This window comes from Staurois parvus, unplaced genomic scaffold (genome assembly GCF_062004578.1).
Source record: "Staurois parvus isolate SC_StPar_1 unplaced genomic scaffold, SC_StPar_1.0 ptg000525l, whole genome shotgun sequence".
Classification (NCBI taxonomy): domain Eukaryota; kingdom Metazoa; phylum Chordata; class Amphibia; order Anura; family Ranidae; genus Staurois; species Staurois parvus.
The window spans coordinates 6,383,089-6,622,500 of NW_028318321.1; the positions used below are offsets into that span (position 1 = coordinate 6,383,089).

The 239,412-nt window shown below is 41.5% G+C and overlaps 1 protein-coding gene across 1 annotated transcript; it reads left to right on the forward strand.

The window, feature by feature from the left end:
• The first annotated feature begins 42,915 nt into the window (after window positions 1–42,915).
• LOC149451707 (B-cell linker protein-like) lies at window positions 42,916–232,599 on the forward strand. The gene is given in 23 exon segments (XM_089690287.1): window positions 42,916–43,066; window positions 43,069–43,126; window positions 157,676–157,741; window positions 180,156–180,212; window positions 190,040–190,089; window positions 190,185–190,225; window positions 194,312–194,401; window positions 199,574–199,736; window positions 201,112–201,356; window positions 201,661–201,736; window positions 203,130–203,204; window positions 206,920–206,945; window positions 207,089–207,111; window positions 207,283–207,322; window positions 209,426–209,459; window positions 213,838–213,895; window positions 214,032–214,056; window positions 214,755–214,797; window positions 224,076–224,150; window positions 226,340–226,398; window positions 228,593–228,676; window positions 229,889–230,044; window positions 232,258–232,599. Coding segments are annotated over 23 exon segments (1,815 nt in total). The 3' UTR covers window positions 232,378–232,599.
• Window positions 232,600–239,412: the final 6,813 nt, after the last annotated feature.

The window sequence follows — 239,412 nt, forward strand, 5'->3', positions numbered from 1 at the left end:
GGCAGAGGCAGAGTTGAAGGGATTTACCCTCTGGAAATAGTTGGACATTTTAATATTTAAGCAACTCACTTGTGCTGATTCTCTAAAATCAGAGTTCTCCATACCTTAGAGTTTATATCAGTATTTACAATTGTTTCATGCAAGATCCTCCCAGTAGAAGATAACACCAATCAGAAATTAGAAATATTTTTTTTTCTGTTTACAATATACTACTCCATACATTTTTAATGACATACTCCCTGGGATATAGAGAGCAATTGTCTCAAGACAGAGGTAATGTCAAAGAGGTTGAATAGTCAGAGATATTAAGGGGTATTCCATTTGTTTCAATGTCAACTTCTCAGGGAGGAACTCAGTTATTTATTGTCCATAGGACATATCTGTCACGTACCTGATAGGAGACTGAAATGATGAGGTCGTCCTCACTTGTGTCACTAGCCCTGACCCCACTGGAGGTGGAACAGAGGGTGTCTAGGGACCACGGCAGGGGTGGACTGACAACTCATGGGGCCCCCGGGCAATAGGGAATAATGGGGCCCCTGTGTCCTTGCCCAAACTCAAAAAAGCCTATGAAAAAGGTACCAGGGGCATTTCATGGGGCCACCTACTGACCCTGGACCCTAGGGCAGTGCCGAGTTTCCAAATGGTCAGTCCACCCCTGGACCAGGGGGACAAGAGAGCCAGTAGATGTTGTTTGCAGCTCTTGCGGTTGGTGACCTTGGAAGACTGATGAACCTCCGATTCAGGCACAGTAGTAATATGTAGAGCTTGTATGGTAGATCACCAGGTGTGCACCAGAGCAAGGCAGGAAGCTGGGATGGGAGACAGGAGCAATGTCAAAGGAATAGCCAGGGTCATCAATGGGCAGACAGCAAGGTACCAAATCAGAAGCAAGCCAAAGTCAGGAGTAGAGCCGAAGTCAGGAACCAGTATCAAGCAGGAGAGTAATCAGAGTCAGGTCAGGAACAAGCCGGGTCAGCAACAAGGAAATCACACAGGAAATGAGCAGGAAACGGGGAACAGCTGAAGACCAGTCAGCACTCAGCACAGGCACGGGCACCTTTTAAATAGTCCGTCTGGCGCCAATCTTCGCCATACATCTTATTGGAAGATCTCCTAAGTTGGTAAAATATTGGAAAGATATTGTTCAACAGTAATGCTGTGTATGAAAGGAATGCGGCATGTAATCTATACACAGTATTTGTATTTTGGGGCATCTAGAAGGTACTGAAAACTGAGTAAATTTGAGATGGAGACCTGATAAAAAAAAATTTTCTTGCTAGAAATTCAGGTGTACAAAAGTGGATTCCCCCAAATCCACCAGCATTGGTAGAATGGATGTTGGCAGTCAATTTAAATTTGAAATGAGAACAACTGTTTTTCAGCATAGGGGAGTGCTAAGCAAATTTCAAAAGATTTTGCAAAGTCTCTTCAGGTACCTGGCCTGGTCCCAAATTTGTGAGAGTATGAAAAATACTACAAATGTGTGCCACAATTTTTATTTTTATACCAGAGGGATGGCATAGATTAGAATATTTAATATTTCAAATATGCAAGGTTTGCTTGATTTTTTTGTATTTTTGTTCTGTGCATGTGATTTGTTCTGTATTGTGGTGTTTTTCTATAGTTTATGTATTTGCCAGAGAAAAGAAACTGTTTTCAATAAATAAAACATAGATTCTCAGTTAACCAGGTGCTGCAACATGACCTATGTCATAAGATACAGGATACTTGGGGTCCTCTTTATTTTTCAGATTTGATCACCTGACTGGTAAAGTCCAGGGGCACTTAAAAAATCATAAACATTGTCCCAGTTAATGACGGAGTCAATGCTCAAGGGGTTGAACAAACGCTGAGTAAAAACTTCATCCATGACCCTTCAGTTTTCCTTTCCTCCAGATCTGGCAGTGAGGACTGGTCCTATTAAGTCTGTCTTCTTTCCGGTCTCTGACTGATCTTGTAACTGCCCCTCTCACCAACGTCATCATGAACAATGTAGGGCCAGTGGCCAGCACAGGTCTGGCATTGTCAGTGATTGCGTAGGATTGCCCAACAAAATATTCCAGCATGGGATCAAAGAGGACTAGTGCACTAGTTGCCACAAAACTGTGGTATAAGGTAAATTTTAATCTGTTGGATCATCCTGTTAATGATACAAGTTTTAAATCCTTTATCTGTTGGGAGGGGGATGTTACAATGCTTAGGAATATTTATGCTAAAGTGTTATAATACTTTATTAGGAGCCATAAATTCTGCTTTAAACAGACTCTTTGCAGGAGTTCAGTGAGGGACATTTGCATGACGGGTACTTAATACTTTACGGTATAATGGGTCATTGGAGACCATGAATTCACAAAGCTATAATTTTCACTATTTGCTATACTAACTGCTATTTTCAACAATAAGAGCCAATTAGAACTGAAAATAACAGTGATGTGGATTACAATATCATATGTGCTAAAGTTAAGTCAGTGCTAGAAAGGCTATTTATGACAAGCCTTATTTCTGGTGAGGAAAATTTGCAATTTAATTTTATTTAAATGTTCTAAGCGGTTTATCGAGTTCCATTGTCTTTGGAGAGAGCTGTATATGTAGGCTGAATTTACTTTTCACTAGCTCCATAGCACTATGCCCGGAAATGGTTTTCAAATGTTGGTGACTATGTAGATCTAAGTATTACCATTTACTGTCAGTCCCTCCCCAATAATTATCTTACACAGGATGTAACATACAGGGATAGAAAACCACTTTTCACTCCTGTCCTTTCATACACCTGCTTAATCTGCAATGATGCATACTGCTAGCTAAGAATGAAAGCGTCAGTTATTTCTAAATATATCCAATGCCATAAACAGAAAGACAGGGGAGACATTGGGTCTCATGCTAAAAGATGAATGCATGCAAAGAAGGTAAGTCACAGGAATCACTTCACCTGGATAGGTATTACATTTAAAACTGGAGTTCCATTTTAAACATGACTGATTTAGGGTCAGATTATACCAGCAATTCTGTCACTTGTGACAAAAACCCAACAACCAAATTGCCAAGAATCCACTTAGTCTTCCCTATGACGTCTCTCCATTACTGGCCAAGCCAGTAAGATATCATTTTGTTGCTGCTCTCTCAGTAGCAATCAAGATTCTGCAGCATTTTAGCCATAGAGGGAGCAACGTCTATTAGGTAAGGCGGAGTTCTGTTTTGATGATTGGCCACAATCTTTAATGTGACATGGGCCATATGAAAACAGAAGCAACATTCCTAGGAAAACCAGTCATTTGTTACCACTTCTTTACTTAAATTAAAATAAGGGGTCATTTACAAAGCGAAGCTCAATTACCAACAGCAGCAAGATAACTTGCTATACCTGAACAATAAAGCCTGTCTGCTGTGGGGTCTGCTCCACCTTAGATTAATTTTTTAAAAATTATCTCTATGGAATCAGAGTAGACGGTTTCAGCATGGGCTCCACATTTTTTCAATCAATAGGTCTCTGTTGAGTGTAACAACCAATTTGTTTCTCCCATCTTTTTCCTGACTTGTCCTAGAGACATGAACACAGCTGATATGATGTTATAAACAACAAAAGCAGTTGTTTCTTTCAGGATCTTTTCAGCCATTAAGTTTAAAAAAAAAAAACGCTGTGCATGGTAGCCAATCAGCTTCTAAAATCAGTATGTTCAATCAGGCTTTGCAAAAAAAAAATCTGATTGGTTTCTATGCAGAGCTGCACCAGATTTTGCACTCTCCAGTTGTAGTAAATAAACCCCTCTTAGTAATCCCCAGTAGGGGACAAAACATGTTAGAGGGAGGATCCTGGGTAAAATGCTTGTGTTTATGCGCTGAACAATAAAATTTGTACCCTTTGGAAGTGTTGTGCAGCTCAGGACTTTTATTAAGCTTCTTGTATAAAAACTGAAGGACGAGATATTTGGGGAATTCATAAAGAGTATCGTAGACACCCTTTTGAATTCCTTTGGGGTGCAGCCCATGCCCATATTTTGGTAATGATATCATCTGTATCAGGGGTGGACTGACCATTTGGAAACTCGGGCACTGCCCGAGGGCCCGGGGTCAGTAGGGGGCCCCATGAGATGCCCCTGGTACCTTTTTCATAGGCTTTTTTGAGTTTGGGCAAGGACACAGGGGCCCCATGATCCCCTATTGCCCAGGGGCCCCATGAGTTGTCAGTCCGCCCCTGATCTGTATCCTGTTTTAATTTACATTTCAGCCAGGTAATCTCCAGACTGACAGCTAAATGTGGCCGGGGATACAGCACTATGCAGTACCTCCTGTATGCCAGTTCAGAGTTGGTCTTTAATTATCAACAGTTTTCCAATCTGAGAACTGGTGATAATTCTTTGACAATTTTTTGCTACCATAGCGATAGATTCTTAAAGTGGTGATAGTAAGTACTAACTGAATTTGCTGCATGTCCGTAATTTTACTGACATTGGCGCAAATGCTTGCCTGAATTAGACACAGGAACTATGGCCAGAAAAGTGCCGTAAGAGCAATATTTAATTCCCCTGATTATTTTAATAATCAAAATCAGACTCTGTTTTATAATTCAATCCAGACACAGCCCAGTTTGATTCTAAGATGTTGCAATAGGCAATATGCTCTGGAGAGTTATAGCTGTAATAGTGGGGTGAATATTTTACAGCAATGGTTTCATCCCCGCTACATGATGTTCATAAATTGAAAAAAATGTCTCTAGAGCAAATGCCTTGGAATGGATACATGTAGGAAATGGTTGCATTGGGTCACAGAGGTGGACCGAGTTTTTAGGAGTTGCATTACACCTTCATTTATTAAAACACTTCATCACTGCTGTTGTAATCCCAATACCTGAAATAATTACTATATAACCCCAGAGCAAAGCCATGTGTGTAAAATTCTTGCTTACACACAATATTATATGTATAAATAATAGCTAGCATGACATACGGGCTTATATATAAAAAATAAATATTGTCCTCAGCAACAATCACAAAATCCTGTTAAAGTGTTACTAAACCCAGGACCCTGCATTCACTATATCTGGTCTCCCACAGTACACAGAACATAGAAATGCAATTATTTTAGTAAATATAAACTGCAAAATACCTTTTCTCATCAGCAGTATATAGCAGTCTTGTGACTTCTATCAGTGTCCAGCACAGCACTGGTTAAAGCTTGTAGGAGGGGTTTTCATTCTCCCCTGATTTTCCTATGAGACTGCAGGACCCCTGAACTGCTGATTGGCCCTGTGCTGATCACATGCATTCTCCCAAGGAACAAAAAAAACTCTAGCAATACACACCAAACTGTGCACATGCAGCTTGCCCCAAGACTCTGTTCTATCAGCAGATGGATTGGGGACAGTAGAAGAAGGGGAATATCAGAGAAGACAGGATCAACATCCTTTTTACACAGTGCGGAAGATTAACCCCTTGGGTTCCACAGTGAGTATAACAAGCATGCTTTACTGCATAAACAGACTGATCTTACTGTTGTGCATTTAGTAACACTTTAACTGACCCTCTCAGCCATTACAGACTTTTCAGTGTCCTGCTAAGTCCTACCAGCCGGCCATGCTATCCAGTAAGGCAACATTCACACTGAACGCCCCATTTCGTTATTACAGCTTGCTCATCAGGTGAATGTTATTGGCCATTGTTTTTGGATATCCACTTTAAGCCTAGGTTCACACCTAAGAGTTTTCTGCAGCGTTTTGCAGAAATGCAGTACGGTCCATTTAACACGGTTTCCTATGGGACATGTTCACATCTGTGCGTTTTTCACCCAGTGCATTTTTGGAAAGGGTCAGGGACTTTTCTGAATGCAAAAAGTTGTGTTTTTGGTTCTATAGACTTCAATGGAAATGCTGCAGGAAAGCATATATTGCGTTTTTGATGCATTTTGAATTTTAAATCTGCCTAGCAACAAGAAGAAAAAAAATGCAAAAAGCATCAAAAACTCAAGTGCAAAAATGCAAAACGCAATGCAGAAACAGCTCAAACGCAACCTGCATAGGTGTGAACCTAGCCTAAGGCTTCATTAACACCAGCAATTTAAGTCCCTGTGAATTGTAGTGGCAGGAATCTTCTGATTCCTGCTGCAGATCTGAGCTGCTAAGTATGGCTGCCAGTCCTATTCATTATAATGACAGGTACATGCAGGTATTTGCAGCTGGCCACAGGTAATCGCTGCCTGTGCAGAGAGCTGCAAATAGCTGTGGCCATTGGAGATCTTTCATTATAGTGAATGGGACCAACAGATACACCTAGCTCCTCAGAGCTGCAGCAAGAATCAGAAGATACCTGCAGCTTCAATTCACACCAGCCCAGGGGCGGACTGACCATTTGGAAACTCGGGCACTGTTTGAGGGCTCGGGGTCAGTAGGGGGCCCCATGAGATGCTCCTGGTACCTTTTTCATAGGCTTTTTTGAGTTTGGGCAAGGACACAGGGGCCCCATGATCCCCTATTGCCTGGGGGCCCCATGAGTTGTCAGTCCGCCCCTGCACCAGCCTAAATTGCCATTGTGAATGTAGCTTTAGAGTGGATATCGAAAAATAATGGCCAATAAAATTCTCTCATTGAGCAAGGAGTGGTAATTAAATGGGGCGTTCAGAGGCCAAGTCCTCCACAATGGTTTGTAGATGTGTTTTTCATAGTTTACTATCTCAGTACATCCTAACTATCTTTTGGTATTCTCAGGGTTGATGAATCATTGTGCAGATAGAAGGAATTGTCAGTATTGTTCCATGTGCAGCAGTCCAGTTAAGATGTTTATAATACAACTTTCATTTAAACATGTCAATTAGGGTCATATTGACCATTCTTAGTACTGACCTATTGATATTGTACATTAGTCTGACATATGCTGGCATTCCACTTTAAAGTTTAACTCCAGGAATGAAAAAAAATTCTTCCTTGCAGCTCCTTGGCACTGCAAAGGATAAATGATTGTTATGTCTAGAGGTGCACAGAAAGGGTGTAAATATTTAACTTACTCTTGGCTCCAGCAGGGTTCCTCCAGCACTGCGATCAGTTCCTCCGCAGGCTGCTCTGTAAGCTGAGACTCCAGCCTCTTCAATGTATAATACAGGATTAATGTACATGATGATGCTGAGGCTCCACCCACGCATAGTTAGAGGAGGAGATCGCTGGAGCTGGCTTGAGCGGAGTGTAAGTGATATATCCTGCACCAGGGGCGGACTGACAATTCATGGGGCCCCCGGGCAACAGGGGATCATGGGGTCCCTGTGTCCTTGCCCACAGTCAAAGCACACCCAAAAAAGCCTATGAAAGGTACCAGAGGCATTTCATGGGGCCCCCTACTGAACCCGGGTCCTCGGGCAGTGCCCGAGTGCTCGAATGGTCAGTCCACCCCTGTCCTCCACTGTGCTCCGAAACACATAACAAGCATTCTACCCTTACAGTGTAGGGCGCCTCACTGCAAGGGCAAATTTGTTTAAAAAATTGCTGGAGCTGGGCTTTAACTGAAGATAGTCTAGCATTAACCCCACAGGGACCGCTTGATAATGCTTTTCCCCTGTGGTTGCCCTGACCTTGCAAGCCTCCGACACCTCTGACACTCTGGGTGAAGACATATTTCAACAATATAGAATAATAATGCAAGAGACACAATTCTTCAGTAACACCCCTATACTAAACCTTAAAAAAGATTAGACCACAGAAATAATGAGTTTAGTATATACAACACCAATTAACACATAAAAGCAGAGTAGTGGTAAAATAGAAACAATCATTTAACAACATTTAACAGATTATACAGTCAGGAGTAGTAAGCTTCAACCATTTAATTGCAACACCAGCAGAAAGAGGGGGAAGAAAAGGCTTGTTGACTTATCGGCTCCCTCTGGACCACCAGCCTCGCAATGGAGAATTCAGAGAATAAAGAATATGTATACTCTGCTATGAATAGATATACTGTAAATACCTCAATTTGAATAGCAATTACCTTAAAAGAGAAGAGGTCCCTTTAACTAGGGATTGGAACTTGACCTCTGATATTTAAAGTTTCTGAAATGGTGGTATCCGTTGTCTTCTGCTAGCAATGCTGAAGGCCATAAACATTAGTGAATACTGGTAATTAAATTAAACAAATTGACTTCAGTATTGCTGAAAGAAAAGATCTCCTGATACTGAGATGTAAAGGTGTCTCTATGCAGTGTCTCTAAAGTGATGACAGAAAGAGGTTGGGCATCAGCCCACTCACCAAACCTATGGACAGCACGGCCTGCTAGGAACAGAGTTCTTGCGTAGACTCTTGGCTAGTTGCAAGGATGTGCGTAGTTATTGCCTAACAGCCTGTCAGTGCAGCGAGCGGAGATATCTGTGTGAAGACTAGACAATGACCCAATGCAGAGAAGACAGATGCGATCCCAGTGTGGTGAATGGTGTCACTGCTGTGCTGAACTGATGTGTGACTGAGTCCCACAGCAATAGCCAAGCAATCTGTCTCTGGAGGAGAACAGCAGTCCCCCTGTGTTTAGCTCTGAATTCCATGCCATGAGTGAGATCCAGTCCCTTGCTGTAGAATACATCTGCATCCTCCTCTTTCGCTGGCTCTCTAGTAGTTGTAGTTCTATCAGCACTCAAGAATACAGGATGTATTGGCTGTAGGACTACATGTCCCAAGATCCTCTGCTGTCAGGAAAACTGAATCCACTCTGCAGGAGTCACTCTTTTCCTTTCTGTTTGAGAAATTATCTAAATAGTAGTGATGACATTCAAGTTCACAACCATGTAGAGTTCAAAACAAACTCTACATGTTTTCAGTTCAAAACAAACTCTACATGTTTTCAGTTCAAAACAAACTCTACATGTTTTCAGTTCAAAACAAACTCTACATGTTTTCAGTTCATTGAATAGATGAACTAAATGGCCAGGCCTGCTTGTCAAACCTCAGACTGCTGCAGTGAGGATGACATTCATTTTGGAGTGGTATCACTCTTACCACCAAATAAATGGCTTCCACTGCCTTCATCCTAGCATCCAAGAACTTTGTGCAGGTTGACCACCTAAGTCCTAGCAACAGATGTCATTGATTGCTTGGACACCAGGGGCTGCACAATCATTGGGAGTTATAGTGCACTGCAAGTCAGGGGAAATCTCACCAGTTGGTCACATAAAGAAATAAAAAGGTTGACAAAGGTTTTCACTCTTCCACTTTTATCCAAACTAAACTCAAAAGTATGCTGAAGTTGGCATTTAAAGTTTTAGGAAATTATTAAAGAACTGGTTTTAAATTATTCATGCATACCTCCTGACCTTCCCTATCACCAATGTCAGTGTGCTCCTCATAATTAGAGGCAATTCTCCTAATGATGGACTGTGGTGATTCCAGATGTCCACTATCTGCTCAGTATCTTCTACAGACTTAGTCTGCTCTGATCAGCTTGTGTAGGATTAATGTTCTTTCTCAGGTCCATCTCTAGTTGCAGTCAGTTTGAATCAATTTGGCCAGATTGACTCTTGAGTCTTACACCATGCTGAGGAAACCCAAAGGGCAGCCAGAGGGTATGAGCAATGTCTGCTGCCCTATATGTACCCGACCTGACTGTACAACTCACAACACGGAAGACTATCCATTTCACTTGTGTTGTAATGTTTACTCCTTCCTAGGTCTTTATCAGAGCACAGTCTTTTCCTAATATACCTTCAAAATATTATATACACGTGCACATACAGTATATCTATTGGATTAAAATGTATTTGTACCCAAAACCTTTTAGTATTGGCAGAGGCGTCCCTAGGGTTGGTGTCACCCGGTGCGGTAACATGTGGTGTCACCCCTCCAGAGAGGAAGGAGCAGTGCCGGTGTAGTGGTAAAATGAGTATCCCGGGAAGATACGTATCCCCTGAAGCAACTGCGCATGTGCCGGTTTAGGCCGAAGAAGCTGATCTCCGACTTTAGCACAGAGCTGTCACAGTTAACCCCTTACATGCTGCAAACCGCTGAAGCTGATCCCACGAATCATTATGGGTTGCAAGATCAGTTAACCCCATATAGGCAATGAAACCTGGAAGCTGACTGGTGTCTAAGCAGAAGTGCACCTAATTTTGCACTCTCCAGCTTTAGTAAATAAACCCCTGTGTGTTTTTCTACCCCTCTGGTGCTGTGTAGTCAGCATGGGTCAGAAAAAGGGGACACTGGCTGGTGTCCTGAAGAGTGCTGTCAGTTTAACTGCTTTCTGACATGAGGACTTTGCTCAAGGCTGCTATTTAAGGAGGTTCTGTCCTCAGCTGTAGCTTTTAGTATCCTACTAAATCCCCTTCTCCCTATCCAAGTTCTCCAATAATTAATCACAAAAAACAACAGCCCCTACACTGATCATTGGAGACAATGAGCAAAAGAGTGTGTGTACCTGGCTGTGAAACTACCTTGTGCCTGGCTGTGGGGAATAACAGAGGGGAGACCTGGACAGTATCTTAGCGGCTCCTACAGGGGTAGCATTACATGTGTATTGTTGCTAACTTCCTTATTATATTTTTATACATTCTAATAGTGTGTTTAATTTTTACAGGAGTAGGCAGTGAATAAACTGTTACAATTATTCGTCATTGCTCCAGTACTTAGAGAGGTTCTTCAGGCTGTATGAAAAAATTAAAAGTCAGCAGCTACAAATACTATAGCTGCTGATTTTTTTTAAAAAAAAAGGACCTTTACCTGTCCAGGGATCCAGGGGCGACCTCGCCCGGGCCAGTTCTTCACTGGTCTTTGGGTCTATGGTGCCAGCATGTTTAATAAGGGAAGCTAGCTTTGACTTCCCGCTGCACATGCTCGAGCTGTGCTGTGCTTTGCGAATAGTCCTGCAGCATTCTGGGACCTGTGACATGTCCCAGAAGGCTACAGGAAAAGGGGGCTCAGATCACCTAGGCAGTCCAAGCAAAAGTTGGACCGGTACCTGTCAAAACCAGGTACCCGTTCTCCCAGAAAAATAATTGTATCCAAAAATGACACAGGAAGGGGAGGGGGGCGGAAAAGCAGAACCTCCCCTTTTGGGTGAAGTTCAGATTTAGTTCCCTCTATACTTTCTTCACAATACCAATAGACAGAATTGGCTTCCATTCCATTTCCTGGATTTTACACTCGTAAAGCTAGTTGTGATCCTTTGCTCCACAATCATGCTATAATTCTCTGAACGTTGGGCTCGGTTTTATTTGGTGATGTGTCTACTACATGACGCCTCACTGGCAGGGGCGGACTGACAACTCATGGGGCCCCCGGGCAATAGGGGATCATGGGGCCCCTGTATCCTTGCCCAAACTCAAAAAAGCCTATGAAAAAGGTACCAGGGGCATCTCATGGGGCCCCCTACTGACCCCGGGCCCTCGGGCAGTGCCCGAGTTTCCAAATGGTCAGTCCACCCCTGCTCACTGGTCTGTCTGGTGTGTTTCTTCAGCTTGTTAGCAATGACACATTGGATGCAGTGGCATCTGCAGTTGACATGGACCCAATACAGTAAACTGTGCTTTTGTGGTCTCTGTGGCTTTGCAAACTAACATTGCTTGGCAAATCTGAAATTAAGATCAGTTAGAACCCAGTTTCTCATGCAGTGAAATGTCAAGCTTCTAAAACAATCCACAGTCACAGCCAGGAGGAAACCTAGGACTTCCTTCACTCTGCCGGGCGCTGCTGCATCTGAGATCTGGTAAGTGAATTTTGTAGAGGGAAGGGGAAATTTGTGCTGTGGGCAATTTTAGCTTGGGGGGGAAAGATGTTTGTACTAAAAGGGGGTATTATTGCCTGTGGGGGAAGATGTGTTAAAGTGTTACTAAACCCACAACAGTAAGATCAGTCTGTATACGCAGAAAAACATGCTTGTTATACTCACCATGGAACCTAAGGGGTTACTACTCTGCATTGTGTAAAAACGTTGTTTGATCCTTTCTTCTCTGTTCCTCCTCTTCTTCCAGTGCCACCCTCTTATCTCCTGATACAACATATCATGTGGAGTCAAGCTGCACATGCTCAGTTTGGTGTTTATTGCTAGAGAGGGTTTTTTTTTCTTGGGAGAGTGCATGTGATCAGCACATGGCCAATCAGTGCTGTCAAGACAGAGGTCAGGGGTTCTGCATCCTCCTAGAGCAGAATGAAAACTCCTCCTACAAGCTTTATTCAGTGCTCTGCTGGACATTGATAGATGTCACAAGACTGTTCTAACTGCTGATGAGAAAAAGTATTTAGCTATTTATATTTACTACAATAATTGCATTTCAATGTTCTGTTTACTGTGGGAGACCAGATAGAGTGAAGGCATTGGCCTGGGTTTAGTAACACTTTAATGACTCCTGACCTCACCCTGTGTGATATGAACTACTGACCTCTGCACTAGGTGTTACATACTACTGACCTATACATGCATGTACATTACATACTATTGACTCTTGCTCTCTGCAATACTTATTCCTGACCTCTGAACCCTGTGTTACATATTACTGCATTCTGCATTACTAACTCCTGACCCCTGCATTGTACATTACATACTACTAACCTTTGAACTCTGCATTAAGTACTAGGAACCCCTGGACTTTGTATTATTTAGTATTGACCCCCGCACTGTGTATTACAGACTACTGACCCCTGCACTCTGCATTACTTACTGCTAACCCTGCACTGTATTATGCACTACTGACCCCTGCATGCTGTGTTATCTATTCTAACTGAGGTCTGGTGAGTGAATTTTACAGAGGGAGGAGGGAATTTTTTTTTTCTTCCACTGACCATTAATGTTAGGCATTTTTTCTTTCACTGATCAATAATTGCAGGCATTTTTTCTCCCACTGACCACTAACAGCGGGGCATGTTTTTCCTAACTTACCCATGATGCTGGGCATTTTTTCACCCATTGACCAACGTTGCTGAACATTTTTTACAGCTGACCAGCAATGCAGGGACATTTTTGGATTTCTTTGCATTGATCAGCATTGTAAGGGGTGCTGTGTTAGATAATCCTATTACCTTGCCAATGGAGTGAAAAGAGTGAGTGTCTTTGAAAAGGTATACTCCCAACCCCCTTATATTCACATTGTCAGCACTCTCTTGCAAGATCTCTCCTCTGCAGCAGCATTGAAATCTGAGGTGTCATTGACTCTGGGGATTGGTAACATCACCCTCTCTCCTCCATGTGACATGCTTAGGCCTAGCGCTTGGTTGTCACACATGAGCCCCTGCACAGGAGAGGGGACACATGGTCCCCCATACCTGTAAGTGCCAGGTAGAGTGCCACTGTCTGTGGAGGAGGAAGATTCAACAAGGGAGCACTTGCATGGTTAGAATAACAGGATTGGGGTGAGGGTGGGCCTTTGCAAAGACCTTGTCAATTTGCCCCTCATTGGCAAGGTGTCAGATGCTCTTTAAATAAGTGATAGAATGAAGAAAGTCCCCCTGTACCTCCATATATCTGTACGTACCGCAATATCACCAGTTGATGGTATTGCAAAACCTTTTTTTTTTCTTTTAGGGGATTAACATTTTTGGGGCCCTGTGTTTTCCAGTAATGTCCTTGTTTTTAACCAAATTCTAAACCTCTCCTTCATTTTAGCCTAGTAAAAGGAGCTATGCCAACCACTTGTAATAGCACATACACAGCCTAAAATGACAAAGACATACAGAATATTTCAATGTGAGGCTTCCTGGCTACTGTCAGTACAAGATATAAGTAAAGAGAAAAGTTTTTTGACTTGAAAGTATAGACTACACAAGGTGATGCAATCCTGCTGAGGAACTTCAATCTACAAAACTGCTGTTGTGACCTGGTTTGACTTTCTTCACCTATACAGCACAATGGCTATCTTCTGATCCTCTTGGGATTTAAAAGTACCAGTTGCAGCCACATATAGCTACAGTTTTCATTTCTATCTTCTCACAGTTTTCATTGAATATCAAAGAAATTGGAGGTTTAAAGCAAACCCGTACTTACTTTGCCCAACACGGTAACAGGTTTGTTTGATAGCCAGATTGAGCAAATACTAAAACTTATCTTGCCTTCTATAGCTGCCCATTTCACCCTTTGGCACCCTAATTAACTGGGGTGGTAGAGAAACCATAAAAGTAGGCACCTGATCAGCATTTTTATCGCCTCCAAAATTCACATGGCCAGATGGAAGAGTGAGTTCACATTGAAACAGCTGCTTTGGCCGCTATAGCAGTTGTGGCATGGTAGTTCAATGCAGACTGCCCATTTTGGAAACTGGAAAATTTTGGGTTTTTTTGCCAATCAATTCCTAATGATGTTTGCTTACATGTGAGTGCAACCATACTTTAACCACTAGCCTACTGGGCACTTATACCCAGGGGCGGACTGACAACTCATGGGGCCCCCGGGCAATAGGGGATCATGGGGCTCCTGTGTCCTTGCCCAAACTCAAAAAAGCTTATGAAAAAGGTACCAGGGGCATCTCATGGGGCCACCTACTGACCCCAGGCCCTCGGGCAGTGCCCGAGTTTCCAAATGGTCAGTCCGCCCCTGCTTATACCCCCTTCCTGACCAGGCCAATTTTCAGCTTTCAGTGCTGTCGCACTTTGAATGACAAATGCACGGTCATGCAACACTGTACCCATATGAAATTTTTATCATTTTTCGAGACAGATAGAGCTTTCTTTTGGTGGTGTTTAATCATCTCTGAGTTTTTATTTTTTTGCTAAACAAACCAAAAACAACTGAAAATTTGGGGGAAAAAAGTTTTTTCTTAGTTTTTGTTTTAAAATTTTGTAAATAAGTGATTTTTCTCCTTCACTGATATGCGCTAATGAGGCTGCACTGATGGGCACTGACAGGTGGCACTGCTGGGGCTACACTGATCATCAGGGCACACTGATCATCAGTGCCCCGATGCTCAGTGTACATGTCTTCTCCGGGGAATGCCGATTACCGTCTCTCCTTTCCTCTCGAGCTGTCAGCGTGACAGATCATGAGGAGAGAAATGCCGATAACCGGCATTTCCCTATTTACATGAGATCAGCTGAGATTGGACACAGCTGATCACACGACCGAGCTGAAATCTTCGGCTCTTTCCATTGATCGGTGATCCGCTGTGTCCGAGGGACACAATGCACCGCCGGTCGCAGTGCTGCGCGCTCCCGGAGCCGCGCATGCTTGGTTAGGATGGGAGGACTTCATATGACGTCCTCCCAGAACGAGAGAACCACCTTGCGCCCGTCATTACCATATATGGCGGGCGGGAGGTGGTTAAATAAATGTTGAGGTTATGGTTTTACACTACATGGAGCGCTCTCTTTGCATGTTTTCCACTAGGAGTCCAAGCATTATCCTGATTGGTTTAGCTACCCTAATTAAGGTCCATTGTTTGGAAAATCCTTATCTGCTCTTTTGATGATCTGGAGGAGGATTCGAGTGACCAGCTTTCTGGATTGTTTAACAAAGCGCGATTGACCACTCTTAACAGGGGGTCATGCCTTTCGGGTAAGTCTTCTGTAGCAGTGGTTGGTGACAGGACAACTGTCCTTGGATTTCTTTTGTTTCATCACAGCCGCTGGAACTTTGCTTTAATTTTTGGATGGACTATTTTTTGACACACTTTTCACTGTTTTCTTATGATTATTTGTCACTTTTTTAAGCTCTGCAATCTTATGTATTTATCCCATTACATATGCATCAGAATTTCCAGAATGGCAAATTATCCATAGCAAGAGGAAACACAAACTGTGGTTTGAAGGTAACTTCTTTGCTGAGGATTCCAAAGGAGGTCAGAGATTAAATGACAACCAGCTTCCTTCCAACACTACAATTTGAAATTTTTAGATCATGTTACCGAACCGCCTGGGCATTCTAATGGCAGCATAACATAATACATTGAGATCTGACTATCTATTATTACATCACCATAGGTAGAAAACCTATTTTATAAACATTCATTAGACCTACTTTATTATAACCTAAGCCTTTAGTCTGCACATGCCTCCTTTTTACCACTAGATGTCAGGGCTGTGCAATTTTTGCTGCCTTCATTCTTTGCACAGGAAAGGACAATGGCTGGAACACTCTTAACAATTGAAAAATGCTGTTTTAGAGAAGGTAAAATCTTTTTAATAACCTCATTCTTTCCTATCCTATAGACAATGCTGCAGTTGGATTGGCTTATATTCCCTGCTGTATTCTTTATTGATGCTGAACTTCAGGTATGATGTACAGTGCTGTAAAAAAGTGTTTGCCTTCCTGATTTTTTTTTTTTTTTGCATATTTGTCACACCAAAATGATTCACATCATTAAACAAATTTTAATATTACACAAAGATAACCCGCGTAAATGCAGTTTTGAAATTATGATTTCATTTATTAAGAGAAAAAGCTATCCAACCCTGCCTGGCCCTGTGTGAAAAAGTAATTGCCCCCTAAAGCTAATAATTGGTTGTGCCACCCTCAGCGGCCACAACTGCAATCAAGCATTTGTGATACCTGGCAATGAGTCTTTCACATTGCTGTGGAGGAATTGTGGCCTACTTTCCTTTGCAGAATTGTTTTAATTCAGCCACATTGGAGGATTTTCCAGCATGAACGGCCTGTTTAAGATCATGCCACAGCATCTCAGTCAGATTTAAATCCAGACTTTGACTAGGCCACTCCAAAACCTTAAGTCTGTTTTTTTTTTTTAACCATTCAGAGGTGGACTTGCTTGTGTGTTTCGGATCACTGTCCTACTGCATAACCCAAGTGCACTTGAGCTTGAGGTCACGAACTGGTGGCCAGACATTCTCCTTCAGGATTTTCTGGTAGAGTGCAAAATTCATGGTTCCAGCAATCATGGCAAGTCGTTCAGGTTCTGAAACTGCAAAGCAGCCCCAGACCATCACAATACCACCGCCATGTTTGACTGTTTGTATGATGTTCTTGTTATGAAATGCTGTGTTGGTTTTACACCAGATGTAACGGGATGCACACCTTCCAAAAAGTTCAACTTTTATCTCATCAGTCTACAGAATATTTACCCAAAAATCTTAGAGATAATCTAGATGATTTTTGGCAAATGTGAGATGAGCCCTTGTGTTCTTTTTGGTCAGCAGTTGCTTTTGCCTTGGAACTCTCCCATGGAGGCAATTTTTTCCCAGTCTCTCTCTTATTGTTGAATCATGAACACTGACCATAACTGAGGCAAGTGAGGTCTGCAGTTCTTTAGATGCTCTGTGTTCTTTTATGACCTCCTTGATGAGTCGTCGTTGTGCTCTTGGAGTATATTTGGTAGGCCGGCCACTCCTGGGAAGGTTCACCACTGTTCCAAGTTTTCTCCATTTGTGGATAATGGCTCTCACCTTGGTTTGCTGGAGCCACAGAACCTTAGCAATGGCTTTTTAACCCTTTCCAGACTGATACATGTCAATTATTTTGTTTCACATCTGTTTTTTAATTTCTTTAGATCGCAACATGATGTACTGCTTTTTTAGATCTTTTAACATGCTTCACTTTGTCAGACAGCTTCTGTTTAAGTGTTTTTTTTTTTTTATTCAACAGGTCTGGCAGTAATCAGGCCTGAGTGTGGCATGTGAATTTCAACCTAGCATTCCAAACAATGTGGTTAATCACAGTTCATTCATGATTTAGCAAGGTGGGAGGCAATAATTCTTTCACATATGGCCAGGCAGGTTTTGACAGCTTTTCCCTTAGTAAATGAAATAATTTAAAAACTGCATTTTGTATTTATTTGGGTTATCTTTGTGTAGTATTAAAATTTGTTTGATGATCTGAATCATTTCATTGTGACAAATATGCAAAAAAAAAAAGATCAGGAAGAGGGCAAATACTTTTTCACAGCACTGTATATTGTATACATACATCAGTCCAGCGTGGCGCAATGTAAGTATGCATTTTTCATATCTGATGGGCTACTAGGGAAGCTGGAAATCACTGTAATATTCGCCACTACAGTGATAGCTGTGATTTTCCTGGTTTTGATGGAACCAACTTCATCTCTGTACACTAACCACAGGGGTCGCCTGCTCAGAAGCTAAAAATTACTGTTGTAGTCACCATGAGTGATAGCTGCAATCTTTCAGGTCCTGCTGGATTTTCATGATAATAGCTTCCCCTCTGTACACAGAACACAGGGGTTCACAGATTCGGCACCACCATTCACAGAACACCTGACTGGGTGAGGTGGAGTGGAGGGGTGCCGTCATCACCATCCCCACCTTATCTAATGTCCCTGCCCTTCCTCTCCACCTTGTCAATCAGAGAATGCCCTATATTCACTGAAAAAAATAAAAGATGTACTATGAATGGGGGTGGAGCAAGCAACCCCTTGTGTTCTGTGCGCAAAGGGGAAGCTGCTCACACAGAACCCCAGCAGGACCTAGAAAATTGTGGCCATTACTGTAGTAGCGCCAACTACTACAGCAATTTTCAGCTTAGCCAGCGGCATGTTATGTATGAGATATGCATACTTACATTGTGCCAAGCTGGACCTAGAAGATTGCAGCTATTACTATAGTAGTGTTGACTACTATATTTATGTTCAGCTTCCCCAGCGGCCACAAGATATGCATACTTACACTGTAAGTATGCAATACAGATCATTCCTGAAGTTCAGCTTTAAAGAAATAAACTCTCTTTGAATTTTACATTTCTCCAGTTGCCTTCTGGTTTCTAGCCTAGGCAAATGATGTCATACATCCTAGGAGGGAGAAGAGGCTTTCTCAGCTAAGCACGCCCTCCTGCCTGCCTGCATGCCCGAGCTAAGAGCAGATGGATTTCAGGAAGTAAATGCTATATGAATCATCTGCCCTCACTCAAGTTGACATGAGTATAAATGCTAGGGGGTGTTTTTCAAAGATATTTCCTAACAAAATAAAGCATGGGGACATGGATGGATGGTGGAGTTTGCTTTGAAGATTAAAAATTCTTTTAAAGTGTTTTCAGTTTGTGGTGCTCAGATACAGTTTTTTTGTTCAGTTTTAAAGTGGAACTTCACTCTCCCAATCAATTTAATCCTTAGGCTGCTAGCAGTAGTAAATAGGAAAGTATATTATATTTACATGTTTTAAACTTTTTTGTTTTACATTTCTTTAGTTACTTCCTAGCTTTCAGGCCTAGGCAAATGATATACATCCCAGGAGTCTTCAGGTGGGGAAGAGGGGCTTTTTTCAGCTAAGCAATGTATGTATAACTAGATACTAACATTTATAGGTAAAGTTGATCCATGGAATATTCGATTGCCTCTCGGGGGATCAGGAAGGAATTTTTTTCCAAGCAGGAGCAAATTGGATCACGCTTTGCTGGGTTTTTTTTTTTTGCCTTCCTCTGTGGGTATAGGATTAAAACTTTTTTTTTTCCATGGTTGAACTGGATGGACTTTTGTCTTTTTTTTCAGGCAGACTAACTATGTAACTATGTATGCCTGAGCTAAAGGCAGATGGATTCCAAGAAATAATTGCTACATGAATCCTCTGCCCTTACGCAAGATGACAACAGCCAGAAATGCCAGAAGGTGTTTTTTCAAAGTGATTTCTCAGCAAAATAAAGCATGGAGACGTGGATGGACGGGGGAATTTGCTTTGAATATTTAAAATGAATGAAATAGCGCTTTTGGTTTGTGGTGCTCAGATACAGTTTAGTTCCACTTTAAAGTAACACTGTGACTAAAACAAAAAATACATGCCAACAAACATAAAGTGCAGACACTTAGAGGAGATGACGTCACCATTCCCTCTAGGAAAAGCTGGGGATAGTGGGAAAGGTGGCTATGAGTGAGTTGGGGATCCTTTACTCACACACAGTCACTTTAATTGGGCAGGCTGATGGTGTCTCTTTAAATGTATATTATGAAAACCATGCCATTACCTGTATTTTTTTTTACATAAATATTGTCACAAAAGGACGCTTTAACATTGTTTGATGGATGTATCCCTTTCATGAATTCTGAAGCAGCAGTGTATTATATGTAGGCTATGTAGCTTGTTTATTATGTTTATTATAACATCCATTTAGATAAGAGGAAAGCATGGTGCTATCATTCTTAATCACATTTCACTCTTGACAAACCAATACTTCCAGAATGCAATGCAATTATGTAACCTTTGAAACCTTCAATTAAGGAGAAAAGCAGCACGATTAATGTATAAACATAAAAATGAAGACAAACAACAAAGTCCGTTCCACAAAGACTATCATGTAACTTCAAAAGTGCTGAGTTGTCACAATGTATCATAAGCGGTCTATAAATTTTAATTACAGCTGTCAGACCTGTACCCGAGAAAATATGTCTAGGAACTTTGCCACTGTACGCATTATTTTACCCGCGGAGTGGAATTTTTACATCTTTGTTAACAAACATAAAAAAGCCACCTGAGATTAATTAAAGTTTGTATCCCATCTGCTGTTCTTTGAATATGATCATTGGAGCATTTGTAGTTTGGTACAAGGAGCATCGCGCTCCATCTCCCTGGGGCAGGCAGCTGGTGCCATAAACTCGCATGACATTAGTACGTACAATTTCCTTCCTATTATGTAAGAACATTTCGAAATATTCAGCTTTGTTACGGCCATAAATATTGCATTATTCTGAAAGGTTTCACTTTCTAATTTTGCCGTTAGTACTACTAATGATAATGTTCTAAAATTTTAAAGGGTAAGTATTCTTATTTTAAAAAAATGCTGCATCCCAATAGGGAGCAGATGTACTGCCAAACTATAAATATAACCCAGTGCTCCCTCTCAGCAGAAAGCCTGCGTCACGCAGTCCGGCTACTGTGTCTTCTGTGCTGAAATCATTTTCGTTTTACATATTCTTTTCATCCCTGACCTTGATTCTTTAAACCAGTGATTTTCACCTTTCTGGCTTAGATGTCATTATTTTAATCATTATACAGGATTTATATAGCACCAACAGTTTGCAAATCACTTTAGAATATAAAGGGAGACAGTACAGTTACAATACAGATCAACACGGGAGGACTAGCAGGGCTCTGTTGGTGTAGCTTACAATCTAAAATGAACAGGGAAATGCTAAAGAAGGTAATAGCTGTAGGGTATGGACTGATGGAGATGGTCAAAGTACAGTTTATAGGTGAAGGTGGGGGTACACTTTTCTGAATAGATACATTTTCCGGGATCTCCTAAAGATGGACAGAGTAGGAGATAATTGGACAGGTTGGGGTGGGGAGTTTCAGAGGATAGGAAAGGTTCTAGAGAAGTCCTGGAGGTGAGGATGGGAGGAGTTGATGAGGGAGCTAGATGTGCTCACCTTAAAGCGGAGCTCCACCAAAAAGAGGAAGTTCCACTTTAAACCTTTGTCCCCCGCTCCCAATAAAGGATTGGCACCTTTGGGGAGCAGGGGGGGGAGCGGGTACTCAAATTTAACAGGTACCTGCTCCCACTTCTGCTGCGATCGCCTAGGTGATCGGAAGTGGAAGTTGTCCTCCCCGTAGTCTTCTGGGACACGTGACAGGTGGCCATTCACAAAGCACAGTATTTCTCGCGCATGCGCAGTGGGCACCTGGCTGTGAAGCCGCAAGCTGTCACAGCCGGGTGCCCACACTGAAGATGCCGACACCAGGGAAAGAAGACAGCCGGTGAAACCAGCAGTGGTGAGGACACCGCTGGACCGAGGGACAGGTAAGTGGCTGTATTTTAAAAGTCAGCAGCTACAGTTTTTGTAGCTGCTGACTTTTATTTTTTAATTTTTTTAGGTGGAACTCCGCTTTAAGTGGTTGTAAACACTAACATATACCCACTGAAGTGACGGGCATCAAGTGATACAAAGAGATTAAACAAATCCTCCTACATAAGCTGTACATGTTTATCGGCAGTTTTCTCTGCAGCCTTTACAATTCATAAAACTTGTCTGAGCTTTCAGAAAGCAGGCAGTGTAAATTACACACTGCAGAGCTCATTGAGGACAGCTGATTGGAGGGAAAGGACACACCCCCTTTGTACAGCACACAGGTACAGGGCTGAGGCTGTCAATCAGAGGTTGTGTGCTGAAGGTCCTTCCTCTGTCACCTTTTTTCTCTTGGTGTCAGGAAAACTTGTCAGAAGTGATTCATGTTAATAGCAGAAGAATGAGACAACAGACAGAAATGACACTTAGTGCTCTTAACTGAGACAAGTACACACTACAGAGGAATATGCTTTGTTCATATTTTATGTCTGAGGTTTACAGCTAATAATCCAGCCAAAATCTATTTTGTCTATTTGCACTGTAAAAATACTGTAAATAGACACTAATGAAGTGTGTGTAGTGTGTGGTCCCTGCTGCATTATGTCATACTCTTACTCCCTACTTATTCCTCCTGATACAGTGCGGTCACTATCAAATGCCCAATGCTGACACTTACACTTTCGGCTGGAGTATATAGGTTACAGCAAGTCACCTGCTCTGCAGCTTGTCCATTCTAAAATGTCTTGTGTTCAGGCCTGTATAATGTGACTTGGTGCAGCCACTTGTTCTCATAGAAACCCCTTTAGAGAAAGCCTTGATGGCGCAACGCGTGAGGCTATCGGTGAGGTCATCACGATGACTGTAGTCTGGACGCCATATATTGGAATATGGATGTGACATGCTTTGCTCCATCTGCTGGAATGTGAGTGGTTTTTACCATTCTCAATAAAATTGTGAGAATGATCTGCACTATCAGTGTTTTTTTGCTTCCCACATATTATTTTGCCATTGGGAGACGTTCTGTGAGGACAGAGGAAGACTAGAGAGGAGTTACGCTTGTACACATGTAAATAAAGCGCAGTTGGCCTCCTTTTATCAGTGGTGGTCTAACAGTAAGGTGGGCTGATACCCATAAGGTGGGGTGAAGGGCACACTGGTGTGCATGGTGTGGAAACTGGAGCTCCCTTGCACTGTCCGAAGATCGACTTAATTGCAATAGGAGCTTGCACGAAAATTGAATGGTGTATGGGACTCGCTTTATTTACGGGTTTTTATTTATTTTTTTATTTTTTCTAACACTGTTGCACTTTATATTGACTTTGGAATTAATATATTTTTTATTACTGTGACATATGGATTGATTATGTTATTATTTGCTTAATTATTTACTGTATATGATTCAGTGCACATTCTTTGCACATTTTTATGGTTAATTTTAGATGTATTGAGGTTCATTCAGCAAAGGTCTGTGGATATACAAGTCTATACTCTGAATATAAATGGGTGAACTGTCTATAGGCACAATCTGTTGATTCAGAATACATTTTTATCTGCCTTCCAATTCTACAGAAATAGACGTTCTTAAAATTGCTTTATTATGTTTTGTTAAAACATAAAAAATCACTTTACCATTTCCCCAGAGTCCCCTCTCTACAGGAGCACTGCATCTCTGTAGCCTTCATTCAACTGGTCAAGATACTGTAGATTTCCCAAGAGACAAGAAGCTGGAAATGCTGAGACTCCCCTACTTATCAGTCATGACTAGCGATGAGTGAATGCTTTCTTATTGGTTGTGATTGCACTTCCACTTCTAGACCGTTTTACTGGTGATTTTGCTGACTTCACTTTGAAGCTGCATCTGTTTGCTACAACCTTTGACTCTGATTCTTACTCGTACTTCCTATGTAAACACACACAAATAGCAGATTTATTAAAGTTAATAAATCAAATATCTCTGCTTGAAAACACACAGCTACAGAAGGGAGCAGAATAGTTTTATCAGCTGTGCTCACCATTGTATAGGGTACCCACAAGGGAACAAGATACAATGAACAGGGACTCATTGAATGATAGTTTCTGTTTGTTGGGCGCCTCATAGTAGTATAAGTATTGTTTTTCTTTGCCAGAGACTTTGCTTAGAGAATAATTGCAGGCATAGCTATAATATACATATAGAGAAAAAATGATATTCCTGCAGCCACATACCTATCCGGCCATGTTATTATGAATTGAAAGCAACCTCAGCATGCTCCATTAGAAGCCATGTCCCAACACATGGCTGGGGCTTAATCATGGAGGTAGGCTCCATGGGGGAGTACCCTTTATCTCCACAGTGTATCCTGATTCTAAATGGCCTCACTCCCAGCCTGCACCCATTTAACGGCTTCCACCTCACAGGACTTTGGATGCCTGAGCAGGAGCCCTTAAACTGCATATAATATACACCAATATAATGGACCAATATAACTATGTATATACTACCTGGCACTGTAGTAGACAACACTATTTCAGTGATCACTTGCTTTTAGGTCTCTGCTCTTCTGCTTACTGAACACAGGAGGTCAGCCACTCAGCACAGGCACCATTCAGATTATTCCTTGCATTTTCTAAATGAATGCAAAGTGTTCTCTGACTGGATAAGGCAGAGAGGCGGGGCAGTGATGTCATGCTCTCCACCTCGTTCAATGGTGCCTGTGCTGAGTGGACGACCTCTTGTGTTCACAATGCTCTAGGCCAGCCACTCAGCACGGAACCTGGAAGCACAGGCTCTGAACATAAGCTTCCATTACGCATAACGTGGTGCTTTATAAAAAATAGTCCATAAATGTGTTATAATAGTTCATAATCATTGCTCAAAGGGTTAAAATTTTTCTACAACTCCTGTCTAGATATCATGAGCTACTCTTTTTACATGATTGTTATGTCCTTAGTGTATATGGACTTTTAAAGGGAGAGTGTCTAAAGCACAGAAATGTGTTGGTATAATATATAATTTCAACAAGATAGAATCAAAATCTTTTCTGTAATCTATTAGCATTTTTGTGGCACTTCCACTGATTTTCCTATACTTAAGTTGTCAATTAGAAAAGTGTCGTCAGCTACAGATAGGAAAAATTATTTGTAATCTAATACACAGATGATGAGTCCCAAGTGCAATTTTATGGATACAGTATATGATGGTGATTTTTATCCTAGTTGGAGATTTTTTTTTAATGTGGCTTTTGATTTTCAAAAACATTTAACATAGTGACCAGGGAACAGCTCAGGACAGACACTGGGAGCCTTCAACTGGAATTTTAGTTTGAAACAGCATTTTAGTCCTCAAAATTATAGAGCTCTCCATTTTCAGAACCATATAGTAGCGAGTTCTTCAGAGAATAAGAAATGAGATAAAGACATAGAGACAACAGCCAGACCTTTCAGAAGATAAGCACGTAGGTGTTTTAAAGTTTGCATACTTTTCCCTACATAGTATGCAAATCTCTGCTGACATAACTCTCCTTCCAGACTCAATAATTCCTTTGTCATATGACTGTTCTGTACAACAAGTTCTGAGTGTAAAACACGGAACTTGCTTATGCATAGGGTGACCATGGAAAATGTAACATACTGCCAAGATTTTCACTTTTTAACCTTTAGCTGGGAATGTACACTATTTGCCATAATGGTGCTTGTGGGCCAGTGCCAAAACACCAAACCCAAAGATCTACAATTGTTGATAACCTTTTTCTTATATGTTCTCTAGTCATTAGTGGCTATATTCAGTAGGAGAATTGTAGATAGAAAAGGGCGGAGGAACTGCTGAGAGGAGTCCGAAGGTCGTTAGGAAATGGATTCAAACTCAGGGCTTCTGCTGTGTCTGCCAAATGCTCTTCCCCCTGAGCCAACCAAAGTTATAAATAGTAACTTGCTTGATCTCTTGGTCAATCTTCATTAATTCCTTTCTTGCCAAAATCTGAACTGCTTGTCCTCCCTTGAACTTCCTATTTAAGTCATGTCTCTATACTTCCAGTTTGCCACGTTATTATGCTTATGCTAGTATCTTGCTACTGCTTCAACTGTCAGAGTTATAACTAGAACATTCAGGGCCCCAGTGCAAGAAACCATAAAGGGCCTCCCACATTGGCGGAACATCGGGGTCCTCAACCCTGGTAGTTTTGCCACTGGTTTCAGTATTTTTTTATTTTGGTTATTTTATTTTTTTATTCTTTACCATTTTGTTTTTTAATATTTATTTATTTTTTAGAAATGTTAGTTTTTACCATTTCTTTAGGAGTCCTGTTGAGGGGCTTTGGTGAAATATCAGGGCTCTAAGCACACCTCTGATGTTTCACCTTTGAGACAGAGAAAGGAGATTAAGGACACAGATCTTATTCTCCCTCTCTATGGCCTGAGCTGCACAGAATAGCTCTGTGCAGAGCTTCCCGTTAATTCATAAACTGAAGCATAGGAAACACAGTTTACTATGCCTCTGTTATGAATGAACAGAATCAGTGATCAATACGAATCACTGATTCTATTCATTAAGACAAGGAAGGGGATGGTAAATTACAGAGATCCATCTACAGCAGCCAGCAGGAGAGGGTAGGGGGGAATCTGGCACCGCTGTGGGGGAGGAGGGAGTACACAGGAGCCCAGGGCAACAGGTGGTGGATAGTAGGGGTGGCAGGACGGCACATAGAAGAACTGATGCCCTCCATTTTCCTCCTGCAGAATTTCAGCGGCTGCAGGAGGAAAATGGAGGGGATCAGTTCCTCTATATGCCACCCCTCCTATCCAGGTGTACAGGAGGCTGCATGGGCCCCCTGGAGCACGGGTTCGGGTCATAATTGTGACCCCTGCAACACCTGTACATACACCCCTGACACTTATCTTTATCTTACTCTACCCTTGACTGAAGATTCACCAGCCACTCTTTATTGCTCTTCACCTAATACCTTCGGCTTGATCTCTGATTATGTTTCTGCTTGCTGCTATGCTGCTATACTGATACCATTACTTGGGAATCCAACTCACTCCAAAAGTTCTTTATGGATCAGGAAACATGAAACCCTCTTTCATTTTTTTTTTGCCTAGTGCTCTACTGAACTATACAAAGTTGTATAGTATGTCTGTGTATTTGTATTTGGGCACAGAGATGTTAAAAAAGGACTATTCAAAGGTGCCTAGAGCAGCTGGATCTTTAAATGCAGCGCTACCTTAAATGCATTACATTACATACAAACATATGTGCATTTTCTACTGTAATAGTAGAAGTTCGTTCAGCTGGTCATACATAAAGCTATCTCCAAAAACCTAAATTATTTGGTTTATTCAGTTAACAAGGTAACTGTGATAAAGCTGAACCAAATGAAAATAAAAAAAATCCACCCTTGGATTACATGCCACCAAGTGTTAACTGCTTGTTATGTCTAGGGGCAGAGAATTAAGGGGAAAATACTTACCTGCCTTGTTCCAGCAGGGTCCCTCCAGCACTACAACCAGCCCCCCACTCCTCTGTAAACTGCAACCAATCTCACCCCAGCCTCCAAAGCATACAATACAGGGTTTATATACCTGTACTCTTTGTGAGGATGCCAAGGCTCTGCTCTCTCAGACTACAGCAAGGGTAGATTTTTTTTGGACTTTAAGGCAGTCCATACATTAGTCAATTTTTTATTTTTTCGTTCAACCAGGAACTCAGTGTGGACGGGGGAATCACTCCTACTGAGCTATTGTGTCCTGATGGTGGGGAGACCTCCCCATTATCAGAATACACTGATCAGAGTTGCAGGCTATAGCCTGCAGTGCTGATTGAGTGGCTTTTATCCGATAGGGTGGTTGTACAGAAGTTGATCGGTAGATTGACTTCTGTACAACCATTGTCCCCATAAATGGATCGAAATTCATCTAGTCCCTTCTGGACCAGCCAAATTTTGATCCATGTATGGATGGCTCAAGTCTCAAGAGTTTCTTGAATTCTGTGTTATTTGATATGACCTAATTCAGAAACCTACCCCAAGTGCTCTTGAATATTAATGTATCTTCAGTTGTCCCTTTCTATATGTGAGGAATGTAGACTAAAAAAGGCAGGCCTGGAAAAAAAAACTGTCATGTACAATCACAGGGCTTAGTATGAGGTGTTCTTAGAATACCAGGTACCACCAGTTTTAAAGAGAGCCCATCACAGTAAAAGCACAGAAAAAAACAAGTATTTTCAATGTTAGCTTGCAGTGTTTTTCCTATTCATAAACAATTTTCAAACGTCTTTCTCCAGGATCAGTTAATTCCTTAGCATAATCCCCTCCCTCCTTCCCTCTTTTCTTTCAGGAGCATTTCATTACTGTCTGTGCTGGCCAAGCTCCTCTGCTCCTCACCTCTCTACATAACTTTTCATGTAGCTGCCAAAGGAGTCACAAAGGGGAATACTATAGAGTGTCACTTGAGTGACAGCTGTGTGTCTGCTTGGGCAGCTGAAATCACATGCAAGATGGTGTTGCCCAGCAGCAGTCCCAGGGATATTGGATGTCTATACAAGAGAGGCTTTCACAGTTGAAAACCATAAATAAAATATGTTAAATGCACATATAATCTTAAAATTGTTGTTGAAATGAATGATTTAGTTACAGGGTCTCTTTAAACAATGGAATGGTCTGGTGTACTTCAGCTATGCCTGCATGATAGCAGAACCTCCAAATTAGTATACTTTTCTGCTGAATGAATTTCTTTAATTGAATGAGTTTCTTTCTTTATTGAGCACATTTCATGCACATTGGATTTATGCTTTCTTCTTGTATTTTACAGAACATGACAGATTATGAACTGAATAAATTCAGAAATCTTTATCAGCCGTAAGTCAACCGCAGTTTACTGCAATCTGTTATACCCTGATATATGGTTATCTTTATGAATACCTGTGTATTGTACATGTGCTGAATATATGTGTAAAGATGCATCTGCAAATTGTTGGGCAGTCTGCAGCCATCAGTCAGCCCAGGAGATTTGGGCCCTGGGGCCTGTCCAGAATACCTATATTATAATTGTTTATTGAAAGTTGAGAATTAGTTTGTATTGTGGCCTAAATATGTAAGCTCACAACCCGCATCAAGGGCCCTTTTGTCTCTGGTGAGTTCCGAACTAACCTGTACAGAGGAAAAACTTATGCTTTCTATCCATTACCTGGGCTTGATCCCAGACCAAGCCAAAGTTAGATTTCTTGCTATAAAAATGCAGCTTGATGGTACTTGGTGTAAAATTGTGCTGACTTTCTGGAATCCTCCAGGTGCTAGCTGTGTGTTACTGGAAACTTAATGCTTTGTGAAACAAACCTTACTATGTAATTTCAAAAGTTAATTGTAAAGTTTGCAGCCAATAATTATAACAACAAACTGTAAAAAAGTTTGTGATGTTTTCCATCTACAGTATCATTATACTAAAACCAATGCTGAAGCCACTGTCTATTTTAACCGTCATTAAACGGTTTCTTTCCGTGACAGTCCAGCATCTGACTCTTACATTTCATTGACGCAATATAATTAAAGTATCCTTATATCTGTGCAAAATAATTTGCTCCTGAAGAGCAATGTCATCGCATGAGGTCACATATCGAGTACAAGAGAAAAAGGCCAGCAATAAATGGATGTTAAAGAAGGAAACCATATTATTAAAGCTCTAGACATGATTCACTGTCCTGAATCCTGTCAATTATTCAAGAATCAAAAGCTAACGATGTAGACTCTATTGCTTTGTGGTATTTTTAACTTCAATAATAAAAAAATTCAGTTCAGGATCAAAATGCTTGGAGATATATGATATGTGTGCTTTATAGCACATGAATTCCAGTTCAAAGTAAGCCAAAGCCAAGTGATTGTCCATCAGGACTTGATGAAGGATCATAGATGGACCCCTTGCCTACAGGTTACCAGGCTTACCTAGATGAGGCACCTAATCTATAAGATCAACGATGGTCGCGAAAGTCACTCTAGTTAAACAATTTTAATAGCTACGAGGATTCAAGTCCATGACTTAAAGGGTGGGGCAGTAAATTTAACTGAAACCATATAAAGTTGACCTGAAAATTTTAAAAAGCGAACAGTTGCTTTGGTATGTTGTATATTTAGATATACTTTTTTTAACTCTTTATTTAAGGTATGCAACAAAACATAGCAGCATGACATGACAGACTATGCATAATGATAACATCAATGTTGGAATCGTGAACAAACAATAGTACAGGAAGTCAAAATTAGACTAAAATCTAGTACAATGACATTCAGTGTTATTAGTGTTATAGGTTGAGGATCGTTGCTTCCACGACAAGCATATCCCATATTGTGGTGGGGGACATATTCGGAAACACAGCCATATTCGGAAACACAGCCGACATGTATATACCAAGAAGATGAAACAGACAGGCAGGCACAGGGCCGGAGAATGAAAGGTAAATTTCAGGAGAAAGTCATTTTGCCCTGCCCTCCAAGCAGTAGTACCTAGCTGCTGGAGCATACTGGAGAGCATTTTCTGGATAATGGAGGGAAAGAATAGACACCCTATGTGGAAGGAGGGAGAGACAGGAAAAAAAAGGGGGGAAGAAGAAAGGTGGGGACCTTCGGTTGAGTCGATGGCGCAAGAAGTCTTGATTTAAGAATAGGTCAAATACTCATCTGAGAAATAAAATATGTACCAATATCACCAGCATGTGTTGCCATCCTAAGAACCGAATTGCCTGCATAAGGGGTTGTGTCCATCGGAGTCTGGTACCAACGTGTCAAGATTTTATATGTGGTCTCCTGGTGTTTACTGCAGAGGGAAGACTTGTGGGCAAATAGAAGTATCCTGGTCTTTTAGTCTTCCGAAAACGTGGTGTTAAGATCTCTTTCCCATTTACTTTAATATGGGGGATCATGTTGAAATATGGCTGCAAGTAGAATACCATAGGATACGGAGAGAGATTTTCTTAAGGGTTCATGTCTAAGACAAAGATTCTCAAAAGAAGTAGGTTGTCTGCGAAAATGGGCATGGTCTGGGAGAGACTGGAGAAAGTGGGACAGTTTCAAGATTTTCCATCTACCCAAGGCAGATGAGTTGAGGGTGCTAAATAAGATGGGTGAACCCATCCAGAGGAACTAAAAAAGGTAGAAGCCCTGACCAGGTTTAGGTCCGGCTGTAATTGAAAGGCCCTGTCATAGATACCCAGAACAAAATCATGATGACCAATAATAAGCGTTAGTGGAGAGGGGAAGTTAGATGTCTCAGACAGCTCTGCGGCGTTCCAGCAGATTGAAGATGAAAATCTGGAAGACGTACTCCAGACTATGGAAGGCCTGCTAGTGAGACTGGTACTGATTCCTGTTCCAGAGATACTCAGAGCTTGTAAGAGAAGTGTCTACACCAGTTGACCACTCTAGACATGTGAACTGCTGTACAGTATAAAGCAAGATCTGTTAGGCCAACCCCCCCTCTGAGCTTTCGTCATAGCAGGAGTGATCTTCTCGGATGAGAAGATTTATCTTGCCAAACATAGTGAATGAAAATTGACTGGAGGTTACGAAAGTATCCCTGTGGAATCCTAATGGGCAATGCTTGCAAAAGATAAAGGAGATGCGGCAAGATATTCATGTTCAGGATATTGCATCTACCAAACCAAAAAATGGACAGAGTTTTCCGCTTCTCCAAGTCTGCAGAGAAAGAGCTCAATAAAAGTTGAAAGTTGTATTGGAAGATGAGCAGAAGGTTGGAAGGGATTCTGATTCCCAAGTGTTGGATGGCATGGGAGGCCCAACGGAAAGGGAAATTGCCACTGAGGTACACAAGGGAACAAAGAGTGAGGAAAACATTGAGGGCTTCTGACTTTTGTAGGTTAACCTTGAAATCTGACAGATCACCATAAGCATGTGTTTCAGACATTAACCTCTTCATGCCGGCCGAATGCAAATATGTGGCCTCCCGGCATCTTGGCCTAGACGCCGAGCGGCAGCACATTTGCGTTCTAATAAAAACGAACATATGTGCTGAGAGAGCGTGCCCTGCGCGCTCCCAGCACACATTCGGTACTCACGGAAAGGTCCTGATCTCCTCTTTTGATCGGTACCTTTCCTGATCATGTGACCGCTGTGACGCCTCCCAGCTTCTGAAACCCTTAAAGGGCCATGAGGCGCCGGCACGAAGGGGTTAAGATCGGTAAAGAAACAAGTGGATCTTTGATGTAGAATAATAAATCGTTCACGTAAGCAGCGATTTTATGATGGTATGTACTATTTTCTAAACATTTGATGCCGGGTTATTCCTAATGTGTTGTAACAGGGGTTCTAAAGAAAGTATGAAGAAGGAGCAGACAAAGAGGGCAACCTTGTCTTGTGCCATTGCTAATAGCAAAGGATTTGGAGGTAGCGCCATTTACTCTGACAGTAGCTGTGGGAGTCGAATGGAGAGCAGAGATCCAAGATAGGATTGGGGCAGGCATCCCAATATGTCTTAAGATAGCCAGTTCACCCTGTTGAATGCTTTTTTAGCATCAGTGGACCATAGCATGAGCGGGGTATCAAGGTGCTTGGTTCATGACATCAATAGTCTTTATCTTGTTATCTCGGACTTCTCTATTGTGGATGAACCGGACTTGGTTGCCTGGGACTTGGAACCTGACATTTATACCTTAGAAAAAGTAACAGGAGGTGTCAAGCTAATGTTGTAAAATGATAGTTATTGATATCATATCTAAACAGATAAAAGCAGTTTAGGAAATGCCCATTTAATGCAAGTTTTTTTATGCATGTAATAGGTAATAACTACAAGATGTTCTATGATAAACAATCTGAATTGCACACTATTGCAGATTGTAGATAATAAGTATTGTGTGGCTGAGCTGCTCATGACCCAAAGCTAGTATCTATAATTTTAAAATTAAATAAAAACAGAGGGTGTAGTCTGGCTGTAATATTCATTTTATTAACACAGCAAATTCCAACTGTATGAACGAAGTAGAAAACTGCACAAACAAATAATTTTTTCAATATCTTCATATACAATATATTGGCAAATGTATTGGGACACCTGCCTTTACACACACATGAGCTTTAATGGCATCCCAGTCTTAGGGTTCAATATTGAGTTAGCCCAACCTTTGCAGCTATAACAGATTAAATTCTTCTGGGAAGGCTGTCTATGGGAATGTTTGACCATTCTTCCAGAAGCACATTTGTGAAGTCAGGCACTGATGTTGGATGAGAAGGCTTGGCTCTCAGTCTCCGCTCTAATTCATCCCAAAGGTTTTCTATCAGGTTTTCTATCAGGTTGAGGTCAGTCAAGTTCCTCCACCCCATGTCTTTATGGACCTTGCTTTGTGCATTGGTCCGCAGTCTTTTTGGAACAGGAAGGGGCCATCCCCAAGCTGTTGCCACAAAGTTGGGAGCATGAAATTGTCCAAAATGTCTTGGTACACTGATGCCTTAAGGGTTCCCTTCACTGGAACTAAGGGGCCAAGCCCAAACCCTGACAAACAACCACACACCATAATCCCCCTACACTAAACTTTACACTTGGCACAATGTAGTCAGGCAAGTACCCAGACATGCCCATCGGATTGCCAAAAGAAGCGTGATTCATCACTCCAGAGAATACATGGCCTAGCACTTCGTGGCTGAGTTCCTGTTGTTCCCAGTTGCTTCCAGTTTGTTATAATACCACTAACAGTTGACTGTGGATTTTTTAGTAGCAAGGAAATTTCACGGATGAACTTATTGCACAGGGGGTAACCTACCACGGTACCACACTTGTATTCACTGAGCTCCTGAGAATGACCCATTCTTCAAAAATGTTTGTAGAAGCAGTGTACAGGCCTAGGTGCTTGATTTTTTTTACACCTGTGGCCTTACGGGTGATTGGAACACCTGAATCCAATGATTTGGAGAGGTGTCCCAATACCTTTGGCAATATAGTGTATCTGTCATAGGTAAAATGTATTCATTGAACATGCATACAGCTTTTAGGGGATTTTATCTTATTATATATACTGATCTACCCTCCTCTAGACTTACTTTATGTAAAGTAGAATCCTGCTTATAAAAAAAACTTCAGCAATCAGAGAGAAAAAAAAAACCCTCCTTGAGTGATCATTGTATATTGCAAACGTTTTAATAAATTTTGAAGATTGCTACCTGTTTCTGCTCTGAAAAAAATGAATGGGCACAAATCGCACTAAAAAGAATGACATGCGATTTTAACAGGAATGCAGTGCAATTCCTGTTCAAATTGCATGCTGTTTCCTTACCACTCCTGTGTACCTAGGCTGGTCATAGTGATCTTAGCCTGGGTTCACACAGGAGCAGTGTGGGAAACGGCATGCAATTTGGACAGGAATTGCAACACATTCCTGTTCAAATCGCATGCTAGTCATTTTGTATGGATGCAAATCACACCAGAAAGTATTAATTAGTATTAGGTATTAGGAGAATTTATACAAGTATGAGTATCAGTGCATACCTAGCTTGTTGCATTATGTTTTTTTATAAGGATTCTGAATGGGAGTGACTAATTAGTTATAAGCAGCTGATGCACTTACAATGTTCTGATGAGAGAAGTTGCATTGTTCGCATTCCTGATTAACACTTTGGGAGTATCTCAACAAAAATGACATATTTGTTGCAGAGGATGCCTAAAATCTGACTTGTATTTTAGGGCCTTTTTGACACTGATGCACTTTTGTGCAGCTTAAGGGCCCTTTAACACTGATGTGCTGTTGATGCATTCCCATTGACTTACAATGGAATGTGACTTTTTGGTGCACTTTTGAAAAACTGCACTAAGCATGCATCATGCAGGACTTTTCAAAGTGCAGCACATCTGCAGTGTTAATAGTCACATAGGATTTAATGGGCAATAGTTTTCATGAGCTTTTGCCACCCTGGAAAAGCCTGGAAAAAGTGCCTTAAGGGCTTTAGTGCAGCGTTCTCCACTCAAGCAGGATATTACATTACTGGAGGCATTCTGTACATCAGTGGTATACAGAACTCTTCCAGGTTGCCATATTGCATTGAATTTTACAGAAAATGACAGCGCCGCAGTTTGAAAGGGAAAGGGTATTTTTCATAACCAGGGGTGGACTGACCATTTGGAAACTCAGGCACTGCCCGAGGGCCCGGGGTCAGTAGGATGCCCCATGAGATGCCCCTGGTACCTTTTTTTTCATAGGCTTTTTTGAGTTTGGGCAAGGTTCCCCATGATCCCCTATTGCCCAGGGGCCCCATGAGTTGTCAGTCCGCCCCTGTTCATAACATTACATTAAAATATGGCTTGTATAGCAACTGTATACAGTTAGGTCCATATATATATTTGGACACAGGCACAATTTTAGGTTTTTTCAGGTATTTACCAAAACATATTCAAGCTATAGTTATATAATGGATATGGGCTGAAAATGCACACTCTCAAGTTTCATTTAATGGGTATGTACATCCAAATTGGAGGAAGGGTTTAGGAATTACAGCTCTTAAGAGTAGCCATCCCCCCTTTTTTCAAGGGACCAAAAGTAATTGGACAATTGAATCAAAAGATGTCTCGTGGCCAGGTGTGGGCTACTCCTTCATTATTTCTTCATCAATTAAGCAGGTAAAAGGTCTGGAGTTGATTCTAAGTGTGGTATTTGCATTTGGAATCTATTGCTGTGAACCTACATCATACATTCAAAAGAGCTGTCCATGCAAGTGAAACAGGCCATTGAAGGGTTCAAAAATGAACCAAATCCATCAGAGAGCAGCAACATTAGGAGTGGGCACATCAACAGTTTGGTACATTCTGAGGAAAGAAGAAGAATGCACTGGTGAGCTCACCAACATAAAAAGGCCTGGACGTCCATGGTAGACAACAGTGGTGGATGATTGCAGGATCCTCTCTATGGTAAAAAAAAAAACATTCACAACATCCAGACAAGTGAAGGACACTCTCCAGGAGGTGGGCGTATCATTGTCAATGTCTACAATGAAGAGTAGACTTCCTGAAGAAAATACAGAAGGTTCACCACAAGGTGCAAACCATTCATAAACCTGAAGAATAGAAAAGCCAGATTAGACTTTGCCAAAAAACATCTTAAAAAGCTGGACCAGTTCTGGAAAAGCATTCTTTGGACGGATGAAACTAAGGTTAATCTGTACCAGAATGACAGGAAGAAAAGAGTTTGGAGAAGGCTTGGAACAGCTCATGATCCAAAGCACACAACATCATCTGTAAAACACGGTGGAGGCAGTGTGATGGCATGGACATGCATGGCGTCCAGTAGCACTGGGTCATTGGTGTTTAGTGATGATGAGACAGAAGACAGAAGCAGCTGGATGAATTCTGCAGTGTTTAGAGATATACTGTCAGCCCAGATTCAGCCAAATGCATCAAAGCTGATTGGACGGCTCTTCACAGTACAGATGGACAATGATCCAAAACACACTGCAAAAGCAACCCAAGAGCTTTTGAAGGAAAAGAAGTGGAATATTCTTCAATGGCCGAGTCAATCACCTGATCGCAACCCAACTGGGCATGCATTTCATGTGCTGAAGGCAAAACAAAAGGCAGAAAGATCCACAAACAAAGAACAACTGAAGACAGCTGCAGTTAGAGCCTGGCAAAGCATCAGAAAGGAGGAAGCCCAGTCTTTGGTAATGTCCATGGGTTCCAGACTTCAGGCAGTCAATTCCAGTAAAGGATTCTCAACAAAATATTAAAAATGAACATTTTATTTATGATTATATTCAATTATCCAATTACATTTGAGCCCCTGAAAATGGAGGGACAGTGTGTAAAAGAAATATTTGCAGTTCCTACAATTTGTACTTGATATTTATGTTCAACCCCTTGCATTAAAGCTGAAAGTCTGTACTTCAAATTCATTTGGATTGTTTTGTTTTAATTTATTTTGGTGGCACAAAAAGTATGAAAATTGTGTCTGTGTCCTAATATATGGACTTAACTGTATGCTATGTTACTTTTATTTGCTATATTTTTCAATAAATGTGGTATTACCCTTTAAGCTGAGACAGCCAATCACAAGTCAAATAAGTTTTGAAGGTCTTCAAGTTGGATTGTTGGGGAACTGAAACGCAGGGCCATATTTAGTATGCTTAGGTAACAGTTGCTTATGTGTTTCAGCTTAATTGGCCCTAATCATTGAATGTTATTGAAATACCAGAGAATAGTCAAGTGCTCCTTCAGGAACTCATCTCTGTGCTCCTTCTGTCCATAGAGCAGAAAAAAAGCTTTTATTTTACTCATTTTGTCGCACATATCATAAGCAACATCCAGGGGTGGACTAACAACTCATGGGCCCCTGGGCAATAGGGGATCATGGGGCCCCTGTGTCCTTGCCCAAACTCAAAAAAGCCTATGAAAAAGGTACCAGGGGCATCTCATGGGGCCCCCTACTGACCCCGGGCCCTCGGGCAGTGCCCGAGTTTCCAAATGGTCAGTTCGCCCCTGGTATTAACCTTATATTAGGTGCATATGAAGGATGTGCCCTTTCATATAGGTTTTACCAATATGTCACCAAATCTTTAAAATGTAAATTATGATATGCTATTTAATGTAAAATATTGTTTCAGCCATATACAAAATGCATACAGTCTGTCATTCTACAACATGTAGAGGATGAAAAGATGGCTTCATTTTAAACGAGATACAGATTCAGTCTAATGTTTGTGACAGATTTCTGGTAGTAGTTCAGTAAAAGAAAGTCCTGCATCAATTCCAAATAAACCATGCAAGACATTCATTATTATTTTTGACATGCACGACAAATTCACAAATTCGTTATTTGTGACATTTGATTGAAATTTCATTATCAATTTCAGCTAAATTGGTATTATGAAACCTGGAGGAGGTAATTAGGACTAAAGTGATATTGGTCTTATTTACCTCCACAAACAACTGGCAACCAATAACAAGGACTTATTGCTCTGATCCTCCTCCAAATATCCAAATCCCTTTTTTTTTTTTTCTATGCTGTGATCTGACTTCCTATTAGAGGGTGGCTTTGTTCTTTCCCTATGGTTACACTGTATGTGGAAGTGTAGCCACCCTATATTGCTCGATCCGAAGATGAACTAGGGGGAAAAGGAAAGTTTTGGGAGTTCACAGAGAATGTCACAAGGAGGGAAAAAAACACAGTATTTTATTATTATACAGGATTTATATAGCGCCAACAGTTTGCGCAGCAATTTACAATGTAAACAGAGACAGTACGATTACAATACATTTCAGTACAGAAGGAATAGGGGCGCTTACAATCTAAAAAAACATTTTAATAAAAAATAGATTACAGTAGTGGATTACAGTATATGGATTAATTTTGGAGAATAAGAATATTTAGTGTCACTTTAACGATGGAATCATTTCACATTTTAAATAAGCACTGTAAAAAGACAGCAAGCAAGCATACTTCATACATTTTTGCTTTGAAAGCCATGCTCATTTGTTGCTAAGGAAATTGATACGTCTGTGGCAGACTAGTTAATATATGACATACAGTTTACATAAACCCATGGTAACAAACCGTTACAAGTTATACATAATGCACTGTCTGTTTTATTGTTTTTCAGCACTTATAAATCCTGGGAGTTTATATTTTACAGGCTGGATATATTAGTAAAAATGTTTCTCTTCTATAATCTCTTAATTGCCAGTAAACATAAGTAAAACGTTTTTACTATATAAATAAATATTTATTTACATAATGTGGATGATCTTCAGTTTCCTAAATTATTACTTTTTCATGCCCATTACAGCAATTTATGGCTGTTTAGGTAAGGTTGAAATACAACTTGATACTTTATTAAATGAATTTAAAAATATTATTAATTAATTTCTATTTAAATATCTAATAAAACATTATTCTTTATGGGATATATTTGACATATTTTTTCATCAATATCGTATATTAAATCTATCACATACACATATATAACACATAAAGTATACTGGGTGTGGGATTTTTTTTGCTATTTGGTTTTAGGAATGTTTAATACACACATGGTGGTATACCGGTAATAGTTGTTATAGTGATGAAAGCATTATGAAGATTGAAATTATTATTATTTAATTGTTATTATTATTATACAGGATTTATATAGCGCCAACAGTTTGCTCAGCACTTTACAAAATAACGGGAGACAATACAGCAACAATACAGTTCAATACAAAAGGGTTTAAATTAAAGGATAAAGTCCCAAAGATTAAACTTTGTTTTCTTATATACAAGTGATCCTAGGCTGGCTCTATAACTGCTGTGCACCTACATACATTTTATATATATATATATATATATATATGTGTGTGTGTGTGTGTGTGTGTGTGTGTGGAACACTCCTAGTTTAGCTAGGGGGAGCTAGATCCTAATGGTTAGACAGGAGCTGTTAGCAGCTCAGGTGTAATAGCCAGTAGGGTCAAATTGTGGTCAGGACTGAGAGGCTCTGCAGGTCAGCCCCTCTGGAATTTTCCCCTGCTCTGAGACTTTCAGAGGAGGGCCTTGGAGGCAGTGGGTGGATCTGAGGAGTGGCTGGCTGCACTCTTGTGGGACCTCAGCCATTCCCCAACAGAAGGCTTGGCAAGAGGCTGGGATTCCCTTAAAAGTGTAGGCACCTGTTCAGTAGGGAGAGTCAGGTGGAAGAAGGAGATAAGTATGGAGAGGAAGATGTGAGGTAGAGGAAGGAGGCTGCCAGTAGACCTAGTAAGATGGGGCCTGCCTGCGAGCCTAGAGCTGGAAAGGTGGAAAACTTGGAACTCACAGGCCCCCTGAGTGAGAACCACGTGTATGGCAGAGAAGGAGGATCTGAACGAGTACACCTGCACCCCCTGGGCAGATAGGGGAAGGAGCACTCTGGTGGGAAACCAGATTAGCCCCCTACTAGTGACTGTTCACCTATATAAAGGGACAGGAGCCAGATCCCCTGCTCAGGAATACCTCCATATTGCTGTGTGAAGAGGAGCATTTCATCTAGGGTCTGGGGTCTACATCAAGGAGATGCTGGCTAGCTCTCCAACAGAGACTGTGTTGTAGAAGAGAAGCTTGAGAATAGCTCCAAGACGTTTGTCCTCCATTGTCAGATCCCTTGGGCATCCTATTCACCCCTTATCCTATCCCAGTTCTAAATCCTCTCAATAAACAACAAAACGAAAGCTCAAGGATTGATTTCCAACTTGGAATGCAAGCTTGTGTGCAGAATGCAGATTGCCTGGCTGTGCAGGACTATAGGAGGACCCAAATCTCTTAGCAACCCCCAAGGAGGTAGTGCTACACACACTGCACACAAATACTGTAGCTGCTCACTTTTAATATTAGGGCACTTACCTGTCCAGGGATCCAGCGGTCACCACCATCATGACTAAGGGAAACCGGCAGTGAAGCCTTGCGGCTTCATCGGCGGTATCCTGCTGCACACATTCAAAGCACGCTGCACTTTGTGAATGGGATGCAGTCCTCTGGAAGTGTCCCAGAGGGCTGGGGGGGGGGACTTCCAACTTACTTCGCTGCGGAAATCTGAGCCAGAAGTGGGAGTGAGTACCTGTCAAAACCAGGTACCCACTACCCCCTCTCCCCCAAAAGGTGCCAAATGTGGCAGTGGAGGGAGGGAGAAGGCAGAAAAGTAGAGTTTCCACTTTTGAGTGGAACTCCGCTTTAATAATACAAATAGTTAGATATTTGCAACACTGCAAACATCTTTTTCCAGCAGAGCCTGTACCCAACAATACCATAGCGGAAAACTGCCAAGCACCTGTAAGAATATGGACCTGTCTGGTGCTGTTGCTACAGAATACAGCGCAATAAGAACATGCTGTGCTGTGGGTGCAATATTTGGCCATTGACAATATTGTGTAACAGAACAGGATATTAAGAGTCCACTGTTACTCTCGAATTTACTAGCAGGAAAATGTCAGAAATGCAAGTCTGCAAGGCCAAACCTTAGCGCCCAATGATATTCCAAAAAACCACCCTTGCAGTGGGTACCTGCCCCCCAATGCAAGGGTTAATTGTTCTTTTTGTCTAGGAGCAGAGAACTAAGGTGTAAATGCATACCTTACTCCAAGCAGGGGTCCTCCAGAGCTGCAACCAGTCCCCTGCAGCTGCTCAGTAAGCTTCGTCCATCTCCGGTCATACTTCAGTTTCCTAAATGTACAATATGTTTAGGAAGCTGAAGTTCATTTTCCTGTATAGTTAGTGAAGATGCCAAGGCTCCACCCACCGACTGGAGATTTAGGCAGAGGAGGAGAGTGCTGGAGCTGGCTGGAGCGAGGAATCAGGTAAATGAAATAGTCCCTTCCGTAATCCCCAAGACAAAATGAGCAATTAGCCCTTTGCAGTGTGGTGAGCCCTCTGCAAGGGTGGATTTTTTAAATTTCTTGAGTTAATTTTTAAAGGAAAAATATGCTTTTGGGCTGATTTTATTGCACCTTTTCAAAAGTTTTTAAGTTAAAAACTTAAAGCGGTAGTAAACCACAAAAAACAAAATCCAGAAAAATGGTCCCCTGCAGGATAATCGCATAATGTGCTAGTATGCATCACATACTGGCACATTATGAAAGACTTATCTTAGAATGAAGCCCTCCAGTGGTACACTGTCACCACTGACAGGGCTTCCATCTTCACCTAGTCTTCCTTCCAGGTTTGCAGGCTTCAGCTGTTTGACTGGCTAAGCCATGATGACATCACTCCCACGCATGTGCGCGGGAGTCACAGCTGCTGCATGGCTCTCTCAATGAATGGTGCATGAATGTGACATCACCGGTTGCTACTTTAGTAAATATCTCCTAAACGGTGCACATATTTACTGTACCTACAGGTAAGCCTTATTTTAGGTATAGTAAGTAAACAGTGGGGACTTTCCTTTCATTCACTACCTATATATAGCCTTTTGTTTGCAAACAAACATCAGTACAGGGAATATCTATCATATTGTTTCAAAGTAGTGTGGATTTTACAAAGGAAGGATACAGCAGTGGATCTTTCCTTTCAGTCTGTCTCTTAGAGAAACTCCATAGAGCCTGAGCATGGCAGACAGAAAGGTGGAGTTGAGACACTCCTCTGAGTCATTTATTTGCGTGTTTACAATACAGCCTAAGCTATTGAGCTCTGTAAACAACAGTTTATTTTACTGGTGCTGATAAGGCTAGCATGGTTGGGAATGTAATGTTTCCCATAACACTTCCATTCAAGGCATGCCATGTGTGACAACTGGCACATTTACTTGTGCTCTCATCTATACTGTCAAGTCATCAAATGGCTGGTGTGAAAACTGATGATATGTCAGCAGCTGCAGAGCAAACAGTAGCTAAGATGGCAACTGCAAAAGATTAGAGGGTTTAGTTCTGCTTTAAACATACAGTATATTATTACAAAAATTATTTAATTATGCATTTGCATTCAAATTTATTTAAAATTCCAATGACCACAAAAATTGTGGGATTTTTTAGGAAGGGTAGGGGGGAGATAAAATGTTTTGGGTTTATCCCTGCCATCTAGCCATTGCAAATACAATTTCAGTACAATAAAATTTCATCCTCCATGTAATTTTTTCCACTAAAAAACGAAGACTTGCACTTGCTTCGGTGGGTAACTTTTAAAAGCTGAACGTACTTTGACTACTTCAATACCATCATATTTCTTCATTTCTATAAACTGTGGCAAAAAAATGAGATCATTCTGCTATCCTGGTATTTTTATTTGATGTGTTTTATAATATAAAGCAAAGGAAACAATTGCTTCAAAATGTGTGCTCTTTTGGTCCAAATGCTTAGGCTTGCATGATGGAGTCATTGTCAGTCAAACTACTATCACAACTCTGAAAAATGACCTGGAAAAGATGCTTGTATAAAGATGGTTAGGAGAGAAATTCATAAACGTTTGCCAAACAGCTTAATCACATTCCTGTACTAGGAAAATGAGTGACTTTCCACATTTCCCTACATTTGATCATCAAAAGTAAATATATGTACAGCTCCTTTAAGAGTGACTGTTCGATAAATTAATACGTTAATATTTATCTCTCTCCTACTAAGGAGGAAAAATCATGTACAAACTTGAAAATACACAACCAGCATGCAACATGAACAGAATAATCACATGTTATAGAAAAATTCCCGTATCTAAAGTTATATCATTTTTGTATATCTTTAAAAACAAACATAGAAATGTTATTTTGGCTTTGTAAAGTGTACACAGCAGTGATATTTTAATTGCACCAGGTAAAATCTGTACTACAGACTGAAAGGACTGAGGATAGCTGCACTGGCAGGCTGTGATCAGAATTAACATTAGCTTCTTTAATAATTAACATAAAGAAATGAGGAAGTTTGAGCCAAGCCTAGTCACAGATCAGAGAAGTTTATCAGTAGCATTACCTGCGTTGTTACTTGTTTATGAACAAACTAGGTACATAGTGCAACTGGAGAACAGGGGGATAACAGAAAGCTTTTCCTTGCTGGGCCAGGACTCGGTGAAGAGAAAATGTATACAGGGCAAAGTAAAAGTCCGATTAAAGTGAAACCTCCATGGTATGTCAATATTTTTACTCTATATTTCATATGAAATTGTACAATGTGTTTATTTAATATCTCTAAAGGGTGCATAAATGGATTACTGAACAGCTAGTATGTCCTGCTAGCAGATGGGCATGTATTCATGTGGACAAACGGAAAAATGTTTCAATTTGAAGCCCAACTTTTTACGTGAATAGCATGGAGAAGGGTTAGGATCTCTCTAAAGTTTGGTCAGGGGCAGCGCTGGATCAGAGGACCTTTTAGGTCCCATAAATGTGGAGAACTCTGTTTAGTATTGTTAGTATAATGGTCATTGAGGCAATGTCCACTGACCTCCCAAGAGCTGACAGATTCCAGCACTTATGTCGCAGAGAAACATATTGGATTTATACCCTGGACGTATTATCACCTGGAGGTCTGAATGAGGACGTTGAGATTCACACTATTCTACAGAATTATACCCCCTCCCTTTTTTCCTGGTTCTAGCCCCTTCCCAATTGCTACTTGTATCTGTTAGTCTCATTTTTCTCCAGATACAACCCCCATTTTTTTTTTTTGAAGACTATAATTTATTGTTGTACACAGGGGCGGACTGACAACTCATGGAGCCCCCAGGCAATAGGGGATCATGGGGCCCCTGTGTCCTTGCCCAAACTCAAAAAAACTATTACAAAGGTACCAGGGGCATCTCATGGGGCCCCCTACTGACCTTGGGCCCTCGGGCGGTGCCCAAGTTTTCAAATGGTCAGTCCACCCCTGGTTGTACACCATGACTTTTATAATGGTGCAAATAAACAGTGAGTTATTCTCCAGTTCATTCATTTGTCTAGTCCTCTATTTGTTATGGATATATTTATTCATTTTGCCAGTATAGTCTGTATATTGAATACCATGTAATCTCATGTATTGTATTCCATACTTGTATTCTTTTTACTTATTGTTATTTAGCCTACTGGGATACCCTCAATGCTGCCCTACAACATCCTGCTTACAGACTTTCCTCCCCCCCCACCCCCTCCCTTTCCCTCTCCCTCCCCTCTCCCCCTCTTTTTTTTTTTCCCTCCACTCCCCACACACTTTGCACCTTTTTTACATTCTTTTCTCCCTAGCACAGTTCCATGCCACCCCCCCCATTTTTTTCTTTAATCATTTTTATTTTCCATCTTTTATAATTATTATCTCTTATACATTTGTTATTTTTTTGTCCTCCTCTCCATCTTTTAATAGTTCGTTTCTCCCTTGACCTCCATTGTTTGGTCTTCAGGGGGTGTTCACTTCCATCTCTTCAGGCCGCCCCCTCCCCGCCCCTTCTTCCTATATATTTGGCTCCTATCACTCGTTGGCATCGGTCTTGAAGAAGGAGCTCTGTGCATGCTCCGAAACCATCACCGTTCCACGCCTGTTCCTAACCCACGTCACTTCCGGTTGCGGTCTCCTGGACAGCGTGCGCTCCAGCGAGCGTGCCAGCGATCACGGAACTTGTGGTGGCCATCTTGGACACCTGATGCTCAGCTCCCCCTGCAGCTGCTGGCCAGAACAACGGATTCTTGCATGGTGGATTGAGCCTCTGCACTCTGATAATTTTATTGAGTGCCAGAGTGCCAAATAGCATAAAATGTGCCCATCAGAATGCTGCATATTTTATGTTAAGGAGCACTCTGATTAGCACATTTTATGTTAAGAGGCACTCTGATGGGCCTATGAAAAAGGTACCAAGGGCATCTCATGGGGGCCCTCTACTGACCCAGGCCCTCGGGCAGTGCCAGAGTTTCCAAATGGTCAGTCCGCCCCTGGTTATGGGGCACTCTGATGGGAATGTCTGATGTAAGGGAGCACTTTTAATGGGAATGCCTGATGTAAGAGGGCACTCTGATGGAAATGCCTGATGTATGGGGGCACTCTGATGGGAACACATTACTTAACGGGGCACTCTGATGGGAATGCCTGATATAGGGGGGTACTCTGACGGTAGCAACTGATTTATGGGGGAAGTCTGATGGTGGCCCCCAATGTAATAAATTACTCTGGAGGGGGAACCTGATGTAAGGGGGAACACTAATGGGGACATTTATTTTCAGACCTCGGCCAGATAATTTTAGTTACTGGACCTCCTTGAATTTTGATTCAATACCCCATGCTGTATGGTATGCAAGAAAGGTAGGAGGAGGGTAGAGACGTTTTTAAGAATAGTTTGCTTTATCTTCCACTTTTAAAAAAAAAATCCCCTGAATGAGGAAAATTCCCCTTAGACTTCTTGTCTCTATACCAGGTGTCCTTATTGGAAGATTTCCCCTTACCTTTTGCTCTGGGGAAATCTCTAAAATATTGGATTTTCCATCACTTTTTTTCTCAGTGACAATGGTCAGCAGTGCAGAGGGGTGAATCTCTCCAGTGGGACAGGGACGGCTTTAAAACTTGATAGAGGTTCCAGACCTTCTTCACTCCATCCAAAACTGTAAAAAAAGTTTTAATGTTAAGATACACTTTAATATGTTTCAGTTTATAAACTTAAATACAAGACCGCCCATCTGTTGGCAGGACATGCTAAAACCAACTGAATGAAAAGAGAGTTTAAACTTAAGTTGGGTTTTAACATCATGATATTTCCCATTGAAAATCATTTCTAATTTAGCTATTGTAACCATCAACACTGCTTGATGCCCTTTTAGCAAAAACTATTGAGAATGAATTCTTCAAAAATAACCTGCCTTGGTGGTGCATTAACCTGATTATAGGCAGGTTAATAGACAGAAGGCCAATTTCCAAGGCTTGTTTGATATGCGACTGCGCTCTCATTTCACATTCACTTTATTTATTTGCCAACAATTATGTTGTCATTCTGCGATCAAACACCTTTTGCTCATGAAAGCTAGTGAAAGGGCAGAAACGCATTTGGAAAATTAAACATAAGACGATTCTCCTGCAAGCTGTAATTTAAACCAATTACTCTGCCCCTTCATCTTCACATCACATGCAGATGAGGTCATGGGATTAAACTGGGAGCCATCATTCAATTTAACAATGTTTCTTTTTTTTTTTTAACAGTTTGCATAAGGCAAATGGTTATAGCTTAAAGTAGGAGCAGGCAACCTGCAGACTTTCAGCTGTTCATCTTCTGGGTACAGAGTATGTATATACTGTATGTAAGTCTACATACACACCATAGGCCTGGCCTGAAGTCAGCTCAAAGCATTTGCGTTTAGCAAAAAAAAAAAATTAGAACAATGACCACGCATTAAGAACCACATATGTGCTGTGGCACTTACTTGAATGTGCGTCTGCAATTATTGTTTTCCCTTAGTCCCGCTCCAAAGTCTCAAAAGTAACCACTGATTGTGCCAGTGAAGTCCACTTCATACAGCTTCCTGTGTTGATGTGACAACCGTGCTGCACTGTTTCTGAATTCAGGGCAGCACTGTCAGCCTCATGTAGTCTCTACCTGCTTGCACTATATTTGGATGAGAAGATGTGGCTGTGGGCTTGGATATTGGTATTCTCACTTCTGAGTTACAAGTCTGTAGCTTTTAGCACCTAAACACACCTAGTCCTGGCTACTGCTTTCTGGATTGGCAGTACTGCCTCTGTTGTTGAAACCCTCCGCTGTGAGCTGTAGTGTCTGGGAGGGGGAGCATTTTAGATAAAAAAAATGAAGCAGGATTTGGCTTAGTCAGGGAGGATAAAGGAAGTTTTTTATTTGCTTTATGAGTCTTTATGAGTCACAAAGCAATTTTATTTGAGGACTGTTTATACTGTCAGACAGGAGCCTTTAGATGTTCTTTAACCACTTTGGAAGGTTTTACCCCCTTCATGACCAGGCCATTTACTGTAGTTGCTGTAGTTGCTGAAAACAAAAGCACACAGTTACCAGTTCCAGTGACTAGTCTTGGCTTCTGTGTGGTGTTTGTTGGACAAAAAGCTTTTTAAGTGACTTCAACTCTGGTAAACTCCTGATGAAGCAGTAATAGTAGACAGCAAAATGCGTTGGATCAATCCTGCCCCATTGATATGGAAACAGCACCTGGATGGATTCCTTACATGCCTATATATTAGTATTTGTATTAAATATATGTACATGATGGTAGTGAGAAAATGGTCATAAGGGGAGGCTTAAAGTGTTACTAAACCCAAAATAGTCAAATCAGTCTGTATATGCAGTAAAGCATGCTTGTTATACTCACTTTGGAACATAAAGGGTTAATCATCTGATTTGTGTAAAAAGGCTGTTTGATCCTTTCTTCTCTGCCCTGCCTCTTGTTCAAATGACCACCTGATACAAACTGAAGCTGTAGCTCCATGCACGTGCTCAGTTTGTTGTGTATTGCTAGAGTGTTTTTTTTTCTTGGGAGAGTGCATGTGATCAACACAAGGCCAAGCAGCACTGTCCAGACAGAGGGTCAGGGGATTTCCATCCTCCTAGAGAAAAATCCTCCTACAAGCTTTAACCAGTGTTCTGCTGAAGTCATAAGACTGCTCTAACAGTTGATGAGAAAAGGTATTTAGCAGTTTATATGTACTAAAATAATTGCACTTCCATGTACTGTGGGAGACCAGATATAGTGAATGCAGGGTCCTGGGTTTAGTATCACTTTAAATGGAGGAGATGTACTGCTGTTTCATCTAAAAAAAAATTTAAATGAGCATTTTATAAAATAATTTTAATGGTTATTTAGAATAAATTGATATTTTAAAGACTGTAGGACTTGTGTATATGGTGCCTTAAAAGTCTGCATTTTGCCTCTATGCATTTTTTCTGTATATTTGTAATGTAGGACCTCTCCACCATGAGAAAATTATCATAAGAATGCAAAGCCCAGCACTGTCAACCATCTTGTTGGCTTCTTTAATTTTACTCACAAATTAAGACAAGACTAAATATATTCTTCCTTCAAGTAATTTGACAAATGGTAGACAGCACAGTGGCTTAGTGGTTAGCACATCTACCTTGCAGCAGTAGGGTCCTCAATTTGAATCCAAGCCAGGATGCTATCTGCATGTAATTTGCATTCTCTCTCTTCCTGGGCTTTCTCTAGGTACTCCAATTTCCTCCCATACTCCAAAGACATGTTGGTAGGTTAATTGGCTCCGGTATGTGTATATATGCATATGAGACAGTATATAAAGCATTGTGTAAAATGTTGGTGGTATATAAATGCCTCTCCCACTTTTTAAAAGCTGCAGTTTTAAAAAGCATTCACAGAGCTTCTTACCAACTTCTGGCTTCAAGTGGGAAATATGCAATATAAAAAACTTTTTTTTATTACCAAGCATAATACATAAAGAGTTGATCGGGCCTGCAAAATAGATTCATTAAGCCATATGGAACAACTGATTTCTTGGGAGAATGATAAATCTGACCATTACGAGATCACATTGACCGTGTGGACATATTTCAGATACTCTTCAAATTTTGCATCCTTTTTGGGTTGAGCAACCTGACAACTTCACAATTAGGTGTGGTTTCCCCTATTTGGCTGATTGGGCTCTGTGGAGATGTCGTTGGTCCCAGCCTTCTCCTTCTTCCCCTCTTTACCTACATGGAAGAAAAATATACAGTATTTGAAATATATTTTAAAAAGATTCTTCCCAAATATATTGACATATACTGTATTTGAAATACTAAAATTTTGGCCATATTCAATATATTTCAAAATATATTTATATATATACATACATAATATATATATATATACTGTATGTTGAAATGCGTTTTTTAATAAAAAAATATAAGAAATTTTTTTTTAAAAAACACATTTCAAATATACTGTATGTCTTTAAAAATACAAATCTACATTTTTGGAATGCATTTACAAATCTATGTAAAAATATATGTTAAAATTACTTTGTGTGTGTATATGTATATATGTGTGTGTGTGTGTGTATATGTATATATACATGTGTATGTATGTATATATATATATATATATATACACACAAAGTTATTTTAACATATATTTTTACATATATTTGTAAGTGCATTCCAAAAATGTAGATTTGTATTTTAAAAGAGATACAATATATTTGAAATGTATTTTTAACAATATTTTTCATTTATTTTTTAATAAAAAGGCATTTCAACTTACAGGAGATAGAGATGAAACTCGAAAAATTTGAATATCGTGCAAAAGTTCATTTATTTCAGTAATGCAATTTAAAAGGTAAAACTAATATATGAGATAGACTCATTACATGCAAAGCAAGATAGTTCAAGCCATGATTTGTCATAATTGTGATGATTATGGCTTACAGCTCATGAAAACCCCAAATCCACAATCTCAGAATATTAGAACGTTACATACAATCAATAAAACAAGGATTGTACAAAGAACAATATCGGACCTCTAAAAAGTATAAGCATGCATATGTACTCAGTACTTGGTTTGGGCCCCTTTTGCAGAAATTACTGCCTCAATGCGGCATGGCAACACAGTTGCAAGAAAAAGTATGTGAACCCCTTGGGATTACGTGGAGTTTTGCATGAATTGGGCATAAAATGTGCTCTGAACGTCATCTAAGTCACAACAATAGAAGAACACAGTCTGCTGAACATAATACTACACAAACATTAGATGTTGCCATGGTTTAATTGCACATAACATGTAAACATTCACAGTGCAGGGAGGAAAAAGTATGTGAACCTTTGGACTTAATAACTGGTTGACCCTCCTTTGGCAGCAATAACCTCAACCAAACGTTTTCTGTAGTTGCAGATCAGACCTGCACAACGATCTGGAGTAATTTTGGACCACTCCTCTTCACAAAACTGTTTCAGTGTAGCAATAATCTTGGGATGTCTGGTGTGAATTGCTCTCTTAAGGTCATGCCACAGCATTTCAATCGGGTTGAGGTCAGGACTCTGACTGGACCACTCCAGAAGGTGTATTCTGTGCTGTTGCAGCCATTGTTTTGTTGAATTACTTGTATGCTTTGGGTCATTGTCCTGTTGCATCACCCATCCTCTGCGGAGCTTCAGTTGGCGGACAGATGGTCCGAAAAAAACTCACATTTTTAATGTGAATTTACACAGCTAACGTTACCAGCGTTATTAAAACGCTCTGTGTGCATGGAGCCTAATACTGCTATGACACATACAGTTGCAAGAAAAAGTATGTGAACCCCTTGGGATTACGTGGAGTTTTGCATGAATTGGGCATAAAATGTGCTCTGAACGTCATCTAAGTCACAACAATAGAAGAACACAGTCTGCTGAACATAATACTACACACACATTAGATGTTGCCATGGTTTATTTGCACATAACATGTAAACATTCAAAGTGCAGGGAGGAAAAAGTATGTGAGGCCCTAGCTTAATGACTTCTCCCAGAGCTAATTGGAGCCAGAAGTGAGCCAACCTTGACTTCAATCAGTGTGATGATATTGGATGTGTTGCTGACAGCTGTCCTGCCCTTAAAAAGCACACACCTGTTTTGGGTTTACTGGTTTCAAGAAGCACTGTCTGATGTGAACCATGCCTCGCAGAAAAGAGCTCTCAGAAGACCTATCAAGACCTATCAAGAATTGTTGACTTGCATAAAGCTGGAAAGGGTTACAAAAGTATCTCCAAAAGCCTTGATGTTCATGTGTCCACGGTAAGACAGACTGTCTACAAATGGAGAAAGTTTAGCACTGTTGCTACTCTCCCTAGGCGTGGTCATCCTGTAAAAATGACTGCAAGAGCACAGTGCAGAATGCTGCATGAGGTAAAGAAGAATCCCAGAGTGTCAGCTAAAGACCTACAGAAATCTCTGGCACATGCTAACATTTTTGTTGACACATCTACAATAAGGAAAACATTAAACAAGAATGGAGTACATGGGAGGACACCACGGAGGAAGCCATTGCTATCCAAAAAGAATATTGCAGCACGTTTGAAGTTTGCAAAAGAGCACCTGGATGCTCCACAGCACTACTGGCAAAATATACTGTGGACAGATGAAACCAAGATTGAGTTGTTTGGGAAGAACACACAACACTATGTGTGGAGAAAAAAAGGCACAGCACACCAACATCAAAACCTCATTCCCACTGTAAAACATGGCGGAGGGAGCATCATGGTTTGGGGCTGCTTTGCTGCCTCAGGGCCTGGACGGATTGTTGTCATTGATGGGAAAATGAATTCCAGAGTTTATCAAGACATTTTGCAGGAAAACGTATGAGCATCTGTCCGCCAACTGAAGCTCCGCAGAGGATGGGTAATGCAACAGGACAATGACCCAAAGCGTACAAGTAATTCAACAAAACAATGGCTGTAACAGCACAGAATACGCCTTCCGGAGTGGCCCAGTCAGAGTCCTGACCTCAACCCGATTGAAATGCTGTGGCATGACCTTAAGAGAGCAATTCACACCAGAAATCCCAAGAATATTGCTACACTGAAACAGTTTTGTGAAGAGGAGTGGTCCAAAATTACTCCAGATCGTTGTGCAGGTCTGATCTGCAACTACAGGAAATGTTTGGTTGAGGTTATTGCTGCCAAAGGAGGGTCAACCAGTTATTAAGTCCAAAGGTTCACATACTTTTTCCTCCCTGCACCGTGAATGTTTACATGTTATGTGCAATTAAACCATGGCAACATCTAATGTTTGTGTAGTATTATTTCAGCAGACTGTGTTCTTCTATTGTTGTGACTTAGATGACGTTCAGAGCACATTTTATGCCCAATTCATGCAAAACTCCACGTAATCCCAAGGGGTTCACATACTTTTTCTTGCAACTGTATAATACGTCTAACTTTGCTTTCATGTCTGCAACTTCAATGCACTATATGGCTTGTACCCAGGGCCAGTGCTACCACTAGGTGAACTAGGCAGCCGCCTAGGGAGCACTGCCAGGATCGCTCTTACACCGACATGTTCAGTATTTGATTAATTCCCTGGCTCCCTGCTGCCGAGCGCCATTGGAAGAGATCGGGGGCAGGGTAATCAAACTGTGTACAGTCTGATCCAAGAGCGATCCTGTGTCATCTGCTGTATGGAGGGTCACTCCACAGACAGGAATGAGAGCACAGCACAGCCTGCAACATTCTAGTTTCCCACCTGTAAGTTCAGGGGGGGCCTACAGGCCAGGGGAACTGTACATATTGAAAGGAGATGGGGAAAGCGTAACAATCATTTGTGCTGAGATGAGAGGTTTGTGATGGAGGGGGGTTGGGGGCTATTAGTGCTGGGAAGGGTATTGGGGATGATGGGGGGTGGGGTGCGGACTTGTGATAGGGGAAGGAATGGGGGGATATGTGCTAGAAGTAGGAGGGAAGTTTGGGGGTTGGGGGATTTGTGCTAAAGGGGGGGGGGGATTTGGGTAAGGTGAGAGAATTTTTGCTGGGAATGGTAATTTGGAGAGGTTTTAGCTAGAGGAGGGATTTGGTGGAATTTGTCCTAGGTGGGGGGATTAAAGCAAGATGATTGGTGATGAAAGGGAGGATTGGGAGATTTGTGCTAGAAGGGGGATTTGGGTTGGGAGGAAGGATTTGTGCTGGGACAGGTAATTTGGAGGGGGTTGTGCTAGGAGGAGAGATTTAGGGGGATTTGTGCTAGGAGGCGAGATTGGGGGGGTTTATGCTAAGAGGGGGGATTTGGGGGAGAGGATTTTGGCTGGGTTGGAAAATTTGAAGGGAAAGAGGATGTGTGCTAGGAGGGATGATGCAGAACTACAAGTGAAGTTTTATTTTTTTTTGGGGGGGTGGGGGTGGAAATAGCTGGTCTTGTCTAGGGCACAAAGTAGCCTAGCACTGGCCCTGCATGTACCTTTTTTATTTGGTTTAAAAACCAACATAATACATAGGGAAAATTAAAACAAATACATTCTTTAAAAAAAATGCAAGTAAAAAATCAGAGAGTTAAAAGAAAAAGCAGAAAAAGAAAAATGGGAAACAGAACACCCAAAAAACAGAACACTCAAGGGGAAGGTTGGGATTTATCTTCCCAGCTATACTCTGATAAAGGTGTATTTACACTAGGTACAGTATTTCTCAAGTAATGAGGAAATAAAAATTGCAGGTAATATTAAATACATTTAGGAATAGCTATTCATTTCCCATTAATCATGTACTAGCTGTACATAGTTTACCTAAATGACAAATACCGATTTTAGAAATCTTAACTGGGAATAAAAAGCCAGAGTTAACTGATGTTATCTCTCAGAGAAATGTGCAAAGTTAAATCATTAGTCTAACTGCACTAAATTGGAAAATCTCAATAGGTTGCTGTGTGAGTTGATGTGAGTTTTTGGTATAATGACATCGGTGTTACTGTTTTCTGCATATTAGTATTGGCACAACAAAATAGACATGAAGGGAAGTCCCCATACCATAGCCAGAATGTAGGGTTGTGTACTGTGTGTTGCTTATGCTGCATACAGTACACAGCACTGACAGCGGCCTCATGTATTAGTAAAGAAAATGGTTAATTTGCACTAACTTGGCCCAAACTAACTATTTAAAGTTAAATGAACCACGGAGTTGGACTTTAATTTGTTGGTCAAGTCCATGTAATTCAGCTAGAGTATCTAACACTACCTCCTTCCCAGACTGACAATGCTTCTGTCCAAGGTTGGCTTTGTTGCTCCTCCATAGATTGGAGACACCCTAAGGCTTGGTTCACAACTGTGCTTGTGGTGCCACTGCGAGACCCGCACAAATACGTGCGCCGCACCACCCACACAGAGGAATACGGGACCCACAGGAGGGTGCCATTAATTTTAATGGCACACCACCCGCACTTGAAATTACAAACGTACTGGGAACCTCAGTTCCCGTGCGAGCTGCAATATCCCAAGTAGTGCAAGGACTTCTTCCCTGTGTGTCCCGGGGCAAATGAATGGGCTCTTGTGCCCATGCAAATCGCGGCCGCACGGCTGCACAGATGTGAACCACGGGTAAGACAGGATGTGTGTTACTGGCTAGATCATTAGGTAAAAATAGGCTAACAAAATTAAAATGAATGCAGCCCAAACATACACAGCTTGGTATGTTGCAATATATTACATTTTATTTCCATAATATTTTATTTGTTTATTTATTGTTTTACATACAATAAACAAGGCCGTAGTATTCAAAACCCAAAGGTACAGTCAGTTAAGGGCAAATAGTCACAAAAAACAAAGCATGCAAAACATCAGTAGTTGAATAAGGAAACAACAATAAAAGGAATAAAGGGCAAACAAACTGATAGAGATAATATTAGTTATAACTTATAACTATGGTTTGCAACATTTTTGTTTTTGGGTTTAATATCACTTTATGTCCAATGGTAAGTTCTATCTACACCTTACAAAATGAAAAAAAGAAAAAAACTAATGCAGCCATCACATCTAAGAATTGGTTGGTAACCTGCAATTTAATAAATTATTGCTTTGGGGTTTAGATATGTTTTAGGTAGACTCTTCTAGATTTTGCCAGTCATGCAGTCATTTTTTTACCTTTATATCCACTGATGATAGCACCATATTGGGACAAGTGAAGCTATCCTCCTCCTGTAATGGCCAGCCAGCCCATGGCTTTCACCCATAAGAAATCCCACACGTGAACATGTTTGGATAGAGTAGGGAAAGATTGGGGGGGTCACTGTTTGTGTCCTATTGTGGAGATTTTGTTTAACTTCTTGTCCTAAAATTGCAACAGGAAGTAAGAAGACATTTCTCCAATATGAAGAGAATCCTCTAGTACACAGCTGTCGCTGGAACAAGTGCCCTAAGATTCCTCCTTGCCTCTTGTTCTGGTTACAACTGTAAAATTTCAGATTTCCCATTGTTTCTTATCGCATTGATAATGTCACCAGGGTAAACACAGCCCATGAATCTCCACAGTGGGCACACAGACAGCAATAAATATTTTGTTTTAACAGTTCCCTATTCTATCCAAAGCCAAAATAAAACATAATAAAACCACTCAAGCTCAGGGACTGTTTTCTTTTTTTTTTTTTTTTTTTGTTGCAAGAATGCAGATAACAAATTGCTACAACACTTGGCCAGTAGAACAATACAAAATTGAAAGCATACAGTTTGTTAGTATTCCAGGGGCAGTTTTAATACTGTACAGGGACAGCAACTTTGTCCCAATGCCATTTTAAAATGGCAACCAAACTCACAGGTTCTCTCGAGTCCCAGAAGCATAGTCACTTAAAGTCAGGGTCCAGCACTAAGCCCAGTAGCTCAAACGATTCACCTCTAGGCTTTGGATTCTCCTACAGATCACTCCATTGCAGTATGAATGTAAATACAATGCTTTCACACTGTGTTTACATAGAGTAGTGTACCATGCATGGTAGAGTAGTGGCATCACAACTGACATTACTGCACTCAAAGGCTGGGACAGTGCTGTTGCAGCCAAGCTCAGTATGGGACAAAAAATAGGCCTTGGCATTTTAGATTGAGCATCCTCGAGCCTGGGGGCCCTTCCCTTGGAGCCCAGTGCCAGGGCCTGGTCCCAAGTGCATCCTTTGCTACAATGGTAGTTCCGCCACTAGTTTTTTATTATTTTTTGCTATTTATTTATTACAAATGTTCTTTTTTTTCTTCTTTTTTAGGAGCCCGGGGGTTTTGGTGAGATATCAGGGGTCTGAACAGACCCCCTGACATCTCACCTTTGAGACAGAGAAATGAGATTGAGGGCACAGCCCTCAATCATCATCTCTACAGCCTCAGCAGCACTGAATGAATTGACAGGAATAGCTCTGTACAGAGCTTCCCGAATATTGATAAACTGAAGTATAGTAAACACCGGTACCGATCACTGACTGTCTATTCAGACAAGGAAGGGCCCGGTAAATGTCACATTTACCGGCCCCATCCCAGGTCTCCATCTGAAAGATTGCCAGCAGCATCCGGCAGGAGGGAGAAACCTGGCATTGCTGCAGGGTATGGGGGGGGCAGCAACCACAGGAGAGGTACACAAGAGCCTGGGGCAGCAGGGGGTGGATAGGAGGGGCGTTGGGGTGGCATATATAGGAACCGATCCGTCCGTTTCTTTACTGCAGCCACTGAATGCCTACAGGATGGAGAGGAGGAGCAGGAAGAGAAGAGAAAATGGACAGATCAGTTTCTCTATATGCCGCCCCACCTATCCAGGCAGCCTGGCCCACCAGCCCAGTGTACGGCCAATTCAGGCCTGGTTGCAGCTCTGTGCAGCCTCTCCCGACACCTGATATAATCAATTAAAACACATACGTTCACTTTGAGCTTTATTGTCCCACTAAATTAATAAAAGTTGCACAAATGTGATATTATTTTAATCAGAAGATTTTATGGATTATAATTTGTGGCAAAAAATTTGGGGTGAGCAAATTACATAAACCAAACAAAACGAAAAACATTTGCTACCAAATTTAAGTCCTATCTGTCCTGGAAAAAGTGATGTATACAGTAATACTGTATAAGGTAGACTCAAAATGTTAAAGGTAACAAGTGTGTAACCATTTCATCTCTAATATGAAAAACGTTCTGGGACTCAATAACATTTAGAGAGAAAAAGGTTCAGGGACTCAAGTGCTAATGGATACTTTTATCTGAGGGTACAGTACTAATATAATCTAGATAAAAAACAGACACATTAAATCTGAGATAAGAAAAAGAAAAGGGGCTCTGTTCAAGTCCTCCCTCATGATTAGTAGATCCCAAAGATAAATATTGGTAGCTTTCATTGGACGGTCCAAAAAAATACTTTCTAAGCATTACTATTTTTTTTTTTAGCTGACCCTTGGATACTAACCAATTCCACCTAAGACTCTATTACAAGTCTATAAAATGTATTGTGCAGCTTTCTGTTCCATGCTTATGTCCTTCAGGAAGTTTACATGCTGCAATCACAAAAGACTGAATACACAATAAAGGTACAAATATGTTCACTGTCAAATGCAAAAGGATTTATGATTTTGAACGGCCAGTCTTGTGGAACTAGGACTTAGCTACCTCTTTATTCATCTGTACTACTTTCTGGTTGAACTGCTTGCCTGAAGTTCTGCCTATACTGAAAACTCTTGTAAATGTTCCATGCACTGACAGAGTGATTCTGGATTAAAGTCAACCCTACAAAAAAAAAACATGTATTATGATTTGGATACAGTAGGGATGGGTTCTATTAGGATGCTATTGTTGTTTGTAGTAGAGTGAGGACAGATTAGAAAGTCTGACAATGTTTGTATGCAGTCTGTGTCTTCCTATCCAAATGACATCTGTTCTGCTTATTTCTTGTCTTTCTGTGCCTTTCTGTAGTGGTGACAACCTCACCCCAATTTCTTGTCCTGCTGTGTTAGGGAGTGGGAGTGAGGGGAGATCTATCTAATAGGGATCATTGGCAAATCAGATCAGGTTATAGCAGGGGCGGACTGACCATTTGGAAACTCGGGCACTGCCCGAGGGCCCGGGGTCAGTAGGGGGCCCCATGAGATGCCCCTGGTACATTTTTTTATAGGCTTTTTTTAGTTTGGGCAAGGACACAGGGGCCCCATGATCCCCTATTGCTGGGGGGCCCATGAGTTGTCAGTCCGCCCCTGGGTTATAGTAGTTACTGGAGTCGCTGTAATTATCGAATGGGTTACTGTAATTGTGCTGCCATAAATTTAAAAAAAAGACTTTAAATTAAAGAAGAATACAGGTCAAAACCTAACAAGTCTTAAAAATGCTGCCCCCCCCCCCCCAAACAACTATTCTGACTAACCTGCGCAAGGAAAAAATCTGTATACTTCCCTATTTTAGGCTGCTCCAGTCACAAAATCTTCCCTGTGTCAGCCAGCAGTGGCTGACAAAGGGAAGCTGATCACATGACCAGGTGAGAGTAGCCTGAAAATAGGCAAATATACAATTTTTTTTTACACAGTTTAGCTGGAATAAGTGGTAGGAGGGGGGAGGGGGTATTTTTAAGACCAGTTAGGTTTTGCCCGGAATTCTACTTTAAGATGACTATATTTAAATGAGGGAATTAGGTAGAGAAAAACATGATATGGTTCATATGGAGTATACATTGAATGCAACCTTCTGAGTACAAAATGAGAAATATTAAAGTGATCCTGTCAACAACTTAAAAAACTGAAGGCAAAAAAAAAACATATGAAACAAATCAGGTATTTTGCATGCTTACTTGCATTTTTTTTTATTTCCACAATTTATTTTTATGCAATATGGTAATGAACTTGCTAGAAAATGTCACTGGTCCATTCCCTACCATAGCCCCCCATTACTTACTACCAACAGCACATTATAGCCCTTTCCTCATCTATGAGTGTCTAATTACTGTCTGTGCTAGCCAAAACACTCTGCCCCCCCTTCGCCTCCTTATTCTACTAAAGCTGCTGACACTACATCCAAGATGGCGGTGCCGACCAGCAATTTCAGGGCTTTTGGATGTCTACACTTTTACAGGAAATATCATGCTTAAAATAGAAAGAATGGGTGGATGGTAAGCGCACAGGCCAAAGCAGCAGCTCGCACAAAAGGATAACCTGCTATATCCTCAAAGTAATAAAGAAAAGGGAAGTGCAGCGCTCATAAAGAAATGAGATAATGATAAATCACTCAATACACAGCGTAATAAATCAAATCATAAAATACACAAATAAAATGTCTGGGTGACTATAGGTGAATAAGCACAACAAAGTAATATGGGTGAAGTGCCGTGAAACGGCTCTATGGTGAGCAAATAAATACTTATAAAAAATTGGTCAGAATAGACTTTGGGTAAATAGCGTCTGTTCCGCAGGAATACAGACAATAAGCCCTGTTTATTTTTGTTGCTCTATTTACATAAAAAATACAATTTTTGCATCTCTAATCCTTTTTGACATTCCAATTTATTAAAGAGCGCAAACAGCACAACAATATGTGAAGGCTTAGGAAGACACTCTTTCCCTGAACGTGTCAACAAGTTTGATCAGTCTAATTTCTGACTTGAAGGGCCACAAACAAACATACCTGGGAACTTTTGGAAGTGGCAAAGCTTGAGATTAGCAAGGAGCAGTTTGAAAAGATTCTAGCAGGAGACAGATGCAGGCTTGACTACCCTGTGGTACAGGTGCTACAATGGTTCCTTGGCTGGCATGGGTAGGCTTCCAGGACGAGGCACCAGTAACTTGGATGACTGTAGAAGTCACTCTTGGTGAAACAGTAAGGCCCCATGTACACGGGATGTTTCTGAATGATGGAAACTGACTGCTGGAAAACGTAGCTTAAAAAACGTCTGTTTAGCCGCGTTTGCATAATGCATTTATGCGCGTTTGCGTTTAGAATCATTTTTTAAAGATAAACACAGGAGAACCTCCCAAATTTCCAGAATGCACTGAAAAGTGGTAAATGATTAACTATTTCAGACTGTTTCAGAGTAATACACACAGTAGAAGCAGAGACAGCAGTATGTGTTGAGATAATTAGGTGTGCGTTGCTTATTAACATTTCTTTTGTTTCCAAGGGTGGGATGGTGTCTCCTGGAGTGAGTCATTAAGGTAACTTGGCAGGGGGTCTTCATGAGAAATTTGAGGTGTGAATGGTCATTAACATATCTTTTGTTTCCAAGGGTGGGAGAGGTCTGAGGTGTGAATTGGCCATTACAATGTGTGACAAGCTTGGTGGGAACATCCTGTGTTAGGTGTTTTGTCCATCTGAGCACCTTGAAAACTCTTTGCATGCATTTTTCATGATGTAAAAGGCTTTGGACAGCATTGGGAACTGGAAGAGTTAAAAAAAATTTCAAACACAAACGCTTTAAATGCGATTTGCCGAGTTTAGATGCGTTTACAAGCGTTTACAAGCTTTTTGCGTTTGAAACGCTGCTAAAATCGACGTCTGAACGCAAGTTTGTTGCGTTCAAAAAGACGACTGTAAACTCAACTGCCTATAAACGATTGTAAACAACAATGTTGAGTTTATCAGCTGCAGTGTACATGAGCCCTAAAACTTCAGAGCTAATTCGCATGACTATTAAGGATGATGCTTATTATAAATGCTTACTTAGCAGGTAGTGTTGGTGACATTGGAGTAGCGGCAACATTCAGGCAGCAGCAATTACCAGTGATCAGGGGCGGACTGACAACTCATGGGGCCCCCGGGCAATAGGGGATCATGGAGCCCCTGTGTCCTTGCCCACACTCAAAACACACCCAAAAAAGCCTATAAAAAGGTACCGGGGCATTTCATGGGGCCCCCTACTGATCTCGGGCCCTAGGGCAGTACCCGAGTGCTCGAATGATCAGTCCGCCCCTGCCAGTGATGTTCCTGCAGCTGCAACTTTCTGCCAAGTGAGCTCCAGCGATGAAGAAAGTGGGGATGACTAGGTGGCAGACTGTACTTGGGTGCCAGAGATTGTAGAGAAGGAAAGTGAGGGAGAATCACAATAGAGAAGCAAGACTTCATCCAGGGGCAGTCTGAATAGGAGCAATAGGCGCAGTTGTCATATTCCACCAGATGGCATTGGCCATGGGGGTGCAGGCCACTGCTCTCCCCAGGCCTGCTTCACAGCCAAAACTGCTGCTGCTGCTGTATTTATGCCAAGTTGAATGTGAAATGAAAAAATCATTCATGCATGCAAATTACTGTACCCTCCTCTGCGCAGTGATAGACAGGCATCAGCAGCTGAGCAAGCTAGGCAAAATGATTCACATTAGTGCCGCCATGTACATAATGTTCACAAACACACAGCAGGCCAGAGATTCTAAGTGGAAAGGTGAAGAGCTGGTAACACGCATGAACAGACAGCAGCTCCAGCCTAATACCTGCACGTTTCTAAGTATGACAATCAACAAAATTATAACATCCCATAATAATATACAAATTCCTGAGCAAAAGAGATATCTCACACCATAAACACAAAATAGGATCTGAATATAACGGACATTGAAAACTTGTTTCTAAGGCTGGCCATACATTATACAATTTTTCTGAGATTTTTGCTTTAGATTTACCAAAAACCATATAATATGAGGTCAAACCTAAACAACACTTTCAATTGTATCTTATTAGATAGGCCCTTGCACTATATCGTGGAAGGTAAATCTAAAGGAAATTGGGCAGAAAACTGTAAGAAAATTGTATAGTGTATAGCCAACCTAAGCCTCCCAATTCACACCAACGTTGGTGCGCACTGGTCAAAAATGTAACTTGTTGCATTTTTGTGCAGCATGCTAAGATGCACTGCAACATGCTGCAGAACATAGTGAGACCATTCCATAACAATGAATTAAAAAAAGCAATGAAATGCATGTTAAAACCTCATTGCAGCACAATTTAATAACATACAGCAGCACGTACATTTTATTTGCACACTAATGTGCAGCCTATGCTGTGAATGGGCCGTTATAGAACAAAATCTTCTACTGTTGTATTCATTTATATCTTTAAAAAAAAAAAAACACTAAAATACATTGCTATGAAAACAGTGCTATCTAGTGGTAGAACTGATTATTGTACAGGAATCATATTTTTTATTAGGAAATGTTGTGCAATACTATTATTATTATTATTATTATTTTACAGGATTTATATAGCGCCAATAGTTTGCTCAGCGCTTATTAATTTTTCACTGCATTTTCCTTTCAACCATTTGTATACAGAGCATTGGAAAACTATTTAGACTTTTGCTTTTCTCTGATTTTGCTAAATAACAACCCCTGTAGTGCCATTTGGCTCCCTATGATATCCTCATTTAAACTACTGAAGCTCCAAATTAGTTTTTCCTTTTAATGTGACAGTGTTTTATGGTGGAAAACAACAGATAAAATCCTTGCAGTTAAGGGATCATTATTCAAGTTGTGTATCTTGAAGACAGCTGGGATGAAGATTTATGAATGAAATGATGATTAAAAAGCACTCCAAGAGAGTAAACGAAAAAGTAATACAAATGCATACATTTTGAAAGCGTATAAAATAATATCCAGGTAGACTAAGGGGACATTTATATATTGCGCATTAATGTGCACTTATATGTACATTGCTGCATGCATATGTGTTTTTTTCTTCATCCTGTGTTTGGGTTGAACTTATGAAACCGCTATAGAAAAACAACTGATGCAGTATAAGACATGGAAAAAACTTGTGTTGATGTATTTTCATATGGTACCATACATTTTTTGGGTCCTTCTCAATAGAAGTAAAATAGCATTTTTTCATTTCACTGCACAGAAATGCAGAGCAGCTATTTAAATAGCCTAAACAAACAGCAATTTGCTCTGAACTGTCTCTGTTTTCCCTTGCTAAATACAAATTATGCAGCAAATGAAGTCCCTAGTAACAGTTCGTTGAGTGATTAATGCAGCTCTGGTATGAATTTTAAGTGGAGGCACAAAAAAGTAAGTTTCCAACGTTTGAGGTGTACCATAAATTGAAATGTGGTCATGGTAGTAGGGGAATGAAAACAAATAAAACTTGTGTACACATTCTCTAATGGTGACTAAAAAATAAAATGGTTACTACTCTATAATGAGTGGAATAGATACTAAGTGCGCCATTTTAAATACAGGTGCAACAACACCAAAAATCAAATTTCATATTGGATGACCAATAGGTCTTGGGTAATTCAACACACGTAAAACTCAATGTGTTATGGAAAATTGGGTTCCTTTTCTTATTGCTGAAAAACAGAATATAAATCAATCAGAAACCTAGAACAAGAATATATAAATACAATGTTAAAATCCAAATGAAGTCAATTTTTGATTTAACCCCTTCAAGTGCGGACACTTTCACCCCCTTCCAGTCCAGGCCAATTTTTAGCTTTCAGTGCTCTCACACTTTGAAAGACAATTGTGCGGTCATGCAACACTGTACCCGTATTAATTTTTTAGCATTTTTTTGAGACAGATAAAACTTTATTTTGGTGGTATTTATTCACCACTGGGATTTTCATTTTTTTTTTGCTATATAAATGAAAAATTCACAACACTTTGAAAAAAAAAAGTGTTTTTCTTATAACATTTTGCAAATAAATAATCTTTCTTCATAAATCATGGCAAAAATGTATTCATCTATCTTTTTAGTAAAAAAAAAAAATTAGTTTATAACCAAAAATTATAATTTTTCAAAAAATGTTTACATTTTTTATTTTATTTTTTTATATTATTATGTTGGGTTTTTTTTTAACATACTGTCACCCTAGCAGTACAGTGTCACCATAGTGACACTGTACTACTTGTGAGGAGTGATGAAGATTTTGTTTTCTATTTTTACACTGATTGCTTTTTCCATAAAGGCTGTAAAGCAATAATTTCTCCTTCTCTCTGGCTGCATTCTTGCAGCCATTGAGAAATACTGTGCGAGCTGTGATTGGTCACAGCTTGTCACATGGTACAAGGCTGTTGTGAATAGCCTTGTACCATGTGACCTCTGTGATCATTCACAGAATTCACAAGTAGTAAGAATGATGTCAGGAAGTGACATCTTGTTTACTACTATTCATGTGATCACTGATTGGCCAATCAGTGATCACATGAATTGGGACCTCACACAGAGGTCCCGTACAGTGATCTGTGTAGGCAATAGATGCGGGGGGATGTTTAGAAACGTCCCCCCACACCGGCAGCGCTCCCATCCGGCCATTTATCGACATGGGCCGGACGGAAAGAGGTTAAAGTCAAAAAGAGCACAGAAGCACTTAAAAAGAAACCCTACTTTTGTTAAGAAAGAAAAATCCCCTCTGGGGGATCAATGTACATTTCAAGGATTTTAACAAATGGTGTGAAGCAATAGCTATTTGTTTGAACATGTCCTGCGCATACTGATTCTGAATGGGAGGGTCTGTGTTAGTTATATTCAGCTGGTGCATTTTCAGTGTTCTAGTGAGGAAAATTGCAGTTTCCATCCCTTTAGGAGTAAATAACCCTTAGAGAGTATCTCACTAAAAATGAAATTTAGGCTGCAGAGGATGCCTAAAATCTGACTTATATCTTAGCGCAGACTTTTCTGGAAAATCAGTGAGCAAACAAACAAGAAATAACATATTTGGAGGCATTCTGTACATCAACAGTGTACAGAACATCTCCAGCTTGCCATAGTGCATTGAATTGTACAGAAAATTACAGCACCACGGATTAAAAAGGAAAGGTAATTACAGTATGGCATGGGTAGCTATTCTATATGATATATTATGTTTTATTATTTACTGATCTCCTCAGCAAGCGTTGCTGATACGTGTGCCGTAGTGCTGACATGTCAGAGCAGCAATACTTTTGTGCAACCTTTTCTATGGATTTGGGCCTGCTTCCACAGCACTGTAATGATTTTTATTGGGCAATTGAAGTTTTGGGGGTAGCGCTACAGAATAATAAACTGGGGGGATTCAGAACCTGTGCACTTTTAAACGACATTTGTCTAACATAAATTGTCAAATATAAATATTAATTTTGTGCCTCAGTGATTGGAAATCAAATGATCATATAAAATGTCAGTGTAATTTTTATTATCCTTCAAAATCAGAATTGGGCAAAGGTCTAGATACATTTTAAAGGCAATTTATACACCATTGTGAAAACATGCTCTTTTATTTAATAGGTATGACAAACTTCCTGTATAAATTTAATTTACTGATTAAAGCTGAACTTTACTCTCTCAATCAACGTTAACTATTTTTAATCCCTATGGTGCTAGCATTAGTACATAGATAGATAGATGCTTTTATATTTACTTGTTTTAACCTTTCTTTTTTTACATTTCTTCAGTTGCTTCCTGGTTTCTGGCCTTGGCCAAAATAATGTCATACCTCCCAGGAGTCTTCATGGGCATTTTTTTGTTCTTTCATCTGGAGGAGGGGCTTTCTCAGCTAACCACACCCACCTGTCTAAATGCCTGGCCAAGGGGCAGATGACTTCAAGGAAGTAAATGATACATGAATCATCTGCCTTTACTCAAGATGGCCACTACTGGAAATGATAGGGGGTGTTAAAGTGATTTCTAAAAAAAATAAAGCAAGAAATGTGGATGAAAGCAAAAAACGTGGATGGACAAGCGAGTTTGCTTTGAATATTAAAAATGAATTAACATTTTTAGTTTGTGGTGCTCAAATACAGTTTATCTGCTTTTATTCACTCTTTGGGTAATATTTAAACCTATCCAGACATGTCTCTGTGCTCTATTTTGTAGAGAAATCACTTTCCAAACCCCCCCCCCCCAAGGTTCTATCCATAGCCATGTTGAGTAAGGACAGATCATTCATTTAGCATTTACTTCTTTGAATCCATCTGACCAAATGAAGCCCTTGAAAATCTCATGGCCTTACCCTTGCAAGGTGAACCACCTTTGGGTGCACTTGTGGAAGGTCAGGCATGCAGGAAGGAGGGCGTGATGAGCTGAAAAAAGCCCATTCTTCAGTCTTGCAAGATGAACAAAATGCCCATGAAGATGCCTGGGGTGTATGACAATGATATCCCAGAAGCCTGCAGGCTACATCATTTTGACCTAGGCTAAGAATCCAGAAGTTACTGTGACAATGTAAAAAAAAAGTTTTAAATGGGCTAGATGAAATTTAGCTTCCTATCTATTTGCTACGACCAGCAGTATAAGGATTAAACATAGATGATGTTGATGCAGAGTGTAAAGTTCCACATTTAAGGGAAATTTAGCTTAACCACTTGCCGACCGCGCATAGCCGAAAGACGGCTTCACCGCGGCCGGCCAGTTCTGAGTGGACGTCATATGACGTCCTCCCAGAACGCGCTCTCCTGCGCGCCCCAGGGGGCGCGCACCCGGCGATCTCCGTGATCGCTGTGTCCTACGGACACAGCTGATCACGTGATGTGGTGAAAGGCCGATCCCACCGGCCTTTTACCACGTGATCAGCGGTGTCCAATGACACGCTGATCACAGGAAAATGCAAGTGCCGGTTCTCGGCTGCACTTTCCTCACGCTGTCAGATCGTGAGGAAAGTACTGCCGAGAACCGGCAGTTGTCAGAGCGGGGATCGGCACCGATCATCAGGGCACTGATGATCAGTGCCCTGATGATTGGTGCCCAGCAGTGACCCCCGCAAGTTCCGATCAGCAGTGCGCCCACTAGCCCCGCCCACCCATTCCCAGCAGTGCCCCCACCTGTGCCCAGCAGTGCCCCCACCTGTGCCCAGCAGTGCACCCACCTGTGCCACTCTGCAGTGCCACCTACCTGTGCCCAGAAGTGCCACCTACATGTGCCCAGCAGTGCCACCCACCTGTGCCCACCCACCTGTGCCCACCAGTGCCACCCACCTGTGCCCACCAGTGCCACCCACCTGTGCCCACCCACCAGTGCTGTCCACCAGTGCCACCCACCAGTGCAGCCCAGCAGTGCTGCCAGTCAGTGCCACCAGTCAGTGCCCAGGGGTTGTGCCAGTCAGTGCCGCCAGTCAGTGCCCAGAAGTGATGCCAGTCAGTGCCGTCTATCAGTACCCATCATCAGTGTCACCTATCAGTGCCGCCTATCAGTGCTGCATATCAGTGCCGCCTATCCGTGACCCCTAATTAGTGCTGTCTATCAGTGCCGCCTATCCGTGCCACCTCATTAGTACTGCCTATCAGTGCCCTTTAGTGCTGCCTATCAGTGCCCATCAGTGCCGCCTATCAGTGCCCATCAGTGCCGCCTCATCAACGCAAATCAGTGAAGGAGAAAAAATACCTGTTTGAAAAATTTTATAAAAGAAACAAATAAACTTTTTTTTTTTTTTCAAATTTTTTGCACTTTTTTTAATTTATAGCGCAAAAAGTAAAGCGTCCAGTGGCGATTAAATACCACCAAAAGAAAGCTCTATTTGTGAGAAAAAAATGATCAAAATTTCATATGGGTACAATGTTGCATGACCGCGCAATTGTCAATCAAAGTGCGGCAGCGCTGAAAGCTGAAAATTGGCCTGGTAAGGAAGGGGGTATAAGTGCCTGGTAGGCAAGTGGTTAAAGGGCAAGTGATCCCCTGATAAACAGTTGGAATCCTAGTATGCATAGCATGGTAATATAACACCTACTGTGTCTCAAATGACAGTTCGTGCAGGACTTGTTTCATTACTCAATGGGGCTAATTTACAGAAACAAGAACCGACATGTTACTGTTGCCCATAGTAAGCAGTTTTCCTAATTTTGTTAAAGTGAATTAAATAAATTCGATTTAGATGGCTATGGAAATGTAAAACCTGAAGCAGGTCCAATGCAGGTCAGAAGGAGTACAGCTGGAGGGCAAATGCATCCATTAATCATAAAGTATCTCAAAGTCATGCCATTGACACAACCCAAAACTGTCAACACAGACCCTTAACCTCTTCCCGTCCAGTCCATCCACATAAACGGGTGGACAGGAGCAGCACTAACGTGGATGGACTTTTCTAAATGTCCCCCTGCATCTTTCATCTGTGCACACTTGCTGGGAGCGTGCAGCGGTGCAATCTGTGCCCGCTGTATCAGGTCGCTGTGGGCTGCCCCAGTACCATGTGATCATTGATTGGCCAAACAGCGATCACATGCACAGTAGTAAACAAGATGTAATTTCCTGTCATTTTCTGTAATCGAACACAGAGATCACATGGTAGGCCATTTACAGCAGCCTTGTACCATGTGATAAGCTGTGACCAATCACAGCTCTCACATTATTTCTCAATGGCTGCAGGAATGCAGCCAGAGAGTGAGAAATGATTGCTTTTACAGCCAGCATGGCTATAAAAGCAATCACAGTGTGAAAAAAAAAATCCTGATCACCCCCCGCGTAGTTTAGTGTTACTATGGTGACAGTATGTAAAAAATTAATTAATTAAAACGGTAACAAAAATAAATAAAAATCCCCAAAAAATGCTTTGAAAAATTATAAATTTTTTTCTAGATACTGATATGGGGTATTTTTTACCAAAAAAGATATCACAATATATTTTTGCCTAGATTTATGAAGAAAGATTATTTGTTTGCAACATTTTAAAAGAAAAACTATTTTTTTTTTGGTCTTTTTCAAGTATACCAAAAAATAAAAACCCTAGTGGTGAATAAATGTCACCAAAAGAAAGCTCTATCCATCTCAAAAAAATGATAAAAATTTCACTTGAGTACAGTGTTGCATGACTGAGTAATTGTCACTGAAAGTGTGACAGTGCTGAAAGTTGAAAATTGGCCTGGGCAGAAAGGGGGTGAAAGTGTCCGTGCTTGAAGTGGTTATTCAACTTCTTTATATATAAAAATAGAACTGCCCAGAGCTTAGCTTAAAAGTGGCTCTAAAGTCTTTACCTTAATATATTTCCTGTATTACTTTCATAAATGCCAGCTAACTGCCACATTCCCACCCCCACCCCAGTGGTCTCCCATCTGCAGTACCATTTCTCCACTTCCTTGTCTCACAGAACACAGGCAGCAAGGGGAGCCATAAGTTCATGCTGCTCTGAGTCAAATCCTGTGAGGAGGGAGCAGGGTGTGGCTGAGATGTGCTGTGTATGTCTATGGATGCATACAGCCCAGCTCTAGAGTGCACCTGTACAGGTGCCCCCATAGCACAGGGCTTGCTATGGGGGCACCTGTATGAAGAAGGAGGGACAACACCAGCAGGGGACCGCCAATGGAGAGGTAAGGGATCACTTATGCAATATTGTTGAGTACCATCTTTTTTTATTTTAATTTTAAAAAAACATGCTATTAGAGTCACTTTAAGTTAGGGTTAACATAGGAGTTGAGGTTAGGAAATAGAAAATAGACAGCACAATGGACTTTATCATGCACTCATATAGCTGTCATAAACTGGAAAGCTGCATCCCACATATTCTGGTGTCAAATAAACTTTATAGAGATTTATTTCAGTGTAAAATAAACATTGTCGTACAACATGGTATATACACCCGCCAGAGTCGTCATCACTGTCATGCTTCAGTGTAACATAAGGTTTAATCATAAAGTCTACAATTAACTCTGTGTTAGAGCAAAGCATTTGTGTTACAGATGTTAATGACAGATTGAAATCACATTGTATGATCGGATTGGATTGTGTATGGTCAGCCTTAGGTGAGGGGGACAGGATGTTCCTCATGGTTAGGCTGCACCTATGATTGATGAATACAGCCAGAGGGAGCTTGTGTGACCTAAAATAGACTGTACCCATACTGTAAAGCTCTTTTCCGTAAGTGGCACTGTTGCAATTTGAATGGTTGGCTGAAAAAAGAGAGACATTTTCTATTTGCTCTTGGATCTGCTTTTCTTTATTGTGATAGGAGACCTCAGTGATAAACTAGGGGAGTCAGAGGAAGGAAAGGCAGAGCTTGACCAAGATTGATCTGCAAAGGAAAAGTTAAAGTGGAACTGCACTGCTTCTGAGCACCACAAACCAAAAATGCTATTTAATTCATATTTAATATTCAAAGCAAACTCCCCCATCCATCCATGTCTCCATACTATATTTTGCTAAGAAAACAATTTGAAAAACACCCCCTGGCAGTTTTGGCAGTGACCATCTTGAGTTAGGGCAGATGATTCATGTATCAGTTACTTTCTGAAATCCATCTGCCCTTAGATCAGGCATAGGCTGAGCTGAGAACCCTCCCACCCCTTCTGAAGACTGCTGGGATGTATGACATCATTTGCCTAGGCATGGAAACCAGGAAATAACTGAAGAAATTAAAAAAAAAGTTTAAAACAAATAAATATGATATACTTTCCTACCTATTTGCTAACAGCGTAAGGATTAAAAATAGTCCATGTCGATTGAGAGAGTGAAGTTCTGCTTTAAAATGAGCCTTTTCCCTCCTTTCACTAAACATCACATCAGAATAGACCTCTTTGTGCTGATATGAAATCATCTCATTAGTTAAATCTTTTGTTGCTTTTACCCACAATTACTGTTTTTCAACTTCCTGGTAGAGTGAGGCACTGGTGATCAGGGGCGGACTGACCATTTGGAAACTTGGGCACTGCCAGAGGGCCCGGGGTCTGTAGGGGGCCCATAAGATGCCCCTGGTACCTTTTTCATAGGCTTTTTTGAGTTTGGGCAAGGACACAGGGCCCCCATGATCCCTTATTGCCCGGGGGCCCCATGAGTTGTCAGTCCACCCCTGCTGGTGATGTAACCAGAGCCTCACAGATGCATCCACGGAAGGCTACATCACTAGTGCTTTCCCCTTCAGATGATGCGCACCGTCACATGTTCCAGGAGACCAACCCAGAGTTCCAGGAAGTAAAGGGAGATGGAGTCATCTGCCCTTAGTTCACATGGCCACCTTGAGCAGAATGGAAAGGAAAAGAAAACAATGGCATGCACAGAATAATAAGCCTGACCAGGGGCGGACTGACAACTCATGGGGGGCAATAGGGGATCATGGGGCCCCTGCGTCCTTGCCCAAACTCAAAAAAGCCTATGAAAAAGGTACCAGGGGCAGCTCATGGGGCCCCCTACTGACCCCGGGCCCTCGGGCAGTGCAGTTCCAAATGGTCAGTCCGTCCCTGAGCCTGACATTATCTATAAGTGTCTGTTTGTAGATTGCCATTACTAAACTTTTCTAATATGCTCAGTCTGCATTTCCCAGATTTATGGTGTTTGATTCAAAGTCCAATCACATTATCTTAACCTGTTCTTAAAAAACATTACCTTTCATCTGAGTTTATACAGTCATTTGTAGCCACAATTACTGGGAAGAGGTGCAACCCAGTATGGATGGGATCAGGTAGAAAATCAGACATACTCAGTGGGAAGAATAGGCTGCTTGTATCTGCTTATACTGCGTATTTGACAGTAGTGTACTTTTAGTATTCTCCGTTACTTTAGGTAAGATTGTCCGGGAGCGTAGGACGTTTTTGTATTTACATAGGGATATGCTTGTTGTAATTCCTTAGCACCACAAGATGTCCCTATTCATTTGTGACAAATGCATATAGTCTAGTTCAGCGTTTCTCAACCAAGGTTCCTTCTGAGGGGTTCCTTGAGCAGTGGACAATGGTGGATTGACCACTATTGCAAGGGGGCAATTTTCCACTAACCACCATACCAATTCTACAATGAATACTGTAAGAGGACACCACAGTTTTTTACTGTATTTTTTTTTTTTTAGTTGTTATTCATTTCAAGATAACTTACAACCATTTTGTAGTGGTTGATAACCGAATAGTTTGTCCTGGTTATCAAATACGCTAGGTGTTCCACTTTACTTATTACATAGTTACATAGTTATCTGGCTGAAAAAAGACAAAAGTTCATCCAGTTCAAACATTTAAAAAAAAAGTTATAATCCTATACCCATTATTCTTTTATTTAAGACTTTCTTGCTAATGTACTAAGTTCTGTAGGCAGAATCCTTTCTAGCGGGTGTTTCCTGAGACCTATAATTATTTCAAGGGTTCCTTGGGGTCAAAAAGTTTGAGAAAAGCTGGTCTGGTTAGTCAGTTAGAAGAAAGCCCCTTAAGTTGCAAACCCTATTGAAATCAATGATCGCTAAATCTGTCAAATTAAAAATACCCATTTTTGGGGGGCTAATATGCAAGAGGGTGTCAAAAAATAGCATGGGGTGGGGGGATGTTCACTGCCCTGGGGAACATGTGTTGCAAGAATATGTTTAAAAATTCCATGCGGTTAGGAGCAGTGATTTTTTTTTATATGCTTAAAGTAAAACATTAAAAATGTCCAATTCCATAACATGCCTGGAGAGTGTCCTAATCCTGCCTATGAAGGGGCGCATTTACGTGATGTACAGAAAGTGCTGCAGCAGCAATTACATTTACAGAAAAGAAAGTTCTAAAATTGTGGGTAAATTACTTTGACAGCTGTCACTAACAGCTTCTCTATTTATAAAAAAAAAACACCCCACAGAACCCACCAAGAGTCTGCTATTTATATTGGGGGACCTTTGGAGTGGTCCGTATGCTTTTTTTGTATTAGGAAGATGTCAATAAATGTAATTTGCCAGCAATTTAAACTGTATATTTAGCATTTTTGAACCCTTTGAGTCTGGTATGAATTTTAAGGGGGTACCTCTTGCAAAAAAACAAAAAAATGTGTGAGGTCCCCTAAAAGACTGGACCAGACCAGACCAATCCATGCATGCAACCTAGCAGTCCAGGAAAGGGGAGACATTTGTGCTCCCACCCTTGAACCATACCAGCATATCAGACCGCATGCCCTTAACATGGAGGGGGTGCCTTGCCAGGAACTTCCCCTCTGGGACTTGTCCCTATGTTGATGAGGATAAGGGTTGAAATCTGAAAGCCCCCCTTTAATAATAAGGGGGCCCCCAGATACCAGCGCCAACCTATGTGAATGAGTATGGGGTACATATCATCAAAAAAAAAAAGTTGTAACCTGGAAATAAAGACACTCAAATGTTTGACAAGTCCTTTGTTAAAAAATAATAATCCCCAAATTAAAGTGATACTAAAGTCTTGTTTTTTTTTATAACAAACATATTATACTTACCTGCTGTGTGCAGTGGTTTTGCAAAGAGGGGCACGGAACCTCCTCTTCTTGGGTCCCCCCACCAGCGCTCCTGGCCCCTTCCTCCTGTCAGCTGCCCCCACAGCAAGTAGCTTGTTATGGAGGCACCCAAGCAGGTGCACTCCCCAGTCCATTCACACACAGAGCCGTTGATCAGCTCCGCCCCCTCCCTCTCCTGATTGGCTCAGGAGTGAGAGTCCCAGAGAACTGAGGCTCTCATAAACATCTGTGGATCGGAATGGGGCTCAGGTAAGTGTTAGGAGGGGCTGGGGGGGCTGCTACACACGGAAGGTTATTTACTTTCATGCATAGAATGCATAAAGGTGAAAAACCTTGAGCCTTTAGAACCACTTTAAACCCCTTGTTGTAAATCCATTGTCAATCATAACACCTGCCACCAGCTGACTCGTTGAAAGAAAAAAAATGATAACCTAGTGCTCACAACCAATCCCAATGGTAACACTAGCTGAATGACAGCTCCCCAAGCTGTCATCAGCTATATAAAGGAAGAGGAGGGAATAGTGCTAACATCAAACATGACCATGGTATTTTGTCTGAATGCCCGAACAGCCACAATTCTGTTTGAACCTAGGTTCAGACCAAACAGTCAGCTCATCTCCATTTGTAACATTCGCATTTGCACTCAAAGATGTGAAAAAAGAAAAGTTTGCCACATTGATCAAGTCATATGCCAGTGACGTGTAATGTAGTGCTATAATTATTAGTGCTGCGCTCCTGTGTTATTTACCCATACTAAAATGTGATAGTAAATGAATAAATAATAAATGAATAAAAAACAAATTCCCCCTGATGAAGCCACGTGACCCGGTGGCGTAATGCGTAGGGGAGGGGCTCTGACGTCACCACGATCTGTCGGATAGTCTACGGCGAGTATAGGAAGTGTGCAGAGCACACACAGAGGCTGATTACTAGAGGCATGGTTTTATTGTTTAAAATGTGAGTGGGACCTGTATTGACATATTAAAGTGTTTTAAAAGGATAAGGCACCATTTCTTCTTTTCTTTTGGCAAACGTATGTGGAGTTCTGCAAGGGATAAGAGGAGAGATAGATCCCTGGAGTTCTGGAAGGGATAAGAGGAGAGATAGATCCCTGGAGGTGAGACATCCATCCATCCATTCTCATCCAGCACAGTGAGCATATATTTGGAGAACTACCAGGTGGAATATTTATATACTGCTATGAGGAATTACCCTTGAAGGACTGTTTGGAGCATGATTAGTTACATCTGTCCTTTAGGACAAAAGCGATTTTAGCCTAATATTTTGGGCTAACAAGGAGGTGAGTGCATAATAGAGCAGTATTTATTGGTATTGTCCACTTATTGACTATCACAGGTTTCTTCCATCTCTCAAGAGGACTGTTCATTGTATACAGACATTTCTGGAGATCACAATTGTTTATCATATTGAAAAGTTTTTTTTTGTTTTTTTTGTTTTTGTTTTTTTTCCCCTTTCTCCCCAACACCATTTGCACATGCACATTAATCACAAAATTGTATTAGTTTGATATTATTATTTATTCATTTACTATCACATTTTAGTATGGGTAAATAACACAGGAGCGCAGCACTAATAATTTTTATTAAGATTTTTTGGCACTGTTTATGAGTTAGTGTATGGAGCTAGCGAACCACATGTGTATTCATTTTTTGATTTTTTTATGATTGATTAATATAGCACATTTTTGATTATCACCATATTAGCTCACAAGTATTATTAGCACTTGTGTAATGTAGTGCTACCTCCTTGATAGCTGCTGGTTTTAGGTCCCCCTACTTTCCATTTTCCAACTTTCATTCTGAGTCAGTAGCCAGTCCATGATCTTGTTTTTATTGTTTTTATTTAGGAGTAAACAACTTGGATAGGGTCTAGAGCAGGGGAGGACTGACCATATGGGCCCTCGGGCAGTAGGGGGCCCCATGAGATGCCCCTGGTACCTTTCATTGGCTTTTTCATAGGCTTTTTTGGGTGTGGGCGAGGACACAGGGGCCCCATGAGTTGACTTCCTAAATTCTACAATGTAGGGTCCTGGGCATTTTACTCCCTCCGAAGTGGCATCAGTCTCTGCCAGATCAGTACCAGTGTGAGGAGCACTTGGTCCCCTCTAAGTGAATCTCTTCAGACCCCAGCTAGAAATTGCACATCCACCTGGCTGTCATTGAAGAGTATCCAGGAGCAAGAGATTCTAGGAACAGACTTGAAGCCCTGTCCTTGTGAGAACTGGCCCTCTCTCCTGTAGACCCTAGGGGTATAGAGGTATTCACACTTTTATTGTCTCCTGGAGCTTTGGATAAACTGCTTTCAGGCTTTCTGCTGGGCTGGTTTCCTTCCAGGCCAACAGGCTATCCTTCCTCAGTGGACTGTAGGGCAGTGGAGTTCTCACTGTCAATTTCCTTCTCCCATCCTTCCGACCTCCAATCTGAAAGCAGAACCCCCCTTCTCCAGGGGCCCCTCCCAAGCTACAAAGCAGCACACCTCAGTACTCCATCTTCCACCCAACTCCCCAGATGACCAGGTTCTCTCATATTGATGGGCCTGTCTGCCACCTTCTTGGGCTTAGTCAGACTCCCATGAATATGCAGATCAGAACCTTCTCGCCTCCACCCACTAGCTTCTATAAACTTCCCCAAGCTTCCAGAACCAGGGGGAGCTACCAGAGGCCTAACCTGTACAGCCCTCCAGCCTGACCTATAGTAAACTCACTGACTCACACCCAGGCTCTAACTACACTTACGAACTCTGTACACCAGAGGGCGCTACAAAAGTAACAGCTGCCACTGGCCTGGACTTATTAGATTTACACAGACAGGAAATTACTCAATAATGGGACTGTATCTTGGTTAAGCTAGGCTGGGCCTTGCCTAGAATTCCTGAGGTGATGTCTATGGATTTTCCCCATGTGAGAAGCAGGAACAATGGGGAGCCTGATACAAAAAGATTGCAATGGTGCCACAGCATCTGCCTCAAGCAGAATATAGAGAGGTTTAATCCCTACATGGTCCTGCTGCCTTGCAAGGTCACTTGTGCTTTAGGTGTCATGACACTCTACAGCTTGTTACTATTATATAATCCTTCTGTTGTGCACAAAACATTGGAAAACTAGTTAATTTAGCAAACCAAACACTTAGCAATAATACTGTCCACATAGCTTAATGATTGAGATAAAACTTTGTTCGCTTTAAATATTTAATTATGTGGATCAAAAGTATTGGCTTGCAAATGATTGGATGATTTAGATGAATATCACTTCACTTTAATTACTAAGCTAAGCTTTCAGTTCTTTAGCAAATTAACCTTACAGTATTCCCTCTCTTGTCCTCCACATGGTCCAAGGACTGCGCCATCTGGATGTAATAGATTGACAATGAACAAGTCAGTTCATATGCCTTCTACAAAATGCTCATTTACTGTGAGACTGTATTGCATTTATACAGGCAGTTTGCACAAAGAGGAGGAAGTGGTGTAAATCCCTGGACTGCGCTTTGTTTGTCTTTACTTGAAAGTCAAAAAGATAAAACAGGAAGCACAAAACCTGCTCTCTCTGCACCAGCAGGATCAGGAGATGGTCTCTGCTTCGGGAAGACCTGAACTGAGATGCTAGAAAAATCCTAACAAAGACATTTACAGTTTGCACTGCTATCTATTAATAGGCTCTATTTATAATATCTAATAACTGATAAACTACGTTATACAGTAGCTGCCTTACACATGGACATCAGGAAGTGCCACTAAAAACAGAATTTCAGAATTAAACTTTATTACCAAATGTTGTTGGCAAAATGTCCTTCTGGCACTCTTGACAGGGGAAAGTCTAAGAGATGAGCCACATCTATTTCCTACAAAACTCTCCATTAATAAAATAAATTTTATATATATTAATAAAATGACAGTATATAACACAGAGGAAAAATGCACCCCTACATTCAAGCAAGAACAAAACAACCTCCTTCTGAGGGACCCTACATGATTAATAAACTATACTTTAATGGACCCTAATAGAGAGCCCAACCCTCCTAAAAACATAGTCTCCTCTAAAGGGCCAATCTCCTGGGGATTGGCCCTTCCTTCACCTTCCTGTACTTCCCCAGACTTTTCCTTGAGGTCGTCAGTCCACTTATGTTGCACCTCTCCCTACCTAAGTTAGGCCAACTTTGACCAAACCTAAATACATCTCTTAAAGCCTATGAGCAGCCACTAGTAGTCAATGGTAGGTCAAGGACCCAGAATGGCTATCACTCTTTGACTTGACCTGACCCTTCTGTTATTTTTTATTGGACAAAGGTAATATGACATTTGTTCAGATGATGGTTACTTTTATACAAATGATTCTAAAGAATTTCCAATTTCCAGCTATGTGCCAGAAAGAAATATATGCATACAGTTGCAAGAAAAAGTATGTGAACCCCTTGGGATTACATGGAGTTTTGCATGAATTGGGCATAAAATGTGCTCTGAACGTCATCTAAGTCACAACAATAGAAGAACACAGTCTGCTGAACATAATACTACACAAACATTAGATGTTGCCATGGTTTAATTGCACATAACATGTAAACATTCACAGTGCAGGGAAGAAAAAGTATGTGAGGCCCTAGCTTAATGACTTCTCCCAGAGCTAATTGGAGCCAGGAGTGAGCCAACCTTGACTCCAATCAGTGTGATGATATTGAATGTGTTGCTGACAGCTGTCCTGCCCTTAAAAGACACACACCTGTTTTGGGTTTACTGGTTTCAAGAAGCACTGTCTGATGTGAACCATGCCTCGCAGAAAAGAGCTCTCAGAAGACCTACGACCAAGAATTGTTGACTTGCATGAAGCTGGAAAGGGTTACAAAAGTATCTCCAAAAGCCTTGATGTTCATGTGTCCACGGTAAGACAGACTGTCTACAAATGGAGAAAGTTTAGCACTGTTGCTACTCTCCGTAGGTGTGGTTGTCCTGTAAAAATGACTGCAAGAGCACAGCGCAGAATGCTGCATGAGGTAAAGAAGAATCCCAGAGTGTCAGCTAAAGACCTATCGAAATCTCTGGCACATGCTAACATTTTTGTTGACACATCTACAATAAGGAAAACATTAAACAAGAATGGAGTGCATGGGAGGACACCACGGAGGAAGCCATTGCTGTCCAAAAAGAATATTGCAGTACGTTTGAAGTTTGCAAAAGAGCACCTGTATGTTCCAGAGCACTGCTGGCAAAATATACTGTGGACAGATGAAACCAAGATTGAGTTGTTTGGGAAGAACACACAACACTATGTGTGGAGAAAAAAAGGCACAGCACACCAACATCAAAACCTCATCCCCACTGTAAAACATGGCGGAGGGAGCATCATGGTTTGGGGCTGCTTTGCTGCCTCAGGGCCTGGACGGATTGTTGTCATTGATGGGAAAATGAATTCCAGAGTTTATCAAGACATTTTGCAGGAAAACGTATGACCATCTGTCCGCCAACAGAAGCTCCGCAGAGGATGGGTGATGCAGGACAATGACCCAAAGCATACAAGTAATTCAACAAAACAATGGCTGCAACAGCACAGAATACGCCTTCTGGAGTGGCCCAGTCAGAGTCCTGACCTCAACCCGATTGAAATGCTGTGGCATGACCTTAAGAGAGCGATTCACACCAGACATCCCAAGAATATTGCTACACTGAAACAGTTTTGTGAAGAGGAGTGGTCCAAAATTACTCCAGATCGTTGTGCAGGTCTGATCTGCAACTACAGGAAACGTTTGGTTGTGGTTATTGCTGCCAAAGGAGGGTCAAGCAGTTATTAAGTCCAAAGGTTCACATACTTTTTCCTCCCTGCACTGTGAATGTTTACATGTTATGTGCAATTAAACCATGACAACATCTAATGTTTGTGTAGTATTATGTTCAGCAGACTGTGTTCTTCTATTGTTGTGACTTAGATGACGTTCAGAGCACATTTTATGCCCAATTCATGCAAAACTCCACATAATCCCAAGGGGTTCACATACTTTTTCTTGCAACTGTAGATGAAAGTCAAATGGCCTACAAGGGAAGGCTCAGCCGGGTAAAATACATTGCATCAAAGACAACACAATTTGATGTAAAATCCTACATGCTATGCAAATAGTCAACTGGCTACATTTGGAATTCAGTCATATACACTGGAAAAGGAACAAAATTCAATCCAACATACAGCAACTATGGAATGGCAACATCTTCCGTTCTTTTACTCATTGAGCCATTGCTAAATCAGGGCTATTGCATAGCAACCGACAACATATTTATGTCTCCTGAACTTTATGAGTTTATTCTGCAAAATAAAACAGATGCCTTTGGAACCGTTAGGGCTAACTGGTGCAACATGTCGCCAATGTTTGGCAATAAAAAGCTGAAGACTGGAGAAATGGTTGCCTGGCAGAAAGGCAAAATGAAGGCACTGCGGTGGCGTGACAAGAAAGATGTGTGCCTAATGAGTACAATTCATAATACCTCCACTGTTATGGTACGGCAAAGGTGGGAAATAAATCATGAAGCCACAAGTAGTGATAGACTACAATAACACCATGGGAGGTGTTGACAGAGCCATCATTCTACCCAGCAATGAGGAACAGCAAAAGACGTACTACAAGAAGATCTTCAGGCATCTTCTTGAGCATTGCTTGTGAAATGCCTACATTCTACTAAAAAAAAAAAGAGTGACAAGCTTGTGATTGATTCTGACTTCATTTGGAAAGTTGCTGAATGTATCTTTGTGAACCACCAAAAACCATAAATGGCTGTGAATAGAGCTAGAAGTCGTGCTGTAGGTGTTGTCAACCCAGAACGCCTGACTGGTCATCACTTCATGGACTACATCCCACCAATCAAGAAAAAGTGGTTTGTTGCCCAAAGCAAGATGACAGTAGAAAGAAAATCAGAAAGGAAACCAGGTTCCATTGTTCTGATTGTGACTTCGGACTTTGTGCAGTCCCATGTTTTAAAATTTTTCATACCCGAGATGTTTACTAAATCAATATGCAGTGTCTAGTAATATTGCACCTTTGTTTGGAAGAATTTCAGTGTTTTTAGTTTGATTACATTATTGAATTAAATGTATTATTATTATATTATTATTTTTTATAATTATTATATTATAATTTAGTGTTTCAAACTTTATCATACCTGAGATGTTTACTAGATTCTTGTTTGGACAGATTTAAGTGAGTTATTCCTAAGAATTACAGGCCTACAATATAAAACAACAAATTTCCATACAAAACAATGTACTGCTTTGACATTCAAAAATATTGACATAATCAGACCACCAGGGAGGTTAATCAAATGGTGCAAAAATAAAATATTTACAAAAAAGGATGTTACAAAGACCTAAAGAGAACAATGCAACAGAGAGATAAAAGTAAAGAGTTAAGAAGGCAGAATACTTGCAAAGTCCTGGTTTTAGCAGAGCCCAATTGTCCAAGCAAAAACGTTGCCTTGGCTTTCAAGTTCGTTAAGATGTTCCTTGGTTGTTGTTAAACGAGGGCTCCATCTTCACAAGTACTGTCAGTCCCTTTTCTATGATATCAAGGGGGCGTGGACAGAGACCAACTGACCAATAATCCGGTTTAAGGGATGGGTGCTGGGAGGCCACTACGTTTATGCCCAATTCCCAAATACAATTTTACACTAATATTAATAACTTCCAATGTGTGCATGTGGTATTCTAGCAACTGGCAGATTAATATTCAGAATTATATTTCGAACCCAGGGATACAAAACACAGCATACCTTGTCACCCAGGAGGCAGGATACTGCTTTTTCCCCTTTTGTATGTGCTAACATAGTCATGTATGACCTTGATTTGTTTGGTATGATATTCCCCATTCAAATATATACCTGTTATTAATGTGTCCTGTTCCTGTTAAATTCTATAAATTGTATGAGGAATTGTTAAGTTGTGGAATAGACGTTTCATGGCACGCTCCGCATTCCTAGAGCCTTAATGGCCTTACAGGTCATATGTGATTGCTTTACTGAGTTATTATTGTTTTATGATAGGGCAGAGGAAAGTGTTTTCCATGGTTGGTGGAAACAGACATCCTGCCAAAACTAATTAGCTGTTTACAGCCTGGCCAGCTCTGTGTTTTAATTAGGATAAGAAGTTCTTTTGAAGTTTGTTAAAAGTTACAGCTACAAATTCCAGTTTTCAGGAGGAGAGAGGGGAGGAAGGTCATTGCTCATAAAAAACAAGAATGGATGTCGCATACAGGTTCCATGTCCCTATTGCACACAGTCGTTACAGAACTTAACCGCCCGATGACTTTAGAGGTTTGTAGCAAAGCCCAATCTAGAATTTCTAAATGTTCATTTAATGCTAACACCAAGGTATCTGCTTATCAGGTGGTATGCCATTGGTATTGGGTACAGATATCCAAAGTTCTTCCAACAGATGCTTTAAAGATTGCAGTCAGAAAAGTGATGTCTGGTGGCTGTGCCCAAACCTAATTTCCTTTTGGTCCACAAATTTCAGCCTTATCTAGATTTTGTTTCACATTTTAATTCCCAAAGACCCAGAAACTGCTCTGTTGCACCACTCCATCCTGGCACACACTGTAGCCCAACAAAAACTGGCTACTCCCCTCTTCATTGCAGCTAAACAGTTCATTTCTATGAGGTAAAAGGCATATGTGAATATGTTACTTGTCAATGAAAAACTTCCTAGCATTGGCTCTGCTATACTCTACCTACCCTGGACCCAGCTACCCTTAGTTACCTATAGGCAAGCATTGAATGCTTGACTCTGAGCAGCAAAGAGGAATACCTTCTCTCTTCATCCCCCCCCCCCCTTTTCTCCTGTCATCCTTCAGCTTTCATGTTCTCATCTTACTGCTGCTTTTGATTTTTTTGCATTGTCTTTTATTCCTTCTCCTTCTTGTTTACCTTTTAGAACCTTGAAACTAGGCTAACCTCAGTACAGAACATCCTGGCTAGGATGTCTAACTGGCCTGTGTGGGCAGTTTATATGCCAAGGCTTGCCTTCCCAGTCCAATTTCTTGATGACATTGATGTATGCCTATGTATCTATTGTTTACACCCTGCACAGGAAACATTCCTATTGTTTCATCTCTTGACAATAAAAAGTTTGCAAAAGAAAATCTTGAGTGACCATGACTCTAAGGTCAGCTTTGTATATGACTGATATATATCTAGTTTAAATTCCTGAAGCTTTTATATATATTGCTCTACGTTGATGCATGTGATAGAGGAGTGGTTCATAAATTTTAAAAATGCCTCATATTTGAACACCATTGGCCTGTTTTTATTTCAGTTACTTATGAGTATATGTGGTAGTAAATGTGCAGCCTAGTTATGTGTTTTCATGTTAAATCTCTTTTGCCAGGCATCTTGGCTTGCTAAGAGTAGCATTGATGGCATATGAGCTGCTGGGTGAAAACTTTTCATATTATGCAGGCATAATTCCATTTTGAATTTTAATGTAAAGCATTTGGTACTCTCTTCAGAAATGGCTGGTGAAAAGAAAAAATGGGTCAGCTTTGTACCTTAACCTCTAAGTGCATCTGATTTGGCTTAATATTTATCTAAGGTAACAACATTTCTGAAGTATAGATACTTTTGTGCTGCTTGCAAGTACCTGTGCTAGTCTTCAGATTGAAAACTGTGGAGCATTAAAAATGTTACTAAACCCAGGACCCTGCATTCACTATATCTGGTCTCCCACAGTACACAGAACATGGAAATGCAATTATTTTAGTAAATATAAACTGCTAAATACATTTTCTCATCAGCAGTTAGAGCAGTCTTGTGACTTCTATCAGTGTCCAGCAGAGCACTGGTTAAAGCTTGTAGGAGAAGTTTTCTTTAGGAGGATGCAGAACCCCTGACCTCTGTCTGGACAGTGCTGCTTGGCTCTGTGCTGATCACATGCACTCTCCCAAGGAAAGAAAAAACCTCTCTAGCAATACACACCAATCCGAGCATGTGCAGAGTCTCCACATGATATGTCGTATTAGGAGATAAGAGGGAGACACTGGAAGAAGGGGGGAGATCAGAGATGTTGGGGTCAAACAGCATTTTTACACAGTGCTGAGGATTAACCCCTTATGTTCCACAGGGACTATAACAAGCATGCTTTACTACATATACAGACTGATTTTACTGTTGTGGGTTTAGTAACACTTTAAGAGTTGAATGGCAGAGGCAGAATTTAGCAGTGGTAGGGACAGATTTAAAATAGAGATGAACAGAATTTGAGACCCTATGTAACACCTGAGTATAGGGGCCAAAGGGGATCTTTCGGGAAGCAGAGATTTTGTAGCACAGTACAGGTACTTGCAGGCACCAAAAGGTGACATCACATTAGTACGTTTCTGTAACGTTTTAGGGCAAGTCAGGTTTACATTGAAGTTGTAGTTCTTCAAAGACTTTCTGGAAATTATACATTTTTAGCATCTAGACTTAAGTTATTTCTAACACCAAAACTGTTTTTCATGTGGGATAGATTAGGAGTGGGTTAAATCCACTCTCAACTTTTTTGCCACCTATCCCTCATAAGGTAGGTTTCCATTCACTTCCTGTCCTGTAGACACAAGAAGTGAGAAGATATCTTCAAACGGAGGTACAGTTCTGCTCAAAAGTTTGCATACCCTGGCAGAAATTGTGAAATTTTGGCATTGATATTGAAAATATGACTGATCATGCCAAAAATGCTCTTTTATTGAATGATGATGATCATATGAAGCCATTTCTTATCAAATAGTTGTTTGGCTCTTTTTTAAATCATAATGATAACAGAAATCACCCAAATGGCCATGATCAAACGTTTACATACCCTGGAATGTTTGGCCTTGGTACAGACACACAAGGTGACACACACGGGTTAAAATGCCAATTAGAGGTTAATGTCCCACATCTGTGGCTTTTTAAATTGCAATTAGTGTCAGTGCATAAATAGTCAATGAGTTTGTTAGCTCTTACGTGGAAGCACTGACTAAGCTAGATACTGAGCCATGGGGCTCAGCAAAGAACTGTCAAAAGTCCTGCGTAACAAGGTAATGGAACTTTATAAAGATGGAAAAGGACATAAAAAGATGCTTCATATGATCATCATCCTTCAATAAAAGAGCATTTTTTTCGCATGATCAGTCATATTTTCAATATCAATGCCAAAAATACACAATTTCTGCCAGGGTATGCAAACTTTTGAGCACAACTGTATATCCCTTCCTAGACAGTTGTCATGATGTAAGAGTGTTCCCCCTTTTCCTCTACTCGTGGCAACTCAAAATTTTGGATTTACCCTGTCATTCTTGGTGACATTGGTAATCAGTCCTATTAGAGAGAGTGAGTCTCCATAATAGGAACAGAGATGGTAATAAAACCTGACCTCACCACTCCGTCACTCTGTTATATGTTAATCTGTTACAGCATTTTAAAGATGAACTGAGAAAGAGAAACATAAGTAAAGATAAAATGAATATGCATAGGGGCTGGTGATACATCATTAGAATTTTATTTGCATATTATTTACGGAGTCTAGACCATCAATCTTTCTGCGATGTTTGAATACCTAATGTTTTCATAAATGATATGAAGTGCACAGGACATTGAATTAAAAACCAGAGAAACTAGCTCTCCATCTTTGCTGACAAATTCTATCCAGTATTATTGAATATGGAGAATGCAGATGTGCTCTGTCACCTAGCGGTCATACATCTGTAAATTTAAAAGGTTTACTTTGACATTCACATGGGTTTTGGTACAATACAAAGCTATGATTTCTTGTATTAACCACTTGAGCTCCAGAGGATTTACCCCCCTTAAATGACCAGGCCTCTTTTTGCTACTCGGCGCTGCACTAATTCAACTGATAATTGCACGGTCATGCAATGCTGCACCCAAACGAAATTTACGTCCTTTTTTTCACACAAATAGAGCTTTCTTTCGGTGTAATTTGATCACCTGTGCGCTTTTTATTTTTCACGCTATAAACAAAAAAAGGCCAAAAATTTTGAAGAAAAACAATATTTTTTATTTTCAGCTATAAAAAATATATAGTAAACTCAAAGTTAGTTATAAATTTAGGCCAAATGTATTCTGCTCCATGTTTTTGGTAAAAAAAATCCCAATAAGTGTATATTGATTGCTTTTTGTGGAAGTTATAGCGTCTACAAACTATGGTATAAATACTGCAATTTACGCCATTTTTTTGCTATACAGCGCTGCGCTAGTTTAACGGACAATTGCGCGGTCATGCAATATGGTACATAAATGAAATTTACATTTTTTTTTCCCCACAAATTGAGCTTTCTTTCGGTGGTATTTGATCGCCTGTGCGGTTTTTATTTTTTGCGCTATAAAAAAAAAAGCTGACAATTTTGAGGAAAAAAAACAATATTTTGGACTTTTTGCTATAAAACATGTCCAGTAAAAAAAAAATGCAAAAATCAAATTTAGTCATAAATTTCTGCCAAAATGCATTCTGCGACATGTCTTTGCTAAAAAAAACCCCAATACGTGTGAATTAATTGGTTTACGTGAACGTTATAGCGTTTACAAATGGCGGGAAAGATACTGGGATTTTTAGGGGTTTTTTTATACTAATAATGGCGGCGATCAGCGAATTATGGCGGCGATCAGGGACTTATGGCAGCAACCAGCGACTTATGGCAAGACTGCGGGACTGCGGCGGACATTTTGACATTGGGGGGTACTGACTTGGGGTCACTGACATCCCCAAAAACACTAATACAGTGATCAGTGCAAAAAAAAAAAACTGACACTGTACTAATGGCACTGGGGAGGAAGGGGTTAACTTTATTTTGCAGGGAAGGGTTATAGGAGTGAGGGGAGTGTTTTACTAGGGGGCGGGGGTGTGTACTGGGCAGAACAAGGCTGATCGAGAAAGAGAAACTGTTCTTTCTCGATCAGCTCATCCTCGAGCTGAGAAGGAAGTGACAGACAGCACAGCTACTGCAGCTGTGCTCTATGTCACTGTTTGACGCCGATCGCCCGGACATAGCCGCTAAGGAGCGGCTGTGATCCGCGGGACAAATAGGGCGGCAGCGCGCCTCGCGCGCGCCCCCTATTTGTTTACAAAACACATGTCTTAAAAGTGCCGCCCTGCCGCCATATATGTACAGTGGCAGGCAAGTGGTTAAGGGCACTGAAGACAAATGGTTTGCCAAGACCAAACTTACCAGATACTATATGTGAATTCTGAGTGTTGATGGCATTAGTCAGGGGTGCTTGGCAGTACTATTCAAACAGCAGATCAGCCAATTTCCAGAAGGTTCATAGTGGCAAACCCCTTTTAAAGCTGAACTTTACCCAGTTTTATATCAGTTAATGCTCTTTAACAAAAGAACATACATTAACCACTTCCCGTCCGACTGCTACAGGGCGGCACGAGTGCGCAACATCACGTGTATATATACGTTATACTATATTTCCGGGTAGGGGGCGCGTGCGAGGCACGAGCGCCCTACTTACACCGATGTCCATGGCTGCGGCTGTCAATCACCAGGTCCCGGTTGGTGATTATTCGCCAGTGCCCGGTGATTACAGAGGATCTCCGATGGGGGGAGAACCATTAGTAAACAAAACAGTTCTCCTCCCTGTCAACTCGTGCACACTGCTTTGCATGGCTGTGCACAGCACAGCCATGCAAAGCAGTGTGCTTACAGTGAAGCACACAAACACAGTCCCATAGTAAAACACACCCAGCACACAGTTAACCCTTTTATCGCCCCAGATGTTAACCCCTTCCTGACCAGTGCCATTAGTAGTGTCAGTGCTTTTTATTAGCACTAATCATTTTATTGGTGTCACTGGAGATGTCAGAATGCCCACCGCCCGTCGCTGATCGCTGCTATTACTAGTAAAAAAAAGAAAAAAATCCCAGTATATGTACCGCCATTCGTAAATGCTATAACTTTCACGTAAAGCAATTAATTTACATGTATTGTGATTTTTTTTTTAGCAAAGACATGTAGCAGAATACATTTTGGCCTAAATTTATGATGAAATTAAATTTTTTTAATTTTTTTAGTGGACATGATTAATAGCAAAAAGTCAAAAATATTTTTTTTTCTCAAAATTGTTAGTCTTTTTTTTATAGTGCAAAAAATAAAAAAAAGGCATAGGCAATCAAATATCACTGAAAGAAAGCTCAATTTGTGGGAAAAAAGGACGTAAATTTCATTTTGGTGCAACGTTGCATGACCGCGCAATTGTCAGTTAAAGTAATGCAGTTCCGAAACACAAAAAATGGCCTGGTCAGGCAGGGGGGTAAATCCTCTGGAGGGCAAGTGGTTAATAATTATGCTACTAAAATTAGTGTGTTCTGTAAATTGCCTCCAGCATTGCTCCAGTTTCTCATTGCTGGAGGTCACCATTTTGTTGAAGCTCAGAGCAGTCAATTCCCCCTCTCTCAAATATCTTCAATTAAAATGTGTACATTTCTAGCCTTGATTGTGTGCCTTAGTGAAGTTAAGCCGGCCATAGATCATGCAATTTCCTTTCCTGCAGCCACGGATTGCTGGAAAGAAAATCGCTCTATTCCCCATCAACATAATCAGTGTTGATGGGGGAATCCTTCCCCCGAAGCCATTGTGTTCTCCTGGTGGGAGGGGGGGGGGCGAGCCTTCCTTCCCAGGAGAACACAGTGATTACTGCTAGTGGCTGTTATAGCCACTAGCAATAATCGCATGTATAAACCAACAGGTTGGTTGTACCCAAGTAGATCAATCACATTCAGCCTGCCCATACATTGTTCAAATCTTGACTGGTCCCTGCTGGTCCCTGCTGAACTGGCTGAGATTCAAACCCTCTATGGTCGGATTTAGAGAGGAAGGCTTACAGAAACTTTACAGTGCTGAAGTTCACAGTCTGCCATGAGGGAGAAAGGAGAGAATATGGTAAGACACTATATTTTAAGTTTATTTTTCTCCCTGGCAGCAGAGTTTGTCTTGTCACTTCTGCTTTTCTTTTCTCCCTCCCTAATATGTGTTCCCTCCGTACAGTCTGTGTCATTCCTGTTGCTTTCTTCCCCCTTTAGCAATAGTAAATCTTAAAGCTGTCAGCTGATCGACTCTGATTTTAGGCACAGTGCTGAGAGTAGAGTGCAGCTGAGCATGTGCAGAGGTGGGTAACACAGTGCATTACTGTAGTTTAACCCCTTAGCGCCGATGTAACATAAATATGCAGCCTCACAGCACAGCACAAAGACCGGAGTGTCAATGAGAGCCCCGAGTTCCATTTTAACGATCACGACCCGGGACTCCCTATTCCAGGTCACATGATCGGTGTGTTAGCCTCTGATCGGCTATCACTGTGAAGCCCGCCCCCCATGTTGTTTTTTGTCTCTTGGAATGAAGGAGAGAGATACATTGTATCTCTCTCTCTTTCTCCTTGCAGAGAAAAAAAATAAAAGCAACTGTTTGTAAAAAAAAAAAAAGATAAATAAATTAATGAAAAAATAAAAGAAAAAATACCTAGATCAAGGTATGTGTCAGTTAGTGTCAGTGTGTTTTAGGTAAAAAAACAAAATGTGCACTATTGTTTCTGGGCTTTACTGTAGGTACAAACAATAAATAACACGCATATATGGTATCGCTGCAATCGCCAAGAGCTGGAAAATTTATTTTCTGATGTTTTTCGGTGGTAGGTTATGGTAGCAACAAGATACACGCTAAATTTAAAAAATGATTTTTTTTTTTTTTACTATTTTTTGCCAGTTTTCCTTAGATAATAAAAAAAAACAGGGAATATCATTACCATTTACCACCAAATGAAAGCCCAATTTGTCCTGCAAAAAACAAGCTATAATTCACCTGGATATACAAAGTAGTTATGATATGTACGGTTTTACTAACACATGTCAAAGTTGTAAAATTTTACTTAGGCTTTAAGATTTGTTTTACCTTAAGACATGAAGGGGTTTACCAGTATAGGCACCTATTTTTAATGTTTTACATAGCTATACCTGCAGAAAGGGTCAACCTAAACTGATCTATCAAGACTTAATTTTCTGACTAAAGTTCCAATGTAAAAGTGCCCGGTAGGCAAGTGGTTAAAGATCTGTACACCTATCAGGAATCAATTAAAAGGTCAGTCCACTCACTATTGATACTTTAGTTTTTGGTATATGATGGATATGTAAACCTCCCTAAAATGTATTATAATACTCTGGAATTTTGATAAATCAGTGCTTGAGTTTCTAGGTATGCACTACGTTTTGGAATAAAAAGTGCTGTAAGTGATGGGAACACCCAAAGTTCCCAGAGGGGCAAGGACAGAAATAGGAAAATGGCAGGGAGAATTTTTGCTGGAGTATCCAAAATAAAGTCTTACTCAGCCTACCAGCTACCTTTAACAAAAACATAACTTTGGGGTGGAATTACTCTGTTTATTTGGGATTGCTATTCACAGTCCTAAATGGGCGGACTGACAACTCATGGGGCCCCCGGGCAATAGGGGATCATGGGGCCCCTGTGTCCTTGACCAAACTCAAAAAAGCCTATGAAAAAGATACCAGGGGCATCTCATGGGTCCCCCTACTGACCTGGGCCCTCGGACAGTGCCCGAGTTTCCAAATGGTCAGTCCGCCCCTGGTCCTAAATAAACATACAAAACCATTGTATAGAAAGAGTTCTGACTCTGCAGGTACCTGTCCTGTTCAACAGAATCTGTAGTGTGTCTGACGTTTTTGGCAATGCAGATGTCATATATGTAAGACCGGCACAGTTGGTATCCTGAATACATTTCTCTACTCTATACAGGACTGTGGAAGGGCACAAATAGTGACTACACAGTGTATTTAGATTTTTCTTGCTGCCTCTCAACTTTCTACAGTATTTTGACCACTTTAAACCACAACGTTAGTTTAAAGCTAAACTCCAGTTTAAATAAAAATTGACCCTTTCAATTGACCAAATGTTTGTTTTTGTCGAGGGGGAACAGAGAATGCAGTTATACTTACCAAATCCTTTACTGCCTCAGCAACCAGCACTCCTCTGCTCTCTATGACATCCCAGTGTGGGTATAGGCCCTTGGCATTTTCACTTAAAGTGCCAGACTGATGTTCATGCATTGTACATGATGTCATTGTCTGCCTACGACAGACAAAGAAAAGTGGCTTTAGAGGACTAATCGCAGGAAGCCTTCAGAAGCAAAAAAAAAATATAACTGTATTTTCTGTGGCCCATAGATAAAAGCATTGAACCTTTGCAATTCAGGAGATGCCCCACTGTAAAGCCAGCCATAAACTTTTGGAATCACGGCTGGTTCTACAGGGACAGGCCAAGATGCGAATCATATATGGGCAGGCTGGATGTACCCAAGTTGATTGATCGATCAACTTGGGTACAATCAGCCTACAAGTTTATACATGCGATTATCGCTAGCGGCTGTTATAGCCACTGGCAATAATCACTGTCTTCTCCCAGCTTCCCCCCGCCAGGACAACACAATAGCTTGATGGGGGAGATTCCCCTGTCAACACTTTCCTGTAACCAGTCTATGATCTGCTTAAGGGTTCATTTTTATCATTATCAGAGTTAAGCGTTATGCAACATTAAATTGCTGATGCATCTCATGGAAGAGAAGTGATTGATTTCCAACTGATGGAACATATGGTTACGTATGGTTTAAAATAAACACTAGGATGTATATGACCCTAGACAATCTGCATTGTACGATTAATCACAGTTATATGCTGCCGTAGCTTGTACCACAGGGAGCCATCTGTTTCATCAGATTGCAATTGATTACTACTCTATCTGTAATCACAGACACTTTTAGTATGGGGACTGAGCTGCTCGAATAAAAGTCCACATACAGTAGTCCAGGTTAAACCCTCCCCTATGCCTCTCTCTTGATTAAAGAACATGCTGTCAGCTGCTATATGGGAATTATACCCTAAATTGTATCTAATTCCTCCAATCTCATTACAGAGAAAGCTAGTTTCAGACACTTGTAGAAGTCATTAGAGGTACAGAAGAAACAATGTGACAAACTCCTGCGCTCCTACCTAAAAACTAATACCTACCAACAAAGGTAAAGCAGCTACATACAGTAATATACCCATAGACAAAAAATATAAATGAAACACAAATGATGCAGCGCTACTACCGTAAAAATTCTTCACACATAAATGAATAAGTGAAACAGTGCAAAATTAGTGACACAAATAACATAAACACGCAATATTACATAGTGCCAAAAAACTCATAAATAATCACGTGTGACAAGTGTCAATACGAGGTCCTAAAGGGACCAAATAACATAAATGGTGTCCCAAGTAATCCAATGGGATCCAATGGTGCTCCAAATCAAACAAGTAAGTCACAACAGGACTCAATGTGCTAAAAAAAACCTCCCACCGGAACTAAAAATCAGTTCCCACCATATAACACATGTGCATCCCAATAAACGCATAAACTAAAAACTGATCATGCAAACAAACATGAATAAATGAATAAATATATAAAGTCCCGTGAGGTGTAAAACACCTGACAATATACAAAAAACCATATATAAAGTCCACAGCAATTCTTGAAGAAAGAAAAAAAAAATGCTGATAAATGTGCAGAGATATCCAAAAATGGCTGAATTGCCCGCTCACCTCCCTCTTGCGACCCTCTTGCGACCCGCACAGGGTCAGAAGGCCTTCAGGATCACTAGAAGAAACAGCAATCTCACACAGTTGATGTTATGTAGGGTTATTTATACTGATCTCATAAGGAAGCTGCTCTCTAACTGACCAGTTGGCAGATAGGGGGTAAGTCCTTGACCATACTTAACTGCCTAACAACAGTAGAGAAGAGGAAGGTCACTGACCTAGCAGTGCCATCTTTAAGGGTTGCCTAGATGACTGAACACAATTAGGCATCTATGTCTTCTAACTTCTAAACTTTTTAGTTTCTCCATCAGCTCATTCCCCGCAGCTATTACCTTTTGTATCACTCAACCCTCCCTGTTAGATTGTAAGCTCTAACAATCAGGGTCCTCTGATTCCTCCTATACCATATTGTATTGTAACTGTAATGTCTACCTTAATTTTGTAAAGCGCTGCGCAAACTGTTGGCGCTATATAAATCCTAAAGTCCAGTAGTTCAGTGTCTCTATAGAAAACCCCCCAAAAAATGTTTCTTTATAAAATGATCTTCCAAATTAACAGGAATCCTCCTTCTTTAAAAGGAAAAAAATTATTTGAACTCCTCTTCTTCTGTGAAATTCCCAGATGATAAGCGATTATAAACGTGTATTCGTACAAGGGAGGAATCTTCCAAACATTTATGTGCGCCCTCCACTTATCAAATGCTCACGCTGTGCAAGTTGACCCCCTTGCCTTCACCCATTCTTACCAGATGGTTGAAAGTGAATGGCGTATAAAGATGTTTCTTAATTCCATGTCATGTCCAGGTTGTATCAGCGTCATCACATGTGTAAAACACAACCAAATATAGTGTAGTATATACCATAAGCAAAAACCTTTAATCTCCTAAAATATGCTCACATGAACAGAGTGAAAAAACCAGCATTAAAAGTATTGGCAATTTCCTATGGACAAAACCTCCTCCAAGATGGCCACTTCGTGACTTCCTGTCAACATCCGACGTCGCTTCCTATATAAATCCTATATAATAATAATAATATTGACAGGTAAAGGAGTTCACATGCTTTGTATTTCAGTTATTTGAGTTCAGTTTTAAATTTGGAATCAGTATCAAGAAAAACAAATACTTTTATTAAATCAGCTTAATGTAACTATGACTAGCTTTTGACATATTAGAGAGGTGTACAAAGTTGTATTTGTGAGTTTTTAGTGCCAGAAATCTAAGGAGCTAGACCAGGAGAGCTCCTTCCTTGGTATAATGCAATGCAAATGCCAGTGGAATTATACAGTACAGAGAGGGGAATTCCAGCCTGTAGCAGGAAATAAGTCAGAAATGGAAGCAAGATGCAGCACAGATAATGGGTGAGCCAGCCTGAAACGTCAATAGGACAAATACCGTACATAGAACACAGTATGCGGGTAAAGGTTTCCTAGAACGTTATTGTTCCAAAAACAAATGCAGAGATTTCTTTCTGGCATTACTGAAAGGTTGTGCCTGCTAGATTGCATATTCACCCAACATGTCTCAGCCATGCTAACAGTACAACCAGGATTGTGTAACAGGTTTAGTAAGCAAGATCTTGCACATTCAGCTAGCCTAGATTTCCAGGGAAGGTCCAAGTGAAAATGAATCACTTTCAGTTTTCCAAGTCATCATCACTATATGCTCATTGACTTTGGTAAAACTATATTTTTCTATTTATTTCAATTATTTAAATAGTGCCAACAATTTATGCAGCATGTTACATGTTATTATTATTATACAGGATGTATATAGCGCCAACAGTTTTCGCAGCGCTTTGCGAAATGAAGGTAGACAGAACCATTACAATACAATTTGGTACAAGAGGAAACCGAGGGCCCTGCTCGTTGGAGCTTACATGTTGCACATTCACATCAGTCCCTATCCCCAAGCAGCTTACGCAGGAGCTTACACATGCATACATATATACAGGGGCGTCCCTAGGGTTGGTGTCATCCGGTGCTGTAATACTTGGTCACACCGCCTTCGACTATCCCCGCAGAATGGATCGGATCTGCGGATTGAGCATAATGGATCGGACTCTGATCCATTATGCTCAATCCGCAGATCCGATCCATCCTGCGGGGATCGTCAGCTTTCTTTACAACTTACCTTTTCGTGGAGCGGGTCCGGTGTCACCCCGTATAGGTTGCATGCCGATGATCCCCGCAGGATGGTTCGGATCTGTGGATTGAACATAATGGATCAGAGTCCGATCCATTATGCTCCCCAATCTGCAGATCCAATCCATCCTGCGGGGATCGTTGGCTTGTTTTACAACTTACCTTTTCGTGGAGCGGGTTCGGTGTCACCCCGTGCGGTCGGTGTCACCCGGTGTGGGCCGCACCCCCTGCACCTGCCTCGGGATGCCACTGCATATAAATATATATATATATATATATATATATATACACACATTCTAGGGCCAGTCTGGAAAGGAGCCAATTAACCTACCAAACATGGTTTCCATCCTTTTATATTATATTGTCCTTTTACAGAATATTGGATTTTGAGCAAAAAAAGAGAAATAAGGTGGGCTTGGCGTTACAAGCAGACACTGTCTATGATAAGATCAGCTTCATGCTGTAAAAGAAAACAACCAGATCTGTCTAAAGCCCAGTACACACTATAAGAAAATTGGACAAATGATCGAAACTGAGGATGGTACTAATATGAAAATTCTCGTATGACAAAGGCTTTTTGTTCTTTATAGTTTCTGATCATGGGCAGTCTTTTTTGTACCTGATTTTTCTCATACGAAAACCATACACACTGAACAAAAATCATTAGTTCTGTTCACATATGAGAAAAATGTTGAAGTTTGTCCCTTTGGAAATTTTAATTTGGAAAGTCTGAATCAGATGTCAAAGGCTGTGTACATTCTATATGAAAACCGAACGATCGGTACTGAATTTTTCTTCTGATTTTCTCACTTTAGAAGCCAGAAAACAATTACTGGAGATAATCAATGCAGGATTTACCCTGAAAAGTCATATTGTATAACCCAGTTTGCCACATATGCTATGATGGAATAAACCAGTTTCTTCTAGTTCTGCAGGGTGCATTGCATGTCTGTAAACTTCCAACTTCCCCTCATCAGCTATACCTCTTTGCAACATAATAAGATCCTCATTGCCCTGTGCGATTATTTTTGCACCTGTAACAATGACATTATTCTCTTATCTTTCATCTGTTAAAAAAAAATCAGAAACTGATTGGCTGCTGTCAGGAACACACTTTTCTATGCACATTCTTGGCATACTTCCTTAATGATGCAGAACTCTGCAGGTTCTTTACTGGAATACATGTGATTATCTAAATCAGTTGATAGACAGAGGTGGAAGTTTGGAATAATATTTGTTCTTAAATGTTCCTTCCAGGGGCGGACTGATCATTTGGAAACTCGGGCATTGCCCGAGGGCCCGGGGTCAGTAGGGGGCCCCATGAGATGCCCCTGGTACCTCTTTCATAGGCTTTTTTGAGTTTGGGCAAGGACACAGGGGCCCCATGATCCCCTATTGCCCGGGAGCCCCATGAGTTGTCAGTCCGCCCCTGGTTCCTTCTATAACCACATTGCATTCTGAGAACATATGTACAGCACCATACTGTGCCAGATATTTTCTTTACACTGGTTTACCAAGTCCCAGCTCAGAGCATGCTAGCTACTGTACATTTGCCTGCTAAGATGATGGGCCAGAGATTGAAATATTTAGGGCCTATTCACAACTATGGACATGTGTTGCAACATACATAATGAAACGTATGTTGCCAGATTTGGACCGTGTACGTATCCAACAGGCTAGTTGAACCCAAGTCAACCGATGGATCAACTTGGTTACTACCAGCCTGCCCATAGATGGATTAATTCTAGGATTAAACAAAAAAAGTATTGCGACCATCGGGGGGTAGGAGGTCACACCCATGAATTGTCATAGTGCCACAACCCAATTAAGGATAAATGTGTCAAAAAAATAACTAATGGAGTTTTTTAGGCACATGAACTCCGTACACAAAAAATAAAATCAATTGTTACTGTGGAACAGCCAGTAATTTGGTTGATGGGGGGAAACATGCTATGTTTCAATTGTGCAATGCAATTTTAAATACACGTTTGATATGTTTTAGATGTGACATGTTAATAAAGTAACAGTTGATTTTATCTTTTGTGTACCGAGTTTATGTGCCTAAAAAGTCCATTAGTTTTTTTTTTTTGACACATAGATGGATTAAATCTCAGCCAGTCCCTGCTGAACCAGATAAATTTCGATCCATCTATGGTGAGCTTTTATCTCCTCTTCTGAAGAGTGAATAAATTCAGTTCAGATATTCTTTCCTCATAGCTGAGCTCCTTCATGCCTCTTATCAGCTTGGTTGCCCTTCTCTGTACTTTCTCCAGTTCTCTGATATCCTTTATGTTAACTGGTTCCCAGAATTGAAATCCATATTCTAGCTGAAGTCTTAGTAATGATTTGTACAGGGGGAAAAATTACATAGTTACATAGTCTGGCTGAAAAAAAACAGAAGCCCATCCAGTTCAACCATTAAAAAAAAAAAAAGTTATAATTCTACACCCACAGTAGATCCAGAGGAAGGCAAAAAAAAACCCAGCAAACGATGATCCAATTTGCTCCTGCAGGGAAAAAATCCTTTCTGATCGCCCGAGAGGCAATTGGATATTCCCTGGTTCAACTTTATCTATAAATGTTAGTATCCAGTTATATTCTGTGTATCTAAGAAAGAATCCAGGCCTTTTTTAAAGCAAAATGATGTCTCTCTCTCTCTCTCTCTCTCTGGAGTCATTTTTGAAAAAAGCTGAAGCCCCTGTATAGACTGGGCCTAGAATCCAAGAGGTTCCCCAGGATCACATGAATTGGTTCGATGACCAAACCAGATACCTGTGGACATCAAATGATGCTGGTATTTTAGGAAGGTTGTTACCTTGGGCACTTTTTAGGCCAGGCCAGGTTTAATTTAAATGGAGATTAAGGTGGCAATATAGACAACCTTGGATAAGCAATATTCATACAAGCTTAATGAAAGGGGCAATACAAAGGACAATAGCGAAGCAACAAGTACAGTAACTCATTGCCAGGAGATTTTAGTGTAGTGCCGTCAGATAAATAAAAGATTAGTGACTGGTTACTTACTGGGAGTAACAAGTTACAACAATAAGCCGTACAGAACAAGGCCAAAATGATTCTCACTATGTATATGGAATAAAATGTGACAAGCACAATAGAATACCATTTGTTTTCCTCATAAATTCCACTGCTGAATAATAAGATATTGACCTCACTACACATATAAATGTAAGAATTATTTTTATATCTGTGAAACTGTTTGACTCCTCTGCATTGTTCATGCCATGGTCTTGAAATACAGTTACTCAGACGTGTTTTGCATCATTGGTTTCCCTTCCGTTGCTCAGAAATTCAGCTCTGCACCTGGGAGCACAGAGGATGAGCAAAATAATGTTCAGTTTATGTGGCCAGCCAGCCGTGAAGTGAGAATGTGCAGCTAATGGCTTCATCTGGCTATAGGACCAGGCAGATGTGTATAACATTGATAGATGGTTATATACTATATAGCACTCATACCAAACCAAGACACACCAGTCAGTAAGCACAGGTTACATCATAGGGGAATACAGTATCATGGTCAGCGAAAAGTAAGCAATCATTTCTCATTGATCTGATTTGCAGAAATGTACAGGTCTGGTTGTCATTACAAATAAAATCTGTCTGTCTTGCTCAGAGCAATCAATCGAATTCCTGGCTACATTTTCTAAGGCGCTGTATAAGTATGACAACAGTAATCTCATTGGTTGCTATGCTTAGTACATAAGGAGCGCCACCATTGGACAAATTAGCTTCACTAATGCTCATTGAGATCAAAAACATTGCGTCATATTAAAGCCGATTGTCAATAAAAGAAACGAATGCAGCTCTGTATTTAATAATAAATCATTAAGCTGTGTTCACACTGCTGCATTTGGTCATGCGCCTTGCAACACATAAAGTCACATGACAAGTCCAAACACATTTATTTCAATTGCAGCCATTCCAATCAATTCTACTCAAGTTGCAGAGACTTAAAAAAATGTTCCTGCACTACTTTGATGTGACTTCAATGCGTCTTAAATGAAATGAAAGTCGCACTGGAAATCACATGACTATGGGGTCGTAGCGGTGTGAATTTAGGACTAAAAGCCAATCAGGTGTACTGCATTTAAATGTGTTAATAAAAAACTGCTAATAGGAGGAGAGAGAAGAGAGATGTTCAATTGCAGCCATTCCAATCAATCCTACTCATGTTGCAGCGACTTAAAAAAATGTTTCTGCACTACTTTGATGTGACTTCAATGCGGCTTATGATGTAACCTGTGCTTACTGACTGGTGTGTCTTGGTTTGGCATGAGCACTACATGGTATATAACCATCTACACAATGTTTCTGATCAGTGTGCTGCTGCTCCTTTTTTTGCCAACTGATTGGTATACATGAATTTTCCAGGTAATTTGCAAACATACATTAGAAAAGAATACTCATAAGAATTAGTGATTCATACATCCAGCGTGTATTAGCCATAGTTAATCAACAGCTCATCAAGTCTTCTGTGACTAATAAATTTGTACATATACTGTAACTACATCTTTGAATAAATTGATTAAAAAAGGTTTAATACTTACAAGGCTGAGGGTGGAGTGAGGACACCACCGGGTGCGGACTGACAACTCATGGGGCCCCTGGGCAATAGGGGATCATGGGGCCCCTGTGTCCTTGCCCAAACTCAAAAAAGACTATGAAACAGGTACCAGGGGCATCTCATGGGGCCCCCTACTGACCCCGGGCCCTCGGGCAGTGCGCGAGTGTCCAAATGGTCAGTCTGCCCCTGGACACCACTGTATTCCTAAACTGTAAGTGGTTTCATGCACTTGACGTGCTGTGTGATGGGGATGTATAAATCTCAGGAATGGACAGACAGTTAGCCCTTGTTTACGCTGGCAGCAAGGGGCAGTAAAAACAGGACGTTCAGCTGTGGTTTAACTACCCCTGGCCACTCACCTAAAACATAACATGTAGCCAGAGGGGATTGTGTGAATGCTTTGCTTCGTGGCCTCAAGTTTAACTTGGAATGCTGAGTTTGACAAACTCACCCACTGATGTCAATGGGATCGCTCTGCAACTGCGATCCAAATGCTTGGTGCACAGTTGCAGTGTGGTATCACTCGAACTCGTCCATTCAGCTGAAAAACAAAAAAACAACAAAAAAAGTCATTCAGGAGAAGGCAATATCACCTCTTCAATATCTAGAAGCCAATACTCTACTGCTCTTTTCCACCATGGTTCACTTTTTTAGAGGGAGAGTAGAGACTGTCACGGATCTAAACAAGACCTTATACAAATCTTTTGGTAAAACGGGTCCATATGTTTATTTAACTGTTTAGCTGGAGTTCAGCTTTAAAGCAGTATTACATCCAAAAACTAAAAATTATTAATTTGCAGCTCCCCAGTGCTTAGCTTCATTTGTTTTCTTTTAGCCCCTTTTTGTCCTTTATTTTGATCTGGTGATCTGACCAGTAAGTGTAAATGTTCAAAAAAGAGTTTGATACATTCCTAAATGCAGCGGTCTAAAGGTGTCTCTGGCACTCTTCCATCTAAAATGGAGACACCCTAAGACAGAAGGTGTATTACCGGCTGGATCACCAGATGAAATAAAAGGAAAAAAAGCCTGAAAACAGGAAAACCAATGCAGCCAACCACATCCAAGGACTGGCAAGTTGCAACATATTAAATTTTTGGTTTTTGGTTGAATACCACTTTAATTCTCTTGTGATGCCCACTGAATGATATGATATCACTCAAGGAAGGAAACAACAAAAAGTTGAAAAATGCTGCCTCAGTGATACAGAAAATAAAAAGAAAATAACGATGTTTAATGCAGTAGGAAGGATTCTGAAAGAGGGAAGCATGAACCGTCATGTTTATATTGGCTGCTATAACAGTATTCATCACAAAGCCCGACAATGGCTCACTTTGTGAGACACAGATACATCACTGACACAGAACTTACTGCAGATCGGCATTCCCTTTTATCAAACCAGGTTCCAGATTTAGATCGAGAATAATATACACTCTATATAAAATTGCAGTAAAACTCTTATCTGGTTTTATAAATGATTTAGGCTTCAAAACATTTTGGTGCTTATTGTGCCAAAGATTTTATGACAAACTTCTGGGACATCATTAACAATAATTACAACAGGCTCATTCACAGTGTAGCACATATTATAGAAAATAAACTTTACCGATTCTTATGTGAGTGCTTATAACATTTTTGAAATATTTCTAAATACGAGGAATAGCAGACCATTTTTAAATCTGCACCGGGTATTTTTTATAGTTCAAAAATAAGACCACAGACACTGGAACAAAGAGGGTTATAATATATTTTATACAGATCTCCTCTGGGTCATTTAGGACCATGCTGGTACCCTTTTACCCATGTCCATAAATATGAAATATTATATATTTACTATGTCCAACCCACAGGTAGAGTTCTAGGGTCCTTTCAAATGTTCACAAGCCTAATCTGGAAGCATAAAGTGGTCCTAAAGGTAAAAGTTTTTTTACCTTAAAAAAACAAACCTTCTCTTTGCAGCCCCCCTTAGCCCCCCTGAGCCCGGTCTCGAACCACAAGGCTCTCCCGTCTCTCTCCTCACTGTACTAAGAGGCAACAACAGGAGCCATTGAAGAGTCTGGAGGAAGTGGAGTGGCGGGGTCGAGCCAAGCTCTGTCCGTCTTATGGACAGACAGAGCTGGCTTGGGAGCGAGCACTCAGGAGGAGCAAAGATCATTGGCGGGGGACCCCAGAAGAGGAGGATCAGGGCTTCTGTAACGAAACCGACCACAGTCTGCGCTTGGTTACTTCCGTTAGACTACCGCTTCCCTGTCCGAACACCAACAGACACCACAGCAGACCATACAAGACTAGACGACACCAATCTTGAAGTAATCCAGAAGGTAGACTAGTTTATTTGAACACAGATACAAGATATATACACTAATGGGACAATCCCCCCTCCCTGCATAATGACACAGGGCGGGGCAATCTACATTTAGTAACAAGAAACACACAGGTATTCAAACTTTATACCAGCAGACAGTCCCATCAGGAGTGAGAGCTGCTGGAGACACCCCCCCCCCCCCACTAAGCTAATACACATAAACACATACATCTCATAACAGTTTGCTCCCAAACCAGACACACAATAGAACAATGGGATGCAACCACATAGCACCAAACAATCCACAACCCCCACCCCAGCTATCTCCTAGACATGTCTATACAATATTAGGACAGATCACCCTGTACCCCTAACAGGCAAAGGGTGACTTACACATAATAGGGATATGGGGAGCTGAGACAGGGATCTCCCCACCTCTCCAAAGTGAGCTGGGTTCCAAGGGCCCCCCACCCAAAGTGTTCCCGTCACAGCTTCTTTGTGTAAAACCATTGCACAGAGCAGGTAAGTATGACATGTTTGTTATTGAAAAAAATGTATCCTTTAGAATCACTTTAACTCCAGGAATTATATATTTTGTATACTGACAATGGGCCAGCTTGGTCCACTGTAAGTATGCATAGGTGATACCTAATTGGCCTCTGTGGAAGCTGTAAGCCTGAGTGCAGCCATTCTGCTTAATAACCACAGGGGGGTCACAGCCACCATTTTCAGAATGCCTTGCATTTTTCTCAATGACTGGGTAGTGAGATGATGGGCTGTGATGTCATGATATCCACTTTGTCAAGTCAAAGAATGCTTTACGGTCATTGAGAAAAATACAAGGGTTTCTCCTAATGGCAGCCATGATGAGCAAGCGACCCCTTGTGGTTACTTTGCAGAAGGGTAGCCATTGGCCATGGGCTACTACAGTTATTTAGCATTCAGAATGCTTGCTCCATTCCCTGATGATGCTCACTGGTAGCAAAACATGTTGGGCGGGGCCTAGTCTGTGACATCATCACGCCCGCCATGTCTTGGAACTGTGGCGTTCTCAAGTTGTGTACTCTTTTGGCTGTGTACTGTAAGTACCTGCCTACTATGGACTAAAGAATATATAGGAATTTGTTTGGCAGTATAACACTATGCTGGCTCCCTTTGTTTTTTATGCTTTTTTGGGGGATGATTATGCCATATGTTGCATATGTTGTGTTGTTAACCCTTTATGTCTGGGTGGCTGGATGTCTTGCAAATTATACTGCCACAAGCAAGCAGTCCTTAAAGGCATATTCACATTGAGTGCATATTGATCTGTGTTACAATTGGAGAAAAAAAACATTTGGTATGCGGCTGAGTGAGTCATGGTGGAGGAGTCATGTGGAGAAACACTTACCTGATGTTTGTACTTTGCACTTGTGGATGAAATCTGCATGGACCTGGTACCTGAATTTGCACAAACAAATTACTTATTGATTAGCAAGATGCATTAATTCTATGGTTATTCTTTCTATTTTTTTCTATTTATTGATTTGTGTGATCAATTGTTCATATACTCACTTGCACTTTATGAGACAGTATGTAATAGTTATGAATTGCTTGGAAGCACACAAATTTATCTAAGTATTCAATCAATGACACGCGTGTCTGAATTTATGACTGCAGAGTGAAGATTAGACCATCAGTTCAATGTTCCTTGAAAAATGGTGTGAAATAAAACAATGTTATATAAAATAAATTAAAAATTGGATGAAAAAAAAAGATTGCAGTATATTACATGACCAAAAGCCTATATGGAGTTGAACATTTCAAATCTATGGACTTTAATATGGTGTGGATATTAAAAGAAAAGTATTCCCCATGCTACCTAAGTGTTATTGAAAAAAACTAAACCCATAACTTTTGTAGCTGTGCACTACTATGTGTTCCCACATTTATTTAAAACTGATGTATCCAAAAGTGCAGCTCAAATATTTTCAACAAATAAACTATATACTGTATATCTACCCTGTGATCAAATGCTGATATATACTATAGGTGCTCCAATACATCCAAAAATATTGTTTATGTGTAAAAAGTCCACTAAATAATATTCACGGAAGTGCATATACAGGGGGTGAACAGAATTATGGAAACATCAGGCAAAGGAAGAAAATTGTTACCTAATATGCCTTTGGCATCCAAGACGGCCTGAATTCTCCTAAGTAACGACAAATATAAGTCTTGGATAGTGGATAATGGAATCTGTCATGTAAAAATTGTTCCTGTTCACGCAGAGATGCCTGAGGCAAAAAACGAGCCTGAACCTAGTTACCCAAAATTGACCATAGTGACTCTATAATATTGAGGTCCGGCGACTGTGGTGCACAGGGAAGGTGTGAAACGTTGTCTGCATGCTTGTCAAACCATGATTTGACAACACCCGCTGTGTGAATCGGATTATTATCATCTGGGCATCTTGGTAAATTGCATTGTCTTTGGGAAACAATGTCTGCATTGTGGGGTGTACGTGGATGGACAAAATTTGTACACTGTCACTGGCAGTGACTCTACTTTTCAAGGTGATTATGGGGCCTGCAGAATATCAATATATGGCTGCCCAACCCATGATTACGCTGCCACCATGCTTTACTGTTGGCACAAGACAGCCCTGGTCGTAAGCTGGGGGAGGTGTTTAGCACACCTAAACACGTCTGGTGGTTGGGAGCAGTGAGAAGCTCCAATCATTGGACCATATTACAGTCTTCCATTGATTGACTGTCCATGATTTATGGGTGTTGCACCACTCTCTCCTCTTATGAGCATTAATATCTGTCACTAGTGGTTTGACAATTACAGCTCACCCGTGAATGGTTTGCTATGGATTTCCCTCCGCATGGTTTTAGTGGATATGGGCTTTGGCAGAGCTCGGCAGTCACATTTGCAGCAATTGTGTTTTTATTCCAGGTCACAATCCTGCACAGTGTTCTTTTGTTTCTTTCAGTCAGTTGACCATTCTTATGCTTATCAGTTGACATTTTTCCAAAAACTGTATATGCTGTCATAACCTTTGATACTGTACCTCGCAAAATGGCAAACAAATTGGCAACTTCAGTCCCAGAGGCACCAGCTAAGCGGGCACCAACAATATGCTCTCTTTGAAGATCAGTAAGCTCTGACATGACTCCGTATTACTAGCAGCGCACGCAGTGAATGATGAAAGTGAGGCTTCCTTTCTGTTAGCTAGGTGTCTCTTCACACAGCGGAAGCAAAAAAAATGTTACATCACTTCCGCTTTCAATACCAAACATGTCGTCACTTTCACACCTGCAGATCATGTAGTGTTTCCATATTTTTGTCCTACCCCATGTACAGTGGGGCAAAAAAGTATTTAGTCAGCCACCAATTGTGCAAGTTCTCCCACTTAAAAAGATGAGAGAGGCCTGTAATTGGCATCATAGGTAGACCTCAACTATGAGAGACAAAATGAGAAAAAAAATCCAAGCAATCACATTGGCTGATTTGGAAAGAATTTATTTGCAAATGATGGTGGAAAATAAGTATTTGGTCACCTACAAACAAGCAAGATTTCTGGCTCTCACAGACCTGTACCTTCTTCTTTAAGAGGCTCCTCTGTCCTGCACTCATTACCTGTATCAATGGCACCTGTTTGAACTTGTTATCAGTATAAAAGACACCTGTCCACCACCTCAAATAGTCACACTCCAAACTCCACTATGGTGAAGACCAAAGAGCTGTCGAAGGACACCAGAAACAAAATTGTAGACCTACACCAGACTGGGAAATCTGAATCTGCAATAGGCAAGCAGCTTGGTGTGAACAAATCAACTGTGGGAGCAATAATTAGAAAATGGAAGACATACAAGACCACTGATAATCTCCCTCGATCTGGGGCTCCACGCAAAATCTCACAACGTGGGGTCAAAATGATCACAAGAACGGTGAGAAAAATCCCAGGACCACACGGGGGGACCTAGTGAATGACCTGCAAAGAGCTGGGACCAACGTAACAAAGGCTACCGTCAGTAACACACTACGCCGCCAGGGACTCAGATCCTGCAGTGCCAGACATGTCCCTTTGCTTAAGCCAGAACATGTCCGGGCCCGTCTGAAGTTTGCTAGAGAGCATATGGATGATCCAGAAGAGGATTGGGAGAATGTCATATGGTCAGATGAAACCAAAATAGAACTGTTTGGTAGAAACACAACTCGTGTTTGGAGGAGAGAGAATGCTGAGTTGCATCCAAAGAACACCATACCTACTGTGAAGCATGGGGGTGGCAACATCATGCTTTGGGGCTGTTTCTCCGCAAAGGGACCAGGACGACTGATCCATGTACAGGATAGAATGAATGGGGCCATGTAACGTGAGATTTTGAGTGCAAACCTCCTTCCATCAGCAAGGGTATTGAAGATGAAACGTGGCTGGGTCTTCCAATATGACAATGATCCCAAACATACCACCCGGGCAACGAAGGAGTGGCTTCGTAAGAAGCATTTCAAGGTCTTGGAGTGGCCTAGCCAGTCTCCAGATCGCAACCCCATAGAAAACCTTTGGAGGAAGTTGAAAGTCCGTGTTGCCCAGCGACAGCCCCAAAACATCACTGCTCTAGAGGAGATCTGCATGGAGGAATGGGCCAACATACCAGCAACAGTGTGTGCCAACCTTGTGAAGACTTACAGGAAACGTCTGACCTCTGTCATTGCCAACAAAGGATATATAACAAAGTATTGAGATTAACTTTTCATATTGACCAAATACTTATTTTCCACCATAATTTGCAAATAAAGTCTTTCCAAATCAGCCAATGTGATTGTCTGGATTTGTTTTCTCATTTTGTCTCTCATAGTTGAGGTCTACCTATGATGCCAATTACAGGCCTCTCTCATCTTTTTAAGTGGGAGAACTTGCACAATTGGTGGCTGACTAAATACTTTTTTGCCCCACTGTATATAGTCCATCATAACTATGTCTGTAATAAAATGAATAGATCCTCCTTCTGTGCTTGTGTGATTTTTTTCCAATATATACCATTGTGTGCTCCACCACTGTTCACACCATCCGCTTACCTCAGGATATTGACCTTCGGTACCACACAGATAGAGGTTTTTCTATCTCTACGATGCTGAATCCTGATCTAAAGGGGGAATCTTAAAGTGAACCCATTCTAGTGCATTAGATTTAGGTTCACTTTTTTTAAAGTGGTTTTCCATTTCTTACGTTTATATAGTATACTGCACTATGAAAATCTTTAATATTGTTGTAGTGCCCTCACGGGGTGTTAGAGAGTTAAATTTAGTTTGACTCACAGTAGTGAAGTGAGCATGTCTGTATCGGTTATTTTAGGTCAGGCTGGAGAGCTCTACAGGTCAGGTCTCTGGTACCTTCCTCTGGTTCTGGAGTCTTCCAGAAGATTCTGGAAGCTAGTGGGTGAGCGTTGGAGACTAAAGTCTGCATATTCATGGGTTATTTCTGGCCAATCCCAGGCAGGTGGCCTGGCAATGTGGCAGATAGGCCCATAAATATGAGGGAGCCTAGCCAGCAGGGGAGTCTGGCGAACGAGTAGAAGATGGAGTGTTGAGAATCGTGAGACCTGGGAGGGACTCCAGGGAAGGGGGGTTCTGCCTCCAGGCTGGAGCTGAGCAGATGGAAGTTAGACAGGGGGAACTGCACCACAAGTTCTATGCAGGAGGAACCCTGCTTAGCATGAAAGACTAAGCTAAAAGGCCTGAAGAAGCAATCTTATGCAAAGCACAGGATACAAGGGACTGAGTGAGTACCTTTACACCCCCACAGCCTATAAGGGAGAAGCCTGCCAGATGCAATATCCAGCATACTTTCACAGGGACGGTGTCACAGCTTACCTAACCCCTTGCTCTGGGACACTTGCAAAGTAGCCAGGTGGGACAGCAAACAATTGAACTCCCAAAATTTGGAGGGATGCCCACATATTTTTTACCATATAGTGTATGTGTTGCCAATCTAACAAATATAAATAAAACAATATATAAAACATTTCACACAATGAACTTTTTTGATGAAGCAACAAAGGGCAGTGCTAAAAAAACAAACAAATAAAAATCAGAAACAATCTTTTAAATTTGAAAAGCTAAACGTTAGCTGCTAATGGTCACAGCACAGCATTGATCCTTACACTATATAGTGAAATAAAGCCAAGTGCACTGTATATAATTCTTTCTGTACAACATTACAAAGCATGGAAACCACATTCAGACACAGAGCTTTTCCTGTTTTTGTCCTATGAGCATTAGTCACTGGCATTTTAAATCAAAAAACATACTTTCCCTGCTTTCATACTGTCAGCCGTATAAATGTGCCATTTCTGTGCACCTCCTGTTTATTTTCCAAAGACTTGATTGTATATTATTATTAAATTAGATTGAATTAGATAAATCTGCAGTAAAATTGGACTTGCTGTCTAAAGCAACCAATCAGGTTATATTTTTATAAATAAGAAAATAATCGAGAAAAGAATTGACCAGCTCCCCTAAATTGGGAATATTCGTTTCTCTGATCCCAAGGGCAAGTGGCTAAGTGGTTAGCACTTGGCAGCACTAGGGTCGTTGGTTCAAATCCCAACCACGGCACTACCTGCATAGAGTTTGCTTGTTCTGCCTGTGTGGGTTTCCTCCCACACTCCAAAGGCATGCTGGTAGGTTAATTGGATCCTGTCTAAGTTGTCCCTAGTATGTGTATGTATGAATGTGAGTTAGGGACCTTACATTGTACGCCCCTTGAGGGTTAGGGACTGATTTAAATGTACAATATACTGTATATGTAAAGTTCTGTGCAAAATTGATAGTGCTATATAAGTGCCTGTAATAAATAAATAATACTAGAGCTGTCAAAATTGGACATAACTACCACCATATTAAAATGAACATTTCCAGGGACACTTTATTATAAATAATTTGTAAACATAGAAGAGTAACAGCAGAAAAAGATCAAGTGGTCCATCAAGTCTGTGTGTGCTAACATTTGCAAAGCCTTGTTTTCTGTATATATTATAAGTATATACAGTGAGCCCAGAAAATGCATACATGCTTCAACATGAAAAATATATGTATAAAAATGTTATTACTAGATTTACATAAACATCAAAGGGTAATTGTAAGTCATGTTTGAATTATGCAATCTCATTAGGTGCTCAAAGTGGTCACCATTAGCATCCAGACACTTTTGATTTTGATGAACTACTGCATGAACAAGATTGACTAGAGTGTTCACAGGAATTGCTGTTGATGATGTTTCAATTTCTTCCCGTAGTGCAATCAGTGTAGGTCGTTTTCTACGGTACACCACATCCTTTAGTGTTCCCCACAGATAGAAATCTAGCGGTGTCCATGGAATGTGGAGGGAATTCAACAGCACCTCTACATTTGCAACAAAAAGTATGTGAACCCCTTGGGATTACGTGGAGTTTTGCATGAATTGGGCATAAAATGTGCTCTGAACGTCATCTAAGTCACAACAATAGAAGAACACAGTCTGCTGAACATAATACTACACAAACATTAGATGTTGCCATGGCTTAATTGCACATAACATGTAAACATTCACAGTGCAGGGAGGAAAAAGTATGTGAGGCCCTAGCTTAATAACTTCTCCCAGAGCTAATTGGAGCCAGGAGTGAGCCAACCTTTACTCCAATCAGTGTGATGATACTGGATGTGTTGCTGACAGCTGTCCTGCCCTTAAAAAACACACACCTGTTTTGGGTTTACTGGTTTCAAGAAGCACTGTCTGATGTGAACCATGCCTCGCAGAAAAGAGCTCTCAGAAGACCTACGATCAAGAATTGTTGACTTGCATGAAGCTGGAAAGGGTTACAAAAGTATCTCCAAAAGCCTTGATGTTCATGTGTCCACGGTAAGACAGACTGTCTACAAATGGAGAAAATTTAGCACTGTTGCTACTCTCCCTAGGCGTGGTCGTCCTGTAAAAATGACTGCAAGAGCACAGCGCAGAATGCTGAATGAGGTAAAGAAGAATCCCAGAGTGTCAGCTAAACACCTACAGAAATCTCTGGCACATGCTAACATTTTTGTTGACACATCTACAATAAGGAAAACATTAAACAAGAATGGATACATGGGAGAACACCACAGAGGAAGCCATTGCTGTCCAAAAAGAATATTGCAGCACGTTTGAAGTTTGCAAAGGAGCACCTGGATGTTCCACAGCACTACTGGCAAAATATACTGTGGACAGATGAAACCAAGATTGAGTTGTTTGGGAAGAACACACAACACTATGTGTGGAGAAAAAAAGGCACAGCACACCAACATCAAAACCTCATCCCCACTGTAAGACATGGCGGAGGGAGCATCATGGGTTGGGGCTGCTTTGCTGCCTCAGGGCCTGGACGGATTGTTGTCATTGATGGGAAAATGAATTCCAGAGTTTATCAAGACATTTTGCAGGAAAACGTACGACCATCTGTCCGCCAACTGAAGCTCCGCAGAGGATGGGTGATGCAACAGGACAATGACCCAAAGCATACAAGTAATTCAACAAAACAATGGCTGCAACAGCACAGAATACGCCTTCTGGAGTGGCCCAGTCAGAGTCCTGACCTCAACCCGATTGAAGTGCTGTGGCATGACCTTAAGAGAGCGATTCACACCAGACATCCCAAGAATATTGCTACACTGAAACAGTTTTGTGAAGAGGAGTGGTCCAAAATGACTCCAGATCGTTGTGCAGGTCTGATCTGCAACTACAAGAAACGTTTGGTTGAGGTTATTGCTGCCAAAGGAGGGTCAACCAGTTATTAAGTCCAAAGGTTCACATACTTTTTCCTCCCTGCACTGTGAATGTTTACATGTTATGTGCAATTAAACCATGGCAACATCTAATGTTTGTGTAGTATTATATTCAGCAGACTGTGTTCTTCTATTGTTGTGACTTAGATGACTTTCAGAGCACATTTTATGCCCAATTCATGCAAAACTCCACGTAATCCCAAGGGGTTCACATACTTTTTCTTGCAACTGTACGTGCACATTATTTGACAAAATTTTGCGTTGACCATGTAAACTGTTGCAACAGCATATCCGAAGAAGCAGAACTCATTGCTGTGGACACCTCTCAGATCTTTGCTTGTACACATCACAGACAGTGCCATCGGTTCCGAACTTATCACGAATTTGTGCGATTGTTATTCATGTTGGTGGTTTTGTTCCAAACTCACCTCGCTATTGTTATTGAACTTCACACACACTTTCAAATTTACAATACCACTTCAAAATGGTCATACGTTGGTCAAAAGTCAAGTGTACCATTTTCTTTGACTCTCTCCTGACGGTCATATAATGACATCGACAATGTCTTTAGGGGTTAAATAATAATATGCATTGCTGCCATAATTCAGTTTGGGTTTTTTAAAAAGGTTATAGATAACTGTTCAACTGTGTAGATATTTTTTGGGCCCCTCTGTACATACACTAGCAGCCTTATCCGGTTATTACACATGTAGGCCTTGCTTCATACTTTGCAGTGCTACAGCTGCGATTTACTGTAGCCTCTCCCCAACCAACTCATCGAAGACATGTGCGTTTTGTTTTGTCTGGTGGAGTTACAAATTATATTCCCTGGGTGTTAGCTTTAGCATTAACTCCATAGCAAGCACCTGGTGTGACTGCGCATCAGTGGATACTGGGAAATGTAGTCCCAAAGCTATAGGCTAAGTCAGTGGTGTTTGATATACCAATGACATAAGCAAAGGCATCTTGAAAAGAAGAGTAAGCAGCATGTAAAATAAAAAAACAACTGTATAATAAGCACTGCGATAATAAAATATATGCAATCCTTGAAAATGTACTTTATATTTAAATATGGTTTCTGGTTTTAAAAGAAATATGTCCACAAGATAAATATATAGGCTGTCATAGCTAACCTTTCCTTATGAAAATACTAGCTATCTCAGTGTTTTTCAACCTTTTTTTAGTCAAGGCATCCCCTCTCGCCACCAGGCCCATACGCATACGGACCTGACAGCGGAGAGCTATATACACAATCAGGTGACTACAGCCACTGGGATTGTGTCTAAAACTGACAGGTAGACTCCTGCCTGTCAGGTGGAAGCAGTTGGGTGGCTGCGCTGCTGCCCGGTCACTTCCATAGCCCCCGGTATCGGTCTTTTAGACCCTGCATGTTTCAATAAAGAGAACCTGTCACCTAAAATCTTCACATTGGGGACTTGACCCCTACATGACGAAAAGAAAAAAGTTAAGCAAAAATTTTTTTTTTATTGCAATAAAATAAAGTTACACCCAAGCACACAATCTGACACCAATGTTGGAGCTCAATTGCCCTTACTGACACCATCCATGGGGTACTATTCTTCTCATTGATAGCAACAATGGGGCACTATTCCTCCCATTGAAACCAATGATGGGGCACTGATGCCAGGGCGTTTGTGGCTTCCACTGGCCACAGTCCGGCCCTCCTAAAGCCTGAAGCTCAGTTTTTCTCCCTCACTCTGCTAATGTGACCCCAGTGCTGTAGGAGACAAGCAGGGGAGGAGAAAACAAGGAGCACCTGATGTATTCCTTCTCAACTCCTTATAACAGCATCAGTTTTAGGAAACCAGCGATAGGTTGTAAGTGATGCACAATAGACACCTGTGGCTTTGTGTGAAAAAAAAGAAAGGAAGATTTGTGGTCAAAATTTGGGCAATTTGGGGTAATTTTTAGGCATTTTGCCAAGGTACCTCTGAAGAACCTAGAAGGCACCCCAGGATTCTGTGACACCTTGCTTGAAAAAGGCTGCGCTATCTGACTGTCATGCTGACCCTCCTACTAGAACAGTTTTTCAGTCATTAATACCGAACAAGTGTGCAGATATGAACCTCAGACTTGTCTCTGATCTTCCTACAGTCTTAGACTCAGAACTAATAGGCCATATTTACACATGACAAACAACAAAAGAGAAAAATTCCCAGCTCAACTTGCCAACCAGCCTGCAAACAAACCGAATTAACCTGTCTAACAGTATGTGTTAAAAACAGGGGTTTAGTTAGCACACATTTGCAAATACATGTGTAAGCCACAGAGCCTCGTCATTGCACCCTGATATTCTGTAGTTCCTAACGCTACAAAGTTTGAGAGGCCCCTTAGTAGAGGCACATGTATTTAATGGGTAGAACAAGGGCTGGTGGACATGAGGGAGCCCACCCCTCCTTAACCACTAGCCTACAGGGCACTTATACCCCCTTCCTGCCCAGGCCAATTTCCAGCTTTCAGCGCTGTCACACTTTGAATGACAATTGCGCGGTCATGTAACACTGTACCCATATGAATTTTTTATCATTTTTTTGAGACAGAGCTTTATTTTGGTGGTATTTATTCACCACTGGAATTTTTATTTTTTCTTAAACAAAACAAAAACCACTAAAAATTTTGAAAAAAAAAGTTTTTTCTTAGTTTTTGTTATACAATTTTGTAAATAAGTGATTTTTCTCCTTCACTGATGTGCGCTAATGAGGCTGCAGTGATGGGCACTGATAGGCTGCACTGATGGACACTGATAGGTGGCACTGATGGGCACTGATGAGGAGGCACTGGTAGGTTGCACTGATGGGCATTGACAGGCATCACTGATGGGCACTGAAAGGCAGCACTGATACATGACACTGATACATGGCACTAATATATGGCACTGATAGGCGGCACTAATAGGCAGCACTGACTGGCACTGATAGGCGGCACTGACTGGCACTGATGCACACTGATAAGCGACACTGACTGGCATTGATAGGTGGCACTTATTGGCAGCACTGATAGGTAGCACAGATTGGCATTGATAGGTGGCACTGACTGGCACTGATGGGTGACATTGAAAGGCAGCTCAGATGGGCACTGATATGTGGCATTGATGTGCACTGGTATGCACTGATATGTGGCATTGATGTGGCACTGATGGGCACTGGCACGTGGCACTGATGAGCACTGACAGGTGGCACTTCTGGGGCCACACTGATCATCAGGGCACACTGATCACACTGTTCAACAAATTTTTATTTTTTGCCAGTTTTGGAAACAAAAGGATCCATTTCTTAATGAATTTCACATTCTGAGTTCAAATATAACAATGAAATTTGTCAATTGGCTCTAGTTTTTCTGTAAACGGAAAGTTTTCTACTATAGGCGTAATGACTACATAATGCACAATAATTATATAGATAGATGTCTTTCCACAAATATAAAGCAAGTGATATTGACTACATAACAAAGCCTAAATGGCATAATATATTGCATAGGATTACCAAGAAAAATTATAGCCATAAGCTAAGTTGAATCATTTTAATACTTAGGATTCTCACTAGTTTTGTCTTCAGTTTGTGTCGGTTTTGCTTCTCTTGGCTTTTCTCTTGTATTCGAGGAAAGGGCTATCTCTTACAACTGCACGTGACTACACGCTTCAGGTTCTTCCTCACTTGACTCAACCACGAAGGATTCTGGTGCTTTAGGAATTGGTAGCCCCTCTCCATGAGGAACTGGACGTATTGCCGATGGAATATTTGGATAGTGCACAGATAACTTTTTCTTCTTATTTAGTCCTTTTACAATTGGAGGCACCATACAAAAGTAACAATTACTAACATGATCTGTTGGCTCTCTCCAAATCATTGGCACAGCGAAAGGCATAGATGCCTTTTTTCCATTCAACCATTGCTCCAGTGCCGTCCCACAAGAATTGCAGCATATATGTGGTGTCCAGCTCTTGTCCTGGTCTCCTATCTTGCAGCCAAAATACAAGTTGTAGGCTTTCTTAATCACTCCTGTTATCCTCCTTTTTTGTGAGATAAAAGTTATTTCACCGCAGATATAGCAGAAATTATCTGCTTTATTCACACAAGTTCGAGGCATTACTGAGTAGCCTATATAAGCATAAAACGAAATGTAAAGACGCTGTCGAACTACAATCAGCTACAGATACTGCAGCTTTTATGCAGTGAAGTGATGCAATTAAAGGCTAATATTGCATCATCTCAGTATACATGCAATTTTCTATTGGTCACCAGTATCAATTGCGCAATATGCAGCTGAAGTTGCATCATAATTTTGAATGGCTTACGTCATTAGATGGGTGAATATATCATGGAAACTAGAGCCAATCAACATTTTTTAGGGTCATTTTCGTTTTCAGCACCCCAAAATTATGTAAGATTAGCTAATTTTATGCCCAAAACTTTTTACCTGTTGAACAGTGTCATCAGTGCCCTGATGATCAGTGTACATGTCCCCTCCGCGGAAAGCCGATTACCGGCTTTCCTCTCCTCTCCTCAGCGTGACAACTCGAGAGGAGAGAAATGCCGATTACCGGCATTTCCGTATTTACATGTGATCAGCTGTGATTGGACACAGCTGATCACTTGACCGAGCCGACATCTTCGGCTCTTTCCGTGATCCGCTGTGTCTGAGGGACACAGTGCACCGGCGATCGCTGCGCGCTCCCTGAGCCGGACATGCGCAGTGAGAATGGTAGGACGTCATATGACGTCCTATCAGAACGAGAGAACCACCTTGCGCCCGTCATTGTACTATAGGACGGGCGGAAGGTGGTTAAAGGTAAAGGAGCACACTGGACACCCAGCATATAGCACAATGGCAGCTAAGGTGTCCAGTGCGCCCCCTCACCAACAATTCAACAGTGCAAAAAAATGGCCACTGCCCCAGTCTATAACTATTTACACTTGAGTCGAGTCTTGTGGTATCGTGAGCTAAAACACATGAGTTAGTGTGTGTGCTTAGTATGTGTGCTGCAATGCCCCTGCTCTGTGCACAGTGTCTTGTGGTTCAGTACAACACAATGCACTACAGTGCACCGCAACACATATACTATGTGTAATGGTGCACAGCATTTTGCAAAAAAGGTTATGCACTTTTTTTAATCTGTTATGGTGTGTTGGAAGCCCATTTATAATAAATGAGCTGCATTAATGCAACGCATGATAACTCATGCCACAACATGTTAACGTGCAGGTATTAAACACCACAATAGCTCGCTTTGGTGTGAATAGGACCTTAAAGTTATTCTAAGGTTACATTTTTTTTTCCTAACATAAAAAAGTTATACTTGCCTGCTCTGTGCAATGGCATTGTACAGTGCGGTCTCCTCCTCCTCCATCTCCCTCTGGCACTGTCCACACCACCACTTCTCTATGTACCACCATCACTTCCTATGGGGGCATCCATGCAGACTCACTTCTGAGCAAGGCTGTGTGAGTCCATTGACCTACACACAGTGTGGCTTGGCTATGCCTCTGACTCCTTCCTCATAGGATTTGACTGAGAGCTGAAGGAGCCAATGGCTTTTGTTGCTGCTGGATACTCATATCAATGCAGGAAGAAAGTAGCAGCGCTGCTGCAGATGGGCACAGTGCTGGATCAAAGGAGGGCTCAGATAAGTGTTTTGGGGTCAGGGGGACAAGCAGTGGGATATTTTTTACCTTAACTATGCTTTTTAGGAGCTCAGGCACGGCAAACTTCATTTATCTCTCATGACAGGTTTGCTTTATTAATATTTTTATTATTATTATACAGGATTTATATAGCGCCAACATATAGGGCAGACAGTACAGTGACAATTCAATACAAGGGGAATCAAAGGACCCTGCTCATTAGAGCTTAATATAAAATAAAGGAGAAAACCCAATTTATGTAACCTTTTGTCATCAAGAGACTGTTCATTGCTTATGTTTATCCTGTTTTTCTGCCAAAATGTCACATAACATGAACTGACATGTCAATTGAGTCATCTATACATGTCTCCTGTTTTTGTTGCTAAATATAATAACTACCCACACACACACAGGGTATTGTGATGAAATCCCGACCAATTCCCTTTTTGCATACAGCATCATTATTATTATACAGGATTTATATAGTGTCAACAGTTTTTGCAATGCAATGCTTTACAGCATAAGGGCAGACAGTACAATTACAACACCATTCAATATAGGAGGAATCAGAGGGCCCTGCTCATTAGAGATTACAATCTAAGAGGGAGGGTCAAATGATACAAAAGGTCATAACTGTGGATGAGCTGATGAAGAAAATAAAAGTACAGTTCTTAGGAAGAGGCGGGATAGGTTTCTCTGAAGAGAAGAGTTTTAATGGATCGTCGATATTGTCCTTGGTCAATATTCCTTGATCCTCCAGGCAGGGCTTCCAGACAGGGTGTGTAGTGGCTAAAAATCCATTGTCCTGCTGGCTAGCTTTTATGCATTATGTTCCCTAAGATAGCTATATGTTGACCTAATGTCCTAGGTCTATGATATTCTGTTGTCTGGACCTTCACGAGCACTTTATTCAATGTAGAGCTAAACTCAGTCATTAAAACCTTATAATCTTTAACACATACCTGTAATTTCAAAGTCATATTCCATATTTCTAAATCTTCGGTTCTCATTAAAATACTTGGTGATCCTGCCACAAAGGACTTTGTTCAAATTGTTCTAGTTATAGAGTGGCAATGTTCTGTTCTTGTCTCCGAATTGCTCTCCTGTGTCACACGTGGTTCTGGTGGAGGCTATGAACAGCCATGCTGACATTCTGAGCAGTGACATGCAGCTGACAATGGAGCACATGCATGCAGATGAGTAGTGACTGCAAAGAGGCTGCATGAGATTAACAGCAATCAAATGAAATGAGCAGTGCAGATTAAGCAAAAAAAATAAAAAAAATAAAAATGGTGAAACATCTATTTTCTAAATGAAAAAAAATATATATATTTATGATACACAGTACTTTAGCGAACTGGCAACTGGTTATGGTTTACATTGCTCAATTATACTGGCCAATGCTACCTAAAAAAAAAGCACTGACACTGTACTAATGGCACTGGGCAGGAAGGGGTTAATATGAGGGGCGATCAAAGGGTGTTTTACTAGGGGGCCGTGTCAGTGTGCTTCACTGTAAGCACACTGCTTTGGATGGCTGTGCTGTGCACAGCCATCCAAAGCAGTGTGCCGAGCTGACAGGGAGGAGAACTGTTAGTAAACAAAACAGTCCTCCTACCTGTCAGAGATCCTCAGTAATCACTGGGCGCCGGTGAGTAATCACCAGGCCGGGACCTGGTGATTGACAGCCATGAGTCACGCATGCCCCCTACCTAGAAATGCAAAATCAAGTGTATATATACGTGAGTTTGCGTACCTGTGCCGCCCTGTAGCAGTATTTCTGCTATAGGGCGATCGGGAAGCAGTTAAAGAAATGTGATTTCTTTCATAATTCTGGGAGCTATGAGGAAAAGTATTTACAGTGGATATAAAACGTCCATACCCAACCCCTGTTGAAATGTCAGGTTTCTGTGATGTAAAAAAATGAGACAAAGATAAATCATCTCAAAACTTTTTCCACCTTTAATGTGGCCTATAAACTGTACAGTTCAATTGAAAAACAAACTGAAATCTTTTAGGGGGGAGTAAAACAAAAAAAACAAAAATAATGTGGTTGCATAAGTGTGCACACCCTCTTATACCTGGGGATGTAGCAGTGTTCAGAATTAACCCTTCACGCCTAAGGGTAAAACAAATCTTAATGCCTAAGTACAATTCTGCAACTTTGACATGTGTTTATAAAACCGTACATATCATCACAACTACTTTGTACATCTAGGTGGATTATACCATGATTCTTTAGGACAAATTGGGCTTTCATTTGTTGGTAAATAGTAATGGATAGCTCCTGATTTTTTTTTATTATCAAAGGAAAACTGACCCAAAATAGTAAAAAAAAAGTTTTTTTTAAATTTAGCTGTGTGTTTCTTGTTACAACCATAACCTACCACCAAAGAGCAACCCAAAATAAATTTTTCAGCTCTTGATGATTGCAGCGATACCATATATGTGTATGTTATTTGTTGCCACAGTACAGCCCAGAAACAATATTAAACATTTTGTTTTTTGGGGTTTTTTTTTACCTAGAACCCACTGACACTGACACAGACTAACACTGATAACAATTAAAAGAAAAAAATCCTGACCTTTGACCTTGACCTTGACCCAAATACTAAACCTTGGCACTGAACTCAAACTTTGATCTAGGTATTTTTTTCTTTCTTTTTTTTCCCTTCTATGCAAGGAGAGAGAGAGATGCAATGTATCTCTCTCCTCCATTCATAGAGAAATAAAAAACAAGGGGGGCGGGCTGTACAGTGACTGATCACTATGATAGCCAATCAAAGGCTATCACAGCGATCATGTGACCCGGCATCGGGAGTCCCGGGTCCCAATCGTTAGAACAGGACCCGAGACTCTCAGTGACACCGCGGTGTTTGTGTTGGGAGCGTGCTGTGCGGCATGCTCCCAGCACAAAGACAGGTACACAAATATGCAGCCCCACAGAAAAAAGCCCAGTTCTGTGAGGCTGCTTATTTCTGTTACGTCGGCATGAAGGGGTTAAGCAATCACATTTAAAATCATGTTAAATTGGAGTCAGTACACACCTGTCATCATTTAAATTTCCTCTGACTAACCCGAAATAAAGTTCAGCTGTTCTAGTACAGTAGGTCTTTCCTGACATTTTATTAGTTGCATCCTACAGCAAAAGCCATGGTCCGCAGAGAGCTTCCAAAGCATCAGAGAGATCTCATTCTTAAAAGGTATCAGTCAGGAGAAGGGTACAAAAGAATTTCCAAGGCATTAGAACACAGTGAAGACAGTCATCATCAAGTGAAGAAAATATGGTGCAACAGTGACATTACCAAGAACTGGATGTCCCTCCAAAATTGATGAAAAGACGAGAAGAAAACTGGTCTGGGAGGCTGCCAAGAGGCCTACAGCAACATGAAATAAGCTGCAGGAATATCTGGCAAGTACTGGCTGTGTGATACATGTGACAACAATCTCCCGTATTCTTCATTTGTCTGGGCTATGAGTGGCAAAACGGAAGCCTTTCCTTATGAAGGAAAACATCCAAGCCCAGCTAAATTTTGCAAAAACACATCCAAAGTCTCCCAAAAGCATGTGGGAAAATGTGTTATGGTGTGATGAAACCAAGGTTGAACGTTTTGGCCATAATTCCAAAAGATATGTTTGATGCAAAAACAACACTGCACATAACCAAAAGAACACCATACCCACAGTGAAGCATGGTGGTGGCAGCATCATGCTTTGGGGATGTTTTTCTTCAGCTGGAACTGGGGCCTTAGTCAAGGCAGAGGGAATTATGAACAGTTCCAAATACCAGTCAATAGTGGCACAAAACCTTCAGGCTTTGGTTAGACAGCTGAACGTGAAGAGGAACTTCATCTTTCAGCATGACAACCACCCAAAGCATACATCCAAATCAACAAAGGAATGGCTTCACCAGAAGAAGATTCAAGTTTTGGAATGGCCCAGCCAGAGCCCAGACCTGAATCCAATCAAAAATCTGTGGGGTGATCTGTGCACAGGAAATGCCCTCTCAATCTGACAGATTTGTAGTGTTTCTGCAAGGAAGAGTGGGCAAATATTGCCAAGTCAAGATGTACCATGCTGACAAATTCATACCCAAAAAGACTGATTGCTGTAATAAAATCAAAAGGTGCTTCAACAAAGTGTTAGTTTAAAGGTGTGCACACTTATGCAACCATATTATTTTAGTTTTTTGTTTGCTTCCCCTCCCCCACTAAAAGATTTCAGTTTGTTGTTCAACTGAGTTGTACAGTTTATAGGTTACATTAAAGGTGGAAAAAGTTCTGAAATTATTTATCTTTGTCTCATTTTTTTACATCACAGAAACCTGACATTTTAACAGGGGTGTGTAGACTTTTTATATCCACTGTAGATGATAATAAAACAATTAACTTTGAAGAGTAAAAATGTTTGGCACTATCATCGGTAAGTAACAGATCTATGATTTTATTACCTGCATTCATTTTTCACAGTCTTTCAATTAACTACACTGGAGTTTGTTCTGAATTTTGCACTTTGTATGTCCTTGAGTAAGTCAACATTGAAAAGATACAGGTTAGTAAGCTGAGATTTGGCTGAGTTCCATTGAAAATCTTTTTAGTTATGTTCCACAGCTGCTATTATCATTATAGCTTTTTGTACCTTTTATATTTGTATGTGATTACTGTGGGCTTTATAACTTAAAAAAACAAGGATGTCCTTTCAAAAAGGTACATTTAGTTGCTGAAATTATGAAAACAATAGTCCAAGGGTAGGCTTGTGTAGAATATTGTTAGATTCAGTACACTGCGTTCTATACATCATGTTTCTTATTTGAAAGAAGGTACTGTTTGTAAAATGAAAGATCTCAATATTATTAAATATAATTTATTTATTATAGGTACAGTATATCACCATCAATTGATGCAGCACTTTACATATATATTATATGTTCATATCAGTCCCTGTCTTTAAGGAACTTACAATCTAAGGTCATTGCAAGGAGAATGTGCAAACTCCATTTAGCAAGTGCCATGGTTAGGATTTGAACTGACAACCCTAGTGCTGCCACATAGAAGTGCTAACCACTTAGCTATTGTGCTGCCCCAGATTTCAGAATGTGTCTGGGACTGAATGTATGCCCACTCAGTCAAAACAGCATTTGTGAGGTTAGGTTGTGATATTGGACAGGAAGATCTAGGTCACAACCAAGAGTTCCAATTAAACTCAAAATTAAATTCAGTAGGACAGAGGTCAATTGTATAGAACAAATGACAAGTTGGTTCCATAAATGATTTCTGAAGATTCAAGATGCACCCAAACCACTGTAACCTCTAGACAGTTAAAGCCATATTGCCCAACAGTGTCTGTGCTGACTGTTCCTTCACCAGGAGGCCAAATAAGTATTCCAGGTGAACTGTTGAAGACCCAAGAGGCAGAAAGGCATGGCCACAAACTGGTAGTGTAGGGTTCCCAGAGCAAAAAGTAACCCTGAAGAAACCTTAATGCACTGGAAAGATGGGGACATGCAGGTACATGTCTTTGATGGTCACAAAAGCCAAAAAAAAAGGAGGCGATGACAGACCTGATACAGTCAGGTCCATAAATATTGGGTCATCAACACAATTCTAACATTTTTGGCTCTATATACCACCACAATGGATTTGAAATAAAACAAAGATGTGCTTTAACTGCAGACTGTTAGCTTTAATTTGAGGGTATTTACATCCAAATCAGGTGAACGGTGTAGGAATTACAACAGGTGTGTGTTTTTTAAGGGCAGGACAGCTGTCAGCAACACATTCAATATCATCACACTGATTGGAGTCAAGGTTGGCTCACTCCTGGCTCCAATTAGCTCTGGGAGAAGTCATTAAGCTAGGGCCTCATATACTTTTTCCTCCCTGCACTGTGAATGTTTACATGTTATGTGCAATTAAACCATGGCAACATCTAATGTTTGTGTAGTATTATGTTCAGCAGACTGTGTTCTTCTATTGTTGTGACTTAGATGACATTCAGAGCACATTTTATGCCCAATTCATGCAAAACTCCACGTAATCCCAAGGGGTTCACATACTTTTTCTTTCAACTGTAGTAGGACATGTTGCAATTGCGTGACAGTAAGGCAATGTAAGGCTCAGGGTTAGAGGCAAGGCCTCAGGTACTCACAGAACCCAGCCAGCTGGTAGCAGATCAGGGTGAGATGGCAAGTCTGACCGAAGCCTAAAGTCACTGTCAGTAAGAAGCAAAAACAAATCCAAAACTAAAACTTCCACAAGGATCTTTGCAAGCAGGAGCAGCGGTGGGGAGATGCTTCCTCAATGGTAAATGGCAAAAAAAGAGAATGTGGAGCACACACCAGGCTGTCACACTGGGCAGCTCAGCTCACCCTCCCTGCGGTTTCAGCACACAGCAGACAGTAACACAGACACTTCCAGTCTCGGGCTGCTCTCACCCTATCCTTCGCTCCATTCAGGCAACGGTGCATGTGGGTAACAGCACAGCTTCTCCCCGGTCAATGAGAGCAGAGGGGAATGGAATATCTGTGGAAAAGGCAAAGCGAAGTACTGGAGAGCAGAGCTCTGCTGTGGCTGTGGGATTCAAAGCGGATCGGAGCTGGACTGTATAGGGGGACTGTAGCATGCTAATCCGTGGAGCCGCACAGGCCTCCTGGAGTTAGGGGCAGGGTCGCAATTGCAACCCCTGATACTAACAGGAGGGGTTATCCTGGGCTTGTCTACAGTTTTGCTAAATGTTGAATCCCCCTGTGCACAGCGATATAACCTGAAGGTTAAAGACTTCCTGTGTCTCTTACTGGCAGAGTGTTTTTGTGAGTATTCTGACTCAGATTGTTGTGATAGCGATTTATCGCTTGTAAGACCTCTCTGCCTAGCCTGTAAAGGCAGATATAATCACTGTGGGCAATCCTTATCAGATAGCTTGAACTCACCAATACTGTGTTCATCCAGAAGTTGCTTTATTCTGTACATGTGAAACAGGATACAGCAGAATGAATGGTTTCCAGTATTATGCGGTCAAAAGATGATACTTTCCATAGCGTACTATGCAGAATACATGTGTCCCTGTTACATGTGGTCTGTTAGCTGCCTCCATGACACAGGAAGTGCTGAACTCAAGAAGAAGGGAGGAGCTTCATATACAAAGGAACTGTGTCATAGATCTCAGGGAGGCAATATAAAACAAATGCATTACCAAATAAGACCACTGGATGGCAGCATAACTAACTATAGAAATATCCATAGGAAATACTACAAAAAATAAACTATATGAATTCTCATGAACATTAACATAAATATTAACTGTGTAACAGCATAGTGAGTATCAAAGTGTAGGTGGATAAATCGAGGATACCTGTTCCTTTGATGACACTCTAAGATGGGAACTCTTTTTACTTTTAACAGATTTCCTCTCACTTTCTCTAGGGCAGGACGTGAAGTGAGCCAGCTGGACACAGACAGTCAAAAATAAGAAAAACATTTTGGCTTTACATACAATTTAAAGCCTCTGTTATTTTTTTTCGGTTTATGAGTAACTGAGAAGATTTCCCTTTAGGAATTTGGAATTTTGGAGGAGGCTAAGAGTAATAGAAGGGACTTTTTGAGTTATCACCCTTTTACACGGGCAATCTGATCAGGTCTGCCTATCAGTTTTTCAGGTGGTCCTGATTGGACGGTCCATGCATTCCTATGGACAGGCGAAAGTAAATGGACTTGTGTCTCTTTACACTCACCTACCTCTGGGTCCAATCAGGTCTGCTATAAAAAAAAAATGGAGGAGGACTGTGCCCTTCCCCTGTTTGGGTTGATTGGATCGGAGGCAGCCAGGTGTAAATGAACAGAGGAGTACTCTCGGCCGCCCATACAGAAGAGCACTCAGACCTGTCATCTGCCCGCTCTGCTGCGATCAACAGGGGATGAACAGACAAATTCCTTAGTGATCGGAATGGAAGGGGCCTGTGAGAAATGGCCCTTGAAGCCCATCTCCAGGCAGAAAAAAAAATATCTGTTTCAGTGGGGCTGTTCCTGCACTGCAAGGGTTAGTAGCTCATTTTGTCTAGGGAGTGGAGAAACTGTTTTACTTAAAGTGGTTGTAAACCTCAGACATGAAATATGAACAAAGCATGTCCCTATATGGTGTGCACTCTCAATCCAGAGCACTAAGTGTCATTTGTCTTTGTTGCCTCATTTATTACGAGTTTTCCTGACACCAAGAGAAAATGATGACAGGGGAGGGACCTCCAACAGATTAACAGCCTCAGCTCTGTTCATGGTTGCTGTGTGAGGGGAGGGTGTCACTTCCCTACAATCAGCCCTCAGAGTTCCCCTCACTGAGTGTAACTTTAGTTCCCCATCCCCTGTTTTTTAAGAGCTGAGAGATTCTGTGTAAATTCTGTTCTTTGAATGGATGTTGGGGACAGACAGATATAGATAAACAGGTACAACTTATGTAGGAGGGTTTGTTTCATCTCTACACATCACCTGAGGACAGTCACTTCACTGGGTATATGTAAGGGTTTGTAACCACTCCCCCCTTCACCTTTTAGCAGACGTATTGCTACAGGGTGGCAGGGATGCGCAAAATCATGTATTTACGTGATTTGCATTTCCAGGGAGGGAGCGCGTGCAGAGACTCGGCGATCATCGGCAGAGCTGACAGGGGAGAGACCTGTGTGTAAACAACACAGGTCTCTCTCCTGTCAGTATGAACATGCTGCATTGTATTTCTCTGCACTGCAGAGAGATACAAAACAGCATGTTTCCCTAGTAATACACACACAGCACACAGTTAACCCTTTGATCGCCCCCGGTGTTAACCCAATCATGCCCAATGTCATTAGTACAGTGTCAGTGCCAGGGGCGGACTGACAACTCATGGGGCCCCTGTGTCCTTGCCCAAACTCAAAAAAGCCTATGAAAAAGGTACCAGGGGCATCTCATGGGGCCCCCTACTGACCCCGGGCGGTGCCCAAGTTTCCAAATGGTCAGTCCGCCCCTGGTCAGTGCTTTTTATTAGCACAGATCACTGTATTAATGTTACTGGGGATGTCAGTAGCAGTTAGTCAGTTCCCACCCAGTGTCAGAATGCCTGCCACAGTCCCGCTATAAGTTGCTGATCGCCGTCATTACTAGTATAAACAAAATAAAAATTCCAGTATATATACTGCCATTTGTAGACACTATAACTTTTATATAAACCAATTAATATACACTTATTGGGTTTTTTCTTTTAGCAAAGACATGTAGCAGAAAACATTTTAGCCTAAATTTATGAAGAAATGCTTTTTCAATTTTACTGGATATGTTTAATAGCAAAAGGTCAAAAATATTGTTGGTTTTTTTTTTCAAAATTGTCAGACTTTTTTTTGTTTGTAGCACAAAAAATAAAAATGCAGAGGTGATCAAATACCACCGAAAGAAAGCTCTATCTGTGGGGAAAAAAATGACATTTATTTATTTATTTCAGGTACTTATATAGCGCTGTCAATTTACGCAGCGCTTTACATATACACATAAATTTCATTTATGTACAGCGTTGCATGACCGCACAATTGTCAGTAAAAGTATTGCAAAAAATGGTCAATGTAGACAGGAGCCAATTCACCTTCCAGCATATCTTCCATATCTCAGGAGCATATCTGGAACTCCCTACCCCAATCCATCAGACTATCACCTACTCTCCTCTCATTTAGGCGCACCCTGAAAACCCATCTCTTCAGGGAAGCCTGCCCCACCCCCTGTTAATTGCCGACCTCCTCCACTCTTCCTACCACTCCATTCCCCACAGCTATCTCCTCCTGTACCACTATCCCCTCCCTCCTAGATTGTAAACTCGAAAGAGCAGGGCACTCAAACCCCTCGTGTATCACATTGTATTGTTTTCGTACTGTCGCATGTTCTGTCTCCCTTTGTAATGTACAGCGCTGAGCAAACTGTTGGCGCTTTATAAATACTGTATAATAATAATATCTTTGGAGTGTGGGAGAAAACCGGAGTACACGGAGGAAACCCACGCAGGCACAGTGAGAACATGCAAACTCCAGGCAAGTGGTGCTGTGGTTAGGATTTGAACCAACGACCCTAGTACTGCTAGGCGGAAGTGCTAACTACTTAGACACTGTGCTGCCCTGCTGGAGTCTTACATTGCACCCGCAATCTGCTGATCATGGGTGCAATGCTTTACGACACAGGTGTCAAACTGGCGGCCCTCCAGCTTTTGCCAAACTACAAGTCCCATGAGGCATTGCAAGATTGACAGTTACAAGCCTGACTCCCACAGGCAGAGGCACGATGAGGCCTGTAGCTTTGCAACAGCTGGAGGGCCGCCAGTTTGTCACCCCTGCTTTACAGGCTCTGAGTAAGAAAAATAATAAATGCACATTTCTTTACCTGCAAAAAGATGTCCATTTATTATTTTAAAAAAAGGTGGACTTATTCTTTAAGCATTTTTGGCCAGAATAAACTTCAATTAGAGTGCCTGGAAATTGCGCTTTTTTTCTCTAATAGCTTTTCATTGGCTAAAATTAAATAAAATACTAGAATTAAAAAAATAATAATGAAAAAAAAAGCAAAACAAATAATGAAATAAAAAGCAAAACAAAAAAGCTTAAGTTAAAGAAACCCACAAAAATGCTCAAACAAGTGCTAATATAAAAGCCTGTAAAACGACCACAAAGCTCAGTTCAGGTTTCAGTGCAGCTTTAGAATTCAAACTATGAGAACTATGATACAAAGCTTGTTTATCCAACCTGCTATCTTTACAAGTTTGCTGTTAGAAAAGCAAATGAAACTTTCTTCCTGGTGTATTGCCGAATATAGTACGCCAAACCAAAAAAAAAACCCTAACCTAACCATTGCTTATGAAATAGAGCCTACACCTTTCAATGACAATGAATGCAGGTGGAAGGCAGCCAGACCAGGTACAGGTGCAGCCTGACACCCAGGGAGGTGGAAGTCCTGACGGCTTGTCTAGGAGCATTCATGATCTGGATGGGCTGAGAATTAGTCATGTGACAAAACAGAAACTTGAGACTTGACTATGTGATCAGGCGAGTTTTACTTCTCATGTGAGATGAGTATGTGGGTACTACACGCTGCACAGAAGAAAGCACACAGCCAAACTGTCTATGGGATTTCCACAAGGCGCTTAAGAGCTGCGTTCGGGGCAGGAGGGGCTCAGTGACACCCAGCCACACATGGTACTCATTGGGATTGACGGATACAATGGAGAAAATCACTAAGATCACAGGTCCAGCCGGTGAGAAGTTCAGGTGAGATTTGCATTGAAGTTCAGATTTCTCCTTGTAACAGTTAAAGGGCTCAGCTATTTGGGAAATGTTGAATTGCTTAGTATCATAAGAGTAAACTGGGGGAAATAATTACATTAAACATTTTAATTGATTTATACACTGGAAGAGTTTTAGATGATTAAAACCTGTCAGCAAGGAGGAAGTGTCAGGAGATCAGGAATCAGAACTTGCTATGTACAGCCTTGAGGAATAAAGGGAGACATGCTTCTAACCTTCAAATACATGCGATCCCTACTCTGTTCACACTGGTGTTAGAAAACGCACAACAAAAGCATATCATGTGTTTTTATTGTCTTATGTTGCTTTATATTTTAATGTTATGCAAAAAGACATGTTTTTTGTGCATTTACTTCCTGCTGGACAATGGGAAACACAGAGATGTGCCTTGAAAAAAAGCTCTAATTTAAACCGCATATTACATTTGTAGTGCTTTTTTTTCCCATGCATTGCTATTGACTATAATGTAATGCACATTTTTTTGTAACAAAAAGCACAAAAAATGCAGCAAGCAGGATTTAAAAAAAAAGGAGAAAGTACTGTCCTCTGTGAACAGCTTCATAGATTTAAGTGACACTAAACTATATCCTTATTATCCAAAAATAATCTATATACATTCACTACTTAATAGCCCTGTCATCTATTTTTCATGAAATTGTTTCTTACTATACTTTTCTGCCTCTTTGTAATGTGCTCTGTGAACTCCTGAACCTCTCCTTTTCCTCCCCACTTGGAATGAGCAGTGCATGTTAGTTGCAGTCATGTGCATTGCACTATGCACACTATGAATCCCACAGTCCTTCTCGGGAATGAGCAAGATAAGGTGGCTATGTTTCCACAATCAGTGAGACTATGGAGAAAGAAAGTAGCCACCCTCTAAAAGGAAGTAAGATCACAGCAGCAAAAAAAATGGAGATTTGGAAGCGGCTGAGAGCAAAAGAAGACTCTTTCCTAAATTAAGAATACATACTTGAAAAGAATTTTATTTTTGTAAACCAGCGTTTAGTGTCACTTTAAAAGTAATTTGTTTTCGTGCACTTTTAGGACTCAGTTTACACTAGCAGTTGGGGGGCAGTAAAACCACATTTTTACCACCCCTCAACCACTTCCCCTTTAGCTGGAAAGGATCAATCAGGGGAGTACCCATGCTGTGTCCATGGCAAGCATTATACCCGTCAAACACAATTCATTCAAGTAAACTGAGGTGCAGCAACCGCCTCACTACCAAGCACATTGCTTGCAGTTGCGGCATGGTAGTACAGCATTTAGGAGGTTAAAACAAGCGACAAGGGAGCAATACAAAGCCTGACCGCCTGTCAAATGCAATCTGAAAAACGATCCAAATGTGAACCAGTCTTCAGAGAGCAATGCTAGTGTAATCTTTGATCCTGCGTTGTAGTGCACATAAAACGTATTGATGTGAATGAGCCCTAAGTTGTCACTCCCCATTCCTCTGACAGCCTCCTCCACCACCACTGTTGTATGATTGTATGTTTAGCATACATACCTTTTTTTTCACCTGCCTTCTGTCCAGTCATGTGGCATGCAGCTCTATTTGTTTTCTGGTCTTCTTTGGAGGTGAGGGATCTTCAATGTCCTTGATGGATTTATGCTACCTACATCTTCCCCCTTTTGAGGTCAGGCCAGCTCATTAATGCACCCCCAGAGAGTAGGTCCTTGACACCCTGGGCTCAAAGGAAGTAGGCTGAACAGCATTCAATGGACCCAGGTGGGGGACAGCACCAAAGAGGAGGTGAGTATTGCAGCCAGAGCTGTTTTTTTGTATTTCAGTAACAAGACTAATTTGGGTTTTGGGGTATAAATAATGTTTAGAAGGTCACTATTTTAAATAGGACACTGAGCTCTAAAGCAGGAGGCTTGACCATAAGGTGGAACCAGGGGCGGGCTGACCATTCGAGCACTCGGGGACTGCCCGAGGGCCCGGGATCAGTAGGGGGCCCCATGAGATGCCCCTGGTACCTTTCATAGGCTTTTTTGGGTGTGGGCGAGGACACAGGGGCCCCATGATCCCCTATTGCCCAGGGGCCCCATTAGTTGTCTGTCCGCTCCTGGGTGGAACTAAAGTCGACAATACTTATCTTAGCACCAACAGTCCGATGCCTGCGTGGTGGTTCCATCACCTTCTTCCCAGCTTCTTCCAGGAGCCGGTGTTCTGCCATCTTGATTACCCAGTATGTGATGCCTTGTCTCATGCATATGCGCTGGAGTTCAGTCATCCTGAAACACAGGCACTGTGCTAGAATGTACTGAGCTGCGCATGCACAGCTCAGTGTACATCATAAAGAACACTGTGAGCTGGCAAGTACGTTTATTTTATCACCAATAAACCACCTGCCTGCTCACATTTTTTTAGGGAAAAACTGTAGTTCCACTTTAACAGGAGGAAAGTTCAAGAGAAGAAATATTTATTGGAAAGGGTAGTAGATGGTTGATAAAGACTTCCAGCAGAGGTAGTAGGTCAATCAATAGTACATGAATTTAAACAAATATTTGGGGTAAACATAGGTCTAGGCAGACTTGATCAACCACTTTCACAGGAGCCTTCCAATCGAGTCCTCCATTTTTCAGGCGGACATGTTCGGACCCTCCATTTTCCTCTATGAAGCATTGGGTATAAATGGACTTGTTTGTTTATACCCACCTACCTCCAATCTGATCCATCAAAAACCAACGGAAGGGGATCCATTACCCTCCGTCTGGCCAGTTTGGATTGAAGGGTAGTCGGGTATAAATGTACATAGAGCAGAGCGGTCTGTATCTGTGTCCGCTCTGCATAAGCGGAGTGGACACAGACCTGTCATCCACCAGCTCAGCTCTGTTCTCTGAGGGATCAGTGGACCCCCGCTGAGAAAGTGGATCGCAGGCAGAGACGGCGGGGCTTTAAAGGATAAGTTCACCTTTTGTAACATGTTGCACCGTTATGATTTGACTGTCCTCCACTCCCCCTTGCTCCCTGGTTTGACAGCAGGGGTTTCTAGATTGTTAGCTCTAACGAGCAGGGCCCTCTGTTTCCTCTTGTACCAAATTGTATTGTAACTTTAATGTCTACCTTCATTTTGTAAAGCGCTGCGCAAACTGTTGGTGCTAAATAAATCCTGTATTATAATAATAATCTTCTACCCCCCCCATAAGAGCATTCTGTTAATGAGAGACTGCAAGTCCCAGCAGCCTTAGCGGCTGTCAGCTTTTAGTCCTCAATGAACTACCACAGTGCTGCGGAGCGTCATGGTAGTTAATTGAATCTTCCTGCCTACTCATACAACCCATACATTTAAGCAGACATTCTGACAGGTCTGCAGGAGACCTGCATGGCATCTGCAATCTATTGATCGCTGGTGTAATGCTTTCTAGGCTCCTGCAGACAAAAATAATAAATGCCCTTTTTTTTACCTGCAAAATAATGTGCATTTATTATTTTTTACTAAAAGGTGAACTTATCCTTTAATCTTTTCTGCCATCAGGGTGTTTCTATGTAACAGGAAGTTCTTTCAATTGATTAAAATCATGTGTACCTTAAAAGAGAAGTATCCTTCTTGGAAGGTTAGAAGAGACAGTCTATTCACAATATGTTGTTATTTAGTATATTTGGTTATAAAATACACATCCCAGCATAACTCATTGACCCAACTGAGTTGTCTGCAACTGAGTGCCCATCTCATTGACCTTCCACACCCACTAAGAGGATTATTAGTCTACCTGTCAAATGTATTTCCACCTTTATATTATGATGAATTTAACTGTTGTGTATAGAGGATGAAGAGATACAGGTGCCATGTCAGGGGTAGAAGGGAATGGGGGGTCTTAAAGTCACATTGGATCTAACGAAATCAATACTGGTGGACAGAATAAATATAACTCTGGCCAAGGCTTTATTTTTAGTTTCAGACGGAGTGGGGGAGACTTATAACCTATGGTAGATGTTTTTTATTGCTGTCCGAAACCTCACTGGGGAGATTTCTCCTCCCTTCCTGTTACAGCAACAACCTGGACAGAAAATGAGAAAAAAATCTTTATTAGGGACACCAATGGCAATAAAAAGCTAATGGAGGTTTTAACCTTCCCCCCAATTCACTAAAAAAGTCTTTTAATTTTTGTCTGAACCCCTTCCTGTGCTGTCATCAGAAGGAGGCCTCTGACAGCAGCAAAAACTGACAGAGGATCTACCTTTCTTCACTCTACTCAAAACTAAGAAATAAATTGGGTAGGCCGAAGAATGAGTTTTCGAGATTTTTATGCCCAAGCAAGGTCCTTAGGCCTAACCAGCAACTGTTGACTAAACCAGAATCCCTGGGCAGTATTGGATTACCAGACGTGCACAAATATCACAGGGTGACACATATAGCCCTTATACTAAGGTGGTGTACTTCGGAATTAAGAAAGATGGGTACAATTTGAACAAGATTTTTCAGAGTGACTGCTGGGGGGTCTGCTGTGACTCCAATATGATGTTCCGAATGTCAGGGCAGGGCTGTGGAACGGACAGGTAGGCCTAGTGGCAGGGTAACGCACTGGCTGACGACAACCACCACCAACAGACTGAAGTCCCTCAGGGCGCGGAGTCTAAGTCCCAGGCTGCCCTTCACCAGGGCCCCTGATGGTGGGGATGGACTTGACGCAACCAGGGACCAGGTCGCGGCCCCCGAGACACCCCAGCTGCGGTAATGGCCGCCGCCAATGGCGTGTAGTTGGTGAGAATGACAATAGCGTAGTCAGACAAGCCGGGTCAATAACAACGGGACAAAACAGTACAGAACAGTAGACAGAGAATCACAGGTCACGGGCCGGGTTCAGCAACGGAAGGTCAGATCAAAGGGAAACGCAGAGAATGGTCTTAGTCACAAGCCGAGTCAGAATACCAGAAGAGTCACGAGCGTATACACAGAGCTGTAGCAAGACAAAGACACAAGACACAAGTGCAAAGAGCATGTGCAGATCCCAGGCTTATATGTACTCAGCCACACCCCTCTGGGGGATGGACCTCAGAGACCTGAAGGCATAAAAGATTCCCATCATGCTCAGCAGAAATCCAAGATGGATGCTAGCACATGGAGTAACATAACCTCTGGGAAAAGGTAGGACCTTGACACCGAGCCATCTCTTCAATCATCTGACAATTTGCGATACATTAACCATGATGCAAAACTCATTGGGATCGATTCTATCACCTTCGAAACTCTCTGGACTAACACCAGTAATTTGTCATCCATGTTTCTGTCCAGGAGTGCAGGATGGGTTGTTTCTAGCTACTTTTAAGATGCATCGGTTTTGTAGTGAAGGACACTTCAGAAATTATCAGAAATTCAAACCATGTTTGAACCCCCTTTTGTCTATGTGGAAAGCAGTACAATTGGGTCACTTTGTGACTCACAATTGTGGAAAAGTGCTATCCTTGCCCTACCCTAAAGAATTTGAAAAACTATGTCTGGCGACAGATGTGGTACCCCATGGCCTATTACAATCATACTGTATCCTAGCCAACCTGCCCAATCTCCAAACCCCGTAGTATCTGGAAAAATGTGAATGAGACCTAGACACTACCTTCTCTGACCAACAAAGCAACAGAATCACACAAATGACCCACAAGGCATCTATGTCTTGCAGGACCCAAAAGATGAGTTACAAAAGTTTATCTAGGTGGTATAGATATAGGTAAGGTTCTCCATAAAGTGTTTCCAGAGAGTTCTCCACTAAGCTGGAGATGCCGGGAGAAGGGGGTCAATGCTTCATGTCTCCTGGTCTTGTTCTGTCCTTTAAAGATTTTTGGGCACAGGTTAAATATTGGATCTTTAACATCTTGGACATTCAAATGCCCAATGAAGCAGCTGCTTTTTTCTGTATCTCACCCCATCTCACTGTTGATGAAAGCATTCTCTGCTGCTACACCTTCGTAATGCTGTAAAGAGTTGCATCCCCTTATTTGGAAACATACTATTGTCCACAATGCATATCAACTTGTGGTTCTCTAGGAATAATGAAATCAAGCTTATGGAGGAAACTATCGCCTCAGCAAATCAGAGGGAGGAGCTTTTCCGGAAAATGTAGTTCTATTGGACTGACTTTACCTGCTCCACTGCATATGGGGATATCATGGGCTCTCAAGCATGAAATAACAAGTCAACCTATACAGATAGAAGGGGACAATGATAGGGCAACCGTAAACCCATCCATCTCTTGTTGCACACATAAACCTTATTCCTATATCCCCTCTGCCCCCCACCCATTTTTTTTCTTTTACTTTTTTGAACCCATTTCCCAAGTGGTCGCAAGGGAAGATGCTAGTCTGGGTTTTTTGGGGGTTTTTTGACACCTTACAGATAGTTGTCTGATGGGACCCCCTTTCCATGGTTGTTTGTCCTGCATTACAGCCCTCTGGGTCTACTTAGGATTAACATTTCACAGTATACACAACTGGTTCCACTTTATAAACTGAGCTTGTCAACTTCCTATTGTGTATAAATCCCATAGCCCATGATGTGTACCTTTTTTATGGATGTTAAGACTAGGAGTGTTTTTTTCCCTTGTATAACTTCCAAACTATAAATAAGGAATTTGAAAAAAAATTGGGCATGAGGTTGAAGGCTGAGTGTTAGCTGTCGTACTGTTGCCCAATCTGGTACCAGTTCTTGGGGGTAAAGCAATATCTCTGAAGTATCATGTACACCCCCAAAACTGTCAGGAACTATCAGTGCTTCTGTGCTGGGGAACTACCAATTCCAGCTCTTCATGGGGGCTTTAGCTGTCACAATAGCCACCCTGATAGGATCCTTCTAATGAAAACCTGACACCCTAAAAATAACAGCTTTGACTAAAGGTTGCATAAAATAACCTGAGTATCTGATTTCTGTGAAATGCATCAGCTGTATTTCCTCTGCTAATTGGGTGATAAATCAAGGTAATAGGTATAACAATGGTTGCTCAAGTTGCAAATAGTAGAAAGCTGTATGCTGGTAAAAAAATTAAGAAATGCAGAGCAATGTAATTTAAAAACTGATTGACTAGCAACAACTTATTTCACATTTGAAATACAAATATGTGGGGGTTTTTTGGTTTTTTTATTTTTTTTACCTACCAAAAAATCCTTATTCTGTGCTGCCAGTCCAATGATCCAGGTACCCCTGCAAGACAGAAGAGTCATGTCCTGTGCCTCTCTGCACACCACACTGTTGTTAATCAATACAACCTGCTTTTTGTTTTAGTTATTTTGAACTGTAGGTCAGACCCTGAAATGCATTAGACATACATTGCGGTCAGCCCTCTTACCTTATAGAATTGGGGTCCTTGGTTTGATTCCAATCATGGATACCATTTGCATGGAGCTGCTCTTCCAGCATTTGGGCTTTACAGTGCTCTGGAATAAATTGACACTGTATACTTGAGTAAGATCAATAGTTTACATTATTATTTTTTGCAATGTGGAATATATAGTCTTTTTTTAGGGACTTTTAGATATAACTGTGCAAATGATCAGCCTAATGGAAATAACCTTGCCAATGTGAATTCATGTTTTCTAAAAAAAAAAAAAAAAAAAAAAAAAAAAGAAGTTTCTTTTTCATGTTTATATGTTTGCCATAATTGTGCAGGGGCGGTAATAGTTGCTCATTACCTTATGTTCTTCCTGCTTAGCAGTGCATAAAGATGTTGAAATGAAAATACACTGTATATGGCTTATCCTGTAATTAGTTAATCTCTGCCATTTTTAAGTTTGATCACATACAGCCACTAGAGGGAGATTCCATAAAGTCATAAATAAAATGCCCCCATAAAAATATAACAAATCAAACAAGAAGTCTACAACAATATCTTTATTTGCAATGCATGATGTTTGTGTACATCACTTTATTTGCTATATTTGTTCAATATTATATTCAAGTATAAAAATAAACTGTCTTTTAGTCACATAAATATGACATTTTACATATGAATAATTCAAATTGACAGGTAGAACTCTTTTTTTTTTTTTTTTCTTTTTTTTTTTACATGTACACTAGACTCTCAAAGTGGCTGTAAACATTCACTACTACTGTATTTTTTTTTTTTAATTAAAGTGTTACTAAACCCCATAACAGTATAACAGTAAAATCAGTCTGTATATGCAGTAAAGCATTCTTGTTATATTCATACATATCGATTAGTTATAAAATATATGCAAGGCAATAGGGAGAAAAGGGGAGAAGAATTTACCGGTAAATGTTTATTACTTTTGATTTTCATTCTAATTTAGGGCTGTAGATTTAAAGTGTTACTAAACCCACAACAGTAAAATCAGTCTGTATATGCAGTTAAGCATGCTTGTTCTACTCACTGTGGAACCTAAGGGGTTAATCCTCTGCATTGTGTAAAAATGCTGTTTGATCCTGACTTCTCTGATCCTCCCCTTCTTCCAGTGTCCCCCTCTTATCTCCTGATAAGATACCCTCTGCACATGCTCAGTTTGGTGTGTATTGCTAGAGAGGTTTGTTTGTTTTTTTCTTGGGAGAGTGCGTGTGATCAGCACAGTGCCAATCAGCACTGTGCAGACAGAGGTCAGGGGTTCTGCATCCTCCTGAAGCAGAATAAAAACTCCTCCTGCAAGCTTTAACGTGCTCTGCTGGAGACTGATAGAAGTCACAAGGCCACTCTAACTGCTGATGAGAAAAGGTATTTAGCAGTTTATATTTACTAAAATAATTGTATTTCATTTTTCTGTGTATGGTGGGAGAACAGATATAGTGCATGCAGGGTCCGGGGTTTACTAACACTTTAAAATAACTTTATTTTACTTTTAAAATTATAACATGTTATAGTTACCTGCTCCATGCAATAGTTTTGGACAGAGCGGCCTGATCTTCTCTTTTCAGGTCCCCCACTAGCACTCCTGGCTCCGCTCCCTCGTCAAGTGCCCAATAGCAAGCCACTTGCTATAGGAGTACTCATGCATGCTCGCTCCTGAGCCCCACTCTGTAAGACACACAAAGCACAGCTTGGCCCCATCCCCCACTCCCTACTCACTGGCTGTGGTTCCTGCTGTTGTATCTAAGCCTATAAGGAGGGAGAGAGCTGAGGGAGCCTCTGGTCTCATGCACATTGCTGGATCAAGATTGGGCTGGGGAGGCTGGAGGGAAGCTGCATATTTTATAAAATGCATGAAGGTAAAAAACCTTTAGCCTTTACAATCACTTTACCTGCTTCACTGGAAAAAGCCTATTTAAAGATCAAGATAGCCAAAGCTGAGATTACACTCACAGCTGGATGAGTCTAGTGAGTCATTTGTTCCCTGGTCTGTACAACACCTTATATTGTTTCAGGTAAAGAGAGAGAGAGTCTGAAAGGAAAGAAGCTACTGCTGTACTCTATAGAAAACCAAGAATGCTCTGCAAAACCAATGTCATGGGGCACCCTGTATTAAATGTTTTTCCCCATTTCCCCTCTCTGTTTATTATCACTGACTCGTCTCTGCTGCCTGCTTAATGCCGTCCTCCATATACAGAGAACATGCATATGATTAGAGATCTGCAGCAGAGAAATCACACTTTTTCCCCCCCTCTCTCCTGACAGGTTAATGCAAACATCTGTTAAAGGGTAACTCTACTGTATATATTTGTGTTTGGACTGAATATATTCAGCATTGTATGGGAATGGGGGAGAGGCTGTGCTTGGACTGAAATACATACAGAAGTGCATGAAAATTGGGGAGGGACTGTTTTTGGACTGAATTACATACAGCCCTGTATGGAAAATGGGCAGAGCTGTGTTTGAACTGAGGTATATTGGCAGTTCTGGGAAATGTGGGAGGTGCTGTGTTAGGACTGAAGTCCATTGAAACGTGGGAGGAGCTGTGGTTGGACGGAATTCCATTGAAATATGGGAGGAGCTGTTCTTGACAACAATAAACCACCTCTCCAGTGCTCCACAGGGGTAATCACTAGTGTAATGGTAGAGATATCAAAAGTGCAAATGCTCTTGGAACATGATCTTGGTGATGCAGCCCTCCTCCGATGGAGATCAAACCACAAACTGGAAAAGAATACACAGGGGGTGCAAACACCTAGGGCATTATCCAAGATTTATTGTAAAATTGATGTGAACAATGATAACATACTCACAAACAACAGGAGAATAACAAGCCTGCAAATAGCCACTGGGGTTCATCCAATGTGGTTGCAGAGTTCCCATCTAAATATAGTCGGCACGCTAATGTGTTTCAGGGACATGTCCCCTTCCTCAGAGCTCTGAGTGTTCTGTCTCTCCAATCTAAGCATTGAAAGTGTGATCTCTGTAACTTACAGTTGTGATGAGATAGCGATAACTCCAATCTTAGTTGTATGACACAGGCAGTGACTCAATACAGAAGACATCTTGTAGATCTTGTGAAGTTTATTCCATAAACTGAGAGAATCTTACAACAAAGAACATTGGATAGGTCGAAAGATCATAATGTGACCTGCTTCATGACATGAGGCTAGAGCTGCAATGCATTTCTGGGAAAAGGGGTGGGCTATCTATACAGCATTAACTAAACCAAAGGAAAGGGAGGAGCAGAAACAAAATATAGAGAACACTTAAAGGTATATGACAATCATGTGAAACATGACACTGAGGACATATCCCTGAAACACTTTAGCATTGCGAGTATATTTAGTTGGGAACTCTGCAACCACATTGGACAATCCCCAGTGGCTATTTGCAGGCTTTTTATTCTCCTGTTTGTGAGTATGTTAATAATAACTAATAAATCTTTGATAATGCGCTAGGTGTTTGCGCCCCCTGTGTGTTGTTTTCCAGGAGCTGTGCTCGGACTGAAGTACAATGAATTATGGGAGGAGCTGTGCTTGGACTGAAGTACATTGAAATATGGGAGGAGCTATGCTTGGACTGATGTATATTGAAATGTGGGAGGAGCTGTGCTTGGACTGAAGTCCATTGAAATTATGGAGGAGCTGTGCTTGGACTGAAGTCCATTGAAATTATGGAGGAGCTGCGCTTGGACTGAAATACATTGAGATGTGGGAGGAGCTGGGCTTGGACTGAAGTCCATTGAGATGTGGGAGGAGCTGGGCTTGGACTGAAATCCATTGAAATTATGGAGGAGCTGTGCTTGGAATGAAATACATTGAAATGTGGGAGGAGCTGGGCTTGGACTGAAGTCCATTGAAATGTGGGAGGAGCTGGGCTTGGACTGAAGTCCGTTGAAATGTGGGAGGAGCTGGGCTTGGACTGAAGTCCGTTGAAATGTGGGAGGAGCTGGGCTTGGACTGAAGTACATTGAGATGTGGGAGGAGCTGGGTTTGGACTGAAGTACATTGAAATGTGGGAGGAGCTGGGTTTGGACTGTGATTTATTCAGAGGAATGTATAGTAATGCTATGCACAGCATGGGAATGACTGACTGTATCCATTTAGGATATCTCTTGTGACATGCTTCTGTAAGTAAACAAAAATGGGATGGAGAATCATTCTTACTGACAGCCAGGGAATCCATCAAGAAACACAAGACTCCAATAGATAGCTCATCAATCAGCATATTTACTGTGGAATGTTGTGTTTTATCTGAACCTTTACTTGTATTATCTCGCCAGCCTCTCCTGCTCATTGCCGTATTTGCTACACACAACCTCCAGTCAAGTATAATTGCATAATCATTACTAAAATAGGAAAATAATCATGATATTCAGATTTCAATATTCAGTAATATTACTTAAAACGTGCCCTGCGCTGTGACCCCAATTATACAGGCAAAGGGTGTTCTAATAAATCTGAGAATTCTGCAGCTGTGGAAATAAAACAGGAGGGCAGTAGAATAATGCTGCATAATGAGGACTCCACTGTTTTCTCAGTATAATAGTCAGCCCGTCACTGTGTAATTACAAATTTGCTAGCACATTACAAAGGCAGCAATTTCTAGGCTGGCTTGGTGAGCCAGGCAATTGCAATGACGGTGTTCAGTTTTAACTGTGTAAGTTAGCAGAGAATATGTCATTATAAATATAATGATTTTAATAAGCACCTGGAAACGCAAGAGGACTTGTAAGCAAAACTGGTGTTAAGTTGGATTAATTTGGTGTCTGGAATTTCAAGATTCAGACTGCTATAAATGCCAGTATGATCCGTGTGCCTGTAGATGTACTCACTAGTACCTAAAGGCAACCGATACTGCATTTTTGGGTGGGTATCAGGGAGTATAAAGAGGAAGCCTCCTGGGATGCATGATGTGAATATTTCAGGAGGCTTCGTGTAACCATCTTTCTTTTGGTGGTATTCAATCACCACTGTTTGTTTTCTTAACTTTTTGCATTATAAACGAAAAAAGATTGATTTTTTTTTTTTTTACGTTTTTTTTCTTTGTTTCTATTATAAAATGTTGCAAACAGGAAATTTTTCTCCTTCACTGATGTGTGTTGATGAGGCTGCACTGATAGGCAGCACTGATGGGTACTGATGAGGCAGCACTGGTGGGCATTGATGAGGCGGCACTGATGAGGCAGCACTGGTGGGCATTGAGGTGGGACTGATGGGCATTGATGAGGTGGCACTGGTGGGCACGAATAGGAAGCACTGACTGGCGGCACTGATAGGTGGCACTGACTGGCGGCATTGACGGGCACAGATTGGCAGCACTGTTGGGCACTTTTGGGGCTGCACTGATAATCGGTGCCCTGATTATCAGTGTACATGTCTCCTTTTCAGTTGACAGTTATCAGCAGTACTTTCCTTACGCTGTGACACCGTGAGGAAAGTACTGCTGATAACCGGCAAGTGTATTTACATGGTGATCAGCTGTGATTGGACACAGTTGATCATGTGGTAAAAGGCCGCTGTAATTGGCCTTTTACCGTGTCATATGATTAGCTGTGTCCAAAGGACACAGCTGCTGCAGAGCGGACGCAGACACTGCCCACTGATTTCAATGGGACGGTCGGATGGAAACAGACCGCCTGTCTGTTTCCACTCGATTGTCATCCGATCCACTGGTTATCTTGTTTTTGGCATAGATCCATCTGTTTTTGGCATACAGGATCAGATTGGATGTCGGAGGGTGTCAGCAGACTATTGTCCACTGACACCTACCGGTCCATAGAAGTCTATTGATGGACCGACCGGGTCCACCTGAAAAGCGGACAGGCAGACCCCATCGGGCCTAAAGGGAACAGAGACAGCCATTTTACTTACCTGATCCTCTCCTCCCGCAGGCTCCTCTGCTCTGCTCTGCTCAGCTGGTCTCTGTAGCCTCTTCTCCCCCCGCGCTCCAGCGGTCTAAGGTCCTGACTTCATCAAGATCAAAGCAGAGACCATAGACCTGCACTGGATGTAAGAACATCAAGGGACAGTCCACTTCCGAAGTATAGGGAAGCACCATCTGTTGGGGGAGCAGAGGATCATATAAGTAAAAGTGCTTTTCCTGTCCCCTAGACTAAAACAAGCATTTAATCTTTGCAGTGCAGGTGCAGCTCAGCTGCAAAGGAAGAGTATTGGTTTTCAAGGAGTTGGGCTTTAAAGTCACAATATGTAGTTACATCCACCAGATTTGTATCCTAATGTATGGATTAGTGTCTTCCTAATCAATGTTTAAGATGCTCCAAATGTAGGGTGCATTGATGTCCTCTCCATAAATGATAGAATAAATTCCACTAATGTGTGTCGCCCCAGTGATGCAGTGTTATTGTTGTATATAGCCAGCCTGTATAATGCAGTATATGTGACTACTCACTGTTCATTGCTGCTTTAGGGGACGCCTCCAATTTAATATGAACTAATATATCTCATCAAAGAGCATAGTAAGAATTTATCATCAACAAAATAGTCAACAAGGAATTTCCACATTTTATAGTTTGATCCTAAAGTGTGAATACTCCCAGTTTAGGGTGCATTTATATCCTCTCCATAAACAACGCAGGAAATTCCTCTAATGTGGTTACTCCCAGTGAGGCAGTGTTATTTCAGTTGTGTATAGCCAGCAAGTATCATAAACGTGAGAGCTCACCATTCATTGCTGCTTCATACGACACACCCAGTTTAATGTGACCCAATATATCTCATCTGAGTACACAATAAAGATCCCTCGTCCGCAGGTAAATCAACAAGGAGTTAAAGCTGAACTCCTGACACAATAATAAATATATTCCTCAATAGCTACAAAAGATATAAATCCACTTTGTATGCACCAAAGGCCTTTGCAAACCCAGATATTACTTTGTAAAAGTAGCCATGACCTACTCACTATGCTATACATAATCAGAGCTGTGGGAGGGACCCAGCAAGCTCCACCCACTATAGGCTGCCTGTAAAAAAAAGCTACAGGAGGGGGCGGAGACGAGACCAATCACCCTGCACACAGAGAGAGAGAGCGAGAGGAAACTCCTGCAAAGTAGAGAACTTGCATACTGGATTACTGCACAGATCTGGGAGAAATACACAAAGTACACCAAGATTCAAGGAAGAATACATAGGACAAATGTACAATATTTAGACAAAGTTTTTTTATCCCGGAGTTAAGCTTTAAATCCTATATTGTAGTTGCTTTCAACAAGTTTGTATCCCAGTGTATGGATTGGTGTCATTTCATAGGTACACCTAGTTTGGGATGCATTTGTATCCACTCTATAGCAATGCAATAAATACTGCAAATGTGGGTACTCCCAATGATGCATCATTATTGCAGCATTTTCTGTATATACTGTAAATATCCTATAAGTGAGTACTGTGTAAGCTGATATACTGGATCTCATCTGAGTACACAAGTAGGACCCATCATCAGTAGGTAAGTCAGCAAGCGGTTAAAAAACATAGTCACATCCAAAAGCTTTCTATTCTTATGTATGGACTGGTGTCCTCCATATTTTCATAGATACTTCTAATTAAGACCGGGTTCACACTGATGTGATTTCAGATGTGACTTGGGTCGCAATGAATTGCATGACAATGGAAATCACATTACATCCAATGATGCCCGTTCCCATCAACTTTGGTCTTCCAGACCTAGGAGGGACCTCACAGGGTCCCTGAAGGCTGACACGTTTTGAAGGATGTCCTTCTTCCTTCAGAGCCTCGAGGAAGAGATTTGCCGAATTCATCCACTTCTGCACTTGTGCAGACAACTTGGAACGCTCCAGCAGGAGGAACTCAAATTCATATTCTGCCTCCTTGGAACACCTCTCGGCCTTCCCAACCTCCACTACCTTCAGGGCTTTCCCTTCTCAGAAATTTTTATTATTTCTGAAACAAAATGACTCCTAGGCAAGAGCGGACTGACAACTCATGGGGCTCCCGAGCAATAGGGGTTCATGGGGCCCCTGTGTCCTTGCCCACATTCAAAGCACACCCACAAAAAGACTATAAAAGGTGCCAGGGGCATTTCATGGGGTCTCCTACTGACCCCGGGCCCTTTGGGCAGTGCCCGAGTGCTCGAATGGTCAGTCCGCCCCTGCTCCTAGGGCTCCTTAACACATGCTGCCAGGGAGTATTGAAAATAGGTGGTTGAGCTACAGTTTTGCCGCCCATCCAACCTAACACAGTGGCTGAAAGATGCTTTGTCCCCTGTTGCATTTGGTGGGCAGTACCACCAATTGAATAGGGCGGCACAGCAAGCAACCTGCAACTGATTACAATGCAGGTGGTTGTGGCATGGTGGGTTAAAACAGAAGGGCAACAAGAGCTGCCAACCCTGTAAACAAGCCTGTAGACCAGAGCAGGGGTGGACTGACAACTCATGGGGCCCCTGTGTCGTTGCCCAAACTCAAAAAAGGATATGAAAAAGGTACCAGGCATCTCATGGGACTCCTGGACTAGAGGGACATGGTCCTATCAATGATTTTCTTCATAATTATTTATTTTGTGTAGAAATCCTAGTCTGTTGTAGTTTTGTTAACCTGCCCCCCCCCCCCCTTCCGTTTTTGGTTGTATTCAGTAGAGCAGAGCAGGGTGTCATCTGACGGCGATACTAATGTATCCTATATAATGTATTACCCTTGTCCATGTCTCTGAGTATAGTTTGCAATTTTTTCTGTACATTGGGCAGCCTTTCTGATCCACTTATCTCGTTGCTGATTGAAAACAGCAGACTTTGCAGTAATGATTGATAGTTAGAAGTCATGTGATCTGGGAGCTGAGAACAGCATTTTCTTTGACAAGAAGTCAAAAGTTACCTTTTTTTACTTGGCACTTTCAATAGCTGATTTATATCACTTAGGCTCCATTCACACTTGTGCAACTTGTCATGTCAACTCGCATAACAAGTTACAGCCCATGTGTTTCAAGGAAAGTCATTCTAATATATGCGACTTAAAAACGTTTCCTGCACTACTTTGATGAGACTTTCATGAGTGCGATAGACTGCAATGTAAACTCTCAAAAATTGCATGAAAGTCACATCTTAATGTTAGCAATGTGACAGTTGTGCATTAGTCAAGGCCAAATTTAACAGCCAAATTCAACACCCATCAAAGTTGCAATGGAAATTGCAGGACTTTGGAGTATGTGAATGGAGCCTTACTGAGTATGCGGCTTCTTTACCTGTTAATCCTTGCCTATGGACCAGTTAAGGTTCTGTTCACATCAGTGTGACCTGCGTTCTGACAGTTGGGTATTCATTTCAGAAACATGGGTAAAGAAGTCTAAGCCCTTTTTTTTTTAACTTGCGCTGCATTGGATCACATGGTGGTGTAGCACCGTGCAGTATCCTGCACACAAAAATGTGGGTGTTTTGACAATGCATGGGGGTGCCATTAAGAATTAGTAACACCCCCACGTGTCTGCTAAAGAGCAGCATATTTCTGAGTTGGGAACGCTCACAATTTTGAGAGTGTTCCTTTCCCACACAAGAGTCTTCAGCCAGTGCCACAACCACTGCCCCACTGTTTCAGGGTGGCTCCTTTTCTCTTGCATAATTCTATGGAGCCACCTTTGCATCTAAGGACTGGAGTTGTGTCTCCTTACACTGTGTGCATCAAAAGAAACACACAGCACCATAGCCTAGGATGGCAAGGTACTCCTCTGCAGAGGGGGTGGGTCCTCGTCAGACCACCTTGAAGCCTACAGACCCAATTCTATTATCCCCCACTGTGCTGGAAGTTCATTGCCATGAAGAGGACAGGTACTCTGCTGTCCACATGAAACATCAGCCTGTACAACATGGGACACACTTCATTATTATTTTTTTTTTTTTTTTTACAAATTCGACTACAAAAAAAAAAAAAGAGGTGAAAAATAAAAAGCCAATCACAACACAAACTGTTATTTTTGAGTGAGGTTCTGTACTCCATGTGTATGCCGTCAGGAATCCATTGCTATGGATGCATTGAATGGGAATTTGAAGTTGCAAGACTGCTTTTGTAGCAATTCTATATATATTTTTTTTAGTGACCATGAAATGTTGATTGAAAGGGAAACTGGAAGAGTTTGTTTACACATGCCTCACTCTGTGAAGAGCGATCCATGGTGGACTGCTTTTCACAAAGCATTGCAGGCATGACTGACATGCATTCAGTAGGCAACATTGCCGCCTCCTAAATGGCTGATTAGTTTTTTGGTTTTTTTTAATTTTGACAGCCAAATGTGCTGTCTGAAAGGAACACCACCCTGCATCCATGACACAGTCCCTTCACTTGAATATGTGATGTCCAGCGGTGGTACTCCCTGCTGAATGCCACAGATTGGATAGTTTTTTACAGCACTATCAGGCTGCTTTTGCAGCTTAAAAGTAAGTATGGGAGTCATTAAAAAAAACATTTATACTCACCTAGGTTGATGCAGCAGCGATCCAATGCTGCATCTGTCCCCCACTCTGCACTGAGAACTGAGTGATCAAACACCGCTGTCATTCACTGGCTCTCTGCTCTGCACCGCCAGCATTCACTAGAGTGCTGGGCTGAGGTGTGGAGGGAGCTGCTGGCTCAGTCTCTTGGCGATGTAGCTGAGAGGCTGAGCTAGCTGCTGGACCAGCATATGGTTGAGATATTTTCAGAGCCATAGAAGTAGAGCCAAAAAAAGCTTTGGCTATACTTCTCTTTTAAAAGGGGTAATTGGGGCGGGCAGTAAAAATGTGCCTTAACCACCTATTTTTACCACCTGCACAACCACAAGTGTAAACTAATCCTTATAGTTTTAGGTCAATACTTATATTTCTTTTTGTTCTCTTTTACATACAATTCTTTGTTCTTACAAAAAGTATTTTTAAAGATGTTGAAAACTTCTAGATATAAAATATACACATCAATGCAGTCACATATTCATTAATATTTTTTTTTTTAAATACAAGTGGTTTAAGTACTTGCATTTGACCCGGTATCCGCCTCTTGCAGTTCATGTACAGCAGATCTCTAAGTGGAAGAGGAATAAGTAGCAAAAGGAGCCAATCAGTTCTTGTGCTGATAGGAGGAGAAAGAAGAGAGAAAAGAGCTCATCACTGTACTTCTTAAGCTGGTCATAGATCGATTGAAGTTCAGCAGTGACCGAATTCCCATCCAGCTATAGCTGATTGACTTCTGTCAAATAGAATATTAGAAAACGTTTGGCGATCAGAGGCAGCAGCCAATCAGCTGCAGCCACCAATCAGTGTATTCTGACAGAGGATGAGACCCGCTGTCAGAGCACATTTGCACAGCAGGGAGGATATCTCCATCCATCTCACTTGCCTGGGTGGAGGAATCTATTTGTTTTCATTTGTCCAGCCCGCTGCCTGAACGAAAAAAAAAAATTATTATTCGAGGGGCAGTTTTATCCTTCACTATCCAGCCACAGGCTTGCTGGGTAATACCAGGGATTGGTCCCCTACAGAAAATAATAGCAGCATAGTAAGTCAAAGGGGTGTCTCTTTGACCTTACAACTTTTCATATGCTACTTGTCTATATGTACAGGATTACCTCAGTTTACGAATGCCTTGGTTAACGTAATTTTCGGTTTACCATTGAAAATAATGCCTTGGTTTACGAATTGTTTGCAATTTTTTTTCACAATACGAAATGTATGTCAGTGCCCATTTTTAAATGCAATTGCTGGCTTTTTATTTTTCTTCACTATAGCTCACAGAATTAGCTGTCACTTTCCCCGGAGTTAAAGGATACTTTTGTTTCTTTTATCTCAGGAGACAAACTAAAAGGAAACATTTCTTTTAACTCCGGGAAATAAACTAAAAGGAAACTTTCTTTCTTTTAGCTGGGGGGGGGGAGTGACAGCTGATTCTCTGAGCTATAGTGAAGAAAAAAAAAGGCAGTAATTACATCTAAAAACTGGCACTGACCTATAATGACAGCAACTTTTTTTTTTTTTTACTTTTTTCTGACCTCCAGAACGGATTAATTGGTTTTAAATTCATTCCTATGGGAAACAGAGTTTCGGTTTATGAATTTTTCGCAATACGAAATGTCCCGGAGAATGCATTAAATTTGTAAAACGAGATACACCTGTATTTACATTTTTCTTTGTGTTTTAGCTACATGTGTACATGTCCAGGTTGAACATTTTTTCTTTATGTTTTTGGGGTTTTGTAGATGACATGTACAGCTTGCTTTCAGGTGCATTGTCCTTACATTGGAGATCACTTTGACATGCGTCTGAGTTCCTTCTCAAGGACATTTGATTTGTCATTGACCTCGTTGTACGAAGCATCATTTCCATTTACTTCAATGGAGAAGAAAGTAGTAGTGATGCAAACAAAAGCATATCAACACAAGTGCCTGCAGGATACATCTGTGTTCTGCTCTCTCAGTATTCTATTGCACTAAGACTGAGTTTACACTGATGCGGTGCAGCACATCCCATGTGATTCGCACAGGAACCCGTGCCGCATTCCTATGCAAATCACATGCGATTTCTGTGTGGTGCAATTTGAGCCATACATTTTGTATGTCTCAGATCGCATTGAATCCACACCAAAATAGTACAGGACACTTTTTTTTTTTTGTCTGTACCAGATTCAGATCACATGGGTATTCACACCCATGCAATCCGATTCTGCACATCGCACCGCATTGGGTGTCGCTAACTTAACATACACACCTGCAACAGTTCGCATGAACAGGGTGTAATTATGATGCGGTGCAGAAACTGCACAGAAACTGGCGCAGATTCCGCACCACATCAGTGTGAACCCAGACTCAAAGGGAAGCTTTGTACTATTTCCTAGAGAGTAACAAAAATATTCACTTCTGCTTAATGTGACTGTAAAGGATATCCTTATTCCCCAAAAATAATCCATACACATCCGCAACTTTTTTAGCCCTGTAATGTATTTTTCACAAAATTGTTTCTTACTGTGTTTTTCTGCCTCCTTGTAATGTTCTCCATGGGCTTCCATAGCTCTCCTTTCCCCCCTCACTTCTGTTTGTTTGGAATGAGAAGTCCACTTTAGAAGTGACAGCCTATATATAGTCCATCTCAGGAGTGAGCATGAGAGGGTGGCTATATTCCAACATACAGTGGAACCATGGAGAATGAACACAGCCACCATCTAACATGAAGTCCAATCACAGCAGCAAAAAAAAAGAAATTGAAGATTTGGAAATTGAAGAGGAAAAAAGCAATAAAAGAGGTTTTTTTTTTATTATATAAGAAGAATACATAATTGAAAAGAATTTTCTTTTTTAGGCAGAGCTTAGTATTACTTTATAGTATATTAAACCCAAAACCAAATCTGTAATACAGTATATTGCACCTTACCAATCATTAGATATGGTGGCTGCGTTAGTTATTTTTTTTGTTAAGGCCTCCTTCACACTTTAAGTGCAGAGACGTAAGTTGTTCTGCGTGCATTCTGCAAGGACACAAAGAAAACAATTGTTCTCAATGTGCCCTGTTCACACTGCGACACTGGTATCGTGTGGATTTTTTTGGCACCGGTATCTGCAATGTGTATGCAGTTTTCTGTGAAGAAAAAAATGACTTGACATCAACATTGTGGAGTGAACAGGGCATAGAGAGAACAAATGGGAGAGAATTAAAGCGGAGCTCCACCCAAAAGGGGAAATTACGCTTTAAGTCTTTGTCCTCCGCTCCCCATTAAGGATTGGCTCGTATGGGGAGCGGGGGGGGGGGGAGTGGGTACCCGAATTTGACAGGTACCCACTCCCACTTCTGCTGCGATCGCCTAGGCGATCGGAAGTGGAAGTTGTCCTCCCCCTCCCTCCCCGTACTCTTGTGGGACACGTGACAGATCCCAGAAGACTACGGGCCATTCACAAAGCACAGTGTGTCTCGTGCATGCGCAGTGTGAAGCCGCAAGCTGTCACAGCTGGGTGCCCACACTGAAGATGCTGGTGCCAGGGAGAGAAGACGAGCTGTGGTGAGGACACCGATGGACCGAGGGACAGGTAAGTGGCTGTATTCTACAGTTTTTGTACCTGCTGACTTTTATTTAAATTTTTTTTAGCTGGAACTCTGCTTTAATGTTGCTTATCTGTGCAGAGAAAAAATCTGCACCTGATACTAGTATTATGGTGTAAACAGGACACATAGAAAACAATTGTTTTCTTTGTGTCCTTGCAGAGACATCTATAATAACTATGTGTCACTCTGCGCATGATGTGAACAAGCCTATGCAAGCTGTTTTTTCCCATCAGTTTTCATGCATGTATGGTGTGAATGAGGCCTCTCCCTCTGTTTTCACCATGGTGATCTAGCCAGTAGCACCCCTCCTGTTTAGAGTGCCCCTACTCTGAATAAAGGAGCACAAAGACACCTTTGGACAGCAGCATTGTCAATCTTATGGGGAGGGGAGTGTTAGATATACTTGAGGATTTAAATACACTAACAAATTGAAGCCAAACTGCAGCTAACAGCTGTAAGCAGTTATAGCAAAAGTTTTTTTTTTTTTCCTGTAAGGATAAAAATTTTACATAAATGAATAAAAGCTGATCAATGTAAGCATCCCTGCTGGTGCTAAATGGTTTGTCCCAACCCTCTAACTGCCACATCTACAGGACAGCTTGTTCTAATGGAGAACAACAGCCTTACTGACAGAATCATCAGGTAGGTGCCTTCACCTTCAGTGTGTGTCAGGCAAACCACTAGATATAAAAATCCTTCTAAAGCTAAATGACCAATTGAAAAAAAAAAACATGGAAAGATTTACTGGGACACTTTGCAATAGTGCCTAAGGCAGATTTAAAGACTTAAGAAATGCAGTAAAATAATTTTCTGTAGTATAAATATTCATTGAGATGCCAGTTCCTGTCTTCATTGTAGCTTCTTATATTGCCCTGAAGCTGCTGACTTTAAATAAATAAACACATACATACCTATCCCAGGGTCCAGCGATGTGCTCCCCCACGTCATCCCTCCTCTCCTTCTTCTCTCCACGGCGCCGGAATCTCAACTGTGGGCACCAGGCTGTGACAGCTTCCAGCTCCACAGCTGGGTGTCCACTGCGCATGCGCAAGTTGTGCCACACATCCTGATTGGTCCGGCAGTCTTCTGGGACCTGTGAAAGTTTCTAGGAGACTGTAGGAGGAAGGAGGGGTCTGAACTTCCAGCTCACTTCGTCATGGTGAAGCAAGCCGGTAGTGGTATTGGGTACCTGTCAAAACCAGGTACCTGCTCCCCCGCAAAAGGTGCCAAATATGGTAGTGGAGGGGGAGGCAAACGAGGAGCTGCCACTTTTGGGTGGAACTCCGCTATAATGTCCAGTTAGAGTTGCAATATAGATTTGTTCATTTTTTTCTGTGAGCTAACTAAAATTTTCATCCAAAAGTTTGCAATTTACAAACTTCATAAATCTCGGGGACGTGCCACAAACCCTTGGTAGTGGCAAACCAGATCCTCATCCCTACTTTGAAGTTAATTGGTCAATTTGGAGTTCTCCGTATTTTAGAATTCTGGGCTATATCTAACTATTCTTCAAGCAAAAATAATGTCCTGCTGTTACTCGCTGTGAGCAGCCAGGCTCTTTATTGCAGAAGAGGTATTGTATGTTTAAAATAAATCTACCTGCCCGCTCTCAGCATTCCCCAGTATGTAAACTGCACTGCGCATGCGCAGCTCAGCTTACAGCAGTCTGAATGATCACTGTGAGCCAGGATGACCAACACCTGCGCATGCGCAGGAATGACGTCACCCTATTAAGATCAGTGAAGACAGACAAAAAACAGCACACAATAAGTATTGATCCCTTTATTTACACTTTAAAAATGCTCCCTCCCCTCTCCTAACATACAGTATATGCTGTCTAAACAGTGAAAGAGAGATGCATATACTTACCTTTTTTCAGCCTGCTCCAGTTTAGTCACACAGTCCCCTGTGTGTGCCCAATGTGGCTGCAGAGGAGAGAGCACTCAACAATGGCTAGGAATGTCTGGGATCGCTGATTCCTCCCATAGGCTTCAATAGCCCATCTGTTGTTGGCACCCCCACCTCTCCCCTGCAGCTGACTGACATAGGAGAGCTGGATCACGTGACCAAAGCAGAGTGGGCAGAAAATAAGTAAGTATACACAATGGCTACATGGTTAGCACTTCCGCCTGGCAGTACTCGGGTCCTTGGTTTGAATCCCAGCCACGGCACCACCTGCCTGGAGTTTGCATGTTCTCCCTGTGCCTGTGTGGGTTTCCTCCGGGTACTCCAGTTTCTTTCCACTCTCCAAAGACATGCTGGTAGGTGAATTGGATCCTGTCTAAATTGGCCCTAGTATGTGTATGTAGGAATGTAAGTTAGGGACCTTAGATTGTACGCCCCTTGAGGGTTAGGGACTGATGTGAATGTACAATATATATGTAAAGCGCTGCATAAACTGACGACGCTATATAAGTACCTGAAATAAATAAATAAATATACAGGTTAGTCAGCATAGGTGTTAGAAGGGGGGAGGGGGCATTGTAATACTAGTTAGTTTTAGCCCAGAATTCTACCTAAAAATGAGATTTTCAGCCTGTATAGTATTGTATTATTAACCGCTTTCCCTCCGCCCTATAGCAGTACTGCTACAGGGCGGCAGGGGTGCGCAACATCGGCAGGGGTGATTTCGCATTTCCGGGTAGAGGGTGCGCACCCTAGTCGTGCCGCCATTCACGGCCTCAGCTGTCAATAACTAATAACAATAATTACTCACTGGCACCCAGTGATCACTGAGTATTACTGACAGGGGAGAGAACTGTATGTAAACAATACAATTCTCTCCCCTGTCAGCTCCAGCACACTGCTTTGTATGGCTCTGCATAGCAGAGCCATACAAAGCAGTGTGCTTCCAGTGGAAAGCACAGACACAGCCTCATAGTAAAGCACACAGTTGACCCTTTGATGGTCCCAGATGTTAACCCTTTTCTGTCCGGTGTCAATAGTACAGTGTCAGTGCTTTTTTTTAAGCACTGATCACTGTATTGGTGTCACTGAGGATGTCAGTGACACCAAGTCAGTTCCCCCCAGTGTTAGAATGCCTGCTGCAGTCCTGCTAAAAGTTGCTGATCACCGCCATTGCTAGTAACAAAATAAAAATTAAAAAAAAATCCCAGTATATATACCACTATTTGTAGACGCTATAACTTTCACGTAAACCAATTAATTTACATGTATTGGGAGTTTTTTTAGCAAAGACATGTAGCAAAATACATTTTGCCCTAAAATTGACAAAATTTGATTTTTAAATTTTTTTTTATTGGACATGTTTAATAGCAAATGTCAAAAATATAGTTTTTTTCTCATTGTTTTTTTCTCATATTGTTTTTGTCAGTCTTTTTTTGTTTATAGCACAAAAAAATTAAAAACAAACAGGCGATCAAATACCATTGAAAAAAATCTCTATATGTGGGGGAAAAAAAGGACATAAATTTCATTTGGGTGCAACTTTGCATGACCGCGCAATTGTCAGTTAAAGTAACGCAGAAAATGGCCTGGTCAGGAAGGGGGGGGGGGGTAAATCCTCTGGAGGGCAAGTGGTTAATAACATAGAAAATCCTATTTAATATACAGGTAAATTATAAATTTGGCCAGAACAAAAGCTAGTGTTTCTCCTGATAATATATGTGATAAGACGTGTTTTGAAAACAGATGTCCATCCCCATTACAGGGCAGTGGATAGACAAGGAGTCCAGTACTTGACTTGTTGTGTTATGTACAGTACTAACATGCCAAAACAATCCTTCCATTGTGCCCCGTGTTTTATAGACATGTCCAGGCGGGTGCAAATAAAAGAACAGTAATGGAGATATTATAACAGCTGGCACTCTACTTTGTAGGTTCAAATGATCCTTTGCTTATTAAACCTTTCATAAGTAAACAAAGCATTCATTAAATCCCGACAGGGAAATGCCGCATTATTCATTGTCATCTTTGTGAGAGCCAAGACCTGATTTCATGTCCATTTCTGCCCTCAGATGCTCCTGAGTTCAGACTAAAAAACAGGCTTTAAGTGTCACTTAAAGCTGAACTTCACTCTCTTACTCAACATGGACTATTTGTAATCCTTATGCTGCTAGCATTGATAAATAGGTAGGGAAGTATATCTTATTTACTTGTGTTAATTGTTTTTTTTACATTTCTTCAGTTACTTCCTGGTTTCTGGCCTAGGAAAACAATATCATACATCTCAGGAGGCTTCAAGAGGGGAGAAGGAGTTTTCTCAGCTAAGCACACCTTCCAGTATGCATGCCTGAGCTAAGGGCAGATGGATTCCAAGAAATAAATTCTACATTAATCATCTGCTCTTACTCAAGATGGTACAGAAATGCTAGGGGGTGTATTTCAAAGTTATTTCTCAGCAAAATAAAGCATGGAGACATGGATGGATGGGGGAGTTTACTTTGCATATTAAAAATTAATTTATTGCTATTTTGGTTTGTGGTGCTCAGATGCAGTGTAGTACTACTTTAATTCTGGTTTTTAGAATAAATTCTAAATAATAAATTATATTTATAATTAATAAATTAAAGTATGTCTTCTCAGCCCAAAAAAAGTCCCTTCTATTGCTCACAGCCTCCTCCTATTCGCCAAATTCCTTTTTGTTTTGCTGCTGTGATCTGACTTCCTGTTAGAGGGTGGCTACCTTCTTTCTCCAGTGTCTTACTGGATGTACAGTAGGAACGTAGTCACGCTCTCTGGCTCACTCCTGAAATGAACTATGGGATGTGTAGCGTGCATAGATCAGTATGTGTGACCGCAACGAACGTGCACAGCTCACTCCAAACAAAGGGAAGGGTGAAAAGGAGAGGTTTCGGAGCTGAGGATGCTTCAAGAAGGCAGGAAATAATTTCTTGAAAATTGCATTACAGGACCATTAAATTAGTTGTAAAGGCAGAAGGGTTTTTACCTTACTGCATTCTACACATGCAGCTCCCCCTGCAGACCCCCAAATACATACCTGAGCACGATCCCAATACAGCGTTGTGCATGGGAGCCGAGGCTCTCTCGTTCCTCATTGGCTCAGATACAGCAGCATGAGCTATTGGCTCCCACTGCTGTCAATCAGAGCCAATGGCGAGGGAGCAAGTGCCGCTCTGTTTGTCTTATGGATACACAGAGCAGGGTTTGGGAGCGAGTATGCACAAGTGACCCCAGAGCAAATGGCTTGCTATAGGGGGCACTTGGCGTGTGGAGGACCCAGGAGTGCCAGCGGTGGACCCGAGAAGAGAAGGATCGGGGTTGCTATGTGCACAACTACTGTAGAGAGCAGGTAAATATGACATTTTTATTTTAATAAAAGAAATATGAACCCTTATGAACCTTAAGTAGTAAATGTGTCTTAAATATTTATATGTATGGAATACTTTTGGGGAATGAGGATATCGTTTAGTGTCACTTTATATCTGTCTCTGTTAAACTCAATGTAAACCCTAAAAGTAAATTACATGTAGTTTGCTAAAGCCCTGTGTATCATAGAAAATACTGTTTTTTACCATTTTTTAAATCAACTTTTTTCTGATTGATCTCCAGCAGCAATGTCCAGGGTAGTGATGACATTGGACCATACTAGCGCAGTGAGCATCACTATCAGCATGGCGGCTTATAGTCTCAGCTGGAAGTACAGTGCGTGTAATGGGGAGACAAAATTCTTGACAGAATCAGTGGTACTTTTTTTTATTTAAAAGTGTATCTCCAGCTCAAACCTTTTTCTTTTTTTGTTTTAGACCAAGTAAGGAAGGATTCGATTCCCACTTGAGGTTTTACCACTATCTGTGGCTCACATTGGCTATACATTGACAAACTATTTTCTTTCAGCCTGCAGGCTGATCACACAAATCTAACAGATTTCTCCATCCATGCTCCAGTAACTGCAAATATGGATAAATCCCCTGTACCAGGTTACTGTATTCTGACACCTTCTACCAGCTGTCATGATACCTGAACAGTGGCTGCATCTGATTAGAAATACATGGGGCGTGAAGGGGCCTGTTTCCAGGGTCGACAAGGAGATAGATGTAGAGCACAGAGTTTGCATATGTACTTTCCCCTTTGGGGTAAAGCTGGAACTTAGCTGGACCCTAGTTAGGAATAAAGTGGAAAAACATGGCAGAGTATTTCCCCAACCGTTTCATGGGTACCACAGTACCCTCCTGTAATGCTTGACTCCGGGATGAGGTATGCTCAACTTTTCAACTTTCACTGTATATATGCAGCATTTTACCATATTTTTGGACAAAGGCTATGGATACAATTGACTGTGCATCAACTTGCAAAATGGTGCAGAGAATTTCAGTAAATGTTTAAGTACCTGTGTGATGTGTTCACTGGGGGCTATGAGTACATTAAGCTCAACTTGGTGAGAATTTATGTGCAGTTAGCAGGTAACAATTTTTGCTGCTACTACAAATCCTGGAATGGTCATTTATTCTTTCTAAGAAGTTTGCAGTACAGCCAGTTCTTGGGGAATTGTGAACTTTCCCCCTGTTTGGATCAGGAATGAGTGGTGGCCTGTTGGTGGAGGTTCCACCTGTTTGACAGTGATTGGAAAGGTTCCCACACCTGGCAACCAGGCCTCCTGTTTCTCATGAACTTTGGGTGTTTGGACCCACTGTGGACTAAGCATGAGACAACTGGAAATGGACAGGCCTCTCATAAATGTGTAAACTAATGATTCCCAACATGGCCTTAAGGCCACAATGAGTGTGGAACCAAATGAAGCAGAGGGAACCAGAGGGATGGTTATAAGGGTTCTGGACCCATCATTACTAAACATTTAGACTGTAGGCCTCTGCGAGGGAAGTGGCATAAAAACCTGCTGCAAGTTGGCATTGTATTAATTCCCAATCAGATACTTGCCACAAAAGAGTTGTCAGCATGCTGGTCTCTCCTGTACCATGGTCATAATCATAGCTTTATCAGATCTAGCAATGCTAACCCCAAATATGGCCAGTATAACTTATGGCTGCTCTTAAAATATTTTAACACCAGGATTCACTGTTTCCTCCAACTATTATTTTAATTTCTGGCTACCTCAAAATATGTCAAAATGTATGTAGAAGTCTAATAGAAAATTAAACTCACTTTCCGGCGTGGGTCTTTCTGAATACTGCTTTAAAGAACAGAAAAATCACAAATAGCAGATTTCTTTGCTTTCATTTCCTTAAATATGTTTCCTGCTTGTCTACCAGGTGCACTTCATGAATGCAGCTCAGAAATATATATGGAACCTTTTTGTCCTCCCCAACGTCACCTGGTTTATCTAGTAGCAATGTTTATTCTAGGCTGGATATCTTCACAGCATTCCTTCTAGCTTTTTTTTTCTTTTACGCCAGCCTGCACTGATTGAAATTTGGTCAGCAGGGACTGGCTGAGATTCGATCCATGTATGGGCAGGCTGATTATACCATCTATCGACTTGGATACAACCAGCCTGTTGGATTGTTCTGCATGTGATTACTGCCAATGACTATAGCAGTAATCATTGTAGGCTCCCCCCCCCCCCCCCCCTCCGTTGGCAGAATACAATATCACTGTGGGAGGCATTTCCCAATCAACACCAAGTGTGTTGATGGGGGAATCGAGCAATTTTCTTACCTTCGGTGGAAGGAAAGAAAATCGAATCATGTAGGGGTTGCTTAAGATTCTCTGCCTTTTTACCATTACTGAGAACTAATCATATGCCTTATGCTTGTCTTTTTGGGCACAGCTTTCCTTTTACATTTTGTAAATTGTTTTCTATTTATCAGTATAGAGGCAAATAAGCAATTTTATAATATGATTCTCTCTATATGAAGGATTGTGACTCACATTTTCGTGGGGCATCTCAGAACTTTATCAAGGCTCCAAGGAAATGTTGACCATTCTATAAAGTTGGTTAACTGCCAATAAACTCCTGGCAAGTCCTATTGGTGCCTGCCTTTTGTTTTAACTGCTGTGTAGTCAGGCCCAATGGTAACTACGTACAGTGTGTGTGTGTATGTATATATATCACTTCCATACTGGGCACTTTTACCCCCTTCCTGCCCAGGCCATTTTTCAGGTTTCAGCGCTCTCACACTTTGAATGACAATTGCACGGTCATACAACACTGTACCCAAACTAAAAATTTTTTCACACAACTAGAGCTTTCTTTTGGTGGTATTTAATCACCACTAGGGTTTTTATTTTTTGCTAAATTAACAAAAAAAGACCGAAAATTTTGAAAAACAAAACACGTTTTTCTCTGTTCCTGTTATAAAAGTTTGCAAATAAAAAATTGTTCTTCATAAATTTAGGCCAAGATGTATTCTGCTACATTTCTTTGGTGAAAATAACCCAAATTAGTATTTATTATTTAGACTGTAGGAAAGTTATAGAGTTCACAAACTATGGGATATATCTGAATATTGTTGAATCCTGAAGTACTGACGGCAATCTAATTTCTTGAGGTCCAAGAATGTCAGAACAGTACAGATATCTCCCAAATGACCTCTTTTTGCAGAGTAGACAGTCCGACGTACTTTATAAGAGGCATGGCGAGTTTTTTGAAGTTGTAATTTTTTTGTCATAATTTTTCGGAAAATTAAAAAAATTATTTTCACAATTTTTTTATTTTTTTTTTACATACTGTCACCAGTGCAGTACAGCATCATCATATAACTGGCATGGTGGTGATCAGGGATACTGACTGGTGACAGTATGAAAAAAAATTTTAAATATTTTTATTAGTTTTAATTTTTTCTTACATTTTTTTTTCCCTTTTTTTTTTTTTTTTTTTTAAGATTTTTTCACTATGACAAAAGTAGTACAATGTTACCATAGTAACATTGTACTACTTTGGGGAAGTGATCACTATTTTTTTACACAATTTGTTATAGCAAAGAATTACTTTGCTATAAGCAAGCATTTACCTGAATGACATCGATTCATTCAGAGTTTTTTTTTTTTTGTGCTTAGCTGTGATTTGGCCACGGCTAATCACATGACACAGCTGGGCTGTGATTGGCCCAGCTTGTGCATGTGATCGCTGTGACCATTCACAGCTAGACACACTAGTATACAATGGATGGTATGAAAGGAAGCCATCCATTGTATACAACTGTCATGTGACCTGCTGTGATTGGTCACAGCAGGTCACATGGTACAGGCAACAGGGCCGGTATTTAGAGCTGTCATCGGCTGTGTCCAAGGTACATGGCCGGTGACAGATCGCGCCGCTGCGCGCATGCAAACTGCGCATGCCCGAAAAGACGCCATATGGCATCCACCCGGAGGGACGAGGTGTTTTGCAGGCCGCCATCTGGCTGTAGGCTGGGCGGGAACCTGATATACACACACACCACATTGACAAAAGCATTGGGACACCCGTCATTGAATTCAGGTGTTCCAATCACCTCCATGGCTGCAGGTGTATAAAATCAAGCACCTAGGCATGCAGACTGCTTCTACAAACATCTGTAAAAGAATGGGTCAATGAATTCAAGCGTAGTACCGTGATAGGTTGCCATCTGTGCATTAAGTCCATCCATGAAATTTCCTTGTTACTAAATATTCCACAGTCAACTGTTAGTGGTATTATAACAAAGCGGAAGCAATCGGGAACAACAGCAAATCAGCCATGAAGTGGTAGGCCACGGTAAATGAGACAGAGCGGGGTCAGCGCATGTTAAAGCGCACAGTGCACAGAAGTCGCCGACTCTCTGCAGAGTCAATAGCTAAAGACCTCCAACCTTCGTGTATAGACTCATACCCAAAAAGACTGAGTGCTGGAATAAAATCAAAAGGTGCACACTTTAAGGGTGTGCATACTTATGCAACCATTTTATTTTACTTCCCTCCACCTAAAAGGTTTCAGTTTGTTGTTCAACGGAGTTGTACAGTTTATAGGGTACATTAAAGGTGGAAAAAGTTCTGAAATTATTTATCTTTGTCTAATTTTTTTACATCACAGAAACCTGACATTTTAACAGGGGTGTATAGACTTTTCATATCCACTGTAGCATCACCAATTTACACATTTGGCCTGTAATGTGTTTTGCAAGTGTGAGAAGATGGTCTGCTCTTTTTAAAGGGAATAGTCATTCTCTACAAAATTTCTTTCTATACTATGGTAAGGATTAAAAAAATATATTTCATTTTTTATGTATCCACCTACTCACCCAGCAGGGGATGCTCGAAGTTCCTTTTCATATGCTGTAACGCTTCAAGTAACCAACAGTGTTTTAAAATGCCTGAGACTTCATTGGAGGGAATGGACCACACACACACACACACTTTCATAGGGATACATGTACAGCTGAGGCTGTTTGCTTGAGAGGGGGCCATCTCCTGAGATTGTCTGGTGTTGACATAATATCTTTTAGATGTGACTGATGAGGCAAGTACACACTATAGAAGGATATGCTTTGTCCATTTTTAATTTCAGAGATTTACAACCACTTTAAGCTATAATACGTTAAATTTTTCTTCTTAAGTTTGGATACACTTTGTCTAATGTGATTACAAATATTTGTTCAAAATTCTTTTTTTAATGCTCAAAAGTACATTATTCACAAACATGGATTCCAACCACATCTTTTCTTTCCCATAATAGGCAGATTCAGAAAATGGTGCATGACATAAGAAATAATGATGGTGGAATTATGCAAAAGATCAAAAGGTAAGCTATGTTCTGAACTAGGTCTCTCATTAGAAAATGTTTTGAAAATGTTTTGTTTCCTGCTCAATTACTGTGTTGATTTATTTTAGAATATAAAAATTGCACGAATAAGGTGCATACAAAAGCTTTTATTTCAGTTACAGAAATATTCTTCCACATTTGATTACTTTATCTTACCAATATACAAAATGATGATATGTTTATATTACAGAATACAATATGTCTGCAGCAACATTTTTCCATTAAATACAATTTTGGAAAAATCAGCATGTGAATTTCAATAACTTTACAGATCACACTCCAAAAGATCTGCTGCTAGGTTAATTGATTCTTTCTAAAATGGGCCATTGTATGTGTATGTATGAATGTGAGTTAGGACACTTAAATTGTAAGCTCCTTGAGGGCAGGGACTGATGTGAATGTACAATATATATGTGAAGTGCTGCATTAAATTGACTGAGCTTTATAGGTACCTGTAGTAAATAAATACTTGTTTTCATAAGCCTTATACCATAGAAGCCATGGGTTCCACATTGTACACTTTTGAGGGCAACACAACTAAAATCACTATTGAATTTAAAATGAGGGATCCATGTAATAAACTAACAGTTCTAGATGAACTGTTGCCCACAGCTGGGTTTAAAAGGGCCTTGTACAGTTCCATTCCTTATTTTCAATGAAAGTGATGACAGGAGAATATCTTCTGATTCGAAGGGTTAGTTCATTTTTACAATAAAATTGCCCATGTATTCCAGTGTGTATAATACATTAAAAAATACTTTTTCTAAGGGCCCTTTCACATGGATAGCATCTGGTTTTGCTCATCAGGGGATCCCTATTCAGCAGGGAATGCCTACTGATAAAGCTGTGACTGTGAACATAACACGTGTAGGAACCAGAGCTAAGCTGGTGAACTATATTGGCTGTGGATGCTGCCACCTATGTCTTTTACATGTCTTTTATGTCTTTTTTTAATGTGAATTTACCCACTGAGAAACGTTTTAATAAAAGAGTACTATACAGAGAGCACTATTTTTGGCCCCATTTTATTTTACATGCTTACCTACCTGAGGTGGAGTAAAGCTGGTGAAAAGACAGAGAACAGGGGTCCATTTCCCGCAGCCCATGGTGGGGCAATAAGTGCATTGAGACCTTGATTTATATTGGGGTCATATAAAGAAAATGGGCGTATTGGATGCACATGCATGTATCGCCTAGAGTTTGGAGGAACTCCAATGTCTTTATAATGTTGTTCACATTGCACTTGGGGTTCTTGGTTTATGTGAGTTTATTGCGGAGTCTTTTATAAAAACAGTTCTATACAGAGAGCACTATTTTTGGTTCTGTTATATTTTACATGCATACCTACCTGAGGTGGAGTAGAGCTGGTAGAGAGTCAGAGGAAAACAGGAGTATCACTCCCTATGGCCACAGATAACTAAAAGCCCATGGTGGGGCAGCAAGTGCATTGAGACCTTGATTTATATTGAGGGCAATTAAAGAAGGTGAGCTTATTGGATGCATATGGGGTGGATGACCTAGAGTTTGTAGGAACTAAAAAGATTATTACAGCACATTTGTGGTGGATTTTTATGGACGCTTAAGAGGAGATTGTAGATGGGACTTTGTTTTGTTGATTATAATTACATTATGTTAATTTACATGATTATGTTTCATCTTACATATTGCGTATCCGTTTGCTGATCCCCTGCTGAGCTGACCGGAGCTGCTGGATGTCGCATCCATGTCCGCCCCGCTTATGCAGAGCTGACATAGACACAGCCTGCTCTTCTCTATAGGCAGTTGAATGTAAACAGACCAGCTGTCCCAACTGCCATCTGATTCAATCAGGTGAGACGGAGGGGAACGGGTCCCCCTTCCATTTGTTTTTATTGGAGGTAGACGGTTGTAAACAGACACAATTCAATTTACATCCAGGTACCCATAGAGGAGAATGGAGGGTCTGTTTGGGTACCCAAAAAAGCTATTTTTATAAATGAAGATTTAGCTGTGCCTTTATTTCTTCTTTATTGGTTAAAACGTCCTGCTTGAAAACTAACATTAAATAAAGGGTAATACTTTTAGTGGAAATAAAACTAATAGTAAATGCATAAACTGCATATCAAAAGAGTACTTTTCTATAGACCCCATATCAATGCAAGGTCTATAGTATAACATTTTAAATGCTGAGCGCTGCGTTCAGATTTTGACAGAAAATCGACAGTGGGCCACTTCTACTTCCCTCTATTCAGACAGGAAAAGCTCCAACACTTACTGATAGTAATTGCTACTAAGTTCTGCCCTCTTTATTTCCTATTGGCTCATCACTATAGTAGGCTGCCCCACTGTCCAATAGGAAATGTCTAGGAGGCAGAAAGGAAGTGCTAAAGTGTTGCAGTTCAGAATGGTCTGGCATTCAGCCATATCTGCAGATTTTCTGAAACTGCTGTAGGTGTATGCAGGCAGATCTAGTTACCTGCACTTTAAAACATTTTTCCTCAAGAAAGAATCCATTTATGCCTGTTTACACTCCTCTTGGGACCTTTTAGTGTACTTTTATTATTTTAATTAAAAAAAAAAAAAAATCTTATACCAGCCTACTCTGTGAACTGGTGTTGCACAGAGCAGCCCTGAACCTCCTCTCCTGGGGTCCTCTGCAATACCAAAATTATTCTGCATTGAAACTGTGAGCTGCTTATAAACCTTACATGTCCTTGGATTTTGGTAGCACTTTTAATTTAAAAAAAAAGCAAACAAGTTAATTCAATGTGTCAATACATAAAGCACAGATCATATCCCCTCCCTCCTAGATTGTAAACTCGAAAGAGCAGGGCCCTCAATCCCCTCATGTTTTGCATTGTATTGGTATTGTTCTGTCACATGTTCTGTCCCCCTTTGTAATGTACAGCGCTGAGCGAACTGTTGGTGCTTTATAAATACTGTATAATAATAATAATATTAGTGATGCAGCTTCCAATAGCAACCAGAGCGTAACTGATCTGGCCATTGTAAATTAAAACTGTATTTACTCTCTGTTGGCTACTACACATTGCCCTTTTACACATTGCCAAATGCTCTTTTCACTGTCATATTAAATACACCACATATTTCAAATCTTGAGTATAGCGTGATATCCAGCAGGTCTCTTGAGAAGCAAACTATCCCATAAAGCCCTCTGGCTACTTCAGCTCTTACTTCTGAGATAAAAGGGACAGGTCAGGCCATCTTAAGAGGCCTTCCCTCTAATATTTTATGAAAGAAATGTCTGTACCAATCAACAAGACCATAACCTGCAGCAGGAAGATGAAAGGGAGATCTTATCATTAGCAGAAAATATGGTTCTTCATTTGCTCTCAAAACGGGATATACTGTATAGCTGGAGAGAAAAACCCAGGGGTGTGAAACCACTGTGTAGGACATGCATGTAAGGAAGACCAACTGTATGACCCTGAATTTCTAATCATTGGTTGCCTGGTTTAATGAAGGTTAATAGCAGTGCTTGGGGAGAATCCAATGCCTTGTACATACGATCAGAAAATAGAACAAAAATTACTGCTTTTGAAGCAATTGTCTGATAATTTGATCATTAATACACAACTTTTGAGAGTTGATTACGACAGTTCATGTGAAATTAATCGAAGGGACAAACAGAACCAGAACAAATAATTTTTGTTTAGTCAGTACAGTGTTCGTCAAAAAAAAAATGAAAGACCAAGACCACACATGCTCAGAAACAAAAGAATACATTACAATGCAATACATTACATCACTTCTGAAGTTGATTTCTGTTGTATGGGAATTTTCGTAACTTTAGTAACCTATTGATTTTCAATATGAGACTAACATGCAAAAAAAAAGACTATAATTCGTCCAATATTGTGATCGTGTGTATGAAGCTTCACATTGTCTCTCAACCATGCAGAAAAAGAATCAACGTTCAATCCAGAGCAGCCATAAAAAAGCTCTATGACTAGGAATATGAGCTGTAGATAAGCCACACATGGGGAAATTGGAACACCCAACCTCTTCATGGTTGATCAAGGGAAAGCCTGGGAGACCAAACTAAGGCACACATCCACTTTATTGTATAGAAAAGCAGCTTAAAAAAAACCATGCTGTATGCCAGTGGGGGAACTGGGGTTAAGATTAAGCGCTAAGGTTAGTGAGCTACTCGTGAACCCCCCCCCCCCCCCACACTAGCATACAGTATGGTGTTTTCAAGCTGATTTTATATATATAATAAAGTGGATATGTGCTTTACATCAAGGCCCTCTCCTCCAATCCTCGCCGACTCTTCTCCACCTTCAACTCTCTACTCTCTCCACCCCCACCTCCACCCAGCACCTCACTCACCACCCTTGAGATTGCCAATCACTTCGAAAACAAGATTGACACAATTCGCAAGGACATTGCCGCAACTCACACTCCCTCTCAACCCGTCCCCTCTCACACAGCTACCCCTTCATTCCCCCCTCTCTCTCGACATAACTCGCAGGGACTTTGTCACTGCTCAAACTCCCTTCAACCCCGTTCCCCCTCACTCAGCTACCCCCTCATCACCCCTCTCCCACGGCCCCACCACTGCTCTGACCTCCACTTCCACCCCACCCTACGTTCCTCATACTGAAGCTCCCTCAACACTCCGCACCTTTGACCTTACTACCATCGAGGAAGTCTCCAGGGTCCTCTCTGATGCTCGCCTCACTACCTGCCCCCTCGACCCTATCCCCTCACAACTCCTACAACCTCCTTCCCCCTCCATCCTATGCTCCCTCACCCACATCTTTAATCTTTCCCTCTCCTTCGGCACTTTCCCCTCCCCTCTGAAGCATGCACACATAACCCCCACACTTACAAAGCCATCCCTGGACCCCAATGACCCGAACAACCTCAGACCCATCTCCCTGCTCCCATTCACATCCAAACTCCTACACCCGCCTAAGCTCTCATCTCAACAACAACAACCTCCTTGATCCCCTACAGTCCGGCTTCCGTCCCCTACACTCCACCGAAACTGCCTTACTTAAACTCTCCAACGACCTGCTAACCGCTAAAGCTAATGGCCATTATTCAGTGCTCCTACTCCTTGACCTCTCCGCGGCCTTCGACACAGTCGACCACCCCCTCCTCCTCAAAAAACTACACTCCCTTGGCCTCAGAGATTCTGCTCTCTCCTGGCTCTCATCCTACCTGTCACAACGCTCTTTTAGCGTTACCTATAATGCTACCACCTCCCCCTCACTCCCCTTCTCTGTTGTAGTCCCTCAAGGCTCCGTCCTCAGGCCCCTTCTCTTCTCCATCTACACCTCCTCCCTTGGCCAACTCATACACTCTCACGGCTTCAACTACCACCTATATGCCGACGACACACAATTCTATCTCTCAACCCCTCACCTCACCCCCTCAGTCTCCGCCCGAATCACACACCTACTGAGCGACATATCAGAGTGGATGTCGCTCCACTTCCTTAAACTGAACCTCTCCAAAACCGAGTTTCTTTTCTTCCCCCCAGCCCAGACCCCACCCCCCATTGACTTCTCCATCATGTCCAACAACGCCACCATTAAACCCGCCCCGCAGGCCAGAGTGCTTGGTGTCATTCTGGACTCCAACCTATCCTTCCAGCCCCAAGTCCAATCTTTAACAAATTCATGCAGACTCCACCTCCGCAACATCGCCAAAATACACACGTTCCTAACCCCAGAAACCACTAAACAGCTCATCAACTCCCTCATCATATCACGACTCGATTACTGCAACTCCCTCCTTACTGGCCTGCCTCGCCGCTGGCTATCCCCGCTTCAGTCGATCCTGAATACGGCTTCCAGACTCATTCACCTTTTCAACCGCTCCGTTTCCGGCACCCCCCTCTGCCAATCCCTCCACTGGCTTCCGATTGCGCAACGGATCAAATTCAAAATTTTAACACTGATGTACAAAGCCCTCCACCATACTGCCGCGAACTACATCACCGACCTAATATCCAAGTACCGCCCAGCATGCACACTCCGCTCCTCACAAGACCTCCTTCTCTCTAGTTCCCTGGTCTCCTCCTCCCATGCCCGCCTCCAGGACGTCTCCAGGGTGTCACCCATCCTCTGGAACTCCCTTCCCCAACCCATCAGATTATCACCTACTCTCCTCTCCTTTAGGCACACCCTGAAAACCCACCTCTTCAGGGAAGCCTACCCCACCCCCTGTTAACTTGCCGACCTCCTCCATTCTTCCTACCACTCCGTCCCCCACAGCAATCTTCTCCTGTGCCACCATCCCCTCCCTCCTAGATTGTAAGCTTGAAAGAGCAGGGCCCTCGATCCCCTCATGTTTTGCATTGTATTGTTATTGTTCTGTCACATGTTCTGTCCCCCTTTTGTAATGTACAGTGCTGAGCGAACTATTGGCGCTTTATAAATACTGTATAATAATAATAATAATAGTGCAGCCTCCCAGACTTTCCTTTGATCTACAGCACGGGCTGAAGGATTGTGGAGTGTGGGAATGGTGAGACTACCTGGATCAGTGCTACCTTTTCTCTTTTCAAGGTTGAAATGACTTCCAGTATCATTGCACCCACTTCCTATAAGATCAGGGAGTCAAAGATACACAACCTGAGCATACATCATTCAACTGTCCTGAGATCACTGGAGAAATCTTCAGGAAATGGTGCCATGTCATTACGTGGCACCGTTCTGTGCAGAATTCAGGATCTGAACAGTGCTGCAGAAAGAAGTGTACCTATGACACCATGCTACCAAACTAAAGAAGGAATTTAAAAAACTGGGTTAAACCTTTCAGAAGTTTTATTGCAGATGCCAAGATTAAAGCCGAACTGCAGGTTTTTTTTTTAAGTTTCGGAAAGCGTGGGGAAGGGTTAGCATCTTTGTCAGGTTTTTGCTATCCATGTAAGGGAAAATCTTAAAGGACAAATAGACTGCAAATTAAAAGCTGGTAGAGCTTCCTATTCTTCACCAGTCCACCAATGGAAGAAGGATTGCTCATCTCCTCCCACCTACCGTGGTTCTCTGTTGGACAACAATTATTATTATTATTATTATACAGTATTTATATAGCACCAAAAGGTTTGCTCCCCACCTGGGACTACCAGCCAGCCACCACACCAGGGACCGCTCGCCCAGCACCCTGCTTTCCGGCACGCTATTCCCTCTGGCGATGCCCCGGCGACTAATGGCCCACCACGACCCTTGAAGCCGCGGTCTCACCTACCGGCCGCAACAGATCACGGTTGAGCACAAACCACGCAGGGCCAACGATCGCTACCGCAACGCCCCGCTCGACCCTGATGACGATCCTTCAACACCTTCAGCGCCTCACGACGCCGAGCCCTCAGCACCCGACGCCTGGCCTCAACAACCCCAGACACCGAGCCGCCAGCATCACCAGTCGCCGTGCCTACCATCGCCCCCAGCCATCGCACCCTACGACCCTCCACTAGCCGAACCACCGTACCCACTGAAGACATGCCACAACATCCATGGTCGCCAGCTTACTGCACCCACAGACTGCTGCCAACCAGCTGCCGCCCTCCACCCTCACTCTACCCCTACAGAAGGACTCAAATGACTATCCCACGGTAATACAGATTCCCCACACCAGTTTGCCCTGACCTGTATCCCTTCACCTCCCCTGACCCAACTGTCACCCCACCCACCCCAACATGCCTCCTGCACTCCTCCTCCTCATTTTCCTCTCCACCATCCCAAAAATCACCTCCCTCTACCCGCCTACCCCCCCAAAACAGCTCTACATTGCCCCTTCACTTCTCCCCTCTCCCCACTACGGCACTCACCACCTCCTCCTGCTACTCCACTCCCCCGTCGACCCACGTGCCACCACTATCAGACCCACACGCTCCTACACTTCCCATCCCCATGCCACCTTCCTTACCCTTCTCCTTCTCCTATCTGCTGGGGACATCTCCCCGAACCCTGGCCCCTCGCCACCTCACCCCTCCTCTAGGGACCCCCCTGCTCCCGCCAGCTGCCGTAACCCCCTCAACCTCATATCTGTGCCCCTTCTCCCCGCATCCATCCCCCCTCTCTCGGTTGCACTCCTGAACGCCCGCTCGGTCTGCAACAAACTTACTGCCATCCATGACCTCTTTATCTCCCACTCCCTTAACCTCCTAGCCATCACCGAAACCTGGGTACAGGCCACTGACTCCACCTCCCCTGCGGCACTCTCCTATGGAGGTCTCGTCTGGTCCCATTCACCAAGACTGAGTGGTCACAAAGGTGGTGGGGTCGGCCTGCTCCTATCACCGCTGAGCACCTTCCAGGTCCTCCCTAATCCTCCCTCCCTAACCTTCTCCTCCTTCGAGGCTCACTGTATTCGGCTCTTCACCCCCACCCCCCTAAGGATCGCAGTGATCTACAGGCCGCCCGGATCCATACCCCGCTTCCTGGATGACTTCGCTGCCTGGCTTCCCTTCTTCCTCTCCTCTGAGCTACCAACCATCATCCTCGGGGACTTCAATATCCCCATCAATGACAACAGCCTGGCTACTTCCCAACTCCTCCACCTAACCTCCTCCTTCGCGCTCACACAGCACACTCAATCCTCCACCCACATCATTGGGAACACCCTGGACCTCGTCTTCTCCCACCTCTGTACCCTCAACCAGTTCTCTAACACCCCCTTCCCTCTCTCCGACCACCACCTCCTCACGTTCTCCATCTCCCCTTCCCCTAACTCCCCCCCCCCCCAAAGCGCCAAACCATCACCAGCCGCAACCTCCGCAACCTGAACCCGGCCCCCCTCCACTCAGCTGCCGACCGCTTACACGACAGCATCCTTCCACTGTCTTGTCCTGACCTAGCCACTAACACGTACAACGACTCACTATCAGCTACCCTAGACTCTCTGGCACCCCTAACCACACGCTACATCAAACCCAGACCGCTCCAACCCTGGCAGAACGACCACACTAAATGCCTCAAACGTCGCAGTCGCGCGCTAGAGAGACTATGGCGCAAAACCAGGTCCCCCCGTTCATTCTCCCTCTACAAATCTGCCTTCCTCACTTACACCTCCTCCCTCCACGCCGCCAAGCAGGCTTACTTCGTAAACCTGATTAACACCCTCTCCTCCTGCCCTCGCCGACTCTTCTCCACCTTCAACTCCCTGCTCTCCCCCCCCCCCCCCTCCTCCACTCAGTACCTCACTCACCGCCCACGAAATTGCCACTCATTTCCACAACAAAATTGATGCAATCCGTCAGGACATAGTCAACTCGCAATCTACCTCCCCACCTAGCCTCCCCCCCCCCTATCTCCCCCTCATCTCTTCCCTCCTCTGACCTCGCAACCGCACTGCCCCCCTCCACACCCAAGACCCCGCTTACCGTAACCCCACCAGCTCTGCACTCCTTCAGCCCTACTACCACTGAGGAAGTCACCAGGGTCTTCTCAGAAGCCCGCCTCATTACCTGCCCCCTGGACCTTATCCCCTCTCGACTCCTCCAGTCACCCCCCTCTTCCCTCATCTGCTCCCTCACCCACATCTTCAATCTCTCCCTCTCTACCGGCGTATTCCCCTCCCCCCTAAAGCATGCGCACATCACCCCCATACTCAAAAAGCCCTCCCTGGACCCCTCTGACCCAAACAACCTCAGACCCATCTCCCTGCTGCCACTCACTTCCAAACTCCTGGAGCGCTTGGTCTACAACCGCCTAAGCGCCCACCTAACTGACAACAACCTCCTTGATCCACTACAGTCCGGCTTCCGTCCCCTACACTCCACCGAAACCGCCCTCCTCAAAATCACCAACGACCTACTAACCGCCAAAGCCAAAGGCGACTACTCTGTCCTCCTCCTCCTGGACCTCTCCGCGGCCTTCGACACAGTTGACCACCCCCTCCTCCTTAATAAACTACACTCCCTTGGCCTCAGAGATTCTGCTCTCTCCTGGCTCTCATCCTACCTGTCACAACGCTCTTTCAGCGTTACCTATAATGCTACCACCTCCCCCTCACTCCCCCTCTCTGTTGGGGTCCCCCAGGGCTCTGTCCTTGGACCCCTTCTCTTCTCCATCTACACCTCCTCCCTTGGCAAACTCATACACTCCCATGGCTTCAACTACCATCTCTATGCTGATGACACTCAAATTTACCTCTCCACCCCTCACCTCACCTCCACTTTCTCCGCCCGCATCACTCACCTCCTAAACGACATCTCTGACTGGATGTCGCTCCATTTCCTCAAACTCAACCTCTCCAAAACCGAGCTTCTCGCCTTCCCTCCTGCCCGCGCCCCCCCCCCCATCCTATCCATCACTACTAACATCACCACCATCAATCCCGCCCCGCAAGCCAAAGTCCTTGGAGTCATTCTGGACTCTAACCTCTCCTTCCAACCTCATGTCAAATCGCTCACAAACACATGCAGACTCCACCTCCACAATATCGCCAAAATACGCTCCTTCCTTACCCCAGACACCACTAAACTACTTGTGCACTCCCTGATTATCTCACACCTTGACTACTGCAACTCCCTCCTCACCGGCCTACCCCAGTGCAGGCTCTCCCCGCTTCAGACCATCCTCAACTCAGCGGCTAGACTCATCCACCTCACCACCCGCTCCACCTCTGCCACCCCTTTCTGCCTCTCCCTCCACTGGCTCCCTATCGCCCAACGCATCAAATTCAAACTACTCACTCTGACCTACAAAGCCATTCACAACACTGCCCCTAACTACCTCACCAACCTGATTCCCAAGTACCACCCTACCCGTACCCTTCGCTCTTCACAGGACCTCCTTCTATCTTGCTCCCTGGTCTCCTCCTCACACGCACGTCTGCAAGACTTCTCCAGGTCCTCCCCCATCCTCTGGAACTCACTACCCCAATCCATCAGACTGTCACCTTCCCTCTTCACCTTCAGGCGCTCCCTGAAAACCCACCTCTTCAGAGAAGCCTACCCCACCCTCACCTAACTGCTGCTCTCCTTCATTCCTCCTACCACTCCATCCCCCACAGCCACTTCCTCCTGTACCACTACCCCCTCCCTCCTAGATTGTAAGCTCGAAAGAGTAGGGCCCTATAACCCCTCGTGTGCTGTTTGTAGTTGCTGTAATGTTTCATGTATTGTCCCCCCCCTCTATTGTACAGCGCTGAGCAAACCCTTTGGCGCTATATAAACTCAATGTAATGTAATGCTCAGCGCTGTACATTATAGTGGGGGACAGTACATGGGACAGTACAGTAACAAAACAATACATGAGGGGTTTGAGGGCCCTGCTCTTTTGAGCTTACAATATAGGAGGGAGAGGATAGTGGCACAGGAGGACATTGCTGTGGGGGATGGAGTGGTAGGAGGAGTAGAGGAGATCGGCTGTTAGGTAAGAGTGGGGTAGGCTTCCCTGAAGAGATGGGTTTTCAGGGTGCGCCTGAAGGTGAGGAGGGTAGCTGACAGTCTGATGTATTGGGGTAGTGAGTTCCAGAGGATGGGGGAAGTCCTGAAGAAGTCCTGCAGTCAGGCGTGGGAGGAGGAGACCAGAGAGCTAGGGAGTAGGAGGTCTTGTGAGGAGCGAAGATTATGGGTTGGGTGGTATTTGTGTATCAGGTCGGTGAGGTAGTTTGGGGCAGTGTTATGGATAGCTTTGTATGTCCGTGTTAGTATTTTGAATTTAATGCGTTTGGTAATCAGGAACCAATGGAGGGAATGACAGAGGGGGGTGGCAGATGTGGAGCGGTTGGTAAGGTGGATGAGTCTGGCCGCTGAGTTCAGGATAGACTGAAGCGCGGATGGTCAGTGATGAGGTAGGCCGGTAAGAAGGAAGTTGCAGTAGTCCAGGCGTGAGATAATAAGGGAGTGAACGAGTAGTTTAGTAGTGTCTGGGGTTAGGAACGTACGTATCTTGGAGATGTTGCGGAGGTGGAGCCTGCATGAAGTTGCCAGCGATTGGACATGAGATTGGAAGGATAGATTTGAGTCCAGGGTGACACCTAGGACTTTGGCTTGCGGGGTGGGATTGATGGTGGCGTTGTTGGTTGTGATGGAGAGGAGGGGGGGGTGCGGGCTGGGTGGAAAACTAGGAGCTCGGTTTTGGAAAGGTTCAATTTGAGGAAATGGAGCGACATCCAGTCTGATATGTCGTTCAGGAGGTGGGTGATACGGGTGGAGACTGAAGGGGTGAGGTGAGGGGTAGAGAGGTAAATTTGCGTGTCATCGTCGTAGAGGTGATAGTTGAAGCCGTGGGAGTATATCAGTTTGCCGAGGGAGGAGGTGTAGATGGAGAAAAGAAGGGGCCCGAGGACAGAGCCTTGGGGGACCCCGACAGTAAGGGGGAGAGAGGGGGAGGTGGTAGCGTTATAGGTAACGCTGAAGGAGTGTTGGGATAGATAGGAGGAAAGCCAAGAGAGAGCAGAGTCTCTGATGCCAAGGGAGTGTAGTTTATTAAGGAGGAGGGGGGGGACAACAATGCTAGTTGCATGAGACTGGAGCAGGTGGGCTAGCATAAAAGTGAATATTTGTATATTCGAACGCCCTGCATTTCTGGGTTTTTCGGCACTACATAAGCGTTGTGGTGGTATGAATAAGCACTTAAAGATGCTTGCACTTCTGTAATTAAATACATCTAGGTGCTGACAGCTTTTATTTAAATCAAAAGTATATTGTCAGCTTAATGAATACAACATCATCTCGCATTGATTCAGGAATAGAGACTATATAAGATTTCACGAGGCAACTGAGAGTTATTTCACACAGTGAGCAATAGAAAACGGTCGAACAAGTAATACATTTCCTGTGTAATCTGCATTGTAACTCATGTAGAACTCATATAGTGTAGTGATTTCCTTTGTTAAAAGGGACATATCACCATATGTCCTAATGACACAATTTTATTATCTAGTTATATCGACGTTATCGAACACACATTTTGTATGAATTCAAATGTACTTAACACATTACATCATTGCAAACTCAAAGAACAAGTTATCTTTTTAACTTGCCTAAATGTATATTTTTTCTAATAAAATTAGAGGGAAAAGAAGTTTGTTTGACTGTGGTTGCATGTAAATGAAGTATAGATTTTCTGTTTTACAGCAATCAGTCATACACCTGTGAACAGGCTCTTAAGTTGGCCATAGATGGATCGAATCTCAGCCAGTCCCTGTTGAAATGGCTGAGATTTGATTCAACTTTGACTGGCTTAAAGTGTTAATAGGGGAATCAAGTGTTTTTCTCTCCTGCATCTATGGCTTGTCTTATGCAGGCCATAGATGGGGAGAAAAACTGCAGATTTTTCTTTTAAAAAACGAAAAATCGGTTGTTCAAGTGGCTGACGTTACCATCAATGGTAAAAAAAATCGGCCGATTTTCTACCCGTCTAGAGCCGGCAAAAAGTGTCCCTGCAGAGAGCTCTGCTATTTCTTTGACAGTTCTCTGACAGTTCCTTGACATTATAGAAGTTGCAACAATGTATCTATTTGTTTCCATTTAGGATACAGATGTTTTTATTCGGAAACAAATAGATACAATGTTTCAACCGCTGTAAATGTCAAGGAACTGTCAGAGAACTGTCAGAAATAGCGGAGCTCTCTGCAGAGACACTTTTTGCTGGACTGGAATTCTTCTTATTTTCATCCTACTTCTTCTTCTTCTTCATCCTCATCCTCATCTTCTTCTTCTTCTTCATCCTCATCCTCATCCTCTTCTTCTTCTTCTTCTTCTTCATCCTCATCCTCTTCTTCTTCTTCATCCTCATCCTCTTCTTCTTCTTCTTCTTCTTCTTCATCCTCATCCTCTTCTTCTTCATCCTCTTCTTCTTCCTCTTCTTCTTCTTCATCCTCTTCTTCATCGTCTTCCTCTTCTTCTTTTTCTTCTTTGTCTTCCTCTTGCAGGTCACTGCTCATGCGCAGATTTTTTATCGGTAAAAAATCGGCCGATTTGCCCACTAATTGCCGCGAAAATCGGCCGATCGGCAAAATCGGCCGATTTTTTTTCCAACTTTACCGAAAAAAAAAAACGGCCAAAATACCGAAAAACGGCCGACCAAATCGCCCACTAACGATCCGAAAATCGGCCGATTTTATTTTCGGCCGAAAATCGGCCGATTTTATTTTCGGCCGAAAATCGGCCGATTTTCGACCCATCTATGGCCTGCATTAGGCTCTATTCACACTTTTCAAACAGAAAAGGGGAAAAAGCAGAAGTGGTTAAACAGAATGTTCTTACTGAAAATAATTTTATTCAATTATAGTAAATAATGGTAATTTGTAAACTAAAGCCCCATGGTCAAGAGCATCCCCCATGAATGGGGTATTTCTGACCAAGTGGCTTTATGTGACAATTTACTATTATTGCCTATATTTGACTGAAAGTATTTTCCTATATTTGACTGAACGTTTTTCCCCTTTTCACCAACTTTTTGATTTGGAATTGCTAAGCATGGTATATTTCATAATTATCCACCATATATCTTAGAGTTTTTAGTATATTTTCTCTATTTTCATGAATGCATTTTTGTGTGTGGCAGTTTTATATTATTATAGTGTTATAGAGTGGGGTTAATTTACTGAAGGCAATAGGCTGCTTACTTTGCTCTTAGCTTTGTGAAAGCGGTGAAAATTCACTTTGCAAGGAAAAAGAAAACAGTATTTTAGCTTGTACATTAGATGATGGAAGTCAGCAGAGCTTCACCACATTCCCTTGCAAATTAAAAATTAAATGCAAAGTGAACAGTTTATTGGTCTTTATTAAACCAACCTCAGTGTGCATTTCAATCACAATATCCATGTGCTTTACACACGTTACCATGGATCCTTATTTAATATGCGTTTTGGCTAGACACAGAAAATGAAGCAAGTATATTTTTCCCACACTCAGAACTCACAGAAAGTGCAGATGTGGCTAAATTTGTGAGTGTAACAGCAGTTATTACACCATAGCTGTAGAGGAAACAATGTTAAAATAATGTACTTTTATCATAGTGCATTATTATATTACATTTTTATTAGAATTTGATTAAAGGTCCACTTTAGGATTCCTTTGGCCTAAAACAGCCTTTAATATATTCTATAGCTTTAAGTTTCTGTGTAGATATGTACATTTAAACAAACTACATGCACACTCCTTTATAGTGGTCCTCACAATGCTTGTTATGAAATCAACTATTATAGCTAATCTGTTCTCAATAAATAGGCGGCAGTCTCAAATTTGTGCCCTATAATGCCCCTAATCAGTGGCAAAAAATTGATACATTTTAAATATATCTGTCACATTTGCAATGCTTTTTATATGATTTCTGTCGCTATATTAACTGGAACTAGTCTCCATTCCTGTCCTATTTATTAACCAGCTTTTTCTCACAATACAGTTTCAGCCTAGTGGCAAATTGTATATCTTACAGTACTCTGCCTACTTTTTTTTATTTTATACTTTTCTTATAAAACCACCCCCATACAATATACGGTATGTAAATATATATAGTGTGTGTGTGTGTATGTGCACATATATATATATATACAGTCATGGCCGAAATTGTTGGCACCCTTGATATTTCTCCAGGAAATCATGTATTTCTCACGAAACGTATTGCATTAACACATGTTTTGCTATACACATGTTTATTCCCTTTGTGTGTATTGGGACAAAACAAAAAAAGGGAGGAAAGAAAGCAAATTCGACATAATGTCACACAAACCTCCAAAAATGGGCTGGACAAAAGTATTGGCACCCTTTCACAACTGCGGATAAATAAGAATGTTACAAGCATGTGATGCTCCTGTAAACTCACCTGGGGCAAGTAACAGGTGTGGGCAATATAGAAATCACACCTGAAAGCAGATAAAAAGGAGAGACGTTCACTTAACCTTTGCATTGTGTGTCTGTCTGTGCCACACTAAGCATGGACAACAGAAAGAGGAGACGAGAACTGTCTGAGGACCTGAGAACCAAAATTGTGGCAAAATATCAACAATCTCAAGGTTACAAGTCCATCTCCAGAGAACTAGATTTGCCTTTGTCCACAGTGCGCAACATTATCAAGAAGTTTGCAACCCATGGCACTGTAGCTAATCTCCCTGGTCGTGGACGGATGAGGAAAATTGATGAAAGATTGCAACGCAGAATAGTCCGGATGGTGGATAAGCAGCCCCAAACATGTTCCAAAGACATTCAAGCTGTCCTGCAGGCTCAGGGAGCATCAGTGTCAGCGCGAACTATCCGTCGACATTTAAATGAAATGAAACGCTATGGCAGGAGACCCAGGAGGACCCCACTGCTGACACAGAGACATAAAAAAGCAAGACTACAGTTTGCCAAAATGTACTTGAGTAAGCCAAAAGCCTTCTGGGAAAACGTCTTGTGGACAGATGAGACCAAGATAGAGCTTTTCGGTAAAGCACATCATTCTACTGTTTACCGAAAACGGAATGAGGCCTACAAAGAACAAAACACAGTACCTACGGTAAAATATGGTGGAGGTTCAATGATGTTTTGGGGTTGTTTTGCTGCCTCTGGCACTGGGTGCCTTGACTGTGTGCAAGGCATCATGAAATCTGAGGATTACCAAAGGATTTTGGGTTGCACTGTAGGGCCCAGTGTCAGAAAGCTGGGTTTGCGTCCAAGATCCTGGGTCTTCCAGCAGGACAATGACCCCAAACATACGTCAAAAAGCACTCAGAAATGGATGGCAAAGAAGCGCTGGAGAGTTCTGAAGTGGCCAGCAATGAGCCCAGATCTAAATCCCATTGAACACCTGTGGAGAGATCTTAAAATTGCTGTTGGGAAAAGGTGTCCTTCCAATAAGAGAGACCTGGAGCTGTTTGCAAAGGAAGAGTGGTCCAAAATTCCGGGTGAGAGGTGTCAGAAGCTTATTGATGGTTATAGGAAGCGACTGATTTCAGTTATGTTTTCCAAAGGGTGTGCAACCAAATATTAAGTTAAGGGTGCCAATACTTTTGTCCAGCCCATTTTTGGGGTTTTGTGTGACATTATGTCATATTTGCTTTTCTGCCTCTGTTTTATATTTGTTCCAATACATACAAAGGGAATAAACATGTGTATAGCAAAACATGTGTTAATGCAATACCTTTTTTGTGTGAAATACTTGATTTTCAGGAAAAATATCAAGGGTGCCAACAATTTCGGCCATGACTGTATATATATATATATATATACAGTAATTGCCCAAAATATTGGCACCCCTGCATTTGTCAGCTAATGCACCACTTCACCCAAAAAAATTGTTGCAATTACAAATGTTTAAGTGTTCTAATGTTTATTTCTTTTGTTTGTATTGGTATGACACAAAAAAGTGGAGAAACAAAAAGCCAAATCTGCCACATTCCACGAAAAACTCCAAAAATGAACTGGACAAAATTATTGGCACCCTCAATTTAATATTTGGTAGCACACCCCTTGGAAAAAATAACTGAAATCAATTGCTTCCTGAAATCAATTGCTTCCATCAGTGAGTTTCTTACAACTTTCTACTGGAATTTTGGACCATTCTTCTTTTGCCAACTTCTCCAGGTCTCTCAGATTGGAAGGGTTCCTTTTCCCAACTGCTGTTTTTAGATCTCTCCACAGGTGTTCTATGGGATTGAGATCTGGACTTATTGCTGGCCAGTTCAGTACTCTCCAGCACTTTGTCTGAAACCATTTCTGGGTGCTTTTTTTACATGTGCTTTGGGTCATTGTCCTGCTGTAAGACCCATAGGCTCTGAAGGAGACCCAACTTTCTGACTCTGGGCCCTACATTGCACCCCAGAATTCTTTGGTAGTCTTCAGATTTCATAATGCCATACACATGGTCAAGACATCCAGTGCCTGAAGCAGTAAAGCAACCCCAAAACATCAGTGAACCTCCACCATGTCTGGTTGTAGGGACTGTATTCTTTTCTTTAAAGGCCTCATTTCTTTTTCCAAAAACAGTACAATGATGGGCTTTACCAAAAAGCTGTAATTTTGTTTCGTCTGCCCACAGCACTTTCTCCCAAAAGGATTTTGGCTTCTTCAGATAAGTTTTGGAAAACTTCAATCTGCTTATTTTATGTTTCTGTGTCAGCAGTGGGGTCCTCCTGGGTCTCCTACCATACCATCCCTTTTCATCCAGATGGTGATGTATAGTGCGAGCTGACACAATTGTACCCTGTGCCTGAAGGTCAGCATGAATTTGTCTGGAAGTTGATCAAGGTTTTTTATGCACCATTCAAACAATCCTTCATTGCAATATTGATGATCAATTTTTCTTTTTCCTCTGTGTCCAGTGAGATTAGCTACAGTGACATGAACTGTAAATTTCATGATAATGCTGCGCACAGTGGACACAGGAACATTAAGATCTCTGGAGTTGGACTTGTAACCTTGAGATTGTCCATGCTTTCCCACAATTTTTGCTCTCAAATCCTCAGACAATTATTTGCTGCTCTTTCTCTTCTCCATGCTCCATGTGGCACACAGAGACACATAACAGAAAGGCTGAGTAAATGTTTCACCATTTTAACTGGTTGCTGGTGTGATTTCTATATTGTCTGCATCTGTTAATAATTGATACATGTGAGTTTAATTACAAATTACAGGAGCATCACAAACGTGGAATGCAATTATTTATTACAATTTTGAGAAGGTGCCAATAATTTTGTCCAGTCCATTTTCTGAGTTTTGCATAGAATGTGTCAGATTTGGCTTTTTGTTTCTCTACTTTTTTGTGTCATACCAATACAAACAAAAGAAATAAACATGAAAATGCCTAAACATTTGTAATTGCAACAATTTTCTCAGCGACGTGGTGCATTGTCTGACAGAAATGCAGGGGTTCCAATATTTTTGCCCATGATTGTATATACTGTGTATATTCAGAGGTGAGTGGGGGGAGGGAGCGCTAAGACGCATCTACCCTGTGTGCGTTTGGGGATGGACCATCAGCAATGCGGGTTAGTAGAAGGTCCATGTGGAGGTGGTATCCAAGTCCATCTGTAATGGGGGGCTTGTAGTAGTATGGACTTGTCTGAGGAGGCAGCCGGCTGTAAGAGCTTGTAGATACTCCTAATGCAGGTATAGAAGAGAAGAGAGACAGTAGCGCCACTCTAAGTGTCTCTTTTCTCTATACTGTGTATATTACCAATTTCCAAGCCCCAGTGTTGTATCTGACTTCCTCCTTGGTGAAGCACAAGTGGTCCTTTCAGATTCAATGACATTGTGTCATTGTTCCCATTTACTGTAATCCCAGGCTTTCATTTATATGCCCCCCAAGGGGATGTGTCAACAAACAGGCTGAGTTTACAGCACTCTAAGACCTAGTGGTGTCACATGTATTTGAGTGAGTACCACTCAGTCCTGGAAGGAGAAGAGTAAGCTGCAGTGACAAATGAACCACTAAAAATACTTCAATTTGAAAGGAATGTATAGTAGTTTAAAAAAAAAAATAACAGGGTTGGGTGGATGTGGGGAGGGGGGAGTAAATTGTGGAGTTCTGGATTAAGAACTAAATTCTATTTGTCTATCTATTCTCTCCTATAATTCTAAATGTTGCTATGTGTAATGATTGTTTTATTATATTATTTATTGTACTGTTTTCTATTATGACATCATCGGTGGTTTTTAATGTACAAGTAAAATGACTGACCTGTCAGCAAACTGAATACAAGTATGTCGCACTTGAATTAGAATTTAGGTTCAAAACTGTCCACAGCTTTTTAAGCTAATGCCTTCCCGTATTATCTGGTCTTCATTATTTGGGTGTAAATACTGTATCCCATTAAGGATTGAGAGTTTAAGTTGAAGCTCTGCCACACAGCACAACTCTGTGTAGCAGATTTCTCTCTGCAGCAGTTGCGTAACATTTACAGGTCCCCTCCCAGGGGCGGACTGACAACTCATGGGGCCCCGGGCAATAGGGGATCATGGGGCCCCTGTGTTTTTGCCCAAACGCAAAAAAGCCTATGAAAAAGGTACCAGGGGCATCTCATGGGGCCCCCTACTGACCCCGGGCCCTCGGGCAGTGCCCGAGTTTCCAAATGGTCAGTCCGCCCCTGTCCCCTCCAAACCCCTACCCTGTGATTGGACAACAGAAAGAAGTAGCAGTGGAGTGATAAGCTCATCTGCTATACAGCTCTCTCCCTCCTTACCATGTTCCTTGTTAGCACTTGAGCACTGCAGCACAGCTTCTCCCTCTCTCAGTGTGAGCTCCGCAGAAAGCTTATACCAAGTCACATGAAGGATCTTACACTGCTGGCAATGAACAAAAGTAAATTTATTGATATAGAAATTAAAGTGGAGCTCCAGTCAAAGTTAAAACAAAAACTGTAGCTGCTGACTTTTAAAAAACAGCCACTCACCTGTCCCACGATCCAGTGGGTGGTGTACTCACCACTGCTGGTTTCCCCATCCATCCTCACTCCCTGGCGCCAACATCTTAAGTGTGGACAGCCAGCTGTGACAGCTTGTGGCTTTACAGTGGGTGCCCCCTGCACACGTGCAAGTAGCTCTGAGCCTTTTGAATGGTCCTTTAGTCTTCTGGGACCTGTCGCCTCTCCCAGAAAACCACAGGGAGGGGGGAGGACAACTTCCGATCGCATAGGCAATTGCAGCGGAAGTGGGGTACCTGTGCCTCCCCACTCCCCAAAGGTGCCAATTCCTCCCTTTTGGGTGAAGCTCTGCTTTAATACAAAGTCCAACTTTAAATAAATGACTACAGAACGCAACATTAAATCCAAAGTCCTTACATTATCTTGATGCATCATCTGGAAGAAAAAAATTAACCTGATATGTGAACCTATTACATTGTCCTCAGTGGGTTCACTTTCATATGCTTAGGTCTGGTTCACACCAGATGCAGTCCAGAGCATTTTAATTCTACATCAAAAACACATGGACAGGTTTCCATGTATTCCAATGGCCCTAGCTCACAACCATACAGTGCATTCCAGTGCAGTCAACAAAAGTGGAACATGCTGCATTATTTTTGTATGGAAAGTGGCAAAACACATCAAAAATGCACTGGAACGCACAGGTCCTCATTTGAGATGAAGAAAAAAAAAAGAGGGGAAAAACCTAGCCAAAGTGCATCAAAAATGCATCAGAATGCATCAAAATCATGCACACAAACACATCCAGGACGCAGAAATTGTGTATAAATTAGTGTAAATCAGCCCTAAAACCAAAAATATTATGCTCAAACTGATTGTTAGTATGCAAGATAGTATTCCTATAAATAATAGAGAATATACAGTTGCAAATAAGGATATAGTATTCCTAAAACCACACTGTCTGTTATAGACCACTGATGAACCACCAGTATTCTATTAAATGTTAATATGGACTACTGCACCGCAATAATGAAGTCCAATGTTAAAATAATATCACTAAAAAGTCCATCCATTCATGGCAGCCTTTGCTTGGACATGAAGCTCAATCCAGTGTGTACATGAGAAAAAGAGAAGAAGAGAGAGAGGTGCCTCAAAGAGTAAAACTTTAAACAAATTTATTGCACACCACAGTTGGCAACGCACTTGACAATTATTACATATTACTTATTAGGTTCCTGGTTATTATAAAATGGTGGACATTTCTATATCTTCATTTTAAGCCTCTTGGTGATGGTATCCAGGGTATTTATTATTTTTATTTCAGGTACTTGCATAGCGCTGTCAATTTACGCAGCACTTTTACATATATATTGTACATTCACATCAGTCCCTAACCCTCAAGGGGTGTACAATCTAAGGTCCCTAATTTACATTCATACATACACATACTAGGGACAATTTAGACAGGATCCAATTCACCTACCAGCATGTCTTTGGAGTGTAGGAGGAAACCGGAGTACCCGTAGGAAACCCACGCAGGCACAGAGAGAACATGCAAACTCCAGGCAGGAGGTGCCGTGGCTGGGATTCGAACCAACGACCCTACTTCCAGGCAGAAGTGCTAACCATTTAGCCACTGTGCTTCCCAATATAAATCCAGAAAGTCTCCCTGGCGCACAATTTGTGAAATCGTTCAGCTACAGGGAGCATTCTGGACATCTGTTCTATTACCCATACTTGTAGTCCTGCTGTAGATTTCTGGTGATATTCGAGGAAATGTCCATCTTCCCTGCCAATGTTTGGAACCGATGACAGCAGGACTGAGAGACACAGCATTGTTATGACCTCTACCAAGGATATCATCCCTACTGATGGATAGATGTGTCCTTTATGATTATTGCCAATTTTGGTGTGCAATTAATTTGTTTAGAGTTTTATACTTGGAGGCTCCTCTCTCTCTTCTTCTCAAGATTGTATTCCCAAACTCTCCAAATTATAAAACCAAAAATATACCAATTTTTTGCTGGTAGTAATTAAAAACCACTGATGTACTTGTTGCTGTGATTTATTTTGCTGATGTTAATCTATAATGTGATCAATCTCTCTCCTATCTTGGGCTCTGTCCTTTCACAATGTTTAGGTTCCAAAATGATCAAGTGGCGTTATTTTGTAAGACTGGGAAAGATGCATGGGATCGGTATGGAAATCATTGCATGCTCCCTCAATCTGCTCAGTGATTGCCTATGTTTGCTTTGCCTGTTAATACTGATGTGATGTGCTTTGCTTTATATTCCAATCCACTTCCCCTTTTGTGTGTGTTTTTTGTTTTTTTGGGGTTTTTTTTTCTCATTTTCAAGTATAAACACACTGTCACTCTTAGGAAGTATGTTGTTGGAAAATAGGGAGAAAATAAGCATTTTCATTTGTTAATTTAAACCTGGAATTTAATCTGCTTATATTTTGTCTTTCCTGATTCTGGCCCCCTCATCAACATGCTAATGAAATAATTAAATAAAACCTTTTAATTACATACCTTATTATAGAGTCAAAGACATAATCACTGGGCCTCTGTGCTTCTCTGTGCAATGCAGACAGATCATGCCTGGAGGGAGGGGCTGACAGACTTCTGTACTCTCTGAAAACAGGAAGCCAATCTAATGCCCACGTGATGCTCAGCCTTCATGATTGAAAGAACTAAAATCCAACAAATGAAAGGGGGTAGGCCTGAGACACTAAGGCTGGGGAGGAAAGTTCTAAATGATGCTGGATGTCTTCCATCCAGGAAATGGGGCAGCTCACAAGGTGCAGGGAAATCAGAGAAATTAATTTCCGAACAGGAGAGGAGAATGTACAACTGTTCATGGATGAAGGTGAGGCTGGACTTCAGCTTCAAAGTAAGGCAATATTTACAGCCTTAAACATTTTACTGATGCTGCATCAATGATCAGTAAATAGATCTATTTTAATACGTAAAAATTGTCCTGTTCTTTTTTTCTTCAATGTTATATGCAGGAGCGGACTGACCATTTGGAAACTCTGGCACTGCCTGAGGGCCCGGGGTCAGTAGAGGGCCCCATAAGATGCCCCTGGTACCGTTTTCATAGGCTTTTTTGAGTTTGGGGAAGGACACAGGGGCCCCATGATCCCCTATTGCCCGGGGGCCCCATGAGTTGTCAGTCCGCCCCTGGTTATATGTGTATAGACATGTCCTCAGACAGATTTCTGGATTTTGTGTTACGGATCTAAACACAGTACATTTACACACGTGTGTGAATGTCTCCATAGACAGCAATGTAGCTCCATTCAGATTCCTACATAAGAAAATGTGGTTGTAAATGTGGTTTTTACGAATGAAATCAAGGGCTTATTTATACAGCAGTGAATGTGACTGATTTAGACGATTCACTGGTGGTGAATCAACCACTGTCATTTAAAAGTTTCCTTTAAAATAAGGCAATGCATAGTGTCATTAGTAAGCATTATTTATACTGAATAACTCACAACTGGACGTTGGTAACCTTGATATAGGATGAAGTAGCCAAGAAGTATTCATGTGATGTAAATTGTAGAAAGGCCAACCTTCAGCAGCTCTGACAACCATTATTATTTATACTTGTAGCCCTGTTTTGGGGGGGGTTATGTGAAATGGCCCACACCAAACAAGCTATGGCGCTAACCTGTATATGAGTAGGCAATCCTGAGCCTTCGCTATATGGAAGAGGGGGTTGTGATAATACAAATGGCAGTGCCTCCACCTAGAATAGGGATCATGCAATTGAGGAGACTCACCCCTTTCTAGGAATGTAACAGGTAGACAACTTAAAGTAACTATACATAGCAGTATTAATGCACCCAGCTCATATTTCTAACATGAAAACATGTTACCACACCTGTATGAGAATAATGCAAAGTTTATATAAAGCAGCCATATAAAACAGGATGCATAAGAATAACATTCAGGAATTACAATTTAGCATAAATTGGGAGGTTGCAATTATACCCGGGTATATGTGCATGTAGTATACAGAATACCTCCAACCATGGGTTATAGCGCTGTCCGGTTGCAGGGGCCCCTGGAGAGGTGAGAGTCAATAAGATGCACGCTTCCACTTTAGAGGCTGTGATGGCGTCCAAGTAACATGCGGATGATTGCACTGCTTGTCTTAAGATCAGCGATGCATCACCTAAAAGGCTAAAATGCCCTATCTATCCTTACTCTTAGTCCCTATCCCTAAACTGGGCTGTCACTGCAACCGGGCCTCTATCTGTCTAAGTGGCCGTCGGAAGCCTAACCTACCTCTAGCCTAATCTATCCAACACTCCCTATGCTAATTCTAGCTAAAAGGAGATCCAGACCAATAAGGATGTTATGGCTTTAAGCAAAGAGGCTGCAAAGATACACTGCAATTAACAGAAAGTTCACCTGACAGTCTTATGCAGGTGAAAACACTGATCTATATATATATATATATATATATATATATATATATATATATATATATATATATATATATATATATATATAGACAACTATAAGGATTCTGCAGTGTGTAAATAGAATAATGATAATGAACCACAAATCTCTCTCTTACAGAGATATTGGGGTTCCTATACAGAAGTTGAAATATAACAGAGGCAGACCTAATCTGCTTCAGTAACAACTAGATGGATAGCAGCCTTGTTAATCTGGATCATTACTCACAGAATCCCCATACAGTTCTCCCCAGATACATAGCACATGGCAGGCTGGCACCCTCTGCCTGATACTTCCTGGAAAACAAACTATATAACATCCTGGGGTTTCTTGACCTCCTTGTAGGGGCAGGAAGCACACCCAGGGACTTGTCTGTAATGGGACCTCTATGGTAGTGGCTGTATATGGATGTAAACATACCACAACTAGTGTATAAAATAACAGTTCCCTACATACTGATAAAACATACACTATATTGCCAAAAGTATTGGGACACCTGCCTTTACACATGCATGAACTTTAATGGCATCCCAGTCTTAGTCCGTAGGGTTCAATATTGAGTTGGCCCACCCTTTGCAGCTACAATAGCTTCAACTCTTCTGAGAAGGCTGTCCACAAGGTTTGGTTGTCAGAGCTGGGAGTGTGTCTATGGGAATGTTTGACCATTCTTCCAGAAGCGCATATGTGAGGTCAGGCATTGATGTCAGCAGAGAAGGCCTGGCTTGCAGTCTCCGCTCTAATTCATCCCAAAGGTGTTTTATCGGGTTGAGGTCAGGACTCAAGTTCCTCCATCCCAAACTCGCTCATCCATATCTTTATGAACCTTGCTTTGTGCACTGGTGCGCAGTCATGTTGGAACAGGAAGAGGCCAAAACCATACTCATCCCACAAGGTTGAGAGCATGAAATTGTCCAGAATGTCCTGGTATGCTGATGCCTTAAGAGTTCTCTTCACTGGAACTAAGGGTCCAAGCCCAACCCCTAAAAAAACAGCCCCACACCATAATCCCCCCTCCACCAAACTTTACACTTGGCACAATGCAATCAGGCAAGTACCGTTCTCCTGGCAACCGCCAAACCCAGACACGTCTGTCGGATTGCCAGAGAGAGAGGCGTGATTTGTCACTCCAGAGAACACATCTCCACTGCTCTAGAGTCCAGTGGCGGTGTGCATTACAACACTGTATCTGATGCTTTGCATTGCACTTGGTGATATAAGGCTTGGGTGCAGCTGCTTGGCCATGAAAACCCATTCTATGAAGCTCTCTACGTACTGTTGTTGTGATAATCTGAAGGCCACATGAAGTTTGGAGGTGTTTTAGCTATTGACTCTGCGACTCTGTGACTTCTGCGCACTGTGCACTTCAGCATGTGCTGACCCCGCTCTGTGATTTCACCTGACCTACCACTTGATGGCTGAGTTGCTGTTGTTCCCAGTTGCTTCCACTTTGTTACAATACCACTAACAGTTGACCGTGGAGTATTTAGTAGCAAGGAAATTTCACAGATGGACTTATTGCACAGGTGGAAACCTATCTCGGTACCACACTTGAATTCACTGAGCTGCTGAGAGCAACCCATTCTTTCACAAATGTTTGTAGAAGCAGTCTGCATGCCTAGGTGCTTGATTTTATACACCTGTGGCCATGGAGGTAATTGGAACACCTGAATCCAAAGATTTGGAGGGGTGTTCCAATACTTTTGGCAAGATAGTGTATGTGAGTATCTGTGTTGAGATGGTCGGAAACTTGGGACAGCCATCAGACATGCAGGCATAATCTCTCCTTCAAGGTCAATGGCAATAAGCCATGTGATTTTGGACAAACACCGAAGACAGTCCATGGAGGGTACTGGAGCATAGTGGTTATGACTCACAATAACATGGTAAGATGGGATGGGAAGACATGGAGGCACATTACAAAAGAACTCTATAGAGCTTTGAATACATACATGCCAATGATACAATGTTCTAACTCTTGTTGTTTTACTTTATCGATAAGGCAGAAAAAATAGCATTCATAGTAGAAAAAAAAATGTACAGGCCAGGACTGGTCAAATTTCGATCATTGCTGGAAAACTTTTCAGGATCAGCAGCTGCAGCTCTTGATCAATGCATTCTGACAGTGGTGGGTGCAGCGGTCAAAATATGATGCCTCATTGAGGGAATTCCTTCATCCACCTCATTTCTGTGGATGGAACAATCTGCCTGCTGGCTAAACAAAAAAAATACCCATGTACCCAGGTTGAGTGGTAGAAAAAAATGACAGAAACAATATGGGATGTTGGGATTCCTTTAAAGGGAACAGATTTGTCTATCCATATGCAAGTCCAGCCTTTCTCAACTAGGGTACCATGGAACCCTAGGGGTCCTCCATAGGTTGCTAGGGGTTCTTTGCATTGTGAACAACTTCTGCCTCTCAGTTGAGGAACCACTATGAACAATGATCTTTCTAGATACTTATAAGGGGAGGATTCTTCCTTATGACTACAAATGTAAGGAGTATTCTTTTAATTTATCATCACACTAATGTACTGTGAACTTTTGATGTAGCAAAAGGGTTCCATGAGCTTAGAAAGTTATAGCAAGGGTTCCTCCATGGTAAAAAGGTTGAGAAAGGCCACATTAGTACAGTATATCGACCAATGCTGGTAACTTGTCTGTCAAATGTCCATATTTCAAGCAGAGACATTTCTAGGTAAACACTTGCTAATTCAGGTTCTATCAGGAAGCCTGAAATGCTTAAAGTGATTGTAAAGGAATTTTTTTTTAAAATAACAAACATATACATACTTACTCCGCGAAATGGTTTTGCACAGAGTAGCAATGATCCTCCTCTTCCAAGCTCCCCTGTTGGCACTCCTGGCTCTTCCCTCCTTCTGAGTGCCCCCATAACAAGCAGCTACTATTATCATGCAAAATTGGTTTGCCTTGCTGGTCTTTCTGCCTGATAAAACAAGACACTACCTATACAAGCGTGGTTGATTTTTCATTTATTTTTTTACACTGATGGAAGTAAAATGTAATCTTTACTTGTGTAGCACCTTCTACCCTGGGTTACTTCTAGAACAAGGGACTCCAAACTTTTCAGCACAGTGGCTATGTTATGTATTTTATAAATATTTGTGGGCCAAAAAAAATCCCCACCAGGGTCCCCCTTACATCAGAGTTCCCCTCTACATAAGGGTTCTCATCAGAGTCTCCTCTGACATCAGGGCCCCTATCAGAGTCCCCCCTGACATCAGGGTCTCCATCAAAGTCCCCCTTACATGAGGAGCAGAGACCACAGGCAGCCTTTGCTAACCTTAATCCTCAATCCGTTATTGAGAATACACCAGGACTGCAGTCCCTTGTCAGGCTGTTATGCTCCACCGTGAGTGAGATCAAGGTGGCCACAATGGGAGTGGTACTCTGAACCACTAAGCACATCACCCACAATATTTTTACTTGTTCACATGAAAATTATATTTTTATCTTCTGGGCTTTAGCTCTCTTGAGTGCCAGCAAAAAAATGAAAGCCAGTAGACTTTGTAGGCAGTAGTCCAACTAAATGCAAAATGTTAAGGATTTTACTCTTGTCTCTGAAACTTCATAAACTGTTATCATAAGTAAAGTCCAGTGCTTTTTTCTGCGTTTAACTTAAATCATCTTCATGAACACCCCAAAATTGAGGATTCTTTATTCTATGGTAATATGAAGCTAAGTCCCTCCTAACTTCCACTACTTCGTATTTGCACCAGCACTTCAGATGGTTTCATGGGCCAATGGTGAGGTGCAGGAGGCTAAAGAGAAATACGTGGGGCTTTACTATGCTGACAGAAGTCAGAATTTTTATAAAAGGGTGCTCATTAGGATTTTTATATGATATTGGTTTATTAAGTTCCAGGAGACAACAGGCTTGCTTTAAAAGATGAGGCCTAATGGGGCTTGGCTTTGATTACACCGCCCAAAAAAAAAAATCTTTTTTCTTGGTGCCTTGCTTTTTAAACCTACTCTTTGGGTACTTGGGGCACTGATTCAGAAAATACATTGACCAGACTGCATCAGCTCTAGTTTCTTAGATATGGTCAAATTATATAATTTTTAGTTAGTTTTTTAAAAGATCTTGCTGATCAACTTGTTCTTCTGCTACCTAGTTTGTGTTTTTGTGTACAAGTTAGCAGATATAGTGCGAGTGTTTGCGTACGTCCAACTGTAATTTTACATGGAAAACACTGGATTCTAAAGGGTAAGTTCTAAAGGGTAAATCAGGGTCCCAATCTACTTGTCCTGATGATAAAAAAAATTTGCCAGGAAGGAAAATATGAAGCGTTGATGTTTTTTATTAGGCAGAGGTGCTTTTAGGAAAGTCTGGGGCTTTTAAAGACGAAAGGGGCTTTATGGCGACTTAAACTGCTAGAAAATTTCTTAGAACCCCCATACATTTTTTTGTAAAGCAGAGGCCCTAGAGAATAAATTGGTTGGTTTTGCAATTTTTTATGTAACACTGTATTTGCGCAGCAGTTTTTCAACCACATTTTTTTTTGGAAAAAAAACTTTTTTTTCCTTTCAATGCAAAAAACACAATACTAAACCCAATTTTTGGTAAAATATAAAAGATTATGTTACACTGAGTAAATAGATACTAAACATGTCACAATTTAAAATTGCGTATGCCCATGCAGCGGCAACAAACAACGCAAATTTTACTATCCAAAAACCACACTTTAAAAGCCTTTACAGGTTACCACCTTAGATTTACAGAAGCGGTCTGGTGCTGCCCATGATCTGACATTCTCAGTGATGCATCACATGTGTGGGAAGATTGCTATTTGCTTGTGTGTAGGACTGTCGCATTCGTTCGCCTTTCCACGTGTGGACGGGGATGCTTTTTTAAAAAAAAATTAAATTATTTATTTTAACACTGTTACTTAAATTTTTTTTCTTTTTTTGATCACTTTTATTGATTTCACAAGGAATGTAAACATCCCATGTGACAGCAATAGGCAGTGACAGGTGCTCTTTATCGAGAGATCTGGGGTCAATAAGACCCCAGATCCCTCCTCTGCCCTTAAAAGCGTTTGATCACGGTGTGATCAAAGATTGGTGTGATCAAAAACTTTCCATTTTTAAAAATGATGCCGCTTACATCTGGGGAAATTGGAAGTGATATATGCTCATCGCTTCCTGTGTCCTATATCATAGAGGCGGTTCCGGTCTTTGTCTGCCTTTAATGTCAGCCGGATAGTCGATTTGGTGTCCTGGTGCAACGGGACAGCCCGCAGAAGGAGGGATGTCCCCTCCACCACTTGGAAAAGCGATCCAGTGGCTAGTTTGCTGCTTGGATTTCTTTTACAAGAGAGCCGACCGTTGGTTCTAATTCCTGCTGCTTGCCCGCAGCAGGGCTACATACAAAGAAAAACCTCTTGCCCGGCAACCGAAACTGCATGCCCTGGGCATAAGGCTGTAGGAATTGCACATCAATGCAGGATCATATAGGAGCCGTGTGTATATTACCACTCCTAGTGTTTAATTTTTGCAGATCAAGCACTGTAGAGGTTAAGATTACTTTTTATGTTTCTTTCATGCTACAAGGGGCATTCAAGTCAAACCGGGACTTTTGAGTTTATATAATAAAATAACAAATTTCAAGAAGTGGAAACTGCATTTATTTTTTTACATACTCCCCTGCTGCATTAACACTTATCGCAGTGTTTAACTGGCCTGCCTGGAAAGCTTTGGCATAGAAAGATTTGTCAGTACATCTGAACCATGCTAGGACAGCCTGCTTCACTTTGTCATCAGTGCTAAAATGCTGACTTCCAAGGAACTCGTAGCGACAGCCAGGCTGTAAGAGGGATGTGGCAATACCTCCCCGCCAAGTTGCTGTAATGTTCACATAGTGTGGTGAGCAGTAGGAGCTTGTGCGTTGTCCTGGAGAAACAGGATGCCCTTAATGATCAAACCAGGCCAATTGTTCCGTAAATGTGTATGCACATCACTCAGAACACGAGCGTAATATTCACTGTTGATAGTGGCACCACCCTTTTCGAAAATGGTAATGTTTGTGTTCACCATTCCCACAGAAAGATTTGTCTCTTGTGCAATTGCACGACAGGTTTTGGGTTGATTATTCAGGATCAGGTGTTCCACGTGCTGAATTTTCATAGGAATGACTGCTTGTGGGCTGGGAACCACCACAGCAGGGATCGTCACTGACGGACATATGGCCATCTTTGAAACGTTTACACCATTCAAAAGTCTTATTGCAGCTGAGCGTCTAACCATCGTACTGTGCGTGAAGTCTTCTGTAGATATCTGTGGGTTTTATGCCTTCATTACCAAGAAACTTCATCAGCACACGCTGTTCCATGCATACACTAACACTGTTGTCTGCCATCTTGATTAACGGTCTCTGGACTGGCTTTTGACATGTATGCTGCCTATCAGTAATAGGACACACTTGCCACTTACTACTTTGTGTAGTACTGCCATGCTAGCTTCCCTTTTTATACCTGTAAAATTAAAAGTCCCGGTTTGATTTGAATGCCCCTCGTACAAGGAGACTAAATAAAACACTACATTAAAATACCCTGATTGACAGGTGACCAGAGTGAAGAGTCATATATGGCATTTATGCTGTATCTCAAAAACTAAAGTGGATAGGGAAAAATCTGTGCCATTTTTAAATCCGTTTACCCAGGAACAGATCTAACATTTAAGGCCTCCAAATGTGTGTTGGCTTGTGTTAACGAATGCAGCTGAATTTACCATTTGACAAAGTTGCCCTTTACTTTTAGTAGGCTAGCCTTTACCAATTCACAGCTCACAATGTATAGTGTTCAGTCACACTTTTTTCTTCCTCCCCACCAAATAAACAATAACATGCTCTGTGTGAAGGAGGTGATCCTAGCAGAGGGGTGAAACTGTGAATGCCAAAAGTTTTTGTATGCCTGCAGGATCCAATAATGAAAACCAACAACTTCACCTCCTTATGACTCCTTCACCACCTTCCAACCCCACCTAACATTTTCTATGCTTTGTGCACTTTATGACACATTAATATGCTGGCTTTTTTCTGAGCATTCCTATTGACTGTATTGTAGGCTGTGTGTCCTAGTTTATATATCTAGAGCAGCCTTTCTCAACTTTTTTAACACTGGAGGAACCCTTGAAATAATTTTCCCCTCCCAGGGAAACCCTGTTAAGAATTGTATCTACAATTCAAGGTACATTAGCTCTATATGACAAAATTATTTTGAATTGTGTTCATGAAATAAAGGTAATAATAAAAAATGACCAAAAAATAAACATAGACTATCACAATTGTAGTATGTAGTATCCTCTTACACGAATGACCAATGGAGAAGTGCCACCTTGCACTGCCAGTCATTGTAGAAGTGATCCCTTACACTGGTTAACGTAAATGGGCGTTGAAGAATTATATCAAATATTGGTCACTGTTTAAGGAACCCTTTGGAACTTCGGGAGTAACCCTGGTTAAGAAAGGCTGATCTAGAGAATCTCACTACAGTATTATAAGCTGATTTCTAATTAAATATGTCTCTCTACAGAATAACAAACAAGCCGCCACCAAGTGTTCCAAAAAGAGACTATGTGACAGGTAAAAGCAGAGTTTTTTCTAAAGATCATATATTAACATTCATTTTTTTTTTTTAATTATTAAAGTCCTAAATGTTCTATCTGTCTTATCTTTAGGTCCACAAGATGATGAGACTGACGAGTGGTCAGATGAATTTGTAAGATTATTATACCGCTTTCATTACCTATTTTAAAGAAGAATGCTCTATTATTTTTAGATATATGCACTTGATCTACATTCAGAGATTCATGTATATGCAAACCTGGAACCATGTGTATTGATCCTTCAAAGCAGGGGTATTTAATTAAAATTCGCGGAGGTCTGATCAGTAAACCTTTCTTCCAGTAGAGGTCTGAATCACATGTTTGTCCAATGAATCAGGTCCTTCACATCACAGCCCCCTCTCCTCTTAAATCACAATCCCGTTCTTACATCAGTTTCCTCTGCCCTTCACAGTAGTGTTCTGAATCCATGTTCATATCACCAACCCCACAGAACTGTCCTCCTCTGCCTCCCCCCACACACACACACACAGACACACAGTAGAGTCCCCTGCCCCCCTCACCCCCCACACGCACACACACACACACACATACACAGTAGAGTCCTCTGCCCCCTCCCGCCCCCCCCACACACACATACACAGTACAGTCCCCTGCCCCCCTCACCCCCCCCCCCCCACACACACACACAGTAGTGTCCCCTGCCCCCTCGCCCCCCCCCCACACGCACACACACACATACACAGTACAGTCCCCTGCCCCCCTCACCCCCTCCCCCCACACACACACACACAGTAGTGTCCTCTGCCCCCTCACCCCCCCCCCCCCCCCCACACACACACACACAGTATTGTGCTGTTCCTCTGAGTGGTCTTTTCAGTTCCTTCCCCCTACCCTCACATACAGTAATGTGCTCTGCCCCTTTACATCACCCCCCCCAGTAGTCCTTTATGCCCCCTTCACATTCACCTCCACCCCCCCCCCCCACACATACTGTAGCATGCTCTGCAACTGTACATCACCCCCCCCCACTAATCCTCTCTGCCCCATTCATATCACCCCCCATTTATACCCCCCACATACAGTAGTGTGCTCTGCCCCTTTACTTCACCCCCAGTAGTCTTTTCTGCCCCCTTTACATCACCCCCCCATACACACACACACACACAGTGGTCTGCCCCCATCACCCCTCATTGCACCCCACACACACAGAGATGCATGCTCTGCCCCTTTACATCACCCCTCCACTAGTCCTTTCTTCCCCCTACACATCACCACACACACTCAGTAGTCTGTACAGCCACTTTACATTACTATCCCTGCCCCAGCACACACACACACATACAGTAGTGTGCCCTGCCCCTTCACATCACCCCCCCCACACACACACACACACACACACACACACACACACACAGTAGTGTGCCTTGCCCCTTCACATCACCCCCCCCCCCCACACACACACACACACACACACACACACACAGTAGTGTGCCCTGCCCCTTCACATCACCCCCCCCCCCCCACACACACACACACACACACACACACACACACACACAGTAGTGTGCCTTGCCCCTTCACATCACCCCCCCCCCACACACACACACACACAGTAGTGTGCCCTGCCCCTTCACATCACTCCCCCCCCCCCCCCCACACACACACACACACACACACACACACAGTAGTGTGCCCTGCCCCTTCACATCACCCCCCCCACACACACACACACACACACACAGTAGTGTGCCCTGCCCCTTCACATCACCCCCCCCCACACACACACACACAGTAGTGTGCCCTGCCCCTTCACATCACCCCCCCCCCCCACACACACACACACACACACACAGTAGTGTGCCCTGCCCCTTCACATCACCCCCCCCCCCACACACACACACACACACACAGTAGTGTGCCCTGCCCCTTCACATCACCCCCCCCCCCCCCACACACACACACACAGTAGTGTGCCCTGCCCCTTCACATCACCCCCCCCCCCCCCCCACACACACACACACAGTAGTGTGCCCTGCCCCTTCACATCACCCCCCCCCCCACACACACACACACACACACACACACACACACACAGTAGTGTGCCCTGCCCCTTCACATCACCCCCCCCCCCCACACACACACACACACACACACAGTAGTGTGCCCTGCCCCTTCACATCACCCCCCCCCCCACACACACACACACACACACACACACACACACACACAGTAGTGTGCCCTGCCCCTTCACATCACCCCCCCCACACACACACACACACACACAGTAGTGTGCCCTGCCCCTTCACATCACCCCCCCCACACCCACACACACACACACACACACACAGTAGTGTGCCCTGCCCCTTCACATCACCCCCCCCCCACACACACACACACACACAGTAGTGTGCCCTGCCCCTTCACATCACCCCCCCCACACACACACACACACACACACACACACACACAGTAGTGTGCCCTGCCCCTTCACATCACCCCCCCCCCACACACACACACACACACAGTAGTGTGCCCTGCCCCTTCACATCACCCCCCCCACACCCACACACACACACACACACACACAGTAGTGTGCCCTGCCCCTTCACATCACCCCCCCCCCACACACACACACACACACAGTAGTGTGCCCTGCCCCTTCACATCACCCCCCCCCCCACACACACACACACACACAGTAGTGTGCCCTGCCCCTTCACATCACCCCCCCCCCCCCACACACACACACACACACACAGTAGTGTGCCCTGCCCCTTCACATCACCCCCCCCCCACACACACACACACACACACACACACACAGTAGTGTGCCCTGCCCCTTCACATCACCCCCCCCCACACACACACACACACACACACACACACAGTAGTGTGCCCTGCCCCTTCACATCACCCCCCCCCCCCCCACACACACACACACACACACACACACAGTAGTGTGCCCTGCCCCTTCACATCACCCCCCCCCCACACACACACACACACACACAGTAGTGTGCCCTGCCCCTTCACATCACCCCCCCCCCCACACACACACACACACACACAGTAGTGTGCCCTGCCCCTTCACATCACCCCCCCCCCCACACACACACACACACACACACACAGTAGTGTGCCCTGCCCCTTCACATCACCCCCCCCCCCCCCCCACACACACACACACAGTACTTTGTCTTGCCCCTTCACATCACCCCCCACACACACACACAGTGTGCCCTACCTCTTCACATCACCCCCCCCCCCCACACACACACACACACACAGTGTGCCCTGCCTCTTCACATCACCCCCCCCCCACACACACACACAGTGTGCCCTGCCTCTTCACATCACCCCCCTACACACACACACACAGTGTGCCCTGCCTCTTCACATCACCCCCCCCCCACACACACACACACACACAGTAGTGTGCCCTGCCCCTTTACATCACCTTTAGCATCCCCCGCTCCACCATCCTTTGTAGCCAGGTCCTCGTCTCCCCTCACTCCGCTACCTGACAGTGGAGATCGTGAGACAGGACAGATCAAGAGTGAGAGGCACAATAGCATTGCAAGGAGGGCAGGAGCGGAAGCTGCCAAAGTTATCTTTGCATATTACCGAGCTGGCGATAGGTTGCTAGGACAGCTCTGTGTTCTAGCAACCAATCACCTACTAATTAATCTGCAAAGTTATCTCAGGAAGCTGCCGCTCCCGCCCTCCATGCAGTGCTAGTGCACCTTTGGCTCTCAATCTGTCCTGTCTCCCGATCTCCACTTGGCTGTTATATTGACAGCGGTGGAGACAGGGGGACAGAACTAGCTCCTAAATGGCTTGTCCAGATGGGACAGTGATTTGGTCCGTAACTGGCCCGCGGTCCACCATTTAGTGATTCCTGCATTCAAGGATAAGGTCACCTTTTGGGTGGGGGTGAACCTAGTTTAATTAGGAAAGCTAGAGAACTAACTCCAATAAACAATGCGATGATGCTGGTAGTGCAAACCTTTGGCCCAGAGTATGCAGTAGTGTTTTTGTGAATTACTGTCACACTTCCTTCACTGCAAAGCCTTATAGCACAGCAGGTATGGGTGGTTCACATGGGTATGGGCAACCTAATAAAATTGTTGTTCTGAGATTTCTACCTTTCTGTTTTTACTAAACCTCTAACACTAACCTATCTAACCTATTTACCAATACTTTCCAATAATGCTGCACGAACAATCTGGACAAATTAGGCCAAATCCAGAATGGCCACCGCCAAGCATCCGAGCCAATTTGGCTACCAGAAATCAAGACTGCCCAACAGAAATCTGGACTGTCAGGGGGTATGGTTCATCTCTATTTTTGCGTTGTGTGATGCATGGCAAAATTATCAGACCTCAATCAATAAAACTTACAATGCAAAATCCAACAAATGCTGTGGGATAACTAAGAAAATCTGTGTATGCAATCCCACGGCTAAATCATTTCTCAGAGTAATTGCTTTGCGCTTCACAAAAACTGCTGCATTGATACTATGGGCAATAGAGTGTTTTAGATATTCTTGGAAATTTCTGTTCCATTTGCAGTAAAACTTAAAGCTGAACTCTACGCAAGCTGCTAAATACATGGTACAAACACATATATAGTAGCTGCTTTACCTACCAATGGATTTTTACACAGCACTGTCAGGAAGCAGAGCCAGGTTGATGACCTGAATTTTCTCTGCTGCAGCTAAGCAATCCCACAAATTCACATATCCACACCATTCTGTGTCTAGACATTAATGGAGAAGAATCGCTCTGAAAAACTCCTCTCACTGCTCTCTCCTCCAGTCGATACGTTCCTTGGAAGCACATATTCCCGAAACACACCTGAATAGATTTTGGTGTTGGCCCTTCTTTTATCAGTCTGTTGTAAAGGGGATTAGAAGAGACTGATTCCAAGGCAAATAGAATTATTTCCACTAACTGCATTAAAAACATTTAATATTTTTTTTCAAATACATTTCTTTTTTATCTGCCTGGAGTTCAGTTTGAAGTATTGAGAGCCATAAAATGCAATCATTCTCTATGGAATTCTTTGTATCAAACGGTTCCAGCTCCAGTTCACATATTAATGTTTTCAAATAGAGGAGTCCCATTAACGCATGGGATTCCCATTTTTTTAAACTAAATTTAAAGTATACCTTTCAATTAAAAATTTATATTCACATAATTATATCTACAGTATATCTATCCTACTGAAGAATTAAAGCTATGGTGCTTTTTCAGTAGACAAATGTAGTATATACTGACCAGGGGCGGACTGACAACTCATGGGGCCCCCGGGCAATAGGGGATCATGGGGCCCATGTGTCCTTGCCCAAACTCAAAAAAGGCTATGAAAAAGGTACCAGGGGCATCTCATGGGGCCCCCTACTGACCCCGGGCCCCCGGGCAGTGCCGAGTTTCCAAATGGTCAGTCCTCCCCTGATACTGACTTAATTTCTGTTCTACTGGCTATACTCTAAATCACTATCCTGTAAATTTAAACATATATTACTTCTTGAGAATTATGAACATAAGAGATGCATCTTAACCACTTGACCTCCAGAAGGTTTTACCCCCTTCATGACCAGAGCATTTTTTTTGCTATTCAGTACTGTGCTACTTTAACTGGCAATTTCTCGGTCATGCAACACTGTATCTAGGTGAAATATAATTTTCTTCACACAAATAGAGCCTTCTTTTGGTGGTATTTGATCACCACTGGTATTTTTTTTTATTATATAAACTATTAAAGGACTGAAAATTTTGGGGGAAGAAAACATTATTTTCTACTTTCTTTTAGAAAACATATCCAATGCATCAAAAATCTAATTTCTTATTTTGGCCAAGATGTATTCTACTACATGTCTTTGGTATAAAAAAAAAAAAAAAAAATCCTAATAAGTGTATATTAATTGGTTTGTGTGAAAGTTATAGCATCTACAAACTATGGTATAGATACTGAAAATGATGCAGCTGTCACGCTATACTGGTAATAGTGGTGATCAGTGACTTATAGTGTGACTGTGATAGTGTGGTGGGCAGTCTGGCGCTAGATGACGCTGGCTTGGAGGGACACTGACATCAATAGTTACACTAATACAATGATCAGCGCTAATACTGTACATGATCGCTGAACTGTATGATACTGACCAAGCAGGAAGAAAGCAAATCACAATGTACAGCAGCGGGGTGGCAAGTGGTTTAAAAAACAATATCATCTTAGCCACCTGACCATTATTGCCAGCAATTAACAGTTGTCAAAATGACAGCCAGGAATTGCGGTGTATTATACAGCAAGAGCATCTGTCAAAATTATAGGAAAGCACAGGAAAAGTTAGTATCAGCTGCAGAGAGGGGGTCAGTGTGGTTTGGTATACATACTGTAGCTATATATACTTGCAGCCTCTTTTTATATTATCTGCTAACCTTTGTTTTCTTTAGATCATACTACCGGATATTAATTTTATATGTATTTTTTACACTCTCAGAAGTCTGTACTGTGATAATAGAGTGTATATGGTAGCTTCCATCCACTTTAGAAGAAATAATAGGTTACACTGACAAAAACTCTAATAGTATATTCAGGGGCGGACTGACCATTTAGCCATTTGGGAACTGCCCGAGGGCCCGGGGTCAGTATGGGGCTCCATGAGATGCCCCTGGTACCTTTTTTAGGCTTTTATGGGTGTGGTTTGAGTGTGGGCAAGGACACAGGGGCCCCATGATTTCCTATTGCCCGGGGGCCCCATGAGTTGTCAGTCCACCCGAGTATATTTGATTTCTACTTAGCAGAATGGCCATATTTACCATAAAGCACTTGTGGGGAGGGGAGTGCCTAGGGCAGCAAGGCAGAGGGGGTAAAGGTGAAGTCCAGAATTTGTTGATGGCTTGTTTCTTAGTTTCACATTGTCTGGCCAACTGTGGACACCTGTGAGTAAGTTCACTGGAAGAACCAAGGAGGGAAAGTAGTGAGGCTGTTGGGTGAAATCACAGGACATTTTACTTCATTTTCAGTCTAGACATTCAAGAACAAAGAAAAGCTATTTAAGCTACTACTATGCACAGGTATACAGTATATTCAATGTGAAGATTTCAGCCACTAGGAACTACTGCTGCCTTCCAAAGTGTAACAAAAAAGTCCTAGACCTAGCACCTTCTGCTGCCTCCATGTTTATTGTAAAATCCACATCAGATACCAGTCTAGCAAAGATTTGACAAGCTTTGTGGTTGCACATTAATACATAATGCATGAATAAGTGTTCACGCAGAAAACAGGTCAGCAAATTGACTGCCTTACATTTGAATTTTTATGGGATTTGTGGTTTGCAGAAGAAGACTAAGTGGCGTTTTTATTCATACATCTTCTTTCCATCAGAGTTTTGATTGTTGACCTGGCAATCCTCTGGTTGCTCTGCATCTAAAACAGTGCACTGTTCAACACCAGATTATGGTTTTCGCTTTTATGAAACGCATCACATAAAGTGACTGACTAATAAAGAAGTGGAGATGTGCAAAACTGTATAACAATTTCATGTATGTAGTAAGATATCTAATCACATTTCTGCTGAATGGGGCTGACTTCCCCAGACAAAATATTCACTGCTGGGTTTTGCAATCACAGTGCAGTGCAAATGTAATTCCCTACAGGTATTTCTGATATGCAATTAAAATTTTATAAACTGGAAGGTGTCTACTCAAATATATTTCTTCTGACGATTAGATTGGGAAACATAAATAATAAATTACAAGGCTCCTGATATCACGCAAACTTTGTTGTATAAACTGAAGACATGTTTTACAGGTACAAATTCCACTGATCATTATTAACTCCATAATGGAAAACTTTTCAAACCTGTCATATGACATACATGATAATGCTTTTCTGCATGTGTGAGTGACCACGTCATTACAGCGCAAACAGAGGGGTATTAAAGAATTGGTGTTGTGAAGGCATTAATGTACAGGACTTCACATCAGTGCTCTCCAAAGCTTCAGATTGTCATTAATGTTATCAAATACGAGAAGTAAGAAGTAAATATAGCTGAAGAACAGCCAGAATAAAATCCAAAGGGAAATCTTCCAGATGAACCCATGTATTGTAAACAAGTAAAACATAAGTGACATATTTCAGGGGATTTAATTTTAGGCACCCTCTTTTAATGCATAAAAAGTCATATAAATCATATATGTGAAATGATTGATCTCTTCAAGAGTCAAGCATCCTTCAAGGGATTGCATTATTACACCACAATATCAACATGCCAGACCAACCTAGAATACCAATGCTGACCTACAGGCAGTGTCACCGAGCACACCAAACACAGTATGAGGAATGACATTACTAATACAAGGTTCTTTTAAGCTATTACCTCTTGTGTATCCTCTTAAAAGAGACCCTGTCACTCAGTAGATGAAGCCTGAATATATGTAGTAAAAGTTGGCACTTCCTGTAGATCTGTTGGAATAAATCTGGGTTTTTTCCTTTTGGAGTAAGCCAGTTTTAATCATTGGGCAGCTCTGACACTTTTGGAAGTTCTCCCCCTTCAGAGCCTGCCCCTTGGTTTCAGCAGTTAAATAGGAAACATTGCACAAGACTATGCTCAAGAGCAGAGGTCTCCAACTTTCTAAACAAAGGGCCAGTTAACTGTCTTTCAGACTGTAGGGGGGCCGGACTGCGGGAAGTCAGAGAAGAAAATGTCCTGGCTTCATTGGGAGTAAACAATGCTGATGTTTGGAATTAGGAGAGGAATAGTACCCCATCGCTGGTGTCAGTGGAAGGAAAGGTTCCCCATCATTGGTGTCAGTGGGAGGAACAGTGCCCCGCCATTGGTGTCAATGGAAGGAATTGTGGCCCATTGTTGGTGTTAGTGGGAGGAACTGTGCCCCATCATTGGTATCAGTGGGTGGAATAGTGGCCTGTCATTAGTGTCAGTGGGAGGAACAGTATCCCACCATTGGTGTTAATTGGAGGAATGGTGCCCAATGGGTGGTATCATTGGAAAGAATTGTATCCCAGCACTGGTGTCAGTGAGAGGAATTGTACCCCAATGTAGGTGTCGGTGGATGGAATACTGCCCAACTGCTGGTGTCAGTGGAAGGAATGTGTTTTTGGGAGGAATTGTGCCCCATTGTAGGTGTCAGCGAGAAAAATAGTGCCCAATCGTAGATGTCATTTGGAGGAATAGTGCTCTATTGTTGGTGATATTTGGTGAAATTATATACTATCATTTGTGTAAATGGTAGGGATTGTGCCCTATTGTGGGTGTCAGTGACAGGAATGATGTCCCATTGTTGAAGTCAGTGGATGGAATGGCACCCCAAGGGCTGGATAAAAGCAAGTTTTGAGACCACTGCTCAAGAGAATTGTAAATAATCCAGTAAATTTATATTAGCACATGTAAACCCAACCCAAAAATAAATTGATACGCATTTATGACAGTCATATTTGTATTTGTTTCCAGTCTTTTTGTACCCATTTATTTGCAGGGAAGTGACTATGAGAATCCAGATAACCTTTCTGATCATGAGGAAACATATGTGGATCCTACTGAAGAGCAAGAGGATGAAAACTATGAACCACCACCAAATGAACCTGAACCTAGATTTACCCCATCCTACAAGTTCACTGACAGAAATGGAGGATATGCCGGTAACTTGAGACTCCCTACACATATTCCAGTAAGCCATGCATTGCATAGGAACAAGGATAGTGACTGTGCCCCAAGACAAGAGGATAGCTGTGCAAAGAACAGGGATTATGGAGCTGTAGGGCTGTAGGCCTGTCTACTCAAGACATTTATTTCACTTATGGGCGGATGTTAGTTGGTTGGAAGAGTGATTGACCTCTCAGGGCTCATTCACACTAAGGTGCACATAACACACACTGACGTTCATTATGATGGACTGTTTCAAAGCATTGAAGTGCTTACTTTTATTGAATTCCAATCACAGCTGCACATTGCAATGGCAGTTGTAAAACATTTTGTGTGCTATGTGACAACAAAATGCTACATGTGTACATTTTTCCTCATTGTACACAAACTCTGTGCTTCAGTGTTAACTGGTCAATGTGTCCTCATGTTGAGCTTGCGTTGATCAAATCAGATCAATGCAGCTCAAAATACACTAGATGTGAATGAGCTCCTATATTTTTCAAAATCTCTTTCAGGGTAATCCTAATTTAGCAGTAGTAGATCCTTGCTTCATGTTTTTGATTTGTATAAAGCCTGGTAAGGAGTATCCAAAGTTTGCATCTTTACTAAGTGAATCAGTAGAGATAATTTGTAGTGTTTTCTAGATGTGAAGTTTGCGTCTTTAATAAGGTAAATTATCCAATAAAGAGTAATCCTAATTTGAAATAGGACTTTACTTTGTCATTATATAATTCAAAAGAATATTACAGAAAAAATATACCAAAGTTCCTTTACAATAAAAGTCCATACATTGTAGAAAACTCTTGTAGTGTATATTTTCTCAATTCTGTCTCTACAAATAAATCTAGAGTGCTATTGTGTAGATATATTCTCTCATACTTTAGGCCACTAAAATGCATTTCAAAGGCACACCTTGTGCATTATGAATTAGAAACCCAGGGAGATCTATAGCAGTAAAAGTCTCCTGGCTGCATCTCCATTGGTAACACTATTACACATTACCTATTGCACTTTTGGGACAGCCCAGGTAACAGCCATAGGATTGGTCAACACTTACTAGAACTGCATGACCAATCGAACTGTGGCCCATGTACATATGGAACTATGAATCTCCCACAGTTCCTAGGTTACTACACTCCTGCTAATTAATGAAGAGAAAGTGTTCTGCATACTTTCCAGCTGGGCTGCTATCTGTGTGGAAGTGACTAGCAACCAGCACAATGATTTAGGTGGCCACTGATACAAACGGACAGATTGGTCCCTTCAATGGCCACTTGCAATTCATAGGCTTGTTTTCTTTGAACTTTCACTAATTACAAAGATTAAAGATATTGAGGATAACTTTTTCTTTTCTTTTTTTACTTTCAAAAGACAGGAATCAGCCACCACCAAGTACCCCAAACGAACCCAGAAATAGGCCTACTCGACCTTTGCCTAAACCAAACGAACCCTTGCCGAAGCCCCCAACAACCTTACATCAAGTCAACCGTTTGCCCCTTCCAAGCAAACCTTTGCACAAGCCTTTGCCAAAGCCAACTGTAGCGCCCAGACAACAGCCAACATCCCTACTTCCACCAGTAAAGAAGAAACCACAGCAGCAACAGCATGTTGATGAGGTAATAAATACTATGTACTAGATGTGCTACATATGAAAAGCATATCTGTTTATGCTATAGTCATTTTAACATCAGCTGATATAAATGGTTTCCAAAATGAACTAGTTTTTCTTGTATTTTGGAAAATATGGTGTTGTTTGCACCATATTTTTGCATGCATTCATGTTTATTGAATGTGCTCATTTTGCTAGTTTAATAAAAGACCCTATTATGAAGACTGCAAATTAGAATATTATGAGTGTAGCATTCAAATTATTTGGATATTAGAAGTATCCCTTACAACATGTATTCTTACTAATTTCAGGACTATGTGGTGCCAGGTGATGAGGAAGAAGATGATAATTATATTGAACCTACTGCAAGTCCGGAACCCTATAGGCGTAAGATCTTCTATGTTCCTCAATTGTACAGGACAAGTGGCTGTAAAAGAGACAGTTCCTACAAACCCCCTTTTCTACATTTCTACTCACTCAAATGTTCTATAATTATTATGATTTCTGATCCTACATATCATCATTACAATTGGCAGCTAGAAAGAACATGCAGTTTTCCTGTCACATAGACAGCTGCACTCCCTGCTCCATGGTGGTATCTTCTTGAAGTAGTTCTAAACTGAAACACTAAATTATCCCATTATTGCTGGTTTAGTAGAAAAAAATCTAAAACCCATTTTGACTTAAGTAAATTTGTGGTCACCTTGATGCCCCAGGTACTGGGAGGGAATTTCTTTCCCTGCAGGAGCAAATTGGATCATGCTTTGCTGTTTTTTTTGTTTTTTTTGCCTTCCTCTAGATCAACTGTGGGTATAGGTTTATAACTTTTTTTTTTTTTTTTTAATGGTTGAACTGGCTGGACTTTTGTTTTTTTTCAGCCTGACTAACTATGTAACTGAGTCTACTGTCTTCTTCATTGAGGAGGAAGATAATGCCTCTTTTGTGTCCTTGTCACTGCCTGGGTTACGTGGGCTTTTCCTATTGGCTGTCCAGTGGTGGGGTCCCCTCAGGATCCAATAAACTGCAGTGGCATATTGATACCAGGAAGTGGTGTCCAGTGGTTGGCATAGACTGCAACACTAGATCACTGATTTGAAATTGGCAACAGCATGGGACGTGGGCTTAGATGAGTTTAAAAGAGGCTGTAAAAGGTATTCCATTTAGTAACAAGTGCTTAATGGGTAAGAAGGGGATGGGAGGCATTATCTGTGCCTAGAGGTATGTGTTAACATGTTTTTAGCAGAGTGAGGAAGGTTAAGAACTTCTGACAATGTTTTATTGCTGTGCATGCTTTCCTTTCCCATGACAACCACAACCCAAATTGCTTGTATGGACATTACAGGGGCAGGGAGTAAGCGAATATCTCCTTAACGGTGCTCACAAGAAAAAATGCACAGAAAATGTAACTCTTTCTCACTCAATCCAAACTAAAAAAAAATGTAGAGGAAGTAATCAAATTACTTTGGTGGTAACATAGTATTATCTGCAGTAAAAAGAGATAAAGGGATCCTGAAAAGGCAGAAAGCTTTAATGAAAGAGAAATAATCGTGCTAGGTCTGACCTTCTGTAAGTCAAAATGGTAGATTACATGTTACATGTGTGCCTGTTGAGAGAACATCTTTGACTGCCCAAGGTGGCATCAAACACTTCAGTAACACTTTGTCTACTGTTGTAACCCAGAGACTAATTACAGTTAAAAAATTATATGCCTGCTGAACTCTAGGGTTGGGTGATATTTCTGTGCATACACAGGTTTACAAAGGCATTCTTATTTTTACAGCTCCTGTTGTGATCAGAAGCAATAAACCTGGCCAGTCACCCATTACAAAGTCACCAAAGCAAACAGAAGAACCAGGTACAAAACCAACATGGTCTATGGCAACGTATGACAAGTGGAATTGCAGCCAAATACTAACTAAGCTTAAATCTACTCCCACTCCCATTCTAAGCCTTTTCTATCTATCCTGTGAAAGGAAAGATCTGTATAATTACCTGTTCTGAGGCAGCTCCAACGCGGACACATGTTTGGGTCCCAGCACCAGCTTCAGTGTGGAGGAGGGTCAGCAGACAACAGATGCCCCATAGTAAGCCTATGGGTGATGTCAGCGCCCAGTCTCTGCTGCCGTTGTCAGCAATCTCTCTTCTTCACTAAAGTCAACTACTGGAGCGATCATGTGACTGGATTGGATTGCTCTCAGCATAGGTGAAGAAAGACTTCCTTCCTTTACAAGATAGTTACAATAGGTTTATAATTGGGGTTTGAGTAGGTTTAGGCTTACTTATTTTTTGACTATGCTGTAACCCTCTAGACAAGATTGTATTTTGTTTGTTATAAAAAGGGCTGAGTGAATACACTTGAAGTAATATTCAGTAAAAGAGCACAAGGCAACTGATAAGAATTAATATTGGTGTAAACTTCAGATACTGAACTTTGCCCTTATTGCTTTGATTCTTGCACTCTTTATTTACTAAGCCTGCAAGGATTTTATACAACCCTCAGGACAGTATGGCAATGGGTAAGGTCATCTGTCCATCAACTATACAGTTAATAGGATGGAGGTTAGGAAACGTGAAGGCGCTGCTTGGTTCTTCCAGTGATAGTGGTGTAAGTGTATTTTGGAAATGTTATATTTAAAGGAAACACAATTTTATTTCAGATCCTCTCTTGGAAAAAAGATAGATGGATAGATACCCCATATGTGTATACAGTGTAAATCATTTTAATACAGCGCTGAAATAGTAACAATATATATGGACAAAAATCACCACATATAACGTGCATAAATATCAAGTGGGAAAAAGTCCACATACACCCCGAAAGGCGTACAGTTTTGATCAGTGTCGTGATTCAAATCCACAGTTGCAAAGTGTAAAACTGTGCAGTAATGGGCAGTTGAAAAAGTGCATAAAGTATCCGTTTCAAATCAGTGCTCCACACCAGAGAAGAATGTGTTCACTGCTCACCCACAGGCACACTCACCCCATAGACAGTCACGTACCTCATTAGGGGGCCTGACGTGAAAAGGAAGGCCTCTCGTACAGCTCCAGTTTAGGGGCCACTGAAGGTGGAACAGCAACCACGAGAGCACAGTGGGGTATGAGTGACTGATCAGTCCAGTAGTCTGTAGAGGAAAAGCGGATGCCTTGCTGAATGGATGCCTGGAGTGAAGCAGCTGGCTGTAGGTAGATGTCACTGCAGAGCAAGCTGGCCGCAGGTGGCACAGTAGAGCAGGCTGGTAGCAGGCAGGCTGACAGCGGGCAGAAAACACAACAGAGCAGACTGGCAGCAAACGGCTGTTGTGTGTTCCCATTCACAAAGCATACCTATTTTTTTTTTTTATTTTCTTACCTTTTTAGATGTCTGTTAGGGGAAGGTGTCATGAGTGAGTGCAATGGTTTTTCAAGAAAATCACTGTCATCTGTTGCAGTAGAAACTGTGAGAATTGCTTGAATCCAGTTCCCACTACCATACAATGCTTCTGAATGTTTATCACTTATTTTGTATAGGAAGTGTTCAAATCTAGTTTACAGCCTATGAAATGATCTTCCAACACAGTACAAACAGGGTTAATTGTGGCAAAAACAACCCTGTCATAAACAAAGGGAACTAGCAAGATTTTACACTGCTGGAATTTGCCAAAAACTGCATAAAAAAATGTAAGCTGGATTTTATTTTAAGCTGTATAGTGTGAATGGGGACATCTAAAGTAGGTGATATCCCAATTTGGTTGTAAAAGCATAAATACACTTTAAACCAATAGGTGGGTCATAATAGACTAGTACAGGAACCAGTTCTTTCTCAGGTCTAATGATAAATTCAAATGAATTAATAAGAAAAAAAGATGAAAGCTTTCATAGGACAGGCAGTTTATTAAATGTTAATATCAAAGGACATTAAAATCCCTCACACAGCATAAGTGCCCACCTTGCACTAAGGTATGACAGCTCAATCTTTCACCAGGTGCGACACAATGCTAATAGGGGTGGACGGTCCCATATATGGAACTAGCAGTAAATTCTGTGCTATGGGTGCCTCCTGTAATAAATGTTTATTTTATTAAAATGATTTTATATAAAACATAACAAAAGAGATCTAAAATATATATTTATTCATATAATATATATAAAATATGTAAACTGTCCAGTGAAGCACATTGTGATATTTTGTAATTTAGTAGTAGTTTAATAATTAGTGTAATTGTATAACGTGCCCTTTCAAAGACCAGGAATACTCCGCTCTCCTCATTCCCATGGCTCCTGTCTCTGCAGTAGTGAAGAAAAAACACTGGTGGAAAATCCTTCAGAATTTGTTGTTTCTGGGATTGTCAGATTGCCAGAATCATGCTAGGCTCAGTAGTTTGATCCACTGATTTTGTGTCCTGTAGTGATGTAGAGTTTAGTTGAAGACCAGGGGGACCATAAAAAGAAACACACAGTGCTCTAGGCACCCGTGTTCCTTCAGTTTCATTCACTGGCCCACCACTATACACAGGTGCTAATCCGGCACACCCGCCGTACTAAGGAAATGGAAAGATGCTCTGGATGACTGCACACCTTGTGGGCTTTATTTATCAAAATACAAGTACAAAAACATAACATCACGGTGGCGGAAAGAAAGATCTTGATGCGTTTCACACTCTACTAGCACTTTGTCTTAATAACTAAGTGCTAGAACAGCACGAAATGCATCAAGATCTTTGCTCACTCCACTGTGATTTCATATTTTCATACTTGTGTTTTGATAAATAAAGTCCACAGGCCATCTGGAGCATTTTTTTGCTTCCAGGGGAACCAGAAAATTGACACTCCTGGAAGTACTGAATTCTGTAGGATCTTCTTGATGCCATCTGGGATGGCAGTTTCTACTGCAGCGGTTGGCGCACAAACAGCAGGAGAACGTTTTGATGACTTCTAAGCAGGAGATACATTATTGTACAATTTTGTTTTATAGTCACTTTAATGGCTCATGTAGTGTAGCTGCCAGTTGAGTGTTCTAGTCTATCATTAACAGGTGTGTCTTCCTAAAGTTGATATTTTAGGCTTAGGATAGATGCTATTAGATTGAATCACCCATCAGTTCTCACTCATTGTGACTCCAGCAATAAAATTACTGCTCAATTCCAGGCAACAAGTGAAACCGATCACTGAGTTTCTAATGCTAACCATTAAAAATGAGCAAACAATCTGGCTATGCTAAGGAAAAAAAGTCCCACTGGTTTAACTATGAATATTAGGTCATGTTGCAAATTGAAAGTGAAAGGTAATTTTATTATAGGTAAATTATAATATGGCTTATGTCTTGTGTTTAATTTTGAATCCAACTAGTTTTTTGTTAAATATTTAAAATATATAACATTTCAAATAATCGGCGATTTACTTTAAAACCTCAATTCAGGTTAATGTTTATCTTTAAGGAAAGAGCTCCATCCAGTGGCAGCCAAAGCTTATTTTCTTGTATATATAAAGGTATCGCAGTCATTGAGTTACATTGATGCTTTTTCTTTGCTGCTTTGACTTTCTGTGTAGACCCCATTAAATGAAATTTTAATTTTCATCTCTCTGTCTTCCAGATCATTATGAAGTTCCTGAAACTGAGGTATTTTAACTTAAATGTACTTTATAAATATAAATTTACGAGGCTAACAACTATTGATAATTATTGAAATTATTTGAAATTTGTAAGTTACCAAATGAAAGAATTGTAATTTAATCAATCATGCTTTTTTTTTTTAATTTCAGGTTAAACCCTCTCCACCTGCAAGGTACATAGTTACTTACTCTATAGAAGATTCACATTTAACGTGTCTACAAAGCATTTAAATGAGCTGATAGATGTGTTAACCACCATTACAAATACATTTTATTGGTGTCTAGTAAAAAACTTTAACAAGGGTGTCATGTATTGTGTTATCATTATTTTTTGTGTCACACAGAGAAGCACTACCTCCATCAAGAAGGTCCCCACCAAAACAGGTATGTCCTTCATGTTAAAGTATAACTAAACCCAAGAGCATTAGTCTTCTTTTTTCAGGCCAAGAACCTTTTCAGCAGGTAAAGAAAATATCTGACGTTTGTCAGGGGTGTATTTACCACAAGGCAAACAAGGCATTTGCCTACGGTGGCATTTTTCAGGGGGGAGCGGCATCTTTCAGGGGGGCAGTGGCATTTTTCAGGGGGGGAAGTGCCACCCCCCAAAGGAAGGGATGGAAGAAGGAACACACGCAGCATGGGGACCAGGTGGGATCTGAGAGGGGCTGCTTGATGGTGTATTTAGAGCCTGACTCTTGTTCCCGGGGATGTCCAGAGCTGTGAATGTGAGCGTCTTCTCTCTCGCAGGGTCAGGGGGGAGCATTGCCAGTGTATGGGAGGCGGTGGTAGTGGAAGGCTCACTCGGGTGGGGGTCTGGGGTGTTGTTGGTCAATATCAGGATCTCTTTGTGGGGGAGGGGGTGCTGCTTGGTGTCAGGATCTCTCCTTGGGGGGGGGGGGGGGGGGGGAATGCCAATTTTTGTGTTGCTTAGGGCAGCATGACACCTAAATACACCACTGACATTTGTGCCAGAAATGCAGTGCCTTGTCCCTTTCCATGAGCTAAACTTGCAGCAGTAAAAGAACAATTATGCATTTATAATTCCCCACTGCATGCAAGAGAGATTAAGAGATGAAGGCATATCTGAAGTTCAGCCTAGGTGGCAACCATGGATTCTTCAAAAGATGCAGTGGAGGAGTGAACATAACCACCCTAGGACAGGAAATGTGATACTCCCAGTATGACCAATGAAAATAAAAAGCGGAAAAGCCTGAAAAAAACTAATGCAGCCACCATTTGTAATAACTGGTAAACTGCATTTTTGTTTTTGGGGGTTTATAAGCTTTAAAGAGACTGTCAGAATAAAAACACATGTTGCAAGTACATGCCCAGGCCAATCCTCAGTAGTTCTGACAGGCAAAGCTACCTTCCCAATATTGCACTTCCTAATATTGCCCACCCCTTCTTGCCTCCTGCATATTCCTGCTGGCCAGAGAGGAAGTTCCAAAGAATAACCTCCTGTGCACACGTGTGGTGCTTTACGACTTGATGGACTCTCTGCTTATCCGGCTTTTAGGTATAGAGCAAATATGTCTTGCTGACCCCTCAGGACTGTGTGTATCCTTTCATGTACACTAAAGGAAAACAAAGAGAGGGCACACCGACCTAGCGCACTACTAATACACAATTTTAGTGAATAAATAAAGCAATTAATATACTCACAAACCCATGAGAGTAGAGAGTGTATCATAAAATGCAAATGGGAGGAACAAGCCCTCTTCCTCAGAACCAGCCAATGGCTCTCAGGGGGCTTGTCCCTCGAAACGTGTAAGCCATGTTTGGACGCTGAAAGGTCTTCCCATGTCATCAGTTGAAGCGGTGTGGACCTGGAAGCAGTTTACTTTGCATTTTATGATATGCTTATTCCTGTCATGTGTTTGTGACTATATTATTTGCTTTATTTATTCAGTAAAGTATAGTAATGTATATTGCACATGCGCTAGGTCAGTGCACCCTCTTTGTTGTCTTTCAGTAAGGAGGTTCTTCATAGTGATGGGCCAATAGGGATGTGCAGCAAGCTCCGACACTACCTTGAAGTTTTAAAAATTCACTTGCCAGAAATGTTCAGCATTCATATGTAACTGCAAGGTATTAGTGGCTGCTGCATGTATGATTAGTCACCTCTAGGTTTACTCTGCAATGACATCATTTCTTTAACAGATTAAAACATGTATGTATGTTTTAATACAGTATGTGTATATATGAATGTAAGTTGGGGACCTTAGATTGTACACCCCTTGAGTGTTAGGGACTGATGGGAATGTACAATATATATTTGTAAAGCGCTGCATAAATTGACGGCACTATATAAGTACCTGAAATAAATAAATATTAGTGTGTATATATGTGTGTGTGTATGTGTATGTATATATACTGTGTATATATATATATATATATATATATATATATATATATATATATATATATATATATATATATATATAATATATTTAACAAATTCACAACTCAAAGCTGTTTCTACTTTAGGAGCCACAGGTCAAGTCTGATAACTTTGATGAAGGTAAGTAATCATGTTTTGTACACAGTTGTGCAGGCAAAATAAGCTTTGCAACCTCATTCTGGATGTTGAATTTTATTGTAGTTTATAAATATTAAAACTATTTTTAAAAAATTGGCACTGATAAATTATGTGCAATTACTGTAGTTTTCATTGTCAGCCATGTATTTGATATCAGTACCAATCGTTAATACGTAAAGCCGAAGTTCACTCAAAAAAGGATTTTTTAAAAATTGACATAAGGGATAATACTTGCCATATGTGATGTGTCTTTTGTCCTCCCTGCCCCTGCGCTGTAATCTTCTGGTGCAGCTGAGGTTAATAGTGTTAAGGGGTCTGTCATAGTTATGTTAGTCAGGTTAAAAAAAAAAAAGACACATGTCCATCTAGTGTAGCTAATAGAAACCTCTGTATACACCATCCTATACCCATAGTTGATCCAGAGGAAGGTAAAAAAAAAAACACTCCAATAAAGCACGATTATGCAATCATCAAGAGAAATGACTATGCACACCTTTTCCTTCTCCTCCATTAATAGAAGCTGTACTATCCCCTCCCTCCTAGATTGTAAGCTCGAAAGAGCAGGGCCCTCGATCCCCCCATGTTTTGCATTGTATTGTTATTGTTCTGTCACATGTTCTGTCCCCCTTTGTAATGTACAGCGCTGAGCGAACTATTGGTGCTTTATAAATACTGTATTATAATAATACTATAGTGTAGCTTCTAGGAATGGAGGCAGACCATTCATTCACCCGTCCTCTATTCATAGATTGTTACACTTTGTAATTTCACAGCTAATGCTACAGGAATTATTTGATGGCCCCGTGGTCTAGGACAGGGGTCTCTAAACCTTTCAAAGTCAGTTTACTGTCCTTCAGACTTTAGGGGGGCCAGCTGTGCCCAGTGGGAGTAAACAATGCCCAATCTTTGGTATTGGGGCAAGAAATAGTTATGGAAGGAATAGTGCCCCATTGTTGGTGTCAGTGGAAGGAATAATGCCCCATTGTTGGTGTAACTAGCATGAATTATGCCCCATTGTTGGCGTCAGTGGCAAGAATAATGACTCAATGGCCAGATAAAGGCAAGCAGTGGGCCACATCTCGTCCAAGGGCCGCAGTTTGGAGAACACTGCTCTAGGAGAAAATATTGTTAATTGCAATCATTAAGATTAAAATGGAATGTAAAAGTGAGAGCTCTAAAAGATAGCTATTGCACAAAAGGTAACCAATAAACACCTTCATCAATCAAATGCATAAATAAAGTGCAGCACTAAAATTGTCAGGATGAGAAATGTATAAATGATCCAAAAGTGACAGTCCGTGCAGGTCTAGGTGGAGCTAGTATCAATCACGATCCTGTGCTCCCAAAGTGATATGGTAAGAATACGCACTCGCCAGATGCGTAATGTTAATACGCATTAAAGCAGTAAAGATCCCCTCTAGGAATTAGATGTCGTCCTGGACAGGGAAAGGTCCTCCCTCTGCATACAGGTGGTGCTAATGGAGCTCTCAGATGGTGGTGTGGTGGAAACAGTCAGCCAGAGGCCCCTTTAAGGGGTGAGTGGATATGGAAGCCTATGTGCCAGGAACTCCCCTCTCTGGGTACTTGTACAGTGCTGGATCCAAATGGCTCTAGAAATCAATTGCTCCTGCAGGCATGTCTTTACAACAGGCAGACTATCCTAGCGTTGGAGGAGAAGGAATCGTAAAGCCTGCCTGCTGTGGCCGCTCCTCGTACTGATCCTGACAGTACGAGGAGTGGCCACGGCAGGCAGGCTTTACGATTCCTTCTCCCCCAACGCTAGGATAGTCTGCCTGTTGTAAAGAAATGCTTGCAGGAGCAATTGATTTCTAGAGCCATTTGGATCCAGCACTGTTCAAGTACCCAGAGAGGGGAGTTCCTGGCACATAGGCTTCCATATCCACCCACCCCTTAAAGAGGCCTCTGGCTGCCTGGTTCCACCACCATCTGAGAGCTCCATCAGCACCACCTGTATGCAGAGGGAGGACCAGGGGCAGACTGACAACTCATGGGGCCCCCGGGCAATAGGGGATCATGGGGCCCCTGTGTCCTTGCCCAAACTCAAAAAAGCCTATGAAAAAGGTACCAGGGGCATCTCATGGGGCCCCCTACTGACCCTCGGGCAGTGCCCGAGTTTCCAAATGGTCAGTCCGCCCCTGGGGAGGACCTTCCCTTTCCAGAACCACATCTAATTCCTAGAGGGGATCTTTACTGCTTTAATGCGTATTAACATTACGCATCTGGTGAGTGCGTATTCTTACCATATCACTTTGGGAGCACCGACACAGGATTGTCATTGATACTAGATTAATATAAAAATAGTTCATAAAGTCTTTGTCACAATAATAAAATCAAATATGTGCAGGTCTTCTCCTCATTAGGTGACTGGAATCAAATAGCAAAAATGCGCACTCACCGACCGCACATTTTAAATGCGCCTGTGTGTAATATTATCCAGAAGACCAGCCAGGCATGCAGCTCCAGGAAACACATGGATCCTCCCTCTTAAGCACTGACATCAGCCTTGGGTGTAGCAATACCTCCAGATCCAGAGACCCTCTCGCCCCAAATGATAGGTAAACAGGGATCCCCCTTCTGGTTCCAGGTACCCCAAAAATGGAAGGTGTAAATCTGCAACCCTCCAACAGGAGAGTCAAGGAAAAAAAGGGAACGCCAATAGTGTGGTAGGTTCAAAACTTTATTGCAACAACAATCATAAAGCCAGGGTCACATGTACATACATACACCATTAGCCAATAAGCGGACAGGTAAGTATGAGAACAAAACAATTGTACTAACCCGGCAGTGGTAAAGATCAGAGACCACTGGACCTCCTCGTGGTCTCAGTGGTCAGGAAGTCACACTTGCTACTGGCTCCTCCTGAGGCCTTTCGTGCTAAATGCACTTCATCAGAGGATAGACGCCACTAGCAGTGTGACAGCAAGACTTCCTTTTAAACGCGGTTCGCGCATGCGCGAAAATCCCTCAAATGTTAGTTCCCCATAGGTGGTGATGGGATGGATGATCCTATTACAGAGGTATACAGATATACAGATACCATCCCTCCACAAACAGAGAGACCCGACTTTGAGCCACTTGTCTCTGATCTTTACCACTGCCGGGTTAGTACACTATTGGCGTTCCCTTTTTTTCCTTGACTCTCCTGTTGGAGGGTTGCAGATTTACACCTTCCATTTTTGGGGTACCTGGAACCAGAAGGGGGATCCCTGTTTACCTATCATTTGGGGCGAGAGGGTCTCTGGATCTGGAGGTATTGCTACACCCAAGGCTGATGTCAGTGCTTAAGAGGGAGGATCCATGTGTTTCCTGGAGCTGCATGCCTGGCTGGTCTTCTGGATAATATTACACACAGGCGCATTTAAAATGTGCGGTCGGTGAGTGCGCATTTTTGCTATTTGATTCCAGTCACCTAATGAGGAGAAGACCTGCACATATTTGATTTTATTATTGTGACAAAGACTTTATGAACTATTTTTATATTAATCTTTAATTTTAAATCACATCACAGCGCTGCACTATATATATATAAAATGTTTCTGTTATGAGCTCCAGTGATCCCTTGAAGTGTTCCAGCGGCTGGTTTTTCTGAGCGCTCGCTATATTCACAATTTATTGTCATTGATATTAGCTCCATCTAGACCTGCACGGATTGTCACTTTTGGATCATTTATACATTTCTCATTCTGACAATTTTAGCACTGCACTTTATTTATGCAATAATTAAGATTAACTACCAAAGTGCCTTATGGGTTGATTTACTAAATGCAAATGGACTATGCACTTTGCAATGTGCAGTTGCACTCACTTTCCCCAGAGCTTAGTGAATGTGTTGAATCTTCACTTTGTAAAGATTACCCAATCAGGAACAAGAAAAAACAGTATTTTTGCTTGTACATAATTGATGGAAATCAACAGAGCTTCACCACATTCACTAAGCTCTGGCGAAAACGCGTGCAACTGCACTCACAAATTGCACAGTCTATTTGCCTTTAGTAAATTGGCACCTAAATCTTTTTGGAATTAAAAATATGTGATCTCCAGTAGATATAACATGGTCCACTGATTATTTACTTCATTGAATTTAGACCAGTTTTCATTTGAGTTTGACATGCCCTCAAATACAAGAAACCCTGGGATAGAGCATGCATATAAGAAAGAGAGCACAAAAGTATGGGTAAACTTTTCCTTCAAACAAAGCTTTGTTTTGTGTGTAACAAACACAAAAATGTGGAGTAATCGATTATTCTTTCTTAGTAAACATGACATCATTATAGTTATGAATTATATGTGGTTGAACAAGTGTACACAAAATAAATGAATGCTTTCTTTTTTTAAACAGCTGATAGAAGGCAAGAGCTGCCAATTAGATCTACCCCATTTCCGCTTCCCCGGAATGTGTGAGTACTAAATTATTTAGGTCTACATTTGTTTATAAAATTGGAAAAAAAGAGTCTTATCCTCATACTGTATTATTCAGCTCCGTGTAAATTAATTTTTTTTTCTTGCGTTTTCTTTTTTTTTATAAATTTGCAGAAAACCGAAGCCTGGACCAAAATCAGTAAGTTTATACACAATTTAGAATTGTTATAGTTTCCATCCTCCGTAGAACAATAGCTAACATGGTATAAAGCAACAATTCTTTTGGGTTTTTTTTCACCTGAGAATTATATAAAAATTTGTTTAGTTGAAATGGTGAGGGTGTTTCTTGCAAGAGTGTATTCTAGCTATTGCTGAAAGTTTGGATTTAAAGTCCAACCTAAGCCCACTAGTGTAAAAATCAAATGATGTTGTTAGAGTGAGTTAGGGTTAACATTTCAGACAAGGTTTGATTCACCGTCCACGCCAACCTGTTCCAGTAACAACCAATCCCCCATTTCTTGTATTTGGAAGTAAAGGAAAATCTCTCCGGTTGGGGTCAGAGGCAGAAATAAAAGCTTGACAGAAATTTGAAGAAATAAATCTTCCCTACCTTATCCAAAACTCAAAAAGTTGACAAAATCTAGGCTCTAAGGGGATATCATGTATTGGCTCACTCAGTAGATGGAAAGTTCAAAACACACTTCATTTCTTACTCATGCCGGACCTAAAAACATAGTGTTGTTATTTTTGCAAGCTTGAATTGTAATCACTTTAACTTCAGACTCTCTAATTTGGTAACAGATTTGAATATTTTTGCTGAGGTGTGTAAATATGAAAATTGAAGATTTAGAATTTAAAAGCAAGTTAAAAGTCTTTCCTTTTGTTTTTTTTCTGCAGAACACATCTGGTTTACTTCCGAGAGATGCAAACAGCAACATAGGTGGGTTTGTACATAGACCTGTGAGTTTTTCATTTAAAAAAAATCAGTTTTGTATACAAACAAGTGACAGTAAAACTGGAAATACACGTGGTAACTTTCACTTAAAGGACAAGTTCACCTTTCATAACATGTTATGAACCTATACCCATATTCAGTGTGCAACATATTATGAAAGCACCTGCCCCCGCTCCTCTCCACTCCCCCTTTGTTGACAGCTAATGGAGGATCTTCTCCCCCCACTAGCTGTCAAAATTTTTAAAAAACCCGGCTGTGTCACTCATTCACAGTCCTCTGTGAATGAGAAAACTACAAGACCCAACATCCTTGGCAGCTGTCAGTTTGTAGTTCTCAATTAACTACCAAGGCACTGTGAAGCGCTGTGGTAGTTCATTGAGTCTTCCTGTCTGACCATATTGGCTTGCTCATACGGGATGTATGGGTAAGCAGATATACTAACAGGTCTGCAGGAGACCTAAATGGCACCAGCAATCCGCTGATTGCTGGTGCAATGCTTTACAGGCTCCTGCAACAAAAAATTATAAATGTACATTTTTTACCTGCAAAAAAATGCGCATTTATTTTTTTGTCAAAAGGTGAACTCTTATCCTTTAACTTCAACCACTTGAATTGAAAATGCAATCACAAGTAATCAGCAGAAATTCAGTAATCTACCACCCATGAGTAAATCAAACACATAGATTTGGTCAGTCGTAAAGTTGACAATAAATTTACTTACTACTGTATAGCATATGTTACACTACATCTGGTGTATATCACTCCAGTTTAACATTTTTATCTGCTCGGGCAGCAGTCCATTGCATAAACATACTGCATAAGGTTGAATATACACTGCTCAAAAAAATTAAAGGAACACTTTTTAATCAGAGTATAGCATCAAGTCAATTAAACTCTTTGGATATTGATCTGGTCAGGTAGGTAGCATAGGGGGTTGTTAATCAGTTTCAGCTGCTTTGGTGTTGATGAAATTAACAACCGATGCACTAGATGGGCAACAATGAGATGACCCCCAAAACAGGAATGGTTTTATAGGTGGAGGTCACTGACATTTTTTTCCCTGCTCATCTTTACTGACTGTTTTCACTAGTTTTGCATTGGCTAGGGGCAGTTCCACTACTGGTAGCATGAGGCAATACCTGGACCCTAGAGAGGTTGCACAGGAAGTCCAACTCCTTCAGGATGGCACATCACTACGTGCCATTGGAAGAAGGTTTGCTGGGTCTCCCAGCACAGTCTCAAAAGCATGGAGAGTCCAGGAGACAAGCAGTTACTCTAGGAGAGCTGGACAGGGCTGTAGAAGGTCCTTAACCCATCAGTAGGATTGGTATCTGCTCCTTTGTGCAAGGAGGAACAGGAGCCCTACAAAATGACCTCCAGCAGGACACTGGTGTAAATGTCTCTGACCAAACAATCAGAAACAGACTTAATGAGGGTGACTTCATGAGGATACAGGGCCTGATGTCTTCTATTGGGCCCTGCGCTCACTGCCTGGCACCATAGAACTTGACTGGCATTTGCCATTGAACACCAAAATTGGCAGGTCCACCACTGGCGCCCTGTGCTTTTCACAGATGAGAGCAGGTTCATTCTGAGCACAAGTGACAGACGTGAAAGAGCCTGGAGAAGCCATGGAAAACGTTTTTCTTCCTGTAACATTGTTCAGCATGACCGTTTTGGTGATTGGTCAGTGATGGTCTGGGGAGGCATATCCATGGAGGGATGCACAGACCTCTACAGGTTAGTCAATGGCCCTCTGACTGCCATTAGGTAAATCCTTGGACCCATTGTCAGACCCTACACTGGTGCAGTGGGTCCTGAGTTCCTCCTGGTGCACGACAATGTGTCCACAAGACACATGGGCAGAATCAATTAGAGCAGATCGTTTTTTTTCACTGAACCAGTGAGTGACAAGGAAACTTTATGTACATGCACACTTGACGTTTTTACAGCTGCTGTTTTTGGCGTTTGACGTTTTTTTCTACAGCCAATAAACTCTCCAGCATGTTATCCTATGGTCATGCACACATAGGCTGTAATCAACGGTTAATGGCTGGAAAAAAAAAACAAAACTAGTGGTAAAACGTGAAACTAGCCATTTTTTTAGCATTTTTAAAATGACTTTTTTTTTAATTCGATTTTATGGAAAAGGAAAATGATTACTGCTTTTCCAGCTTTTGTTTGGGATGCTCTTGCTTCTACATGTCCTACATGTAACCAGATCATACCAAAGTTTATTTGCAGCTCTGTTGGCTTTGTTCTTTGTTTGGCTTTGTTGGCATTGCATTCTTCTACAGAGTCATCTCCCATTGTCCTTTGCAGTCCTATTGTCTCAGATTACAGCACTGGGTGCAAAACAGGAAGTGACACTGTGTCCTGCTGAGCTATTGAAGCTTCTCTATATGCTCTTTTGCTCTCCCTGCTCTCAAAATGGTGGTGATTATGTATTCTGAGAAAGTGGGAGGCAACAAATAGCAAAGTGAGATGTTTCAGCTGAAAAATACTAAAAAACGCTAACTCGGAAAAATGTGAAAAAACGTGGATAAAAGCTATGCAAAAAAAACTGAAAAATGCTGAAAAACTAGCATTTTTAACGCGTCTGTTATCAGAAGTATGAGGAAACATCACGTGTGCATGAGGAAATGGTCTGTTTTGCAAACTAGAAAGACTCCTATTCAGTGAATCCCACCTTTTGGGATGTGGCTTACTTAGAAGAATACCTCAAAACTATCAGGATCACCAGGTGGCTCAGAATCAAGAAATTTCCCTCCTTTGAAGTAGAGGCTGAAGACTTCAAATCCCAATGGACTAGTGTTCTTGATGAAGCCTGTAAAGAATTAATGAGACTCCTAATCAAATTTAAAGAGACACACATGGACACAGTAAAGGCACAGATTAGTCTTTTACAGCAAAACTTAGAAAATGTTCACCATTTATCTGAGTTTAAACAAAAGGAAGAACATCTCCTGAAAACCATGGAGACACTTGAAAAGGATATTACACAGACCAAAAGATAAATTAGATTACACTGAAGGTGCTTCTAATCACAATTCCAAATCAATAAAGAAAAGATTTGGAGGCTTAAGACATTCCATTCTGAGAACACCATCATCAACTACGAGTACACCTAAGAGAGTTAGCTTTTCTGAAACTGAAGGGGAAACTTCTATCGACCCTTAGGTAGACCCATTGTGATAAGCATTGGTTCTCTGGTAGAACCACTGGGTAACCTAATGGATACTTTGTTACAGGCCTTGTTAACAGAAACTCTTCTCATTACACTACAGTGCCTTGAAAAAGTATTCATACCCCTTTTCCACATTTTGTCATGTTACAACTAAAAATGTAATTGTATTGTATTGGGATTTTATGTGATAGACCAACACAAAGTGGCACACAATTGTGAAGTGGAAGAAAAATGATAAATGGTTTTCAAAATATTTTACAAATATGTGAAAAGTGTGGTGTACACTTGTATTCAGCCCCCCTGAGTCCATACTTTGTAGAACCACCTTTTGGCTGCAATTACAGCTGCAAGTCTTTTTGGGGATGTCTCTACTAGCTTTGCATATCTAGTGAAATTTGTGCCCATTCTTCTTTGCAAAATAACTCAAGCTCTGTGAGATTGGATGGAGAGCGTCTGTGAACAGCAATTTTCAATTCTTGCTACAGATTCTCAATTTGATTGAGGTCTGAACTTTGACTGGGTCATTCTAACACACGAATATGCTTTGATCTGAACCCATCCATTGTAGCTCTGGCTGTATGTTTAGGGTCATTGTCCTGCTGGAAGGTGAACTTCTGCCCAGTCTCAAGTCTTTTGCAGACTCTAACAGATTTTCTTCTAAGATTGCCCTGTATTTGGCTCCATCCATCTTCTCGTCAACTCTGACCAGCTTCCCAGTCCTGGCTGAAGAAAAGTATCCCAACATGATGCTGCCACCACCATATTTCACAGTGGGGATGGTGTGTTCAGGGTGATGTGCAGTGTTAGTTTTCCGCCACACATAGCGTTTTTCTTTTAGGCCAAAAAGTTTAATTTTGGTCTCATCTGACCAGAGCACCTTCTTCCACATGTTTACTGTGTCCCCCACATGGCTTCTCGTAAACTGCAAATGAGACTTCTTATGGCTTTCTTTCATCAATGGCTTTCTTCTTGCCACTATTCCATAAAGGCCAGATATGTTGAGTGCACGACTAATAGTTGTCCTGTGGACAGATTCTCCCACCTGAGCTGTGGATCTCCACAGCTCCTCCAGAGTTAATATGTGCCTCTTGGCTGCTTCTCTGATTATTGCTCTCCTTGCCCGGCCTGTCAGTTTAAGTGGATGGCCATGTCTTGGTAGGTTTGCAGTTGTGCTCTACTCTTTTCATTTTCAGATGATGGATTGAACAGTGCTCCGTGAGATGTTCAACGCTCGAGATATTTTATTATAACCTAACCCTGCTTTAAATGTCTCCACACTTTTATCCCTGACCTGGTGTGTTCTTTAGCCTTCGTGATGTTGTTTGTTCACTAATGTCCTCTTACAAACCTCTGATGACTTCACAGCACAGCTGTATTTACACACAGATTAAATTACACACAGGTGAACTCTATTTACTAATTAGGAGACTTCTGAAGGCAATTGATTCCACTAGATTTTAGTTAGGGGTAGCAGAGTAAAGGGGGCTGAATACAAATGGACACCACACTTTTCAGATATTTATTTGTAATAAATGTCAAAAACCATTTATCATTTTCCTTCCATTTCACAATTATGTACCACTTTGTGTTGGTCTATCACATAAAATCCCAATAAAATACATTTACATTTTTGGTCATAACATGACAAAATGTGGAAAATTTCAAGGGGTATGAATACTTTTTCAAGGTACTGTACATGTCACAAAACACACTGTGCAAGTATTTGAAGGCTTACACTGGGATGAAAACATAAAATGGCTAACTTGTGATGTCAGATCCCTATATTCCAGTATTCCCCATGATTTAGGTCTAAAACATCACATGAACCTCTATACAGAATACTCTTCTGAATTAAAATGGTTCATTTTGGAAGGGGTGTCTTTTTTGTTATATTATAACCATTTTCTTTTTGACAAAAAATAGTATATACAAAAACAGGGGGGGCATCTATGGGCGCTCAGTTCTCTCCCACCTACACCAATTTGTATATAGGGTGGTGGGGAAAACTATATATTTACAGAGCCAACAACCCATTTAGGGATTCCATCACTACTTTTTTTTCGCTACATAGATGACCTGATTATCATTTTCATATGTGACAAACACCCACAACTGAATTTTTTAACCGCCTCAACAACGATCCCTTAAATCTGAGATTTACATTGGAGGAACATCACTTCACAATCAATTATCTTGATTACACTCTGTGTGGCTCCACTCAAATTGGGACCATCATGTTGTGAGCATACAGAAAACCTACTTCTAACCTACCAACCTTTGGACCATTCCACCTGGTTAGTTAATCAAGATCAGACAAAATTGCTCCAGTCTTGCTGATTTTGAGAAAGAGGCTATCTCGTTGGAAACAAGGTTTTGCGAACGTGGCTGCAGAAGGTCTGATGTTAGACAGGCCTGCCTATATGCCAGGAGTTTATCAAGGATTGATTTTTTCACACAGCGCCATTCTGGGTTGAACAGATCTGCCAGTCCACTTGTATTCTCCACATGCTATGGCTTACAGTTTCCAGATATCAAACCTATCGTATCAAGTAATCTTTCCATTTTACATAGGGATGACGATTGCCATGAGATGTTGGGTCGGGGTGTCATATTTTAGCCAAGAGGGCACGCACCATAGGAAACATGATATCTCCCAGTTTATTTACAACCCTTCTCCGCGGGCTTAGTTAAACACCACTGGCCTTTACAGATGTGGAATAGCTAGGTGTTCTTGCTGCAATCATTTGGGAGAACCCCATACATTTATTTCATATTCCAATGGTTTTTCCACTGGTATTACACAGTTGGTCAACTGTCACACCAAATTTGTTATATACTTGGTCACTTGTAATTTATGCAACATCCAAATGCATGGGTAGAACCACAAGATGATTCAGTGACAGAAAGAGGGATCATTTCTCAGATATTAGGACTAACAAAAATACCAGTTTGGCTAGACACTTCAAATCTCTCCATCAACAGAATATACAATGCTTTAGATTTCAAAATGCTGAAAGAATAGATCGATCTGTCCATGGTGGTGACTGATTTCCCCTTCGGTGCAGGAGGGAGGTATTCTTGATTTTTAAGCTGGACATCTGTATATCTAGAGGCTTAAACGTCGAATGGGACATTACTCATTATTATGAGTAATTTGTCCTTTCCTCTTTATGATGTTCCATTCTACTTCCCTGTCATTTTTTTCTTTCTTTTTATACATGTATGTTTTTTTATTACAGATACAGATACATATGTATACATTTAGATGGTATACATTTTTCCAAACTATCGATGGAATATAGTAGTAAACCAATAATTAATGCATTTCCATCATGCTTGTTGTCTGTGAGTGTCTTGTTTTTTTTTTTAATTTTTTGTTTTGTTCTTGAACCTATATTTTCATTTGTTTTTATATTTTTCTCAATACATTTCAATGGTTTTAATAATGCCTACCTAGGTTGATACACGTAGGTACATCCATATTTTTTCATTTATTTTTTTTCTCTTGTAGATATATACATCGGTCACTTTAAATTAATAATTCAAGAATAATGATATATGTCACTTTAAATGACTAGCTTAATAACATTGTCTTTAAATTTCTTGCAGTTTTTGAGATGTATTTGTCTTTGCATAAATTTTTGCTTATTGCATGGCAGAGACTTTTAAATTTTGATCTTTGTGACTTGCAAACCCATGAATTTTTTCCACCCGTGTCATGTGTTCTTATCACATGACAGCCAATGATGCTCTTATAAACACCCCTTCATTCTCAGAACTTCCATCCGCATGATTAAGCTCCAAGGGGCGGAGTGATATGCATAGGGGGCATGGCCTAGCTGGAGTCCAGGCTGAGGCTGCCATTCATTTCACCTCATGCACATGGTCTGCCTTTTGATCTGTGGCTTATGGATTTTTCCTTCTAACATTGCTGCAGCTTGGAACTAGGATGAGCTAACTATAACTGCCAGCACTCATATTGGTCTAGTTTGGACTTCACCTCCCTACCTTAGTAGCACATAATCTTGTCTTAATGGCAATAAATTTACATTCACTATTTTTCATCTCCTAAAATAAGTAATGACAGCAGTTTTGCTTACCTCAACATCGAAGTGGACACAATCCTTATTAAGCCTGTTATATTCATGTTCATGTTCTAACCGCCAAAGCTAATGGCCACTATTCAGTGCTCCTGCTCCTTGACCTCTCCGCGGCCTTCGACACAGTCGACCACCCCCTCCTCCTCAAAAAACTACACTCCCTCGGCCTCAGAGATTCCGCTCTCTCCTGGCTCTCATCCTACCTATCACAACGCTCTTTCAGCGTTACCTATAACGCTACCACCTCCCCCTCACTCCCCCTCTCTGTTGGGGTCCCTCAAGGCTCTGTCCTCGGGCCCCTTCTCTTCTCCATCTACACCTCCTCCCTTGGCCAACTCATACACTCTCACGGCTTCAACTACCACCTCTATGCCGACAACACACAAATCTATCTCTCAACCCTCCCACCTCACCCCCTCAGTCTCCGCCTAACCTACTAATCACAAACCTACTGTACGACATATCAGACTGGATGTCGCTCCACTTCCTTAAACTGAACCTCTCCAAAACCGAGCTCCTAGTCTTCCCCCCCAGCCCGCACACCACCCCCCAGTGACTTCTCCATCACGTCCAACAATACCACTATCAGACCCGCCCAGCAGGCCAGAGTACTTGGTGTCATTCTGGACTCCAACCTATCCTTCCAGCCCCAAGTCAAATCATTAACAAACTCATGCAGACTCCACCTCCGCAACATCGCCAAAATGCGCACGTTCCTAACCCCAGAAACCACTAAACAGCTCATCCACTCCCTCATCATATCACGACTCGATTACTGAAACTCCCTCCTCACTGGCCTGCCCCGCCACAGGCTATCCCCGCTTCAGTCGATCCTGAATACGGCAGACTCATTCACCTTGCCAACCGCTCCGTACCCTCACCACTCTAACAAAAACCAAAAGAAATGGCTATACATGAACTTTAATGGTAATAGTTTAACTCTGTTCAATCTAGTAAACGTACACAATATTTTTTTCTGTTGCATAAAGGTCTTTTCAGCATTATTAGTAATCAATTTTTCCTTTTTTGTGGTTAAAAATCAATTCTCAGACTGAATATTTTCTGGTTCAGTCATATAATTCCCTGTGTCAGTGAGCGGCAGCTGCAGGGGGGAGGAAGGAGCATCGATAACGGCTGGGACAAGGGAACCTTGTTTTTGTGGTAAAATAATTCATTCTCAGACTGAATTATTTCCGGTTCAGTCATATGATCCCCTGTGTCAGTGAGCGGAGGCTGCAGGGAAGAGGAGGGAGCATCGATGACGGCTGGGACAAGGGAGCCTTGTTTTTGTGGCAAAATAATTCATTCTCAGACTGAATTATTTCCGGTTCAGTCATATGATCCCCTGTGTCAGTGGGCGGAGGCTGCAGGGGAGAGGAGGGAGCATCAATAGTGGCTGTGACAAGGGAGCCTATAAGTGATGTCACTGCTCCCAGATTTTCCAGCCATTGTCAAGCACTCTTTCCCCACTGTTTACTGACATGGGATCACATGACCAAACCAGAGCAGGCTGAAACTTGGTAAGTATACACATTTCTTTTGCACAAGTTTCTCAGCATATGTAGCAAGAAGGGGGAGGGGACATTTTTAAATAATTAGTGTTAGGCAGGCATTTCACTTTGAACAAATAGTTTTTATGAATGTACAAATCTAGGTTAATTGTTAAGGATTAGAGTTAAGTGTAGAGGTTGGGTTTTGGGTTTCATGTGATGGTTATAGCCAGTATAGAGATCAGCGGGGAACATACCTCAGTTCATGCCAGTTTTTGTTGTCAAAACCACTATCACTATAAACCAAATTACCTTTTGAACAGTAGTCTGTAAAAATAGAACATGTGTGTTTCTTCTTTGTGCTGTTATATTGCTGGAGTGGTAAATTTTGGTTCAACAAGTTAATCATGATATCTGTGTAAGATGTACACGATTAAAATTTGAAGGAAGAAATCTTTTTAAAAATAAACAATTTTTTTTTACCAGAAAAACCTCCAGTACTGGAACGTCAAAGGATACAAAGTGCTGGATCAGAACTTCCACCAACACCGCCAAGGCAAAGTGAGTTTTTAGGGGATTAGCAAAATCCTGCATGTGTGGTATATAAAATTGTCAAACTTACATTTTAAAGAATAAGTATAAATCAGCACACATATATATATAAAATCCTCAGAAATCCCTTAAAGTCATATCAATATCCTTCCCCTGAAGTACTAATAAAACATATATTCATTGACTTAAACCCAAAAACCCACAATTATAGTGAAAAAATCAAGACCCAAAGAGATTACCCAAAAATAAAAAATATAAAATATATATAAAAGAACAAAAATAAAATAAAGTCCCAATATGCAAAGTGTCCAAATAATGTGTCCAAACAAAGATCAATTTCTTGATAGGAAGACGCTTCCTACTCCACTGAAGAAGATGCAAATCAATCACAGGTGCTCTTCAAATACCTCAAAAAACAAAATCTCAACATAGTATATTACCTTTTAAATCCCAGAACTAAAGTGCCACACGTGTATCATGCAAAAAAACACTCCAGTGTCACAGCACTCATGTGAAAAGAAAATTAATAAATATCACTGCAAACTATATATAAAGTGCATAATTACCCTAAAACAGAATCCACGTGACGTTCCCGGAAGTGCTGCGGCAGCCATTTTGGATTCTGGAATCCCTGTGTGTTGGAGGTCTGGAGAGTAACGGTGCACTTCAGGTGTCCCCCAGAGCTACAAAGTGATAGTGCTGGATAGGAGTAGCAAGGGGGAATTACCTGGTGATCGGGAGACCCTCTACACACGGAAAGGGGATCGTATACTGGGCATGAGGAGTTTGATGCTGTCTTGCTGATCTTATCGTTTTTATATGTAAGTGGCTACAATAAATTTTATATATGATTATAATTCACATACTGATTCCTGGTCTGTTTGTGAGGTCCTGAGGAACAAGAGGATACCAATCTAAGGACACTCTGTACATATGTGGTTGATTACAAGCTGGAATCTGTTTGTTTTAGGGTAATTATGCACTTTATATATAGTTTGCAGTGATATTTATTAATTTTCTTTTCACATGAGTGCTGTGACACTGGAGTGTTTTTTTGCATGATACACGTGTGGCACTTTAGTTCTGGGATTTAAAAGGTAATATACTATGTTGAGATTTTGTTTTTTGAGGTATTTGAAGAGCACCTGTGATTGATTTGCATCTTCTTCAGTGGAGTAGGAAGCGTCTTCCTATCAAGAAATTGATCTTTGTTTGGACACATTATTTGGACACTTTGCATATTGGGACTTTATTTTATTTTTGTTCTTTTATATATATTTTATATTTTTTATTTTTGGGTAATCTCTTTGGGTCTTGATTTTTTCACTATAATTGTGGGTTTTTGGGTTTAAGTCAATGAATATACATTTTAAAGAATAACTCCAGCAAGAAGAGAAAGCAGCGAATAATGCTAACCACCAAAACCAGCAATTATTCTAAAGTCAGGAAGTTGACTGTTTACCTAAACCAGAGTTCTGTGTGATCCTTTCAGAAATAAGCACACACAGCTCTATACAGTGTCAGTGGAAGTGTACTTCCTAATGTCTGTGTTTTGTATCATCCTAAGCTTCTGTCTGATTCCTGTATTACGAATAGTATTCCTTCCTTCATGGCAAGTTTGAAACCGATTAGTAATTAGAGGAAAAACATCCTAGTACTGACATTTTTATTACATCAGTCTTCGTGTCAAAGGCAGGAGGTCATGTTTACAAGCCTATTAGAATGGTTCTGCCCCACTTTCGTACAGTATTGAATCTATTAAGTTGCCATGGCATAAAAAGCCACTATGGGCAGAACATCCAATTTTACTCTACCCTTTTATTCTTAGGAAGAATAGAAGCTGCCATTGCAAGTTTCCTGGCTTTCAATTTCATCCAATAGTTTATTACTTTCTAAGTTGTTTCTTCTGACTTTCCTGCTTGTTCTGTATCATTCTTCTAAAGTATTGGTCAAAAGAAAGCTAAGCAACTAGCATTTTCAGGTGGAGACCCATTATAGCAACCTGTGTATTCATCTCATCATACAGATTTCCTATATATCTATGGGAATATGAATCTATATAGATAGCTGTAGAATCAGCTAAAATGCTGATGGATCTTCGTAAACATTTAGCCTATTTCTATTTTATTACAATTTCCTAAAAATCTAGCTATATAAAAGAAACTGTTTCCCATGTTCAATGTATTCATCAATTGCAGAACCTCCAGAAAATCGCTCTGCGGTCAACCAAAGTCGACATGGCAGTGTTGTAGAACAGGTATGAAAAAAATTAAGGACTAATAATTGTAATTTTTGCATTTCTAAAAGATCAACATATACAATTTAATGGTCAGCAAAAGGTATCCTAAGGCACATGGCCTTTATGGGGGGTTTTATGGAGATTTTGCCGGAAAATAGATGGGTATTGGTTTATAAAAGTAGAGTTCACAGGCAGAATAGCAGTTGTTACATTCATATACAGCAGTTCACAGTTCAATATACAGTATGTAACCATGCTATACAGTTAATAACAGTGCAGGCTAAGGAAAATGGTAGCCAGAATCTCTATCGGGTGAGAAATAATACATCTTAAAGTTGCCCTCAAAAAATGGGTAAAAATCACATGTAACCCTTATGTATATGATATGGTAGCCATCATCTGTATTTGTTGAGGAAAAGGTATCACTGCAAAGAAGTAGGGAGGGAGCTACTATTATGGTGTGGGTGATGACCATCATCTCTTGTGTAGTTTTGAACCTATGTAACGGGGGGGGTTCTGGGCCTCAAAACTGCTGGAGATGAGGAAGATAGAGAACCAAAAAGGTTAAGAACAAGCTTATCGGTGGGGGACCTAGGACTACAAATTAAAGTGAAGTAAAACTGTCCATAGATGGATATATTTTAAACAAAATCTCTTAGAAAATGTGTACTAAAAAATTCTCAGAGCATTTGAGAGATTTTGTTTGCATTTAACATTTGATTTTGGAAAGAATGGAATTTACTGACTGAAAACTATGTACACTCTTAGAAATAATTCAGCTGAGAAAAAATTTCCATCCTGCTCCTTTGAATTTTCTCATCACTGCAGTCAAAAACGAACATTGATTTGACATACCAATGATTAGAGAAACAAACTTTCTTTAAAAAATCCTTTACTATGAAATTTCATTCAAAATTGTACCCGTCCATGGGCAGCATAAGAGAAGTTGATAGTAAATGGGTTCGATTTGGCTCAACCAGCCAGTTCTTTAAATTTTTCTGTAAAATAGAATTCTAATCAATAGAACCAGGTGCTAATAGAACTTGTCTAGAAATGTGGCGCTTCTGAAGAAGAAGAAGACTGAGCTCAAATAACTTTTTCAGGGGCATTTGACAGGCAGTGAATAGAACCCAAAATGCCACACTATTGCACCACAACTGCTTGCATTGCACTGCAATTACATGGGACTGTAGACAGCAGATACAATTTAACTATAAATAAAAAATGACCTTTGGAGTAAAATTTGGCCATGGCCTTTTATTATTGGTTTCAATAAAATATTACTTTATTAAAATATAATAAAAATAACTTTTAAACTAAAATATAAAAACCAGACTCCGTCCTTTGCAGAAATCCACCATACATTTAACTTAAACAACTGTCCCCCTTGCTGAGCAAGGTGACCCACCACATAATATAGGCCGCGGCAATAAACAGGGGAGCTCACCAGATGGTGTACCCTGATGCAACAGGCACCCCGGGGGGTTCCAACAGGTCTTATATAGGGGTTTTCAACCTTCTAGAAATTTCTTAGAGGTCAACTGATTCACTCATGTCCACTGCCTTTGCAGCTTAAGGTGAAGCGGATGAGAGGCAGTAAAACTGCATGTTTTTACTGCCCCCAACCACAAGTGTAAACAAGCCCTTACTGTCAAGGGAAGGAGATTTCCACAGAGCCAGGATACAGGAGTGGGCTATATTAACTAAATGTCTTGCTAGTGAGTGAGTGTTTGTAGGCTTTGAGAGGGACTAGGTTATGATGAAGTAGGAAGAAATCTGGTGATTTTAGGACAATAAGATTGGTGAATTACTGTGCAATGGAGTGGACCTGTGTCAAAAGGCTTGGAGGATTGAGCAAGTTAAGAAAACATGAAGTGGATTCCTGCACGTGAAGCTGCATCTCCAGTCTCTGAAAGTGATGACAGATAGTATATATTAAGTGTGGGATACAATACCAACAAGTGACAATCTAACCAGATTCCAGATATACAGTATATACACTCACCAGCCACTTTATTAGGTTACATAAATTGCTAATCAGCCAATCACATAGCAGCAACTCAGTGCATTTAGGCAACTAGATCTGGTGAAGACGACTTGCTGAAGTTCAAATCGAGTTTGACTACTCATGCATCTGTGTTTATTTTTCCATGTCCAGTCTTTGAGAGTAGTTTGTGCATATACATTTACTACCTTTCTTTTTTGACTATAGGATGCTGGTGTGCTTAGTAAAGAATGGTACTCATCATCATGTGACCGCAAAGCAGCAGAAGAGGCCTTGCTAGCATCCTCCAAGGTATTGTTTTATCTGCATTGGAAATCAGTCAAGCTTCAGCTTATTCACAAAAACAATTAAAGAAATAACCTGAATGGTTGCAGTGTGCTCTGCTTTTGCTTTAATTTTCTGTAAAACAAAATTCTACCTGTATTGTTGTTAAATCTTGCTTGATATTGGTAAATGTTTTCAGTTTGTAAGTACATATTACTTATTTTAAACTGTATTTCAGAATTTAGTTGTGCCCTTATTCGTATTAAAGTAGATCTAAACTCAACTAAATTACGTTAAGTGCAATAAAAGCACTGTATTAACCATATATAACAGTGGTCTCCAAACTATGTCCCGGGGACTGGATGCGGGCCTTTGCTTGCCCTTATCCGGCCCTTGGGGCATTTTTTTCTCCCACTGATACAAGACACTATACCTCTCAATGACACCAACAAGGGGGCATAATTCTTGCTACTGACATCAACAACAGGCACTATTCCTGCCATTGACATCTACGATGGGGCATTATTCCTCCCATTTACACCAACAATTGGGCACTATTCCTCTCCCTAAAACAGTCCATTTGGGCACTGACACCAACGATGGGGCACTATTTCTCCAATTTACACCACGAATAGGGCACTATTCCTCCCCCTAATGCCAAAGATGCATTGTTTACTCCCAATGACACAGTACAATTTCTACTCCCAATGGCCACAGTTTGGCCCCCCCAAACTCTGAAAGCAAATAAACTGGCCCTTTGTTTAGAAACTTTGGAGACCCGTGAAATATGTTAATTTTAGAGAATAATGTTTTAGTTCTTTTTCTACATTCTTTGTTATATTTTGGTGCTGTCAATGTCCTTCAGCCACTTCCAGTTGAAACGCATGCGCCCCAGCAGCAACTACGTGTCACCACAATGGTTGCCTTCCTTATGGCAACAACAGTGACCCTTATCTGCACAGTGAGCAACAGTACAGGCCTGCCTGTAGTCACCACTGGAAGCACATATATTGGGATGACAACAGAGACAAAGGGACATAGCTTTGTCACCCCAGTGCCTGAACAAGCAGCTTTGTGCCACAATTACCAGTTATTGTACTGAAGCCTGCAAATTTATAAAGACTAACCATTACTTTTTTTTTTCTATATTTAACATGCTAAAGATTATGAGATTTTAGTGACTGGGTTTAGATATACTTTAATCACAGCAATGATGAACTAATGCCTCTTTCTTTGCAGGATGGCTCCTTTTTGGTAAGGCGAAGTACCGGCCAAGACAAGAAACAGCCATTCACCCTTGTAGTATATTACAAGAGAAGAGTATATAATATTCCAGTGAGATTCATTGAGTCAACTCAACAATATGCTCTTGGAAGAGAGAAAAGTGGAGAAGAGGTATTTATAGATAATATGTGTAACAGGAATGTCAACCTTGGTTTTTACAGTCCTATAAAAAGTTGTATTCAGGCATCTACATGATGTTTCTGCTGTAACACAATAGCACCAAGTGAATGCAAAATGTACGTAGATGCTAATGTTTTGAATTTTTCCAAGTTTGCCTGAATAGTAGACGCATCTTGACACCATAAACAATAGGCCAATTTACAATTCAGAAAGAAGCTTGAGAGAATGTTTCTTCTTTACTATAAGCTTCAAAACGATCGCATTTTTTTCCAACAAGACATCTGAAAAATGCTTGAAATTTTATGTGATTAAATTTTAAAAATAATTTAAGTAGTTAAGTTTAATTGAATCAATAGATTAAAATGAAAAGCTCCAGAACGATAATACTTTTAAGAGGGAACAGAAGGTAGAGTCAGTAAACCAGGTAGGAGTTTGGCGCTTTGTATAAAATCACATCATTCCATTGAACATTGGATCCTCCTCTTCTTGGGTCCCCTGTCGGTCCTCCTGGCTCCCTCTTTCTATTGGCTGCCTCCATACCAAGCAGCTAAGGGTTCACCCAAGCAGGCGTGTTCTTGAGCCACTGCTCTGTGTGTCCATTCACACACTGCTGTCTCAGCCAATGAGGATGCAGAGACCCAGGACAGCCGAGACTGTCGTGCAGGTTGCTGGCTCACAATGGGGCTCAGGTAAGTATTTAAGAGGCTGGGGGCACTGCTGCACACAGAAGGTTTTGAACCTTTACAGCCACTTTAAAGTTGTCCATATGCTGTACCCATGTAACATCTGTGCTACACATGTACAATAACATTGCACCCTATTGGCTGCTGCCACTGCTCGGGCCTCCTCGGCTTTGAATCATTCTAACATGAATGACTCATTCAGAGCCAATATGTTAACATCAGTAGTTTGCAATCAGCTACTAACTACACGTTGCTGATAATGAATGTTGGCCCTGAGCAGCAGCCAATAGGGCTGTATGCCATCTGCATGGAAACGTGTGCGCAATAATTAATGCTGACATTTACACCTTTGGCCACCGCTGTGTCCTATTTTTTTTTATAATGCTGCAAGGTGCAGCTGTCTGAGCCCATACATGGATAGAAATTCGGCCAGTTCCTGCTGAACTTCGATTTATGTATGGCTTTTCTCATTCGAGAGGAGTTGATTTAGTGATGCAGTGCTGATCAGTGTATTCTGGCAGTGGAGGAGTCCAAATGCCAGAATACAACTGCGCAGCAGAAGGATTCTCTCATGCATCTTGTACGTGCTAATGGGGGAATCAGTTCCGTTTTAGGCTGGCTGATACAAAAAAAAGATTCATCTGTGGCCATCTTAAGTGACTTGGTGGTTGGGGCTGAAGTGCTCAAGAAGCTTTAGAAAGGTAAGCACAAGCATCTCTAGGTGCCCGGTTTGCTTTTCTGTTCCTACATACATGTTTAAAGGTCCGTGGTCCACTACCTAGTGAAACCAAACTCCGGATGACTGCCCCAGAACCTGCAATCAAAGCAAGATAAGTCAGTAATGGTAGCTCCCATATCTTTATCCTCACAGGTTCACTTAGAACTATGGTACCATTTAATTTGAAGAACTATAAAGTTATAGAAAACATTACAGTGTTACTAAACCCACAACAGTAAAATCAGTCTGTATTTGCAGTAAAGCATGCTTGTTATATTCACTGTGGAACCTAAGGGGTTAATCCTCTTTTGTGGGGGAAAAGGATGTTTGATCCTGACTTCTCTGATCCTCTCCTTTTTCTACTGTCCCCAATCTATCTGCTGATAAAACAGAGCCTTGAGGGCAAGCTGCGCATGCTCAGTTTGGTGTGTATTGCTAGAGTTTTTGGGGGGGAGGGAGAGTGCATGTGATCAGCACAGGGCCAATCAGCGCTTTCCAGACAGAGGGTCATGACTTATGCAGCCTCATAGGACAATCAGAGAATGAAAACTCCTCTTACAAGCTTTAGCCAAAGCTCTGCTGGACACTGATAGAAGTCACAAGACTGCTCTGTTGATGTGAAAAAATAGAAGTTTATATTTACTAAAATAATTGTATTTCTGTGTACAGTGGTAGACCAGATATAGTGATGCAGGGTCCTGGGTATAGAAACACTTAAGATTTTTTTCCATAAAAATATCAGAGAAAATTTAATCTGCTCAGTACCATTGCCCAATAACAAACTTGCATTTCTTTTTACACAGAAATTTAGCAGTGTTGCAGAGATGATCGAAAATCACCAACGCACAAACCTTGTGCTAATAGACAGCCAGACCAATACAAAAGACTTAACAAAGTTAAAACATGCTGTTAAAGTTCCATAAGCTAGTATCAAAGCTTCACCAGTCAAGCTGCAGGAGAACATTTCAAGGCTACTGGATACACCAAGGATCAATTCTGAAATTGAGAAAAATTCTGACAGAACACCTACATCCTGTATATGTTTTTCCTAGGGGAAGGCAATTCTTAAAAGCTTGATAGGACTTAAATCCTGTATATATTTTTATAATTATATATGTGTGCACAATAAAGCCAAATAAAATTAACTACTTTGGGTTTTTTTTATTCTTCTGACCATAAAATAGTAAAAATTGGATTGTGCATGATCAGTCTGAGAACTGTGTTTCTTTTTCTCCCACAACAGAAAAATACACACGTGTACCTCCATATGGAAGAAATAGAAAACATAAGGCACACTTGATAAAGGATAATATAAGCTGCAAGAAGAGATAAAAAAAAGCGAAAGGCATGTTGCCAAAGAAAACGAGCAATGTTTAGATTTGAGAGTGGGAATGTTATGGAATGTGTACTGTGGTATACTAAAGTGCAAGTGTATTGCCCACTATGGTAACAGCAAGATGCATGCATTATTATCCGTTGCAATAATGCATAGATATGAATTGGCCCTTAAAATGGTTCTAAAGGCTGAAGGTTTTTACCTTCATTGCATTATATACAGTATCTCACAGAAGTGAGTACACCCCTTACATTTTTGAAAATATTTTATTATATCTTTTCATGTGACAACACTGAAGGAATGACACTTTGCTACAATGTAAAGTAGTGAGTGTACAGCTTGTATAACAGTGTGAATTTGCTGTCCCCTCAAAATAAATCAACACACAACCATTAATGTCTAAGCCGCTGGCAACAAAAATGAGTACACCCCTAAGTGAAAATGTCCAAATTGGGCCCAATTAGCCATTTTCCCTCCTCGGTGTCATGTGACTCGTGTTACAAGGTCTCAGGAGTGAATGGGAAGCAGGTGTGTTAAATTTGGTGTTATCGCTCTCACTCTCTCATACTGGTCACTGGAAGTTCAACATGGCACCTCATGGCAAAGAACTCTGAGGATCTGAAAAAAAGAATTGTTGCTCTACATAAAGATGGCCTAGGCTATAAGAAGATTGCCAAGACCATACAGCGGTTTAACAGGACAGTTTTCACTCAGAACAGGCCTCGCCATGATCGACCAAAGAAGTTGAGTGCACGTGCTCAGCATCCTATCCAGAGGTTGTCTTTGGGAAATAGACATATGAGTGCTGCCAGCATTGCTGCAGAGGTTGAAGAGGTGGGGGGGCCAGCCTGTCAGTGCTCAGACCATATGCCGCACACTGCATCAAGTTGGTCTGCATGGCTGTCTTCCCAAAAGGAAGCCTAAAGATGATGCATAAGAACGTCCGCAAGCAGTTTGCTGAAGACAACCAGACTAAGGCTATGGATTACTGTAACCATGTCCTGTGGTCTGATGAGGCCAAGATAAACTGATTTGGTTCAGATGGTGACAAGCGTGTGTGGCGGCAACCAGGTGAGGAGTACAAAGACAAGTTTGTCTTGCCTACAGTCAAGCATGGTGGTGGAGTGTCATGGTCTGGGGCTGCCGACACTGGGGAGCTACAGTTCATTGAGGGATCCAAGAATGCCAACATGTACTGTGACATACTGAAGCAGAGCATGATCCCCTCCTTTCAGAGACTGGGCCGCAGGGCAGTATTCCAACATAACGACCCTAAACACACCTCCAAGGCGACCACTGCCTTGCTAAAGAAGCTGAGGGTAAAGGTGATGGACTGCCCAAGCATGTCTCCAGACCAAAACCCTATTGAGCATCTGTGGGGCATCCTCAAATGGAAGGTGGAGGAGCGCAAGGTCTCTAACATCCACCAGCTACGTGATGTCGTCATGGAGGAGTGGAAGAGGACTCCAGTGGCAACCTGTGAAGCTCTGGTGAACTCCATACCCAAGAGGGTTAAGACAGTGCTGGAAAAAAATGGTCACACAAAATATTGACACCTTGGGCCCAATTTGGATTACTTTCACAGGGGCGTACTCACTTTTGTTGCCAGCAGTTTAGACATTAATGGCTGTATGTTGAGGTATTTTGAGGAGACAGCAAATTTACAGTTATACAAGCTGTACACGCACTACTTTACATTGTAGCAAAGCGTAATTTCTTCAGTATTGTGACATGAAAAGATAAAATATTTACAAAACTGTGAGGGGTGTGCTCACTTCTGTGAAATAGTGTACATCTATTCTAACGTCGTCAATCGAAATACTTAACTGAGCCCAATCTCAATCCAGCAACTTGCATGAGCAGTGGTTCTCTTCTTCCTCATTGCCTCAGAGAAAGCCATTGTCTCCCACTGCAGTCAATCACAGCCAATGTGGAGTGAGCAAGCAAGAGTGCCCCCATAGCAAGCAGCTTGTTATGGGGGCACATAGCAGGAGTAGCAAGGAGCACCAGCGAGGGGACCAGAGAAGAGAAGATTCAGGGCTGCTCTGTGCAAAACCATTGCCTAGAGCAGGTAGTTATACCATGTTTCATATTACATAGTCTGGTTGAAAAAAAAGACATGTCCATCTTGTTCAACCATTAAAAGGGGAGGAAAGACAATTTTATACACTGCTCAGAAAAATTAAATGAACACTTTGAAAACACATCAGATCTCAATGGGGAAAAATATCATGCTGGATATCTATACTGATATGGACTGGGTAATGTGTTAGGAATGTAAGGATGCTCCATCATTTGATGGAAATTAAAATTCTCAATCTACAGAGGACTGAATTCAAAGATACCCCGGAAATCAAAGTGAAAAAAATGATGCAGCAGGCTAGTCCATTTTGATGAAATTTCATTGCAGCAACTCAAAATGATAGTTTGTATGGCCCCCACATGCTTGTATGCACGCTTGACATCAGGGCATGTTCCTAATGAGACGACGGATGGTGTCCTGGGGTAGTTCCTCCCAGATCTGGACCAGCACATTACTGAGCTCCTGGACAATCTGAGGTGCAGCCTTGCAGTGTTGGATGGACTGAAATGTGATATTCCAGGTGTTCTATTGGATTTAGGACAGGCAACTATTGGGGCCATTCAATTCCTTCATCCTCCAGGAACTGCCTGCATACTCTCGCCACATGAGGGCCGGGCCTTGTTGTGCACCAGGAGGAAGCCAGGACCCACAGCACCAGTGTAGGGTCTGACAATGGGTTCAAGGATTTCATCCCAATACCTAATGGCACTCAGGGTGTCATTGTCTAGCCTGTAGAAGTCTGTGCATCCTTCCATGGATATGCCTCCCCAGACCATCACTGACCCACCACCAAAACGGTCATGCTGAACGATGCTACAGGCAGCATAACATTCTCCAGACGCTTTCAGGTCTGTGCTCAGGGTGAACCTGCTCTCATCTGTGAAAAGCACAGGACGCCAGTGGCTGACCTGCCAATTCTGATGTAAAAATGGCAAAATGCCAATCAAGCTCTATGGTGCCAGGCAGTGAGCACAGGGCCCACTAGAGGATGTTGGGCCCTCAGGCCACCCTCATGAACTCTGTTTCTGATTGTTTGGTCAAAAACATTCAGAACAGTGACCTGCTGGAGGTCATTTTGTAGGGCTCTGGCAGTGCTTATCCTGTTCCTCCTTGCACAAAGGAGCAGATACCGTTCCTGCTGATGGGTTAAGGACCTTCTATGGCCCTGTCCAGCTCTCCTAGAGTAACTGCCTGTCTCCTGGAATCTCCTCCATGCTCTTGAGACTGTGCTGGCAGACACATCAAACCTTCCGGCAATAGCACATATTGATGTGCCCTCCTGGAGGAGTTGGACTGCCTGTGCAACCTCTGTAGGTTCTAGGTATCGCCTCATGCTACCAGTAGTGACACTGACCCTAGCCAAATGCAAAACTAGTGAACACAGTCAGAAAAGATGAGTAGGGAAAAAAATGTCACTGGTCTCCACCTGTAAAACCATTCCTCTTTTGGGGGTTGTTTCATTGTTTCCCATCTAGTGCACCTGTTATTAATTTCATCAACACTAAAGCATCTGAAACTGATTAACAACCCCCTCTGCTACTTATCTGACCAGATCAATAACCTGGGAGATTAATTAACTTGATGCTATACTCCAATTAAAAAGTGTTTTTTTAATTTTTTTTGAGAAGTGTATATACATATACAGTGCCTTGAAAAAGTATTCATACCCCTGGAATTTTCCACATTTTGTCATGTTACAACCAAAAAAGTAAATGTATTTTATTGGGATTTTATGTGATAGACCAACACAAAGTAGCACATAATTACAAAGTGGCACATAATTGCATAGTGGAAGGAAAATGATAAATGGTTTTTAAATTTTTTTTCAAATATCTGAAAAGCGTGGTGTGCATTTGTATTCATGGGGATAAGTCAACACTGTTGTCTTATATCAATTAGACAAATACTTTGTAGAACCACCTTTCACTGCAATTACAGCTGCAAGTCTTTTTGGGGATGTCTCTACCAGCTTTGCCCATCTAAAGAGTGAAATTTTTGCTCATTCTTTGCAAAATAGCTGAAGCTCTGGCAGATTAGATGGCGATCGTCTGTAAACAGCAGTTTTCAAGTCTTGCCACAGATTCTTAATGGGATTTAGGTCTGGACTTCGACTGGGCCATTCTAACACATGAATATGCTTTAATCTAAACCATTCCATTGTAGCTCTGGCTGTATATTTAAGGTCATTATCCGGCTGAAAGGTGAACCTCTGCCACAGTCTCAAGTCTTTTGCAGACTCTAAAAGGTTTTCTTCTAAGATTGCCCTGTATTTGGCTCTATCCACCTTCACATCAACTCTGACCAGCTTCCCTGGCCCTGCTGAAGAATTGCTGTATTTATACTGAGATTAAATTACACACAGGCGGACTCTACTTACCAATTAGGTGACTTCTGAAGGCAATTAGTTCCACTAGATTTCAGTTAGAATATCACAGTAAAGGGGGCTGAATACAAATGCACTCCACACTTTTCAGATATGTATTTGTAAAAAAAATTGAAACCATTTATAATTTTCCTTCTACTTCACAATTATGTGCCACTTTGTATTGGTTGTGATTACATAAAATCTCAATAAAATACATTTACGTTTTTGGTTATACCATGACAAAATGTGGAAATTTCAAAGGTTATGAATACTTTTTCAAGGGAGTGTTCATACACATACACACAGTGGATATAAAAAAGTATACACAGCCCTGTTAAAATGTCAGGTTTCTGTGATGTAAAAAAAATGAGACAAAGATAAATCATTTCAGAACTTTTTCCACCTTTTAATGTGACCTATAAACTGTACAACAGTTTGTTAAAAACAAACTGAAATTTTTCTGGGGGGAAGTAAACTTAAACTAATATAATGTGGTTGCATAAGTCTGCACACCCTCTTAGAACTGGGGATGTAGCTGAGTTCAGAATTAAGCAATCACATTCAATATCATGTTAAATAGGCGTCAGCACACACCTGCCATCATTTAAAGCGCCTCTGATTAACCCCAAATAAAGTTCAGCTGTTCTAGTAGGTCTTTCCTGACATTTTCTTAGTCGCATCCTACAGCAAAAGCCATGGTCCGCAGAGAGTTTCCAAAGCATTAGAGGGATCTCATTGTTAAGAGGTATCAGCAAGGAGAAGGGTACAAAAGAATTTCCAAGGTATTTGAAATACCATGGAACATAGTGAAGACAGTAATAAAGTGGAGAAAACATGGCACAACAGTGACATTACCAAGAACTGGACGTCCCTCCAAAATTGGATGAAAAGGCAAGAAGAAAACTGGTTTGGCAGGCTTCCAAGAGGCCTACAGCAACATTAAAGGAGATGTAGGAATATCTGGCAAGTACTGGCCGTGTGGTACACGTGACAACAATCTCCCATATTCTTCATATCTGTGGACTATGGGGTAGAGTGACAAGGCGAAAGCTTTTTCTTACTAAGAAAAACATCAAAGCTAAATTTTGCAAAAACACATCTGAAGTCGCCCAAAAGAATGGGGGAAAATGTGTTCTGGTCTGATGAAACCAAGGTTGAACATTTTTGGCCATAATTCCAAAAGAAATGTTTGGTGCAAAAACACTGCACATCACCAAAAGAACACCATACCCACAGTGAAGCATGGTGGTGGCAGCATCATGCTTTGAGGCTGTTTTTCTTCAGCTGGAATTGGGGCCTTAGTCAAGGTAGAAGGAATTATGAACAGTTCCAAATACCAGTCAATATGGGCACAAAACCTTCAGGCTTCTGCTAGAAAGCTGAACATGAAGAACTTCATCTTTCAGCATAACAATGACCCAAAGCATACATCCAAATCAACAAAGGAATAGCTTCACCAGAAGAAAATTCAAGCTTTGGAATGGCCCAGCCAGAGCCCAGACCGGAATCTGATCAAAAATCTGTGGGGTGATCTGAAGAGGGCTGTGCACAGGAGATGCCCTCACAATCTGACAGATTTGGAGTGTGTTTACAAGGAGTGGGCAAATATTGCCAAGTCAAGATGTGCCATGCTGATAGACTCATACCAAAAAAGACTGAGCGGTGGAAGCACATCAAAAGGTGCTTCAACAAAGTATTAGTTTAAGGGTGTGCACACTTATGCAACCATATTATTTTAGTTTTTTTATTTTTACTTCCCTCCAGCTAAAAGATTTCAGTTTGTTGTTCAACTGAGTTATACAGTTTATAGGTCACATTAAAGGTGGAAAATGTTCTGAAATGATTCATCTTTGTCTCATTTTTTTACATCACATAAACCTGACATTTTACCAGGGGTGTGTAGACTTTTTATATCCACTGTATACATATATATAGAGAGAGATCTATATATATATACAGTCAGGTCCATAAATATTGGGACATCGACACAATTCTAACATTTTTGGCTCTATACACCACCACAATGGATTTGAAATGAAACGAACAAGATGTGCTTTAACTGCAGACTGTCAGCTTTAATTTGAGGGTATTTACATCCAAATCAGGTGAAAGGTGTAGGAATTACAACAGTTTGCATATGTGCCTCCCACTTGTTAAGGGACCAAAAGTAATGG